This window comes from Triturus cristatus, chromosome 7, assembly GCF_964204655.1.
Source record: "Triturus cristatus chromosome 7, aTriCri1.1, whole genome shotgun sequence".
NCBI lineage: Eukaryota > Metazoa > Chordata > Amphibia > Caudata > Salamandridae > Triturus > Triturus cristatus.
Window position 1 is genome coordinate 72,884,415 of NC_140590.1, and position 276,101 is coordinate 73,160,515.

The window sequence follows — 276,101 nt, forward strand, 5'->3', positions numbered from 1 at the left end:
GGTTCGTTCTTGCATGCTTAAGACTGGACATATTCCAAAGACTATGCACCTTCCATACTACGAATGATTGGCCACAGATTAGATAAACTGTCCCTGTGATGACAGGATATCCCAGAACACTATGCACGTGGTTCTTTTGTGTAGATTTTACTCCCAATATAGGAAGCGGTACATTTTACCAATAATAAGCCAATTACGTTTTACACAATGCCGTCCTGCCTATTTGTACCTGCAATCATTGCCAACGCTAGAAATCTGCTGCAGAATGTTATCTTTCCTATTGGCCATTTCTTATGCTAGAAAGAGGATGACAATTGCTACTACCTAGAATATGGCAATTGGGATTATATATTAGAGGGGCATGGACAACAAGGTCTTGGAGAAGAACTGAATCTGGAAGTTCAAATGAAAAATATTGCATTAACGCTCTTTAACCACCTTAGGATTATATCTGTATAAATAATTAATAGAAGCTTTGGCAGATAGATGTATTTTAGTAATCTGTGCTCATGTTTATAACATACTTGATTGTATTTAATTAGATGATTTTTATTATTCTGAGCATATGACTATACTGCTTTTTAACGTATCTGACTATTTTTTTACATGTAATGAAATGAAACTGACGCATTATGGGGCCGATTCACAGAACTAACTTAAGACAAAATCCTAAACTTACTACTTTTGGTATTCACAGAAGTTAGGATTTTGTCTTAAGTTTGTCTTAAGACAAACTTAAGACAAACTTAAGACAGACTTAAGACAGACTTAAGACAAACTTAAGACAAACTTAAGACAGACTTAAGAAAAACTTAAGACAAAATCCTAACTTAAGTCTGTCTTAAGTCTGTCTTAAGTCTGTCTTAAGCCTGTCTTAAGTTTGTCTTAAGTCTGTCTTAAGTCTGTCTTAAGTTTGTCTTAAGTCTGTCTTAAGTCTGTCTTAAGTTTGTCTTAAGACAAACTTAAGACAAAATCCTTACTTCTGTGAATACCAAAAGTAGTAAGTTTAGGATTTTGTCTTAAGTTAATTCTGTGAATCAGGCCCGTTGTTTTTTGACTGGTGTAAATGCTTTTATTGATCTTTGTTATGACTCAGAATAAAGCTTTATATGACTACTCAATAGTAAAACACTTTACAAAATGTTTTTTCTGTAAATATAAACTTTACTTATAACACACTCTTACCAAATAAATATTCCCAATATAAAATCAAATAAAAATGTTAGTAATTATTTCCAATTTCTAACATTAAATTAATTATACATTACAGTCAGTAATCTAGCTCAATAATTGTAAAAAGATTTAGTACATAAAATAAACTATAACTATAATCAAATCAACATGGCGAACATTATTTAAGATGTTATATTAAATGCAGAATGTATCCATCTATATTTATATTCACTGAAAGAAACAGAGGTTTCAGGAACGTTATAGTTAGAAATTAGCATTTAAAAAACCTCAGAAATTCACTGAGAAAAAACACAGGTTTCAGGGATGCTATAGTTAGTTGGACATTTCACTCGTACAAAACCAGAGAAATTCGGCTGTTATAGTTAGTTGTGCTAACTATAACTCATGCTCCTGCAATGCACTGCTGATGACGTCACATATTACATCACTCATGACGTGGTGAGTGACATCAATGATGACATCACTGATGATATCACTGATGACATCATCCAGTGACTGTGTGTTTCTGTAAAGTATAAATATGTTTATATATATATATATTCACTGAAAAAACCATAGGTTTCAGGGGTGTTATAGTTAGCTGGACTTTTCACTTGTACAAAACCATTGAAATTCCCCCGTTATAGTTAGTTCAGCTAACTATAACTCGCGCGCCCGCAATGCACTGCTAATGACGTCACATATTACATCACTCATGACATGGTCAGTGACATCACTCATGACATCACTGATGACATCTCAAATGACATCACTGATGACATCACTGATGACATCATCCAGTGAATGTGTGTTATTCTGAAAATTAAATATGTTTTATATATGTATATCTCAAGGTCGATGGAAGAATAAATGGGTATATAAGTGTCTAAATGGATTTGTTTTTGAAAAATTGATTGTGTAACTGACTGATTAAGTGTATCATAGTGAATACATGGCTTAGTGAGTAATGTTTAAATATGTAAATATCTGTATCAGTCTCTCACTTTGTGTATAAGTGGCTGCATGGGTTGGTGAGTAGCTACATGGGTGTCTATATAGGTTATTAGTTGGTTTTTTGAGTATCAGTCTGAGTGTCTGCATGGTTCGGTGGGGGTATTACGTAGTGCATAGGTGCATGAATGAGTGACTCACTGTTTGTATGTGTTGAACACAGTATGTGTGCAGGACTGTATGGGTGGATGAGTGTGTGTATGGGTGTGTTAGTGAGTGAATGACTGTCTCAATAGTGTCTTTATGAGTAACTACATATGTTTTAAACTAGTATATGTGACTATTGGTGTATATATGTGAGTATATGTGAGAGTGAGAGATTGAAAGAGTTCCTGTATGAATAAGTATGTGTTTCTATAAGTGATTGTTTAAAAGACTAAGGGCCTCATGTAGGTAGCCAAATACCGGTCGGTAACGGCCGATTTTCGGTAATTATACCGTTACCGACCGGTATTTTGGCTATTGGTATGTAGGGGGACAATTTTTGGTTTCGGAATTTACCGAATCGGTAAAATTACCGAATCGGTAATAATACCGAATCGGTAATGTTACCGAATCGGTAACTTGTCCGATTCGGTAATTTTACCGATTCGGTAAATTCCGAAACCAAAATCGAGATGTAGGGGGAGTGTGTGGGTGTTTTTAAGAGTCGGTATTTACCACCAACTTATAGTTGGTGGTAAATAATTAATGTATGTGTATGGGCATTTTGAAGCGCGTAGCAGTGTGCAATGTGGCACACATACATGCCCTTAGGGCATGTATGTGTGCCACATGTGCACACATGGCCGAATCAGGGGTGCAACAGGGTGTCAATGTGACACCCTGCCACCCTTGCTTGTTCTCCACCATTACCGAATCGGTATTTACCGATTCGGTAATGAGGCATACCTTCCCCTCAATGGGAAGGTATGCCTCATTACCGAATCGGTAAATACCGATTCGGTAATTACCGAATTGTAACGATTCGGTAAAAAATACCGACTCATTACCTACATACGAGTTACCACTTCTAAAATACCGATTCGGTAACGTTCGGTATTTTAGAAGTGGTAACTGGTATGCTACCTACATGAGGCCCTAAGTATGTGTAAGTTTCCGTAGAAGTAAGTGTGGTGGTGTGTGTATAACTGTATATGCAAGTAAATGTATGTTTGATTCTTTATTAGCATGAGTGACTATGTGTGTGAGTAACTATGGATGAGTGGCATTGTGTAACAGGATGTATAGGTGTATGAGTACATATGATGAGTGAGTACATGTATGAGTGACTGTATTGGACTGTTGGTGAATGAGTGGATGTGTATGTGGATCTTAGAATTACTGAAGAGGTTGTTGTAACTGGTATTGGTATGTCCATTGTTTTGAAAATTTTAGTCTCTATTTTTGAATGTGTGTATCAAAGGTTATATTAGGGTGAGAGGAGGTCTGCCACTCTATCACAAGGATGATGTCATCAGTGATGTCATCAGTGATGTCATCAGTGATGTCATCAGTGATGTCATGAGTGATGTCACTGACCATGTCATGAGTGATGTAATATGTGACGTCATCAGCAGTGCATTGCGGGCGCGCGAGTTATAGTTAGCTGAACTAACTATAACGGGGGAATTTCAATGGTTTTGTACAAGTGAAAAGTCCAGCTAACTATAACACCCCTGAAACCTATGGTTTTTTCAGTGAATTTCTGAGGTTTTTTAAATGCTAATTCCTAACTATAACGTGCCTGAAACCTATGGTTTTTTCTGTTAATTTCAAAGGTTTTTTAAATGCTAATTTCTAACTATGCCTACAGAGATAGGACATGTGAAGAAAGAAGAAAAAATGCACAGAAAGAAACAAAAGAAGTGCAGAAAGAAGCAACAGAAGTCCTCAAATACGAAGATAAGTGCAGGAAGAAGGATAACGTGCAGAAAGAACAAAAAGAAGAGCAGAAAGAAGCCTTGTTGCAAAATCATCCTGTACCCTCAACTTTTTCAGACGGATACTGGTGGTAACTGAGTCTGACTAACCAGTCCTAGAGCCAGTGCTATGTTAAAAGACACTTAGAATACAGTGAAAACACCTACATACACTAGGGAACATTATGCGTTGGGGTCCCCCTGTGATTAGCCTTACCTCCTCTATAAGCCCCTAGTATATAATAGGGCATGGGGATTAAAACTACCTCTTAAAACAGGCCACAGGGCGTTTTTGCACACGTTAACTCAGGCCCCGTCCCCTCCTTTCACCATTGTGTAAACACGCCCTGTGTCCGTTTTTAGTTGGGAGATTAAGTTCATTTGAGTCCTGAGGGTCCCTAGGGTCCAACTAGCCCACTAGGTACCTCCAGTAAGTGCCACAGAGCTGCGTTGCAGAGAGGTGTAAAAAGTGGCACGGCCTGGACCACCTCTCTGCAATGCAGGTCAGTGGCGCTTACTGGAAGCACTTGGTGGGCTAGTTAGCCCCCAGGGGCCCTCAGTATTGAAGGGAAATTATATCCCCAATTTAAAACGTGCCATGGTGCGTATTTGCACACGTCACCTCAGGCCCCGTCCCCTCCCTTCACCACTGTGTAAACGCGCCCTGTGGCTGTTCTAAGTTGAGAGATTAAGTCCCCTTGAATCCTAAGGGTCCCTAGGGTCACACTAGACCACTAGGTACCTCCAGTAAGCGCCACAGAGCTGCGTTGCAGAGAGGTGTAAAAAGGGGCTTGGCCTCAGAACACCTGTCTGCAGCGCAGCTCCCTGGCGCATACTGGAGATGCCTGTTGGGGGCGCGTTTGCAGAGTGCTGCATGGAGGGGGCATGGCCTCCGGCACGATGCCAGTCTTTTCTTTTTTTTCTTTTTTTAAGAAGGGGGGCTGTGTGGTTCCCCTTCTTATTCTAATTTATTTGCCCTGATGACCCCTTCCCCCAGGGCCTGTCTCCTAATTATATTTTTTTGACCCCAATCCCCAGGGCCGGCCACTGTTTTTTATTATTTTTAAAAAATATATATTTATAGACACACCTAGGACATGCTGGACAAACCGTACGCACCTATCACCATGACGATTTGCGTGATATTCATTAAAAGGCGACTATGCATGCAATTAATCCACGTGGAATGTATTTACACCACTAGTGAAGCTCTGACATGTCTGATGCTCTACCGTGCCTAATCCCGGTAGACACCCTTGTCGTTTATTTATACAAACATGGGTAGCTATTGACGGGCACATTTAATACACATGCACACCAAGCCATTCAAAGGGGATTCGACAAAAATTCGACCAAAACTATGCAAGAAACCCCCCTCACAGTTAATAAAACACACATCCACTGCCGGATGTGTAATACTTTTTATTTTACTCTCTGGAAAGGGGACGAACATCACTTGCGAGTCACAGCGCGCTCCTGACAGAGCCCAATGCTGTGTTACACCCACCATTGCCTGCCGAGTGCCACACACCTCTGTATTGTATTCCACTAGCTAGTGCATATGCTATGACACTCTCTAGCCCATGTGCACTGTAACACCACCCCGTGAAAATGTCATGCCACACTTGTCTTCGCACGGGTTATATTGCCCCATCTAACGTGCCTTCCTCGATGCCTATGTTATAACGCACAGTGCTATGCCATACATATTACAATTTGGGATCCATATCTTTGTCACAGTGCATATGCAACGTTACACTCATCAGCACATATTTTATATTACAACTTTAGAGACTAGTTAGGTTACACAACACTGCCCTGTGCATATTACACTCCAAGGCGCATATCGCATAGCACACGCTAGTGCCTGTGCTATCTCGCGCTCTCCAATGAATCTGTCATTGCGCACAATGTATTGCATATTATATTTCACGCCTGGTTCATCTTATATCACACTTTTTGGTGCATAGTTTATACCATACACTATATCTAGTTTTCATTTTCAATCGTGCTCTCAGGACTATGTTCTATATAACACTGTGTTCACCTACCCTTTTCACGGGCATTACATTTTGCGATAGGGGGTGGAGGGTCAGGGGGTGTTTTTGCCAAGTGAGCCCGGACTCACAGTCACTAACGTCTTCTTCTTCCTGAATAAAAGTGAGATTATGCTGCATACTTGTTCATATTTTAAGTAGTTTGCACAGACAAAATGTTTTAAAAACAATAAAGTTTCTAATACCCGCCTTCTCTGAACAGTTAGCTTGCTGCCCCATCCCCCTCCTCCCTATTCTCTGTTGTGTGAATCCATGGACTAGCCTCCTCCCTCCTGCCATGCATGGTCTGATGTGCTGCCACTGCCCTCAATTTAGTATGATGTACCAGTCCACTCCTCCTGCCCTCCATTGCCCAATTCTATGCCCCATCATTGACCTCCTGCTTAAACTCTGTGCTTAGCTTGCTGCCCCTATTCTCCTTCCCCCTGCCCTCCGATGTCTTTGTGCATGCCCCTGCTCCATCCTTTTTGCCCACCATGTCCCATGGACCTGCCACTCCTATCTACTCTGAGTGTTCTGTTGAGCTGCCACTCCCCTCCCACCTGCCTAGCATTGTCAGATGACTGTAACCTGTCCCTGCCACCTCCACCCTGCCTGTCCACATGCCATGCCTCTATCCTCTTCCTCCTGTCCTACATGGTCCATTGTACTGCCACACCTTTCTGCCCTCCCTGGTCTGTTGTGCTGCAACTGCTCCTCCTGCCTGCCCCGTGTGGTCTGTTGTGAGGCCCCTTCCCCTGAACTTTCTTGTCTGTGCACAGGTCCTGACCCTCCCTTCTATCCTCCATCGTCCTTTGTGCATGCCCCTGCACCCTCCTTCTTGCCCATCATAGCCATTGTGCTGCCACTAACCCTCCCACTTGCCATGCATGGTATTCTGTGCTGCCATGGCCCCTCCCACCTTCCCTGTGTGGTCAGTTAGCTGCCCCTGACCCCCTCCCACCTTCCCTCCATGGTCTGTGTGTATGCCATCACAGTCTCACTGTTGCTCTTCATGTTGTGTCTTGCTTCTAGTGCCCATCCTGCCTGACCTCCATGGCCATCTTGCTGCTCCTGCCCTGCCCCCTTGCCCCCAGCCCTCTGTTTACATGTGCAGACCCCTACTCCCTCCCTCCTGGCTTGTCTGTTCCATTGTAATGCCCCTGATCCGTCCCTCCTGCCCTTTATGGTCTGTTATGCTGCAGCCTTCTCTCCTGTCTGTCCATTATGGTCAGCTAGCTACCATTGCCTCTTGCCCCTCTGTTCTCTGTTGTCCATGTGCATGGTCCTGTCCCCTCCCTCTTGCTTTCTATGGATTGTTGTGCTGCACTCCCGTCCTGCATGCCCTGTGTGGTGTATTGTGCTGCTGCAAACCCTGATGCCTGCCCTGCAGGGTCAGTTTGGTGCACCTCTCCATGTCTCTCCTGTCCTCTGTTATCCAAGTCCATGTCCCTATCCCATTTCCTTCCATGATCCAATGTACCATACTTGCGAACATTTTGAACTTGGTAAGAGGGAGATTTTGAAAAAAAACTGGGGTATTGATTTTCCCCTTTGAGTTACATTGAAAAAGAGGATATTGTAGACAGGAGACAGATCAAATAAAGCCCATTTGAGCTTAAAAACATTGGACGTTTCCTGGCTGAATCGGGTCTGTTGGCATGTATGGTTGTACTACCATTGCCTCTTCCTTCTGCCCACAATGGTCTATTACATTGCCACAGCCTTGAAGGAGGGTAGATTTTGTATCACAGGGGGCCCCTGGCCCGTTCTGTCCACACCTGAAGTATGAGACCCTTGTCCTTGCCCTGCCAGCCGCATTTGTAGGCCGTATTAAATTGACCAGCGGGTCCTGTGTTGCTATATAATTATCCTGAGACATCCTTACCACTCAGCCAGCATAAAACCCCTGTGTAGGCCCTTCTGTTCAATATGTAGGCCTCTTTGTTAAATTGACCATAGCTCTGCAATTTTAGTGTATAGCAGTCTGAAGGCAGGTCTGCGAGGCCTTCTGCTCCAAACTAGTAGCCCCCACCCTACCCGAGTGCTCCGTGCTCGGTATCAAAGTTCAACATCCCCCTGAAGCTGTCGACATACAGTAGGCTGCATCCTGGACTGGTACTTGCTTCCTGGGCAGGTTTCCCGCTTTTAAGGAAGTGGCAACCGCAGAGCGTCAAGTTAGGAGAACTGAGGAGATTTTATACATGAATATATTGAATTCCTGTACAATACCCATTATTTTCTGCTTGCTCTATGGAACTTACGATAAGCGATTGGCCTGAGAGACTGACCTTTTCACCCAGTCCATTGTCAGCATTAAGTGGGTAAATGACGAAATGTCTGGTAAAATCTGCAGACGAAGCTTTTGGGTAGCATACGTAGGTAGATGTAGCGTGCAAAGGAGCCCACAAAATGATATAAAAAGGGAGCACCCACAGATAACGACGGACAACCTCGCCGTCTGTATGTAGGTTAACAGGCTGTGCAGGTTTTCCCCAAGAACTGGGAGCTCTTGTCTTCCTTTGCTTAAAATGTCTTGCTCGGCTTTGCTTGAAGTATCTTATTCTATTTTACCTATATGAAATGTCATGTTATATTTAACCATTGTTCTCTTTACTTTTGCATTTAAAAGATGTTGTATTGTAATTGCAGGAATGCTTGCTCTAAGAGTAAATGTGAGTGTCCCTAGGTAACATTTTCCTTGGTGTAACTTGTTTCTCATGATGCATTTATAGATGTGTTTTCTCTCTCTCTCTGTCAGTCCATTAATTGAGATACAGAGAATATCATGACAGCTGTATGATTATCTGGATTCTGTATTTTGTACTTTAGGTCTCTATTCTGTGGTTTCTTTGAAGTTGCATCTTCTCATTAAACTGCCATTGTATTCTGCCTCCAATTCCATGTCTCATATGTCTGTTTTCCTCATTTTTGGAGCAAGCGTTCCTAGGCACCCCGGCTCAAATTAAGGTGCCCCTTTTGTCCCTGACTCACTCTCCTGCTCAGTTCTGTGGTGGCTCCCGGGGCTCTGGGGACCGCCCCTAGCTTCCTTGACCCGTAATAGATCTTCCCTCCAACAGCCTCTCTTGCAAGTCCTGTATTGTTGGTTTGTTGCCCCTGCCCCCCTTTCCACTGCCCTCCATAGTCTGTTGTGCTTCCACTGCCCTTCCTGCCTGCTCAGTGTGGTTAAATTGTTGCCTTTGCACCCTCCTACCTGCCTTCAATTTTCAGAGTCCGTGCCCCTGGCCTCTGCCTCTCAACAGTATCCTAATGAACAACTAGATTGCTAACATTCTATATTTATTACAAAAGTGTGGAGCGCCTGACATCATCTTGATGTAATCAAAACTGTAATACCTAGAGCATTCCTTTAGAAATTACATATATGAGAGGGTCTTATTGGCATCAAAATTATGGTTAGTGCTCTAAAAGACTAAAATAAGGACATATTTTCTGAGTTTTCAAATAGCGACAAAGCACTTTTAAATTATTTGTTATCTTTATGTTTTTTTATCTAGTTGACAACTTGATTAAATGTTGCACTTAGGGGAGAGGATGTGGTGTTACTTCCAGAACTGCAGACTTTGCAACTGGGGAACCAGGTTGAAGTTTCTGCTTCAGCTCGACATTCTGTGATTCTGGTCAAATCACTTAGTCTCCCCATGTCTACAACCAAAATGAATTTGTTCTTGTGTGATGTAACCAATGCTCATGTAAAGCACTCCAATACCTGACAAGTCTGCACTATATAACACTGCAAAAACACAAAATAATAAGTGTTTTGCACACTTCTGTCATTGGGCTATATCTGGGTGATTTTGGGCTACATTTGGGCTCTTTTGTCTCCGGTGGCCATCTTGGGAGATTTTTTTTTTATGAAGTTTCCTAATTTCCTCATGTACTGCAGTCTCCTCAGTCAGAAATGCTTTCAGTTTTTTACTTTGATTCCATCATGAAGGTATTCAGATATGTCACACATTTGCCATGAATTCTGAATGTTAGCACTCTAGTTGCTCATTAGATCACTGAAGTAAAACTACTGCTCACCATGGAAGTCTGCTCCTGGTATTAAAAGTGCATGTTTCAGTCTGCATGTCAGAATTTTTTAATGAAATAGAAGAGGATTTGAGAAGTCACTCAAAATGTGCCCTCATTTTCTTTCTTCAGCATTAATCATAATTTCTATGGCAAAATGAACCCCCTCATTGTGTTCCTTTTTAAATTAAATGTTTTAAGTGTTACCAGTTTATTCCAATCAAGATGGCTTCAGGTGTGCCATACTTTTGTCATAATGAAGACAGTAAGTGCTCTAGTTGTTTTTAAGAACATTCTTGGACATTCTGTCATTGGGCTATACTTGGGCTACATCTGGGTGATATTTGGGCTACATTTGGGCTCTTTTGTCTCTGGTGGCCATCTTGGGAGACTTATTTGTTATGAAGTTTACTAATTTCCTCATTTACTGCAGTCTCCTCAGTAGGAAATACTTTCAGTTTTTTACTTTGATTCCATCAAGAAGGCATTCAAATGTCTCACACATTTGCCATAAAATCAGAATGTTAGCACTCTTTTTGCTCATTAGATCACTGTAGTAAAGCTACTGCTCACCAGGGAAAACTGCTGCTGGTATTGAAAGTGCATGTTTCAGTCTGCATGCCAGGATTTGAGAAGTCACTCAAAATGTGCCCCAATTTTTCTTTATGCAGCACTAATCATACTTTTTATGGAAAAATGAACCACCTCATTTTGTTCCTTTTTAAATTAAATGTTTTAAGAGTTACCACTTTAATCCAAGCAAGATGGCTTCAGGTGTGCCATACATTTATCATAAGTAGGACGGTTAGCGCTCTAGTAGTTCTTTGGAACACTCTGGAAAGCTGCAGTAGAACACAAAGGAATCAACTGACAGTCTCTGCCCTTGTTGGATGTACATGTTTTACTGAGAATGTCAGACTTCATTCTCACATGACTGAGAAAGATAATGTGAATTTACAGAAAATAAGCTCTCAGTTTAGCTTATAGATCACCTTCCAAACCTCTGTGGTAAAAGCATGAGAAAATATTTTTCTCTCAATCATGATATCCCAGCAGAAGGCTTTTTCACATGGTGAAATCACCTTAGAACATACCACAATTCCTAAAATGAGTATGGTACCATCAACAAATGATTTATAATGTAACTAAAGTCTTAAAATCTTCTATTAACTGCAATGCTTTTTAATGAGGTGCTATCATGTATATTGGTCCCAAGATGGCTGCCAACACTTCTTGGATGAAGTGCTGACAGCCAATCAGATCTCAGGATGAGATGTGTGGTTAGGCTCCGCCCACATATATATATTGATTTAAATGCTATTTTCTCAGGAACTACTGAACAGATTTACACCAGACCTACAAAAGGCACTTCCTTGACCTGAGGACTACCTCTCTGCCAAATTTCAAGTAACTCTGTTCAGCCGTTCGGGCTGTAGCTGTGTCTAAAGGTCCTATGGAAAAATGCATGGGAAAAACGCGTTTTGGGACCCCCCTTTTTTCTCAGCCCCCACTTGACGAATCCCCCCGAGACTTTCAGGGTAGGAGCGGAGCGTAGCGCCCCACCTATTTTGAAAATTTCGCGAGGATTCATCGACCGGCGCCAAAGTTATTCCAAATAGAATGTTGCGGATTTCCTATGGAAACAGGGTCCTAACTATAACTATCTACTGGCGACCGCCAGTAGATAATAGAGAGATAGATAGATAGATAGATAGATAGATAGATAGATAGATAGATAGATAGATAGATAGATAGATAGATAGATAGATAGATAGATAGATAGATAGATAGATAGATAGATAGATAGATAGATAGATAGATAGATAGATAGATATATCAATAAACATTTTTCATTTATGATTGCATGCACACATATGTAAATTATCTTCACAATTACCTAATTTGTAACACTGAACAACAATTCTTAACCTAATTAATAATGAAATAAATAAACTATATAAAAAACAATACATTTTAAATATCAATATTAGAAATATTATTTAAATATACATTTAATTTTATACACATAACTTAAACATATAAAACAAGTTAAAAACAAAACTTAAACATATAAAACATATTTAAACACCCATTAAAATAATAAATTGTAAACTATATTTGGATATTGTGACATGGAGCACCGTAGTTTAAATACGGTGCATCCATGTTGCCACAAGTAGGGCACAATGAAAAGTGTTGCATTGCTGTTTTCAACGAGCGATGATCTGCTTTACATCAATGAGGCCCTTAGAAAGAGAAAACACATCTTGGTGTTCCTTCCTACCTAAAATAAATCAATGCTCCAATTCAAGCACCCATGCACCAGGGCGCAAGGGTGCCTATGTTGGCGCATGGCAGCCCATTGTGTGCCAGCACAGGGGAAAAGGACAGGAATGCACCATATATCACAGTTATGGCGCATTCCTGCCCTTTTTTTTGATGCAAGGCAGCACCGCAAGATTACTTGCGGCGCTGCCCTGCGCCAAAACCTCATAAATGAGGTCCGCAGTCTACAGCAGTAAGTAGCCTCATACCTGAGCAAAACTGGCACAGGATCGGCAGAATATACGGTCTAGAGGTACAGAAGCGAGGTGCGATGGCTGAGCTTCCTGCCGCAGAGGGTTTGTGGGGAACAGCCATTACAACGTGGTTTTTACCACGCAGTGCAGTTACATCGCATGCGTTACAACACTTGCGATGTTACAACGCTATGCCATTACAACGCAAGTCTGTACATCGACTTGCGCTAGATGGCGTGCTAACCTTACAAATAGTGTAGTTTACTATCCCAACACCTTCCCTACTGTTAATTGGACTGGAGTTGGAATAGTAAATTACACTTTTTTAATGTTAGCACGCCATCTAGCGCAAGTCAATGTAAAGACTTGCGTTGGAATGGCATAGCGTTGTAACATCGCATGCGTTGTAACGCATGCGATGTAACTGCATGCGTGGTAAAAACCCGCGTTGTAATGTCATACATCCAGGGTTTGCAGAGTCAGATCTGGCATGGGCACATGGGTGGCTGAGATGTGGCGTCTGCCCTGGGTGTGCTACAGCCCATATCAGATATGTGGTCATGACACTACTGTGGGTGAACTACTGGGAGATAAGGGGATGCCTGGGGGTGACGGTGGAGATTGCAGAGTCATACCTTCCCAGTCCATGAGAGAGGATTCAGGAGACAGAGGAGTCATGGGTAAGACAACAAAATGGCAGCCACAGCCTGTTTTTCTGACTGAGGATTCCTCTGTTGCACTATTTTCAACATTGAAAAAGCTAGTCAAACTTCCCGAACCACAAAAAAAAAGACATCAGAATGGCTTTCTGTAACCAAATAGCAGGGTATTTTAAGGACAAAGTACAAATCATCTTCGAATCCCTATCAGACCGGGACAACGGCATGGTGGTCACTCCCGCCACAATCTCCCCATGCCCCATTAATGTTTTGGACTCCTTCGTGCCACCAAACATAGAAAAGGTAAAATCCAGAGCCCCTCAGACCCCTGTCCTCCCAAAATATTTCATATGGCACCAGATACAATCAGTGAACAACTTAGTAGACTCTTTAAAGAAATAATTATCTCAGGTGTCTTTCCAGATGCATGGAAAATAGTATCAATTCTCTCATTATTGAAAAAATCCAATCTAGACCCCAATGACAGCAGCAGTTATAGACCAATAGCAAGGATCCCGTTCCCGGCCAAGGCACTGGAAATAATTCTTAACTCCCAACTTACAACATTCATCTCCTCGGCAGACCTGCTGGATTCCTCACAGTATGGTTTCCGACAAGGACATGGCACTGAAATCACCCCGAATCATTGCACAGAGGAGATCCGGGCAATACTGGACAGGGGTGCCAAGGCCGCCTTAATCCTGTTGGATCTGTCGGCGGCCTTTGACACCGTGAACCATGACATTCTAATTAGAAGGCACCAAGAGGTGGGAATCAAGAACACTGCTCAAAAGCTGCTCAAATCCTTTCTGAACAACAGATATCAATATGCTTAGATCGGGGACTCCTCGTCAGAGCAGTTCACGCTGCCTTGGGGGATGCTGCAGGGCTCCTCTTTAAGCCCTACCCTGTTCAACCTAAACACCACTAAGTTTGCTAGAGCATTTCTCACTTCAGGTTATCGATTATAATTTCCCTGCGCTTGCCCCCACCCAGTTATTCAGTAACCCTCCGAGCTAATATTTTAAATCAATTATATGCAGTAGTGGCGAGCAATATATAAACTCTAATATAATTCTCAAAATTGCAATAACATTCCACATCTGTTATTACACTATTTTATCAGAAAACATGAAAAAATATATATTTTTTCTCACTGCTTTATATTATGTAAGCACTTGATTCAATAAAAGATTCTTCAGTGCACTTTATCATAGAGGAACTGGAGTCAAAAACCTTACATGCTAAACAGTACCTCCATCATATGCCATAAAACAATTTTTTATGGTATCTAATCTTATGTTCTTGTGATAGATATTCTCCTGCATTCCCAAATTCTCACAGTCAACCATTATCAATATATTCACAGCTCACATGAGTTTTGCTGCTTATAAACCTCTTCTTTGACACCAAGAACCATCCAGTGTCATTAACAGTTATTAGCAACAAAACTAAAGCCATCTCGAAATTTTGGAATATCAATGAAAATCGCAGGCTTGAAAGATTAATGACCCCACTAATGACATTTGTGAACTAATCCTTGCACTCACTCAGAAAGGCTTGGATGAGGGCTATATCTGTGAAAAGGAATTTGGTTTCCTTATAAAGAAAAATTCACCTACTCCTACCATTTACACCCTTCCCAAAGTACACAAGGATTTACACAACCCTCCAGATCGTCCTATTGTGTCAGGGTGCGGATCCATTTTGAAACCCCTAAATAAATATATAGACACCTTCCTTTAACCCATGGTAGCCACCACTAGCTCATACATCCAAGATACCATGTATGTCATATAGATAGTGGAGGGTCAACCTTTTGACGTCACCAGACAATTCTTGGTGACTTTAGATGTCGCTTCACTTTACACCAGTATACCTTGGGATCAGGCTCTGAATGTAAAAAGTGAGGTCCTGTACAGTAGAGAATATCCTTGTTGGGTCCTTACTGATTTTCTGATTTAGCTCCTGGAAATTGCCATGAAGAAAAATGATTTTGTGTTAAGAATTGAATACTGTTTCCAATGTAATGGAGTAGCTATGGAGCCGGATTCGCTCCTAGCCTTGCTAACCTCTTCATGGACAAGTATGAGGACAAATACATTTGCAGCTATGATTATCCTTTTCTTGGCAATATAACATTGTGGAAACATTATATAGAAGTTATTTTAATGATCCGGACTGGGGATGAAATCAGCCTCATTGACTTTTCGGGATGGCTGATGTGGTCCGATTGCTAGAATGCCTTTTGTGCTGGAAACCAAGGTTCGAGCCTCGGGGTCACGTCCCCATCCTGTGATTCTGGGCAAATCACTTAATCTCCCCGTGTCTGAATGTGTTCTTGTGTAACGTAACAGGTGCTCATGTAGAGCACGCCAATACCTTAGGGTCGAGTCCGCGCTATATAATAGTATCATCTCCACAGTTACCGACTGGCTTAAATCTTGGGGCCATTGACTACACTGATCTTGCATCTTTTCACTAGGAGTGTATAAGTGTCCACTGCTTGTAAAAATTGAAGACCCCTTTTTGACAAGCCAAATGTTTCTTTTTGTGAGTGCCCCACTCCCATGTTTCCGTTTCCTCTCATGTATTGAAATCTACTCACTGATCTGTACTATGTACTCAAGTTATATCATTCATTTTTAGATGTCTTGAAAAGATTTCAAACTCGGTCTACCCAGGACTGGATGAGTGGTTCTTGCTTTTACCAGATGAGTCTTTACATGACCCCATTTTGTCTCTTGGGGTATTTTTTCACGCTCACACTTTTAAAAATATTTATTCCCCCTCCTCTTCTTCCATTTAGGCTGCCATTTGGTTTTTTGTCCTGAAGAAGAACCTTCATAATGACCTTATAGTACAGACACTTGGGTCGAAACGTCGACGTACCACACTGACTCATATCCATAGTCATTGTAACAAAAAAAGTTGATTTTTCGGGTAACTGTTTGAACTAAATACTCTGACAGAGATACATGTAAAAATATGTTTTATCATGTTCCTTCATTTATGTGTTTGTGTTTTGGCTGACAGTTAATCCACTTTTTCTCCACAAGTCACTTTAGTCACTAATTAAGTGTCTACACCATTTATACTTTCTGTATAACAGTCTGTCAATTGACTAAAAAAGATATTTAAAAAGTAAAGTATATATTCAAATTTAACTAGCTTCTGTCTGTGATTCAGATAAAGAACATTTTAGTAAAAAAAAGTTTTTAAAAAAAAAGCTTTATTACGCTAAAGGAATTATTTTGCTTCCCTGTGGAACTTTGTTGTAGTCTATAAATACAACACCTATTTTCCGAGGGACACATGGTTACTCTGTTGGCTTTAATAACTTACTAAAAGATGCACTTTCAAAATTGTATTCTAAAATCGGACTTTACCATAATAGAGGATTTTGCATTACAATTCCAAAGACTCCAAATGTGAACAGGTTATCTGTTCCCATTTAGAAATCATCACTTATTAAATTTAATAAGATAATACCAATGTTTCCTATGAGAGAGGCAGCCCTTGCAGTAGTGAAAAACTAATGTAAGTGTTTTTCACTCCGGGTATGAAAAACATAAAGGTACATGCCCTACTTTTTAAATACACTGCACTCTACCCGCTGGGCTGTCCAGGGCCTAACCTAGGGGTGACACATATGTATTAATAGGAAGGTTTGGGCCTGACACAAGGTATATTTTGCTAGGTCGAAATGGATGTTTAAAGCTGCACACACAGTCCGCAATTGCAGACCTGAGACATGTTTGAAGAGGCTACTTAAGTAGGTGGCGCAATCAGTGCTGTAGCATTTAATTTACAGGCCCTGGGTACATAGTATCACTTTAATAGCTGCCTATAAGTAATTTAAATATGCCAATTAAGCATAAGCCAATGTTAATGTGTTCTAAGAAGTGAAGACAGGCACTTTAGCATTGGTAGGCAGTGATAAAGCGCAAAGAGTCCTAAGGTCAGCAAAATGTTTAAATCAGCAAAATGTAAGAGGAAGGAAAAAAGTCAGACAGGTCTACATGGCGCCCCTCACACCCATCCTCAGAAAGCACGGACTCAGCATAATATCCAAAGCTGACGACACCCAGCTCATCCTCTCCCTCACCAAGGAACCCAACATCACCAGACACAGCTTCCAAGAAGGAATGAAAGACATTGCATCCTGAATGAGCAGCAGCTGCCTGAAGCTCAACTTGTCCTCGGATCCACCCCTCCACATGGAACAACACCTGGTAGCCCACTGCCCTTGGCAACCCTCCCACACCCAGGGATCATGCCTGCAACCTCAGCATCATACTTGACTCCTCCCTCACCATGAACCGACAGATCACTGCTGTTTGTTCCACGTGCTTCAATACCCTTCACATATTCTGCAAGACCTTCAAATGGATCCCCCCGAATCCAGAAGGTTTGTCACCCACACACTCAAAACCAGCAGACTAGACTATGGGAGCACCCTTCACGCTGTAATTAACAAATCTCTACTTCTCAAACTCCAGACCATCAAGAACACTGCAGCCAGACTTTTCATCATCCCATGGCAAGACAACATCACCCAGCACCTGCAAACCCTCCACTGGCGCCCCGTTGAAATGAGAGTGAACTTCAAGCTGCTCACTCACACCTACAAATCCCTCCAAGACACCAGATCCCAATACCTCAACAAAAGTCTCTCCTTCTACGCACCCAAATGAAACCTCCATTTCGCCGACCAAGCCCTGGCTGAAATCCCATGCATCTGCAGAGCCAGACTGGGAGGAACAGCCTCCTCCTACATCATGGCCAAGACCTGGAACAAACTCCCCCTCACCATAAGACGAACACCCACTCTGCAAGCATTCATAAAGAGCCTCAAGACCTGGTTGTTCGGATGAGACGGAGCTGCATGAACCCTCCCCCCTCCTCCCAGCGTCTTCAGTCCCTCATGGGTAAGTAGTGCGCTCAACAAATCCCTGATTGATTGATTTAACACACTAAATATTAGATAACATGATGGCCCTGGGATACAACTTTTCTAGTTCTGCTACCTAGCAACAGGCTAAATAGATACTAACAAACAACACTCTGCCACTGACATTACCCGAGCTCTGTATTTAGTAATGTGGCTGTAGTCTTTCTACTATGTTAAAGGGCTTGTAGCCTATGTTTTATACGCATGATGCTGCAGACAGTCACTAGAGTATTCACCATGATGCAAAGTAAATCAAGCACTTACACAACACACAAGCAACTTATTAGCCATTCAATGTCCTTTCATGCCTTGTGAAAGTATGTAAAAACAGCAGGTACAGCTTGTAGGAAAGTGGTTTTCTGTTGCAGTAATGCCCCTCACTTTTTCCAGACTACTGGTGCACTTTCACTTGATGTGCCCTGGGTCCCTGCCAATCAGGTTCCCAGGGCCTGAGGTATTTTCCCAAAACTAACCCAATTGGCATCTGTGGCCACAGGTCAGCCCCTGGTAAATAGTACCACAGGTACCCAGGGCACTGTGACCAGGGAAGACCTCTAAGGGCTGCAGCACTTATTGTGCCACCCCTAGAGGCCCTGTACCTCTACACACACACAGTGCACTTGCAGGCTGCGTGTTTATGGTGCAGAACAAAGTGACATGGCACACACTTCTGAGTGCCATGCCTACAACCCACTGCCCTGGCATAGATCAGTCCCCCCTCTAGCTTGGTGCACTACACCAGTGGTGAGGGTACAGGTGCATGAGCCCTGTACCCCTACAGTGTCTAAGTCCATTCTTAGACATTGTAAGTGCAGTGCTACCAGTAAGAGTATATGGTGCTGGGAGTTTGTCATTACGAACTCCACAGCACCATAATTACTACACTAAAAACTGAGGAGTTTGGTATTAAACTTCTCAGCACATTAAACCAACACTGATGCCAGTGTGGTATTTAATGAAAAATGCACACAGAGGGCATCTTAGAGATTCCCCCTGAAAACTAACCTACCACTAGTGTAGAGGCTGCTTTCACCTGCCAACACCAGACATGTTTCTGGACCCCTGGGTCGAGACCCTGCTGCTCTCTGGGGCCTGAAACAATGCACATCCTGGGATGAGGTATCAAGCCTCCTCCCCCAGGATGGGCAGGGTTCACGAAGGGGAAGCTTCAAAGGCTTGCCACCTTTGTGAGCTTCCCCAGGCCACTTGCTTCTCTCAGCAACTGGTCCCCACTGGTTCTGACCCCCACTTTGGGTGGGAGAACCGGTGGGAAAAACAAGTGAGGAAGAGAGGTGTGCCCACCTCTGCCAACTCCCCCCCTCAGGTGAGGGGGGTGAGGTGAAGCACAACTCTCTGTCCTTGCCATCTTGAAGATGGGGGACTCAGCCAACCGGGGACAGGCTCATGCTTCCCTCCCGCTGGATGGTGGCATAATAGGGGGTGTACTCACCCCAGTGAAGGGACCCATTGATCCCTGCCTCTTACCTACCTCTAATGTCCCTAAGTCTAGTATTTAGGGGCACTCCTGAACCATGCTACCTCAGACAAGAACCCGCAACAAGAAGAAGAAGGACCGAACAGCCGTGCAGCAGCTAACAAGAGGAAGACGCCCACTGACTTGGCCCCAGCCCTACCGGCCTGTCTCGCCCTCGAACCTGCTCCTGCGAAATCCCGGTGTGTGCTGCAGCCAGCAACCTCAAAAACCCTGGAGGACCTGCCTGCCTTCAACTACAAAGACTTTGTCTTCCGTGAACACCAGATTTGTTCATCTGCAACCTCTGACTCTAGCCGGACACCGCAAATCTGCCCCACTCTGCACCCGCCATCCACGGCCTGAGCTTGAGTAGGCTAACACCACGAGGAGGTGGTGCAGTTCGGGTTCCTCAATTTCCCCCTATTACCACGGACAGAGTGATTTCGCAGTCACACACACACATACACATCACACGCTGGTGGGGCCCATAACACCAAAATTCATTCTAATCAATCTATCCGCACCTACTCAGAAGGGGAAAAGAAAACGTTGATTCCGAACTACACTGTTTCCCTTGATGGGAACTCTATCACCACTAACAAAACCCTCGCTTCCCTTCCCATCAAGGAAATATAAGTATATGTCAATGAATCATTTAGTTGGATTAGCTTAATGACTTCTTAATTCTCTAAAATCAATTAATAATACATTTCAATGAAAGAACAACCCGACACATAAGTTTTAATTAATATATCTTTATCTAAATCAAATGCAGGTTAAATCCTAATTAATAGATTTTATCTTTTGTCATATTTACCTATTCTGCCTATTTGTCGTTTTCTAAGTCAGAATCTGGTCCTCAGTCAAATCGTCAAAGTTCTGTTCTATCATGCAGAGTCACCGTCCTCTCCGTCAGCATAACATCAGTATACTGGCAATGACATTCAAGAAGTCGCGCGCTTACCTCTCTAGTCTACTCTTATTTATACTAAAATTTTCATTCCAAATGTTGCCATAGTCTTTTTCTGAGGTTCTTATTGGACAATCGAAATACATTCTAAGGCATTAGGAAACATTCGATGTCGTTCCCACATATTAAAAGTTCCAAAACGAATGTATGGGAATATTAGCAATCCATAATGCAGGTTGCAACAATTTCTGTTGAAGGGTTGGCCTGTCGCCCGGAGCAGCCTTGATGAGCACAGCGATGACAGTTCACCGGCAGGTCACAGCTGCTGAAGTTTGCGCAGGCGCATTTCTCCTTTCCTTCATTGATATTACTTCGTAAAGGTCTGATTCAGTCGGCGGCCATTTTATAGCAGGCCCAGATGGTCAACTTAAGCAAAGAAACACAAAAACGTCATTAATACATTGAAATGATTAAACAGTGTTATTTCCCTTGCTAATACCCATATGTGTGTGCATTTATCTAGCCATATGCAACGTTAAAAGCCATTAGTACTTGTTTATTTAAGCCAAATTCACGATAACATCACATAAGCAACGTTTATCCTATTAATATGCATACAAACTTAGTTTGCATGTAAATTTAGCCATGCAATGCAATCCCACGTGTATTCCCTCGATTAATAAGGTTGATTAGTTATCCATACAACACTCTGTTAATTATTATAATTAATTATTAATCGTTTTAATCCAAACATACATAAATGGATTGGGTATATAAAAGGAAAACATTTTGCCCGCTCCATCAGAGGTCACCCCGGTGATTCTGACATAAGATCCGGCGACCCCTGACCTGCCTCAAGCCTCCAGCTGACGCCTGCAGCCTAAATCCAGAAGGTATCCCCAACCGTGACCAGGAGCTGGTTAGAAGATCTGACTCCAAAAAGGCACCCCTCCACCCGATGCCCCACTACCTTGGGTGCCCAAACCAACGGTGCCTCACTAACCCCAAACTAACCCCTACCTTCCCAACTTACCTCCCGAAGCGATGGTCGCACCCAGGAGACCTTCGTCCCCAAGCCTGCAGTGCCTATGCAAACCAGAGGTTCCTCATTGAAAACAACAAGGCGCCCGACGTCGAAACAGCACCCGACACCCGGCTGCCCTAGTGCTGCTGAGGGTGCACCTTTGGTGCTACATTGTCTCCCCATTTGCCATGAACTAAAGTCCAGGAGCTTTGCTCCCACAGCAGAGTGGCCTGCTAGCCAGCAGCCACCAACCAGAGGCCCCCATCCCCCATCGAATAACATTGGGCCTCAGCACACTGCACCCGCCCCCCTTAGTGCTGCTGATGGTGTAACGAGAGTGCATCCTTGACCCTTGGGGACCCCTGAGTCTACCCCCAGAATCTCAACTCCCACTACCAAATACTTACCTCAAAACTGATAAAAACGATCTTCCTCCTTAGGATAATATTGACTGTTTTTCTGTAAAATGTTTTTAAGTGTGGAGTTTGAGAAACTAAAGAAATTCTTTAAAATTGCATAATCTAACAAAAACGATTTTACTTACCTGTTTTCAGGAAATGTCCCAGAGTAGTATCTAGGTATACTACTCCGTGTAAGCCTAGTAATCTCAAAAGTTACCCACCTGCTATTTTACTTAAAAAGCCTATTCAAGACTATGCACTGCATTTACTAAGTATTGCATTTCTCTGCTTCCATACTGTAAATCAAACCAAAGTGCATATACAATTATCATTCAAACTGTATTTTAATTGCATTACTATTGTAAAGTATGTATTGCTTACCTGTTCCAGGCTTGCCGGGTTCTGGAAAATAAAATAACTAAAAGAATATTTTTATACAAAAGCAATTGGTCTGAAGTTCAGTCTTTGAGTGTGTGAATTCATTTGCTGATTGAGTGTGTACAGCAAATGCTTAACACTGTCCTCTGATACTGCCTTACTGCTCGACCACACTACCACAAATAGAGAGTGAGGTGCTATCTAACTTTACCTCTGCCTACCTTTGGGAATTCACTGGACTCTGTGCACAATATACCTCACTTTGGTATAGTATACACAGAGCCAGCTTCCTACACAGGATGAGAAGCACAGAACAGTATGAACGGAAGAGCTGAGGAAAACCACAAATCAGACTTCCCCACTCTGTAACGGGCCGGACCACTTTTGATCAAGTGTGCATGTCCTTCCGCTTGCATCTAAATTGCAGTGCTATGGATGAATAAAAATTAACTTCATAATGATATGTGCAACATAGTCTTTATTTTACCTGGAGGGAGATGATGTATCCTAAGAGCTAGGGCGGTCTACCTTGATGCTGGGAAACAGGGTTTTACTCTCATCAGGGCCGCTCAGCATCCTGTGACTCTGGGCAAATCACTTAATCTCTCCTGTGCCTAACAAAAATGAATGTGTCAATTTGTAACGCATCTGGTGCTCATGTAAAGCGCTCTAATTGATATCCGCTGGTCTTATTTGTGGTAAATAAAACTCCCCCCAAAAAAGAATTGAAACAACTATGTTAAAGGGCACCATATATATGTATTTTGGGGTCACAGGCACACTTGAGCACTCACAAAAGCAATGAAAAATGCCTGCTACACCGGGATGCCTTGTGGGCAGCTATGTGCTCTATGTATCTATTTTGAGTGATACAGTGCCAAAAAATAAATTGATTTGTGTATTGAATATGTGGATTAGATAAAGAATTGAAAGTGACAAAAAGCATGATGATTTAATGTACTTTTACAATGTAAATTGGTTGCTAATGGGTCCCATTAGAATGTAAGGGTATGGAAAAATAGCCAAGACACAGTGAGGCTGGGGATCAGATTTACTGAGAGCCACACTGTAATGAAGTGGAAAACACAGGTTAATTTAAGTTCAAGTAGGATTTATTCCAGGAAAATGATCCTATCCACAGCAAGACTGTTATTCAGGAGAAAGCACAGCTTCAACTGCTGCCAGGTGCATTTTACATCATTACATTCTGATGCACTTGGCAACAAGAAAATAATCCTAGGATGCCACAAATCTCCCTCCTTACAAATATTAGAAAGCAGGAAGGAAATAAGCTAATAGAAGTGAAAATTAAATAAACAAGAATAGCATAAAGGTGAAATTAACAACAAAAGATGAGAGAAACATTAGCATGGAAAATTACTTAACATACTCACTCAAATAATTTGGAGGGGATGACACTCTTGAAGACCTACGAATAGTACTTGAATTACCAGAGGAGTCACCTAAATTCCTAGAACAATCAATCGGGAGAGATCTCAAAATGAAATCCTCTCTAACCACCACCACTCTATTTAAATTCCAAATGCGATGGTCAGCAGTTTTATCAGCATTATTGAAAATTTTAATGACCTGTATAGGTTTTAAAAATGCTGTAGAAGAACCTCTCTTGCAAGGATTTTTAATTAAAACCCAGTCCACCACTCTCACAACAGGTTTTTTTAACACTTTTTCTTATATCATAAAGCTCTTTAGGAGCTTCAATCCTCTTGGATCCAGTCAACTTCCAATGACTCCTTTCATTATGTACATGATGATTGGATTGCATGTCATTGACCCAAGTGGGTGCCACTTATGTTTTGGCACACCTACCTCTAAACAATTCAATCAGAGTTTTCTTGGTTACAGCATGAGGAGGCAACCTGTAAATGTCAACCTTCCTGCAGATTTCTTCACGCTAATCTAAACCTGTAGACTTGGCCATTTCAATGGTCTATTTTATAACATAATTAAAGCGCGCAACCATTCCATTAGTTTCAGGATGATATAAGGAACACCTCTTGTGTTTGATGCCATGTCTACACAGAAACTGTTCCATTTCTCTGGAGACTAACTGTACACCATTGTCAGTCAGAATGGTATTGGATATCCCTTCTCTAGCAATAGGCTTCTCCAAAAACACCTTTCCATGCATGGTTTCAACCCCTTGTTTTTTAATGGGTATTTCTAGCCATCTGGAAAAAAAAAATCAGAACCAGAACATACCACTCGCCGCCAGAAGACTGAACAGTACGAACTATGTCTTGTCCAACTTCCTTCCACGGACCATCCAGGTGGTCCCTATAACCAGGGTTTGCATCTTTGGCTTGGCTACTCTCTCACTCAACGCGCATTGCACACAGTCCCTGACATTACATTCCACATGTAAATCCATACCGGGCAACCAGTAGGATAATCTCAGTCTCTCCTTAGTCTTTGAAATACCCTGATGTCCCGCATGTGCTAAAGAAATAAGCTCTTCCCTAAGTGAAATCAGAGGAATTAGCCTTATACCCCTGACCAGTAACCCACCTTGCTCAGAAAGTTGATCTTTGACATGCCAAAATGTCTCCAACTCGTCTTCTCATTTTGGTTTAGTCTTCCAACCTGCTTTAACATACTCCAAAACTTTGGGCAAAACCTTATCTGTACTAAAAGCGTCTTCCCACCTTTACTTGGTAATGATACTCCCCTCAACAGCACAGACCATATCTTCATCCTGCTCACATTCGTCAGTAGGGCACATTTCATCACCATCAACCAGGAGAGACAAAGCATCAGCAACTTTATTTTCCTCACCAGGCAAATGATCTTGTAAAGCCACAACACACTTGGTGATTCTACTGGACACAGCATCAATACTCTTTTAAAAAAAAATCTCAATCAAAGGTTTCTGATCCGTCCTAACTTCAAACACACCTCCCCACAAAAGATTCTTGAGTTTTTTTATGGACCAAAAAACAGCAAGAGCTTCTCTCTCTACAACTGAGTATCACACTTCAGCACCTTGCAACCTTGGTTCTTTTGTAGCAGTACCCAGGCCTTTCATACTGGCATCGCTTATAAGGAAAGATTACTTTTTCAGATCAAAACTGCTCAATTTGGGTGCAGCACTTAATTTCTCCTTGAGAATGCAAAACTAATCCTCGCAGCCCTGGTCCCATACAAACTCATACCCTTTGCGCTGCAATGACCTCATGCAAACACACAGAGAAGCAAAGCCCTGGACAAACTTACTGTAATATTCTGCCATTCCCCAAAAAACTCATCAACTCTTCCTTATTAGTGGGAGAGTGCAGTTTGCGAATGGCTTCCACAAGATCTTCCTTGGGCAACACACTGCCTGCCGAAATTGAATGACCTAGGTAATCAATGGATTTTCTCCTGAACTTGCATTTTTCAATTTTAACAGTTAAATTGAAGTCATTAAGTCTGCTCAACACTCTCTCATCATGCTCTCTATTGTATTTTCCAAAAATTAATATATTGTCTTTATATATTCATACTTCAGTCAAACCCTTCAAAACATTCTCCAACGCCCTCTGGAAAACTGAGACAACTGATACCAGACCAAAGGGAAGCCTGACAAAACAGCAGGTACCGAAAGGAGTCACAAATGTTGTAAGATCTTTACAGTCATCATCTAACCTAATCCGATGATATGCAGACTTAAGGTCGATAGTGCTTAACACCCTTGCACCTCCTAACAACATCAACATGTCTGCAATCTTTGGCAGAGGGTACCAATCCACCACCACATGTTTGTTTAACTCATTAAGATCCATACATAAGCGTAGATAACCATCAGCCTTCTTGACAGCTACATTTGGAGCAAGCCATTGAGCTGCTTCCACTTCCTCAATGATACCATCCGCTTTCAAACGTTCCAACTCACTCTGCACTTGTTCTCTCACAGCAACAGGCACATTGTGTACATTACTACAAACAGGTTTGACACCAGCCACCAAACGAATGTGGTGGATGTAGTTCCACAGACAACCCAAGTTTCACTAAATACTCAGCAGCCTTATCATGTATAGTAGATACTGACTTATTGTCAACATTTTCCTTTAGTCTAATGAGAGGTGATTCATTAGGATCTAAAATTACACCGAGATCCCTTTGGTGGAACCAACTCAATAGGCTGTCCCCTTCCAAATATATATATATTTTTGCATTGGTTAATCGATTTTTGTACTCCGGGCAGACCCCAAAAATAACCAAACAATTTGATCGGCTCACCCCCATATGCACAGGGTCTAATGTTAGGACAAAAAACCTTAATTTTATCCTTAACCATTTTTAGGTCTCGCGTTAGCAGCTCATGCGGTGTCTCAGCGAGACCTAAAGTAATCTGTATGTTGGCTGAAAGTCCATGGAATTTCTCCTGTCCCTTGCGATTTGTCTAAGTCTGGCATTGCTGTAGTTATCTTTGTTTCTGTTGGCTGTTGATCTGATGCATCACTTCCGTTTTTATCGGAAGCAACACCGACCAACTACTGTTTTATTGCGCTGTCTGGCTTTGTTAGTTTTGTTTAGGGACTACTTGATTTTTAAATTACTTGCCAGGGCGCCCGCTTTACGTACATCATTTGTTTACGCAATGCTTTTTTTCTTTCGATGTCCCATGTTCACTTTACTGAGCCGTGTTTTACGAGCATGACAGGCGTGCAGTGACTCAACTCCACCCCCCACTCCCACCGGCCTCAAGAACAACATGACTCACCAATTCTGCAAGTGGCGATCCATAATAGGATGCACCCAGGTAGGTGATGGTGCTACGCACAACAATTTCATCGTGCCAAGATGTTGTGGAATTTGTAGGAGTAAAGAAAGAACTTGAGGCCACACTTGCACCCACAACGGAGAACACATCCTGGAGCGATACAGGGTTATTACAGCTAGAAACGCAATAACACAGAATAGCAGCCCATAAAAAGCCTGGATCTGTTGGTTCGTGAGAGCTGAAATCTCGAAATAATGGCGAATGGTTTACAGCACCCCTGCATTTAATATCTTGAGTACATATCATAGTTCACACACTGGTCACTGTAAAATACTAGCAGTGCATGTTTTACGTAGTGCCACGCGAAAATTAAATGACTCTCAGCACGACCTGAAATGTGCACCCCAATCAAACCTCTTTCAATTTATAACGGCACAGTGTTATTTCGGCACAGGCTTCCTCCATTTGGTTGCTGTTAATGTCGCGTCTCCTCGAGACAGCCTCTTACCGTGACTGTTCAACAGCCCCCCTACATATTAATCACATTTTTGCAGATTTTCACGGAGACAGCGCCTCACCGGGGGTAGTAAGCGCTATAACTACAATTTAAACATCAGTTGAGAAGACAGCAACCCATCTCTACTTTGTTTACATCAGCTAGGCGCCTTTAGGGAATCCGTCTCGGGCAATAATATGCGTCCCTTTTACGACTTAAATTACATTTCAGTGCAGAGGTCATTGGCTGAGGCGGGATTTCATTGAGTAATCGCCGTGCTTATGAATAAACATGGGCCATACATTATTCCAACAATTCCCCAGCAAGTTATCTCATGAGAAGACCCAGCAGAAAAAAGGCATGCGAGGGGGAGGGGCAGTCCGAGCGGTAAAGGACATCTTTTTAGTTCTACCATGCTCATGTGAAAATGTTATACAATGGTGAATGTGCATACTGGTTACAAAAAAGCATTTACCAATCAGTATAATCTGTTAAGAAACGCATTACGGAAAGAGAAGAAGCAACACAATATAATTTTAGTTTTTTCCATGAAGGCACTAGTGTATATTAGATCTTATTACATGTTGCATCGTCACCAGGATATTTTCGATATCAGAAAGTATCGGAGCATCAGCAAGGCCCTGCAAGCCTCTTCACCACTCAATATCACTTTCATATTTAGCCACAAAGACAACATATAACTTAGTAACGCGCAATGTTTAACTCTGCAAAACAACTTTGGCATAGATATAAACAAACACAAGCAGCACAACATCTTTCAAACTCTTGAAAAGATAACTTTTTAGTATTTTTATATAGCACAAACTTGACCCGGTATCGGAGCGCTTTACATAGCACCAGGTGCGTTACATGAGGACACATTCAGTTTTTGTTAGGCACGTAGAGATTAAGTGATTTGCCCAGAATCACAGAATGTTCTGCGTCATTGCGGAGACTGAAACTCAGTTCCCCGATTCTAGGTCGACCGCCCTAGCCGTTAGGCCAACTCCTCTCCCCATTTAAGAAAGATAAAGCAAGAGTGATACGCTACAATAAAAACTACTTTGGAAAATGAGGACATATGGTTGGACTATTTCACCTAGAAGCAATATCTACTTACAGACGAGCTGGTCCGGGCTTTAGACTCACCAGGATGTCTTCCGTAAGGGATAAGGGGTAAATCCATCAGCATCTTTTAGCGCAAACACACTCCTAGATGTGGCTTGAGTTAGTTGTGAAATACTAAATCTACTTAAAACTCAGAGAAAGCTTAAAGAGTTTGCCTTCATCTTACCACACCAGTCACACTGGGACCAAATTGTTGCTCTTTTAAAAATAAAGAATATCTCTTATTTGATGGGTGTCTGAGAAAAAAGCAAAAACTTTATTTTATTTCTCATAGAATGGTAAAACACACTGTGCAATGAAGTGAGTGTTTTTTTCTAGAAATGTCATCAACAAAAGTACAATTGCAGGCTAAAAGAGAAAATAATTGTACACTCTTATGATTGCTTTTTTATGTCTGGCCTAAAGATAGCTTTAGCTGTCTTGCTGGTCTTCGCTTTTCCCAAAAATAATTATGCTCCCTCCACACAGTACAAGATATTGGGTCGGCCAGCTCCAGCCATTGGATACCTTCAATTTGAGACTGCATTTAGCTTTTCACAACACAGCCGCTGAAAAAGAAATCCCTCTTTGTTAAACAACTGCAGGGACTTGTATTCCCCAGTGGCTACTAGTATCTATGTAGAGTAGGGTGTCATCACTTTAATAAAATATTTTTTCTTAAATTGAAGCCTATGATATCGACTCACTATCTTAAACCAACTTTGACATATTTATATTGGATACAAGTATAAATTATTAAAAGGGTAAAAGTGTATATACAAATATATAAGTAAAAGCCACACTACTCAACTTTCTGAAGGTCACTTTAAATACATGAATAGGACTTGAAAGGGGCGCAAAGTAAACATTTGAGGTACTGCAGCTTCATGAATTAATTTCCAGGCTAGGTCATCTGACTAGAGATGCAATATCAGCTTATAGACGACTTATAGATGAAGTAATGACTTGAGATACTGCAGGTTTGTGAAGACTCACTGCATATTTGTTAAATAATTTTGAGGATTTGGACTCAACAGGAAACCTTTGAGGTACTATAGGTTTGTGAAAGTCTTGCCCGACTCAAGACAAATACAAATTAAAAAAACACCCACATATATATGAACCATTCATCAAATGCAATTATCTTTATTGCTTTGTTACACTGACATTTTGCTTCTTCCAACCACATAACACAGCATGGGGCTGGGCGTGGGCTTTAATATGAGCAAATGTGATAACTTTACCTTTATAGTGCCACTCCAAAAGTTTCCTAATAGTAAGGATGAATGTACTTGAATTTACCAGTGACTTCTAATGCATATGTATAATAGGATGTCATTTGTGTTCCAAATCATTCAGACTCAAAATATATACATTACAAAGGGCTTTAAGTCAACCATCTTTATCTATTGAGTTGCTCATTTGTCACTTGAATCATGCTTCCTCCCACCACAAATACAGAATAGGACAGATCACAGCAATCCTTAAATATGTTTACTTTGAGTGGTTGCATTTTGATTGTACACATGTACAGATCCACCTAAACACAGTTCTCCCATATGATTATCTATTTGTTGGGCAGACTTATTCAGCATGCCTTGAGACGTGGACTGCACAAGCTCCTATCTAGCTGTGAGCTTTGGCCCCTATTGATCGCCACCACACTGCCAGAAGCCTGGTGGGGGCCACAGATGCCGGGATGAAAACGCGGTTCCAGCATTTAGCAATGGAGTCCACATGGGGGCAGCGGTCGACTTAAACATGATGGTAAACATTGCGTGGAAAGCGGAGGCAGCGAGGGAGCACTGCCCAGCTGGGAGTTAGCACAAATGGTGTGAGCAGACGATGTATGACATGGAACGCCCGGACCAGGGTTTCTCCCCCCTTTTAGGTGTCGCCTGGCTTTGCAGTGCAAAGCGTTGCTCGCCATGCAAGGGCTTCTATTAATCAATACAATTTCAGAAGGGGACTTGAACCCCACCCCACTTTTCCATTGGCTACCGTCATCGTTTAGGGTAAATGCTGGCATGTGATTGGGAATCGGGCTTCTTTATTACCGCCCTGTCCATTTTTCGGAAGGCCCAGCTGGACATGCTGACACCATCTTTGTTTGGCATGACGTAGGAGGGTGTGCTGGTAGCTTGTTTACTGGCTCCTCATTGGAAAGCCTACCCAAACCTCCCTTCCCTTCCCACATCCCAAACCAAACTTCCCAGAGTTGTGCTCTTCATTTTTTCATGGGCTTTCCGAGGCGGGGGGCAACGTTAGCCGCACCGTAAGTTTAATTGGAGCTCATGTTGCTTTACTTGTTTTTAACTTATTAAAAATCTGGAAAACAGATGAAGATTTAAAAAAACAAAAACACGTATTGAGACATGACATGCAGTCTTTTAAATTTCAGACATCATCAAACTTATCGCCGATCCTTTCTGCCGAACTTGAGCAAGTCTCTTCGCGCCCAACTTGCTCTTCTTTCTGTGGTTTTTATTTACTTTTTTTTGGTTTTTTTGCAGAGGCGAGAGGAGATGCGAGCCGCTTGTCGAGCCTGGGGTTCTAATTCTGCCGTGAACGGTATATGGGCATTCTTTTTGAGGCGAGGCGCATGCCTTTGGTTTCAGCTTTATGTAGTACCAGTGTGTTTGCGATTTTGTCTGTGTCGCTCTTCGGCAGTTTATACGTTTGTGTCCATCTGCGTTCATTTTTGAGTGGCACATCCCTCCGCTTCAAATTACGGACTGCAGCAGAACTGCGCAGGCTAAAATATCTGGTGCTGATAAACCACATTGTATTCAGCTAGGCTTGGGTTGGGTTGCATATCACACAAACCACATGTCTTTGTCTCTGCAGTCAGCATACGTTCTATCCTGGGCGTCCTGCAGCATCCTCTGGTGGAGGCAGAATGTTTAAAATGTGTGCAGTAAACGTACCATTTTGTAATACGCATTTTCAATGCAATAGGTCTTGCAATTGCAAGATTTAGAGCTATTGGCATTGTAAATGACAATGCCTTTTATTTATGTTTTAAAAAACAAAACATAAATAAAAGTAAATGTCAATTACAATGCCAATAGCTCAAACTCGTGTAAATGCGAGACCTATTGCATTGCAAATGCTTGTTTTAACTCTTTTGAAAATATGGTGACTTTGGCAACTGAGTCAAAAATAACTTTTGTTGCTTTACCGTCTACTAAGATTCCATCAGTTGGGCAGTTCCTGCTTTCTTCATTTCCAGTAACCTGTAACATGATTTGTCCACAGTCTACTTGGTCAGATGAATCATATGAGTTGCCTTCGTCATCCTATATTTCATTAACCTTTCCTTTATAGGTTTTACCTTTACAAACAGCAGCAAAATGACCCTTCCTCATGCAATTGCCGCAGGTGACTTTCCAATCCGGGCACTGTTTGTCATTGGCCAAATGACGTATCTTCCCACAATGATAACATTTAGCTTGAAAAGTGTTGAATTTACCAGTTTTCTCAAAAGGAATCTTCTTTCTCTCATGTTCTTTTTGTTCCTTACAAGGTTGTTTGACAACTTGAACAGAGTTTTTGTCTTTCTTGTCACCATCCTATTTTATAACTTTGACACATTTAAGAGAGTGTTCAATTATTTTCGTAATAACAATTACATCTTCTAAAGAAGGTTCGTCTTTTTGTCATAGTGTAGAAGTGGACCTCAGCTAGGCATACCAGTGCAAGGGGTTCGTCCTTCTCTGCACAGAGTCCTCAGAAACAATAGGAAGAAGTTGGCACAGAAACTGGAATCGAAAATACAAAGTTTAATAAACCTCATGAGGTGGAACTACATTCACACAGCACCCTTCGGTATTGAATGAAGTAGCACACCGAACAGAAGGAGCATGGTCCTTTTATACCCACACAGGGGCTTAAAATAAGGCGGTACAAGTACAGAAGAAGGTTTTATGTACATATAAGGTCATATAGAAATGCATAGTCGACAGGTAGGAAGAGTTAACAGTTTGCCAATGCTAGTAAACACATCCTGACAGTTACATACTACTAACAGCTGCAAGAACAGATGAAAACTCACTGGGCATGTGCAAAGGTGGAAAATGCTAAATATAGTTCGTTTCTAGGCAGATTACAAGAGCAGTCAACACTGAGGGAGGACAATGCACATGGTGAGCACGTGGCAGCACATGGCAAACAAAATGGCTGCCAGAAATACAAAATGGATTCCACAAAATGGACAAGATAGCCTCTAAATGTAAGATGGATTCTGCTAATGCTAACCCAATTTCTGCCAATTTACAACAATAGTTCCTCCCTAACACGTTCAATGCTACACCCCAACAGAAATTGGTCCCTAATCCTCTCATCAAGATTGGATCCAAATTTACATGACAAAGCCAACTTCCTCAAAGAATTTACATATCTCTCTATTGACTCATCATCCAGTTGAGTTCTGTGAGCAAAATAGTATCTTTCAAGAATGGTACTAACTTTACGTAGATAATGTTTATTTAATTTTCAAATTCATTAAGATCGGAGTCATGAACCTCAGGGAGATGATAAAAAACGTATTGGTCTTTGGATCTCAGACAATGTAACTACAAAGCTGTTTTCCTCTCGGCACTCAAAGAGGAGCCACAAACCCTGGCTTATCTTTCAATTACCTTGCACCATTTTTGCCATCGGATGGGTGGATCCCCAGGAGATGACAAAAGTAAGGAGGTGCAGTCACGTTTTGCATATTTTTTTTATAAATAAACTTTAAAGTGGATGAGATAATTGAAATTCAAACAATTGCCGTGAGCTGAAAATGAAGAATGTATGTTTAGCAATATAATTCCTTAAAAACACTGAGTTGAAGTAACATAACACAAATGTATCTAACTGTAAAGCAAAAATCACTTACAATAAAAATTCACTTCAAATGACTTAGAACATTACCATATTAATGAAGTAAATGTCATTGAAGTGAAAGTCAAATTATGCAATAGCGTAGAACAAGTAACAATGCAGGATAATACGTGCAATTGTGATTTACCACATTAACGAAGTAAATGTAATTGAAGTGAAGTAATAGTCAAATTATGAGATAACAGTAGAACCAGTAACAATGCAGGATAATACGTGCAATTGTGAAACTTTCCTCTTCTTCTTTTTATTAAATACGTGTGCATTTCACAGGTGTGACACGCGACAAAGTTGCAGAATGAGTAAACTTACAGGTCTTGAAGACATGTGCCTGTTACGGCATAAACACACGAAATAAAGAAGGCTTGAAGAAAGCTTCAAATTATTGAGCCAAGGTGTTGCTTGTGCATGTCACGGAAGAGACGCACACAACAAAGAATGTCACTTTTCCTTTCTTTATTTTTTAAAATGCTTGGGTGCGTATCACAGTGTGTGCGTGTCACAGAAGATACGCGGTGAAATTGTAGGGCAAAACGCTCTCCAAAGGCAGAAGGATACAAGCTTGTAATGCAGTGTGCATGTCACTGAAAGGGCACGCAGAGCATGTTTGAGGGTTTCCAGGCAACGCTTATAGCGGGTGCAGATAATAGTCCCAAAATGATTGCCATGCAAACTCACGCAATGCACAGAGGAGCGTGAAAGCGTCGGCGGGGTGACACTACATGCAGGAGACAACGGAGCCGTTATTCTATGGCGTGCACAGGGAAGTCAAATGAAAACAACGTTTTCAAGAGGCATGTGCAAGGGCTCGAGAGAAGGCGCGAGCGACACTCGTGAGAGGTAAAAAAAAGCTTCCCTTTCCTCCCAAAGATGATAAAATGGGAGGGTTAGAATAGACACACAAACATCCAACATGAACGTAGGAGGGGCACAGTCTAAATATCAATCAATCAATCAATCATAGGCATTTGTATAGCGCACTGCTCACCCGGAGGGTCTCAAGGTGCTGGGGGGGGGAACGCTACTGCTCGAACAGCCAGGTCTTGAGTTGCTTCCTGAGGGGCGAGATGGTCTTGCGTTGTCCGGAGGTGGATGGGGAGGGAGTTCCATGTCTTGGCTGCCAGGTAGGAGAAGGATCTTCCTCCGGCGGTGGCTCTGCGGATGCGGGGGACGGTGGCGAGAGCGAGGCTGGCGGAGCGGAGCTGGCGGGTGGGCTTGTGGAAGGTCAGGCGGCTGTTGAGGAACTTGGGGCCCAGGTCGTGGAGGGCCTTGTGTGCGTGCGTGAGGAGTCGGAACGTGATTCTTTTGTTGACGGGGAGCCAGTGCAGGTCTCTCAGGTGTCCGGAGATGTGGCTGTGTCGGGGGATGTCCAGGATGAGTCGTGCTGAGGCGTTCTGGATCCGTTGGAGTTTCTTCTGGAGTTTGGCGGTGGTGCCGGCGTAGAGGGCGTTCCCGTAGTCCAGCCGACTGGTGACGAGGGCCTGGGTGACCGTCTTCCTGGTCTCGGTGGGGATCCACCGGAAGATCTTTCGAAGCATGCGCAGGGTGTTGAAGCATGAAGACGAGACGGCATTGACTTGTCTGGTCATCGAGAGGGAGGAGTCCAGGATGAAGCCTAGGTTGCGTGCGAGGTCCGTTGGCTTGGGGGTGGCTCCCAGGGCGGGGGGCCATCAGGAGTCATCCCAGGCGGAGGGTGATTATCCCAGGATGAGGACCTCCGTCTTGTCTGAGTTCAGTTTCAGGCGGCTGTTCTTCATCCATTCGGCGACGTCTTTCATCCCTTCGTGTAGGCTGGCTCTGGCGGCGTCCGGGTCGCTGGTGAGGGAGAAGATCAGCTGGGTGTCGTCGGCGTAGGTGATGATCTTGAGGTTGTATTGACGTGCGATGGTTGCGAGGGGGCTCATGTAGACGTTGAAGAGGGTGGGGCTGAGCGATGACCCTTGTGGAACGCCGCAGATGACTTCGGTGGCCGCTGACCGGAACGGGGGGAGGCGGACTCTCTGGGTTCTTCCGGCGAGGAATGAGGTGATCCACTCCAGGGCCTTCTCCTGGATGCCGGTGTTGTTCAGGCGCTGTACCAGGGTGCGGTGGCAGAGAGTGTTGAACGCTGCGGAGAGGTCCAGGAGGATGAGGGCCGCAGTTTCCCCGTTGTCCATTAGGGATCTGATGTCGTCTGTGGCTGTGATGAGGGCGGTCTCCGTGCTGTGGTTGGCTCGGAAGCCGGATTGCGAGTGGTCGAGGGATCCGTTGGTCTCGAGGAAGACGGCTAGCTGTCTGTTGACGGTCTTCTCGATGACTTTGGCAGGAAACGGGAGGAGCGAGATGGGGCGGTAGATCTTGAGGTCGGAGGGGTCTGCAGTTGGTTTCTTCAGCAAGGCACTGATCTCGGCGTGTTTCCAGCACTCCGGGAAGGTGGCGGTGTTGAAGGAGGCGTTGATGATGTCGCGGAGGTGGGGTGCGATGATGTGGTCGGCCGTGTTGAAGATGTGGTGTGGGCAGGGGTCCGTAGGGGATCCGGAGTGGATGGTGTTTATTGTGCGTGTTGTGTCTTCGGTGCTGACTGGGGTCCAGGTGCGGAGGGTGGCGGTGGGGGGCATCGGTTCGGTGGTGAGGTTCGTGGTTGGTGGGTCGAAGCTGTTGTGAATGTTGGCGATCTTGTCGTGGAAGAAGGCTGCGAGGGAGTCGCAGAGGTCTTGCGAGGGAGTGATGTCATTGTTTCCGGCGTCGGGGCTGGAGAGCTCTTTGAAGATGCTGAAGAGTTCCTTGCTGTTGTGGGTGTTGTTGTCCAGTCCAGTTGAAGGCTGTCTTCTTTGTGGTGCGGATCAGTTGGTGGTGTTTGCGGGTGGCGTGTTTGAGGGCCGTCATGTTGTCTGTGGTCTGGTTGGTGCACCAGGTGTTCTCCAGGGAGCGGCAGTTCTTCTTGGAGGTGATGAGCTCGTCGGTGAACCAGGAGGCTTTCTTGCTGCCGCGTCTGTTGGGGGGGATCTTCTTCAGTGGTGCGAGGGCGTCTGCGCAGTTGGTGATCCACTGTGTGAGGTTGTTGGCGGCTTCGTTGGGGTCCGTTGAGCTGGTGGGGGGGTTCTGGCAGAGGAAGGTGGTGAGCTGGTCGCCGGTGATCTTGTTCCAGCTCCTGCGGGGGGCTTGTTGAGGGTGGTGGTGGGTCGTCGTTTTACTGAAGCTGAAGTGGACGCAGCTGTGGTCAGTCCACTGGAGATTGGTGGAGTGGCTGAAGGTGACGTATTTGCTGGATGAGAAGACTGGGTCAAGCGTGTGGCCGGCGTAGTGGGTGGGGGTGGTTACCAGTTGCTTGAGTCCGAGGTTGGCCAGGTTGTCCAGCAGAGCAGTGGTGTTGCGGTCCTTGTTGTCCTCCAGGTGGAAGTTGAGGTCCCCCAGGAGGATGTAGTCGGTGGAATTGATGGCGTGCGGGCTGACGAAGTCTGTGATGTCTTCGCTGAACTGTGTGCGTGGTCCCGGTGGTCTGTCGACGAGGGTGCCTCTGAGCGTGGTCTTGGGGTCGGTGTGTATCTGGAAGTGGAGGTGTTCGGCGGAGGTGAAGGTGTCATCGGAGTTGGTCGTGATGCGGATGGTGTTCTTGTGGATGATGGCGATGCCTCCTCCTTTCTGGTTGACGCGGTCCTTCCTGGTGACTTTGTAGCCTTCTGGGACGGCGATGGCAACGTCGGGCGTTGGGGAGGCGTTCATCCAGGTTTCCGTCAGGAAGGCGATGTCTGGTGCTGTCGAGTCGAGGAGGTTCCAGAGTTCGACAGCATGCCTGTGAACGGAGCAGGTGTTGAGCAGGATGCACATCAGGTGTTTGTTGCTGGGGCTCGGTTTAGCAGGTGCGGTGTTGGGTCGGAGGCCGGTGAAGCGGCAGGTCAGGCAGGTGAAGGGTCCGTGGGTGCGTCTCGGGGTGGCTCGGTAGCAGGCGGTGTTTCGGCCGGCGTTGAGTGCGTGGAGGGTTTTGGCGTCGTAGATGTGCAGGGTGTGCTGGCGAGGGCGAGGACCAGGGGGTCTGGCGCTGGGCACGGTCCAGGCGCGGACGGGCGCAGACGGGCTTACCTTAGGTACGAGGCACCCGAAATCCTGCACACAAAATCCTCTCTATTTAAGAACGAGGCATAAGGGCGTCCCCTTTGTCATCAACAACTAAAAGCAGATACCTAATTAGTACTAATCAAAGGGCCACTTTACTTAAAATAAGAGAACAGTCCCTTGAAGTCACTTGAGGTGTAGGAGTTAACTTGCTTTCAAAAGATGCTTAAGCTTCAAAAAGAGCTTAAGTTTAATGACGTTGAGATCATTTCCAAAAGTGTGGAGCCATCCTCAGTCAGCAAGTGTCATGAAGTGGAAAATACAGGTTCATTTAAGTTCAAGTAGGATTTATTCCAGGAAAAGGATCCCATCCACAGCAAGACTGTTATTCAGGAGAAAGCACACCTTCAACTGCTGCCAGGTGCATATTACAACATTACATTCTGATGCACCTGGCAATAAGAACAGAATCCTAGGATGTCACACACACAGAGGTGCGATGTGCAGCTTTGCATAGTAAATAGGTGCATTGCTTTATTCTGCTTTCTTTTCTCAGCAATGCACAATATTTCATATATCATACAACATGATGCAGGGACTAAGCATCCACGACCATGACCCAAATTCTTTTGGCCCAATGTGCTATAAAGGAACTCCTTCTTACATGATGCACCACAAGTAACAATTTAGCAAAGCAACTTGGATTTGTGTGAAGCAGGAGCCCAATGCTTTGTGCTACGATACAAAAAACAACACACTATTTTTTTTCATTCTTACAACATGGCTAATATGGACCAACCTATCAGCCAGGAGGGTGGAAGCTGACATGGAGGTGCTCTCTTAGATAGAAAAAAACATATTTTGATTTCAAAGATGACAGAGCAAAAATATATCTCTTTGTCACCTCCAAATTACCATTATCTAAGAAAGATGCTTTATGGGAAGCACTTGTGGAAAAAAGTGATGATGTAACGTCAACCATAAAAATGCAAGAAAAGGTACCAGGATGGTAAGCACAGAACTGCGGAGAAAATGGCCAGGAGCCTGAAAGGCTGAAGGCTGCAATGACTAAGGCAGTGGAACTAGAACTCTAGGAGGAATGGGTCAGAATAGAGGAGCAGGTGGAATCATTCATCTCAACATAGTTGGTTGCCAGATTTGAGGGCTCTGCCTCTGACTCCACTGTGCTGGAGACATTACCCACTTACAGTCATGTTTTTCTATCTACAGGGACATTGATGTTTTGCCTCTTACCAAAATGGTTATTTTTGTTACATCACAATGTTTAAAATGTATTTGATTCCTAATTCAACCTTTCAAATGCCTCTCATGTGAACATATATATTTACTACAGTTGGTTTCATTTTGTCAAAAGATTGCACTCAATGCAGTACAGAAAAACTGTAGTTTGAGAGCAGAACTGGGCCTGTGCAAATATATGATGCAGCTCACATTTGTCCTAACAATGCTGCATTTGCATTTGTGGGTTCTGATTACCAATGCAGACACCCTAGAGCCATAGACCAACGGTGCCGGTGTTGTGTTCAGGATAATTTGTGTGCATGAAAGTGTTAATGTCTGCACATAAATTACCCTTGAGGCTATTTATTCTTAGCTTGTGTGCTTAACAATGCATACCTCCTGAGACGAATAAATAATGTAGTCTAAAACAAATATATTGTTCTAACTTAACCCAGGGTCAGAGTGCTATTTTATTTTCCATCAAATCCTTGTTGACAAGATTGTGATGATGTGGGTTTCTGTTTACATTACGAAGGGGCCGATTCCGATCCTGTATTTTTTTTTGCCGTACGACTCATATCTGTATTTTTATCCGTACGAATCGTACCTGTCACGTCTGACCTGTGAAGTACGATTCGTACGGGAAAAAGTACATATGGATCGGCTCGATCCGTATGAATCGTAGCGGGAAAAGTGTTACGAGACGGACCCGGACACTTTTCCGTACGAATCGTAAATACACAGTCCGAGCGTACAAGTACGATCCGGACCGGCTTACCGATTTACGATTTGTATGGAAAACATCTGTCCCGTACACGGGGAATGACTTTTACAAATGCAATGTCTGTGTACGCACAGTACAATAGCAATGTCAGTGTACGCACCGTACATAAGCGATGGCGGTGTATGCACCGTACATAGCGATGGCAATGTCGGTGTACGCACCGTACATAAGCGATGGCGGTGTATGCACCGTACATAGCGATGGCAGTGTATGCACCGTACATAAGCGATGGCGGTGTACGCACCGTACATAGCGATGGCGGTGTAAGCACCGTACATAGCGATGGCGGTGTACGCACCGTACATAAGCGATGGCGGTGTACGCACCGTACATAGCGATGGCGGTGTACGCACCATACATAGCGATGGTGGTGTACGCACCGTACATAAGCGATGGTGGTGTACGCACCGTACATAAGCGATGGCGGTGTACGCACCGTACATAAGCGATGGCGGTGTACGCACCGTACATAGCGATGGCGGTGTACGCACCGTACATAGCGATGGCGGTGTACGCACCGTACATAAGCGATGGCGGTGTACGCACCGCACACAAGCGATGGCGGTGTACGCACCGTACATAGCAATGTCGGTGTACGCACCATACATAGTGATGGCGGTGTACGCACCGTACATAGCGATGGCGGTGTACACACCGTACATAAGCGATGGCGGTGTACGCACCATACATAAGCGATGGCGGTGTACGCACCGTACATAGCAATGTTGGTGTATGCACCGTACATAGTGATGGCGGTGTACGCACCGTACATAAGAGATGGCGGTGTACGCCCCGTACATACACAATGCATGGGGCCATGTGTCTGTACGACTCGCACCCCTGTACCGTACGGGAAAAAGTACATATGGATCGGCTCGATCCGTATGAATCGTAGCGGGAAAAGTGTTACGAGACGGACCCGGACACTTTTCCGTACGAATCGTAAATACACAGTCCGAGCGTACAAGTACGATCCGGACCGGCTTACCGATTTACGATTTGTATGGAAAACATCTGTCCCGTACACGGGGAATGACTTTTACAAATGCAATGTCTGTGTACGCACAGTACAATAGCAATGTCAGTGTACGCACCGTACATAAGCGATGGCGGTGTATGCACCGTACATAGCGATGGCAATGTCGGTGTACGCACCGTACATAAGCGATGGCGGTGTATGCACCGTACATAGCGATGGCAGTGTATGCACCGTACATAAGCGATGGCGGTGTACGCACCGTACATAGCGATGGCGGTGTAAGCACCGTACATAGCGATGGCGGTGTACGCACCGTACATAAGCGATGGCGGTGTACGCACCGTACATAGCGATGGCGGTGTACGCACCATATATAGCGATGGTGGTGTACGCACCGTACATAAGCGATGGTGGTGTACGCACCATACATAAGCGATGGCGGTGTACGCACCGTACATAAGCGATGGCGGTGTACGCACCGTACATAGCGATGGCGGTGTACGCACCGTACATAGCGATGGCGGTGTACGCACCGTACATAAGCGATGGCGGTGTACACACCGCACACAAGCGATGGCGGTGTACGCACCGTACATAGCAATGTCGGTGTACGCACCATACATAGTGATGGCGGTGTACGCACCGTACATAGCGATGGCGGTGTACACACCGTACATAAGCGATGGCGGTGTACGCACCATACATAAGCGATGGCGGTGTACGCACCGTACATAGCAATGTCGGTGTATGCACCGTACATAGTGATGGCGGTGTACGCACCGTACATAAGAGATGGCGGTGTACGCCCCGTACATACACAATGCATGGGGCCATGTGTCTGTACGACTCGCACCCCTGTACCGTACTGAACCATGGACACTGGAAAACAGCACAAGGAGGGCCTATTTGACTCACACAACACCACAAAACACGTCTACACTGCACCACAAATGGAAAGGACTCACCTGGACACATCCAAACAGGCAAACAGAGGGGCAACCACCTCTTATGACACACCTATCAAAAATTCAAACTGAGCCACACCCTCAAATGGACCAATAAAAAGGGCCCACACACACAAACCATGAGCCTTTGCAACAGACTCACTGCAGCTACAGAGCACACACCAACAACTGCACCCATCCACCTTACCATATACACCTTCACACAACCTCGTTCACACATGCACCCTCTACACATTCACACCCACACCGTCACATTCAGACCCACACACCCACAACCATCCACACCCTCACCCCACACCATGTCCACAGACAAGAATCCAAAGTTCACAAGGGAGGAGCTGGAGATCCTTGTCAATGAAGTCATCAGAGTCGAGCCACAGCTGTTTGGAACATTGGTCAGACAGACCAGCATAGCTGAAAAATCACGCCTGTGGCAGAGGATCGTCGATACGGTGAATGCTACTGCACCCATCAGAAGGACCAGGAATGAATGCCAAGCCAGGTGGTACGATCTACGGAGGGCGGTAAAGAGCAAAATGAATGAGGACTACTCCCAGAGCAACATCACTGGAGGTGGTGCGCCCCGCAGACCAGTACATTACCATCCCTGGGAGGAGAAGGTGATGGCCATGCTTCCGCCGGTGGAGTACATGGACTCCAAGGAGTTGCAGAGCCTGGTGAGTACACAAACAACTTATGTAACATGGGGCAATGCCATCCACACCCCAACTACACCAAATGCACCCAACTACCCCAAAGCCATCACCATCCAGAGCCACACTCAAAAACTATGCTAATGCCAATAACATGTGCATGCCCCATTGAGAAAGCAAGGCCATGCTACGTCCCATGCTACATGAAGCACCAACCCAAGAATGGATGTCCGGTATGCTGTGAGGGTGGCTGGCACAAAACACATTGTTGAACTCCAAATCAGACACAATTGCCCTCATCTCATATGGCCCAGGTACATACCCATGCACCATGTGCAATGCACAGGGATTGGGAAAGTACTGACAAGATAGCTCACACTCGGTCTGGGTGTAGGCAGCACAAGGCCCTCCTGTGACCAGTGCAAACACAAACACCAAGACAACAAGGTCAGATATCTAGGACAGGAACTCACACTCACTGTCATGGCAGCATGCTCCATGGGGGGACAGCTAAATCACCTGGGAGCCCCACTGCCAAACCACACGACACCCACCAGCATGCCCTGTCACACACACCCCCAGGAAAGGCAATGAATTTACCCACTGACACAATGGACATGCAACACAACAAGACCAATACATAGCCGAAGAAGCATCCAAGCCACAAATCGACATGTCAAAGACTCAGGAGAACATATCAATCTGTCCCCCGCAACATACCCATCCACAAGTGAACATTGAGGAGATGCTAGGCACATACAACTGCCTGGAGGAACAGTGCCAACTTGAATGTGTATCAAACATGCATGTTGCATGAAACAGAATTAACATTGTCTGTCTCTCACACACAGGGCAACGTGATGAATATCCCCCCAACATTGGGGGGGGAAGAATCACAGTCACAGGCTCAGGAGGAACCTGATCCCACCGGCAGCGATGCCTCTCAACACTCCGCAGATGACCCCGACCGACCTGGACCCTCTGGTGTCCAAGCCCCTGCAGAACCTGGTTCAGGACCATCTGTGCCATCCACCACCCCCATTCCTGCCACATCCCAGAAAACACTGAGTAGCCCTGCCCGCAGTGAACAACTGAGCCAGTCTGACCAGGAGGGACAAGATGCGGCGGGCACCCAGGAGGAGGCAGACAACACCGACACTGCCATCCCTCAGGGGTCCCGTAGACCCGATGTGCCCACAACGGCAGGCCAGGCTCATGTGGGCAGGGGTGGTGGGAGTGGAGGACGGCGGAGGCGAAAACCTGACCAGCCAGCTGAAGGGACCGGTATGTCACACATCCACAACATCATGGAGGCATACCGGCGTGACACCAGGGAGTTCAGCCAGGTAGTGGTGACCCTCACAGAGATCAAGAACCAGCAGGCCGAGCAACACGCCAGTCAACAAGAACACCAAGGACGGATGGAGGCAATACTGGCTGAGCTCCTGGCGGTGCAAAGGGACATAAGCCATTCACTCCGTTGGATCGCCGACAACATGGGCAACCCTCCCTGTGCCACCAGGCGAAGACCACCACAAGCCACAGGGAGGGAGGAGGAGGAGGATTCGTCCGACGGAGCGTCCCAAGCATCATCAAAGCCTGCATCTGAGGGTCCCGCGAGGAAGGTGGGTCGTCCACGAAAAAGACCATGAGAGGCAGCGGCCCATTCACATCTCCCAGGTCACCTGGCCTGGCACCTGGCCTTCATGTGTGACAGCATCACCTCATTGACTGACATCATCTGCCACATGGACTTGCTGGTCACAGTCTGACCAATGATGCCAAACACTGTGGTCTGGACTCTTATGACTTCAAATGCCAAGGATCCCATCTCCCCCTGTGAACTTTGGATTCTATGGTCTCTGCATAGCACCTTTTTCTGTGCACAAATCACGCCACAGAGCTATAAATAAAAAACTTAAGACATGAAATTTTATGTTGCATTCATTTAGCATGATTACACAACATACGTGTGGGGATATGTCGAAGTATGCCTGAGTGTGGAACAAACTCCAGCCATACCCACACTTGGATCTGAGTCCGGTCGAGGACACACATGGGTCACAATGTATCACAAGATACAGACATGGAGCCCAATACTCACAGGTGATGGCCTCAAGATGCTGATGGGGGGCTTGCAATACTGCTCAGACAGACCAATTTGGAAGAGTATCATGAAGGTGTAGAGGTCATGGGTCATGTTGATGTGCCCGGGGAGGGAGTTCCAGGTCTGTTTTGCGAGGTGGGAGAACTATCTCCTGCATGCAGTTTTTATGTGGATGTTATTAATGGTGGCCAGGGCAAGGTGGGCTGCATGGAGTTGGGCCAGCGGGGTGTTGGATGACAGACATCCAAGGTCGGTGTTGGGTCTGGGGTTGTGGACTGCCTCCTGAGTGTGGTTGAGGAGTCTGAAGGTGATCCTGCAGCAGACAGTGAGCCATTGTAGCTATCTCAGGTGGACGGTGATGTGGCTGGGGCTGGGGATGTTGCAGATGAGGTGTGTGTGCGGATGCACCCAGGATGTGGACAAGTTCTCCTGCAGTTTTGCTGTTGTTCTCCGTAGAGTCCGGTGCTGTAGTTGAGCCGGCTGTTGTCGTGGACCAGGGGGACGGTCTGTCTTGCCTTGGAGTGGATCCATGTGTGGGTCATTTGCAGCATGTGGGGGGTGTTGCAGCATGAGGTACAGATGGTGGTGAGTTGCATGGTAATTGTCAGCGATGGGTCCATGATGAACACCAGCTTGCGTGCGTGGCCACTGGGTGCTGGTGCAGTGCACAGACCTGTGGGACACAAGGAGTTGAGCCAGCTGTAAGGGGACAATCCTCAGATGATGACTACTGTCCTGTCCAAGTCCAGCCTCAGGTGGCTGATGTTCAGCCATTCCTCAACGGATCGCATGCCTTCTTGAAGTTTTGATCTGGCAATGGCTGGGTCTTTGGTGAGTTGGAGGAGCATCTGAGTGTCAATGGCATACGAGATGATGATGAGGTCGTGTGCGCATGTGATGGTGGAGAGGGGGTTCATGGAGACATTGAAGATCATCACGCTGAGAGAAGAGCCCTGTGGCATGGGCCAGATGACCCCAGTGTACTACATGTTGCAGGGTAGAGGCAGAGCCCCTAGGCCTTGCTGGTGAGCGACTTTCTGATTTAACTCTTGGCCCTCATCTGGATACCAGTGTTGGAGAAGTGTGAGCTGATAGTGTGGTAGCACATGGTGTAGAATGCCATTGAGAGGTCAAGGGTGGTGGCCTCACCATTGTTGAGCATGGCAAAGTTGTCGTTGGTGGTGGCAATGCTGACGGTTGCAGTGGTGTTATTACTGTGGAAGATGGTCTGGTGCCGATTGCCTATAGAAGGTTGCATGGAGGAAAATTGTCATTTGCTTGTTGAGTGTCTTCCTGATGACATTTCCTGGGTAGGGAAGCAGGGTGATGTACCAGGAGATCCTGCGGTACTGCCGTCCGTTGTCTAAGAAGGGCCTGGGTCTCTGCATGCCTCCTGCACCCATGGAATGTGGCAAACTCAAAAGAGACATTCAGGACGCGCTGGACATGGGTTTCAAGGATGTGGAATGATGTGGTTTAGATGTTGTGTGGGAAGGGGCCTGATGGAGAGCCAGAGTGTATGTTGCAATGAGCCAGGTTGTGTCATTGCTGCTGATGGGAGTCCATAACCTGATGGGGGTTTGTCCTGCGGATAATAGTGCTGTCTGCGTCTGTGTGCCAAGGCTGTTGCATATGCCCATGAGCTTGCAGTGGTACAAAGTTGCAAGGGATGTGATCTGCCTTGCAAGGCTTGGGCGTCTTGGATGGAGATCTGCTGTCAGTTCACTCACAATGCTGATGAGCCCCTTGATGTCGTGTGTTTGGGTGTCTCTGCACTATCTGAAGGATCTCCACTTGTCCTTGCTGATGATATCGTGATGGCTGTGTGTGGTGTTGTCCAGGGTTGTAAGGCAAATGATGGCTCTTTGTGTTGCAAGCTTTGCACAAGAGTCCGGCTAAGTCTGTAGGAGTCCTGTAGGTCTGCCTTGTCCCAGGTGCATGAACTGTTGTTGTGTTTCACAGGAAAGTCCGTCAATGTGGCAAGATTGTCGGATCAGTTGCTGATCCAGTGCGTGAGGTTGCAGGGTGTGGCGGGGGTGTTGTTTTGAGGGTCCAACACAGCTTGTCTGTGGTGGAATTGAATTGAAGGGACACTTATAGAGCGCATGGCTACCCTAGAGCATCCCAACGCTACAGCAATTCTCAGACCAAGTGGACAAATTACGGGAACAGAAAAGTTTTTAGACATTTGTGAAATGTCATGAAGTTGGATTCAGATCTAATAGTCAGTGGGAAGTCTTTCCAGAGCTTTGCAGCATTGTAACCAAAACACCGTCCTCCACTACGCAGTCGTTTGACAGTTGGTACTAAAGCCAGGTGTTTATTTTTTGATCTCAGAGATCTAGTTGGGCAGTAAGACTGAATAAGAGCTCGAACAGCTGGGGGTCCCTTGTTAGAAAGTGCCTTGTGAGCAATGCACAAGGCTTTGAACTGGATCCTTTGGGAAACTGGCAGCCAATGAAGTGCTGCCAGAGATGGTTTGGCAGAGATCCACCTTGGAGACTTGGTAAGAAGTCGTGCTGCGCAGTTCTGAATGACTTGAAGTCTGTTAATGGCAGCCACAGGGGCTCCTCGGTAAAGCACATTTGCGTAGTCTAGGCGTGATAAAATAAGCGCCCGGACCACTGTTTTCCTAACTGTAGGGGTTAGGAAAAGGAGAATCTTCCTTATCATTCTGATCAGACCAAAGCAGCTAGCAGCTACCTTATTTGTCTTAATTTGTGTTTTTGGAATTGGGGGGGGGGGGGGGGCAAGACAGTTCGCCCAACAGGGGCCTATTGACGATGGAGGGCAGTTCCCAAGAAACATAAGCTCCGTCTTTTCTCCATTAAGTTTTAAATAAGAGGCATCCATCCATTTTGAGACTTCTTGTAAACACAGCATGAGATTGGGAGCAGACTTATTTTCTTGGCTGAGAGATACCACTAACTGGGTATCATCTGCATACGTTACGATCTGAATTCCATGGGGAATCACCAATTCAGCAAGGGGACTCATATACACATTAAAAAGGGTAGGACTCAGGGAGGAGCCCTGAGGCACCCCACAACTCAGACGTAATGGTTCAGAAGTAACATTCCCATCAAAGACCACAAATGATCGGTCCTCCAGGTATGACTGTAACCACTTTAAAGCCAAACCAATGATTCCAAGGTTTTTAATTCTCTGAATCAGAAGTTGATGGTTCACGGTATCGAAGGCTGCGCTGAGATCCAGTAAAATTAGAGCAGCGCAGCCTCCGTTATCCGTGATCCCTCTTAAACTTTCCGTCACAACTAACAAAGCTATTTCGGTACTTTGTTGGGCTCTGAAGTCTGTGGTGACTTACATCAAGCATCTTTGGGGGATCGGGAGCGGGGTGTGGGGCAGTGTGTTGCTTGTCAGAGATGTGGAGTCAAATGTTGATGGACCAATGATGGATGGTGGTGTTGTTCCCCTCCAGCAAGAAGTTACTGGCACACAGCCACATGTAGCCCATGGAGGTTAGGGCGTGCGTGCAGATGTACATGTTAATGGCTTAGCAGAATAGTGGATGTAGTCCTGCAGATCTGCAGAGTGTTACACTGAGGGTTGCCATGGAGTTGCTGCAAACTCGGATTTGTGACTCTGAGGGTGTACTTGTGAATAAATAGCAATTCATCCCCCGGGACTGGTGTTGCCGTCCCTGCGGGTGGTCGTGTATCCGTGTGAGATGGCAATGAAGACGTCATGTGCTGAGGATGCTTTTGTCCAGGTTACTGTCATGAAGGTGATGTGTGGGGCTGTCGTGTTGAGGAGGTAACAGAGTCCAATGGCGTGCTGGTGGACGGAGCGAGTGTGGAGTAGGAGGCACATTACCTGGGTGTTCTGACAGGATCTTGTAGACTGGGCAGCGCTGTGTAGGCAGTTGGAGTAGCACACTCAGCATGCGAAGGTGTTGTGTGTGTGCTTAGTGGTTGCCTGATAGCAGGAGGATGATTGTCACGATGACATTGCTTTGAGAGTGGCTGCAGCATGAGCCTGTTGTGTGACGGTGGTCATGCAAAGACTAGAGGGTCGTGCACTGTGCATGTTGCAGGCGCATATGTACCAACCTTTGGCACGGTGCTGGGGCTACAGTGGCACAGACAAGCTGCTGCCTGCATTTTGAATGGGTGGAGGGTGAAGGGCAGAGCATTTTGGAGGCGTGGGGGTTGCAGAATCAGGGCACTCGGTGGGGCAGTGCCACAGGTGAGGCAGCAGCAGGCAGAAGGGGTTAGAAATTAGGCAAAAAGTAGCGCACACAGACAAGGTCTGAAAGGCACAGTGCAACAGGTGTATGTCAGGTCACTCATGGGTCACTACGAGAAAATGTATGAACAATCACCCTAAATTACAGCCACTGGATCAGGCAACAAAATGCGGAGATGCGCAAAGGACACACACCATTAGCAGGCGTTCACGTCCCGTTGTGGGGAGCAAGCTGCACAAATACCTACCCAACAAGGTACTTCATGCACAATAGAGATCATTAGCCATAAAGCACTGCATGCATGTTGCCAAAGTACACATACACACAGATGCTCAATCTTCGACAATTATGCCATAGATGAAGCATGCAAACTGTCAAGAGAGCTGCAGTGACAGAGATGAGGCACTTTGGATTGTGCTGAACACCTTTATTCCACATACACACACAAAGGGATATGCATCCATATTAACAGACTCACAGGTCAGTTGACAGAACATGTGGGACATACGCTGGACACCCCCTTCACAACACGGATGATGTCAATCCCAATGAACTGGCACACAAGTTAAGGGGATGAGCCAAACACATCCTGCTGCACACGGAGAGGCTGCAATTCCCCATAGAGCCTGTTGTTGTGATGTCCCCCACTATGTCCACCCGTAGCATCTGCAATGTTTCAGAGGCAAGGTTTACACACATTGATGCCTTCATCAGACGCCACACTCCACTACAGATGACTGTCAAGAAGGGTGACCAACATGTCATGGGAGGGATGCTACATGTTATATGCTCCATGGTGAGAAGACATGTATGCATGGTACCACAACATGCACAGAAGCAGTCCCCACACATTCCAAACCCGTACCACCACAAAAAATCCTTGCTGCAAACCTTACCAAGACTGACCTTACCACATGTCCGTACATGGAACGCTGATTCAGCACCTGTTGCAATCCTCATGAGGAATAGCAGGAGGACAACGATGACAAGAGCAGACAACAGGCGCTAAATACCTGGGAATGACAGACACACAAGAAGTCACCTAAAACAATTCTCACCGCACACATGGACATTTACCAAACATGAACAATGTTTGACACATGCAAATTTCAAAGATTGTCTCTCTGCAAAACTGTGTGTCATGACATCATCACTCTAGTGACACATCAGAACACACATCCAAGTCACTTTGAAGTCAGGTAGCTGGACACACACATTGCAACACATGCCACTCAATGCTACAAGCTTGCACACTCATACCCAGTGACTCACCATTATGAGAAGAAGTTGCGTATGAGCTGACTCCGGATATCCTCCTACTCCTCTTCCTCATCACTAGCCTCGTGAGCAAGCCCTTGATCCTCCACAGGTGGATGTTCCTGCTCATCTGGATCCAGGATGAGTGGCACTGCCTTCTCACCTGCCATGTTGTGCAGCATGCAGCACACGAGGAAGATTCGGCAGACCTTCTCCGGGGCATAAGGGAGGGAACCGCCTGTCTTGTCAGGGACCGGAATCGGCTCTTCAGGAGGCCAAACGTCCTCTCAATCACTCACCTGGTCTGCACGTGTGCATCGTTGTACCTGTGATCTGCAGCTGTTCTTGGGTTGAGGAGAGGTGTCATAAGCCATGGCATGTTGGGATATCCAGAGTCCGCTTTATGGAAACATCATGTAAAAAACAGGGTCAGGAGATGCCGTAAGAACCAAAGATACCGCAACACACAACACAAACAGAGTATAACCACCAACAAGACATGCTCGTTCGTTGTGCAGCCGCAGCATCATTTGTGGCACCCTGCTACACCTCATGATGTAGGCATCGTGTGCTGATCCTGGAAAACGTGCACAGACATGGGAAAGCAGCATGTTAGCAAGACACACCACAAGGGCATTTATAGAGTGGTAATGTTTTCTATTGCGATAGGCTTGTTCCTGTACCTGTGGTGGTACCAAAGCTACATGTCTACCATCAATGGACCCAATGATATGGGACATCCCTCCCAGGGCATAGAAATCACCCTTGACATCTGTCAACTCCTCAGGAGTAGGAAATGTGATGAATTCATCAAGGTGCTCCAACATGGCTGTAAATGTAAATGTAAATGTAAATGTAAATGTCAAGGTACTTATAGAGCGCACTGTCACCAGACGGCCACCTTGCAGTGTCGCCTTTGCGGTTTCCTGGCGCTGATACTCATACCGCTGTGGAACCCATCCTGGCTTTCCCTGTGAAGTGTCCACTCCTGGGCACCCCCAGGGTGAAGCCAGGCATCCTTAGCGCTGTTGGGGCCGGTGTGGAGGCTAAGCAAGCTATTGCCCAGAGTTGCAGCGTGGGGCCCGTGATTAGAATAGGCACCGAGGCGAGAATAGACAGGTCAGAGGAAATTGAGCCCGAGCCCCGCCGAGGCGGGAATCGAACCCTGGTCCCTGGCCAGAACTCTGCTTCAGGGTCTGCCGCTCTAACCATTGAGCCACACTCCTCCACGCTGCTAAAACATCACGCAGGACACGGCTGAACATTGCCAGTGACATGTCACCAACATCAGCTATAGTTAATTGAAACGTACCTGTGGCAAAAAAATGTAGGGCTGCCATCACCTTCATCTTTGGGGTCAGTGCTGTAGGATACCTATGTCGTGGTTGGAGGTGTGGTGCCAGCCTGTCGGTCAAGTCCTCAATCAACTGTTGAGTGAATCTGTAACATCGGATGCAGGCACGTTCCCTCATGGCACCCAAGTCTGGCATTAGTCTTGGGACAGGTGGTGCCCTGCAAGACATTGTTTGGATGAATGAAGATTGAGAGTCGGCCAACATCAATGTCAATGAACATAGCACATGCTACACTGCTAATACACATCAGGCAACTATGGAGTCGGGTGTGTGCAATACATCCAGGACACATATGCAAGCTTGCTGGCACTCCTACAAAAAGCCAGATACACCTGTTGATTGTCAAGTCTACATGGCATGCCCTGAAATGAGCTGGGGGGCAGTCTGAGTGAACAGCCAGAGATATCACCAGAGTGACACACATCCACATAGCTGCATTGGAAGGATGTCATCTCATCCAGACAGCTGACTGCAAGGCACACGCACAGGTCACATGGAATGTCAAATGTACATATCAAACACATTGCGATGAAGGGGTACACGTGACAACTAAAAAACACAGCCATTGAGACAACACACACATGTCTGACTGGGAAAATATGATGCACGATGCACACAGACCCTACAGCTGTGGGAATCCACATGTGGCATGGTGTGCGTAGATGTGTTCCATGCCCATCTCCACACAGACCCCTGTTGGATGCACCAACAGCAGATGCAGTTGACGGGACACTGACATCAAGCTCATGGGAACACATGACACACACCTGACATAGTCCTGAAGGGGCATGTTGATCGAGAACGGTCAGTTGAGAGAGTGTCCCTGTCCCTGGCATCAGGAGACAGGTGCGGGTGTTGATTACTGTGCCATCCCACTGCTGCTGTGAATGACACAGTTGGACTACAGACACACATGTGGCATGGGGCAAGGTGATGTGTGCCACATAGGTCCCCATCACACATGACATGTGTCCACAGGTCATCACACATCAATTGAGCAACTAGATGAGATGACCTGTGCAATATCACTGGCTAACACACCTAGGGCCTGCACATGTGAGTATGCAAAGACAAGTACTTGATGCACATCCATGTGCGACTCGTAGCCCTCCATTCCTGTCATGTGTACAACTGTATTACCATTGTAAGCGTGTGAAATGAGTACACATACGGGTAGGCACTGTACTACTAGTGCATGCACCGTACGTGTACTACTAGTGCGTACACGTACGTGTACTAAGGCTTAGTACACGTACGTGTACTAAGGTAGTACATGTATGTGTACACACTTGTAGTACACATACGGGTAAGTGTACTACTAGTGCATACATGTACGTGTACTAAGGTAGTACACGTACCTGTACGCACTAGTAGTACACATACGGGTAAGTGTACTACTAGTGCGTACACGTACGTGTACTATGGTAGTACACGTACATGTACGCACTAGTAGTACACGTACCCGTACGTGTACTACTAGTGCGTACACGTACGTGTACTAAGGTAGTACACATACGTGTACGCACTAGTAAGGTAGTACACGTACGCACTAGTAGTACACGTACCCGCGCGTGTACTACTAGTGCGTACACGTACGTGTACTAAGGTAGTACCATTGTACTTGTGCCGTAGGGGTACGTGTGAAACTGTGAAACGCACCGTACACCCTCTATCATCGCGTGTGTACACTTCGTTTCACCATTGTACTTGTGCCATAGGGGTACGTGTGAAACGCACCGTACCTGTGTGTGTATTTCAAAATTACATAGGGGACACATAAGGGACAAGTATTAGGCCCTAAATGCATGCTGGTTGTCATGGAGACAGAGTTTTCAGTTGGAAAGTGTCGATCAGGTGTCCTGGAACAGTCTGTTGGCCACAAAATACAATGTTGCAAGGTGGTTGTTGACTTGACATGATGCTCAAAATTTGAACGGTGCAAATGGTGTCATTGGTATATGTTTAAAGGGATTGGAGTAAACGTAGGATGCTAATGAGTTTGACAAATCACTATGTACTCCTCTAAATGAATGCCCCTCAGCAAGACAGATATAAGGCAGCCAGAGCCCATAAGAGGGCACTTGCCTGCACAACTTTCCAGTCGACAACATTGCTGCTGTCTCTGCTTCCTCTGGACCATGTCACGGACTGTGGAGAGGGATCAGCCATTCACCCATGAGGAGAATCAGGCCTTGCTGGACACCCTCCTCCCACATTACCCCAGCCTGTATGGGAGACCAGGGGAGCAGGTGAGTGCTGAGTCCACTAGCTTTGCCTAAGCACCTGTTGTGTGTCTGTCAATATTGTGTCCAGGTGGGACAGACATGCTATGTTGTTTAAAGTGAGTTCCAGGGTGGGGGACATGCTAATGTCTGTCATGCAGAGCCTGATGTAGTTCCTGTGTGCACTCCTCACTTGCATTGTGCTTACTGTGACTATCACTGCATAGTGCATGACACTTTCAGCCTGGCAAATGCTTGGTGGCTTTTTTTCTTAGTGTCCTGAGGTGATTCAGTGGTCCCCCCAGTGTGACAGGTGACTGTACCCACAGATGTGTATGAGTTGAGTGGACCTGTGGTGAGAGTGTCCAAATGATGTGTACGACCTCATGGACATTGATGTGTGTGAATCTTCCTTTACATGTGGGTGAGTGTCTATGTGAAGTGTTGCGCCACACCTGCATGGAGGTGGCAACATATCTACCCATCTGATGTGACAAGTAGGCTGTGCTGTGTGTCTGACTTGCATAGCTAGCCTGACACCTGTGACACCCCACTGGCAAGTGGCACATGTGCAGAGTGAGGGTTGTATCTGCTGTTGTCCATGACAGGCGAGTGATCTGTGCTTGGGTGTGTCTGTCTAGTATGCTGAGGGTGCGTCAGTGGAGTGGGACATGTGACTGCTTGGCACGTGCTGGCCATCAGCCTGCTGTTGCATGTGCTGCACAGTGTGTGGCATGATCAGTGAGTGTGTCGCAACCCTCATGCCAACCGGTTGACTTTCAATGCCATGTAGTGCATTTGGGGCTTGCACACAGGCCGATTTCTTATTGTGTATGATGTAATTCCTGTCTGCATCCTATGCCCTGTTCAACATTTCTAAGAGGTTCAAATGTGTGTCTCGGGGACATGGAGCAGGTATATTGATGGTGTGTCACTTTGTCATCCTGACAGGTAACTGCCTACGAGAAGGGCGTGATTTGGAACCACATCGTCAGGGCTGTGAGATCTGAGGGGGAGCGTAGTCGCCGGCTGCCACAGGTCCGCAAGAGGTGGCAGGACGGCAGACCCCCCAAATGAGACGTGTCCTGGCGGTGGTCTTCCCAGAACTCGATAGGCAGTTACAGGAGAGACTGCAGCAAGGAGGGGGTAGGTACATGGCTGTTTGTCGTGTTATGTGTCACAAGCTTTTGTAAGCGCTCTGTAGCCTGGATACACTCTCAGAGTTGATATGTGCAGTGCATTTTCTGTTCCACAATGTCACCTGTTGCTCTTTTTCATCCCTTCCCCTCCTTGACATGTGTCCCCTGGTCTGTATGTAATCACATTTGCACATGGTCATCTAGGGTGCCAGTAAATCTAAGTGCACATTGCTTTCTGCATCATGTGGGAGGGTGGTCTGTGACTTGTGTTGGTACCTTGCCTGTGCCATGACCTGTTCACTATGTTGGGGGTCCATAATTGTTGTCACTGATGCTGACTCTCCACATAGGAGTGTGAGCTTTCAACTGGACACCCTTGCAGCATGCATGACCAATGTTGTGGCCTCAGACATGATGTGCATGAGTTTGAGATATGCATAGTGCCATGACGGTTGAAGATGGTACAGTCAGCTCATTCCAGGACCACGGAGCAGTGTGCCCACTACAGTCCCCTGAGACACCCTGGCCTCCTAATCATGTGTGTCATCCAACACGGTGCACTTTCTCTGTGTGTTCTGCATAGGTCTGCCTCTGTGGTATTGTTCCCTGCCCTAGTTTGTATTTTGCTAATGTGTGCTACCTGTGTCCACTGGACAGGGATACACCATTTTGCTTCTGCATACTCACACTGGGCAGTGCCTGTGTGGCTATTCACAACAATCTGTTGATGGTTGTGTGTCACAAATATGTGTTTGCAGCCCCACAAAGTGATTTTGTGTAAATGAAGCTATTTTTCAAGCACAGTTGTTGTAACCCAGAATAAGAGGTGTCAGTTCTTGATATGTATCAATCACATTGACTCAGGTATTGGGGAAGGGGGGTGCGGGAGAGGCATACATGTGCAACCCTGATTTTTCATTGCCAGGTCTGACTTGTGTGTGAGAATTGCCTGTACAAAAAATACACTGTGCAGTGCCTCTGTGATGGTGGCCAGTGCTCAATGTTCGTGCTTTGCAGCCTGTGCCATTTTTTTACCAACATGAATCCTGATCATACATTTTTTGCACCTGAGTGTGGTTCAGATGCAACGCATTTTGGACTTTGTGTGCTGACATCTGTGTGTCCATTCAGGCTTGCCATGAGGGTGTCCCCACAGTACAGCTGGGCTTTTTTACCAGCCAATTGCAGGCCCATTAGCTTATGCATTGTCCTGGGTGTGGACATGTATGCCACTCCAGATGACAGGCAGTAGGTCATATGTGTAGCCAACTGTGTAATCAGGTGACGGATGGCCTGGTGACAACTGACATAATTAAAGTTGTTACTCTTACAAAATTGTACCTTGGCATTCACAGCACTTGTCAACAGTTGTTCATGTTTTAAAAGTGGAAATTGGATGATTTGTGTTAAGTACACTGATTTGCCTGCATGAAAAATGTCTCCCAAGGAAGCGCACACCAAACGACATTTCAACTTTCATGGAACACACTGGCACCTATTCAAAGAAGCCACTGTTCAAATTAAATGGTGTTGCAGATTCTCCATATACATGTTCCCACAGTGGTCTTGATTTTGTGAGACTCCTTTGTTGTTGGTGATACACACTAACGAGTCTCAAGACATCAGGACTTCCGTGGGTCCATGTATATGTACTTTCTGCAACACCATTTATTTCGAACACTGGCTTCTCAGAAAAGGTGCCAGCTTCTTCAATGACAGTGTACATGTACTTTTGTGTGCACTGCCTTGTGCGACATATTGCATGCAGCCACATGAGTGTTCTTTTCACGAAATGGCCAATTGGCACATTCAAAACATGTAGATTGCGTAAAGTATTGTGAGTCCCAGGGTACCAACATTTGTTCGTTTTGTGTTCCAAAGGACTTACAGGTCTCTGAGTCTGGTGACACCTTGAGTATTGTGGTGTGTGTCAGTTTACCTTGAGTGCATCACTACTGTTTCTTTCAGGCTAAACAAGAGGTGTCATGACTTCATTATATTGCTGTGCTCACTGGTTCACAGACACTAGCTTCTCAGTGTATTTCTCATTCAAGTTGTGGCCTTTTGTGTATGTATTTTCCTGGTGTCAAAGTGGCATGGTGGGTCTAACAACTGGGCAGTACAGGGCTTACATATGTGCGGAGTTATCTAGCTGTTACTCATGATGCATTGCCTGATATGCACTGTGACCAATTGGTCTTGTGCTCATGTATCAGATGTATACAGGTGACTGATGCATTTTGGTTTCTTCTCCTTGCCCACAGCATCATCATCTGCAAGCGAAGGAGACACCTGCATGGACCTTGAGGAGGGACCCAGCGACAGTGCCGCCAGTGCTGTGGAGTCAGCAGGAGCCAGTGGCACAGAGGGCGAGGGGAGTCAGTCGGAGGACCTGTCTGGAGGCGAGAGCATCTACGACACCGACAGGTCCGAGGCTGAACTCCCTGAGGAGGCGGAGGATGCCCCAACAACGGGCAGCATCCCACCATCTGTACCCGCCTCCTCCATTGACATCTCTGCCCTCCCAGGTGCTCCCATCCCTTCTGTCCGTGCAGGGTCCCACTGTGTCTCCTTCGGACCAGGCACCGCACCCTCTGCCCCTGTCACCCCTGCTGCCCTCAGTGAAGAGTCTGTGGACACACTGCGCCAGTTGCAGGTTGGTCAGGCATCAGTGCTGCATGTCCTCCATGGACACACTAAACTGCTCACACAGTTGGTGTCCTTCGTGGAGGGCATGTCATCAATCATTTCTGCCCAACACAGGATTCTGCGGTCCATGGACTCTTCACTGATGGAAGCAGTTTCTCTCCTGCGGTGCTCCGTTCCCCCATCCCGGACCCATCCACACTGCCCTCTCCCATGCCTGCCCAACGCACACACAGACAGTCACGGGCATGCACCCCAACAGACACATCCAGCACACCCCCAAGTAAGGCACTGCGCACACCTCCTGGCACGCACACTCAGGGGGATGTAGGCACACCCACAGGGTCTGGGGGCAAACAACAGACACGCAGCCACAGTCAGAGTCTGCAGTCCTCACAACCCAGTCCCTCCAAAACCACTCCCCTTAGCTCCCCTGCCAAACTGTCACCCAAAGAGCTCTACATGGGTGGGCTGGCCCTCACCCCCACTGTGACACCACCCCGCAAGCGGGCGAGGAAGTCTCCGGGCAGGGGAGTTGAGTCCCCCCCATAGTCAGAACCTCACACTTTATAGGCTCGACCACCCTCAGGAAAAAACTGCATTCAGGATCCTTCTCCTTAACTGTAGATCCCTTCCCAAACACACTGCTGAGATAGAGATGCTTCTTAGAGACCAAGACCCCGACGTGCTTTTCCTTACTGAAACCTGGCTCTCCACTAGCTCAGAGCCTGACATCGCGCAAACTCTCCCCCGGGGCTACACGCTTCAAAGAGTCGACCGGCCTACAGGCCGAGGAGGCAGAATAGACATTGCCTCTAAGGAACAGTTTACCTGCCGCCTTTTGGGCAACCCGCTCAAAGACTGTGAGAATGTTCTCTTCTCTATAGAATTCTCCCCACTTCTCGCCTTTACAGGCATTCTAATTTATCGGCCCCCAGGACCAATAGGGTCCTTCAATAGCTCCTTGCTTGAGGCTACAATCAAATTAGCAAGTGCCTCAGGCAATTTTACTATTCTAGGAGACCTCAATCTTCACTTTGACGAGCCACAAGCCCCTAATGCCTGTGAGCTTACAAAGGATCTTCTATCCCTCAAACTCTCCCCAAAAAATGAATAAGTCGACACACATAAGAGGACACTTGCTCGACCAAGCATTTTCTAATCTACCCGACCTGAAGGAACAGAACCCACTCCATTACCCTGGACAGACCATTTCCTTATAAAACTTCTCTGGTCTCCTCAGACAATTAGGTCTAAGGTGTAACCGTCCTGGACATTCGGTCGCCGCTGGAACAAGCTTCCCTTGGACAAATGGTCTCAGGAACTAGAAAAGAATAAACTTAGCACATCCTAAAGTCCTGGACAGGCTAACGAGGACTTCATCTGTTGGATTGAGGAGTCACTTAACACGGTCCTTCCAAAAAATAGGATAAAGAAGTCAGCAGGGACGCGAGACGCACCTTGGTCCACACCAGAATTACGTGTCTTAAAGCAGCAATGTCAAGTAAGGGAAAGACACTGGAGGAAAGACTTCTTATCATCAAAAAAACAGGAATACAGATCATCTATTCTTGCCTATCAAACAGAATTAAGGAAAGCCCAAGCCTCGTATTATGAAAACAGAATCTTGGCAGCACCCAACTCCTCCAGAGAAACTTTTAATATCATTAAAAATCTTCTCAAAGCCCCGCCCCCCAGAGCAGCTCCCGATATTTCAGGCGAACAGTGCAACAAGCTCGCCAAGTTCTTTAGTAATAAAGTTCAGCTTATTTTGGAATCCCTCCCAACTAAGATCGAGGAAGACTTCCCCCCCCCAACTCTACATGGATCTCCAAACAGAGTTCATCCTGAAAGATCTTCCACTTGTGACACAGGAAACTTTTAACTCCCTGTGGGCCACGGTAAAGAGCGGCTCCCCGGCCGATCCAGTGCCACTGAACATCTTGAAACAGGTCACCCCCATCATAGCCCCGCACGTAATAAGCCTGATCAACGCCTCACTTACCATGGGAATAGTTCCCCCCAGGTGGAAAGAGGCGAGGGTAAGAGCTCTCCTAAAGAAACCTAATTTGGATCCGACCGACCCAGGCAACTATCGCCCCATATCCCTTCTCCCAGCCATCAGTAAGATCACTGAGAAACACGTACATTTAACTCCATCAGGGTTTCTCAAGAATCATGGCCTGCTCCACCCCTCCCAAACCGGCTTCCGTCCATGCCAAGGTACTTAGACCGCGCTTCTGGCAGTGGTGGAAGAAAGCAGGAAGATCCTGGACTCTGGAGGATCAGCGGCCATTATACTCCTTGACCTGAACGCCGCCTTTGACACGGTGAATCACCTGACTTTGATCCGACGTCTAAGGAATATAGATATCAGGGGCACGGCACTCCAGTGGCTATCTTCCTTCTTGCAGGATAGAACCTTCCAGGTTTTCAATGAAAGCATGGCTTCCAAACCCATACACCTACCGAACGGGGGGCCCCAGGGCTCTTCGCTTAGCCCGACTTTATTCAACGTGTATATGTCGCCCTTGGCAGCCAAAATAGAACCGTACGGAATCCGAATTATCACCTATGCTGACGAAACCCAGCTAGTGGTTGGATTTACCCAAACCGAACAGGAAATCCACATCCTCCATTCCTGCTTGAATGTCATCTCAAGCTGGATGGATGACTCCCAACTTAGGCTCAACGGAGAAAAAACCGAGATTATGATCTTAGATAATTCCCTCCACTATAACCCCAGCCAGCTGTAGCCATCATGTATGGGCCCAGCCCCTATCCCAAAATCAGAAATCAAGAGTCTGGGGGTATGGCTGGACCAGGACCTCAGCCTTAGAACGCAAGCCAGGAAAACAGCAGCTCTCTGCTATGGCTTACTTAGAATGGCCCGAAAGGTCTTACCTCTTCTTCCATCCACAGCTAAAAAAGTACTAATTCAGTCATTAATCCTTTCTAGACTGGAATATGGGAACGCCCTGTATTTGGGTGCCCCCATCTCAGCAATCAAGAAACTACAATCCGTACAGAACAGCGCAGCGAGACTCCTAATGGGAGTCCCTAATAGGCTGTCAGCGGAACCGGCCCTTCGCTCCCTTCACTGGCTCCCGGTTCAGGAACGAATTAAATTCAAGTCCTTATGCCTAGTGCATAAAATAAGGCAGGGACTCGGTCCTCCGTCGATCTCCACCATAATTCGCCCATACAAAACCTAGCGTAATCTCAGATCAGATGATCTGCATCTGACTGAGATCCCTAGGATTAAGAGGTCCAGAAGTGGTGGTAGGCTCTTCTCCTATAATGCCTCCAAACTCTGGAACGCTTTACCTCTTCACTTACGCACCATCCCCGATCACATGACCTTTCAGAAGCAAATTAAAACTCACCTCTTTCCTTAGCTTCTGGTTCCCCCTACTGTCGGTTATTCGCGCTGGGATGCCTCCGGGTAGCCATGCGCTCTATAAATGCTTTTCCATTCCATTTTCCATTCCATTCCATCTCCACCCCCTCCTCCATGAGCGCTGCACCCCATCCCTCGGCCACCCCCCCTCCGTTGGCCCTGGGGTCTCTTCAGGTGCAGGGCTTACTCTGGACGCGCTGGCAGCAGTGTGCAGCGCCGAGCTCACCTCCACCTTTGGTGCTGCCCCACCCCCTGTGGTGGAGACGTCAAGCCCTGCACCCACCACACCTACACAACCCCCTCCTGTCCCTGCGGTGCCTGGTCCTGCCACAGATGATGCCCCCCCCAGTCGACAAAGGTTACTTTGTGCAGGCAAGGTAGGGGTGGACACAGTCCCCTACATCCACCCTTGGACTATAACAAAGGACTGGCCATCAGCCTTTGTAGATAGTGTCTTCTTAATTTATTATTTTTGTGTACTGAATAAAGCCTTTTCTTTTACTTTAAACACTATTGCATTTCAGGTACTTGATGTTGGTGATGGGGCTCCTGGAGTTGTTGTTCTGGTAATGTGTTAGGGTTCTGAGAAATGTTTTTGTATGATGGTCATGAGGTGGACCAAGGTATTTGTGTGCCATCGCAATGTCTCTGCAAAGAATCATTGGTAGTGTGTGTTCCTTTTCTTTGGATACATTGTCCCAAGGAGTGTTCCCTCCACTGTGGCACATGACATCTTCCCTGCAAACAGTTGCACAATTGTTGTGATGACCTGTGTCAACATTTCCTTTGTTGGTGACGGATCCCTTCAGCAATTGCCATGTATGCTCACCTATGTCTCCTGCTGAATCGTGTGTGCCATCCTTGCTAGTCACTGTACTTGTGTTTTGGGTATGTAGGAATGCCTTCAGGGACAAATTGGCCCTTTTCAGCACAATGCATGTGTGTAATCACGGCCTACCACACTAATGGTACTTGTTATGCAGGGTATTTGGGCACCTGACTCACAATTGTGGGCATTGTATCTGGTGGAATTGAACCCTATTCCTTCCATGAGAGACAACATCTTGGTGGCTGGACCAGCACCTGGACATTCCTAACATTTCTGGGATGCGCGTGACAGTGTGTGTTCCTTTTGGCTATCTTAGTTTTGTATGCAGTTACATGACTATACAGTCTGTTGGCATGAAATCTGGGTGTGTATTGTGCTGCATCCGCCATGGGTGGGTATGCATGTGTTATATGTCCTCACACCCACATGTGGTGTGTCATGCAGTGTGTGAAAGACATCCATCCTCCTGGGAGTGGGACACTGCTGGGAGTTCTCTGCACGCACCCTTCATTTGTCTGTCCACTGCTGGGAGTCCTCTGCACCCACCCCTCATATGTCTGTCCACTGCTGGGAGTCCTCTGCACCCACCCCTCATATGTCTGGACACTGCTGGTAGTGATATGCACCCACCCCGCATATTTCTGGATGCTGCTGGGAGTCATATGCACCCACCCCTCATATGTCTGGACGCTGCTGGGAGTCCTCTGCACCCACCCCTCATATGTCTGGACACTGCTGGTAGTGATATGCACCCACCCCTCATGTGTCTGTCCACTGCTGGTAGTGATATGCACCCACCCCTCATAGGTCTGGACGCTGCTGGGAGTTATATGAACCCACCCCTCATATGTCTGTCCACTGCTGGGAGTCCTCTGCACCCACCCCTCATATGTCTGGACACTGCTGGGAGTCCTCTGCACCCACCCCTCATATGTCTGGACACTGCTGGTAGTGATATGCACCCAACCCGCATATGTCTGGACGCTGCTGGGAGTCATATGCACCCACCCCTCATATGTCTGGACGCTGCTGGGAGTCCTCTGCACCCACCTCTCATATGTCTGGACGCTGCTGGGAGTCCTCTGCACCCACCCCTCATATGTCTGGACACTGCTGGTAGAGATATGCACCCACCCCTCATATGTCTGTCCACAGCTGGTAGTGATATGCACCCCCCCCTCATAGGTCTGGACGCAGCTGGGAGTCATATGCACCCACCCCTCATATGTCTGGACGCTGCTGGTAGTGATATGCACCCTCCCCTCATAGGTCTGGACGCTGCTGGGAGTCATATGCACCCACCCCTCATATGTCTGGACACTGCTGGTAGTGATATGCACCCAACCCGCATATGTCTGGACGCTGCTGGGAGTCATATGCACCCACCCCTCATATGTCTGGACGCTGCTGGGAGTCCTCTGCACCCACCTCTCATATGTCTGGACACTGCTGGGAGTCCTCTGCACCCACCCCTCATATGTCTGGACATTGCTGGTAGAGATATGCACCCACCCCTCATATGTCTGTCCACAGCTGGTAGTGATATGCACCCACCCCTCATAGGTCTGGACGCTGCTGGGAGTCATATGCACCCACCCCTCATATGTCTGTCCACTGCTGGGAGTCCTCTGCACCCACCCCTCATATGTCTGTCCACTGCTGGGAGTCCTCTGCACCCACCCCTCATATGTCAGGACACTGCTGGGAGTCCTCTGCACCCACCCCTCATATGTCTGGACGCTGCTGGTAGTGATATGCGCCCACCCCTCATATGTCTGGACGCTGCTGGGGGTTATATGCACCCACCCCTCATATGTCTGTCCACTGCTGGAATTCCTCTGCACCCACCCCTCATATGTCTGTCCACTGCTGGGAGTCCTCTGCACCCACCCCTCATATGTCTGGACACTGCTGGGAGTCCTCTGCACCCACCCCTCATATGTCTGGACGCTGCTGGGAGTCCTCTGCACCCACCCCTCATGTGTCTGGACACTGCTGGGAGTCCTCTGCACCCCCCCTCATGTGTCTGTCCACTGGTGGGAGTCCTCTGTACCCACCCCTCATATGTCTTTTCACTGCTGGGAGTCCTCTGCACCCACCCCTCATATGTCTGGACACTGCTGGGAGTCCTCTGCACCCACCCCTCATATGTCTGGACACTGCTGGTTGTGATATGCACCCAACCCACATATGCCTGGACGCTGCTGGGAGTCATATGCACCCACCCCTCATATGTCTGGACGCTGCTGGGAGTCCTCTGCACCCACCTCTCATATGTCTGGATGCTGCTGGGAGTCCTCTGCACCCACCCCTCATATGTCTGGACACTGCTGGTAGAGATATGCATCCACCCCTCATATGTCTGTCCACAGCTGGTAGTGATATGCACCCCCCCCTCATAGGTCTGGCCGCAGCTGGGAGTCATATGCACCCACCCCTCATATGTCTGGACGCTGCTGGTAGTGATATGCACCCTCCCCTCATAGGTCTGGACGCTGCTGGGAGTCATATGCACCCACCCCTCATATGTCTGGACACTGCTGGTAGTGATATGCACCCAACCCGCATATGTCTGGACGCTGCTGGGAGTCATATGCACCCACCCCTCATATGTCTGGACGCTGCTGGGAGTCCTCTGCACCCACCTCTCATATGTCTGGACGCTGCTGGGAGTCCTCTGCACCCACCCCTCATATGTCTGGACATTGCTTGTAGAGATATGCACCCACCCCTCATATGTCTGTCCACAGCTGGTAGTGATATGCACCCACCCCTCATAGGTCTGGACGCTGCTGGGAGTCATATGCACCCACCCCTCATATGTCTGTCCACTGCTGGGAGTCCTCTGCACCCACCCCTCATATGTCTGTCCACTGCTGGGAGTCCTCTGCACCCACCCCTCATATGTCAGGACACTGCTGGGAGTCCTCTGCACCCACCCCTCATATGTCTGGACGCTGCTGGTAGTGATATGCGCCCACCCCTCATATGTCTGGACGCTGCTGGGGGTTATATGCACCCACCCCTCATATGTCTGTCCACTGCTGGAATTCCTTTGCACCCACCCCTCATATGTCTGTCCACTGCTGGGAGTCCTCTGCACCCACCCCTCATATGTCTGGACACTGCTGGGAGTCCTCTGCACCCACCCCTCATATGTCTGGACGCTGCTGGGAGTCCTCTGCACCCACCCCTCATATGTCTGGACACTGCTGGGAGTCCTCTGCACCCACCCCTCATATGTCTGTCCACTGGTGGGAGTCCTCTGCACCCACCCCTCATATGTCTGTTCACTGCTGGGAGTCCTCTGCACCCACCCCTCATATGTCTGGACACTGCTGGGAGTCCTCTGCACCCACCCCTCATATGTTTGGACACTGCTGGTAGTGATATGCACCCACCCCTCATATGTCTGTCCACTGCTGGGAGTCCTCTGCACCCACCCCTCATATATCTGGACACTGCTGGGAGTCCTCTGCACCCACCCCTCATATGTCTGGACACTGCTGGTAGTGATATGCGCCCACCCCGCATATGTATGTCCACTGCTGGGATTCCTCTGCACCCACCCCTCATAGGTCTGGACGCAGCTGGGAGTCATATGCACCCACCCCTCATATGTCTGGACGCTGCTGGGAGTCATATGCACCCACCCCTCATATGTCTGGACGCTGCTGGTAGTGATATGCACCCTCCCCTCATAGGTCTGGACGCTGCTGGGAGTCATATGCACCCACCCTCATATGTCTGTCCACTGCTGGGAGTCCTCTGCACCCACCCCTCATATGTCTGGACACTGCTGGGAGTCCTCTGCACCCACCCCTCATATGTCTGGACACTGCTGGTAGTGATATGCACCCAACCCGCATATGTCTGGACGCTGCTGGGAGTCCTCTGCACCCACCCCTCATATGTCTGTACACTGCTGGGAGTCCTCTGCACCCACCCCTCATATGTCTGGGCGCTGCTGGGAGTCCTCTGCACCCACCCCTCATATGTCTGGAAACTGCTGGTAGTGATATGCACCCACCCCTCATATGTCTGTCCACTGCTGGGAGTCCTCTGCACCCACCCCTCATATGTCTGGACACTGCTGGGAGTCCTCTGCACCCACCCCTCATATGTCTGGACACAGCTGGTAGTGATATGCACCCACCCCGCATATGTCTGTCCACTGCTGGGAGTCCTCTGCACCCACCCCTCATATGTCTGGACGCTGCTGGTAGTGCTATGCACCCACCCCTCATCTGTCTAGACGCTGCTGGGAGTCATATGCACCCACCCCTCATATGTCTGTCCACTGGAGGGAGTCCTCTTCACCCACCCCTCATATGTCTGTCCATTGCTGGGAGTCCTCTGCAACCGCCCCTCATATGTCTGGGCACTGCTGGTAGTCCTCTGCACCCACCCCTCATATGTCTGGACGCTGCTGGTAGTGATATACACCCACCCCATATATGTCTCGCCGCTGCTGGGAGTCATATGCACCCACCCCTCATATGTCTGGACGCTGCTGGGAGTCCTCTGCACCGACCCCTCAAATGTCTGGACGCTGCTGGGAGTCCTCTGCACCCACCCCTCATATGTCTGTCCACTGCTGGTAGTGATATGCACCCACCCCTCATATGTCTGTCCACTGCTAGGAGTCCTCTGCACCCACCCCTCATCTATCTGGACACTACTGGGAGTCCTCTGCACCCACCCCTCATATGTCTGGACACTGCTGTTAGTAATATGCACCCACCCTGCATATTTCTGGACACTGCTGTGAGTCTTCGGCACCCACCCCTCATAAGTCTGGACTCTGCTGGTAGTGATATGCACCCACCCCTCATATGTCTGGACGCTGCTGGGAGTCATATGCACCCACCCCTCATATGTATGGACGCTGCTGGGTGTCCTCTGCACCCACCCCTCATATGTCTGGACACTGCTGGGAGTCCTCTGGACCCACCCTCATATGTTTGGACACTGCTGGTAGTGATATGCACCCACCCCTCATATGTCTGTCCACTGCTAGGAGTCCTCTGCACCCACCCCTCATATGTCTGGACACTGCTGGGAGTCCTCTGCACCCACCCCTCATATGTCTGGACACTGCTGGTAGTGATATGCACCCACCCTGCATATGTATGTCCACTGCTGGGAGTCCTCTGCACCCACCCCTCATAGGTCTGGACGCTGCTGGGAGTCATATGCACCCACCACGCACCCCCTTGGGGCTGTACACTGCTGGCCTGGACCTAAACACACACCAATATGAAGGTAACATGCTGGGCCAGACCTCTAGGCCTACATTCCTGGTGTGTGTATGCATCCTATCCCAAATGTACTGCTGCCATAACGGGGTACGTGTGGTACGCACCATACCCACGCATGAATGCATGGGTACAGTGCGTACCACACGTACCCCTACGGCACCATGCCAACTCAGGTATGCACCGTACCCACGCATTCATGCGTGGGTACGTTCCGTACCTGAGTTTTCATGGTGCCGTAGGGGTACGTGTGGTACGCACCATACCCACGCATTTATGCATGGGTACGGAACGTACCTGAGTTGGCATTGTGCCGTAGGGGTACGTGTGGTATGCACAGTACCGACCCATGCATGCGTGGGTACGGTCCATACCTGAGTTGGCATGGTGCCGTACGGGTACGTGTGGTACGCACCGTACCCACGCACGACTGCGTGGGTACGGTCCATGCCACTGTTGTAATGGTGCCGTAGGGGTACGTGTGGTATGCACCGTACACGACCACTTCCGTTGTTGCGGTATTCGGGGGTTGCTGGACATGCCCCCCAAAGTGACCAGACCCTTGTGGTAATGTATGGCCTCCATATTATAGGTTTGGGTTTGGTTATGGGGTATGTTTCGTGCCCCTCACCCCCGCTTGCTCCTGGGTGTTGTTCTCACCTTCTGCGGCGTGTGCGTCGGGTGCGGTGCACCAGGTCGTAGGCCAAGAGAACCAGGATGACAAGTACGATGAGGATCATGGCGTGTACGTTGCGTACTGGGGCTCCGTTGCGCAGCGGTTCACATCAAACTCTGCTTTTCCGGCTGTGTTTGACTCCCGTAGAAAAAGAGCCGCACGGAGTGACGTAGGGACGAATTGTACTTGCTGGGCCGGAAACCACTGCCTGAATACATCCGGACGTCGCGTACAAGTTGTTCCGGATCAGAACCCTAGGTATTTTTTCCACGTACGGTCTTTTGTACGATTCGTACGTAAATAGGCTTTCTGTACGAATCGTACTTTCTAGGTTGTAGGGACAGTTTACCGGGTGCGAGTCGTATGGAGAAAACGCTCCGTACGACGATTCGTAGGGCCTTTTTACAGGATCGGAATCGGCCCCTAAATGTATCCATGTAAAGGCAGAAGACTAATTCATGGTATTGTGCCCAGACACAAAGTCAGGTATAAAAACAATGGGGGAACCCTGTGTCCCTCAGAACCTATATGTATAGCTACAGTGGCTCTGTTGGGAAAAAACGATTTCATTGCTAATAAGGACGAGTCTTGTTAAGAATACTCTATGTTACTCTCTGCATAATCAATATGCCGCGGAGTACAAATGGGATAAAGCGCAGTGCGCAACAACACAGATATTGGAACACAACAATACTGCAAAAGACTCAAAATTGCTTGCAGAAAATTATTATTTGTTATTTTTGAGTTTTTTCAAAACATTTTTAGAAACATATATATCAAGGGCTGTCAAGGTGAAGCACAATTATAAAGTGACCAGTGTATCAAAGTGACAGTGGGTGCTCGGTACTGGTAGTGCAGTGCATATATACAAGAGTGAAGCTATATACAAGTATGTACAAGTTGGAGAATGGTCAGAACAACTACGGAAACAATTTCTCTGGTTGTGGCAGGACCGCTCAATGGTATACTCCAAGAGATTTGTTTAAGACTGAGCCATGTATTATCGTCGACGTTTTGACCCTGATAATGCGTTAATGAGGTGTCATAGCAGGTCTTCTTCAGGACAAAAAGACAGCCCAACAAGTGGGAGGTATCCCTTGGAGTCCCTCGCTGGTTGGGAGCTGCCAGAAAGGTCTGCACCAGTCAGGAAGGCTCAGGGAAGTTAAATCTATGAGATGAGGTTAAGGGAGTGAATCCACCTTAAAACAACACATTAGTGTTGAACCAACCCAGAACGTGTCCTATGTTGAGTTGGCAGTTAATTAGAGCAACGGGAAATGATTCACGTTGAACCAACACATCAGTGTTGAACTAAACAATCTCAGTCTGCAGACTGAGGTGCACTGACCTCCAGGGGTGATGTGACCTTCAATGATATCCTGGGATTTCTCAATGGTCCGCCCTCCATCCTGGCAAAGAATGAAAATGTTGCTGTGTCTCCAAGTGATCAATACCAGACATTTTCACATCCAACACCTGCCCAGTGTGCTCTGAAAGAACATGATGAACTGGAAGTTGTCACTGATGGAAAATTGTACAGGGTACAGCTGTGGATGATGGTAGAGGTCACGTCCGGGAAGGAGACATTCACACGGACTATAGAAGGATTTTGGGGAGTCTGAGCCCAACAAGGGATTTGATGAGACTATTACAGACACCAATTCTAATCTCCATGGAATTCATGTGTCATTTGGTGACATTCCTTGTGTGATGAGAGAAGAGCGAACAGCAGCTGTTTCCCTTATGCACTAGTGACATTGTCAAGCAGCTAGACCTCATCAATTCCTCCATCCAGTATTTCCAACATGTAATTGAGTCCAGGATGTACTCCTTAATTTCCACCTTGAGCGCCCACAACAGCATTTTTATTACTGTGTAGAAAAATCAGAAGGCCCTTGTGAGGGATTATCATTGAACCTTCAGAGCAGTCGATAACGTTTTATCTACCTTGCAATCAATATTTACCTTCTCTGATGATTCTGTTTAGGCATAGGTCCTCCTTTGTCTGCTCCTCAATAAAATGTGAGACAGTGTAACTCTCTACTCGAATTCCGCAAGGGACTCAAAACCTGGCTCTATCCTAAAGTCTAACCTGGATCCACTCTCCCTGTCCCTTCTTCTGTCTTTCCGGTATGGTTTCCTCAGTCTAAAGTGCCAAGATGCCCGTAGGGTGATAGCTGCGCTCTACAAGTACATCATCAAATCAAATCAAATCAAATCAGCTGAGAATGAAGATGTAGGGCTCATTAGTTGGCATTGCAAGGCTGCTAAATAAACATTAGTAAGTTGCTTATAACCAGTTCCGCTCTTAATCTTACTATTATCATCACACCATCTTTGTTCATTTTCTCTGCAGTCTTCTGTTGCTGCTATACGTTCTTATATTGGTGCCGGAAAGCATCCTTCTTATATAATGGTAATTTGCAATATTGTTGTTTTGTTTTATTTAATATTTTTGTTTGCATTGTAAAAATATTTACGTGTGTAATGATTTTCCTTTTCTGTAAAAATGTTTCCTATTTTGTGTCAACATGACACTCATTCATTAGATTTCATTTAACAATTGTAAATTGATACTTGTATAGCGCACTACTCACCCGCAAGAGTCTCAAGGCGCTTGTACAAATACCGCTGTGGAACCCATCCTGGCTTTCCCTGTGAGGTGTCCACTCCTGGGCACCCCCAAGGTGGAGGACAGGCATCCTTAGCGTTGTGGGGGCTGTTGTGGAGATTAAGCAAGCTATTGCCCAGAGTTGCAGAGTGGGACTCCATGATTGGAATAGGCACCGAGGAGAGAATTGTCAGGTCCGTGGAATTTTTGAGCCCAAGACCCGCTGAGGCGGGGAATTGAACCCTGGTCCCGGGCTAGACCTCTGCATCAGGGTCTGCCGCTCTAACCATTGAGCCACACTTCTCCACTTGAGCCACACTTCTCCAATGTTTCTGTGATACACACATATTCTATTAGTGTCTTTATTTCTAACTAATATTCTTCTATGTTTGACACATTGCCTGGACAGTTTCTGGGGTAGTCCTTAATATATTTATAATCATACTTCTTATTTTGGAATAACATTCACAAATCCTAAAGGAATGAATAATGCTAAAAGACAGGTAGAGCAATGTGTCAGTTATTCTCCAAAAAGTAAAACAAATGTGTCAGGTTAAGACATGGCAATCTTCGTTAGTAGCATACATATAACAACAATGCTATTTTGTGAAGTGTATTCACATACCTTGAAGGTTGCAATAGAAACTATCTGAAACAAAATAACAATGATTATAACTACATTTTAGGACTCCTTCTCAACCTCTCATTATGACTTATCATATTTTGAAGGTCAAACATCAAAAGATAGTTTATTCATGCTAATCGGTTGTAGAATCCTTGTGCAGTACCCTAAGAAATGTGTTCAATAATAAACACATGATTGAAATTAATGAATGATCAGTACTTTAAATATATATTTGTCAATTGTTTGGCAAGGCATCTAAGTTAATGATTTACATTGTTTAGCATTAGACTTTGTGAAAGTCATTGCAGGTGCACCTACATTTAATACATGTATGCTTCCCAACCTTGGTAGGTGCAATTGCCATCTTTGTGACTATATTTGGACATGTGTGAATCTACCCTTGTGGCAGTAGAAACATCATTTGTTTGTAAATATTGAGAAAGGCCTATGTACATATTTTTGTTCTTCAAACAGGGTTAGGTGAATGTCCTTTTTTTTCCCTCTCAATGAATTGTATTTTATTTTATTCTTTCTGGCATTTTCCATCAAAGTCCATACAGATCACACATTCTTATCCATCCATAACACACAACTTGAACAATATGTTTTGATTTCTACAATTTAAACATATATGTCATGGAGGTTTTGAGTAACTGCAGGTCTATACCCTTCCACAGGGAATAGGGTGTGAGTAATTGTATGACTTCCTTTTTGTTTTTATTACATTTTTTAGTCTCAATTTTACAATTACAAGTCAAGAAAAATTATACAAAAAAAAGACGAAAGAAAAAAGGTAACAGCCATAATAAGTTGACATACAGAGATAAACAACATGATTTAGTCAATCCACTCTGATATAGGAGCCCAAGTTTTTTGCCCTCTTTTACGTCATTTCAATCTATTTACAGAGGACTCCATATTATAGATAGCTAGAATCCTTGACCTCCAAATTATAAATGTGGGAGAGTCAGGGCTAATCCATGGGGAAGTAATACACAATCGTATAATGGCCATGGTGATAAATACGAATCTAGTCTCAGGTCTTGCTCTTGTATTTCCTCCCCCATTGCACACAGCACCCAAGATGACCTATTCTGATGTTATTGCGAGCGGGATCCCCAAAACTATATTGAAGAAAGATTGGATATCTTGAAAACAATTAGCTAAGTTAGGGCATGAATAAAACATATGTATAGTACCTGCAGCCGCTAACCTGCTTCTGCTACACTTGCTTCCCCGTGTGCCCCGTGTCCCTCCGCATTTCGCAACCTTCTGAGGAGTATAGTAAAGGTAAAAAATAGACATATAATGTTTGGTTCTAAGGTTTCCTGTTGTTAAAGTCTCACTTATTAAATCGATTGAATATTCTACATTTATCCCCTCCTTCCCAAATGTTCCCTCCCAGATAATATTCTGACTACTTTGATCATCAGGGAGAGCTTCCAATAATGTTTGATAAATTTTCCCGGTTCAGGACCTTTTACTTATTATTTCCACCAAGGATATTTTTTATAAATTGGCTGTGGTCCTGTTGCAGGGATACTGCTCATGCACAGAACAATGCGCAGGAAACTAGGACCTCAGTGAAATGTGGTGTACCAAAAACTCACCTCAGTACCCAGAACCCCAATCCGACTAGCATCAGTGTCCCAGTCCGTATTCTCACGGATTTCCCAATGTATAGACAACCCAGAACAAGCAACTTGGAGTACTCTCAGGAATGGTGGGAATCAGAAATACCTGTTTGTTATTATTCTCATATCAGTCCACAATAAGAATAATCAGAGACATGGAAAAGTTTAAAACGTTTATTTTATAAACTACGTGTCCTAAGATGCAGTACTTTGGCTAACATAAGTAGACAAATGATTAAAATTAAAACCATCAGCATTGTTACAATACCATAGAACATGAAGGGAGAAATCATATTACAAATGACAGTGGAATACAACCACCTTCCCTTCACTAGTGAGCTAGTATTATTATTCCAATAGAAGGTCTCTAGGTTTGAATGGGGAACCCCATACCGTAAAGATCAGCTTAGGTGAATCACATCACAGGATCAGCTTTGCTCTGCGCCTGGAAAAGTTCTTCTCCAGAATGTGTCTCATGCATGTAAACTGCAATATTAAAGGATCTCGACTTTCAGGTATCTTCAGCTGTGTGCGTGTTATGGCTAGAGAGTAGGCCGATCAACCTGAACTCAAAAACGTACATTGTTTGGCGGCTCAGACTGTTTCTGCACACAATGTTCAGACCAAGGTCGCAGTGCACCTCTAGGGATGAGAACAACAGACAGTTCTCATGTGAAGGAAAGGCAAGAAAGCAGTTTTCAAATAATAACATGTATCTGCAGTGTCGTGTGCAAAAGCAGCAAAAGTGGCAAGATGGCGTTTCTAACATCTAACGCGCTTAGGCTAACATAGCAATGTATGTATCTAAAACGCTGCCTCCACTACAGTTCCTTGTGCATTTGTCCCGTTGAAGCTCCGAACCTGCAGGTATTTGAAAAAATCTCTTCTGTCTAACCCAAATTTTTCTTGTAAAGAAATAAATGTTTCTATTTGACCTTCATCATATATATCCCCCAAGACAATAATCCCAGCACTGCCCCATCGGAAGGGGCTTGATCTTGAAAAATTGGCTGTAAGACACCATAAGCTGAAAAAGGAGTACACATTTATATTAGAAACTGTAAACCTCTGTCGAACCTTTCTCCAAGTCCCATAAGCTGCCTTGAGTATTTTTTTATTTTTTTATTTCTTTATTAATATTTTACATTTTTCTCCCCCAAGGTATCAGCACAGTAAGATAACCAAATAAGCATAACAACAGATATGCAAGGTTTAGTTAGAGGGAAGTGAGCACATAAACAACAATCGGAAGTGAGCAGTTATAACAACAGAAAAAATAAATCACATTTCGCACGGGCATAGATTTTAACTAAACTCGACCAGTTTACATCAACCTCGAGTTAAGCTTACTCTCCTAATGCCTTTCAGTTATTCTGATTCCTTCCATTTTATTAAGGGAGTCCAGATATTCCATCCTAGCAGCTTAGATTTCTTCCCCCTCCTTTCATAAATCGCTCTTTCCAATGTGTATGTAGATAGCAGCCATGCAAGCCATTGCTGAAAGGTAGGGGGAAGTGGATCCAACCAAGCGGAAGCAATATTAATCCTTAATACAGCCATAGCAACAAACAAAAATTGGTAAGCCATCTCGTTTTGTCTATTGTTGCTTATTCCCAGCAAAATTAATTCAGGAGTTAATGTAATTTTTAACCCAAGTGAGCGGTCTAAAAATTCAATAATAGATTCCAATAACCCCTGCAGACGAGGGTAAGATGCAAACATATGCGTCAAATCCGCTGCCATTCCCCGCATCGAGAGCACGTAACCCTGATAGCCCGCCCCACTGTGCTATTCTAGCCGGAGTGTAATATAAAGAGAAAATAGTTCTGTAGTGTTGCGCCTCAAGCCCAGCAGAGCACAGGACCGTCCGAGCCAACTCTAGAGACTTCGTAAATACATCTGGTGCAGCCCCCACACGCTTCGCCCATTTAATCTCATGTTTAGCTAAATCATCCTGCTTTAAACTAATCAATTCCATATATATTAACTTAATAGTACCCTTAGCACTACCTTGCATGATATCAATAATTACATTACTATCCACTAGCCCCCCAATTTCTTTTGCCAAAAAAACTACGCAGCTGTAGATATTTAACAGAATTACCCCTTTCCAACCCGAACTCCATCTGAATATCTCTGAATTGGCGAAACCCTTCATTCCAAACTAAGTCCCCAGCCTTTTGAACACCCTTTAATGCCCATCCTGCCATAATCTCATCAGAAAACATTTCCGGAAGGGTGGGATTTTTATACAGAAAAGTATAATGATTAAGTCTCCCCAAACCAATCTTCTTTTTTAGAGCCCCCCAAACCTTAAAAGCAGATAGTAGAGTCTTGAATGTTGTCCTCTTGTAGTAACTAGGCTCCGTGAATTTCCCAAAACAATTCTCTGCATGTTCCCCCAAAAGTAGTTTATAAACATCAGGGAGCTCAGTTTCCCCTTCCGTATCCCCGGGGCATGACCCAACCAGTATCCCCATGCATTGCAAAGCGGCTGCCCAATAATAACTTCTAAAATCAGGAACTGCAAAACCCCCCTTTTCCCGTGGCAAAGACATAAACCGCAATGCCTTGAGGATTTTAAATCTAGTTTTTTTTTAGTAGCTGGGTTCTAAGTTTTTTACTAAGCATTGATTAGCTTAATTATCCAGTACGATTTCATAGATAGTTGGTCTTACAGCCATAGATATTTCAGCTTTAGTCCCAGTCACCAAAATCCCCATATATTGTAGCAATGATGCCCAATGAAACATTACGAAACTGAGAACTCCCCAACCTCCTCGCTCTCTAGGAAGTATCATCCATCTGGCCGCCCTTCTTGCCCTATGAAATCCCCATAAAACTCTAGAGCAACTCCTTTCAATTTTTGCTAGAGATGCCGTTGAGAACTCTAGGGGAATAGTCCTAAATAAGTATAGGAATTTTGGGAGGATCCGCATTTTTAAAACATCACTTCTTCCATATGTAGAAAGATGCAGGTGATCTAGCCTCTCTAATGTCCTATTGACAATGTCAATCATAGGAATAATATTTAGATCCGGTATTTGGTCCACCGACGGTGAGATCTTAATCCCCAGATATGTTGCTTCGGTCGAAACAGTGAGGTAAGGAGTAGGGATAGAATTAGAATGAATTATCGGCGTTTTATCGATATTTAATTTATAACCTGATAAGGCCCCATATTGCTCTGCCTGATCCCTCACTGCTGGAAAAGCCGCTGTAATATTGCTAGCATCGCGATATCATCTGCGTAAGCCAATGTCTTATACTCCGTATCATTGATCTTCACTGATTTTATATTCATGTTTTTCTCTAATTTGGTAAGAAATGGATCAATATAAAGTGCAACTAGCAGGGGGGAACAAGGGCACCCCTGCCTTGTACCTCTGTTGACACCAAGGTGCCGATCACGATCCGGTAAAAAATGTCCCCGTACGACTCGTATCGGGTCTTTTTACCGTACGAATCGTACAAGTGCCGTACGAACTGGCAATCACGATTCGCATGGTAAAAAGTCCATACGAACCGCACTGGGAATCATTCCCCACACGTCCTCGGGTCGGAAAATGTGTCTGAGACGTCCTCGGACGATTTACCTTACAAACGTGAAAAGCCAAGTCCGACCGAGGAATCACGATCCATCCCGTGCGTCCGAGCTTACAACCGTATGGAAAAAACACCGTCCGCACCGAACTCCTATAGCAACCATGGAGACATGTGCCCGCATACGCGCCCAACACTCCCCCCCGGCCCCGTACGTCCGACACGTACCCCCCGTGTATGTATACCCCCACCCGTCTAGGTACACCCCAGTACGTTCCAGTCGTACCCCCACCCCAGTACGTGTCATACCCCCGTGTACCAACACCCCAGTACGTTCGAGCCCCACCCCCACCCCAGTACGTGTCATACCCCCGTGTACCTACACCCCAGTACGTTCCAGTCGTACCCCCACCCCAGTACGTGTCATACCCCCGTGTACCTACACCCCAGTACCTTCGAGCCCCACCCCCACCCCAGTACGTGTCATACCCCCCATGTACCTACACCCCAGTACGTTCCAGTCGTACCCCCACCCCAGTACGTGTCATACCCCCGTGTCCCTACACCCCAGTACGTTCGAGCCCCACCCCCACCCCAGTACGTGTCATACCCCCGTGTACCTACACCCCAGTACGTTCCAGTCGTACCCCCACCCCAGTACGTGTCATACCCCCGTGTACCTACACCCCAGTACGTTCCAGTCGTACCCCCACCCCAGTACGTGTCATACCCCCGTGTACCTACACCCCAGTACGTTCCAGTCATACCCCCACCCCAGTACGTGTCATACCCCCGTGTACCTACACCCCAGTACGTTCCAGTCATACCCCCACCCCAGTACGTGTCATACCCCCGTGTACCTACACCCCAGTACGTTCCAGTCGTATCCCCACCCCAGTACGTGTCATACCCCCGTGTACCTACACCCCAGTACGTTCCAGTCGTACCCCCACCCCAGTACGTGTCGTACCACCGTCTATGTACACCCCAGTACATTCGAGCCCCACCCCAGTACGTGTCATACCCCCCGTGTACCTACACCCCAGTACGTTCCAGTCGTACCCCCACCCCAGTACGTGTCGTACCACCGTCTATGTACACCCCAGTACGTTCGAGCCCCACCCCCACCCCAGTACATGTCACACCCCCGTGTACCTACACCCCAGTACGTTCCAGTCGTACCCCCACCCCAGTACGTGTCATACCCCCGTGTCCCTACACCCCAGTACGTTCGAGCCCCACCCCCACCCCAGTACATGTCATACCCCCGTGTACCTACACCCCAGTACGTTCCAGTCGTACCCCCACCCCAGTACGTGTCATACCCCCGTGTACCTACACCCCAGTACGTTCCAGTCGTACCCCCACCCCAGTACGTGTCATATCCCCGTGTACCTACACCCCAGTACGTTCCAGTCGTACCCCCACCCCAGTACGTGTCGTACCACCGTCTATGTACACCCCAGTACGTTTGAGCCCCACCACCACCCCAGTACGTGTCATACCCCCCGTGTACCTACACCCCAGTACGTTCCAGTCGTACCCCCACCCCAGTACGTGTCGTGCCACCGTCTATGTACACCCCAGTAGGTTCCGGTCCTACCCCCAACACAACCTCCTAAGTACGGAGCGCACCCCAGGCCCCAACATCACAACCGCATGTACGAGTCGTACCAACCCACACACAAGGACAGCACCGTACAACCAAATGGCCCATCTACACACCGTACACACGCTCAAAACGCACGTACACAACCAGGACAAAACAAAACAACACAAGAAGACACTATTCGAATGGCACAAAGCCACTAAACATGGCCAACAAACACTACAAATACACCTTCACTGACCTGCAACTGCCAAAGACAAACAGAGGGCCAAAACACCACCACTACTTATAACACACCCACCCAAATTTCAAACACTGCCACACCCACCCATGGATCAATAAAAAGGGCCCACACACACAAACCATGAGCCTTTGCAACAGACTCACTGCTGCCAGACACCACAGAACCATACAACAAGCTACACCACACCTTACACTTGCACACCTTCACACAACCACCCTCACAAACACCCCCTCATCACATTCACACACACACACACACAACCATCCACACCCCCCCCCCAACATCCACACCCCCCCCCACCATCCCCACCCACACCCCTCACCATGCCCACTACCAAGAATCCAAAGTTCAGTAACCGAGAGTTGGAGGTCCTTGTTGATGAAATCCTCAGAGTCGAGCCACAGATCTTTGGAACATTGGTCAGAAACACCAGCCTGGCAGCAAAAACAGCCATGTGGCAGACCATCGTCGATGCTGTGAATGCTGTTGCGGACACCAGGAGGACCAGGCAGGAATGCCAGAACAGGTGGTACGATCTGCGGAGGAGGGTCAGAGCCAAGAGGCAGGAGGCAGGAGGAACACGACCATGCCAACGCCACCGGAGGAGGGCCCTCCCGCAGACCCGTACAGTACCATCCCTGGGAGGAGAGGGTGATGGCCATACTGCCGGTGGAGGCAGTCGAAGGATTAGAAGGACTCCGAGACCCGGGTGAGTACACAAACAACGCACCTCACATGGGGGGAACGGCATCCACAACCAAAATCACTAACAGGCACGCAACCACCACAAGCCATCGCATTACTCAACCACACTCCATGAGCACGCACATGCCACTGCTGCCACCATGCCCCATGCACCCAGCTGGACAATGGCAAGTCACAGAAGACAACAACACATGACACAGTAACCCGGATGGCGGGAGGCTGGACCCCAAAAATCACATAGTGCGACTCCGAAGCAGACAACTATGCACTCTGCCCATATGGCCTAGGTCACAGCCAGACAAACAGTGTGTCCCAACACAGGAATGACTTGCCAGCAAATGGCGGACGCCTTGCATCAACACATGGGGGTGAAGGCACTGTTTTGCACATGACAGCAGCTAATGAACAGCCAACATTGTGAAAGAGTGGCAGCACACACCACCACAGCAGCAGCGCACAGACACACATCACACCCAATGGGTGCCTGGAGATCAGAAACAAACTCACATCAACAGGCCAAGGGCCACTCAAAGATCTGCTAACAGTGTGTGCCCAGGAAGCTGGGCTGAGGTGACAGAGGGTGACACACAGAGGGAGGGAGAGGGGGACAGAGAGGGAGGGAGAGGGGGACAGAGAGGGAGGGAGACACAGGGAGACGGACAGAGGGAGGAGGCTGACACACAGAGGGAGGGAGAGGGTGACAGGGAGGGAGGGAGAGGGGGACAGAGAGGGAGGGAGAGGGGGACAGAGAGGGAGCGAGACACAGGGAGAGCAAATCAGCCGTGTGGTGTGTGGGAATGTCTGCTCGTCAGCAGGTAGACTGCGTGCATGTAGCCAAGGGTGGCCCGTGCCAGAACCCCCCCTCTTCACCATGGCAAAACACAGGGCCATGTCACAACCTGTGCACGAGCACAATGACAGCTACCTGCATCACATAAGTGTGTGGAACAAATCCATGTGCACATGTACAGTGCTACACGGAAGGCGCCAATGCATGGCTCGCAACACCGGCCCACTCCACTGCTGACTGCAGTCACACTTGACGCAGCAAGTAAGACTGTGCCACACATAGTTAAAGGTGCCAAAGTGGTGCCCAAGGGACACACCCATGCACAAGTGCACTGTGAGTGGAATGCAAGACAGATCCTAATTCCAAGAGGAAATGTGCCAACTCATGAAATGATGAAACATGGATGTTGCATGGACCAAAATTAACATTGTCTCTCTTACACACAGGCCAACGTCGTGGTGCACCCCCCAACACTGGGGGGGAACACTCACAGGACCCGGATCTGCAGGAGCCCGATCCCACCGGCAGCGACCACTCTCACCACTCTGTGGACGACCCCGACCGACCTGGCCCCTCTGGTGTCCAACCGCCTGCAGCACCTGCGTCAGGTACAACTGTGCCAACCACCACCCCCACTCCTGCCACATCCCAGGAGACACCCAGGATCCCTGCCCCAACACCACAATGCAGCCAGGCTGGCCAGGAGGGACACGGTGTCCCGGGCACCCAGGAGGAGGCAGGCGACAACGCCAATGCCACCCCTCAGGGGTCCCGGAGACCCGATGTGCCCGCAAGGGCAGGCCAGGCGCAAGTGGGCAGGGGTGGTGGGAGTGGAGGACGGCGGAGGCACGACCCTGACCAGTTGGCTGGGGATCCGGTATTTTCCCATGTCCGTAACATCCTGGACTCATACCGGCAGGACACCACGGGCATGGCCCAGGTTGTGTTCCACCCTCAATGAGATCAAGGGGAGCCTCGATGAGATAAAGACCCAGCAGGCCCAGCAACATGCGGAGCTACATGCCTGTCTACTGGTACACCAACGGAGGATGGAGGACAGACAGGCTGAGCAAGTGACGGCATTCCAGGGGATTCACGCTACACTCCGTCGGATGGCCAACAACATGGCCGACCCTCCCTGTGCCAGAAGGCGGAGAACATCACCACCCACAGAGAGGGATCAGGAGGAGGAGGAGGAAACATCCGACGGAGCATCCCAGATGTCGTCACGGCCTGCTGGTGAGGTTCCCCGCAGGAGGCCGGGTCGTCCACGGAAAGGACCGTGAGGGTCGGCGCTACATCACCATCTCCCAGGACACCTGGCCTGGCACCTGGCCCACTGGAGCAACTGCATCACAGCATCAAGAGACATTCTCTGCCACATGGCCCTGCTGGTCACTGGCTGACCAATGTTGACAAAGACTGTGGCATGGACTCTGAGGACATCCAATGGCAAGGACACCAACTCCCCTACTGAACTTTGGATTCAAACTACCCGGAAAGACACTCACTTTGTTTCCGCCCCCCCCCCCCCACAATAATAAATCACACTATGAGGAGTAGATGCCTGCTGGTAGCATTATTACCTAACATGTGTCTTGTAAAGTCAACACATGCCTGAGTCATCTTTTGTCTTCAACCACCCACACCCTGGGGCCTGAGTCTGGCACAGGACACATGGGTCACAGTGTATTAGGCAAGACAGACATGGAGCACCATACACACCCGTGATGGGCCCAACCAGCTGAGGGGGTTACCGAACAACCGTGCTGACAGACACATTGAGTACAGCAACAGTCATGCGCAGAGGTCAGGGATCCAGTCCAGTGTCCTGGGGGGCACCCAGGTATGTGTAGACAGGTGGCAGAAACATGTCCTGCAAGCTTGAGTCCGGTGGATGCAGAGAATGGGGGCCTGGCCAACGTTGGATGCATGGGGATGGCACATGTCACAATACCCACACAGTCATGGACATCATGCCCAATACACAGTCTCAGCCCACACACACAGCTTGCATCTTGCCACTCGACACATTGACACATAGCCACAATCAGGGAATACCATGGCAGACAAGCAGGATGCACCATGGCAACACACCAGCATTGACTGAGAAGAGGCACCTTGGAGGCATAGGGACACCTTTATTAGTCATGTATTCGGGATTGCAGAGGCATCTCGAAGTACACATGAACACATCATGTGGAGTAACATGTGGGTCCAACACTGGCACCCCCCTTCAGCAGCACACATGCGTGTTCGCCATGGAACTGGCACACAAGCGTCGGCTAACAGCTAAATACCCACAGCTGCACACGGAGAGCCTGCCATACACCATAGATCCGCGGATGTCGAAGTCCCACACCATGTCAAGCGAATGCCAACCGAATGTGTCCGAGGGCAGTGTCACACACATTGATGCCATCATCACAATCCCCTATCCCATCACTGATGACTGTCAACCAGGCAGACCATCTATTCAGGTGTACACAGCTGCATGTCGTGTCCCATGGGGATGCGACATGGCTGCAGAGGAACCAAACACCGACAGGGGCAGTGTGCACACATCGTGAACAACTGCCACACCCAATACACCCCAGATGCATCCCTTACCCCATGGAGACTTCCAAACGTGTCCGTGCCTGTAACGCTGAGTCAGCCCACGATGTCATGTCCATGAGGAATAGCAGTGCCACAACAATGCAACCAGCAGACGGCATGCGCAGGTACCTGGGGAAGAGAGACACACAAGAAGTCAGCCACAAAAAGCACAGCCACTTGCATGTGCATTTACTCGACACATGTATGGATGACAACATGCTAGGTCACAATTATGACTGCGGAAGTACAACCATCACTGGCACCATCACTCCAGTGACACACCCACACACACCTCTGACTCACGTGCCATACATGCAGGTGGAGACACACATCACAACGCATGCCACACGGGGACCAATGCGTGCACACTCAGACACTGGTACTCACCACTATGCAAAGAAGTCGCGTATGAGCCGAGTCCGGATGTCCTCTTGCGGCTCCACATCCTCCACATCACTAGCCCCATTGCCAAGCCCTTCGTCCTCCACGGGTGGATGGTCCTCGTCATGTTGATTCAGGATGAGTGGCACAGCTCTTTCAACTGCCATGTTGTGCAGCATGCAGCAGACCATGAAGATCTTGCAGACCTTTGCCGGGGCATATGGGAGTGCGCCGCCGGTCTTGTGGAGGCACCTGAATCGGCTCTTCAGCATGCCAAACGTCCTCTCTATCACTCGCCTTGTCCGGCCATGGGCGGTGTTGTAGCGGAGCTGGGCCGGCGTGATGGGGTTGCGGAGAGGTGTGAGCAGCCAAGGCATGTTGGGATAGCCAGCGTCCCCTACATGGAAAGCACATGGTCATCGTTAGAAGTGGTGAAGCGGTCGTGCTGTTAGGCTATACTGAATACAGGACAGACAGACTGTACCCACCAACAACACATGCCCGTTCGTTGCGCAGCTGCATCATCATATCAGGCATCCCGCTACGCCTCATGATGTAGGCATCGTGTGCTGATCCTGGAAAACGAGCACAGACATGTGAAATCACCATGTTGGACAGACACACCACAAGGGCATTGATGGAGTGGTAGTGCTTCCGATTGCGGTACGCCACCTCCCGTGCGTGTGGTGGTACCAAAGCTACATGTGTCCCATCAATGGACCCAATTACATGGGGCATCCCTCCCAGGGCATAGAATCCACGCTTGACCTCAGTCATCTGTTCAGGGGTTGGGAACTTGATGAAGTCATCCAGGTGAATCAACATGGCCTCTAAGAAATCATGCAGCACACCACTGAACGTGCTCTGGGACATGCCACCAACATGAGCTATGGTATTTTGAAAGGTACCCGTGGCAAGAAAATGTAGGACAGCCATTACCTTCAGCTGGGGTGTCAGTGCCGTGGGATACCTGTGCTGCGGTTGCAGGTGTGGTGCCAGTCTCGCCGTCAACTCCAGAATCAATGGTTGGGTGAAGCGGTAGAGCCGGATGCTGTCATTATCCTGCATGGCAGCCAAGTCTGGAATTCTTCGGGCAAGAGGCGGCGCTCTGCAGTAATTTTGAAGTGACAAGGAAGAGTGAGTGCACTACGACAACAACTCATGTGTACTGAGCACATGTTCATCTGGCAATACACACATACTACATAGGGAGTCAGGTATGTGCTACATGGCCAGGACACGTATGGATGCAAGGTGACACTCCTTCAAAGACCCAGCTACACACGGAGATTGAGAACCTCCCCATGCCACGCCATGGGAATAGCTGTGTCCCAGTGCAAGTGAACAGCCAGACGCAACACAGGAGTGACATACGCCCACACATCAGCAGCAGTAGGATGCCGATTGCAGAGATTGGTAGCGGAACACTGGAGCCACAGGTCACATGACATTACACTAGGCCAGCCCACACACCTTGCCATGAAGGTGCACATGTCATGACTCACCACACATACCTTGTGAGGATGCTGACATGTCCTTGTCACGCTACTCCGTGTCCCATGCATACATGTGCACCTCACATCCGATACCACATGTGGCATGGTGTGCGGAACAGTGTGCAATGACAATCTACACACAGACACATGTTTGTTGCTGCAACGGCTGCAGCTTTTGAGGGTGCTCCCACATCAACCTGATGTGAAGCCCCCACACATACATGACATAGTCACATTGTGCACCGTGGGTAGTGACAAGTCAGGTGTCATAACCCCTGTACCGGGCATCAGGGGACACTTCCGTGTGTTGGTGTCCGTGCCATGCCAGTGACGCTCACCCCAAGTGCGCAGTACGACATGTACACATGTCAAAGGAGTCAAGGCCATGCCTGGCACACATCGCACCATCACACACTACATCTGTACACATCTCATCATACATCTGGTGCCTTCTCGACTCAGGAGTAATGTTCCACATCACAGGCCTTTCACACCTGTGCCCCACACATGTAGTGATGCACAGACGATGCCTCAATGTCAATTAATGGACAAGTATGTCCATCCATGGACAAGTATGTCCGCCCTATCCCTACCTGTGTGCCGCCTGTCACCACTGTGATGTGTGAATCCCGCTGTACTGCTGCAAAGAGGGCCTGTGTACGTTCCCATATCACTATGGGAGTGCAGCCGTATGTGTACCCATCGTGATGGCCAGCGTACAGGCATGTGTACGGCCCGTACCACTACGAGTACGCATACGCGAACCACACATACTGATAGGGAGCGTACACACGCCTGTACGCTCCCTATCAGTATGTGTGGCCTCGCGTATGCGTACTCGTAGTGGTACGGGCCGTACACACGCCTGTACGCTCCCTATCAGTATGTGTGGCCTCGCGTATGCGTACTCGTAGTGATAGGGAGCGTACAGGCGTGTGTACGGCCTGTACCACTACGAGTACGCATACGCGAACCACACATACTGATAGGGAGCGTACACACGCCTGTACGCTCCCTATCAGTATGTGTGGCCTCGCGTATGCGTACTCGTAGTGATAGGGAGCGTACAGGCGTGTGTACGGCCCGTACCACTACGAGTACGCATACGCGAACCACACATACTGATAGGGAGCGTACACACGCCTGTACGCTCCCTATCAGTATGTGTGGCCTCGCGTATGCGTACTCGTAGTGATAGGGAGCGTACAGGCGTGTGTACGGCCCGTACCACTACGAGTACGCATACGCGAGGCCACACATACTGATAGTGAACGTAGTCACGCGTGTACGGGCCGTTGCAATGCATTTGGGGTGCCCTAGGGCCCTGTAACGCCCCGTACCTGTGTGTGGAGCTCAGAATTACATAGGGGACACATGAGGGACAAGTATTGAGGCCTACATGCATGCTGGTTGTCATGGAGACCAAGTTCAAAATTCGATGTTCTTCTGGAAGGTGAACAGCAGAAGTCAGTTGGAATAAAAATACTTTGTTGCAATGTGTTTGTGGAGCTGACATCATGCAGGAGAATGAAACCGATAGAGTACACACAGACTGCTAGGTTTGAAGGGATTGGTGGAAACATAGGATGCAAATGTGAGTGACCAATCACTCTGTACTCCTGTGCATGAGACAGGGCAGAAAGGCACATATAAGGCAGCCAGGTCCCATGAGGGAGTACTTGCCTGCACATCTTTGAATTCGTCGACCCAGCTGCTGCTACTGATTCCCTGGAACCATGTCAAGGGCTGTGGAGAGGTCACAGCCATTCACCCTGGAGGAGAACATGGCATTGCTGGATGTGATCCTCCCACAGTACCCCATGCTGTATGGGCGACCAGGGTATCAGGTGAGTGCATAGGCCACTGGCACAGACTGTCCCTATGTTGTGACTGTGACTTCTGCCATTGTGTCCTGGTATGACACACATGCCATGTACTGTTGGGGGGGTCCCAGGGGGGGGATGCCTGATGTCTCCCAGCAGTGCCCTGAGACAGGAGGGGTGTGTGCCTATCACTAACAGCAGTGCCCTGAGACAGGAGGGGTGTGTGCCTATCACTAACAGCAGTGCCCTGAGACAGGAGGGGTGTGTGCCTATCACTAACAGCAGTGCCCTAAGACAGGAGGGGTGGGTACAGAGTGCTCCCAGCAGTGCCCTGAGACAGGAGGGGTGTGTGCCTATCACTAACAGCAGTGCCCTGAGACAGGAGGGGTGTGTGCCTATCACTAACAGCAGTGCCCTGAGACAGGAGGGGTGGGTACAGAGTGCTCCCAGCAGTGCCCTGAGACAGGAGGGGTGTGTGCCTATCACTAACAGCAGTGCCCTGAGACAGGAGGGGTGTGTGCCTATCACTAACAGCAGTGCCCTGAGACAGGAGGGGTGGGTACAGAGTGCTCCCAGCAGTGCCCTGAGACAGGAGGGGTGTGTGCCTATCACTAACAGCAGTGCCCTGAGACAGGAGGGGTGTGTGCCTATCACTAACAGCAGTGCCCTGAGACAGGAGGGGTGGGTGTGATGCACAGTCTGAGCCTTGATCATTGATTGCGACATTGCCATCATTCCACCTGTGTACCCACTATGGCACGTACTGCTTTTTCCCTCACCAGAGGATCATGTCCCTATGACAAAGGTGCAATGCGTTGGCTGCATGACATGCCTTGTTGTTACCAGCTAATTTGTTATCAAATGTCTCTCTGTGACATGTGGCTGGTGTATTGATGTGGTGTCACTTGTACTTTCTCACAGGTAGGCGCCACTGCCAAGGAGCAGATCTGGCTGACCGCCGTCAGTGCCGTGAGGGGTGTGGATGGTTGGAGGCGGAGCCTGTCCCAGGTGAGGAAACGCTGGCAGGATATCCGGTGCTGGACGCGGAGGATTGCACGGGTCCTGCTGGGGGACTCACCTGAGAGCCACAAGAACCGCGGCCGCTGCCGTCTGAGCCACCTCCACAGGCGTGTGCTGCCGGTGGTCTTTCCAGACTTGGATCAGCGCTTACAGGCGAAGCAGCAGCCGGAAGGGGGTAGGTACATGTGTGTGTTGTGTGTCACCGGCATTTGTAAGGGCACAGTAGCATGAATTCACTGCCAGGGTTTAAAGGTGCTGTGCAGATCCATTTTGCCCCAGTATAGCGCTGCGCCCCTGCCACCCTTCCCCTCCTTGCAATGTGTTCCCTGGTCTGTGTGTAGCCACTCCTTCACAAGGTAATGTAGGCTGGCGCTTTGTCCACGAGAACTATGCCCGTAGCATCATGTGTGGGGGTGGTGGGTAACAGGTTTTGGGACCTTGGCTGTGCCCTGTCAAGTTCACTGCATGTGGGTTCCATGTCAGTTGGCACTGATGCTGACTCCAGACATGGGAGTTGGTCTCTCATGTGTCATGCCTTACAGTGCGCATGTCCTATGTAGTGGCCTGTGACATGATGTGCATGAGTGTGCGATACGCATAGTGGAGGGATGGTGGCGTGTGTTGCAGTCATTTCCATTCAGGAGAATGGAGTTGCGTGGCCACTACTGTCCCCTGGGGCACCTTTTCATCGGTGTTGTATGTGTCATCATAAACGTGGACACTCTCAGTGTCTACAGCGTAGGTTGTGCTCTGTGCCATTGTCCCCTGGCACCATGGATATAGACGTGCTATTTTGTACAGGTGTCCACTGTGCAGCCTGACCTGAATGTCCTTCTTCATACTCACAGTTGCTAGTGCCTGTGTGTCTTGTTATACTCATCTGAGGATGGGCACTGGTGCCTCATTATTTGTACAGGCGCACCTTGGCTGTTTGGCGTCCAATCTTGCATTTTGCCTGCCCCTGTGTTTATCACCCAGACTATGAGATGTTGGTGCCACCTGTGTCTCAACTATTTGCCTCGTGTAGGAGGTGGTTGGGGCGTGCAAAGCCTATATGTCAAATCCAGATTTCTACTTGCTGGGTCTGGCCAGTGTGTGATGTTTGTCTGGACACACACGCAAGGTGCAGTGACCGAGTCATGTTGTGCATGTTTGCTGCATTACCTATGCAGCATGTGTCTCAAGTTCATGGATATGGTTCCTGGTCATCGGTATTTTCGCCAACGCTGTGTGGTGCAGATGCAGTGCTGGATTGTCCCCAGGGCCTGGGTGCTATGTCAGACTCCGTTTCCTGTCTTTAGCTATTGTCTCATGCTCTCCAAGGTATTTCAGTGGCATGGTGGCTCAACCAACTGTGTGTTTCATGCCCTACATCGGTACCTTGTTTAGTAGATGTTAGGGATCTTCCTTTTCAGGCTATGCAATGTTACCTATGTAGATTTGACTCATGTGACAGATGTGTACAGGTGTCTGATTAATTTATGTCTCTCCACCCTGCCCACAGCATCGTCGGGGGACACAGAGGGAGACATGGACACAGACCAGGCGGAGGGACCGAGCACCAGTGCCAGCCGTGACATCGGGGCTGGCACATCGAGTGGGACAGAGGCGGAGGAGAGTGTGGCTGAGGACCTGTCGACTGGCACATCAGAATACGAAGCTGACAGGTCCGAGGAGGATGTCTCCGAGTGGGCGGAGGCTGCACCAGCAGCTGACAGCGGAACAACACCTCGCACCGCCCCCTCAGATCCCATCAGCCGCCTCCCACTTGCTCGTGTCCCTTCCCAGCGTGCCCGGTCACCGCATGTCTCCTTCATGCCAGGCACCGCACCCCCTGCCCCTGTCTCCACTGCCGCCGCCAATGCTGAGTCTGTGGACATCCAGCGGCAACTGCAGGTTGGTCAGGCTGCGATCCTTAATGTCCTCCATGCCCACGGGCAGACACTCAACAACATCGAGGCATACTTGGAGGGCATTCATTCATCGCAGGCTGACCAACGCAACTTGCTGAGGTCCATAGACTCCACACTGACTGCAGCAGTGGGTCTCCTGCAGCGCGACCTCCCCCCACCTACCCCTGCCCCAACCACACTTCCCACTCCCATGCCTGTCCCACGTACACCCAGACGTCGGCATGCACCCACATCAACAGACACAGGCACCACACCAGCAGGGAAGGTCCACCGCACTCCTCCTGACACGCACACACAGGGTGAGGTAGGCACACCCACTGGGTCGGGGGGCAAACGTGTGACACGCAGCCATAGTGGGAGTCCGCATTCCACCCAGTCCACTCCCTCCAAATCCCCTCCCCTCAGCTCTCCTGGCCACATCTCCCCCAAGGACTCCTTCATGGCCGCTCTGTCCCTGAGCCCCACAGTGACACCACCCCGCAAGCGGTCAAGGAAGTCCTCGGTCACGGTGGTTGATTCTCCCCCCCTGTCTACGCCCTCCCCCGGTGGCGCTGCGACCCATCCCTCTGACCCCCCCCCCTCCTTGGGGCCTGTGGATCCTTCGGGTGCAGGGGACTCCCTGGAGGACCTTGCAAAGGTGTGTAGTGCCATCCTGGCCTCCGCCTTTGGCCCTGCCCCACCCCCTGTGGTGGAGTCCTCCATCCCTGCACCCACAACGCCTCCCCTTTGCCCTGATGTCCCTGCGGTGCCTGGTGCTTCCCCCCCCCTGATGGCCTCACCCCTGTGGAAGACGACGGCATGTAACTGTGCAGGCAAGTTAGGGGACACGCATCCCACTGTGTCCCCCATCCAGCTGAGACTTATTGACTGCCCTATGGGCTTTGTGAATATTTTAATGCCTATGCTGGTATTGGTGTTGGTGGGGCTGCTACATGGTTTTGGGTGGTGTTTATGTGTTGTGTGTGTGGGAAATGTAGTAGTGGGCTGCTCATTGGGGGGACCCTGGGATCTGTGTGCCATCACAAGGTGTTAGCTAACTTTATTTGTTCATGTCAGCAGTTACTGCATGGTGCAATTGTCCCAGGGTGTATTCCTCCCTCTGTGTACCCTGATATCTTCCCTGCAGGGTGTTCCCAATGTTTAGCGCAGAGCTGTGTCTACATGAGCTGTGTGTGTGACGGAGCCCTTCTACTTTGGCCATGCATGCAGGGCCATGTCTCCACCTGCAACATTCGTGGCATCCTTGGTGATCACTGTACTTGTGTGTGGAGTCTGTTGACATGAGTTCATGGGGACATGTTCCCTTGTAGGCAGTATGCATGTGGGTACTTCCAGCCTCACACACATGTGTTGCACACCTCCTGTCTCAGGGCACTGCTGGGAGTGATAGGCCCCCACCCCTCCTGTCTCAGGGCACTGCTGGGAGTGGTAGGCACCCACCCCTCCTGTCTCAGGGCACTGCTGGGAGTGTTAGGCACCCACCCCTCCTGTCTCAGGGCACTGCTGGGAGTGTTAGGCACCCACCCCTCCTGTCTCAGGGCACTGCTGGGAGGACTCAGCACCCACCCCTCCTGTCTCAGGGCACTGCTGGGAGGACTATGCACCCACCCCTCCTGTCTCAGGGCACTGCTGGGAGTGTTAGGCACCCACCCCTCCTGTCTCAGGGCACTGCTGGGAGTGTTAGGCCCCCACCCCTCCTGTCTCAGGGCACTGCTGGGAGTGTTAGGCACCCACCCCTCCTGTCTCAGGGCACTGCTGGGAGTGTTAGGCACCCACCCCTCCTGTCTCAGGGCACTGCTGGGAGAACTCAGCACCCACCCCTCCTGTCTCAGGGCACTGCTGGGAGGACTATGCACCCACCCCTCCTGTCTCAGGGCACTGCTGGGAGGACTATGCACCCACCCCTCCTGTCTCAGGGCACTGCTGGGAGTGTTAGGCACCCACCCCTCCTGTCTCAGGGCACTGCTGGGAGGACTCTGCACCCACCCCTCCTGTCTCAGGGCACTGCTGGGAGGACTCTGCACACACACCTCCTATTTCTGGATATGTACGCTTGGAACATACACGGTGGGGGTACGCTCCATGCATACGCGGGTGAGGGTACGGGTCGTACTTACACTGTTGGGGTGGGGGTACGGTACGTACATACGCGGTTGGGGTGGGGGTACGCTCCATGCATACGCGGGTGAGGGTACAGGTCGTACTTACACTGTTGGGGTGGGGGTACGGTACGTACATACGCGGTTGGGGTGGGGGTACGCTCCATGCATACGCGGGTGAGGGTACGGGTCGTACTTACACTGTTGGGGTGGGGGTACGGTACGTACATACGCGGTTGGGGTGGGGGTACGCTCCATGCATACGCGGGTGAGGGTACGGGTCGTACTTACACTGTTGGGGTGGGGGTACGGTACGTACATACGCGGTTGGGGTGGGGGTACGCTCCATGCATACGCGGGTGAGGGTACGGTACGTACATACGCGGTTGGGGTGGGGGTACGCTCCATGCATACGCGGGTGAGGGTACGGGTCGTACTTACACTGTTGGGGTGGGGGTACGCTCCATGCATACGCGGGTGATGGTACGGGTCGTACTTACACTGTTGGGGTGGGGGTACGTTCCATGCATACGCGGGTGAGGGTACGGGTCGTACTTACACTGTTGGGGTGGGGGTACGGTACGTACATACGCGGTTGGGGTGGGGGTACGCTCCATGCATACGCGGGTGAGGGTACGGGTCGTACTTACACTGTTGGGGTGGGGGTACGCTCCATGCATACGCGGGTGAGGGTACGGGTCGTACTTACACTGTTGGGGTGGGGGTACATTCCATGCATACGCGGGTGAGGGTATGGGTCGTACTTACACTGTTGGGGTGGGGCTACGCTCCATTCATACGCGGGTGAGGGTACGGGTCGTACTTACACTGTTGGGGTGGGGGTACGGTACGTACATACGCGGGTGAGGGTACGGGTCGTACTTACACTGTTGGGGTGGGGCTACGCTCCATGCATACGCGGGTGAGGGTACGGGTCGTACTTACACTGTTGGGGTGGGGGTACGTTCCATGCATAGGGGGGGTGGGGGTAGGGTCCATACATCTCTATCCCCACGCTATGTGATGCTTGTGCGGGCCGTACCCAGGCCTTTGCCACGTGGGTACGATCCGTCCCGCCATTGTTGGGGTGACGTGGGTGTGGGCGTGGTACGTCTCGTACCCACGCTCTTGAGGCGTGGGTACGGGACATACCGGTCTGGTTGTGTTGCCGGTTCGCGTGGTGACGGACTTCCGTTGTGGCGGTCGCTGGCTTAGCTGGACACGCCCCCACCCCCTCGTAGTGACCAGGGCATGGGTGTCAGGTATGTCCTGGGCATGTGTGGTGTGTGACTTTGGTGGGGGTTTTGTGGCATGCCCTGGTCCTGCCACCCCCACCCCCCCCCCTTCCCCCCTCCCTTAGTTGTTCTGACCTTCTGCGGCGTCTGCATCGTAACCTGTAGAGGAGGTGGACTGCTATGAGGGCCGGGATGACCCGTAGGTTCGGGTCCATGTCTGTCCGTCACGTACGGGTCCTCCTTGTTTGCGTCGTCCTGTGTGTCCGTCGCGTACTGGTGGTCCTTGTTCGCGTCGTCCTGATTTCCCGGCAGTTTTTGGCAGCCGGAAAATATTCACCGTGCGGGATGACGTCGGTGCGAATCGTGATTCCTGGTTCGTGAATGGCAGGCTGCGAGCGTCCCGACGTCAGGTCGGCCCTTTCCCGGATCGCATTGGTAGGTTTATTTTGTTCGGTCGGGCTTTTTTACGAATCGTACGGAAATGGTGTTCCGTGCGAATCGTAATTCCTTGTTTGTACATTTTGACGACCGGGTACGCGTCGGACGGAGAATATGCACCGTCCGACGGTTCGTACCCGGTTTTTACCGGATCGTGATCGGCACCCAAGTGATTTTGATTCCTTCCCTGATATACTGATCCACTCTACAGGTGATATATAGAGTGTCTCCACTGTTTGGATAAATTCAGGGCAAAACCCCTTCCACTGCAATACAAACCACATGAATCGCCAGGAGTCCCTGTCGAATGCTTTCTCTGTGTCCAACAGGGCAACCCCCAGCAGCGATCCCGTAGCTTTAACCCAGTCAAGAAGTGCAATCACACGCCTTACGTGATCAGTTTAATCTCTACTGGGAATGAACCCGTGCTGGCGAATAGACACGAGAGGGGTGATGATTTAGCTAGTCTAGAGGCTATTATTTTAGAATAGACCTTACTATCTGTGTTAATAAGAGAAATCGGCCTGTACGACGATGGACTAAGTTCAGATTTATTTTTCTTCTTGAATGCTACTATTGTGTTCTTCCACCAAGATTCAGGAATTTGCCCCTTTTCAGCCAGCTGAAATAGTGAAACCTTATCCTGTCGAAGTGCTGATCTAAATGTCCTAAAGAACTCTAAAAGTATGCTGTCTGGGCCAACCGCCTTACCTACTGAGAGAGAAATTACGACACTTTCTATCTCTTCCCATGTAATTGGGGCGGCAAGAATCTTATTTTGTTCAGGAGTAACCTTCCTTGTTTTAAGATCTTCAAAGAACTCAAGGGATGCCTCTGGACCCGCTACCTCACCCGTGCCTGTCTCTTCAGTGTATAATTGCTGATAACATTTTTGAAATACCTCTAAAGTTTTAATTGGAGAATCTTGAATCTGACCAAGATGATCTTTAATCTTACATATTCCGCTGGCCACTTCCCCCTATCTCAGCTGCTTTGCCAGGACCCTTCCAGTATTTTCCCCGAATTTTTTTGTTTCTGCCCTGAACCTTGTATATTTAATAGCAATTTCTTCACCAAAATACTGCTGTATTTTAGATTTAATCAGAGCTATTCGCTGAAGACACTCTTCATTGTCTTGGCCTGTGAATGTCCAATTCTTACATGTACATTTTTCTAAATAAACATGTCCATACTTCGAAAAGAATGGATTAAATATAATAATTTTATAAAGATGGTTGTCTTCTCCACGGGGTAACAGTAACCCTCATTATGTAACATATTATACATTGGTCATTTTTATGTGTTCAAAAAACTTTTTCTGACTCCTCACCTCACATCTGGGCCTTTGTGTTGTTTACATATTATATTTATCTATATTTATGAAGGAGATATGTTAAAACTAAACCTAAAGTATTCATGCATAGATCCTCCTGCTAACTATTCATACATAGTTAAATTGCAGCTGGGTGCCTCCAATGTATTGAGGTGTGAGCTGCTCACTGAACTGTTTCAAGTGTTATCTTTGTGGATAGGGGTTGTTGTTCCATTGTCAGGATAGACTCAGAGGATGAGTACATTGAAAAACGTTCTTAAACAACATTCCTCCACTGTCACAGCCAGCATGTGATCACACTTGGGATGGAAACATTGCCTGTGTCCTTTGCTCAATATGGGTCTATTCACAGTGTGAGTAGGAAGTTACTATTTTCTATAGAGTACAATTAGCACATCCACATGTACTATAATGTGAGTGTGTGTTTGTGTGTGTGTGTGTATAGTATATTTGATAGGTTAATGAAATATGCAGAAATTCTTGGAATATTTCTGTGGGGGTCTCTGTGTGATTGCTTTTAGCGTGCTAAACAGGAACATCAGGATTAGTGTATATGTTGGCCCATTCTTTTTTTTCACACTACTTATGGTGTGTCCAGAGCTTGAACACACACACAGGCTGTTTAGGAGCGTAGACGGGTTACTCACATTACACAAACAACAACAGTCAAGGTTCAGTAGAGGAAGTGGGGAGAACATGGCAGCCAGCGTCTAGCAGGTCGCGGAGGCACCGCCAGAGCGTTAGAAGAAAATATATTGTCATGTCCTCAGTTAGCAAGTATTGAATCAAAGTCATTACGGACACCCGTAAAACCCGTAAAATCCATTTTTTTTCTTTGTTACTCTTACCGTGGATCTGCCGCTGGCGTTTTGTGAAAAGATTTAGCGTTGTGGCTTGAGTAGCGCGGATCCAGCGTGGGCTGCTCGGAATTGGCAGCCGGGGCAACCCCCTCGGCATCAGGGTGGAGGAGCTAGAGGAGCAGCCGTGGGGGAGGGCGGCCCTGGAGCTCCAGAAACGAAGAGGCATGGCGGCCAGAATCCCCTTCCGGAGAAGGGGGGTTACGGAGCCAGCGGGCTGGAAGGTCTGCCCGGCAGAGGAGTTTCGCGGTGTGCAGGAGAAGTTTTGGACATAGCTGTGCATGAGCCGCGTGAGTCGAGCGAGAGCCAGTCCCAGGGGGCTCTGCCTGAGAGTGTGAGTCCCCACTCTAGTACTGGATGTATAGATAAAGTAAAATCTCCCCCAGTATTGCCTTTACACCCACATTCTCGGTATCCTTTGAGAAAGATTAAGAGAGAGAAGGGAGGCAAGGGAAGAGAGACCAAGAATGTAAAAGGGGCTGAAAGGGAGGAGGAGGAAGGGGGGTAAAATAATTAGAACAAAGGAAGGGAAGACTAACAGACTGTTGTGCAAAAGAGGTAGGTTAGAAAGGAATTAAAGGTTACCCCCTCCCTCAAGACTTTTTTTAAGGTTGTGCCTCAAACAGTTTTCTTAGCAGAGAGTAGAATGGAGGGAGAGAAGGAAACTAATAATAAGAAGATCGTAGGAGGTGCAAAATCCGCCAATATGCCTACAGAGACTCGTGATTGGAGTGAAAATATTTCTCCTAATAGATATCAAATCCTGGCTGGACTTCCTGCTAATGAAAGCGAAAATATGAGCACTCAGACGCCCCAGGCGGTCCAAAAAAAGTCACAGCAATAACTAACTGCACAAGTCCTGGTTCAGGAGTTAGGAGCGTCTGGGGCGACAGGGGAGTCGGGGTAGCGAGGAGTCGCTGCTGAGCGGGTTATTAAAAGTCCTCACAGCTGAGATGAGGTCTAGGTTTGAGACATCGGAAGGGAACCAAAAAGAAATAAGACAAGCTTGCGATAATTTGGAGAAAAAAAAACAGACGATCTCAGCAGCAGAACGGCCCAGTTGGAGGGGGAAGTAAAGGAGATTAAAGAGCAAGTTAGTTTGAATACAGCTGAGATCACGAAATTAAAGCCACAGAGTCAGAGTATCTGGAGAGGGTTGAGAGGTTAGAAAATTTTCAAAGGAGGAATAATATAAAAGGGATATTAAAACCTTTGTAGTGCGCATGATTAAGAAAGAATTACAATTGGAAGACTCTGAAGAAGAAATAAGCAAGGATATCCAGCGTGTACATAGGGGTACGTTTAGGCTAAATACAAATAGGACAAAGCCTAGGAAAATTCTGATTCATTTTCTAACATTTTCATTAAAGGAGAAAATACTCTCTAGAGCACTGAGCCTGAAATCGGTGGAAGGGGTAAAATATGAATTCCGTTCGGATGTCTCCGGTGCCACTTCAAATAGGCAATGGGAGCTTGGAAAAAGGATGGAAAAATTGAGAGGCCTAGGAGCTGTAGTTCAGGTAAGATTTCCGGCCTATTTAAAAGTGATGATAAATAACAAAATGTTCATTTTCCACTCTGGCGAGAAAGTAGATGAGTTCTTAAAAGAGTTTCAGACGACCAGAAAATAATTAAATTCTCTAATATATAAGGTTTATATATGTATATATATATATATATATATATATTGGTTAGTCTATGAATAACTATAAGCTGTAAGGGAAGAATGATGATGGAGAAGGAAAATAGGAAGGGTAGTGGTTTTTTTTGGGGGATCGACGAGAAAATAATTAAAAAATAATAATAAAAAAAAGGGAGATATTTTTTATATATATATATATAAGAAGAAAACTATGTCTAAAATTTTGGCTGAAAAAAATATATATTATTATAGGAGAATTCGAGTATAAAAAATAAAATGAAAAATTTTTCCCTCTTTTTAGGGTTTTTTTATACGACATGGCAAAACACTATTTCATTTTTGATAGTTAATCGCTCTGGGGGTAATTCCATATGACCATTCGGTCGAGGAGGATTTGGGGGGGGGTTCTCTATGGGAGGGAAGTGCACAGGGTGGGGAGCAGTGGGAAAAAATGTTAACAAATAAGTCCTTCATAACCTCTTTTAATTTTTACAGAACTTGTTTTTTTTTTTATAATAGTAGCTGATGGGTAGTAAGAAGGGAGGACGCATACAAATATTGTCCTGGAATTTAAATGGCCTACGGGTCAGGAATAGGAGGATGAGAATAATTCAGTACCTGAAGGACTCTCCAGCTTGCATAATTATACTCCAGGAAACCCATCTGACTGAGAAGGAGGCGGTAGAACTTTTTAAGACTATGAAATGGGTGGCACAGTTTGCATGCACAGCTCAAACAGCAGTGACTAAAGGGGTGGCAATTTTAATCAAGCATGGGGCTCAGGTTAGCCTAGATTCTTTTACATCTGATAAAGCGGGCAGATGGATAGTAGCTAAAGTTAATATCGCAGCTAGGTTATTTGCGATAGCAGGCTACTATGGGCCAAATCATGATGATGTAACACCCTTGCAAGATCTTTGGGCGGAACTTTTAAACTCATCTGACCCAATCATTCTGGCTGGTGATTTTAATGTTGTACTGAATCAGGTATTAAATAAGTCCACATGCAGTAACACTCAGATTAACCCTAATATGCTTAGATTAATTAAACAAATGATGGAACAACTAGGGTTGCTTGATATTTGGAGACGAAAAGTTGGGGAACAAAAAGCCTATACCTTCTTCAACAAAAAGTATAAACACCAGTCTAGAATAGATTATTTTTTGGTGGACTGTAAAGTTAAAGATGAGGTACAACAGGTTGAGCATATAGGAGCCCATTTGTCAGACCACTCAGCGGTAATGATTACATTAGAGGTTAGGGGAGATGCGGTCCAGTCGAGATGGACTTTAGATCGCACAATACTATGGGGGGAGTAGGAGGTGGTACACGCCCTTAAAAAAGATACAGAAGAGTTTTTTTAGATCAATTGGGGATCAGTGGCACCAGGGGTTGCTTGGGATGCCTATAAGGCATTTCTGAGGGGCAGGCTTGGGGCTTTAGTGGCCGAGAAAAGGAGGAACTACTACAAAGTAGTAACAACACAGGAGGAAAAGATCCGTTCCTGAGAAAAATAGTTAATGGATCCTAGCATAGATGAGCAGGGGAGGATAAGAATGCTTCAAGAATTGCTACACGAGAAGGGTAGTTTGTCTATGGTAATGCAAAAAAGGGTGAGAAAGAGATGGGAGGCCAGCCAAATGGCACATTTTGAATACAGTAAAGGGTGTGGTAAACTTCTAGCATGGAAGGCAAAGAAAGAGCAACTGAGAAATAGGGTTGAGGAAATAGTTTGTGAACAAACAGGCAGACTAGTGGAGGATAGCGAAGGGATTGAGCAAGTTTTCTAAAATCACTTTAGCAGTGTATACCAAGAAGATCTTATGCCATCGAAAGATACTCTTGACAATTTGATAAGACCAGGTTTGGGAAACCCTTTGTCAAGGGAAAAAGCAGATCTTCTCAATGGAAAAATAAAGGTTCAGGAAGTGGGTACCATAATGGAGCATTTAAAGAAGGGGAAGGCCCCAGGGCCAGATGGCATTCCACAAGAGGTATATAAAAATTCTGGCGGACACTTTAGCCCCTATTTTAGCTAAAATGTTTAATGAGTTATACATCGATCATAAGGTCATGCCAGCCTCTTGGAATGAGGCCATGATAGCACTGATATTAAAACCAGGAAAATGCTCTAAAAAATGCGACTCATATCATCCCATTTCCTTGCTAAATAGTGACTATAAGATCTACACAAAGATCCTGGCGGACAGGTTAAACGGGCTGATGGTTGATTTAATTCACAACGACCAAAAGAGCTTTACTCGGGGAAGGTTTTTGAAAGACCTGACCTTTTCACTGATTGCCACGATTGATCTAGCGTCTACTTACCATCTTCACTTTGCCTTGGTGGCCTTGGATGCTACCAAGGCTTTTGACCGAGTAAACGGGGTTTATCTGAAGGAAGTCACCACGTCCCTGAACCTAGGTACACATTTCTGTAATGCTTTGGCTGGTCTCTATCCAGCCCCTCAGGCTAGGATTTTAATTAATGGCTCCTTGTCGCAACCAGTGAAAATATCAAGGGGAAAGAGGCAGGGGTGTCCTTTATCGCCTTTGCTTTTCAATCTGTATATAGAGCCACTGGCAAGGAAGATCAGGGAAGATCCAGAAATTCAACCTTTTAAGTTTGCCAGTTGGGAAAAAAAATGGGGCTCTACGGCGACGACATAGGGATCCTTTCCACAAATATAAGAATAACTTGGCCTCGTTTAATGGCCTTAACGACTGACTTTGGGATGGTCTCAGGTTATGAGGTTAATGAAGATAAGTCTGAAGTCATGACTTGGAATATTGAGGGGGCATCTGGAAAGGACGAGATTTGGTACGTGGGGGTGATGATATTTCAGGATATTGGTAAAATAGCGAAATTCAATTTCGAGAAAGTTTGGAAGGAGATTACTAAACTTTTGAAATCCTGGTCTCATCTCCAATTATCAATTTTCGGAAAAAGTAACTTGATTAAAATGATAATTCTTCCAAAATTGACTTTTCTCTTCGATGCAATACAAAAAAAAGCGATTTGGCTGAAGAAATTACAAGGGGATCTGGGTTTGTTTATATGGGCAAGTAAAGGGCCAAGAATAGCTTGGAAGAAGCTACGAAGAAGGATTGAGAAAGGTGGAATTGCCTTACCAGATCTTCTCTTTTATTCAATGGAAAGTATCTTTTTAGCTCGCCAAATCCTTCAATTGCAGGAGGCTTGTGGTCCACATTAGTGAATTTAGAGCCAGGAGGCAAGGAGGGGTTTATTTTTAAGTATACTGTCCCCAAATTCTTTAAAAAGGTTAGGTTGAAGATTCTGAGGGGGCTCACAGAGACTTGGTACAATGTGAGAAGAACATTGAAAATCCCTTACCACAGTTTTTTAGCTCCCATCTGGGATAGCCCCGGCTCTCCAGAGTGGACAAAAGACAGCTTGAGTAAACCTCTATTAGAGGGAGGCTTCAGACAATGGGACCAGTTAATAAATGATGGCAGACTTATCTCTTGGGAGAGTTGCAGCCAGCTTACAAACTTTCGACTCTCCAATTTTAAATATATGCAAATTCAGAGCTGGTTCGCTGACCCACTAACAAAAATAGGGGAACAAAGTTAGCTAGAATTTAGAATGAAGCAGCAATTGCTTCGAAGAAAGGAGGTGGCGATGATCTATTGGTTATTGGTGGAAACAGAGGATGGAGATTTTACGCTTCCAGTGGAGTTATGAGGAAAATACTTGCCGGAATCATCGCTGGAAAAGTACTGACAATCTATGGCTATGTTATTTAAAACAGTTAAGCCTGCACATCTGAGAAGAAACCATCTCTTATCCATCCATAAAGCATATTGGTCACCTTGGAAGCTGTCGAAGTTTGGGAGGAGAGGCGAAGTTCCTTGCCCGAAGTGTGGTAAAATGAAGATGGATGATGTCCACATGTTTTTAGAGTGTGTAGCATTACTAATATATTGGAATGAAGGGACTGGGGTGTTATCCCAAATGCTTATGCTGCGAGTTAAGGTAAGCGTTCTATTTGTTATTTTTGGGCAGTTGGATCCTGAAGTAAAATTAACTAAAGACCAAGCGAGACTTAGCTTCTATATTGCATTGCTTGCACAAAGAGAAATCTGTAAATTATGGGTGTCTCCTCTCTCCCCAACCTAGATGATCTATTAAATTCAGTCAAGTATATAGTCACCCCAGAGAGGAAGAGTACGAGCGATGTACATTTTTGGCTCCCTTTCAATGAATGGTGCAATCATTTAAATGATAGTAGGTAGTCTTTTTATGGTCCGATGATTACGCCTTATCAGCCTCGCTCGGCATTTGGGTTTTGGTATGTGTGATTTGGTTCTGCTTGGTGGAAAGTGAGAGAAAAGAACGCAGACAAAGTCACATGACTCCTCCCCCATTGTCTTGCATTCTTATTCAGACCTACCCGTATTGCTAAAAGCATGGGCAGTGGCTCAGGTGCCCATCAGGATGTGCAATTGGGAAGAATGGCTGTTCTTTTTTCTTCCTAATAATGAGGACTAAAAAAAGAAAAAAAAGAAAAAAACAACAGTCACCAGTCAATGAACTTGGCAATAATGACAAGAGTATTTTTTAAGCTTTATGGCACCTGTAACGAGACATGGAACATTAGCATTTGGTATCTTTGTCCACAGGCATATTGAAGTAACTGTAAGCCTAATTGTTTTTGCCTTCCACCCTAGCTCCTGTGCATAGCACAATGACACTACTCATGGTTGTATGTTCCTACTACACTGGACTTTGACCCTGGTCATGTACTTTGCATAATTGTGGGTTTAGGCACACATTTTGCTCACAAGGGGCCTCATGTAGGTAAATAAATGTTACCGTTTCTTAAATACCGAGCCGTACCGAATCGGTAAATTAGAATCGGTAAGTTATATGTAGGTAAAAATTCGGTAACAGTTACCGATTCGGTAACATTCGGTAATCACGAATCGGAATTCACCGAATCGGAAAATACCGAGGTGGTATTTACCGAATCGGAAAATACCGAGGTGGTATATACCGAATCGGAAAATACCGAATCGGTATGTACGGAACCGTTAAGTGAAATCACATGACTTGACGAAACAGCTAATCCCGTGCAACCACAGCCCACCCAACCAGGAAGTGGCCACACCCAGGCAGGTGTACATAATTAGCCGACCCTGGAGAGGCTTGGAGTGCAGAGGAGAGGCAGGGAGCCGGTGCCTGTGCGAGCGGGAAAACGAACATCATGTCCAGCCAGAGAACACAGAGAGACGGAGGGGAAAGGAGGAGGAAGCTGAAATTTAGCCCCAAGGAACTCCAGGTGCTGGTGGAGGAGGTGGTGAAGCAGCACCAGAAGCTGTTTGGAAGGCAATCCCTGCAAGTGCCTGAGGCTGAAAAGCGCAACATATGGCTGGCCATCCAGGCCCATGTGAATGCCGTGGGAGTGACCCACAGGGACATAGAGGTCCTAAAGAAGCGCTGGTATGACCTGAGGATTGTAACCAAGAGGAAGATGGGCGACATCCAGAAGGAGGCCAGCCAGACTGGAGGTGGAACCAACAGGGCACCTGCCCTCACCGAACTGGAGGAGCTGGTGGGGGCCACAATCGAGCAAGAGAGCGTCGTGGGTCTTGGGGACGCCGACAGCTCTGCCAGAGCCGCCACACAACAAGGTAAGACGAAAGCACAGCAATGTAGCACCCCCTATCCCTATCCCACATCCCCCAATGTGAAACGAGAATCACACTGCAGTCCACACGTGTCAGTGCAGACAGGCAATGCATTCCGGGAGATGTAGTCAGGGAAACACCAACCATGACGTAAATGTTACAGGGCAACAAGGCATGTCACGCACTCGAGGCACAAGGAGACAGAGGACATTTTGGAATGTGAAATTATGTATTGTGACGCTTTCAATGCAGCCCTTCGGGGACACTGAGCCAATGTTGTATTTCTGTCCACAGATGTGACATCATGCAGGACAGGGCATGCTGCAGGAGAGACGGCACACCTGTTAAATGGTAGCGGCAGTTTCAGTCGATAACCTTCCAAGTATTTGCCCGGCGATAATCGCCTCTCATACCACTCGATAATTTACCAATAAAAGAGGCAGGCGCCGGAGACTGGAAGGCAGGAAACAAGGTTTTATTCCGTCGGAGCAGAACACATCAGATCAGACAGCAAGGTATCGTCACGAGGTGCTCTAACCGCATCTCTGAGACCTGGTCTCTTATACACTGGTTTATTGCTTTATTACACATAGTACATTCTTGAGATTCTTTTGAAGTACGGGGGAATATCCCCTGGAGCCCCGGTTCAGATCCGATCCCACACATAGATACAGTAGAAGTTCCCACCCTACCCGCAGTGGGAGATGGCTATCGCGCAACAGGGAATTCCGCTAATTCCCGGGGTGTGTGCAACTGGCCGGGTCTCAGGGGGTAGGGGCTTTGATCTACTGTAATCCCTTTGATGTGGGGTGTTTCCCTTACAGTAGGGGCAATAAACTGCATCCGCAGGGCTAGGTGATGGCCTGGGACCAGTTCGGTCAATGGGGCGCAGAGGAAGGGGGTTATCAAAGGAGAGGCATGACCATGTATGGGTTTGTCGGTCGGAAGTGGCTCCGTAGCAGGGTCGCGCAGAAGGAGAGGGTTTATGGCCTGTATGAGAGAGCGGGGGTGGCCAGCGCGCGGGGGATGCTCGCAGCGCCAAGGGGACCGCGCTGACGATTGACAATGAGTGGGGAGAGAGTGGGGTGCCTAAAATGGCGGCCGTGCATTCGCTGTGCGTGACGCTGGGGAGAGGCAAGATGGCGCAGGTAATGTTCAGTTTGCAAGCTAAATTTCCACAGTCCTCCCTTTTAACATATCTCGCCAGCTTGCCTGGCCAATATTCACCTTTGTTAGCTTTTCAGTTATAGTATCGTCAATGTTCGTCATACATTTCTTAAAGATACAGAGTCTTTAGGGCAGGCAGGAGTAATCTGACACATTTGTACATTGTCTCATACAGTTTGATAAAGTAGGCGAGGAGGAAGTACATTCAGAGTTGCAGTATAGTCGTGTACATGGCTGGTGTTGTATGAGTGTTACCATAAAAAGTTACATTTTCTTAACTTCCCAGTGAACAGTCGGAAGTGACTGATGCAACATCATGAAAACTCAAATAGGAAGATAGTTAATAAAAAGGTGGTTGGGAGAGGATTTTCAACTTAACATAGGTTCTTCTTTCCAGTGTCCTATTATAAAGAGCCATCACTGGTAAGCTCTTGTTGTTGTTCTTCTTTCGTTGGCACTGTTGAGCACCGGCGGTGGAGCTAAGGTCCAGCTCAAATCTGATGTCTCACGTGGCAGGGTGTGACCACTCACTGTTCTCTGATCACAGTCCTGTTCCTTAACACAGTTCACCACAGGAACTTTTGAGACAGGGTGCCGGCCCTTTGTTCCTCGGTAGTAGGTCAAAGTCATAGTCCAAATGAAAGAGGAAGAGAGAGTGGGGTGGCATGGGATCGGATCAGAAATGCGGACCAAGGAGAGCAGAATCTTATCAGCACTGAGCCCATCAATCGGGCCCGATGGGCTGAGACTTCAGGCACGCTGGTCAGTGAGCAGGGGCCTCGATGTAGCCCTTCGCGCTCATCGTTCTGAATGGTGTCTCGTCTCATACCCTTGTTGCTTCGTCGCTTTCCCCTTGGTCGATGTCATAGATGCTTTATGATCCGTAGCCAGACTGTGCGTCACGTCCGACCCCTTTCTTCCGATGGCTGCAGGTTATCCTTGAATAGGTTATAAGAAACGAAAGTCTTAGAGATCTTGGCAGGGAAGACATTTACGTACTTCATTCTCTCTCCCAACCACTGAGTTGTTGCGGAAATGTTCTTATCTGCTACTACATGATTGGTGCCTATTAGCTCTGATGTTAATGTGTGTGTTACTAATCTATTAATTACTGCGGTGGTGCAGGGTTCTGTGGGTGTCCCTGCCCATCGTCTGGCCTTCTAGGTGTCGGTTTCTGCGCCTTATAATACAAGGTTTGGTAATACCCGTAAGTGTGAGGTGCTACTGTCATGTGTTCATGAGTATCCTTTCCATACAGTAGGTGACCCTTTATCGGTTTAAGACAGGGCCATCAGCTGTTTCGTTCGGGATACTCTGAGACGGCTAGTATAGGGCTGGAGTTATCTCTGGGAGAACAGGGTGCTTTAGACATTCTATTTCGGGCTAACTGGTCAGGGGTAATTCTGAGTGGTGGAGATGGTATCCTTTAAGAACAAAAAAACCACTGACATATAGTCCCCGTGTTGAGGGTCAGATTGGGAGACATCAGTCGTCTTACCCGTCCTTTCCTTCTCAGCTGATTAGGCTTAACGTTCGCAGAGAGGAGAGGTAGTAACGTGGTAAAGTATGGTCGTTTTTGTTTCTGTCAATTTGTTCGAACACCACCGTGTTCAGGCCAATTATACACTTACCAAAGAGGTGTATGTCGTTAATTTATTTAAGAAGAAAAAGAGTGCAAGAGAGAGTCTTTTGCGAGGGAGGGGGAGGGAGAGAGAGAGAGAGAGAGAGAGAGAGAGAGAGAGAGAGAGAGAGAGAGAGAGACGTGTGCATCAAGTAGGCTATTTTGGCATACATACGACACAAAACGAGAGAGAGAGAGAGAGAGAGATGGGTAAGATAATAGGCCACTTGGTGCACACACAACATGGAGTAGCATGGGTCTGTTCCATGTAAGAAAACACAAGCGGGGAAAATACATAAATTCGGTGATCACGTACACACAAATGTTGGATAGGGTGTGACAGTACATGCATCAAGACGGGGACTCAGGGCTGCGTTGAGCACGGGGACCTTCTCCTTTCCTGTCCTCCATTCCTATGCAATGCTGCGTACCTTTAGTATTTGGTAGTTTATCTTATGGGTTGTCTGACCCTTTATTCTCCTCCCTTTGATCGGTGGACGAGTACTTCAATCATACAATGACGCTTTCTTCAAGTGACCCAAACATGAAATGCATACACATTCATATCGTATAGTCGTAGTACACACGCACAATCACGTCATACAGTTTTCCATGTTCCCAAAGATGATCTGTAATTTTTCGCACTATCTCGCAACATTTGTCTATGTTTTCCCTGATATTGAACTTGGTGCGGTCCATGTCCACTCCACTCTTCAGTCGGAACTTCGTCGTGACCTATAGAGGGGAAATAAGAGGGGAGGGAAGGTGCAGTATTCAAAATACCCCAGCGCGCGCAGACACGAAAGGTTCTACCTACCATGTACCAGGCTAGCCGCAGGGGTGGGTAATACCACGGACCTATTATTCTTTAGTTCGATGCAAAGATGCTCTAGTTCATTCATCTCCTAAATTCGTGTTCCCTGGTCGTGCATGTAGTTCTCAATTGGTCGTGTATTATGGTGCAGGATACCATACCTTTGCGTGCGACATATACCTTAAGTCATAGCTCATTATTGATTTGACAATTCTCGGAAAAAGGGCAGGCGTGATTGGTACAAATTTCGTTAAACAAAAAGATTTTTAGGCAAATTGTGTCTGTATTATCTGTATGCCTTCGCTTAGGAGTAACAATCATTTATTGAAAAGAAAAACCTTCAACAACCTAGATGATTAGTCATGACACTGATTTCGTAATTCCTTTTTAAGAAGCCCTTTATTTAAAACAATGTTAGTATGGAAAGACGGGCCTACAGCCGCCATAGACCGGCCACGGTGTGAGAGGCGTCGAGCAACATGAGCAACACTGGATTAACATGAAAAAATCGGTTCCCCCCCCCCCCCTCTCCCCCACCGCCATGTGTGGAAGCATCGCATACATGTATATATATCTCTTTTTAACACGAAGGTCACGTGACTGGAACGCCACAAGGAGTTGTAGGCCACTCCTACATCAGCGCCATCTTAGGGCGGGGTCGGGCTAGTGCACAGTCTAAGTCTTTCCATGAATTAGCAGTTGAACCAGAATCCCTTTCGGTAGTTCGAGAACTTTCGTTAGCGTCAACTTTGCGTCACTGCAACCTTGTAGCAATGCCACGGTTTGTTCTTAGGGCGGGGCAGCAGGCGGGTTCTTCCGCCGACGCTTTACTGTCTCACTGTATCAAGCGGAGGCAAGGTGGCTGCCGCCCGGGGGCAAAAAAGGGCAATGGTGGTGGTTTTGTCCTTACCGGAAGTCCGCAGGAGTCGAACGTCAAATGACTCCAACCAATTCTGCAAGGCTGAGGGGAGCGTTCTGTCAAGGGTGGGGCCCATGCCCTAGCAAACAAGCTTTCGAGTCCAGAATTGTCTCACGGTGGGCCAGGCCTGGAACCGGAGGGGTCGACCGCCGGAGTTCAAGGGCAGCAGTAGCAGCAGCTCTTCGGTACAGTCACCGGAGAGGAGCCAGCAGCAGTAACAGCAGCAGTTCGGGTGGTGCTGCCACCGGAGTGGCATCAGTTGCAGCGACAACAGCAGTCCGGAGGACATCATCATCGGAGTGGGCCCCTACTTACTTGGCTGCGGGGGCCCACTCCCCGCGTCGGGTGCTAGCGGCAGTCCTGGTGAACCCTGTCCTTGGGTGGTTGCCTGGCGGCCGCGTGCAGGGGTGCCGGCTCAGCCGAACGGCGAATGAAGTGGCAGGGCGCAACCCAGCTGGCCGACGTGTGAAAGGTGTGGTTTGGGGTGCCCTCATCTGCTGGCGAGCCTCCACCTGGGGAGGTGGGGGAGGTCCGTCCGCGTCGCCTCCCCCCGCCAGGGCACCCTCCGTTATTGAAGGAAGAAGTGACTGGGAAGACCCGCACAGCGTGCCAGGGTGAAATTCAGCAGGCCGATGAAAAAGATGGCTAGGTGCAGCTTAGCTGGCCGGTGAGTGAAAGACGGTTGGGGTGCCTGGCAAGCCTCCACCTGGGGAGGTGGGGGAGGTCCGTCCGCGTCGCCTCCCCCCGCCAGGGCACCAGCCCTCCGGCGCTTCGTATAGCCTCCGGCCTATTCGCACAATCGGCCGCCACTGATGTCAAGGGACTCCTGCATGGCTTTTATAGCCCAAAATCAACTAAAAAGGACCGCCCAAAACAGGCCAATGTTGCAACTTCGAGGAAGGAGAGGCGAGGACGGTGTCACGTGGACGAAAATGTTTTGGGATGCAGGTCGCAGCAGACTGTCATGTAAATAGTTGTTTAAAACATGTTCTAACCTGTTCATTTTTGCCGGAATGTTGTTATACTTATAATTTATTAAAAATGTTTGACCATACTATCTTGCTGGAGTGTTGTACGTATCAGCGATCTGGTTAGCGTATTCGGCGTTGCTCGATTGCACGTGATCCTAATCAAGTGTGGTGGCGTTGATGGTGGGTATCAACAAACTTCCGGTTGTGTCTATTGGGGTCCCTATTTTTGTTCAGTTCCAAAAGGACCGGGCACTGGGATTTCCAGTGTCCGAACCCTCTACAGAACGCACATTGGTTCCCATCTAAGTCTCTCCGTCCGTTGTAGGGTGTAGGTGTATGGTCTCTAGGGGGTAGCTTTCTAGGGGCGGTTGGTTGGTAGTTCTCCTTCGGGGGTTCCCTTCCTATTGTCACCCCTTGCAATTGTGCTATCATCACCCTCTCCTTTAATTCCTTTTTCTTCTTCTCTGACGCCCTATCGTTCTCGTTTTTCTGGTTTTCGTAGTATTGGGCCATCTGGAGAATTGCTGCGGGTTTGGAGGCTGCCCAACTACTCTCGCTGGTCTGTAGTTTCTGGGAAACTTCTGGCGACAGACCCTTTACATAATTCTGGACAAAGAGGTGGTGTCCGGTTGCGGTGGTCATGTCTTGGCCACTGTAGTCGGAAAACACAGTCTCGAATCGGGAGAAGTATTCAGACACGTCTTCCTGGGGTTTCTGGCGGCAAGCCGTCACTATCGACCAGTCTACCTTTCTTTCAGGGATTAGAGTCTTCAGCTTTTGTACAATCTTATCTGGGAGCTCTAGGATGGCTTTCGGGGGTTTCTGTCCTGGTTCTCGCTGTTTATCTATGGTATCGAGTTGTACCCAGGTATATCCGAACGGCTCAGCGTGGTCAACTTTCCGGATTTGTTTCCACACATCAGCCGGCAGACATAGCCCAAAGAACAAGTCGATATCTGCTAGCGTCATTATCGTTGAGCCTAAGGCTGTACCTAATTCAGTGTAGAAGGCAGTCGGGTTCTTTCTCAAGTCGGGTAGGGTCTTTCTAAAGGTCAAAATATCTTGCCGGTCCCACGGCTGGTAGACCCAGTTACATACAACCCTTCCCTTCGCATCTTGGTGGTTGATGTCGTCGTGTGTTCCCTGACCCCGTGGGGGGACCCAGTAGGGGGCAGCTTCTTTAATGGGCATCATGGCATCGGCCCTTCCTCCCTTGGGTTTAGTTGCTATGGGGGTTTCTGTTTCGGTTGTTTGTCCATGTTCTTTAAGATGTCGGTAGACCTCGAGTGTACGAGTGAAGAGGTTCGCTACATCGCCCTCTCTTTCTTCCCCGATGTCTATCTTTCTATATAGGGCCGCTAAGCCTTCGGGACCTTTATCGTGGTACCTATCCTCATATGCATTCAGGGCGTGATAACAGAGCCGTACGACAAAGTGTCGTCTGCGGTTGTCGGCATACGATTTATACACATCCGTTATATACTCCTCACTTTCTTTTCGCTCCACCAGCGTCCCTACTATCCTATCGATTCCTGCTCGTTCATCCTTGGTTAATCGATTCATTCTGGTGGAATCGTTCTTTCTCATCTCATGGTCATCTAGCGTTATAGCCGACGTTGGGTTCAGTACAAGAGGCTCAGCCGGCGCGGAGGCCGTGAGGGCCGAGGCCCCTGTACTGCCTTCGTTCGTGTTCGGGGGTTGTGGGTGTTGCACTACTGATTGGGAGGGTGCATACGGAGGGGGCATGTAAATGGTCGGGGGACCTAACAGTAATTCGTCATTCGTTTGCTGCTTGGAGGACAACACAGGGTAGAGCAAAGAAGGGGTCCTAACAGCGTACTGGCCTGAGGTTTCGGGCTCCTGTCTTAGTTTAGTTTCCCTTCTCTCTTTTATGTCTTCTTCTAACTTTTTAGCGGCAAGGTGAGCTGCCTTTCGTAATTCCTTTTCTGCTTTTACTTCTTCCCTCTTTTTCCGTTGCGTCGCTTCTTTGCGCCACATGCCAATACTGTCAAGCATAGTAGGCGTCGTCTTATTGCTACGCAGAGCTACTTCTAGCGCTTCTATCTTGCGGTCGTCGAAGGATCCCATCAGTGGCCACTGACTTTCGGGCTCCTTCTTGGTATATTTATGCCACAGCTTGCTATAAGCCACGGCGACTAGTCCATATTTAGTGAACATGTCCTTATTAGGGGTGCCTTCCAGTGGAGCCGGGTGGTTCACCTCTAATAAGCGGTCCGGGCAGAACCAACTACCAATCAGTGGGGAGAAGATAGGCATGACGGGTTTCAACGGGGACAAAAGTCAGCACTACCTATCTTTTCACTGCTTGCAAAGACTAGACAGAATATCTCTATTCCTCGTTATTTGTAAGCAGAGAATACCTCCAAAGAACCAATATCGAACAACTAGTGTTCGGACAATCAATCAATCAATCAATGGGGAGATAAAGATAGGCACGACGGGTTTCAATGGGGACAAAAGTCTGCGTTACCTACCCTTCACTATTTGCAAAGACTAGACAGAATATTCCTATTCTACGTTATTTGCAAACAGAGAATATCTCAAAAAGCACTATTCTTCAAAACAATCAATGTTCGGACAATCAATCAATGGGGAGATAAAGATAGGCACGACGGGTTTCAATGGGGACAAAAGTCTGCGTTACCTACCCTTCACTATCTGCAAAGGGAGAGAGAGAGAGTATTTCTACTCCTCCCCGTTTGTAGACAGCGAATATCTCAAAAAGAACAATCAATGAGCAATACTAGTATTCAAACAATCAATCAATTATTTCGCACTTTTGTCGTGTTTCACGACCTTACCCGGACCGCATGGACAGTTTCTCGTCTTCCGCCTCCAGCGCCCGATCGTCCTCTATTCTCCGTATTTGCCGCGGCACTCCTGATGGTTCCCAGTCAGGACCGTAGATCACTCGAGAGAGGTCTGCTCGGAACCAGTGAAGTTCGGATGATCGGCTGCCAGACGAGGGTCTATTGGGCAGGAGCTCTCCCGATCGTTGCAGTCGTTCACTCTGTCGTCGGGACCTCTCCCACTGGATCCACGTGTCGCTGATGGGCCCCACGTTTGGGACGCCAATTGTTAAATGGTAGCGGCAGTTTCAGTCGATAACCTTCCAAGTATTTGCCCGGCGATAATCGCCTCTCATACCACTCGATAATTTACCAATAAAAGAGGCAGGCGCCGGAGACTGGAAGGCAGGAAACAAGGTTTTATTCCGTCGGAGCAGAACACATCAGATCAGACAGCAAGGTATCGTCACGAGGTGCTCTAACCGCATCTCTGAGACCTGGTCTCTTATACACTGGTTTATTGCTTTATTACACATAGTACATTCTTGAGATTCTTTTGAAGTACGGGGGAATATCCCCTGGAGCCCCGGTTCAGATCCGATCCCACACATAGATACAGTAGAAGTTCCCACCCTACCCGCAGTGGGAGATGGCTATCGCGCAACAGGGAATTCCGCTAATTCCCGGGGTGTGTGCAACTGGCCGGGTCTCAGGGGGTAGGGGCTTTGATCTACTGTAATCCCTTTGATGTGGGGTGTTTCCCTTACAGTAGGGGCAATAAACTGCATCCGCAGGGCTAGGTGATGGCCTGGGACCAGTTCGGTCAATGGGGCGCAGAGGAAGGGGGTTATCAAAGGAGAGGCATGACCATGTATGGGTTTGTCGGTCGGAAGTGGCTCCGTAGCAGGGTCGCGCAGAAGGAGAGGGTTTATGGCCTGTATGAGAGAGCGGGGGTGGCCAGCGCGCGGGGGATGCTCGCAGCGCCAAGGGGACCGCGCTGACGATTGACAATGAGTGGGGAGAGAGTGGGGTGCCTAAAATGGCGGCCGTGCATTCGCTGTGCGTGACGCTGGGGAGAGGCAAGATGGCGCAGGTAATGTTCAGTTTGCAAGCTAAATTTCCACACACCGGCCACAAATATCACCTCTAGCCAGCACAAGTTCAGACCAGGGAGCAGGCCCACTGGCAGCCGCACCACCAACACAGGCAGCCTCGCCGCAGCCAGAGCCAGCATCACCTCACCCAGAGCCAGCATCACCTCACCCAGAGCCAGCATCACCTCACCCAGAGCCAGCATCGCCACTCATGTTCGAATCACCGGCCACATCTCCGCTTGCAGGTGTGGGAATGAGGAGGCGTCCAGCAGCCAGGCTACGAGCCTTAGACACCTCGTCAGACGACAGCATGGGCCCTGAAGAACTCTCCAGGCCCCAGGAAGGGAGCCATGCCACTGTGCCCCACACCTCACAGGCAGCACAGACGGGAGCAAGAGGGCGCCGCAGGTCGCGTGTCCAGAGTCCACCAGCACCCATTGACGGCCATGGTGTCTTCTTGGGTCTCGAGGGCCAAATGTTGAAGCAACAGCGCCTGCAAACAAAGGCAGTCATGACAGTCCAGAGGCACATGCGGGTGATGAAAACTACATTACTCAACATGGACACTAACATCAGCGGCATGGCTGCGGGCATTCGGGACATGTCCCAGTCAGTCCAGCAGTTGTGCAGCAAATTGGATGCTGACATCGAGGCACGGCGCCGGGAACGGCAGAGAAGGGACACTACCAACAGGGCACTCAACCGTCTGGCAACTGCGACTTCTCTACTGTGCCGGCGCTCTGTGACGATGCAGGAGGGCCTAACACACTGCTGCAGCGACCTGTCTCGGGGGATGGTGCAGGTGACAAGTGCACTAGGGGTGCTATTGACTAGTCAGGCGTCGACAACTGCTGCAGGGGATGCTGCGGAGAGCATCGACACCAGCAGCAGGAGCAGCAGCACACCCCCCGTCCCAGAAGCACGCAGGAGCAGCAGGCGGCTTGGGGTTGGCTCTAGTGAGGATGCACAGGCCATGCCATCCACCACTGCAGCGCGTATGCGCAAACATTGATGTGGCCCTGCTTAGCCACTTCCCAATGGGTGACGTAACCCTGGACATACTCCTTGTATAGATGTTATATTGCCAGATTGGCTTGTTCATGTGTTCATGGCGTGGTGCCACATTAAAACCACGTCATGACTAATCACAACTGGCTGTGTCCCCTTACTTACTCAGAAATAGTTGCATGTGATCTCTGCCCGTCTCTCTCTCCCATCGATTGCAGTTGGCACTCTAGCTGCGTTGCCCTGTGGCTGGCCTGACTCATCCTCGTTGTCCTCAAAATATGTTAGTTCCACATCTGTACCTTTTTTCGTGGCAAGGTTGTGCAGCATTGCACAAGTGGCAATAATCTTGCAGCAGGTGATGGGTGTGTACTGGCGTGCGCCTCCGCTCTTGTGGAGGCAGCGGAACCTGCTCTTCAGTAGTCCAAACGTGCGCTCCACCACATTGCGTGTTGTTTTGTGTGCCACGTTGTATCGTCTCTCACTCTGGGTTGCTGGGTGTAGGTAGGGAGTGAGGATGAATGACCGGCATGCATATGCACTGTCGCCTATATGAGTTGAAGGGAAACATCAGTCACATGCCTCTTTACACTATGATTTGCAGGTTGCAAGGGGCGTCACTGTTACTCACCTAGCAGGTATCCCTCTCCAAATTCTCCGGCACTCAGTCGTGTGTAGATCCCACTATTCTGGAAGATGTACGAGTCGTGGGTGCTCCCAGGAAACTTTGCAACAATATCTGTGATGATGTTCCCTGCATCACAGATCACCTGCACATTGATGGAGTGGGTGGACTTCCTGTTCCTGTAGATGTGCTCTGTGTCAGCTGGTGGACAGATTGGGATGTGTGTACCATCAATACAGCCGATGACATGGGGGAACTGTGCCATGTGATAAAAGTCAGTTTTAGTTTTCTGCAGTGCAGCCTGTGTGTTGGGGAAGCTGATGTAGTGGTGCATTCTCTGCATCATGGCATCCAGGAACTTCCTGAAGAAACGTGACAGGCAACTCTGGGATACACCACCCACCGCAGCTATCACCACCTGATAACTGCCGGATGCCAGCAGATGTAGGCTGCAGAGCACCTGCACATGTGGGGGTATGGCGTGCGCCCTTCTTATTGGCTGGTCCAGGAGTGGGTGAAGGTCCCTGATTAAGTCCATGATGGTTTCGGGGTGTAGCCTGTACCTCTCATGTATCTCTGCATCAGTCAGGTGGAATAGTGTGATGCGCTGTCTGTAGATGCGTTCCTCCCGTCGCCAAACCCTCAGTCCTGCTGCCTGTAGACGTAGGCGCCTTGCAATGACATACATAGCGGCCATGTTGTCCAAGCTGTTGCATTTTGGGATTGCTAATATGCACTGTTGATGGTTACCACCTGCTTTCAATCCGTGTTAATTACCGACTCTTATTTACCGATTTTCTTGGATTTCTTAATTACCGAGTGCTCCTACATGTCATTATCATTTTTACCACTTCATATTTACCACTTCATATTTACCGATTCGTTAAGTATGTATTCGGTAACTCTGATTCGGTATTTTAGAATTCGGTAAATATGATTCGGTATTTACCGCCTCATATTTACCGAAAAGTCGTTTTTGGACTCCTACATCTCACTTGTCTGAATACCGGTCGGTAACGGCATATTTACCGAAAATCGGCCGTTACCGACCGGTATTTGGCTACCTACATGAGGCCCAAGGTCCCTTACCCTTGTCTGACCTTAAAGTATAATAATAACATCTCAACAAATATCTGGGTTCCAATATTGTGAGCTGTGGAAATGGATGTAGGATTGGCAGCTGTCTGCCAGCAATGGTGACTTGTTTTTCATAGATAGATTTTTTTCATAGATAGATTGCTGGAACTCTTTTTGAGTTTTTGCACAGCTTTTATTGATTCAATGGTCAGTCACAACAATGGTATCTGTTTTTAGATTGTGTAGTTTGGCTACATTGTGTTTACTTTTATTTGTATTTATTTATACTACGTATAATTTCTATGCATGTTTAATTTATACATACTGTCAAGCACAATAAAAATAAAAATCTTAAACACAAATTTACATTTTAGAAACTTAATTAGAAATGATACAATTTTGCCTATCTATAACGCATTGATACATTGTGATAATGTGTTTTATTACAATACGTTTTATATTGTGTTTAATGGTATATTTGTGTTTTAGAATTAAATTGGTTTGATTTTATATTTATTTTCAAAATATACACCTTTGCATTTAATAATTTTCTCACATATAAACAATTAAATACTTCACATATACATATATATTCACTGAAAAAAACAAAGGTTATTGGGACATTACAGTTAGGCTCAGGTTTCACTCATACAAAACCAGTGAAATTCAGCAGTTATAGTTACCGGAGCTAACTATAACTTGCACCCCGCATTGCACTGCTTATGACCTCACATTAAATAAATGATGACAGGGGCAGTGGCATCACTGATGACATCACTGAGGACATCATCAAGTGAGTGTGAGTGATTTTAAGAGTTCATGAATGTTAAAAATATATACTAACTGACTACAAAAATGCGATTGGTATACTAGGTACACTACTACTGAGTGATACTACTTCTAACATATGTTAAGTGTGTGGCTGTGTGACTGTATGTATCCTTGTGTATATGGGTGTGTAAGTGGGTAGATGGGTGTATAAGTAGGTGTTTGAGTAGCTGTGGGGTGAATGAGATGCTGTGTGAGTGGTGGTATTGGCAGTGCATTGGTGTGTCAGTGACTATATGGATGACTGAATGGAAGTAGGTGGCTCTTCAGGTGGGTAAGTGGGTGTTTAATGACTGTATGGGTGAGTGAGTGGGTGTCTGAATGGTTATATGAGTGAGTGACTAGGACTAGGAGTGTAAGTGCCTGGATGGGTGAGTGTGTGGGTGTTTGAGTGGGTGTTCAGTTATGTGTGTTGGTGTGTGAGAGGTTGCATTGGAAAGTGTGTAAATGGTTGTATGGGTGAGTGAGTGGATATATGAGTGCTTGTATGGATGTGTTTATGGGCATGTAATTGGTTGTGTGGGTGTATGAGTGAGTGAGTGTTTTTGAGTAAGTGGCTGTGTTGAGAGGCTGTATGGGTGAGCGAGTGGATATGTGAGGGACTGTGTAGGTAAATAAGTGGGTGTGTGAGCACCTGTATGAGTGAGTGTACGGCTATGTGGGTGGCTGTATGGGTGAGTGATTGGTTGTATGAGTGGATGTATAGGTGAGTGAATGGTTGTATGAGTTGCTGTATGAGAGAAAGAGTGGGTGTATGAGTGCCATTATGGAGGAGTGAGTGGGTGTATGAGTACTGGTATGGGTCTGTGCATGGGCACATGAGTGGTTGTGTAGGTGTGTGAGTAGGCATTCAACAGGTTCTATGGGGGTGCAAGTAGGTATGTGAGAAGTTATGTGGATGATGCCATGAGTGATGTCATTTGAGATGCCATCTGTGATGTCATAAGTGATGTCACTGACAATGTCATGAGTGATATAATATGTGAGGTCAGAAGCAGTGCATTGCAGGCGCATCAGTTATAGTTAGCTCAGGTAACTATACTTGCTGAATTTCAGTGGTTTCCTATGAGTGAAATCTTAGCCTAACTATAAGTCCCTGTACTCTTTGTTTTTTTTCTGTGAATTTCTACTGTTTTTCTAACACTATTTTCTAACTATTACATCCCTGCAAACTTTGGTATTTAAGTGAATTTCTATGTTGTTTAACTGGTCATCATGTTTGCAGAGTGATGGAGAAAGAGGGCGGGGTCTCCAACCTGTGTCAGACTTACTGGGGTAACAAGAGGGCTTCTGGGCTCCAAAGAAATCCCCAGCATCCAAGCAAGCTTTATCCCCCAACCAGCAGTTTGCAAGGAGGGCCATTTGCAGGGCGGTGGGAAAAGGGGGCGTTCCCTTTAAAGACCTCACTTTGGCTTAGATCCACCTCTAGATAGTCAAATCCAAAGAGACAGTTGAGGGGGAGGTCTTTACCTACTACCACCCTTCTCAAACTACGCAACCCAGCTTTTTCTAGAGACACTACAGTCACAGGCCTAACAGTGACCTCCCCCGGGATAACTCTTACCCTTTTTGTCCCACCTGGCATACACTGGTTGGAGAGAACCCACCTGTCATGCACACCAGTGTGATTGGCACAGGTATCTCTCAGGACAGTGGTTTGGTCTCTATTCACCACTAGGTAGTGGAAGTGTTTATTCCTTTCTGAAATCTTCAGCTCACCTGTTGGGCCCACTTCCTGTTTAAAGGCTAGGGTGACCTATTCTTCTGATGAGTCTCTCTCAAAAGCTGCACTAGCAACCCAGAGAGGTGTACCTGTGAATTTGTTCTTAGAACGATAAGGGTCCTTGGCTAGGTGCCCTGTCTTGTTACAATTAATTAAGGCACCAAGTCTTCTTGGGGTCCCAGTTTTTACCCTGGTATCATCGTTTATGTTGTGTCTCTGGGCCCACCCGCCTGGACAAGATTTTTGGGGCCTAGAGGGTACTCCTTACTTTTATCTTTTTCAGAGTGATCCACTTTCTTTTCTGTCACATCCTTTTGGCCACTTTCATTTGATCACACCAACATGTCTAGTTTTGAGCACTCTGTATCTCACCCAATGATCGGCCTTCTTCCCCATCTCTTGGGGAGAGATTAGCCACAGGTCTGCCAGGTATTGATGCAACTTTTTATTGTAAGAATTGCTCAACAGATGTTCTTTTATCAAACAATTGTACAGCCCATCATAGCCATGTACATTGTTACCTTTTGACCAACCATCTAGTGTTTTCACTGAAAAGTCCACAAAATCAACCCAGGACTGACTGGAAGTTTTTTCAGTCTTTCTAAATTTAATTTTATATTCCTCTTTGGTGAGTCCAAATCCGTCAATCAGGGTACCCTTCATGAGGTCATATGACTGGGCCCATAGAGGAGGCCTACAGGGGACAGGGGCCCTTCCAGGGGCCACCAAATTTACATTCGGCTGCCTTCTCATGGTGGTCAGACCGCCATGAAAAGGCAGTCGGAATGCACCACCGTAATCCCTTATAGCGTTTCCTGAGCAGGCACCGTCCCATTGTAGGATATTACGTTCCAACTGACGATCAGAGAGGCTGCTTGAGCCTGTCGGAATCATCAGTTGGTCGGTCCACTTGCTGTCTCTGACTGCCACACATCGTATTGTGGCGGTCAGAACAAGGAACCAGCTGTTGGACAGATCACCACCGACAGTCCATCGGAGATGGTCCGTTCGTCATCATAATTGGGCCCTTAGATACCTTAAACATAATGAAACAAAGGTGCTAAAAGAAATCTCAGGTCTTCTTGAGGAATGGTTGCACAACTTAATTTAATGCTGGGTTAGGGTAAAAACAATAAAGTTGGTGATCTCCCCTAAAATCAACTACGTTATCAGCATGATCCCCTTAAACTTCCTAACTTAAACATTTATCAAACTGCCTTCCTCTCCAAACAAGACACAAGATGGAATACTCAACCAGCTGATTACTGCCCAATGTGGTTAGAAATATTAAATTCAATACTAAATCCACCTACTCCACTCAAATACATATTTTAGACAACACCAAAAAAGCAATCTGATGAATCAATTTACATTTACAAAAACAGTTTGCAAATCTGAACCTAGCTTCACTATGGCAGGATTGTAAAATCATCATAGAAAGCTCCTCTTGTCATTGGCTCTCCTGGTCCTCGAAAGGGATACATGTAATAAAACATCTAGGTAAGAGTAAAAATTCCACTCACATTTGCTGATCTAAACAGATAATTATTCATACAATATAGAATGTGATCAATTCCTGAAATAAAAATCTTGTTTAAATACGCTCAGTTCACATTATGAAGATCCTTCATTTCATCATTACATACTAAATCTTTATAAGATATGACATCTAGTCACCAAAATATGTTAATGAAATCAACCTAATAATTCTAAATTACAACCACAGCTATATGATATTTGAGAAAAAGACTGCCGAATTATGAGTTTGGCTATGCGGGTCCATGTGTCAGGCAGGCTTTCTTTGGCAGTCCCATGGCAGTGCCTCTGAAAATGGGCATCACAATGGGAATGGCAAAAAAAGTTCTTGCATGGCATGAACTTTATAGTCCATGCTGAGCAGGAACCGGGGTGCATCCCCATGCAAATAGAACAGAGGGCCCAGTAGGGCCCCTTTGTTTGAGGACCACTATCCTTTTCATGGAGTAAAGATCTCCATGACAGCGCTGGCAGTCCTAAAACTTGTTATATGCATGGTGGTGCCTCCGCTGCACCATCAGCATATTACTGAGGCCCTGACCTACACACCACAACCAGGGAATGGCAGTTCTGTGGTGACTGCAGTGCTGCAATAGAGATCCAACCGCCAAAGTTGTGATAAGGGGGCCGAAACGATGGTGCTGGACCACCACCAAGCCCATGTGATTCTGGCAGTCCTCGGACTGCCAGACTCTTAATTAGGCCCTGAATAGAAGCATATTTGATCCTCATTGTTCAAATGCAAAATTACCCTCATACTTTCATGAACCAAATTCATGATAGGCCACCGATCCTTTTGTACCCCTCAATGTTTATATAAAATGGGTTTTAGTGATAGCCCCTCCTGCTGCAATTGTAACTTATTACCTGGAGATATTCCTCTTTTAAATTGCCCTTTTCTAAACTTCCTTAAGTCTCAAACCCATAGTATAATCGAATTTACCATGCAGATAACTTTAACAAAATATTTCTCATCTATATATATTGTCCCTCTTGAACCAACTATATTAACTCATTTCTGATAGGCTTTATGGGCACTTAAAGATGTAAAATTATCCTTACCAACAGGAAAGATTACTCTAAGGACTACTATCGAGTGTGGCTAGATCACTTCTATCCTAAGAGGTGTGGACAATATCTCACTTTCACATTCCCGGGGTAAAAAACACAATCAAATCTATTTGGAAACCCCTTGACGCCTTCTTTAGCACCTTGAAACCTCCATGAACTCAGCCATAACATGTTTCATGATTATCTATAAACTGCTATCCTATGATTCAAGCTACTAAAATGTTCTAACTGCTCCCCTATTTTACTCTTATTGTTTTTCTATTCTTCAACAAATAAAGTTTCATAGAACAAAAACAATAATACGGCATGCAACATAACGCAGCAATTTATTGAGACATATTAAAGAGAAAGAGCCAAAATGTTGCAAATTTTCACAGATATGCTGCACTTCTGCTCTCACGTTTGGCTGTCTAGCTCCAACTCAGGCATTCTTGTGCTGTGGTGCAAGAGTACCTGTGTTGTGTGTGACACGTAGGCCTGGTATATGCTGTCCACTAGTTATAGTTGGCACCTTGTACCAGTCCAAACAACCCCTTATTGGTTATAGGTTAAAGACAACCTTTATTGAAAGCTATCCTAGTGGTAGCTATGGAGAGCAGCCTTCAGGCTAAGTCTTGAAGGAATGTAAAGCAGCTTGTTTTACCAGTCTATAATCTCTTGAATGGCTGAATGAAAGACAATCACACCAGGTATATATATAAAATCTATGTATTTATTTCTAAACACACCCTCCTATTCTCTTTATGAGGTTAGAGGTCAAAACACATGTTACACTTCAAATATTACAGTAATAAACACAAATACACGTCAGGCTCTATGGGCGAGCAAAACCATATACTAAAATAGTGGTATAAGAACCACGGCTTAACTAGACACAAGGCCTAGAGCCTGTAGAATTGCTGGGACCCCAAGGAACCACCCAAGGTAGTGACACAGGGGACCCACAGGGGACGTGTGCAGTGTGAGAACACAGACGCGAGCTCCCGTTATCTTCTATGGGCAAAGTCGCGGTTAGATTTTTAAAGATTAGGGACACTTAAGAACGAACTAGGACCAAACCCTTTGGGACTTAGGAAGTTCTAGTGCCAACACCCAAGGGAGCACCAGAGTACTCTGGTTACCTCACCCAGGGAAGCCGGGTGTATAGGTGTAAATTGGTTTCGGGTCGCGTCGTCGATTTCAATGGGAGCTGGCAAAGAAGTGCTGCTGCGGGGAAGATGAGAAGTGTCCGACGAGATCCAAGCCTGGATCAAAGATGAGAAGAACCTGAAAGCAGAGGGGACAGAGTCTGGGTCACTTGCCAGTGACCAGGAAAGCAATATGCGGATACCCACCAATGTTGGGTGCTTCAGGTGAAGAAGGTGAAGTTTGACTCTTCAGCCATGAGGGCCAGGAGGCGTCAAGGAAGACCAGGAGCGGGATTTGAGCTGTCCCAGAAAGGATGTCGAGTGCTGCAGTGTCGGTGCCTGGATTGGACACGACAAGCCTTGGCAACAGCAACCCACGCAGAAACAAAATAGATGCTTCGGTGCAGACCAGCAAGGTCTGTGAAAATCATCACTTGGTTGAGAGTCAGGACATGTATGGAGCAACCAGGGAAGTCCAAGGAAAAGCAAAGTTACCCCCTCAGAGAGCCACCAGTCGAAAGATCGTGAAGGGACCTTGAGAGGAAACACAAAATGGCGGCCCACGGGTCAATCGGGGTGACTAGGCCGACAATTTTCGGTGGATCTGATTCTCGAGGTGGGGGCTACAAGTAACCCCAAGCATGACTTCAATAGATGTTGAGAAGTCAAGGCAGTTGCAAAAGTGCATAGTGACCAGGAGTTCTGGTTCCACTCTACTCACAAGGGCTGCGGGTCTCAGCTTTGCTGGGGACTCGGGCGGCCTCTGAGATGTCTGGAAATCCTCTTCCTGGGCTGCAAATACTTCGGAGTCCGGCGGGAGCTTAAGAAATGCAAACTGGCAAATTGCTTCATTAGTTCCTGCCAAACAGGGTAGTCACTCCTTTACCCCAAGGGAGATTTCTTCAGTCCTCTAGTCTTTAGTAGAGCGTCGCAGTTCCAGGATTCAGCTTCAGAGTTTCGTCCAGTGAAATCTGGTTACAGAGGTTCTTTCCTTATACCTAAGGAAGGGGTTGGACTAGCTCTGGGGACCCACCTATGGGAGGGTTTGGAAAGAAGATTAGCTACACCAATTTCCATTGTCCAGTTTCGCGCCAGAGTAGGGGCTGGAAGCCCCTGAACCGGTTTGAGCTGGACTATGCACAGGGACACCAAATGTGCCCCCAGTGCAGGACTTCAAAGCACTCAGAGAGTGCTCACTCCCCGCTCCAATAAACATTAGCCTGTCTGGGAGGTGGTTACACCTCCCTGTGACAGGAAACCTATTATCCAGGCCTCCCCTGCTGTAGTCTGTCAGCAGCAGGAGGCCAGACTTGTGTCTGTGGCTGCAGCATCCATTTTGTGATGCCAGGGCTCTATTAGATTTCTACCGGGTATACCAGTGCTGCCATGTCTCTGCCTCTTGAAGGGTGGGATCATACTCCCACATCATGAACTGATGTGGGGGTATGATTCTAAGGTGTTTGCCACCAAATGCGACATGTTTCCGTGCAGCCAGTCCAAAGTTAGCAATAACCGTTTAAGAAATAATGCACTTAAGAGTATATGGTCAGGCTGCACCACTGACAACCCCCGAGAAGAGATTCCGAATGCTGCAGAGGGGCTCAGCTCATGCCTGGGCACCCACTCACATATAACCAAGCACTGTGCCTTCAGGATTGTTAAGGCCTGCCATAGGAGTGACTGATAGGTTTGTATGTGCAGTGATAGGTGCTGCTATTACTTGCTTCTATTACGTTTTTAGGAGACGCTTTTTATTCAATTTTAGCCTTGGAGAAATCTTTAAAAAAAATACTTTTTTACTTCATGAATTACTTACTCTGCTGCTAAGTTCTTGGTGTGTACTATATTTTGTGGTACGTGTACCCCGCTTGCACTCTACTTTTATTCGGGTCGCGAATCGTCCCTGGTGGCCATTTTGGAGTTGCCACGCACTGACGGAGGTCAGCGCTCCTCTCACTGCACGCCGCCCATTCACTGTCTGTACTTAAGGGGCTTGGGCTGGTCGTGCTGCGCTTGTAAGGAGCTCTGCTAAACTTCTTAATTATTCCTGATAGCGTTGGGAAACGAGAAAATAATAGAATTGTTTGGGGAAATTTATGTTACCTGCTGCTATTACGTTTTTAGGAGACGCTTTTTATTCAATTTTAACCTTGGAGAAATCTTTATTAAAAATACTTTTTTACTTCATGAATTACTTACTCTGCTGCTAAGTTCTTGGGGGCAGATTTATGAGCCCCTTGCGCCACTTTTGCATCACTTTTCCCATGTTAAAAGTGACGCAAAAGTGGCGCAAGGGGCTCATAAATCTGCCCCTTGGTGTATACTGTATTTTGGGGTGGGTGTATCCCGCTTGCACTGTACTTTTATTCGGGACGCGAATCGTCCCTGGCGGCCATTTTGGAGTTGCCACGCGCTGACGGAGGTCAGCGCTCCACTCGCTGCACGCCGCCCGTTCACAGCCTGTACTTAAAAGCCATGGCCCGGTCGCTCAGCGGACACGCGCAGCGGCCGCACCAATGCCGCAATGAAGGCGCGACAAAGGCAAGACCGTCTGCAACCGTCCGAGGCCGACCGGGACCAGGGGCCACAAATTATGCCCAAATTGCTTCAACCTACACGCATCAGATACATTATTCCTCCGAACAACTGCTTGAATTGCGGGGTAAGGTAGGTACTGATTGTAACATACTTTGTTCTTTAGAGGAGAACACTTCATGTGTGTGTTGCAAGTACTGTTTCAGTACTTTGGAGCTGAGGAGTCCCAGTAGCTCTACCAATGATTGTTCCAACTTCCAACGAAAAGCTGGTCACGCCTCAAGCTAAAATAAAAGCTATAATTTTTGGAATATTAATTGTTGTTCCCTTCCTAAACATAAGGAGGATATATTTGATTTGCTGAACAGTGAAAAGCCGGATGCAATATTTTTAACAGAAACCTGGCTAAAGGAAAGTTCAGGAACGGATGTGGCTATTGCTCTACCAGATAATTATGCTATAGTTAGAGAAGATAGAACTATTAGGAAAGGAGGTGGAATAGCAATAATTTTCAAAAAAAGTTATTCCTGTAAATTTGAGCATTTTCCTCTGGTTGATTGTGATGCTGCGCTCTTCAAACTTACTCTTATAAGCCCAGTTCACTTTTTCTGGGGTACTAATTTACCGAACCCCGGGCCCAGCTGGTCCCTGGGTGTCTTTACTCCCTGATTTGATAGCTCACTTCTTACTTAAAATGGCTAATTTCTCAGTTTTGGGTGACTTAAATCTTCATCTGGAAAATGATGAATGTATTGCAAATAGGTCACTGATTTCTCTGCAATTAATTTACTTATTTGTAATAATGGCCCCACTCATATAGCCGGACATTTACTGCACCCCATTTTTTCACATTAATTGCTCTCCTGCACTCCCCTTATGTTGGTCAGATCACTTTGCAGTTAAATTTGAATTTACAACTTTAGTAATCCTGAACATACCACCAATAGGCACACATGGCCAATCTAGGAATTGGGGAAAACTGGACATTAAAAAATTCAATTTAATATTGTCTAATAGCGCCCCTTATTTTGATTCTATATCACTCACATCCGTGGAAAATATTTATAATTGGATTACAGAGGCAGCTAACGCCTGTCTTCCACCTTCTATTAAAAAAATAAAAAAACACCGATCCCCTGCTCCTTGGTTTACTGAGCTATTGAAAATGGAAAAAAGTAAGTGCAAGGTTATAGAAAGACAGTGGAGGAAGAACTACTCCCCTGCATCTAAATGCACTTATAAAATTGCATTAAAAAGATACCAAACTCTATGCAAAACTGCTCGAGCAGAGTATGTTGCCTCTTCTATTTCGAGGGCACAGAATTGCCCTTGTACCTTGTTCTCTACGGTTGAGAAGCTAGCAGGCTCTGATACGCAACCTTGCTCTCCTGTTTTGAATGAATTGCAATGCAACACTCTCGCTAATTTCTTTATAAATAAAGTGGAACAAATTTACCTGACACTAGAGGTAACTAAGCCTGCGTCCCCTATTCAGGTTACTCCTGTTTCAGATCTCTTTGTTGAGTATGTTCCTTTCATCCTTGAGTATGATCCTTCCCAGCCTACCAATTTTAGGCCTATCTCTCTTCTTCCAGTATTCTCTAAAGTTCTGGAAAAACACGTAAACACCCAGCTGTCTCTGATTGTTGAAACATCGACATTTTTACACCCCTCTCAGTCTGGTTTCAGAGCAGGGTTCTCAACGGAGACAACCCTTCTTAGCGTTACTGAAATGCTGCGTCAACGTTTGGATGCAGGAAATACAGTGGCATTGATATTGCTTGACCTAAGTGCCGCATTTGATACGGTTTCCCACACCGTATTAATTAAGTCTTTACGATCCCTAGGTATCTCGGGATTGGCACTTGGTTGGTTGTCTTCTTTTTTAGACATCCGCACTTTTCAAGTATTTTCTTCTAGGGCTTCCTCTAAGATTTATCCCCCGTCCTATGGGGTACCACAAGGTTCAGTTTTAAGCCCACTTCTTTTCAATATCTATGTACAACCTCTGGCAGTGATTGCTGAAGAAGCGGGGCTGTCGCTCTTTTCCTATGCCGATGACACTCAGATCATCTTTTCCTTATCGGCTGAAAAGAGTTCTGGACCATCTACCCTGCAAGTGGGCCTGCGCAATATTGCATCTTGGATGCAATTGAATTTGCTCAAGCTCAACTGGGAAAAAACGGAGGTCCTCATTCTGGGGAAAAACACAGATCTCTGGGGCTCGCAACATTGGCCTGTTGAAATGAGGCCTCTACCTGTGCCCTCTTCTCAGGTTCGCAATCTTGGCTTCATCATAGATGATAAGTTGTCAATAAGACAACATGCAGTAAAAACTGCAGCCACCTGTTTTACTATTCTTCGATGGTTAAGAAAAATCATTTGGATGCTCCATACTGTTACCAAAAAGACTGTAGTCCAGGCACTGGTAACTTCATGACTGGACTATGGAAACATTCTTTTTTTGGGGATCAACAAGGATGCGATGCGCAAGCTTCAGATGGTACAGAACTCTGCAGCGAGATTACTTTGCAGAACTTCTTGAATGTCTTCCATCTCTAATGCCGTGAGAGATCTGCATTGGCTCAGGGTGGAAAATCGAACAAAGTTCAAGGCCCTGAGCTATATGTTTAAAATCAAGAATGGCACTGCACCTAAATATCTGCAAAATTTGGTACGCCTTTATCAACCCACCCGTGCATTGCGCTCGTCCACTCAGGAAGTCTTCGAGATTCCCAGAATCAGACTGGCAAGAATGGGCGGCCGCTCCTTCTCCTATCTTGGCCCACGATTGTGGAACTCTCTTCCTCTTTCGATGCGAAAGGAACCTTTGTATATAAATTTCCGTAAACAGCTAAAAACTTGGTTATTTAATCAATAACATATTTTATTCCGTTATGTTTTCTCTTTAGAGTCTCCTTCTAGCTCTGCGCTGGGAAACCCTTTTTGGGTAGCTGTGCGCATTATAAAAATAAATTAACATAACATAACATAGGTGAGGTATAGTGAACCTATACCTCAGTAAGGGGTGCATGCACCACCTTACCTAGGCTGCAGAAGCAGACCTGTGGTGTCATTTTGGGTCGCTTTTCAAGGGTGGCATAATACATCCTTCAGCCCCTGGTAGGCCTCTGGGGTACCTATGTCCTGGGTACATAGTATACCATATACTAGGGACTCATAAGGTTACCTCAGGATCCAATCTGTGGTGTACCTAAAGTACATGCAATCAATTTAGAGAAGGAGTAGCTAGGCTGGGGCCCTGGATAGCAGGGTCCCAGCCAGACTAAAGTCGAAAAACAGTGAAACACCAGCAAAAAGTGGGGGTAAACATGTGAAGCAGATCCTACTCTCCTACACACACCCCTCCAACAGCAGGGACATTAAACTAACCTTGACGAGTTGAGTCTTCATGTTCTAAGTGGTAATATCTGGAGAGTCCATCTGCATTGGCATGGTTACTCCCAGGTCTATGTTCCACTGTGTAGTCCATTTCCTGTAGGGAAATGGACCACCTGAGCAGTTTGGGATTTTCATCCTTCATCTGTTTTAGACATAAGAGGGGTGTATGGTCTGTCTGAAAAATGAAGTGAGTACCAAACAAGTATGGCCTCAACTTCTTCAGAGCCCAAACCATAGCAAAGGCCTCCCTCTCAATGGCTGACCAACATTTTTCTCTGGGGGTAAATCTTCTGCTTATGAAAGCTACCGGTTGATCCTGACCTTCATAATTCAATTGTGACAGTACAGCCCCTACACCCAACTCAGATGCATCTGTTTGGACAATGAACTTTTTGGAGTAGTCAGGACATTACAGAATGGGAGCAGTGCACATGGCCTGCTTCAGGTCATCAAATGCCTTTTGACAGCTAGCTGTCTACTGAACCTTTTTGGGCATTTTCTTAGATGTTAAGCCAATCAGGGGTGTCACTGTTGAGCCATACCCCTTGTCAAATCTAATATAGGACCCAGTCAGGCCTAAGAAGGCTCTCACCTGAGTCTGGGTTTTTGGAGCAACCCAGTCCATTATGGTCTGGATTTTGCTCTGCAATGGTTGAACCTGACCTCCACCTACAAGGTGGCCCAGGTACACAACCTTACTCTGCCCTATCTGGAACTTAGTAGCCTTGATAGTTAGGCCTGCTTATTGCAGGGCCTCCAAAAAATTCCTCAGGTGGACCTGGTGTTCCTCCCAGGTGGAGCTAAAGACAGCAATATCATCTAGATATGCTGCACTGTAGTCTTTCAGGCCTATGAGGACTGTATTCACCAACCTTTGGAAAGTGACAGGTGCATTCTTCAAACCAAAGGGCATTACCACAAATTGATAGTGCCCACTAGGGGTAGAAAATGCTGTCTTTGGCTTTGCATCATCAGCTAGTCCGATCTGCCAGTAGCCAGCTGTCAGGTCAAATGTGCTTAGAAACTTGGCTGAGGCCAAAGTATCTAACAGCTCATCTGCCCTGGCGATGGTATGGGCATCAGTCCTAGTGACTGCATTGAGACCCCTGTAGTCCACACAAAACCTCATCTCTCTCTTGCCATCTTTGGTGTGAGGTTTAGGTACCAGGACTACTGGACTAGCCCAAGGGCTATCTGAGGGTTCAATGACTCCCAAATCCAACATCTTTTGGACTTCTGTCCTTATACAGTCCCTGACATGATCAGGTTGCCTGTAGGTCTTATTCTTCACAGGCAGACTGTCCCCAGTGTCCACTTCATGAGTGCACCAGGTGGTCTGACTTGGAGTCAGAGAAAACATATGTCTGTACTGACTGAGAAGCTTTCTGCAGTCGGTTTGCTGCTGGTCAGTGAGGCTGCCTGCCAAGGCTACACCATCAACTGACCCATCATCAGGGTTCTGCGAAAGCAGGTCAGGGAGAGGGTCACTCTCTTCCTCCTGTCCTTCATCAGTAGCCATGAGCAAGCCCATGTCTGCCCTGTCAACATATGGTTTAAGTCTGTTGACATGAAGTACCCTGTGGGGACTCCTAAGGGTTCCAAGATCTACCAAGTAGGTGACCTCCCCTTTCTGTTCAATAATTGTATGGGGTCCACTCCATTTGTCCTGGAGGGCTGCTGGGGCCACAGGCTCCAACACCCACACTTTCTGTCCTGGCTGGTAAACAGTCAGGACAACCTTTTGGTCATGCCAGGCTTTTTGTAATTCCTGGCTAGCCTCAAGGATTTTAGTAGCCTTTTTCATCTACTCAGCCATCCTGGAGCGGAGACCAAGTATATCCTGTTTAGGGGGTTTGAGAGGTAACTCCCGTCCCTCTTTCACCAGACACAAAGGACCCCTAACAGGACGGCCAAACAAAAGTTCAAAAGGGCTGCAACCAACCCCTTTTTGTGGCACCTCCCTGTAGGCAAACAAAAGGCAGGGCAAAAGGATGTCCCATCTGCACCTAAGCTTTTCTGGGAGACCTTAGATCATGCCCTTTAAGGTTTTGTTGAACCTTTCAACTAAACCACTGCATTGTGGGCGATAGGGCGTGGTGAATTTATAATTCACTCCACAATCCTTCCATATTGCAGTTAAGTATCTTGACATAAAGTTTGCACCTCTGTAGATACTACCTCCGTAGGAAAGCCCACTCTTGAGAATACACCCAAGAGGGCTCTTGACACCACAGTTGCTGTAGTGGTCCTGAGGGGAATGGCTTCTGGGTACCTGGTGGCATGGTCCACGACCACCAATATAAACCTGTGCCCAGATGCTCTCTGAGGATCCATGGGACCAACAATGTCAATCCCAACCCTCTCAAAGGGAACCCCCACCACAGGTAGTGGTATCAGAGGGGCCTTTGTGGTTCCACCTGCCTTGCCACTGGCTTGGCAAGTCACACAGGAGCGACAGAACTCCTTAGTGTCTTCAGACATGTGGAGCCAGTGAAAGTGAGGGACAATTCTGTTCCAAGTCTTGTTCTGGCCCAGGTGACCTGTTAGGGGAATATCATGGGCTAGTGTCAATAGGAAGTCCCTAAACTTCAGAGGTATAACCAACCTCCTGGAAGCACCAGGCTTGGGGGCTCTGCTCTCTGAGTAAAGGAGTCCATCATCACAATAAACTTTATCGGTGCCACTAGCATTCCCAGCAGCCTCATCAGCAGCTTGCTTCCTGAAGGGTTCAAGAGAGGGGCAGGTTTTCTTCTCCTGGCTCAGGTCAGACCTGGAAGGGCCCCCTGTCCCAAGTACTCAAACTAGTCAGGTTCAAGGTCCTCTGGGACAGTTCCTTCTTCAGGCTCAATATCATCTCCCTGAGGAGACTGATCTGCTTTCTGAGTCAGGGGGGAAGGCACTGCCTTAACCCTACTGCTCCTCCTCTTGGGAGGCACCTGGTCCATTCTTCCAGAATCCAGGGCCTGTCCAGTGTTAGACATTTTGGCCTGTGACCTAGTCACAGCTAAGACATGAGCAGGAATCCCTAACATTTCTGCATGTGTCCTGAGCTCCACGTCAGCCCAAGCAGAAGTTTCTAGATCATTGCCAAGCAAGCACTGTACTGGTAGGTGTGCACTTACCACAAACTTCTTAAGGCCAGTTACCCCTCGCCAGGAGAAGTTAATAACTGCCAGAGAATGGTCTGTTCTGACATTGCTAGCATTGGTCACTTGGTACATTTCACCAAGTATAATCTGCCCAGGATCCACAAGATATTTTGTCACCATTGTGACACTTGCTCCTGAGTCCCTGAATGCCAAAGCTTATTTTCCATTTATCAAAGGCTGTTGTCTGTATTTGCCCACATTACTGTGACTCACAATGGGGGACATATCCAGGCCCCCATCACAGACTAGGACAGCCTGAGTTGGAACTCTGACTAGGCCAGAGTCCATCTCAGAACCCAGGGTCAACACTACTACACCCTTATTCTGAACATTACCACCACCAATTGCAGCTGTACTAGGGGGAACAGTTGCCTTAAGGGCAATGGTGGCTGGAGTTGATTCTTTGGACTTGGTGCAGTCACTTGTCCAGTGAGTTTTCTGCTTACAGATTTTGCACCATGGTTTATTTTGGCCTTTTCCCTTGTTAGACTGTGAATCTCCACCTGAAGAAGATTTTTGTGACCCTTGTGAAGACTTCTCCCCACCATTGTCAGAGTTTTTAGGATCTTGCTTCTTGGGTTCACCACTTTGGTTCTGTACCTCCTGCCTTATCCTGGTTCTGACCCACTTGTCTACCTTCTTTCCCAATTCTTGGGGAGAGGTCAGATCTGAGTCCACCAGGTACTGGTGCAACAGCTTATTTTGACAGTTATTAAGGATCGGTAACTAGGCAAAATATAGAGAAAAAAAATATATAGAATGGACAGAATATCGATGTCAAAATATAGAATGGACATAATATCGAATGGACGTAATATAGTGGTTAAAAATACCGAAGTACATTATATAGTCATTAAAATATATTGAATTTTTTATAATATCGAATTTTTTAAAGTGTTTTCTATGTTAGTATATGTGTTAAAAGTGTATATTATTTTTGTAATGTATGTTGAATTTTTTTAAAGTAATGAATTTTATGTTATTTAATTTTTGCGTAATTTAATTCTGCAGCGGGTTGTGGGTTTATAGGGGAATAGGGTGGGAAGTAATTTAATTCTAGTAAATTAAATATACATTTTTAGGAATTATTAATTATTTTAATTTAATTTTGCGTTTTAGTACTGTAGCGAGTTGTGGGTTTATAGGGGAATAGGGTGGGAAGTATTTTAATTGTAATTAAATAAATATTTATATTAATTTATTTGTATTGATAATTAATTTGTAATTATTTATTTACTGATTGATAATTAATTTTTATTAATTGATACATTGATAATTATGTTAATTGTATCATTATTATTCGGAGCGGGTTGTGGGTTTATAGGGGAATAGAGTGGGAAGTAATTTAATTGTAATTAAGTAACTATTGAAATTATTTTTGTGTATTGATAATTTATTGTTAATTATTAATTGGTAAATTTTTTATTACTTGTTACATTTCTGGTATTGAAATTGGTTGTTAATTAATTATTAATAGCTAATTACGTTTTAATAAATAATATTTATTGGTATTTATAATTAATTAATTATTAAATATGTTGGAATCGGTAATTAATTTTAATTAATGTTTTATAGGTATTGATAATTAATTAATTTTTATTTAAATATTAAATCATTACTTTCCCTACTGTTGCACTCACTGGAGTGGGAATAGTAATTTTTACCCCTACGCTATCCAACTCTTTCCCTACTGTTGCACTCTCTGAAGTGGGAGTAGTAATTTTTACCCTCCCTCTATCCAACGCTTTCCCTACTGTTGCACTCTCAGGAGTGGAAATACTAATTTTTACCCTCCCTCTATCCAACGCTTTCCCTACTGTTGCACTCTCAGGAGTGGAAATACTAATTTTTACCCTCCCGCTATCCAAAGCTTTCCCTACTGTTGCACTGTCTGGAGTGGGAATAGTAATTTTTACCCTCCCGCTATCCGACACTTTCCCTACTGTTGCACTGTCTGGAGTGGTAATAGTAATTTTCACCCCTACGCTATCCAACGCATTCCCTACTGTTGCACTCTCTGGAGTGGGAATAGTAGTTTTTACCCCTACGCTATCCAATGCTTTCCCTACTGTTGCACTTACTGGAGTGGAAATAGTAATTTTTACCCTCCCGCTATCCAACGCTTTCCCTACTGTTGCACTCACTGGAGTGGGAATAGTAGTTAATACCCTCCTGCTATCCAACGCTTTCCCTACTGTTGAACTCACTGGAGTGGGAATAGTAATTTTTACCCTCCCGCTATCCAACGCTTTCCCTACTGTTGCATTCACTGGAGTGGGAATAGTAATTTTTACCCTCCCGCTATACAACACTTTCCTTAATGTTGCACTCTCTGGAGTGGGAATAGTAAATTTGACCCTCCCGGTATCCTACACTAAAAATAACTTACATTAATTATTTAGTAATTTTAAGGTTATTTAAGTATTTTTAAATATGTTTTAGTTAATTATATTTATTATTTCATTATTTTGACATTACTTTGAAGACATTTAAAACATTTGATATTTTAACAAACTATATTATTTACAACGATATTTTGGATTCAATATTTTTGTACTTACCTGTGTGTAGATAGGAATTCGATATTTTGTCATTCTATATTTTGTCCACGATATTTTGGCAGGTCGAAATTTTGTCATTCTATATTCTGTCAGTGATCCATTAAGGATCTGCTCCCTCATAATTAAATTGTACAATCCTTTAAAGTCATGCACTTTGCTGCCAAGTCCCCAACCCTCCAGAGCCTTACTAGCACAATCTACAAAGTCTACCCAGTCTTGATTCTGTGCCTTTTGGGTATCCCTGAACTTTAAACTGTATTGATCAGTGGTTAGGCAAAACCCTTCAATTAAGGCACTCTTCAGGCTGTTGTAATCATCTGCCTCCTCCTCTCTAACAGTGAGGAGTTTATCACTAGCTTTGCCTGCAAAGGAGAGCCATAAGCTTGCTGCCCACTGCTTCTGCTGGACGCTTTGAACTTTACAGTCCCTTTCCAGTGCAGTTATCCATTTGTGGATGTCATCCCCACTCTGGTAGGAAGGGACAATCTTATTCAGGTTTCTATGGTCATGAGATCTCTCCCAATCTCTAGGGATGTTGCTGCCGCTATGAGACTCTAGTACCACCTTTTTTCTAGCTCTGTAGAGATCTAGGGCCTACCTGTCTAGAGTTACCTTCTGCTTTCTGATTTAAAGCTGTGCTTCTTCATACTTCAGTAGTCTCACCCCCCTTTCCTGAGAGGTTTCCCTCCTATGAGAAGAAATTGAGGTCCCTATGGATGAACCAGAATGGTTAGACTCCACTGAGGGAGATCTGGACCTCTGGGCCCACCACCAACTCTTCCAGGAGGGACAAATAGGGGGCCATTGTGGCCCTCCCCCTCATCCTCCAGGGGAGCTGGATTTTCCAGGTCAAGATCATTGTCATCTTCCGGGCCAGCATTAGAGGTTAGGTCATGGGGAATTTCACCCCTAGGCCCTTCCTCATTAGCTACACCACACACTCTGCCTACCCCTTCAGAACCTATAGGTCTTCTGAGATCATCCAGTCTGAGTACCTCTATGAGATGCTGGGTAGTTGGACTTTTGCTTCAGTTTGCTAGCTGTGCATAATGATCTCAGTTCCATGAATGGGAGGTTATCATACTTGGAAACTAGAAGCCCATTTTGGCATGGACCCACTGGTTCCTGGCCTTGAAGACATTGCTAGTGAGGTGTAGTCTATGGCACTACCTACTCTAGTGTGGCCTACTAAACTCTCTTGAGCTGTAGAAAGGGTGTGCTAAGGCCTTAACACACAACTCTAAGTTCAGTAGAACTTACTGTATTCTAAACCTTGTATTATATGTACCTAGGGTACCTTTAGTGGTTTTCATTTAGTCACTCAATTGAGATTATCTGTTAAAACAGTGGCAAGCTGGAATCCCACACACTGCACACCAATGTGAGAAGTTGGCCTGGTATATGCTGCCCACTAATTATAGTGGGCACCTTGTACCAGTCCAAACAACCCCTTATTGGTTATAGGTTAAAGACAACATCTATTGAAAGCTATCCTAGTGGTAGCTATGGAGAGAAGCCTTCAGGCTAAGTCTTGAAGGAATGTAAAGCAGCTTGTTTTACCAATCTATAATCTCTTGAATGGCTAAATGAAAGACAACCACATCAGGTATATATATATAAACTATATGTATTTATTTCTAAACACACCCTCCTAGTCTCTTTATGAGGCTAGAGGTTGAAACACATAAGTTGCACTTCAAATATGACAGTAATAAGCACAAATACACGTCAGGCCCTAGGGGCGAGCCAAATCATATACTAAAATAGTTGTATAAGAACCACGATTTAACTAGACACAAGGCCTAGAGCCTGTAGAATTGCTGGGACCCCAAGTAACCACCCAAGGTATTGACACAGGGGACCCACGGGCCGTGTGCAGTGTGAGAACAGAGCCGCGAGCTCCCGTTAGCTTCTATGGGGAAAGTCACAGTTAGATTTTTAAAGATTAGGGACACTTAGGAATGAACTAGGACCAAACCTTTTGGGACTTAGGAAGTTCTAGGGTCAACAACCACTGGAGCACCAGAGTACTCGGGTTACCTCACCCAGGTAAGCTGGGTACATAGGTGTCAAATGGTGTCAGGTCGCGTCATCGATTTCAATGGGAGCTGGCAAAGAAGTGTTGCTGCTGGGAAGATGAGAAGTGTCCCAAGAGATCCAAGCCTGAATCAAAAATGAGAAGAACCTGAAAGCAAAGGGGACAGAGTCTGGGTCACTTGCCAGTGACCAGGAAGGTGCTAGGCGTATGCCCACCGATGTCAGGTGCTTCAGGTGAAGAAGGTGAAGCTTGACTCTTCAGCCACGAGGACCAGGAGGTGTTGAGGACAACCAGGAGCTGGATTCAAGCTGTTCCACAAAGGATGTCGAGTGCTGCAGCATCGGTGCCCGGATTGGACACAACCAGCCTTGGCAACAGCAACCCACGCAGAAACAAGAAAGATGCTTCAGTGCAGACCAGCAAGGTCTGTGGGACTCACCACTTGGTTGGGAGTCAGAGAACATCTAAATCAACCAGGAAAGCCCAAGGAAAAGCAAAGTTACCCCCTCAGGGACCCACCAGTTGACAGACCAGGGATCGCGAAGGGACCTCGAGAGGAAACACAAAATGGCAGCCCACGGGTCACTCGGGGTGACTAGGATGACAATCTTTGGTGGATCTGCTGCTCGAGGGGGGGCTAAAAGTAACCCTAAGCACGACTTCAAGAGACGTCGAGAAGTCAATGCACTTGCAATAGTGCACAGTGACCTGGAGTTCCGGTTCCACGCTACTTAAGAGGGCTGTGGGTCTCAGCTTTGCTGGGGACTCGGTTTGGCCTCTGAGATATCTGGAAATCCTCTTCATGGGCTGCAAATACATCAGAGTATGGCAGGAGCTTTGGAAATGCAGACCAGCAAATTGCTTTGTTGGTCCCTGCCAAGCAGGGGAGTAACTCCTTGACCCCAAGGGAGATTTCTTCAGTCCTCTAGTCTTTAGTAGAGCGTCAAAGTTCCAGGATTCAGCTTCAGAGTTTTGTTGCTTGATATCTAAAGTTCTGGTTACAGAGGTTCCTTACTTATACCTAAGGAAGGGGATGGACTAGCTCTGGGGACCCACCTATTGGAGGGTTTGGAAAGAGGGGTGGCTACACCCATTTTCTTTGTCCAGTATCGCGCCCCCAGTCAAAAGATCTGGGTTAAATGTTTTGATTTGTACTGCATTCCGTCCATCATTTGTGTGTCTTTTGCTTCCTCGCCCTAAGTGCGCCAGGTATACCCAGATGTGGGTCATGGGCTCACTGTGCCACTGGAATCAAACAATCCAGCAATCCTGGCTGAAGAGGGGTAAAACCCCGAAACCAGTCCTAAGATGCTTGTGTCCGGTCCAGGGAGGGCCTGGCTTGGCAGTTCGGGCTGGACTGTTCCCCTGAGGCACAGGGTCAAGACTGATTTGCATATGGTCAGGTCTAAACTGGGGTGGCACGGTGAGCAAAATAATGATGGATTTAACCCAGATCTCTTGACTCTGGGTGAATGTTTTGCTTTGTTCTACATTCTGTCCATCAATTGTGTGTCTTTTGCTTTCACGCCCTTAGTGCCACGGGTATGCCCAGACGTGGGTCCCGGACTCACTGTGCCACTGGAATCAAGCTATCCTGGCTGAAGAGGGGTGAAACCCCAGAACCGGTCCTAGGATGCTTGTTTCTGGTCCAAGGAGGACCTGGCTTGGCAGTTCAGGCTGGACTGTTCCCATGAGGCACAGGGTCAAGACTGATTTGCATATGGCCAGGTCTAAACTGGGGTGGCATGGTCAGCAAATAAATGATGGATTTAACCCAGATCTCTTGACTTGGAGTGAATGTTTCAATTTGTTCTGCATTCCATCCATCAATTGTGTGTCTTTTTCAAGGTAATCCAAAGCTGAGCAAGATGATGTATAGAACTATTTTATATGAATGCAGACAAATAATGCTGCACAAAATGACTTTCCATTTCTTCCAACCCTGAGATGACAAGGCTTGGCAGTTTGGGCTAGACTGTTCCCATTGGAGCAGGACCAAGACTGATTTGTATAATACTGGGTCTATTCTGGTGTTGCATGGTGGGAAAAAGAATGATGGGTTGGAATGCTACCCCAGCAACTGTCAGTGGTTAGACATTGTTATTGCAAGCATCTTCCCATCAACGTTTGTGTGCCAAGGGTATGCCCAGATATGGGTTCTTTGTTCAATGTGTCACTGGAGCCAAGCTACACCTGACTGAAAAGCCCCAATCAGGAGAAAAGCAGTCTTGCGTTGCTTGTGTTCTAGTTCAGAGAGACCTGGGCTGTACTGTTCCCATAGGAACAGGACCAAGAATGATTTGCATATGGCTGGGTCTAATCTGAGGTGGCAGGGTTGGCAATGCTACCCTTAGCGACTGCCAGTGATTAGACTTATTGCATGCATCACCATTATGTTTTGTGTGTTTGATATGTATTTATCAAACACATGTAAAGTGATGGGAATGCATGCAATAAGTCGACCCACTGGCAATTGTTTGGGGTAACATTGCAACCCATAATTTGCATGCGACCTCCAGTAGGTAGTTATAGTTAGGACCTAATAAAAATAGTTTTTTTTAACTTGCCTATATCCTTGGGACCATTTGATGAATCTTCCCAAAAAAGTGTCATGTTGGGTCTTGTTGTGAATGGGAAGATTTGTGGTGATTCATACCGTGGGGGACAAGGAAAAGGTAGGGTCAAAAAAGTGCATTCCCATGTTAATTCCTATATAGTCTTTAGGCAAGCCTGCTACCCAACCGCTGGACTGAATGCCACCAAATTTAGCAGAAGGTAGGTATTGCAGCTCACGCTTTTTGTTATTTGGTGTAAATCCATTCTGTAGTTTTTGAGATACTGAAACAAATCCACATTTGTATATCTAGGTTAGTAACTAATTTGGATGGTTCACAAATGTGCATGCCAACAGGAATGCTGTGATTGGCTAGCTGCCTACTGAGCAGAAAGTTGTGGCCACCTTTTTAGTTTATCGGCAAAAGTCCCCTGAGCTAAAGTGAAATCATAGAAACTTGTAAAAGGGATCAGGTTGCATGTACCCTGAATCCATTGGTGGGATATAGGGGTGTTTCTTGGACACAGTATCAATGAAAAGGTTTTTCTGCACCACATGCAATATTTGTAATTTCACCACCATGCTCAGTGCTGACCCCTGTGTTACATTGTGGCAAATTCATGAATAGCACTTAAAACAATATATATTTATTTACCCACCCACCCTCAGAGTCATTCAGACACTCACATACATACTCACAGACCCACTCAGACACTCGTACACCCACTCGCAGACCCATTGAAACACTTATGCACTCACTCACTCACATTCACTCACAGACCCAGTCAGACATTTATGCAGCCACTCAATGACTTACTCAGACAGTCTAACGGCCACTCACAGACCCACTCAGACACTTTCACACATACTGATAGACCACTCAGATACTCATGCACCCATTCATACATACACTCAGATAATCTCACACCCACTCACAAACATAGTCAGATATTCATGTACCCACTCACAGAACATCTCAGACACTCTCAGATCCACACATAGACCCACTCAGACACGCATGCACCCACTCACACATCCAGTGAGACACTCAGATACCCACAGAGACACTCATGCACCCACTCACACATCCAGTGAGACACTCACGTAACCATAAAGAAACTCATGCACTCACTTACATACTCAGAGACTCATGCAACCACCCACAGAGCCTCTCAGACATAGATCCACTCAGACAGCGATGCAGCCACTCTAAAACCTACTCAGACACTCATGTACCTACTCTCAGACTTACTCATATACTGATGCTCACCCTCACGGAACCACTGAGACACTGCCACACCTACTCAGAGACCCATTCAAACACTCATGCACCCATTCACAGACTCCATCAGACACTTATGCACCTTTTTACATACCCATGCAGACACTCATGCTTCCACTCACAGACCCCTTCAGAGACTCATAAGCCCACTCATTGACACACCCAGACACTTTTACACCCACTCACAAACCTAGTCAGGGACTCATGCAGCCACTCAAAGAACAACTCAGATACTCTAAGAGCCACTCATACACCCACTCAGACACTCATACAACCACTGATATACCCAGTGAGATACTTATATGCTCACATACCCCAGAGACACTCATACACTCAGAGACTCATGCATCCACTCACACATCCTCTCAGACATTCATGCACTCATTCACAGACCCACTCAGACACTGATGCATCTTCTCACAGACCCAGTCAGACACTGACATACCCACTCAGAGACCCACTCAAGAACTCATTCACCCACTCACAGACTCTATCAGACACCCATGTACCCACTCACACACCCACTCAGACACTCATGCATCCAATCACAGATCCACCCAAATACTCACACATTCACTCAGACCACAGTCATGCAAACTCATCACAAGCAGACTTGACTACAGCAACTCTATGTAGTAATTACTACCTAACTCCTGAGAAAACTCCAGAATGTGCAGAACACAGTAGCCAGACTCATCCTTGACCTCCTCAGTCTGACACACATCACTCCTCACCTCAGGAAACTCCATTGGCTACCAGTCATGAAAATAAAATAGTTCAAGTTGCTCATCGGCACTTACAAGGCACTGCACAATGAAGGACCAGCATACCTCAACAAATGAGTGAATTTCCATCAGCATAAAAGGGAAATCCTTTCCAGATCCCTCTTCCTAGCAGCTACCCACTGCATTCACCGGGTTAACAGCGGAGGCTGCTTTTTACCCTTCCTGGTGGCTGAGAGCTACAACTTCCTCCCCCTGCACCTCAGAGTATTACCCTCGCTCCAACAGTTCAGGAAGGACCTCAAGGTCTAGATGTTCAACCTATATGAAAAGGTAGCATGATTCCACAGCAGGACCCCACAGCACCCCAAGACCCTCACAGGTGAAGCTGCTGCACTATACAAATCTCAAATGATTGATTGATTAAATGATTAATAGTTGGTTTGTATGAGAGTGGTGTGCCACTCTTATGCTTAGTTTTCACATTTTCTGAGAGTATTTAATCTATCTAAGAAGAGCAAAAACAACTATTTGACCAAGAAACTCAATTTCCAGGAATGTGAATTAGATTTAACTTAAAAAAATATTTTGATTTAAAAGGTATTTGTGTATGTAAGGTTGATAAAAGTGAGTATGCAATATAGGATTAAGTTTATATATATTTATATATATGGTTGTGTGAGTGTTTTTATATATTTAATTATGTGTGAGTACGTCCCTTTCTCAGTGTGTGAGTATATGACTGATTGTTTGATGTTCAGACTAGCTGTGTGGTAAGTTGCTTAACCCCTTCAGTGCCCGCCCCTTTCCCCGCCCTGTGCCGGCCGTTTCATTAGCGGGCGGGGTTTATGACGAGCTGGTCTCGTCATGGGCACAGCGCAACCGCGGCCCATGACGAGACCAGCTCGTCATGGGCATTGAAGAGGTTAATAATGTGTTGTCCTGGAAATGTATGTTGTACATGTGTTGTTTTACTGGATACTCTAGTTGGTATACAAAACTGCTGGTTAAGCTGCTTTAATCTTATAGCTAGCAATGTACTAGACACTGCAAAGTTTTACAGGTCCTGCTCAATAGGAATGTTCATCATTGAACTCTGGGACTTGCATCTTATTTATTCCATTTTAAGGGAGGACTACAATTCACAGAATTGAAAAGAAAAAACATGCAGTGGAGCAGTACATAATGCATGAACCTGTAAAACTTTGCAGCTATCTATTCAATACCCTTTAGGGTGGGTCTCGGTAAATATCTTGCAGATTTGTGTGTTCTTAGATGTTAAGACTTGCTCTTTAAAGTAATACTGAGTCACGTGTAGTTTGAGACTTCTAGGCATAATTAAATATGTAGTGTTTTACAGTTTATTTACATATGTTGGAATACAATATGAGAGAGACAAAGCTATGTAGATATTCAGTGTCATGACTAAACAACACTTATGTATGCTTTATGCTGCCAGCTCCACTTGGCATGAAAAAGCCCTTCACCGAGTCATAAACCCACCTTTTAGTACACAGAACTCACCTCTGAGATAGGCTGTAGCAGACCCCTATGACAAGTACTACATAGAGTATACCACCCATAATGCCACTGGCATACATGTTTTCAAAAACATAGAGTCTCTCAAACACCCAGTCACACAGAGACAGAGGCACTTATACATTCAGTTACATACTCAGAAACTAGTTATATATCAAGCAGGAAATCATAGCAATTTAGAATCTGATAAGAAACATGAAGAAGTACAAAAGTAGAAGAGGAGTAGGGAGACAAAAGGAATGTGTTGAGGCATAGCTCTTGCTCTTAAAAGGATGCTTTTTATTTTGATTCTTAATCAATCAATCAAAAAAAACGTTATTTCGGCTGTACAGCCATAAAAGCACAAATGATAATAACATTACATGTATTACAGAGACTTATAATACACAATAATTATACAGTTAAAGATAATATGAAATACCCTTAAAACCGGGAGAGGTAAAATACTACAAATTTGTAGGATGTTTTCTGGCCCCACTACTTCCCATTACCTTATAATTAACAACCTTGGTTATCGGTCATTACCAGGTGGTCTATAATCAGAATTAAAAAACATTTAAACACAATTACAATATGTACATTTAAAAATAATTAAAATAATAAAATAGCTAAGCAGGGAAAAGTTTCAAAACAGGTTTTCTAAGAGAGAGATGTGCAAACTTAGATTAGCAGCATAGTTAGTAAATGGGCACAGTTGGATTATTTCCGAGCTCCTTTTTCTTAATAATGCCTCTACGTATACACCACATCGCAAATAAGAATCTGGAAGTAGCAAAAACAATTAGATTGTGAGTGTCATATTTTAATAGCCTAAAGGCCTCGGTGTTGTCTCTAATCCCCACATTTCTGAAAAGCTGGCGCACCCACTTGGACCTTGACCTTCTGTAGGCAGGACAAAAAAGAACATGAAGTTCAGTCTCTTCGGTCAAAGTACACCCAGGGCAGTTCAGTTTTGTAGCTCCCTTCCATTTATTTGTAAGTGCTCGGAGCGGGAACACCCCATGTCTAAATTGTAAAAACAATTTCTTTGTGGTAAGATGTTGGATACCATCCAGGGCCAATTCTAACTTGTATTGCTGTTTGACATCAAGAAATCTGGAGGTCAGACTGCATGAGTTAATGCTCTGCGATAGTTGGGAAAATTTGTGTTCTTTGTAGGCGAGGAATAGGGACTTTTTGGGAGTGGAGGGACAGGTCTCTTCGGGTGTTAGCCACATATTTTCCCTCCCCAATGCTTGGCACGTGTTCCTAATATGGGACAGCCATGGTATATTCCCTGCTCCCAGGATGGTCATAACCTCCTTCAATTCCTCCCTATAATTTACTAGCTCAGGCGTACTCCATAGACGGCACCAGAATAGAAGTGGTCGGGAAGCAATTATATCAGCTATAGGGCCAATGCCCAAATCCATCCTTAATGGTGTTGGGGGGTGCTCTTCGGAAGACCCAACTGCTGCCTAATGAAGGTGTTCTCTGTTGTAGCTAACATGTTGGATGGGCAATGACCCCAGAGTTCTGCTCCATATAATGACGCTCCCCTTGCCTGAATTTTATATATTTCTTCAAGTTGGCCTACTACATTTTGAGTACAGTTTTATGTACTTTTAGGATGCCCCCTATGGCCTGTGTCAGTTTTAAATTTGCTTTCTTTACTTGGGTCCCCCAATCCATCTTGTCATTGAGTGTGAGGCCCAAGTAATCAAAAATAGACACCCTTTCTAAGGGCTTGCCTTCCATTTGGGGGTTTGTGCAATTGCTAGTATTAGCATGGAAAACCATGTATTTTGTTTTTTTGAGGTTTATCTCACGATCCCTCTTCCTGCAGAATAAACAGAACTCCTCCAATACCTGCTGCATACCCATAGGGCTCTTGGACAGTAGCAGCGTATCGCCCGCAAACATTAAGGACGGTATTTTGCGGTTCGCTAACCTCGGTGAATCTATATCTTTTACTGCCAGTAGGGTTTCAATTAGGCCATTTAAGAAGAGGGAGAACAGGGTCGGGGCTAACACACATCCCTGTCTCACCCCTTTCTCTACTGTGAAGGGAGCTGTCAATTCTCCTTTCTTGCCATATCTTATTCTCGCATACGTATCCTGATGCAAGCGCTTCAGCTGATGGCATAGGTAGGCTGGAACTCCCATATCGTGGAGTAGGCCCCATAGCTGATCACGCTGCACCATATCGAATGCGGATTTAAGGTCCACGAAGGTTATATAAAGACTGCCACCCTCCAAGATCACAGTTTTCCAGTGGATCAATTGCAATCTGAAGTTCTGATCAATGGTTGAGGTTTTAATCCTAAAACCAGCTTGTAGAAATGTTAATACATTCTTTTCATCCATCCATGATTGCAAACGGCCCAAATATCTTTTGAGTAACGTTGATAAGACTAAATGGGTGATAGTTTGCCAGATTGAGCGGGGAACCTTTTTTGTAAATAGGAATGATTTCTGCTCCTGCCCAGGTCGGGGGCAACGCCATACCTTGAAGGATAGTGTTAAATAGTGTCCATAAATATGGTGCCCACACTATTGTTCATTTCTAAATAGGTCACCAGGAATTCTATCCAGCCCCGGTGCCTTAGCTGGGAGCATTTTACCCAGTGCACAGTAACTTCTTTCATCGTGCAATGGGGTGCGCTAATAATTAGGGGCGTTTTATCTATTACTGATTCTCTAGCAATTACATCTCCATCTGCGGCCCTTGAAATTAAAATTTTAAAATGCGATCTCCAAACTTATTCCCCCAGGTTTGGCTCAATTGCTGAGTTGCCTTCGGATTTTCCAGTTTTCACTAGATTCCAAAAGCCTCTCATATCTCTATTATCTAAGGCTTTTTTAATTGCTTCCCATTTATCTATCTCCCACATTGTTTTAGCTTCAGCTAGGGTTTTTTTAATATTGTGTCCTGGTTTCTCTGATACGTAGGTTGTCATTCTCTTTAATCCCCAATAATAAAGCATGCTTAGCTTCCCTGCTCACTTTATTATACCAGGGGTGTTTGGGTTTAGGGACAGAACTATTATTGTTTTCACCATTATAGAAAAACTCTGCCAGTTTTGAAAACATATCCTGGTGGTTCTTGCCTAGTACCAACAGGGATTCAGGACCTCGACTATTTAGAGAAACTCGGAAGGCAGTTTCTAAAAAGGGAGTGATTTGTTTGTACAAGGTGGCCACTTTTTCCGTCGACTGTACGAATATTCCCCATCGTACTCTTCTACCTCCTTCAGTTGCGAATAAATTTGGAGCAGGTTGTGTGGGTGATGGTCTCATAGGTTTTCTGAGGGAGTTGATCACCATTCCCAAGTCTTTCGCAGTTTTGGGGCTCGGCTGGTTGATTATTAATGTAGGTCAGATTTTTACAGGTAGGATTTAGTCAATCAACCTAATCCAGGAGACTAAATCTAAATCGGGGATTTTATATGTCATGATGTTTTCACAGCCTCGGCCCATATTTAGCAAATTACCACTCTGGGCTCTCGAATCCCACTTTATGTACACACTTCCCACTCTAGCTAGCAAGGGGCTAGGTGGATAGAAGTAGCCCAAGGGGAGTGTCTGAATACCTCCTGTCTCCCTGGAGAATCCCCATTCAAGGATATGTTGGACCACCCTTCTATCTCTAAAGTTGATCAAAACACATTCCCCGGGATTTATTTTCGCCTCTGCCCCAGCCAGCTAACCCTGCATGTAAATAGGATTTTGCTGCATGTTGAGTAGGGGAATGGTCTATGTTTGTTTAACCAATAAGTGATTTTTGTTTTTCAATTATGGATATGACTCTCCTCGGCCTATTTCCAGCTCTGGTACTCCAGCTAGTATGACAACATAAGGGGTAGAGGCTGGGGGCAGATCTATACAGGGAAATGTAGAATTTGCTTCCCTTGACTTAGATTGAGCTGTATCCCTAGTGTCTGCTTTGCGGGTTCTTTGTGCCTGGTGTTCAGTTAACAGGCCTCAGGTGGTTGCCATAACCCTAGGATCATGAGCTTTATCAAGGAAGTGGGATGCCCTGTGTGGAGAATAGCTGGGGCCTGGTTTTAGTGGACAGGAGGATTAGTCACAGTAGGCGCGTTCGTTTGCGCAGTTAGATCTTGCCTTTCTAGGAGGGGTTGCAGAGAGCAAACAGGTGGAGTTGCTTGGTTTCATTGAGAGGCAATTACCCGATTTGGGGATTTATTAGATTCGATGGTATTCAGAATAGTATCCATTTTGCTCCCCCATAAATCCATCAGTGTGGTTAGCTGATCGATACGTCTCTTTGCAACTTCGAGTTCAGATTTTATGAACTGTTCGAAGTATGCTTTGAGCTCCGTTGCTAAGAGTGATACCCACACTGGAGGCTCCGAGCTTTTGTTGCTACTTTCATCAGCAACATGTCCCCCTGGCGGTTGGTTTAGCGCCACCCCGGGAATATGTTTCACATGTTTCCCTCCCTTGTGGTCATTTTGCTTCTGAGGTGCTCCTTTCCTTTTTGCCCCCCCCCACCTGTGCCAGTGTCTTACTAATGTTTTCCGAAACGATGGTTTTTTGTGCAGACGACAGATCTAGAGTGGTGGGGACAGCTAATGACTGGGGTGAGTAGAGTGCTTCTAGCTCCATAATTAGTGAGCTGCTTGGAATCATTGGTGTTAATGAGAGGCGTCTCTCAGTGCGTTCTTTTTCACTGGAGACAGCTCCTATTGCCTGCTGGAGCATTTTATCGATAGTAGTTGGTTGGGCAGTGGGGGTTCGCATGGGGGCTTTCTGTCTAGCAGTTGGCCTTGTTAGTGGGGGGGGTGCTTTTCCCCATAGTTATTTGCTGCTTTGGCCACCCCAGTCCACAACAAAAACTAGCTAATGATGGTCAATAGAGCAGGGCAAGTATTCACCCCCGGAACTTCAAATGATTCAAAATCTAGTGTTTTACTCTATAGAGCCCCCAAAAGCTAATTCAGCAGCGCTCTGTGAGGGCTAGTGTACAAACATTGAGGTTCGCAGGAAGCAGATTAAAGGGGGTGGCCCAGCCCAGCCTCGATCAGTCTTGGACGTGTTCAGACGGGCCCGCCCTTGGCCCGAGCTTTGCCAGGCGAGTCCCACGAGGCGGGGTGCGAGGCAGCGGTTAGTAGCGCGATGGGGACGCCTCCGCCCTCAGCAGCTGTGGGTGGTTTGGTGATTGGCGGTGTTGGCGGTGTTGCCCTCTGGGATTCCGAGTCCCACCAGAGTGTAGCCGCTTTGGAAAGTGGCAGCGGGAGACCACGATGTCAGTGCAAAGTTCCTCAGGGGAGGCGGATTGCCCCCAATGTTTCAAGCATCCCCACCAGCAACAAACCAGCAAGGCAGGTAGAGAAAGACAACCCCCGCTCTGCGAGGTGCAGGGCAGTGCTTTGTAGCACGATGGGGACGCCTCCGCTCTCAGCAGCTGCGGGTGGTTTGGTGATTGGCGGTGTTGGCGGAGTTGCACTCTGGGATTCCAAGTCCCACCAGAGTGTACCGCTATGGAAGGTGGCAGCAGGAGACCACGAAGTCAGTGCAAAGTTCCTCAGTGGAGGCGGATTGCCCCCAGTCTCTCAAGCGTCCCCACCAGCAACAAACTAGCAAGGCAGGCAGAGAAAGACAACCCCCGCTCTGCGAGGCGCGAGGCAGCGCTTTGTAGCACGATGGGGATGCCTCCGCCCTCAGCAGCTGCGGGTGGTTTGGTGATTGGCGGTGTTGGCGGTGTTGCACTCTGGGATTCCGAGTCCCACCAGAGTGTAGCCACTATGGAAAGCGGCAGCGGGAGACCACGATGTCAGTGCAAAGTTCCTCAGGGGAGGTGGACTGCCCCCAGTCTCTCAAGCGTCCCAACCAGCAACAAACCAGCAAGGCAGGTAAAAAAGACAGCCCCCCAATTTTAATTCTAAACATGATAAAGACACTGGATAAAATAGTATCAACGGAAGTATCTTTTTAAAAGTTGTCAGTGATGAATGGAGGAATTCTTAAATTACTGAGCCTTTCGTTAATGAAGAAAGCTACTTCCAAGAGAACACATTAGTGCATGCAGTTAAAGAATCTGGATGATGTTATGAGAAGAAGGGTGGTAGTCCTATTGCAAAAGAGATAATGGCATATAGAAAGGTAGAGGAAGTGATAACTGCAGAGGTACAGGGAAGAGATAAACAGCCCCCCTGTATAAAAAAGGTAGAATTTCAGTATTTGTAGCGTTTGGCAGGAATCTGCTGATATATTTAGTAATGTCTTACGTATGTTTCCCTTCAGTGGTCTGAAACAGAAAATTGGTAGGTTGCAAGGAGTAGATCCATGCAAAGTAAGGAAGTATAGTAATTTACAGGGAGACTTTTTAGCATGTTGTAGTATTTAACCATGTTTATTCACATGTTCTTTAATGTATTAACTTATGTAGAATCCTATGGTTTTACTCTGTGGTGATGTAGGTTCCATTGTGGAAAGGGATGTCCCCAGGGTGCTGTACAAAGTTTTAGATAGGCAGTTGAGAGCTTAACTCTGCCTGTAGCAGTCTAGGGTGATCTACCACAATTACAATAAATGTTGATTCAACTAGAACGGAGTCTGTCAAATATTACACATGGTGACATGTGGCGTGCAGATACCCTTGAAGGACAGAAATCCCACTATGAGCAAGCAGATCATGTGGCAGGAGCTGCACGTTTATAAGAAAAAAACTGAAGAACGTACTTCAAGATGTAAAGTTGCAGTCTCTGATGAGTGAAGAATGGGGCTGCTTTATGGGAAGGTGTGAGTGCGTGGTGTTCTCTATGTTCGTGAGAAAGTATATGGAGCAGAGTGCTCAGCATTGGAGGAGGCCGAATTGTCACTCACAATAAAGCTACACCGCGCAGATGCATGTGGAAAATAAACAATATCTTTAGGCTTTGGAAACAAGGAAAAAAATGGTAGCCATCATAGAGGTTTGGGATACACTTTTGTCATTCAAAGAGGTGGAATAAATTATATATGGCTTTCAAAGAGCCTGTCTTCAGCAAAATGTTTCCTATTGGTTATAAAAACCTGTGATTAACTGGCGGCCATCTTAAGCCTTCGGGATCCTTACCATAGATATACAGTTGCCACTCTGGTTTCTTAATGTGTGCAGTGTGCTTCAGGTGCAAAAATCATTTACAATTTAAGAGCTCACATTTACCTGTACCGTGCCACATAGCAGGTGAATAGTAGGAGTGTATATTTCTATCCATGATTTTTTTTTTTTTTAAACATGTACTTTTGGAAAATACATTTGGTTTAAGAAAAACAAATGGAAAAAAAGAATGTTTTTTAAATTTATTTTTTACTTTGACAATGTTCAGAAGATTTGTTTGCATTGTGGTTCCAGCTGCAATACAGTGCTAAGCACAGTATTTTAGCAAATATTGTAGCTGCTCAATTCCTATTTCATTGGTTAAAAAAAATAAAAACTAATTGTGGTTACGTTTTCAATGGTGTAGGTACTGGAGTTTTCTATAAGCTTATTGCTGTGATCAGCACACCTTGTTTTTCTTTCTGCTTTTCCAAAGTTTTTTTGTGGTGGTCATGCAGTCTATGAATCCTCCTCTGCCTTTTTTAGTAAAACCAGTGATATGATACCTTTGAGACATATCTAGGAGACATTGGAGCTTCTAGATTTAGAACTGAGAGAAAAAGGTATCCATTATTACACTCTCTAGTTTTTGAGGGCAGATTATCTTTCAAGCACCTTCCTGATGTTCAAGTTGCTGGTGAGGAAGAGCTTGATGTTTATGAGGAAGCCATGAAAAAACGGGTTCAAAGGTGCAATGTTGCTCCAAGCCTGGTGATGTCGAAGCACAAGTTCTGTAAATAAAGAGAGCAAAAGTCAGTTGAAGAAATTGATACTTATATCTCAGTTCTACGAAATTTAGTGGCTGAATGCCAATTTGAACATTTTAATGAATAACTTATTAGAGAGCAATTTATTTGTCACTGTACAGATAAGTCCATCAAATATTTTTTTAATCAATTTGCAATCCTTCATTGTCTGATATCATCAAGATTGCAAAAATAATCGAGACATATAGCAAGTCAGCTAAAGAAATTGACGTAACAATTGATCAGGTTAATGTAGTACATTTGAGAGATGATGAGGGGAAGATGAACAAAGCTGCACCAGCAATGGTTTCAACAATTTCTGTCCAACATAGTTAATTTTTAAAACAAAGTAACATTTGTTTCAGGTACAAGAATCCTGTTCATCAAAAAGTGGAAAGTGCATGTCTGGCCATGAATGTTCAATGTAGATTGTGTGCTAAAATTGGACATTTTGCAAAATTGTTTCAAAGTCTGAGGCGTGAAAGAATGAGGGTTTTGGCTGTGTGTGATGATTATGAGAGTATTGTTGACAACCTAATGGGTGAAGTCAAAAATATGGTCTTAGTTGTAGGGCATGACACAGTGGAAAGTGGCGAATGAGAACAGTGTGTTGTCCCTATGTGCATGTTCAGGTTGGAGATAAACAACTGCATCTTATTTTTGATTCTGGGGCAAGAATCAAAATAATTACACAGGAGGCTTTGCACCAGAATTGGGCAGAACACTTATTGTCTCCACCTGATAGATCATCTATTTGTTATGAAGGCAAAACAAATAGAACTTCAGGGTTTCTTTGAGGAAACCATGATGTTTAAGGGGGGATGCAGCTATGATCAAACTTCTGTAGCTGTAAAAGGGTTGAGCATAGTAGGGTGGTTCTACCAAGGTTTCTTTGGAATGGTTCTGCACCCAGGAACAACAGAACAAGTAACTGTGATTAGGGATGCATTTGACATTAAATCACTATTGAATAAATTGCCAAAAGTGTTTTCTAGTGATCTAGGGAAAAGTTAGGGATTTAAATATATAATTAAACCAAAGTAAAATGCATTACCGGATTGCGCATAAAAGGAAGTATAGAACCTGTGAATCCTCATTATGGCATTCACCTCTTGTTGTTGCAAAGAAAAAGAATGGAGAATCAAGGGTCTGAACTCTCCCTGGAGCGGTCTAGTGTGATCTCTTGTAATTGTAACTTACAATAAATGTAGGTTCAACTGCAACTGAGTCTGCCACTTATTACACATATCTATCAAAGAAAATGTGCCAAAGCACCTTTCATCATTTCAGAATCTTAGCTGTACACCACTTGAAAATGCAAACATTAGTTAGGAGGCTTTACTATGTCAAAACTCCTGCCCTATGTTTAGGAGAAATTAATAGAGCTCTTTTGTATGGTACAGTCGCAGAGGTAGAAAACGTTTGTGAAGATGTTCAGTTTTGTTTCTTTTGTCATGAACAGGAGTGTAGGGAAAATTAGGAATTGTACAGGTTAACGTAAAAGGACACAGGTATTACTGTTGATAACTTTCGAGAAGGGATTAAAAAGATTAACAATTCAGTGAAACCGAACTGTGATTGTATATTTTGTCGACTCACTCACTACAAAATTCAAACTTATTATGTTGTTGTGTCTTCAAAAATTGAAGAAGAGAAAAGAGACATGTGGCAAGATTTTGCAGCTTATTTGATTGTAGAGGAATGCTTTGTTCCACATGACAAATTATAAGCAATTACTGCTATGATTAAATAAAATTCCAGATAGAGCAGTCCATAACAAGTTAGATATTAACAAATCTGTAAATGACAGATCAGAGAACCTAACCAAAGGGAAGGGCTTCCGCTAAATGTACGAAACAATACCCCGAATCTAAGTAGAGAAAATTCTCTTCTTTAGTCCCCTCACTCACCCAGGGTTGCCCCTAGGTGACATGCTTAATCATTGGGCCCATCCCAGACAGCTACTGTCTGGGGCGTGCTGCAACTTGCGGGACTATTTAGGAGCACTTTTTGTGAAAAAATGTGTAGTGCAGTGCATGGGAGAGTGCTGATGGTGATGCTAAAAATACTTAGCTAGTGAGTGATTAATTTATTCCTGCTCTTAGTTGGTATGGATAAAAAGGGGTTATTAGTAAGGACGAAGTGTAACTGTTATGTGTATACTGTCCCTAGTATTTGGTCGACATGTTTCGAGCTGTCCCCTAAAACTCTTCTTCAGGACCACATGGGGACCAGCCCCATGTGTACCACTCCATGAAAAAAACTATCCTACACTAAAGAAATAATATAATAAAGAACAGATGCACACCTTATGTGTGAGCACTAAAATTAAATACATTTGGTTGAAATCAGACTCGTAGTATCTGTTCAAGGAGATAAAGTGACAAAAAGATTAGTACATATTGCCTGCCCGCCTTCCAAGTGGGCAGGTCCAAACCATGTGCAGTGCTTAAATCAATGCGTTCCTCTATAGTGTTTGTCGGTGCCCTTAGTAGTAAAATGTATAATTAGTGCTTGTATCCAATGTGACACCTTGGAACACATCGGACTACTCTATTGTGAGAAAGCATGGTTAATCGTTAAAAACATTGGTAACAAGAAAGAAACACTTGTGAGCAAACATTACAAAACAAAACAAACATATAAACATACTGTTCACAATTTATAAGAACATACTTCTGTTTTGGCAATGCTGTGCCTCATGGACTGCTAGGATGGAGGGGCTTGTAGTAACCCTAGAAGAATGTATATAAAGTATTTAAGTCATGGGAAGGGCCATGGGTAAAAAACAAAATACTGGTTAGTTATTCCCCATAGCGTGGCCTGGAGGAAAAAATGAGCGTTTATCAGGGGTCCTGAGTTCCTGTTAGGGAAAAAAGGTCTTAATTTGCTCATCACTCCTCCATCAATGATACCTTTTCGTACCTGGGCGGACCGCATTTTAGCGTGTATTCAGCCCGATGTTGTTTAAATACTGGCAGAAAAAGCCCAGTCGTGCTCACATGTGAGTAAAGACTAGATCGCGGTTGTAACAAAATGGTCGCCTACTTTTGGAACTTTTCCCGCACCATTTTGGGAGGATTATTTTCAGAGTTGGAATTTTTTTTAAATTAAATTAGTGGCATTGTAAAACTGGGGGATGAGTAAATAATATTTTTTGTCCGCATTTATTGAGGTGATTACCGCAACTGAAAAAAGAGTATGACAAAAAAAACTACGACAAAAAAAGGAGAGACTTGAAAGAAAGACTACAGACTAAAGTTAATTGCCATTTCATTATTGGCAAGGTTTGAGCACCATATTGAAAGTAGAGACCAGAAATGGTCCACCTCCAAAATTTAGTTATAAGATTATCAATTGAGGTGTAGTTAGTGTGGTGTTAACCTGAGAGGAGAAAACTTCTCTAAAGGCTATGTTTAATAGCGAGGCAGTAGGATTTAGACTGTTGCTTTTGTGTGGATGTGGATGCGGTCGTTCAGTAATTGCAAGTTCCTTGCATCATGCCAGTGGAGTTACAAAAACAATTAACAATCTGGGGTGTCACGTGGGAGCTTGTTCGTGAGACCTCTTCTTGGAGGTGATTTTAATACCGTCTGCTCCTCTCATCTGTGATGTGAATAAAACAGTCCCAGTCCCAGTGGTATTGGAATTATTATATCGGTATCTCCAAAGTACTCAGGGTGTAATTCATCTTGTGAACTGTCCCCATGGGTTATTATCATTCAGACCTGTCATATCTGTGCACAATTTGAACACCCATCTTTGTTCTTTTTCCAGCAGCTTCTGTTCTAAATTGTCACAGTGTGTCATATGTTCTAACACTACCCATCGCATGTCATTTGGGGTGTAATTATGTTGTAATCTATGAGGATAGACACCTGGAGCCAGGAGGTATTATTAAGTCTTCTTTATTCACTCTCCAGTACAGGTCACATTAGTCTTGACTCCAGCCAGCCTAGTGTGGTACCAGCCCCACCAGGAGCAGCCTGCCTAGCTGCTCAGCCCATCTCTAACTGCCAACACTCATCCACTCAGACACCCAGGCATTCCACGCATCACAGGCACACCAACATTCCATGACCAACTCTCACTCTGGCTGAGCAGCTAGAGGCAGTAGGGCAAGAGTACATGTTATGCAATTAAGTAGGGTATACCATTATCCCTTTTTTTCTAAGAAAACGACAAATGAAAGTAATATAACATCAAGCAAGAGCTATAAACAAGAAAAATGAATAATGGTACAAGTCTCTCGGATGCAGCAGTAAAGACAAAACATCGCAGGAGAAAGAACCATTAAAGCAAGAAAGGATGGTAAAGATACATACATTTTAACAGCAAGAAAGGATGGTAAAGATACATACATTTTAACAGCAATATCGTCCATCCCCCCTAAAAAGAGATTATAAAACATTTTGAAACGTAAGCAAAAGCGTAACATTACACAAAATACATTTCGTAGCATTTTGAATCATATACTGTGACTTAAAGTTCTATAACACAAAAGGGTACAAGACCCCACAACACCAATGCCCAAAAGCATAACCTAGAGTAGCGCTAAAGGTAGAATACCCTGCAACTACAATCCCAAGAGAAAGGGAAACAAACATGTATATGGGTCGTCACCCATGAAAACGCCCGTGAAGGGATGTACAAATGTACTGCGCGCAACTGTTGATGGACTAAGCCAAATCCCAACCCAGTGTAAGGGTTAACCTAGGTACTGTGTATATATGGGTTCTAAACCCATGTCCCAACCTCCTTGTGGAGATTACGTACCCCCATGTAGGAGTAACAAAACGAAACTGAGAAAAGAGCTTCTGACCCCCTTGTGGAGGTTACACACCCCCATGTAGGAGTAACAGACATAACTAAACAAAGGGCTGTACCCACAACCTTCCCTCATCTATGGGAACAATGTGATGACCACCACAAAACCTAATATAAGACCCATCCTAAGAAAAGCATATCCTGTGGCATCACAATAACAAAAATGCTGTAGAAGAAAATCTACTAGATACAACACACTATGCAAAACAAAAAAACATGCCCCTCAGTGAACTGGTATGCCCCAATGAGACACACCGATGAGCGATCTCACACCTGAGTGAAATACATCATGACGTAGACATAGCATGAACTGTAGTAACCATAATACAACATGTAGGCTTCTCATAAAAAAAACAAAGAGTCTATGGTGATTCTTCAATACTTCACCTCGAAGAAGTGTAACCAAGGCAAAGCACACAGAAATACCTTGTTGGGAACAACACCATGTCCAACCATTGTCGCGTGTCAACAGTGGGAGGATGCAGGCGCGTAACTCAGTACCGCCAAATACGGCAACTATCCGGCGTGATGTACAAGAAAGCTTGGATACATAAAGCTAGAGTCACCTTCAAAACAGATACACTGCTTGGAAATAATAACTGAAGGCAGAAAAATTACTTGTAGCCGGAATAAAAAAACCAATTCATAGCAGGGATCGTGGTTGCGACGTGTAGCTGGCATGCGCACTACTGTGGGAAGAATTATCCATGTACAATACCTCCGACATCCATGAAACGGAGGTTCTACAAGAAGATTCCAAAATCGACGATTCCAGATGAAGTTACAGTCGTAAAGACACCGTGTTGTCCCCGGCCCTCACGTTGACTTTCAAAAAAAACTTTATTGGATGCAGCACAAACACCGTGGTTGGCAGAAAAACCAAAGAGCACAGTGAAACGCTGTGTGGCTATGTGGAACTACCAACCTTAAGAAGGCGGCTTGTGGCGTTGCGCCGGGTGGCTCCCGGCGTGTGTATGCACCAAAACGCTCCTGTGGAATGGCCAAGCGTCACAGAGAAGCTCTCGCAGACGTACGCAGCATGGAGGACACATCAGAGGCATCACAGGTAAGCGTCCACACGCGGATTGTAGCGCGCGCCCCAGCTTTTGAATTTTCAAAATTAGCAGACAAACTGACACAAGTGAAACGCTGCCAGTAACGACAAAAACAAATGAAAGGCTCACCTCAAAAAGCGCTGAAAAGTGTGCAATTTTGCAATTCCCTCTGTATCTTGCCGCATAACAAGTTGAAAAAGGGCAATAAAAAAACCAGTAGAAAGATACGGTACGCCAACTCGGCACTGACGATGCCAAATGTAGTGTGTGTCACCCACAGGGCAGTGTGCACACTCCATGATCTCCCCAACTGTGCAGCAACTACAACACGCTGCCAATCCTGCACCTGCAAACTCCTGTGCAAGACCCGATCAGAGTGGATCTCCACTCCAATGCAGACTGGAACCAAAGTTCATACAACCCAGAGTGCCCCAAGACACCGATCAGGCACCTCGCCTCTAGAGTAGACATCCAGAGGTCCCTAGTTTCATCAACCTGGCTGCTGCAAAGTAGTCACTTAGGTTGAAAGTCCATGACACTCACTTTGCTTGTGAGACCTTAATTGAGCATACCACAAGTCCTCTATGCCCAAATCTTGTGATACCACACCATACCTGTGTGGTGCTAGTAGGTGCTGACGTTGGTTGAGGTTCCAACATGCTGCAAGTGTCTGTTAAGCACCAAATATTCTCCATCTGTGCAGGCACTGCACGCTGTTAGTTCGAACATATTATGATGAAAACACCCAAATTGTGCCTTTTTCTTAGAAACACTGTAGACTCTGAAGAGCGATGTGGCTGGAACACCAATAACTGGTTGTAGTGAAGCTACCCATCCAACTCACCAAACCCTTTTGTAGGTAACAACGTGGCTGGAAAACCAGATGTGGCTGTAGTGACTACTCCTCCAACTCACTGTCATCCTTTTGTGGCTGGAACACCAAATTCAGTTGTAGTTGAACTACTCCTCCAACTCACTGTAATCCTTTAGATGACTGTAGTATTCCCAGGCTGTTGTGTCCTTTGGTGATGACACTGCTCTGTGGGGCTGTCCGTTGGTGAGGACACTGGTGGGGCTGGCGCTGGCTTGCCTGGAAATACATTCTTTGTAGATGTAGTGACTTGTAGGATCTCTTGGTTACTCTTGTAATTCCTTAGTTTCTGTGTTGTACCAAGAATCTCTAGGGTTCAAGTCCGCTCGTCACCAAAATTATGTTGTAGTCTATGAGGATAGACACCTGGAGCCAGGAGGTATTATTAAGTCTTCTTAATTCAGTCTCCAGTACAGGTCACATTAGTCTTGACTCGAGCCAGTCTAGTGTGGTACCAGCCCCACCAGGAGCAGCCTGCCTAGCTGCTCAGCCCATCTCTAACTGCCAACACTCATCCACTCAGACACCCAGGCATTCCACGCATCACAGGCACACCAACATTCCATGACCAACTCTCACTCTGCCTGAGCAGCTAGAGGCAGCAGGGCTGGAGTACATGTTATACAATTAAGTAGGGTATAAAAGTTTCTTTTCATTAAAATGTGCCGTCATCCTCGTGCTTGCTCTGTGGCACCTGACAGTGCTACGGTGCTCACATATTCTCGTGTTGACCTTTCTAGTAGTCATGCCTACATAGTGTAGGTTACAGCTACATGTTATCATGTATATCACCCCTGAGCTGTTGCATGGGGTGAACTTTCTTAGTTCCAAAGTTGTTCCTGTGTTGAAAGTCACCTTCTTTGTGGTAGCAGTTAGGTGGCATACACTGCAGTTGCCACATGGGTGATGGCCTATAGGTAAAGTACTGATTACCTGTTGGTTGTTCTTGAATTGGGATTTTGGGCGAGTGTGGACTAGGCTGTCCCTGATGTTCTTGCCTCTTCTATGTGAGAACATGCGTAGTGGGATATTTAGTTTCCCATTGTTGAGGATGCTCCAGTGCCTCCTTACTATCTTTGAGACTTTGTCTGATGCTATGTTAAATGTTGTTATACAAATGGGTCTTTTTTCTTTTTCTATGTCCTCCTTTTCATATGTTTCCAGAAGAGCGTCCCTGTGATTATTGGCTGCTCTTTTCTTGGCTTTATTGATGGTCTTAGCAGGGTTTTTTCTCTTCCGGAGTTTTTCGGATAGGTCTTTTGCCTGTATTTCATAATCCCTTATTTCTGAGCAATTCCTCCTGAGACGGAGAAATTGGCCAAAAGGGAAGTTTTCTTTCAGGTGGCGAGGATGAAAACTGTCATAGAGTAGTAGGCAGTTCTTGGCAGTGGGTTTAAATTGAGTGGTAGTATCAAGAGTCCCTTCTGCCGCATAGATGTTGAGGTCTAGGAACACCAATTCTGTTCTGCTCATGGTGTGTGTGAATTTTAGGAATGGGTCCTGTAGATTGAGCCATTGGAGGAACTTGTTTGCTTCAGATTCGTCGCCTTTCCATACCATGTGGACATTGTCAATGTGCCTCTTTCATTCCAGTATTTTTTCTCGGTGTGGGTTGTTGTCTGAAAAAATCTTGTGTTCTTCTAAGTGGTAAACGTACAATCCCACCACACTTGGAGCAAAGGTACTCCTCATGCTGGTCCCATGTCGTTGTCAGAACAGGATGTCTCCAAAACTGAAAAAACTCTTGGAGTTTCAGCCCTCGTCAGCCAGGCTAACTTGACTCTAGCGGCATAGAGAGCATGGAGCCTACGTCCTCCTAGGATGCTTGTTTCCAGTCCAAGTAGGACTTGCTTGGCAATTACGGTTGGATTGTTCCCATGGGGAACAGGGTCAAGACTGATTTGCATACCGCTGGGTCTAAACTTGAATGGCATTGGGAGCAAACCAACTATGAATTTAGGCCCTGAGCACTGTACTGGGGTGAATGTATGAGAATGTTCAGCATTCTGTCCATCAATTGTTCTTTCTGCATTTGTCTCCAAAACAACATCAGCACACTGTTGACCAACAGTAAGCACTGTATTGTAGTCTAGACAAAACGTTCCAACTCTCCTCACTTCTGAAGGCTTTTCTGGGAGCTGTCTCTCCACTTCAGCAGGAATTTTCTCTCCTGCAGCAGCTGGTGAATGTAGTTTATTAGTCAATTAAAACCATATACATCACAAAAACTACACAATGTAAAAATATTGACCTAAAAAAAGTTAAAACAATATTTCAACCATCAGCAGCAAACCATTTATTTCATGATTGAAAAACAATTTCATTATTTGTGTCCCCTCATAACCCTAAACACAAATCAGAATATGCACCAATATGTACAGTTTGGGATGGCTCAGGAGTCAAATCATCCACCACACCTACCTACAATCTAAAAATATTTATGGATCATAGACCAACTTTTTTTATGTCTTACTTATGGAGCCCGTATATAAAAATATCTATAAATATAGTAATTTGCTGTTAAAGTGCCAATGTGCAAGTTGAGATTGAGAGCATAGGATAACTAAATAATTATACAGATAATACAGCAGAATATCAATTTATAAATAAATTGCCAATGTACAAGATATGATGCAATAAGAGTACCACTATGCAAATTGGGGGGTCGTACAAAGAGTAACTGTGTGTTTGGCAAATAGTTATGTAGCTTGATGGGATAGGGAAAGCTTAGGACTTATTCCCCTAGCAGCCCGTCCCAAACATATCAATGTCCCCAGTAAAACGGTTATCCAGACACTATACCTCCCCCCTGACTCCTCCCATAAACAAACCTATGCTCCTATGACAGTTTTAAAATTAGCCAAAAACTGCACTAATCTGATGATCTGCATTGTGTTTCTTGGGTCTAATTACTTCCGCACTGATTTCCTACAGGTCCTGATTAATAAGCCATTAAACTCTTGCTTTTTCACTGATTTACCAGAACAGGACAGGTACATATAACGTGTTGTAGAGATTTGCCGACTGATGGCTTAGTCGGCAACTCTTGTCTTTACCTGTGCCACTTTTCCTCCATTTTGGGACGAAGTCTAGTGTAGGTAGTTCACCAAGTTTCAAAGCCAGAAATGTCTATTTTACCTTTCAATGGTAAGATGCTTCAAAAAGTAAAGATTCTATTATACTTGAATAGGATTTCATTACCAGCCATCTGTGAAAGTGCTTGGATAACTCTTCTTTGTCTGCAATGCAGCTTTGAAGTTTAATCCATTTATTTACCATTTTCTTAAACACTTCCCCAGATATGTTAGCATCTCATAGATGTCCCAGGTATTTCATCACAATGCTATACTACAAATATTTCTTATAGGCTCCATTCCCCGTTAGAGATTAATTTGAGTCCAAACTCATTTACCCTGAGTCTTGTCGGAAGCTTCACACAGTTTGTGGAGAGCTTTACAAATGCAGCAGGTCTGGCAAGTGACTGTTGTGTGATTGAAAACTGCAACCAACTTGGGCAGGCTAGGCAGGTCTAGGTAGCCAAAAGGTTTGTTTATACAATCTTATCACTATTTTATCAAGGAGGCTGGCACCAGTGCTTAGCATTATCTCTGATCCATATGCAAGGGAAGGTATACGTTTGGCCTTAGTTACTGCTCATAAAGGTTTCAGGTTCTGGCCTCAAATCGATCTTGCCAATGGGGAAAAGGCATAATTGATTGCTTGGGCTTTCCCCTTAATTGCCTTTCTTTGGGGTACAAATGTTCCTTTTGCACCTATTTTACCCCTAAATATACATAGGTAGATGCCTCATTTATAGTATTTTCACTAAGGTACCATTTGCAGTTTTTCTTTTGAATGCGCCGATTGAAAGCAATCACATTTGTTTTTTGGGGTTTACTTCCAGGCCATTCTTATTTGCGCAAACGCTAAGACAATTAAGAATCCTTTGAATGCCTAGCTATGTTGCTGAGTAGCAATAAGTCATCCGCTTAGAGAATATTTGACAGTGCTGTCTAACCAAGCTCAGGGCATGCGCTGTCAGCCCATCCAGCTTCGTTGAGATATCTGCAATATCTAAAATAAACAAGAGGAGTGCCAGCCTTGCTTTAAGGCCGTTGAGGTTTGAACTTTCTCTGATACATGGGTACCATCTCCAATCTTTATCTTAACCCACGTATCCTAGTATATTAATCTAATTGCTCGCAGGAGGTTAGATGGGATTCCCCATTGCTAGAGTTTTGCCCATAGACTGTTATATGGAACAAAGATGAAGGATGCCTTGAAATCAACAACGCACATATTAAGCAGTGCAGCAGTTGCCTTTGCTGTATTGAGTATCAGGTCCACAGACATGATCTTGGTATTAGTACCTTGACCACTTATAAAACCAGTTTGATTTGGTGGGAGTCTACCTTTTTCATGTGCCCAAGATTCCAGATCATGCAGCAGTAGAATAGAGAATAATTTAAGATCCACATCAAAACATGCAACTAGACCCGTAGTTGGTGGGAGAAGATGCTTTTCCACCTTTAAAATTGGGATGGATTACTGAGCCCTTCCAGCTTTCGGGGGTAACCTCATTTGCCAGAACGACGTTATACAATGATGCCAAAAAGGCTGCCCACCTAGGTGAAGAATGCTCAAAAAGTGCCTGTGGGAGTCCATTTGGGCACGTGGCACAATCTGCCAATGACTTTTTGATGATTTTTTCTACCTCCCCTGGAGTGAATGCACAGGGCACCATGGTGACTTTGTGGGGCTGGTGTGAGCTCCTTATATCAAAGGACTTCCTTTAAAATGTAATTTTAAATATTGAACCCACTCAGCCTCACTGATATTTGCATTATTTGCTGCTCCAGTACCTTTCTTGATATTATTCATGTTTCCAAAATCTTTTTTAATCATTTGTTTTTGTGGCATGCAGCAGCTGAGGCAATAATGTTTCCTGTTTTACTTTTTTGTACGTTCCAGTTCTTCCTTTTTAATCAACGCCTCGCATTGCGAAAGTGTTTTAATAATTCTGTATCTCCTAGGTTATGGCGCAACTGCTGATAAAGCTGGCCTACTTTAGTTCTCATTGCTATAATATGTAGTAGGATTACTAAAGGTTTACAATCACCCAGCTGAGCTCGTTTATTCTGACCATTTTCTTTGTGTGCTTTGGTCAGATTGTTGATAAATATCTTCCATACCGCAAAAGGTTAAGGCCTGTTGGGGCCAGGTCCTCAAGACATTCCATGGCTTCCTCCACTAAACACTGGATTGTACTCAAGGACCCCTTAAGGCGTTTCATGTTTCCTGTGCCAATCTCTCCCTGTAGTATAGAGACCACTTCATGCTTACATATATGTGTATTTACAGTGATCCCTTGTGTGAGAAGTTGGCCTGGTATATGCTGTCCACTAGTTATAGTGGGCACCTTGTACCAGTCCAAACAATCCCTTATTGATTATAGGTTAAAGACAACCTTTATTGAAAGCTATCCTAGTGGTAGCTATGGAGAGCAGCCTTCAGGCTAAGCCATGAAGGAATGTAAACCAGCTTATTTTACCAGTCTATAATCTCTTGAATGGCTAAATGAAAGACAATCACACCAGGTATATATATAACATATATGTATTTATTTCTAAACACACCCTCCTAGTCTCTTTATGAGGCTAGAGGTCAAAACACATAAGTTACACTTCAAATATGACAGTAATAAGCACAAATAAATGTCAGGCCCTAGGGCGAGCCAAACCATATACTAAAATAGTGGTATAAGAATCACGACTTAACTAGACACAAGGTCTAGAGCCTGTAGAATCGCTGGGACCCCAAGGAACCTCCCAGGGTAGTGACACAGGGGACCCACAGGGGCCGTGTGCAGTGTGAGAACACAGCCGCGAGCTCCCGTTAGCTTCTATGGGGAAAGTAGTGGTTAGATTTTGAAAGATTAGTGACTATTAGAATCAAACTAGGACCAAACCCTTTGGGACTTAGGAAGTTCTAGGGCCAACACCCACAGGAGCACCAAAGTAATCGTGTCACCTCACCCAGGGAAGCCGGCTGCATAGGTGTCAAATGGTGTCGGGACGCGTCGTCGATTTCAATAGGAGGTGGCAAAGAAGTACTGCTTCCGGGTAGATGAGAAGTGTCTGAAGGGATTCAAGCCTGGAACGAAGATGAGAAGAACCTGAAAGCAGAGGGGACAGAGTCTGGGTTACTTGCCAGTGACCAGGAAGGCAATAGGCGGATGCCCACCGATGTTGGGTGCTTCAGGTGCAAATGGTGGAGCTTGACTCTTCAGCCACGAGGACCAGGAGGTGTCAAGGACAACCAGGAGCTGGATTCGAGCTGTCCCACGAAGGATGTTGAGAGCTGCAGTTTTGGTGCCCGGATTGGACACAACAAGGCTTAGCAACAGCAACCCACACAGAAACGAGAAAGATGCTTTGGTGCAGACCAGCAAGGTCTGTGGGACTCACCACTTGGTTGGGAGTCAGGGCACATCTGGAGCAACCAAGGAAGCCCAAGGAAATGCAAAGTTACCCCCTCAGGGACCCACCAGTCGACGGACCAGGGATCGCAAAGGGACCTCGAGAGGAAACACAAAATGGCTGCCCAAGGGTCCCTTGGGGTGACTGGGCCAACAATCTTCGGTGGATCTGCTGCTCGAGGTGTGGGCTATAAGTAATCCCAAGCACGACTTCAAGTGATGTCGAGAAGTCAATGCACTTGCAATAGTGCGCGGTGACCAGGAGATGTGGCTCCATGCTACTCACGAGGGCTGTGGGTCTCAGCTTTGCTGGGGACTCGGGTCGGCCTCTGAGATGTCTGGAAATCCTCTTCCAGGGCTGCAACTACTTCTGAGTCTGGCAGGAGCTTCAGAAATGCAGATCGGCAAATTGCTTCATTGGTGCCTGCCAAGCAGGGGAGTCACTCCTTGACCCCAAGGGAGATTTCTTCAGTCCGCTAGTCTTTAGTAGAGCGTCGAAGTTCCAGGATTCTGTTTCAGAGTTTCATCCATGGATATTTAAAGTTCTGGTTACAGAGGTCCTTACTTATACCTAAGGAAGAGGTTGGACTAGCTCTGGGGACCAACCTATGGGAGGGTTGGGAAAGAGGGGTGGCTGCACCCATTTCCTTTGTCCAGTTTCATGCCAGAGCAGGGGGTGGAAGCCCCTGAACCGGTTGGAGCTGGACTATGCACAGGGAACACAAATGTGCCCCCAGTGCAGGACTTCAAAGCACTCTGAGAGTTCTCTCACCTAGCCCCAAAACACATCAGCCTGTCTGGGAGGTGGTTACACCTCCCTGTGACAGGAACCCTATTGTCCAGGCCTCCCCTGCCAGAGTTTCGGTAAGCAGCAGGAGGCCAGACTTGTGTCTGTGGCTGCAGCATCTATTTTCTGATGCGAGGGCTCTATTAAGTTTCTACCGGGTATACCAGTACTGCCATGTCTATCCCTCTAGAAGAGTGGGATCATATTCCCACACCAGCTACTGATGTGGGGGTATTATTCCAAGGTGTTTGACACCAAACACAACATGTTTCCGTGCAGCCAGTCCAAAGTTAGCATTTACCGTTTAAGATATAATGCACTTAAGAGTATATGGTCAGGCTGCACCACTGACAACCCCGGAGAAGAGATTCCGAAGGCTGCAGAGGAGCTCAGCTCAGGCCTTGGCACCTTCTCACATATAACCAAGCACTCTGCCTTCAGGATTGTTAAGGCCTGCCATAGGAGTGACTGATATGTTTGTATGTGCAGTGATAGGTGAGGTACAGTGAACCTATGCCTCAGTAAGGGGTGCATGCATGCAGTAGCAGACCTGTTGTGTCATTTTGGGTGGCTTTGCAGGGGTGGCATAATGCATGCTTCAGCCCCTGGTAGGCCTTTGGGGTACCTATGCCCTGGGCACATAGTATACCATATACTAGGGACTCACAAGGGTACCTCAGAATCCAATCGTGGTGTACCTAAAGTACATGCAATCAATTTAGAGAGGAAGCACCTAGGCCGGGGCCCTGAATAACAGGGTCCCAGCCAGACTAAAGTCGAAAACCAGTGAAACACCAGCAAAAAGAGTAAACATGTGAAGCAGATCCTACTCTCCTAAAACCTGTGGATTGTGGTTGCTCTCTACATGGCGTACTATGCTAAAAACACATACAAGATTGTATAGGGGCAGTGACACAAGGGTATAATCTAGAATGGAGACTAAATTGCCCCAAACTCCTGACCAGGCGGGGGGTACCACCTGACTTCCGGGCGTTCAGGGCCAGAAGGCCAGTTAGTTCACTGGCCTTTATTAGTTCCTCTCATAGTTTATCCTTCCAGTTATTGGGTGGCATTATTTGCACAGGAAGAATTACTACAGCATCCGTGTGTTCCTCAGTAGGCTGGTAAAACAGGTCAAGATTGAAGTCATCTTTGACTAGCTGTCATTTTTCTTGCTGTTGCTGCTGTTTTGTTTGGATTAATGTATAGATTCACAAGAATAATAGATTCTTCAGAATAATTAACTCAACCATCCATGTTCAGTACCAACATACCTAAGTCATCCACATGCAGCTCTGTGGCACTTGACTTATAGATTAGTGTTAATGTTTCTTGCTAGGCCACCTTTCGCCCTTCCATAGGTGCTACTTCTTTCGGACAATTTTGTATATTCTTTATAGCCAATTATGGAAATGCTATCTTGCACCCAGATTTCCTGGAACATTAGTATGTAAAATGTTCCCAGGTATTGTACCACCCATGGGTCAGTATTTTTTGTCTACAAGCCCCTGCATTCCAAAAGCAGAGTGTCAGGCCACCCTGTTGGCTTGCTGTTTTCCACCACACTATGCAGACAATGCAATTTCCAGCTTGTTAGAGGGCGGTATGTAACCAACCTCAAGTATTTTGGTGTTAATCATGTGTAACACTTCTCTGCATGTCAGTTTTATCTTCTTTGGTTAGCTCTACTATAACGTTTATATACTTAGGGGCACCTTTATTAAAGCCCATAGATGAGTACCCTCCATTTGCTCCTCTTAGTATTTATGCCTTTGTCGCTATGTATTCATCTGAGAGTGACCCTGCTGTTAGTATATGGGGCTATCAGCAAGACAAGCAATAAGAAAGCACGGGGTACGATGGTGGCAGGGCCCGGTTACAGCTAGGGCTGGAAATGGGGATGGAGCTAAAGCAGATAGGGAAGATACCGGGCTTTCGCAAGCCGCACCCAGGCCTGCTGGGCTGCCTCCGTGGGGGGAGAGGGCTCACACTCTGCTTGCTGTAGCTACCACTGCTGCGCTCGCATCTAATTCCCCAAAGCCTTAATTCTCCTCAGCTCCTGCTCAAGCATTAGGTGCTCCTAAATGGGGTCCTTGATGTGTCTTGGAAAGCCTTTACTGATTGCCAAACCAATCTGGTCCAGACCAGTCTGAGCCCCCTCAGCCCAGGCTACAGCACGACTAAAGTCAGTGGGCTGTGGGCTGTAGACTCCAAGTGGGCTGTGCAATCTGCAGTGCCCTGAGCTCCTGCCCCCGTGCTACTCCTCAATTTCCATATCATGCGGCCCTCTGGAGCTCCAGCCTTCAGTGTTTAGCACTCAGCTCAGCGTTCGGCATTTTGACTCAACGCAGCTGATGTCACTAGAACTCTCTGACATCACTTCACGGGAAGACAGGAAAAAATGGGAAGTGGCGACAGGCATATGAAGACAGCACAGCTAACACAAGACAATGCACCACATCAGGATGCCATATACCATGAAGAGGAAACAGGTACAAGGAATCCAAGATACCTGCTGGCCCTTGTGTGGCGAGCAGCTGGTGTGGCAGCTGAAGTTGATGGTTGATCACCAATTCACCCCCTCTGTGCTCTCTTCTGCTGCGTGCCATGGTAGATTTTTAAATTTGACAATATGGTAGTTGTCCCACATGAAAGTTTTTGGGAAGTGCCCCTTGAAAGGGTTTTTTCACTCAAAGAACACTTTATGAATTTCGCTACCGTTTTTTTTTCTTTAGAGGGGATTGTAAAACAATCCCATTCAATGGTCTGGGGCAGGTTCTTTATCATAAAACTGTCCTAGTGAAGGGCATTACTCCTGCTCCTCACTTCCTCAGCGCAGCTCCTCCCTTTCTCCAGATGCCTTATTATCGAGGATTAGAGACAAAAAAAAGACAGCTGTAGCATTGCACAGTACAGGACATCTGCAAATTAGCTTCTACTATCTCTACTGGAAAGTTGGAAAAAGAAAAATAAGGGTGGGAACTTCTTTTGAGGATTAAAGAAAAGTGTCTTGTCCAATCAAATCTCTTCCGTACATAGTCAGGTGATATACGTGAACACAGACATTATCACGAAAACCGGCGTGGTTGCAAAATGTCAAATACAATAAAAAGTGTAGTACAATAAAATTACTTATAGAAATACTATATCAGTAAACTACTGTTCTCAAACTTTAATGAATAAATGTGTATATATGTGTTTTAACTTTTTTTCAAAACACACTAACTTTGCAGGAAAATACATATGAAAAGGTTGAATGAAAAGATTTTATAAAGCGCACGATTACCCTACGGTGTCTTTGCGCTATAGGCAGAACATCAGAAACCAGTCTGATACTCAAATGCAAAAGATTGTAACTGTAAAATTAATCCACAGCTTCTGTAAATAGCCAAGTATTCAGCTGTGTCCTAAATTGCATCAGAGAATGTTGAAAAAGCAGCTTTAAAGGTAGTGAGTTAATTCCAGCATTTTCCTGCCCCTGTGGAAAAAGCCCTGCCTCCCTATCTTGCTTCTTTTGATCTGGGAGTGATGACATTTCATGAGGAGCTCGATCTGAGATTTCTGCTTGACCTGTACCAGGAGCACAGATCCTGAATGTACTTAGGGCCAGTCTGATGTAGTGCCTTATAGACTATACACATAGGCGTAAAAATGAATCTTTTTTCCCAGGGAGCCAATGAAGATGCTACAGGCATTGTGCTTTGGAGTTAAATCTAGGGATTATGAGTAGCAATCTCGCCACTGCATTTTGTAATACCTGCAATTTCTTTATCACACATTTATGAGCACCCTGATACAGAGCATTGCAATAATCCAGTTTTGAGAACACAAGAACTGTTATCACTGTTTTTTGCAGATCAGTATGAATATACAAAAAGTTTTTGAGACCTTCAGCACAAAGAAAGCTGAAGAGGTGATTGAATCTGTTTGCTCCGAAAAGGATAATTTTGAGTCAAAAATAACTTCTAGATTTCTTACTTTCTGGACTGGAACAGGTAACGTGCCTTGGCTCGACAGCCACCATGAGTCGTTCCAGAAGTTAGTCTCTTTACCGAAAAGCATCACCTCAGTTTTGTCTGAGTTCAGTTTCAGACAATTATTTTGCATCCATAGTCCAACTTGGGACATATAGTTACAAAAATGTCTTACTTCTTTGTTTACATTAGATAAAATAGATACTACTATGTAAGTATCATCAACGTAGGAAAATACAGCCAAGCCAAAGCTACGAATCAGATTCACAAGAGGGCTAACATAGATATTAAACAGCGTGGGGCTAAGGGAGAACCCCTGTGGAACACCACAGTGTAAAGAGAAAGGCATGGAGCTTGCAATCCCCATCTCCACCCGCTGTTGTCTGTTACTCAAAAATTTGCTCAACTGGGCCAGAGACGAATTTCTGAAGCCTAAAGAGTGGAGCCTCTCTATGAGGAGTGAATGGTGAACCGTATCAAACGTGGCAGATGGATTCAATAGAATCAGTGCCGCTCTTCTCCCCGTGTCTACTGCCATTCTTACTTTCTCTGAGGCCGCTACCAAGGACAATTCCGTGCCATGAATTACACTGAAGCCGTTTTGTGAGGAATCAAGCAGCAAGTTACCATCATAAAAGGCTAGCATCTCCTCATTCATTGCTTTCACGAGTATTTGTTGGATCTGGAGTGGGTTTTTTCACCAATGGTAGGATAGATACCTTCTTCCATAAATTTGGAAAATGCCCTGTACTCAATATTTCATTTAATAATTTCATAAGCGGATCAGCCACTACACTGGCTACCTGCCTAATAATCTGCAGTGGGCAGGGATCGGAAGGAGCCCCTGATTTGATGAGGTTGAAAAGACTGATTCTTTTATCTTTAGTTAAAGGAGTAAAACTTATGAATAGTGGATTAGTTAAGGAGCAGGGGGTTTGCTGTACATCCAGTTCCTTGACATAGGTTAAGACGTCACCTGTATTTAGTACTTTTAAATCAGGTGAAAACATTAGAAAAATTGTGTTGACTTTTGACAGAAAAAACATTGTCAACTTGTTACAGTATGATTGGTTGGGATTAAAAGAGCTCTGATTATTCCATTTTGACAAAGGTTGAACTGCTTTAAAAAGTTCTCTATTTGAAATTTTTGCTGAGCTTATACTTTCAGAGAAGAATTTCATTTTAGCTGTTTTTATTAGGCCCTTATACAACGATATTAGGCGCCAAGTTTGCGAATAAAAAAAATTTCAAAAAGAAATATACAGTGGGCAAACCAGGTCACGGGGGCATGAGTGGATTAAAAACATAAAGGAGGGGGACGCATGGGGCCCACCACCTAGGTCTCTTTTTAGCCCTGGGTACCTCTGCCTCCCGGGGCTTTATTTACATTTGGGAGAGAGTATAGACCCACTTCACTTGGGCTCAGTGAGCCTCGGGGACCACCACCTTTCAAGGGCTTTAGAATAATAGTAAAGGAGGGCCGGCAGACCCCCCTCCAGGGGTTTTATTATGCCCAGGGAGCCACCACACCCCCATAGGTAAATAAAAAAAGATGCAGGGGGCAACAGATCAAAGATTGCTCCCGCATACAGAGAGCTGAATATTCAGAAGCTCCCTGAGTAAGGGAGCAATGCCAGCTCCTGAGGGGAAAGGGAACTGGCAAGAACCACAGGAACATTCAGGATCCCACTGCAGTCCCAAACGTAGTACACTGAGTGTCCTGGATGGGCAACAGGCCTGGCTCCCGGGAATGGGATCCCCAGGGCCAAAATCAGCTGGGGACCCCAAAAGTTGCAGAGTCCTCCTCCCTCAATAATCATTAGGCATGCCTTGGGGGATGGGGTCTCAAGGGCTGAAATTGGTTCAGGAAGGGAGGCTTTGTGGCCCCCTCCCGCACTGCATGGAAGGGCAAAACAAAAGGCAGAAAAATGATCAGGAAAGGCAGAATAAAGGGTAGAAAAAAACCAACACGAAAGGCAAAACAGAGAGCAGAAAAAAGGAACAGATGACACAAAACAGAGGACACAAAAATTTGCAGAAAAGAGAAAAAAGTGCAGAAGAGGACAGAATAAAGGACAGAAAAATTAGCACAAAAGGCAAAACAGAGGGCAGAAGAGGGCAAAACAGAGGGCACTCAGACACTCATACACCCTCTCACAGACCCACTTAGAGACTCACACAGCCACTCACAGACCCATTGAGTCACTCAGGCACCTACGCACACGCCCACCCAGAGACTCATGCACAAAATCACAGACCTACTCAGAGACTCACACACTCATAGAGGCATTTGCAAACCCACTCAGATACTCTGACACCCACTCACATACCTACTCAGACATGCATAAACCCACTCTGACACACACTTAGACACTCACGCACCCAGCCACTGACCCACTCAGCACTTACACTCTCACTCACACACCCACTGAGACACTCATGCACTTACTCACAAACTCACTCTCAAAGGTTGCAGGTTACAGTTAGGAAATAACATTTAAAAACCTTAGAGATTCACTTAAAAAAGCAAAGGTTACAGGGACGTTATAGTTAGGAAATAACCTTAACTAAAGCATAGAAATTGACAAAAAAAATAAAGGTTACAGGAATGTTATTGGTAGCAAATAACATGAAAAACCTTTGAAATTCACTGGGAAAACCAAAGGTTACAGGGATCTTATAGTTAGGCTCAGAATTCACTCTCACAAAGCCATTGAAATTCAGCAGTTATAGTTACCTGAGCTAACTAAAATGTATGCCCCTGGAATGCACTGCTTATGACCACACATGTTACATCATTCATGACAAGGTCATTAAGATCACAACACCACCCATGTTGTGGTCTTGGAGAAATGCAGAAACAGTTTTATTGACATGTGTCCTTGATTCCTAAACTGCTGACAAAATTGGGTAGACCACTGCCTCTTCTGCTTTGAAAATGTTGGGGGACTCCAAAGCAGTACATGGGAAAAGTGACATTAATGTACCAAAACTATCCTTCATTTGGATTTCCAGTCCTACGCTAGTAATTGTGCCTAGGCCATTGCCACCACAATGCACATTCATGAGGTCTAGATGCTTTCAACTAAAGGCAGCCATTGATGTCACTTTAACTCTCTCTCGTCAACCCAAGTAATGCCTACGGTAGGTAAACCTAAATCCCTGTCAGTACCTAACTCTGTGATAGGCCTTGGAAAAATAAAAATAAGTTATGTTGTTTGGGATTGCTACGAGTCAACCACATCTGCTACAGTTAATGAGAATAGCATGCAGTTTAGAGAAAGTCTTGTGAACGTTTTACCTACTGGAGGCAGAGACCATTAGAAACATGGTTACTATGAAAACTGAGATAAAAGAGTGTAGGGGAAGGGAACAAAAGAGACTGCAGTGTAAAACTGAAATGTACAAAAACTGCGTATGGAGTCTATGTCTTGTAATTGACAATATATTTAAATATATATATATATTTATATATATGTTTCAACAGTTTTCCCCAGAGACGAGGCCGCACTCCTCCACAGGTAAGTGACACCACCTTTATTTCAATTGGCAGGCTGCTTCACACCCCGTCATGGTGCCCCCCCTGGCCTTACGCGTTTCAAGGAGACATTCCTCTTCTTCAGAGGCCAAGAGCACAAGCAACCACTTTCCGTGCGTCTGCACTGTCCCTGTCTTGCTCATTTGCATACAGTTAATTAGCCTCCGGTGTGCAGCTTCCGGTGTGCCTCTTTTGTAATGCTTTCTGGGACCTGCAGTCCATTCATGCACAATTAATCCCTCCGGTGGGTTTGGTGCTCGTGCTGTATTTGTAGGGGCCGCTTCATAGCTCTCCATTGAGCCCCCGAGTGAGACGTAGCCTGCCATATTCAATACCTGCTTCGCTGATCGCAACGGAAAAGTTCCATGCGCAGACCCACTTTCTTTCTCGGGCTGGTGCGTTGCCTCCACGGCCGGGAAGCGCCGTGATTTGTGTTTCAACAGTTTTCCCCAGAGACGAGGCCGCACTCCTCCACAGGTAAGTGACACCACCTTTATTTCAATTGGCAGGCTGCTTCACACCCCGTCATGGTGCCCCCCCTGGCCTTACGCGTTTCAAGGAGACATTCCTCTTCTTCAGAGGCCAAGAGCACAAGCAACCACTTTCCGTGCGTCTGCACTGTCCCTGTCTTGCTCATTTGCATACAGTTAATTAGCCTCCGGTGTGCAGCTTCCGGTGTGCCTCTTTTGTAATGCTTTCTGGGACCTGCAGTCCATTCATGCACAATTAATCCCTCCGGTGGGTTTGGTGCTCGTGCTGTATTTGTAGGGGCCGCTTCATAGCTCTCCATTGAGCCCCCGAGTGAGACGTAGCCTGCCATATTCAATACCTGCTTCGCTGATCGCAACGGAAAAGTTCCATGCGCAGACCCACTTTCTTTCTCGGGCTGGTGCGTTGCCTCCACGGCCGGGAAGCGCCGTGATTTGTGTTTCAACAGTTTTCCCCAGAGACGAGGCCGCACTCCTCCACAGGTAAGTGACACCACCTTTATTTCAATTGGCAGGCTGCTTCACACCCCGTCATGGTGCCCCCCCTGGCCTTACGCGTTTCAAGGAGACATTCCTCTTCTTCAGAGGCCAAGAGCACAAGCAACCACTTTCCGTGCGTCTGCACTGTCCCTGTCTTGCTCATTTGCATACAGTTAATTAGCCTCCGGTGTGCAGCTTCCGGTGTGCCTCTTTTGTAATGCTTTCTGGGACCTGCAGTCCATTCATGCACAATTAATCCCTCCGGTGGGTTTGGTGCTCGTGCTGTATTTGTAGGGGCCGCTTCATAGCTCTCCATTGAGCCCCCGAGTGAGACGTAGCCTGCCATATTCAATACCTGCTTCGCTGATCGCAACGGAAAAGTTCCATGCGCAGACCCACTTTCTTTCTCGGGCTGGTGTCACTTACCTGTGGAGGAGTGCGGCCTCGTCTCTGGGGAAAACTGTTGAAACACAAATCACGGCGCTTCCCGGCCGTGGAGGCAACGCACCAGCCCGAGAAAGAAAGTGGGTCTGCGCATGGAACTTTTCCGTTGCGATCAGCGAAGCAGGTATTGAATATGGCAGGCTACGTCTCACTCGGGGGCTCAATGGAGAGCTATGAAGCGGCCCCTACAAATACAGCACGAGCACCAAACCCACCGGAGGGATTAATTGTGCATGAATGGACTGCAGGTCCCAGAAAGCATTACAAAAGAGGCACACCGGAAGCTGCACACCGGAGGCTAATTAACTGTATGCAAATGAGCAAGACAGGGACAGTGCAGACGCACGGAAAGTGGTTGCTTGTGCTCTTGGCCTCTGAAGAAGAGGAATGTCTCCTTGAAACGCGTAAGGCCAGGGGGGGCACCATGACGGGGTGTGAAGCAGCCTGCCAATTGAAATAAAGGTGGTGTCACTTACCTGTGGAGGAGTGCGGCCTCGTCTCTGGGGAAAACTGTTGAAACACAAATCACGGCGCTTCCCGGCCGTGGAGGCAACGCACCAGCCCGAGAAAGAAAGTGGGTCTGCGCATGGAACTTTTCCGTTGCGATCAGCGAAGCAGGTATTGAATATGGCAGGCTACGTCTCACTCGGGGGCTCAATGGAGAGCTATGAAGCGGCCCCTACAAATACAGCACGAGCACCAAACCCACCGGAGGGATTAATTGTGCATGAATGGACTGCAGGTCCCAGAAAGCATTACAAAAGAGGCACACCGGAAGCTGCACACCGGAGGCTAATTAACTGTATGCAAATGAGCAAGACAGGGACAGTGCAGACGCACGGAAAGTGGTTGCTTGTGCTCTTGGCCTCTGAAGAAGAGGAATGTCTCCTTGAAACGCGTAAGGCCAGGGGGGGCACCATGACGGGGTGTGAAGCAGCCTGCCAATTGAAATAAAGGTGGTGTCACTTACCTGTGGAGGAGTGCGGCCTCGTCTCTGGGGAAAACTGTTGAAAAATATTTATATATATATATATATATCTGAAAAGCATTAACAGTAGATTGTTGAATGTTTTTCAAGGCTTCCATGCACATCTACTGATCCACTGTGGATTTACACGGGGGCCACGCAGAGCACTTTGGTGGATCCACAGCTCTGTAAAAAACATCCAAATTGGGCTTCTTTACAGGAAACATGGAAAGGGTTAAAAATGAGTGCCCACTTAGGAGTGGTATGACAAAAATATACGATGAAGAGAATTCTGTGATTTCCTAAGTATAGGAGCATGACTAAGAGCACATGTGGAAGGGTAGCCATTTTAGATATATTTCTACTCAGAGTGGAGGAGTATTGCCAAAGTTCAGACAAGAGATTTGCAGTGGAAAACATATATTGACAGAACCTGCATTCAAATTTAGACTACAACAAATAGATTTTACAGGTATGTTAATTAGGTTGTACTATATTCATTGCATGTATTTTTCTCAAAAGACAAACAGAGCAAAAACACGCGCATTTACAGAAACAACAAACGGAGATGAGCGCCCACATTGATACAGCAAATACAGTAATTAATCTTACCAATATGAAGCTTTCATCAGAAGAAGAAAATATTCTTTCTCTTGGCCTCACTTTCTGTACTAAAAACAATTTTGACTATGCTCAAACTAGAGTGGATCTTTTTCAATTCGTAAGAAAACTCAAACTTCAAAAATATTTTTTTAATGCAGCAAATCGGAAAATCAACACTGACGAAAGTGCAATTGATGAAAATCCACTAACAGTAAGAGATATGGCCCTGTTACAAGACCTTGCCAACATAGAAAATACAGAAAATCCCGAAACACTTATAGAATTCGCTACTACATCAGGATTACAAGTATCCAATCAATACTGTTAAGACACCGTTTAAACCTAAATCGACATTCATGCCTATGATGCCTAAGGATGGATTGGACATTTTTGCAGAAAATGTCACCAAAGATCTCAAGATATTGGCATACAGTAGTCGCAGAAATTTTGTGAGTAGTAATCGTAACAAAATGAAAAAGTACAACGAACTAATTGATAAAATCAAACAGAGACAAGATGTGGTGGTCCGGTGGTCAGACAAAGGAGGTAATGTTATCCTCTGGCCCCTGGAACAGTATAACTAAGAAGCTCTCAAACAATTATCTGACAAAGACTATTACAGCCGTGCGAGCCCGAATGTCATCATAGGAATCAAAGAAAGATTCCATAAAGCCGTCTACGACTGAAAAAGTGCAGGACTACTCTCTAAACAAGAGTTTGAATATCTCAAATGTGACTATCCTGTAGTACCCCAACTGCATCTCATCCCTAAGATCCATAAAAATCCAGTGGAGCCTCCTGATAGACCCATAATTGCTGCAATAGGGGGACTGTTGGAAAATGCCTCGAGATACATAGACCACTCCTTACAGCCATCCATCTGCAGCCTTCCAGCATACATCAAGGACACAGGTGATTTTCTCAAAAAAATTTATGATGTATCATGAGAAAACGATTTTCTGCTAATGACCCTAGATGTCAACACACTCTACACCAGCATCAGACATACAGATGGACTTAATGCTTTACATCATTTCTTGGGCAAAAGACCTATGCCAATGTTTCAGCATTCTATGATGATCGTGCAGATGGCTGAGATGTGTCTGGATAATAATGTCTTTATGTTTGATGGTTTGACATATAAACAACTACAGGGCACTGCCATGGGTACCTGCTTCGCCCCCAACTATGCTAATTTGCATATGGGCTGGTGGGAGGAGCAGGTGCTCATGGTAGCGCATAATGTCACTTTGTCGGAACATGTAAGAATGTATGTCAGGTACATTGACAACATTGTTATATTGTGGAAAGGGTCTGCAGAGAGTGCCAAAACCTTCCCTGAAGAAATTAACAACAATTCATTAAATCTCAGCTTTACCTGCAATATGAGTAGAGAGAGTATACACTTTCTAGACCTAGAGCTGTATGTTGAAGGTGACAAACTGCAGTCTAAAAGTTTCAGAAAACCCACTGCTTGGAACGCTATACTACATGCACACAGTTTCCACCCCACTTCTTTGAAAGAAAGTATACCCTACGTCGAATGCCTCCGCATGAAGCATAACTGCAGCACCAATAAAAGCCTTGATGAAGCAACAGGAGAACTATGCAACAGATTAGCCCTTAGGGGATACAGCCAAGAAACACTTACCAAAGCTAGAATTAAAACTGCAACCAAAAACCCGTAGAGAGCTTTTAGCCTCTGAGAAAGGTACCACTGTGAAACAAACTGAGTGTTCTGCTATCAACACTCCCAGGCTAATAACAGGCTTCAATGCGTATCACGCTCAAGTAAGAAAAATTATATACAGACACTGGAACTCAGTCAGGAATGATCCCGTTATTGGGGCCATCACAAGCAAAAACCCTCAGATCACCTTCAGGAGAGCCAAATCTATGAGGCAAGAGATAGTAAACAACGCTCCCTGAAAAATTAAAAATGAGGTTTCTTGGCTCAAATCACCCAAAGGCTTTTATAAATGCGCCAAGTGCAAGGCATGCAGGCACGGCATCAATACCAAAGAGGTCACATTACCTTTCAGGCAATCCCCCTATATCATCAGAGGTTACTACACATGCAAATCTGATTTTGCTGTGTATGTCTTATCGTGTACTTGTGGGAAGACCTATGTGGGTAGCACCATCCACCCAGTGCACATACGCATCTTACAACACTTGAAAGCTATCACTAATAATGACCCTGACTACCCTGTTGCTCGACATATCAACACAGCCCACAATGGCAAGGTGCAAGATCTTTCTTTCTATGTGGTGGACACCATCCCCAAAAACCATAGGGGAGGCAATAGACAACTTGCCCTTAGGAGACTCGAATCACGCTACATCATCCTCTACCATTCCAAAATCCCCAATGGAATGAATGCGGATGAAGCATTAACTGTACACCTCTGATTAGTCCCTCGCTGCTTGTCCCGCTACTCTTTCCCAACCCTGCAACGTTTAGGACACCCTCTTTTAGCTTAGGCATACATTAGCCTTAACGTTTTTTTTACACATAATTTAGCAACCGGTTTTTGATTTTTGTACGTCCATCAACCAACTTGATCGCTAACGCCGTTGAGGACCTACTCCATAGTTATTAACGGACTATATTTACATATTTTTTCGTAGCAGATTTTTCACCGTGAGCCCACTCGGGCAATACTGTTCTATGTGCATTTACTGAATATATGAATTTTCTTTGTTCGGTATCTACAGAGTCTCATTTAGATCGCTAATAGACACGATCTATCTCTGCATTTTACCTCCTTGTCTACCAAGGCTCTATTGCTATAGACATCACCATGAGGCACTGTCAGCTTAGCGTGCTGTTTTACATGTTTCTTTTCAGAACTAGTGGGCATAGCGTACACTATTGTATGTTTACGCCCGAGTGAAAGCCACTTCTCAGTCCCTACTTACTATACACGGCATTCTCCACATCATCCTCTATGATAGTTTCACACCAACCTTCAGGTAACATTATCACATCAGGGTCTTCCAGGCGCGCACATGTTTTTTCTATGTCTATACATGCTAATAGGACGTTGTTAAACATGGGCATTTGCTTGCCCCCAATTTCAGTTTCTGTACTTTTTTAGTATCACACTACAATCTGGTAAATGTATGCCATTAATATATTTACATTATGTTTGTGTTTTTTGTAATTTAATTTTATTTATTATTTGGCATGTATTCTTTCGCCGCCCTTTTTTCTTGCATTGTCATGTTGAAATTGACAGAGTGATTCTCTATGTCTATGATCGCCTCTGTGAGGTTGCCTTGACAACTAAAGTAAAGCGTATATATCTAGCAAACCAGTATGCACTAGACGTAGTAACCAAGGCGGTGCGGCGCCGAAACGCGTCTAACCTTTGTTGGATTAAAATGTCATGTTTGCCACAATTTCACGGAGTCTGTGCCTGACTGTTCGCCGCCGCCAGGATTGGAAAATAATATATATTTATATATATGTATATCTGAAAAGCATTAACAGTAGATTGTTGAATGTTTTTCAAGGTTTCCATGCACATCTACTGCTCCACTGTGGATTTACACGGGGGCCACGCTGAGCACTTTGGTGGATCCACAGATCTGTAAAAAACATCCAAATTGGGCTTCTTTACAGGAAACATGGAAAGGGTTAAAAATGAGTGCCCATTTAGGAGTGGTATAACAAAAATATACGATGAAGAGAATTCTGTGATTTCCTAAGTATAGGAGCATGACTAAGAGCACATGTGGAAGGGTAGCCATTTTAGATATATTTCTACTAAGAGTGGAGGAGTATTGCCAAAGTTCAGACAAGAGATTTGCAGTGGAAAACATATATTGACAGAACCTGCATTCAAATTTGGACTACAGCAAATAGATTTTACAGGTATGTTAATTAGGTTGTACTATATTTATTGCATGTATTTTTCTCATTAGTAAAGCGCTTGGAGACCCGATGGCATTCCAGAGCTGAGTAAGAGGCAGCAAACTGTCAGCCAAGAGAAAACACCTTAGCGACCAGATTATTTAAAACACCATGTCTTAATCGCTTTTTGGCAGCATAGTTCATTTTTCTGTCCCTCAAATAGCTAGTGGCAGAGAGTTCCAAAGCTTTGCTACAATCAAGCCAAAGGAGTGTCCACCTCTTCTTGGTTTCTTCAGAGCTGGGATGGAAGCTAAGGGTAGGTTTGAGGACCCTTGTGATCTGTTCAGAGTTAAGGGAGTAACAAGTTGTTGCAGGACGACACCCAACTCATCCTCTCCCTATCCAACAAACCCAACACCGCCAGACACAACTTTCAAGAAGGCATGGAAGCCATCGCCAAATGGATGAAAAACAGCTGCCTACAACTAAACACCAACAAAACGGAAGTACTCCTCATGGGCCCAAACCCAGGCGCCTGGAATGACACCTGGTGGCCACCCGCCCTCAGAAGCCCGGCCACCCCCATGGAGCACGCACGCAACCTGGGAATCATCCTGGACACAGAGCTCAAAATGGACCGCCAGATCAACTCCGTCTCGTCCTCCTGCTTTCACACCCTACGCCTCCTACATAAGACCTTCAAATGGATCCCCATCGAACACAGAAAGACCGTCATTCATGCCCTGGTCACCAGCCAGCTCGACTACGGCAACGCACTCTATGCCGGCATAAACAAAAACCTCGCCCGCAAGCTACAAAACATCAAAAACACCACTGCAACACTGGTCCTCAACCTGCCAAGACACTGCCACATCTCCCAGCACCTGCACATACTCCACGGGCTCCCCATCGAAGCTAGAGTCACCTTCAAGATGCTAACCCACGCTCACAAGGCCCTCCACAACAGCGGAACAGCATACCGAATAGCCGACTCAAATTACACGTACCCCAAAGGACCCTACGATCAGCCCAGCTCTCCTACACCATGGTCCCCCGCACCAGAAAGACCAGATCGGGAGGCCGCTCCTTCTCCTTCTGCAAGGCCAGAGCCTGGAACGACCTTCCACTCCACCTAAGGCAGATAACATCGCTCCCCATCTTCGCAAGAAATCTCAAAACCTGGCTCTTCAACAGACCCCCTCCTTGATGGATTGGAACCTGCGAACCCCCCACACCCCTCAGTGCCTTGAGACTCTTACGGGTTGTGCTTAACAAACACCTGATTTGATTTGATTTGATTTGATTTGGATAGGCAGACCATGGCTTTCTATAGCCCAATGTGCAATCCATAATGATTTAAGTTCCACTCTTTGGGCAATGTCTAAGTGACTGAGATCTGTGAAGCTCAAGCAATGTGTGTGCAGCTGCATTCTGCACAACCTGCCCTCCTTTTAAGGAACCCAAATGAGACAGGTCCAAGGGTTGAACCACCACAAATCTCGAAGTTTGGGGGAATAAGGGTAGTATCTTGCGCAGCAATCTTATGATTCCCAAAAAACTGCCCAACATTTTTATGGCCTGTGCTTCCATTGTCAGTGTGTCTTCAAGCCACATCCCTAAGCTTTTTATGATAGGCTATAAAGATGGGGGGGCCAGGTTGGTAGGCCAGCCAAGGCCATTTTGGATCTTGGACTTGTTCACGAAGAATAATTAGTTCTGTTTTTGCTTCATTGAGTTTCAAATGAGATTTCTTTTTCTCACTGAGTACCTGCTCCAGACACAGACCGAAATTGTATGTAAACTTCTCTAAATCTGAAACAAAAAGAAAATACCAGCTGGGTATAGTCTGCATACAAGACTATGGAAATGCCAGTTGGAGCCACTATAACTGCCAAAGGCTGAAGATAAATGTTGAACTGCGGGACAATACATGCCACCAGCAGGATATCTGAGAAGTAATCTATGCTAAAGACCTGGAATGTATGTTCCTTTAAAAAGGACCCAACCCACTCCAGGGCTTTTCCTTTGATACCAGCCTTACCAACTCTATTTAACAATATATCAAAGGCAGCACTAAGGTCAAGAAGCACAATGGCCACTGTTGCCCCATGATCTATTCACCTTTTTCCCTCTCCTACTACTGCTGAAAGTGCATTCTCTGTACTGTGTTTTGGACAAAAGCCAGTTTTAAAATTGAGTTGTCTTCCAAAAACTTCGAACATCTATTCACATAGTTTTTGACCATTTTGCTTAAGTTATTAGGAACGTGAAGAATACTCTACTGCTCTCAGAAGGTTATCTCTCCAAAATTATCCAGAGTCAAAAATCGACACACAATCTCCACAATAAGCTCAACACAACCAAACTGCCTCTTTCCAATAGGATTTAACTTCCAGGTATGGGCGGAATTTGCGAAATTAACTGTCGCAAACTATCGCGAAAATGCTGAAAATCTCCGCAAACACGCCAAAAATATCGCGAAGACGCAGAAGTTTTTTTCCCGCTTGTTCGCGGTAATTTTTGCGTGATCGCGGGTCGCCAACTTACCCATGCGGTTGCTCACGGGCGCGGCCATCTTGTTTTCACTTGTCCCGCCCTCTCGCGATGCTTACTTCCTGTTCCGGGTCGCGCAATGCATGTTCGCGCCCGTTCGCGGTCGATATTTCCTGTTCGCGACCGCTTTTACTTGATGGCGTTGCTTTTTGCTTGCTCGGGAGAAAATATCGCGCGAACTTGCGCACATGGTCGCAATGGGCGCGGCCATCTTGTTTTTCACTCTATTGCATGGTTCTGGGGCCTGATTTTGAATCCTCCCAAAATCTTTTCAATCCTTTGTTTATAGCCACTTTTTTTGGATCTTTATTACTTATTATCTCTCTAACTATTTTCCTGCCTCTATATTTTTGGTTTTTGTCTACTTTTTTTTTTGTTTTTTAGCTACTTTTTCTCTTTCTATTGCCTGCTATTTATTTCCTTTACTCCTTTATTTATTTTACCTTTTCTTTCCCGCCCCGTCCCCAGAACCATGTCCAAGGGTAGGGCTGTTCGCCGGCGCAGCCAGAGCCGCGACCGCCTTGCTTGCGGAAGGCGGCGCCCACAAGGGGTGCAGGCACGGGCCTTATTTGGGGAGGTGGAGTTGGCTGCACTAATTTTCTTTGTGCAGCGCCACCTCCCCTCAACCCTGGCAGCAGGTGGCAGGCCTGGGTCTGGGTACGGCCTCCGGGAGCGTCGGCAGCGGTGGGGGAAGGTGCGCCGGGCAGTGTCACGCTTCTCTGGTGTTCGGCGCACCCAGGCGCAGCTGACGCACCGGTGGTCCGACATCTTGGACCGTGAGCAGGACCTGCTGGACCTGCTGGGAGTGGAGGTCCCGGGGCTTGGTGAGTACCTATTTAATTATTACTACTTTGTGTCTGTTCTTCTGCTCTGTGTTATATATTGCGAATATCTTTTTTTTCTTCCAACCAGCTAGAATGTTGCTGCTTACATTCCAGGTGAATTGCGTTTAAAAGTCTGTGATTTTTTTGACACAGGTGCTCTTCTGCGCTAATCTTACTTGTTTGCAGCTTTGCGTTTGCGCTTGCTTAGCGTGATTCTTTACGAGTTTATTTTAGAGAAATTAAGTTACGTAATGCTACAGTGACTCTAGTCCACTCCTTACTTTGTCCTGTCACTAATAGATAGGGGCGGATTGATACTTCGGTTTAGGTACTTTGTATGAGCTTCTAATTTGTTAGTGGTATGTGTGATGCCCACTCACTCAGTTACGTGACGTGCTGGTAGTACGGCTGTCTTTATTAGAACCTTTTCTAGTTTGTTCAATGAGTGGTGGTAGGCTTAGCAGTTACTTAGCACTAGCAGATCAGCATCAATCAATCAAACCCGAATTTGGTGTATACAAAACATGTAGTCATGTTCATGTGTCCTCCATGATTTGACCATATGCATTGTTGAGGAATACAGTGGAAATGCATACTTAATGTACAATTGGCATGCCTGGAATAGGTGGGCTAGGTTGGGTGGTACGTTGTACTTAGGCTTAGTTGTAACTTGATATTCTGGAATCAGAATGGAAGACTGGATTACTGTTGATAAATAGTAACTTAAGTAGTCGAACTGCGAATCCCCCGATATTACTTGTTGACCAGATGAGATCGGTCAATTTAGTTATTGCAACTGTTGTTTACATAAGTGTTTTTTGAGCGTTGTTGAAAAATATTGTATTTGTTTGACACCATCCATCAATGTTTGTCTCTTTCTTATATCTTTCCTGTTCATCAGCACCCAGGGGCAGACCGACAGGGACTGGGCAGTCGGCGGGACACACAGAACAACACCACCAGGAGGACACCGCTGAGGGCTCCTCTGGTGGCTCCAGTAAGTCTTCTTGTTTTTAATAATATTTCTTATTCCATAACTTGTACTGCCCCATATTTTTCCCGAACTATTGTTTGTTTCCAAATGCTATTTTTTTACCACCAATTATCCTTCGATCTGTACGGTTTCAAAAATCTTATCCCTGCCTCCGCTATGATGACTCTGAGTACTACTACATACTATCAGTCTGTCTGTACTGTAGTAGCTAGTCTTGCACAGTTGGCCAGTGCCACTCTTTGTGAAAGGTTGTAATATAAAACTCATATTCACCAGTAGCTCGAGCCATTGAGTCCAATCCGTTGGGTCGTTGTCTTGTACTACTTTTACTCTTATAGATCTTGAGGCTTTGAAAATTCACAGCAACAGCCCTACCAGATTTATTCCTATTTTGATATGATACCCTATAGGACATACTACTGTTGTAGGGATCTTGCATATACACAGACATTTGCACCAGAAAATAGGATGTTGGTGATGGTAGGTTGGACCTTCCTTGCACACCTCAATCAGAAATTCCGCACCCACCACAATTCCACTGCTTGACTATAGTACTGTCTTGTCATAACAATTAGGTCTCGGAACCCTCCCACCAAGATACCCAACAAGTAGACAACCCAGAACATAACACACCCAACCTCTCAGTCGTGGAAGCAATTCACATGCACACCCTTACTTTAATTTGCTCACTCGTGTAAGTTAGTCCACACCAAATACCACCAAGTCTATGTAAGTTCAAAATGTTTATTTCAATTTGAGAAGGTCTGTACACTGTTTTCTTATAAATGCAGCACCAAGAGGAAAAACAATAACATTAAAACAATATACATTGTTACACTTATACAGTTGGGAATTAAATCATGATAACTGAACAGTGGTGGAAGGCAGCACCACCATCCCATAGCAATTTAGTTTATATAAATTCATAAATGAAGATGTGAGTGAAGGGACCCCTCACCTTAGAAGAACCTAGTACTGGTAGTTGTTGCATCATTCAGAAGCTCTGGTTCGTAGAAGGGAATCTCGCGTCTGTAATGTGAAAAATGAAATGGTGTGCGTTAGTATATTGCAACCTGCAAGCATTTCTTAGCCGTGCCAAAAAGTGTAGCATTTATGGATAAGCAATATGGACTAACAGTAACAGTAGTACACCAGTACTTCCTAAAAAAGTGGCTTGTTAATGTTTGTTGACTGCTTGTACGCAGCGCGTAGACTAGACAGTAGCAGTGTGAGGCAGGTCATGTGGGCTCAAAGGTGTCTTATACAAGAAGCTGCAAGGTAACGTCACATGTGCAAAAATAAAAGACACAAAAGTAAAATGGTAGCATGGCTAGGGCTAATTAAGCAAAGGCTACAATGATCATATATAACTATTAGTGTCTACTCTACTACTACCTGATTTGTACTAGTGATGTATGTTAGTATTAACTCATTTTTCAACCTTGCTACTGATCAATAGGGGGAGGTGTATATGATGCCTAATAAATGTGTAATGTTTTCTAGGCGCACTACCGACCATCATTGCCGGGGCCAGCGAAGGCGACGCGGAGGGCGAGGATGCGGCAGTTGCTGCAGATAGCAACGGAGCGGTAGGGGGAGTGGCAGCACCAGTGGCAGGCGGTGGTAAGTTAGATTCATAATCCTTAACTATTGTTGAACTTGACAGTACACTCACTGCAAGGGTGTACTGTATGCATATGTATACTGTACAGTTGTGACTTAGGGCCCCATTAGGATGGTGGGTGTATTGCCCCCGCCGGGCCGGCTGGAATTCACTGCCGACACCGCAGTGGCAAACCTCCCGCCATCCCTGTAGAAAATATTCAGACCCCCCACATGTCGACCAGGCGGAAAAGGGTTCAATATGGCGGTGGTGTCTCTCTCAACACACCACCAGCCATATAATCTGCATTTTGGAATGCCTTTGCGTGGCGGCATTGCCGTCCACCACGGAAAGGCATGCAGACATTGCAGAGTATGCTTGGGGGCCCCCATGGAGGGTACCTACCTATGCTATGGTACCCCCCCGCCTTTCAAAGCAAAACGTGACAGGCTCCGTGCGGGGCCCGTCATGTTGTGCTTGGAAAAGCAGCACAACATTTTAGCATTGCTTTCAGCAAAGCCAACCAGAATGTAAAAAAAAAACAGGATGCGCCCGCTACTGTGCCGGGCGCCTCATCCTAATTAATTGTCCCCACGGGACCCCCACCCTTTTTAGCATGAGGATGGCGGGTGCCCGCTATCCGATGTCGTAAGTAAGTATGAGTTGTTGGGGACGTTTGAAGAGTGAACTAGAAGACTAGAATTCCCTTTAATTGGCATAGGACTAGGAGCCGGAGTATTGAGTAACCAATGGCCTCATCTATCTGATTTCAACTCCGCTTTGAAAGTTTTATGGAGAAGAGCACCTGGTGCACCGTTCAACTAAAAAGTGAAAGACGGGTGGAAGGAAGAAGGACGGGCAACATTTAAAATGTTATGTACTACTGTGCTTTATTTTATAGTGCTACTCTACCATGCCACTATGTGTATAAATAATTACCTTGTCCTACTGTTTTTCTGAGAGTATATTTTACAATTGTCTTTTTTTTTTTCTTTTTGATACACAGCTACTCCGAAACTCGACCGGAAGGAGTTGGCTGCCAAGGCACGGCGACGGAAGCTGGAGGCAATCCAGCGGGAATACCGGCGGCTGGTGGTCCTAGCCGAGGAGGAGGAGGAGACGGCGGCAGCAATTGTTCAAGCCTCCTACAGTGCCCCGGGCCCCAGCCACCGCCCTCCAGCGGTACGGCGCCACCGTGGCTGCAACTGCCGCGGCCTTAGACGCCGCGTCGCCCGTTTAGAGGACGAGATGCGCCAGATGCGTGTCCTCCTTCAGTCCCGCCCCACCATTTAGTCCCTGTCATCCTGTTCTGCCCCTTTTTTAATTCTTGTTTGGGTGGGTGGGTGGGACTACTATGGACATTGGTTGGGGTTAGGGAAGGGGGTGGGTCAGCTTTTGTGGGTTTAGTTTATTTTTGTAAGGGTAAATTAAATATATTTTTCTATGTTACATGCAATGTTGTTAATGTTTTGTAGGTGGGGTAACTGTTTTACATCACACTGTTTCCTTGCTGGTGCATGGCCGCCCATAGCCTGTGTTTGATTTCAATAATTGGCTGACTGTATAAGACACAAACAGATAGATGCAACACACCTCACTCATTGACTGGTCCTTCTAGTACTTTCAGTCTGTCCTGTAGTCTATGCATTCTTTGGAGTGGTGTGTGAAAATGAAATCATTGACAACATGTCCATTATTAATTCTGCCTCCCCCAAACTTCTCTCTTACCGGTGCTTAATGTTTATGTCCAACTGTGGCACAGCACTGGCTGCATGGTGAAGATGGTTTCCTTTTTCATACATGCCATGATTGGGGTGGTGGTGGTGGTAGCAGCATAGTAGTAGTAGTAGACACTGGCAGGGTGGCAGCATTTGCAAAAAAAGAGAAGGAGACAGTCAATCGCCTTTGAGAGACTGTTAGGAGTAGTTGAATGAAGTACAGTACAGAACTTACCGAGCAACAATAATATGCTCAAATATTTGACAAAAAAACAGAATGGTGGTTAGGAGGATAGCCTACTAGACAGAGTTACAAACTATAGTTGTGTCGAGTCACTTGACTAGGCCTACAGCCTAACAGTTAGTGCTGTATATGAGGAATGACAAGAAACAAATCCAATCAATGGCGGCAATTCATGCTGAGGTATATGTTCCTTTGTTAAAAAAAATTACCACTGCAATATCCTACTCATGGGTGGCCAAGCAGAAGAAGATCATCGCTCTGCCTTGAAATTGAAGTAGTGTTGCTTTCACCACATCCGCCCCAGCAAGTGTGTGATTAAGTATTGGTGTACATTTAATTTAGTTACACCTCGACAATAAGTCACACAGCCTGGGGGAAGAGGGTTAGGGTTTGTTGAATGGATGGGAAGGGGTTTTTTGGGAAAGGTTTGACAGAGAAAAACAGTATGCATACATAGACAAACAAACGACAATCATTGAAGACTACCATATCCATATGTTAAGGGAGAAAAAGGCAATGCATGCATGATGATGAGAGACCCGTATTACATACACTTCTAGTTCTTGATCTGTTGTGCCGGCCTTAATACTTTAACAGATAGCAAATAGAAATTTTAAATATTGGTAGGGAAGAATCGTAATTACACAGAGCAAACCTAATGATGATTGATAATAACAACTCCAAGAACACACTGTTGTAAAGATTGTATACAAGATATTAATCAAATTATTTAAAAGAAGATAAAAGTGGATACTGTTACTGTCTTATCCTGGTCAAAAATGTGGACTGGATTTTTGCATCTCGGCATTTCTCTTGCTCCTCTCGTCCATCAATCTTGGGTGTGTCGCCTCGCCACTCGCCACTGCCCGGCTGGAAAAAAAAAGGTGATTGATTGGTAAGGTAATTAATATGCATTGTAATGTTTTACAAAGTTTCGGGCAAGGCCTGACCTGTAATTGTAGATTGAAAACCAAAGGGGATATTGAGAAAGAAAGTTAAAACAAATGCACAAGTGATGGTGTAGTGCAACAAGAACACTTTCCGAGGTGGCATCTATGCATCATCTCTACTCTAGTCTGTTTCCAGCATTGACCTTCAACGGTAACAGGAGAGAGCAGGCCCACAGTGCTTAGCATTTAGCACATCCTACGTTAACACTTAAAATTCTTTTTTTTCTCTCAAAGAGTTGGACAAACGCAAAGAACATTATCCATTCCAAACATAGCATTTTACAGTTTAAGTTGCACTGCAGTCATCCCACCGCTAAACTCTATTCAACTTCTACACAGACATTTGGGTCTGCTGTGGTTGTTGTTATTGACGTGTTTACCTTTTGGCTTTTCTGTTTATGCCACTCATGAAACGTCCTCCTGAGTCCTGACTTAATCATCATCTCTGATACTTTTACTGACTGACTGTGAAGATCGGCCTGCAGTATAAGTAAAATTTTTATGACACAACAAGAGTAGAAATATAAATATTACTAACTTGAGTCATTCTTTATTGTGTACAGAAAGATAGATTACTAGTAAACTTTGACATCACTTTGTGCACAACAAACAAACAACACAAACACAGACCAATAGCTTAGAGTCAGGTGTCCAATGCATACCATTAACTGTCATCATTACCTGTTACTTCTCATCTTAAGTTAACGGGCCGTCTATTTCGCCATCATCATGATGGACGGTGCTGTTGTGTCAATCATACTCATTGCGCAGATTGAGTGAGTCCCCTTCCTGTATTGAATTAAAAGCAATGGGTCACCAAGCTGCAGGAGAAGTATCAATTTCTTATTTGCAAGAAGGGGGAAATTAGTGTGTTCTGTAGAAAGTTGATTAGTGGCAGTGCACAATTACATAAATTCATGCACAACAAACACAACAAAATCTAAATTATTCAGTCTGCGACTCTGCGTCCAATGCATGGCATCAATCATTACCTGTTCCATCTTATTTTCAGTTAATGGCCAGTCTCTCTCGGCTCTGAAAGAGGATAGCTATAGTAGTCATCTGATTCATGGTCCACTTCTTTTGGAAGGACTAGGAAAGTTTGAATTTGTTGTTACCATCATCCAATCATCATTCATGAGGGAAATAGATTTGCGCAGGAGATTCAGTATGATGGAGCGGAGGAGCTGGATTCGGAGGACTGTACTGTCAAATAGCAGACACCTGAAACTTGTATATTAAATTAGAAGAGTAGAAGACGGTGGTAATGGATTGGTTGTGATTCACAAGTTTATAACCGGAACAACAGACACAAACAAAGGGGGAAAAAAGGGAGGAAGACAGTAAGTGTGAGCCTAATTGTCAGGGAAGTATAGCTCGTCCTCAAACTCTGGGGGTTCAGCCAGTAGTAGGTAATCATCTGACACAATACTTCCGTCACCTGAGCCGCTGTCCTCATCTTCCTCCGTTGATTCATGTATTGTGTAATTCGGTGGTATGAAGTGCTGATTCAATCGATCATTGTTAACCTCTCCACGTTTTTTGGAGATAGCCTGGTCCTTCTCAATGTTACAATGGAACCAGCAGCACTGAAAACACGTTCGGAAGAGACACTTGCGACAGGGCAAGCCAGATAGCTTATCGCCAGCCTGCTGAGCTGTGGCCATTCAGACCTTTTCCTATACCAATACTACAATGGGTTTTGATCAACGTACACCTCTGTTGGGTCGTCCAGATAGGCCTGGACCATCCGCTCAATGTTCAGGGTTGCTGCTGGTAAGCTTTTGTGCTGTTTTTTCTGTGCATCAGCACTGTGCCTACAATAGCCCATCTTTACATACCAATTCTGTAATGATAATGATTGTACTTGGCCTAATGATCCAGTTATTGTTTTTGTAGTCGATAGTGATGGTGAGTGTTGTGATTGTGAGCCAACCGCACTGCCCTCAGCCGACGAAGTTGCACTTGATTCTGCATGGCCTGCTTCAGTATCAGTACTTCTTGTGGGTTGATCTTGCGGGATTTTAATTAGCAGCCATTCGTTTTCCAACTTACTGGCTACTTCAGCTATACAACTTTTGTAGCGGGCAACATCATTGTCGGAAAAAGCAAGGAATGTCTTCAGTAGTCCCAATTTTGCACGTGGATCCAGAATTGTGGCACAAATGTAATGTTCTTGTGACAAAATTTTATTTTGTAACCTTACATTTTCAGTTATGCGCCGGGATAAGCTCCCCACCAAGTCATGGGCTTGCCTTCTGTCCTCTACACCTTTGTATGATTCAGACACATTATTCAGCTCATACTCTAGCATTTGCAATAATGGGATAGCTTGGCCCATTGTGCAGTCCTCCTTGCTGACTTCACGTGTGAAGACCTCAAAAGGAGAAAGCATCTCAGTCAGGCATTTAATTAGGCTCCATTGCTCCATGTCAAGGATCATGCCTTTAAAAGTAGCACTAGCAGCATCCCCTCTTCTTTTCCAGACATATTCATGGAGTGACATGTGCTGTTCGGACAGACGATCAAGCATGTAATACGTTGAGTTCCAACGTGTTGCCACCTCCTGGATGAGTGCCTTGACTGGCATCCTAAGTTCACGTTGGATGATCCTCAGCTGCTTCCGAGCTTTAAAAGAATGGCTGAAATGAGTGCATATTCTTCGGCAGATGGCCAGTAAATTGCTGACTATGGATTCTATTTTCAGAAAGTCTTGAACTATAATGTTTATGCAGTGCGCCAAACATGGAACCCTGAAATAGGTACCAAGTTCCATGGCCTTAAGTACCTTACTGCCATTGTCTGTGGCAACAAAACCAATACGAAGCCCTCTGGGCCGCAGCCATTCTAAAACCTTGGTGCGAAATTCGTGTAAAATGTTTTGAGCCGTATGAGATTTCTCCATGGCGAACATTGCTACAGTTGCATGTTTCCGAGTACCTTCAAAAATCGCAGCTGTGTCAACAACACCTCGTGCAGATAGTTTATCTTTAACCCCCACAAAAGAGATCCATTGTGCAGTGATGCACATGTAATCTGTGGCTTGGCAACTGCTCCACATGTCTGTTGTCAGGTGGATATTGTGCACAGCACTCTTCTGCAAAGCGTGTCCAATCAATTCCAGCACATCATGATGTAGTGCCGGAACAGCAATTCTTGCGAAATAGGACCGGCTGGGAACTTTCCATTTCGGGCAGATGGCAGACACAAATTCAAGGAAACCCACCCCTTCCACAACTGAAAAAGGAAGAAGGTCCAGCGCTAACATTTTAGCCAGCTTCGCATTGTACAATCGTGCCGTTGGGTGGTTGCGTTGGAACTGCCCCTCCAACCTAAACATGCTCTCAATGGTAGGCTGGCTTACTTTCCTTAGTGGTGCTGTTTTCATTAACCCACTACGGCTCAACGACACAGATTGTCTCATTGAGGTACTCGCCGGTCGCCTTGGTGTCTCACCCAGACTCTGAGTATGGCTCTTACTGCGGTGCCTCTCTGATGTTACTGAGGAGGATGTGGGCGTTACTGCACTACTGGGGACAGGGCTATAAATGCCTCCCTCTTCTTCACCTGCCACCACAATAATATCGCTCACTGATTCATCCCGACCAACTTCAATGGGTTCAGTTTTTCTACTTTCTTTTAACGTAAGTAGGTGATCCTCCCACACGATAGTGTGGTGTATTTTTAGATGACTTGCTTGTCCTCCGGTACCATAGTTTGTACCAAGCTTACCACGCCGAACACCTTGCCGACAAATTGAGCATATAGCAACGTTCTCCTCCTTGGCGCTAACAGAAAAGAAGTCCCAAACTGGGGAGGAGAACTTTCTGGCACTGCTGGATGTGCCACTTTCAACACCAGATGAACTAGAGGGGGTGTTTGAAAATGTGTGCCCCTGTGCACCTACACTGTGACTTTTACTACCACTACCTACTGAGATGGTTGAGCTGGATGTAGGTCCCTGCCGGGCCTTGGAAAATATGGCAGCTGGAGGTAGTGGTGGTGTAACCTGTGTTGGTGAGATCCGTGCTACATCCCGCTCAGTAGCAGCCTTTCTGGATAGGGTGAGAATGTTGGTCTCCAATCCCTTTGGGGCGGGAGTAATGTGCGTGATGACTGGCGCGTCTTCATCAACATCATCACCCCTCTCTTCTACATCTACCTCCATAACTCCAAGTTTTTCTGGGACCTTCCTTTTCAGAAGCATTGTCTTGTGGCGTATATCACTCTCAGAGCAAGCTGGTGGGACCCAAGTATCATCACGATCATCAGAAGCGGGGCTTGAAGAAGAAGATGATGGACTAAGCCTCCTTTTCCTTGCTGGAGGTCTGGAAGACAATAGATCTTCTGAAACAGTGGTTTGACTTTTCTCCACTTTGTCTGCAGGAAGCTCGATTTCCTGAAATGCCCCTACGTCAGGAGCAACAACTACTATGGTGGGCTGTTGTGGCAGCTGCTGCTGTTCTTGTTGTGGCGGGTGCTGCTGTTCTTGTTGCGGCAGCTGCTGCTGTTCTTGTTGCGGCGGCTGCACACTGATCTGCTGAGTTTGCGCCTGCGTTGAACTTGATTGTGTACTACTTTGCGGTAATGACATTTCTTCAACATCGCTGCTCGTTAGTAGACTGGCTACCTCTGCGACACTAAAGCCCTTGGGCCTAGGTTGGTGGGGTTGGACCGCTGTGCTGCTCCCAGCTTGGTTCCCGGACAACGCTTTGGTGCCAAAAAAAACATTGGCCGGCACACCACCAGTCGTGGTTAATGGCACTTCCTTTTTCTGTTCCTTCTTCTCACCGGCAACTTTCTTGGTACTGGACCTGGTACCTTTCTTTGGGGCCATCTTCTTCAGATGTCAGGCAGGATGCAGATGCACAACAAGTTCTGGTCACACGTGGACGTGATGCGCAGCAGGACTTCTGTCTGGCTGGCAGTACAACGGATAGCCGGGTGATGCTGATGACACCTCCTACTCTGTCTTTTGTGCACCTAAAAGCAAATAAGACAGGAGAAGAACATCAGTGAAATGTTGCATTTGTTGTTGTGGTTCAGTTACTTAGTACTGTACTAGTGCAAACAAAAGATAGTCTAGCCATTTATGACTTTTTTTTTTCACTAGATGCTATGTTATACTACTGTGTACAGCCACACACTACACTCTCAGGAAGGATAGGAAAGTTAATAATAACCACCAAAATAAAAATGTAATGAAAGTGGGGTGGACCATTAAATTATTTGAGCATCTCAGCATCCATGGAGCAGCTGCTGGCAAAGGGGGTGGATGGATGGAAGCAGTACGCCAAATAGCCAATAGGAAAACCATGCAGGCCTATGGCAAAAGCAGGACACTAATAACTCACAGTCAAAAAAACACCCAAAAAGGCCACCACCCACATGGACACTCACAAATCACAAACAAGCCGCGGGCCTGGGAAACACCACGAGCTGACAAAAGGCCTATAAAAGCCAGGTAAAGGATGCATGCTAAAGCACACTGCTCTGCCTTTTTAATGCAACAAAATGGAAATACAAACATTCACAGGCCCCAAAAAGGTCTGCAGGGTGCATGCATTGCACACCAACACACCAGACACATACAACAAAAGCATGTCTTTAAGACAACCAACATCAGAAAGGCCACCCCAAAAAACCCACTTCCCCAACTCAATCCAATGCCATCCATGCCCTAAATGATGTCTAAATTCAACAGACCACACAGAAAACACTTGATTAATAAAGCTGTGGCTACCTGCTCTGATCCTACTGGATGAAAGCAGGCCTGTTGGCAGACAAGGCCAGGCAAGCTTGCAGGCCTAGGCTTCAAAATGGCCACCAGCCACATGGCCAGGCCCAACAACATCACAAAGGCCACCCCCAAAAAACACACTTGCCCAACTCAATCCAATGCCATCCATGCCCTAAATGATGTCTAAATTCAACAGACCACACAGAAAACACTTGATTAATAAAGCTGTGGCTACCTCCTCTGATCCTAGTGGATGAAAAAGCAGGCCTGTTGGCAGACAAGGCCAGGCAAGCTTGCAGGCCTAGGCTTCAAAATGGCCACCAGCCACATGGCCAGGCCCAACAACATCACAAAGGCCACCCCAAAAAACACACTTCCCCAACTCAATCCAATGCCATCCATGCCCTAAATGATGTCTAAATTCAACAGATCACACAGAAAACACTTGATTAATAAAGCTGTGGCTGCCTGCTCTGATCCTAGTGGATGAAAAAGCAGGCCTGTTGGCAGACAAGGCCAGGCAAGCTTGCAGGCCTAGGCTTCAAAATGGCCACCATCCACATGGCCAGGCCCAACAACATCACAAAGGCCACCCCAAAAAACACACTTCCCCAACTCAATCCAATGCCACCCATGCCCTAAATAATGTCTAAATTCAACAGATCACACAGAAAACACTTGATTAATAAAGCTGTGGCTACCTGCTCTGATCCTAGTGGATGAAAAAGCAGGCCTGTTGGCAGACAAGGCCAGGCAAGCTTGCAGGCCTAGGCTTCAAAATGGCCACCAGCCACATGGCCAGGCCCAACAACATCACAAAGGCCACCCCAAAAAACACACTTCCCCAACTCAATCCAATGCCATCCATGCCCTAAATGATGTCTAAATTCAACAGATCACTCAGAAAACACTTGATTAATAAAGCTGTGGCTACCTGCTCTGATCCTAGTGGATGAAAAAGCAGGCCTGTTGGCAGACAAGGCCAGGCAAGCTTGCAGGCCTAGGCTTCAAAATGGCCACCAGCCACATGGCCAGGCCCAACAACATCACAAAGGTCACCCCCAAAAAGCCCACTTCCCCAACTCAATCCAATGCCATCCATGCCCTAAATGTGCTTGAAAATAAAATACATTAAAAAAACAACAAAAGGAACAGTTGCTTCATCATGCACACACACACCCATGAGACCATGCCCATGGCTAGCTCGGGCCTACTACTACTACTACCCACAAAATAAAAAAATAAAAAAAAGGAATGATGATAATGAATTATCAAAAATAAATTGTAGTTACAACAACTGCAATGCCCACAATCAAACAAACACAACAACCACTTACTTGTAAAATATCCTATTCCAAAAATCCTCAAATCCAATTGCAATGATGCAGCAGACAAAAAGAGTGATCTTTCCAGCTCCAAATCCAAAGGCAGAATGAGCAGGAGATGGACAAAGCACTGGGAGGAGCCTGCTGGACAGGAATAGGAAGTTGGAGATTCTGTGTCACTTCCTCCCTCTCTACACCTTTTAAAAAAATGATTCCTTGCACAAAAAAGGAAAGCCAAATGTCAATGTAAGGAGTTGTTTTCATCCAAAATCAGCATTTGCAGAAGGTTTCATGCTGCTAGAGCTGATATTCCTCTCCAAATTGAAAATTTTACGTTGTTGAGTTCTCGAGCTTCACATTACTTCCGCCGGCGTGTCGAAAACGACATGATCGCGTTCTCTTTGTCCCTGTCGCGTTGGATATGACGTGTTCGTGGTCTCTTTCTCCTGTTCGCGTTCGATTAGACGTGCCCGCGTCCTCATCCTCTGGCTCGCGATGTAGAATGACGTGTTCGAGATCTCAATCTTCTCATACTCGCGCGGTGCATGATCACGGGAAGAAAGACGTGATCGCGCGACAAATGACGTGATCGCGCGACAAATGACGTTAATGCGGCCGCGAATTGTCGCGAGACAGCGCAAAATGGCTACCAACAATCCAACATCTCGTGGAGAACGCGACCGGGTCAGGAAAACTTGTCGGCGAACACGGCGATTCAGGTGAGGCGATTGGGCGAATGCGAGAATTAATTTTTTTACAGTGCGAGCAAGAAACAAATTATCGCTAAGCTGCGGAATGCGGAATTTTTGACATTTTCACGCTTTCCGCAGAACGCGAAAATGCCAAAATATCGCAATTTCCGCGAACGGACCGGAATTTTGGCCCAGGCCTAATTGAAACCCAAAACCTACTACTTTCTAACAATTCGACTTCCAACCTCCCCGATAAGATAAGCGACCAGAAGATTCAGGTGGTTCCAATTAATGTCAACGGAATAACACATACAAATCACAGAAAACCAAACTCTAATAACCTGAAAGAAAAATGCTAAGCCCAGAGGGGCCCCACTCCAGCTCTGACCTAGAAACCCCACAAAAAAGATCTCATGCCTACTTATCAACTGCTGCTCAGCAATGAAACACGCCGCTGACATGGCTGACCTAATCATGAATCAAGATACTGACGTGGATATTCTAACAGAAAAATGTCTACCTGAATCATCCTCCCCATGCCTAGACTTGCTGGGTCCACCTAACTATAACATTGTAAGACTAGATAGGCTAAACAAAATGGGAGGAGGAGTGGCCTGTATCCACAGATCAAACATCACCATCTCTAAAGTTCTCTCAGACCCTATAGACTCATGTGAATAGCTGGGGATCACAGCACGATTCCTAGAGAACCAAGTGTACAAACTACATACATTCTATCACCCCCAAGCAAAAACCTAACTTTCATAGACCATCTAATGGAAATTATTACAACTAACTCAGAACTTCACTCCAATTATATTTTCCTGGGAAACTTCAATCTCCACTGGAATGACATCCAACATAATAAGGTCAATATTCTTCACGAATTCCTAGCGGACCACTCACTAGTACAAGCATGTTTCCTACCAACCCACTCCAAACAAGCTACATTAGACTAGATCACCTCCAAAGAAAATGCGATCCAAGCAATCTCAATGGTTCCTTGTGACTGGTCTGATCACCACTTCATCACTTTCCAAATACCAGCCAAAAAAAAGAAAACAATCTCTCAACCAATCAAACCCAAGCATTGGGCGAGAAAAACTGGAAATCTGACAATGCTATGCGAGAAAGAACTTCAACCCCCTTCTGAAATAACGGACGTCAGTGAGCTTACAGACCACTACAATTGTACAATATCTAAAATAATTGATGACATTGCCCCTCTAAAACATAAAAGAATACAGATCAAAAATAAAAACCCATGGTTCAACAGATCACTTAATGAAGAAAGACGTAAACTCAGAATAACAGAACAAAAATGGAGATAAACTACGTCATCGCCCCACTTAAAACAACTAAAAATGACTAGAAAAACCAACAATAAAAGCGTACTTAAATCAAAAAAAGATTTGTTTAGAAATTAACTTGAAAACGCAAAGAACAGACCGAGGAAACTCTTTGATCTACAAAAAGAACAATCAAACAAATTAGCCAAATCTTCCCTCTTAACATCTAATTCAGATCTGAACTGTAAAGATTTATCATCATGTTTTACTGATAAAGCCAGCTCATTGGAGAGAGAACTCAAGAATAACGCTGAAAAAGCCGCAAACCTAGAGCGAGCAAGGCCCCTACAGACACGAGTAATGCCCAAAAATAATGCCCATTGGTCAACCTTCAAACTACATGATCAGCATAACATTACCAAAATATTACTATCTCTGAAACCAAATATTCATTAGAATGACCCTCTGCCTGCAAAATGCTGGCCCTCCTGTAACCACATGGTCATCCCCTACTAGACTAAGATAATTAATGAATACTTGCCCAAGGATTAATTTCAGACTGGACAAAAACAGGTCAGGTTATCCCTCTCCTAAAGAAACCTACGGAGGACCCATCGGACTCAAATAACTTTCGTCCGGTAACAACCATTCCCCTACTAGCCAAAGTACTGGAAAAATGTGCGCACAATCAATTAAGTGAACACATTACTGAATTCTAAATGACTGCCAATCAGGGTTCATACCAAATCATAGTACGGAAACAGCAATCCTACACATAGGAGATGATGCTCTGCTGGTCCTCGACCGTAATGAAACCGGTCCCCTGATCCTTCTGGACCAATCATCTGCAGTTGACACAGTAAACCATCCCAAATTAATAGAACGCCTGGAAAATAGGATGGGCTTAGTGTGAACTGTACTGAAATGGTTCTACTCCTTCCTAGAGAACAGATTGCAAAGATTCCTGGTGGACAAGCTATCCCCACCATCTCCGATTCAAATTGGGGTTTCACAAGGATCTATCCCCTTCACTATTTAACCTATACAGGGATCCAATAACTGAAGTACTGCATAAGGCTAGCAAGTGAAAGGCTAACATTTCCTTTCACTTGTATGCTGATGACACCCAGCTATATATGAAGATATCATCTCCAGAAGAGATCAACACTTTGAACCAAGCCCTCAAGAAAACTGTTGAATGGCTAGCTGACAATCATCTTAAGCTCAACTTACAAAAAATTGAATTCCTTCTGATCACAGATCTAAATGGTACCCCGACTACAGTTTACTCAACCAAATCCCTTGGTATCACACTGGATAAAGGACTGAGGTTCCGTGCGAGACGGGACGCCACTTTCTGAGTAGTGACAAATATGGATGAGTTTGGTATCTATGAACCGCAAATGACGAGTATAGTGGGTGTACGAAGTTTCGCTATGCAGCCACGTATGGTTCGCCTCATTTTTGGTTTCGTTCATCCGAGCCCTTGGGTTCCATTTTAGATACAGCGTCCATTTTGTTTCTTGCCCTCAGGTAGCCAGCGAACGGGCTTCTTGTCCGCTTCGTGACCCTGGAACTCTCAAGCTTACACGAAGGACACGTGTTCCTTTGAGGTGACTTTTATGATGAGGGGAATAACGCGACTAAAGCAGATGGCCCCGCTCGAGGCTCATCTTGCCGCTCCGGTCTATTGTTTTAGCCACGCATACATTAGACACGAGTCTTTGACCCCTCTATCGAGTTTCCTTTATTGCCCCAAACCTCTTTTCTAACCTGTTGTGCATCCTTGTCCTTTCCTTACATCTGTTTTCCGTCTTTCCTCTTAATGCGTTTATGGTTAGGATGGAATGTGTTTATCGCGGAGGGGATATGTTTTTACAGTTGGGAACCGGCAAGACTGTTGTAATAATGTTCCGGCCTCTTGAAACATGAATGCGACCCTTTTGCAGTTTATTGTGGGAACTGAGTTGTAACCTTTGTTCACCATACTGTGCTATGGCCGAAACCTGTATAAAAGGAGCGATCCACTTCTACGAATTTGAAGCAGTCTCCGAGAACCTACACGTTGTGTACTTCTTGTGACCTCTGTATCCCTGCAGTAAATAAACGCTGATCTCTGACGTCGCTGGAAGTGTCCCGTGTCTCTGTGTTTAGTACGCCAGAACAGGTAACCCACGAAGGTTTCAGGTGTTGTTCCCTGGCACCGCTGGGTCTTAAGAATAACCCAGTCCTTCAGTTGGCGCCCTACGTGGGGCGACATCAACGGTACCGGTCCAAAGCCCAACGATCGTGAGGAACTTCGTGTGAAATCTCCGAGGGAAGGTGCACCCCGCTTCATCGATCCAGTTGTCGAAATAAGTGGCCCGACGTCTTTTCCCGCGAAGATCCCCGCCTCCTGACGGCTGCGACGGACCGATGCCCTGACTGTCGACCTGTTTTGGCGCCTGGCGTAGTCCTTTGAACGGCGAGACGATCAACGGGCCTTCCTGGTGACGCCATTGTTCTTTCAGTTAAGTATTTGTGGGTCGCTCCCAGTGTTGCTTTGTTGTTTGCATGGTTCCATAGCATTCGTGGTTCTTAGTTGTTGGGTTTTATTTGACGATTGCAATTGCCAAAAACCGAGGGTCTTGCATTTTTTTTTTGCGAGGACATCGTAATCCGATAGCCCTTGAAGTTTGTATACTCGGTTAGTGTGCACGATGCCTGGCCGTAGTACTTTGTTTGGGTTTCTTAAATGTTGCAGCATGGATTCCCGGCTGGAGGATTCATGTCCGATACCTCCGGCTGGAACTCCGCTTTACGAGCTCTATAGTCGCCATGGCGTGGGTCCTATCGTATATAATGCATATTGGGTTCGTTACACTAAAAAGGATGGTGTCCTTAGTTGGCCACCTCATGGTAGTTTCGAGACTGCCATTTTAGATAACTTGGAAGCTAAATTATTTAAAAAGAAAGCTAGGCCGGCCATGTTTGATTCCTTCCGGTTATGGCGGAAAGAGGCCAAACAGAAAGAAATCAAACAGAATAAGAAAAATAAACGAGAAGGTGTTATTACGGTGATGCGCAATGCAGAACAATATCAGTTAGATAAAGATGAGAAAGAGCAGGAAGTTAGTGCTCGGCTTCACCACATGGCAGTGGACAAATGTTATCCGGCGCTACCTTCTGCGACCGATAAGGCAGGAGAAGAATCGGTGGAAGATTCGCTTTTGTCTTATCTAATGAAATCGCCACCTCCCTATGCTCCTGATGTTATGGGTCCCGTTCGTCCACCTCTTCCTCAACCCGCTGGTTTGGCGGCTGCTGGTCAGCCCGCCGTTCCTCCCGTACTCCCGAATCCCCTTGGGCCACAGATCGTACATCCTCTTGTCCCGGCTTCTCTCCCTACTGCGCCTTTCCAAGTTCCTCCTCAGCCTGTCGTTCCCGCTACTCCTGCTGCTGCGTCTACTTCTACCGTTTCCACCCCTATGGCTGCTACGTCTGCCTCTTCGTCTTCTTCTCCTTCTGTTCGTAGTCGTCTTTTGACTGCTGTTTCTTCTCTTTATTCTCCGCTTTTTGGGCCGATACTTGGCTCGACTCTTTCAGATATCGCTCAAAGACGCAGTCAGCTTCCTGATGGTAGGGAACGTGAATCGTTGGTGAAAACTGCACGTAGATGGATTCGCAACCCTGTTAAATACACCCCACGTGTAGTGTTCGAAACGTTTTCTCAGTTTAATGTGCCCACGCAACGGTTTGTGTTCGAAGAATTGTGTAAGTCATTGAAAGAGGAGTGGGACGATGATATAGCTGATGATATACCACCTGAGGTTTCCGAGCTACAGCTTCGGTTTGCCACGGGTGTCATTATAGGTGACAAAGTTCGAGAGGCTCTGGAACGCTTGTTATCCTTTCGATGTACAGTGCAACCGCGTGCGCTGTTTAAAGATGCGACCGCGGAATGGATGGCACAACCTGGCCAATATCCTATGCGGGAAGTTCCCCCGGTATGGATGCCAGGTGACGCTGCTGCTAACCCTCCTGTCCCAGGCCATTTCCAGAGGGTGTGGATACACCTCCCTTGGAAGCGATCGGAAGTTTTGCAAGTGAAGCAATCCCTACCTGATCCCCGTAAGAATCCTGCAGGGTACTATAAAGAACTGTCCCAATTGGTGGATGCTACTGTTATGAACCTAGCCGATGTTGATATGTTGTTTGGCAATGTGGTGCCTCAGCCGATTTGGGCGAAAATTCGTCACGAGAATCACGCAGCTGAGTTAGGCGGTGACTGGGCTGCCCTTACAGCGGCAGATGCCCGGCAGGTTGGTGGGGCTAAACCCGAACAGATTATTGTGGCTTTGCCCCAGAGGATAATTACCCTCATGAAAACGCTTATGCCTGCGATGCGCGTCAATTGGGATAAATTATCGGCGTGCAGGCAAAAGAGAGATGAAGGTGTTTCCGATTTCTTTACGAGATTTGAGGAAGCGTTCATTGACCATAGCGGTCAGGACATGGGTTCCGAGGGTGGTCAGCGGCTGTTCGTTGATAAGTTTGTATCGAATTTGTTGCCCGACCTTAGCAACAAGTTGAAGAATTCTGAGAGTGCGTGGGCTGTTTCTACCACTGCCCAAATATTGGCTACGGCCCAGTATTACGAGAATAGAGAAAAGGAGGAAAGTGAGCGTGCAGAAAAGAAAACGAAGGATCTCAAAACTAAGGTCTTGTTGCAGCAAGCCTACCCACCGCGTCCGAATTTCAGTGATACACAGCAGCCAAACAGATCGCAATCGCAGTTCTCTAGATCACAGCCACGAAATGTTTCGCCTGCGCCTCGCCTTGTGCTGGGCTATAATCAATGTGCATATTGCCGTGGAGAGGGCCATTTGAAGTTTGACTGTCCGGTTCTCCGTGATAGGAACAATGGTGTGTCGGCTCGAGGAGGACGTAGTGGCCCTCAACAGGTTTCTCGTGGTAGAGGTCGCGGAGTTACCCAGAATCAGGCCGAACGCTTTGCGACGTCTTCGGATTCGCAAAATTGTTTCGATCGCCGCGACCTGCCGTCCGGCCGGTCTACACAGTATCATGTAGATGATTGTTATGTCGAGTGTGATGTTGATGCGGACGGTATCTACTAGGACAGCCATAGACAAAGGAAGGGAGAAGTATCAGTTCCGGTTGATCAGAGAGGGCCATATGTCGCAGTAGCCACTATGGGCGTTGTTGAGCCTTTTCTGTTGGACACTGGTGCGGCAAAAAGTTCCATCATGCATTCAAAACTCCCTGGCGCGCCTTTGTCTGGCTTAACGAATGTTTCCGTTGGATTTTCTGGCGCCCCCGTTAGTAATCCAGTTTCTAGCCCTTTGCCCCTTACAATCGGGTCTCATGAGCTGGAAGCTCCTTTGATTTTGACTACTGGTTGTGGTGAGAATCTTTTGGGTTTGGATTTGTTGAAAAGGTTACATGCGACTTTGTACTGTTCTCCTACGGGTGTTGAGCTTATGTTGGGCAAGAGCGTGATTTCCCCTATGTATTTATCGATCGACAAGCTCCCATTGGAATTGAGATCTCTTCCGGACTCCTTGTGGGCGACAGGTCCCAATGACGTGGGCCTGTTGGATATACCACCTTATGTTGTCCAACTGAAAGTTGGTGCGCGTTTGCCACGTATACCTCAGTATCGTATTTCCCTTGATGGTGAAAGGGCACTATTAGCGATCATTTATGATTTGATCGGCAAGGATGTTATTGAGGAGACACGAGGTAATGTGTGCAATAGTCCCGTGTTGCCTATTCTGAAACGAACGGATCCCTCCAAACCTCCCGTGTATCGTCTAGTTATCGACTTACGGGAGGTGAATAAAGTAGTTGTTCCGCAATTTCCTGTGGTGCCAGATATTACAGCTTTACTGACTCTGATTCCAGCCACTGCATCATGGTTCTCGGTCATCGATCTGAAGAATGCGTTCTTTAGCATTCCAATTGCTGAGGAAAGCAGAGATTTGTTTGGTTTCTCATTAGGTGGTCGTAGCTTCCGATTCAAACGCGCTCCACAGGGCTACTGTGAGAGTCCATCGATCTACAGTCAAGCTCTTAAGAGTCAGCTTGATGCGTTTGTGTTACCGGCTGGTGCAGCCTTGATTCAGTACGTTGATGATCTGTTAGTTGCTGCTGACACTGAACAGCTCTGTAGAGCCGCTACAGTGTCTTTGTTACAGCATCTCTGTGCTTTACATCATAAAGTGTCACCTTCCAAACTACAATATTGTTGTCAAGAAGTAACCTATCTCGGTCACTTATTGTCAAAGGCGGGAAGAAGGTTGACCCCTGAACGAATTGCAGCAATTGCTCGAATGCCTGTGCCAGCAACTCAGAGAGATGTGCGTGCCTTTTTAGGTATCACGTCATACTGCAGACAGTGGATCCCGAATTTTTCACTGTTAGCGAAGCCATTGGTAGCTCTCACGTGCAAGGACGTTTCGACTCCTTTGCCTTGGACAGAGGAATGTCAGAAAAGTTTTTCTGAATTACGTGATTCATTGTGTTCGGCTCCTGTGTTAGGTACTCCTGATTACAGCAAGCCTTTCACGTTATACGTCCATGAGAGGGACGGTTGTGCGTTGAGTGTTCTAACGCAACAATTTGGTGATAAGCAGCGTCCGTGTGCATATTTTTCCTCGACCTTAGACCCGGTGGCTAGAGCGTTGCCAAGTTGTTTGAGGGCGACAGCGGCAGCTGCGGCGTCTATTCGGCAGTCCGCAGGTCTGGTCATGGACAATATGCTCATAGTAATGGTTCCGCATGCAGTTGATACTCTCTTGAATCGGACAAAGACTCAACATCTGACGAGTGCAAGGTTGTCTGGGTACGAGCTGACCCTTTTGGCAAGTCACGTACAGATCAAGCGTTGTAATGTACTGAATCCGGCGACATTGTTGCCGATTAATATGGAATCAGATGATGTGCTACCACATGATTGTTATTTACGGACTGAGGAAGAAACAAAAGGTCGTGTGGACCTGAAAAACACTCCTTTGTCGGATCCCGATGGTACTTTGTATGTGGATGGCTCTTGCTTCAAGTTGCCGAATGGTGATGTGACGACTGCGTATGCTGTAGTGACGTTGAGTACGGTTGTGGAAACTGCAAGATTGAACCAGAATTCCGCGCAAGCGGCAGAGTTAATTGCATTGACAAGAGCGTGTGTTTTGTCGAAGGGAAAGCGAGTGAATGTGTTTACTGACAGTCAGTACGCGTTTGGTGTTGCGCACAATTTTGGAAGATTGTGGAGAGAAAGAGGATTTATGACATCGCATGGTACAAAGATCCAGCACGGGCATCTCGTGAATGATCTTTTGGATGCACTCGCATTGCCTAAACAAGTGGCGATCGTCAAATGTAGTGCACATCGGAAAGTGACGGATGATGTTGGTCGTGGTAATGCATTTGCGGATGAGATTGCTAAAGAAACGGCTAAGAATCTTGCGACTCGAATGTATGTCACGAGTTTAGTGAGGTGGCCGGCGGAGACTGGTATGTGTGAAAATACTGTTGAAAGTGTGAAAGCAATTCAGAACGAAGCTACGGAAGCTGAAAAGACCAAGTGGAAAGAAAGTACAGGGAAATTGGATATGCATGGATGTTGGGTTGACCTGACGGAATGCCAGAGGTGGATGTTACCAGACGCATATGTATTAGCTGTTGTGACGATGGCTCATGGGTTGTCACATATTAGTGCGAAAGGAATATGTAAGTTCTTGTCTCCTGTATGGAGGAATGATGGTATCGCTAAGTGTGCCGAAAGAGTGGTTAAGAATTGTATGGTGTGTTTGATGCATAATCCCGGAAAAGGCACCCCCACTCCACCTGGTCATTTCGCTCCTCCTGCCTGTCCCTTCGAGGTTATCCAGCTGGACTTCATCCATATGGAGAGATGCAATAATCTGAAGTATGTTTTGGTTGTGGTTTGCGCGTTCTCCAGATGGATTGAGGCCTATCCTCTTAAGGATAATACTGCCCTGTCCACAGCAAAAATCCTGCTGAAGGAATATTTTCCTCGGTACGGAATGCCCCGGATTGTATGGTCTGATAATGGGAGTGAGTTTGTGGGAAGTGTAATGCAGAGTGTGTGTAAAGGCCTTGGAATTCGTCAGAAATTCCACAGTGCTAATCATCCTCAGGCAGCGGGTTTGGTTGAAGGGTACAATGGTACCCTGAAGCTGAAACTTGCCAAGATTCAAGCTACGACTGGTCTGTCATGGCCTGATGCCTTGCCTCTGGCTCTCCTATCGACCAGAGCAACCGTACACTCTCGAGTAGGGCTCAGCCCATATGAGATTGTGTTCGGTCGCCCTGCGAATATTTGGGGAGTCCCGAGACCTAGGGCTTTTGATAGTCTTGAATATCCAATGTTGATCGATTACTTGCATGATTTGACCACTAAACTACGGTTAATTCACCAACAGGTCTTTGAAGCTCTACCAGCGCAGACAGAGGGTCCTGGACACCAGCTTCGGCCAGGAGATTGGGTGGTTACCCGAAACTTTGGTCGAAAGCGTAATTTGGAGCCAAGATTCGTCGGACCCCACCAAGTCTTGTTGACGACGAGGACAGCGGTTCGACTGGCGGGCCGGAAAAATTGGGTTCATGCCAGCCACACAAAGAAGGTACCGATCCCCTTACCAACCGACTGTTGGGTGAGAACTGGGATTTCGACCGCAGAAACTGAGACTCCTTTGCGCTTTGTGCCATTTAGCGACGCTCACCCTGTGGAGGAGGATTCGTCATTGTCCGATCCGCAGGTGGAGTCATTAGTAGCAGAGAACCCAAGGTCTGACTCGTCATCTGTTTCATTGAACACTGTTGCGCCATCTGAACAATTGTTCGTAGAGCAAACTCGACCTGGAAGAAGTCGATACTTTCTTCGTTCAAGGACTAATAAAAATTGACAGTATAGTGGTCTTTAACGTTGCGAATATTATGAACAATTACATCCTTTCTTTCTGAGTTTTTTTGTGCTTTCCACTGCTAAGAGACTTGTAATAAATCGAGGAAACCTCGCCATCCGGGTCACCGTAGGGCCGTGCGGGTACTTCTTTCTGTTTAGCAGGTTTCTGACGTTAGGTTGGTTACTTTTGTCGATCTCTGGGAACTCCTGGGGATTGATAATCGCCACTCAGAACGAAGTGCGTCAAGTACGTCACGGACGGTTTGTAGAGGATGGCCTTCTCTAAGCTAGTGGACGAAGAAAGGGTGTCAGCGCAGAGATCAGAGTTATGGAGGGTTGTACAAACAAAATGTTTTCTGTTTCAGGTGTTTCTATTGTTTCTAACTGTATCTATGTTATTGGTGGGTGGAGTGTATTTCGGAGTATCGTTGTTCTTGCCTTCTGTTTCACCTACCTCTGCTCTTAACCTAAGTTCCCTCACCACTGTTTCCCCACATTCCTTTCATCCTTTGCCTCAACATGAGCAGGTTAGACGTGCGGAATTTATGAATAATTCCTTTATTCAACTCCTACATCAGCATCAGTTGGTGGTGAATACTACCAATTGTTGGGTGTGTGGGTTAATGCCACACACTATAGATAGGGGTATTCCGTATTTGGTCCTTCCATACAGCTCCCAGGGTTCAGCTCGAGCATTCCAAACTATGTTTCGCAGTGCACTAGATTCCTACCCCAGTCGAGAGCCACGGTCTGTCAACTTTGGTCCTGGGCCGTACCACAAGCCTTTGGCGATAGCCATAGCAGATCTGGATAGAGATGTTTCTGATGCATCACTCATTCCAGATGAAGAAGTGCAGGCCTATAAGGATCTAAGCGAGACTGAGTATAGTACGTCAGTGGGTGATAGACAACTTAAGAGCTCGTCCCCAATATGGATTGTACCGCACCTTGGAAATTTCTGTTTGCAGGGTTTGGGTCGAAATCCGAGAGCACAACTTGGGAACAGTGCTTGCACTGAAACGTACGTCCTACCGATGCTCTCCTCCCCTGTTTTTCTGACTGCTAAGGGCACCTATTTTGTGTGTTATGAACGCGCATATACATGGTTACCCCGCGATTTTTCGGGTACCTGTTATATTGCGAATCTTTTGCCTCCAACCTTCACAGTTGCTTCGGACTACCACAGAACTAGAGTCATGAGAGGCGTTATTAGCAAAGAGGATACTGCTGGTCAAGAAGCAGGAGACTTCTTTAAGGGTTTCTTGCCGTTTTGGGGACCTATGGTTAATAGTAGGAACCTAAGACAGTTGACCCGTGTGGTAGAGTCGACTGCTAATGTTACTGCAAATGCCCTTGGTAATCTAACAGCTGAACTACAGGCGGATAGACTCATGACGTTGCAGAACCGTATGGTTCTAGACGTTGTTCTTGCAGATAGAGGGGGCGTGTGTAAAATTATCCATTCGAGTTGTTGCATTTTTATTCCTGACAATGCTCCAACTGTTTATCAAGCCATCTCGAAGTTGCACAAGATTTCCGAGTCCATACACGTGGACGAAGGTAATTGGACGCTCCTAGGATGGTTTTGGGGCTTGATGTCAACTTGGGGTTGGAAGATTCTAATGATCGTAGGGGCTGTTGTAGCATTTCTGTTCACGTGTTGTCTTTGTGTGCACTGCGGTCCTGCCTTATGTGGCCTATGTGCTACGACGTGTATAGGGCGGCCATCTGTTACCAAGGAGACATTGATGGATAGAATGATGTTCCAGCAGCAGCTGAACGATCTGATGAATATTGATATAGATTCCGATCTTGACTAGTGCTTGCCTACGTGAGGGCAAAAGGAGCGTCTGAGGTTCCGTGCGAGACGGGACGCCACTTTCTGAGTAGTGACAAATATGGATGAGTTTGGTATCTATGAACCGCAAATGACGAGTATAGTGGGTGTACGAAGTTTCGCTATGCAGCCACGTATGGTTCGCCTCATTTTTGGTTTCGTTCATCCGAGCCCTTGGGTTCCATTTTAGATACAGCGTCCATTTTGTTTCTTGCCCTCAGGTAGCCAGCGAACGGGCTTCTTGTCCGCTTCGTGACCCTGGAACTCTCAAGCTTACACGAAGGACACGTGTTCCTTTGAGGTGACTTTTATGATGAGGGGAATAACGCGACTAAAGCAGATGGCCCCGCTCGAGGCTCATCTTGCCGCTCCGGTCTATTGTTTTAGCCACGCATACATTAGACACGAGGTCTTTGACCCCTCTATCGAGTTTCCTTTATTGCCCCAAACCTCTTTTCTAACCTGTTGTGCATCCTTGTCCTTTCCTTACATCTGTTTTCCGTCTTTCCTCTTAATGCGTTTATGGTTAGGATGGAATGTGTTTATCGCGGAGGGGATATGTTTTTACAGTTGGGAACCGGCAAGACTGTTGTAATAATGTTCCGGCCTCTTGAAACATGAATGCGACCCTTTTGCAGTTTATTGTGGGAACTGAGTTGTAACCTTTGTTCACCATACTGTGCTATGGCCGAAACCTGTATAAAAGGAGCGATCCACTTCTACGAATTTGAAGCAGTCTCCGAGAACCTACACGTTGTGTACTTCTTGTGACCTCTGTATCCCTGCAGTAAATAAACGCTGATCTCTGACGTCGCTGGAAGTGTCCCGTGTCTCTGTGTTTAGTACGCCAGAACAGGTAACCCACGAAGGTTTCAGGTGTTGTTCCCTGGCACCGCTGGGTCTTAAGAATAACCCAGTCCTTCAGGACTAAACATACAAGCACACATCAACACAATGGCAAAAAACACTCGTTTTTATCTGCATTACCTCAGAAAATTGAAGCCACTCATCGATCCCAGTGATCTGAAAGTGGCAGTCCAGTCACTGGTCATATCAACAATTGAATATGGATGTGCAACTCTATCAGTACTCCCTAAGATCTCAACTGCTCCCCTAAAAGCTTGTCTCAATGCAGCAACTAGACTTATAACAGGAACAAAATAAATCCAACCACATCACTCCACATTTGAATGCGCTCAACTGGCTGCCATACGAGGCAAGAATACATCTCAAAATTGCATGTATTACACACAAAGCAATACACCACAAAACTCCACATTACCTAGCCCAAAAAATTACGCTGTCCGGAGGCAGTAGACCCTCGAACTCGAAGAAAAAAAACTTACGATAGAGCATTCACGGGAGCTGCACCAAGGATTTGGAATTTGCTCCCACCGAATATCAGAAGAATCACCTATGCTCCAAGATTCAAAAAGGAGACTAAGTCCTTTCTGATGGGTACATTTCTCCCATAAGGAAGAACAGGGATGACTGAATCTTTATAGAAATGTGCTGTCAACGAGGTGATCCTAACTCAGATGTTCAAGAAAGTTATTGTGAGCAGGATTACTATCGTGCTAGTCACAGAACAAATAAACTGATCACCTCTTGAACCTAGCTACTGTCATTGATTGAGCGCGAATGGCTAGCCTCAACTAGGGTGGATACAGTTAATTCCCTTGCCCACCAACATTGATGCTGTCTATGGACAGATACCTCGACCAATACCCAGATATATGTGATTAACCTAACATTACTGTAACCAGCTTGAAAATAGAAGAACTCAGGAGTGGTCTTATCTTAAACTTAAGCACGACACAACAATCTTGAATGTAATCTAATGATTTAAATTATTCCTCATTATATTTGTTTTGTGTATTGCTAAATATATGCCAATGTTGGTGAATACATAGACATGTTCTTAACGTGAAAGAAATGGATTTCTGCTGATATCGAAGGTGGTTGAAATGTAAAGCGCTCTGACACCCAAACTCTGGGTATGGTTTGCGCTATAATTTTTTTTTATGAATAGATAAATAAATAAATAAATAAATAAATAAGCTGGGGAGCAAGTAAATAGGCTGAAAATTGTCCAAACAAGAAGGCTCACATTTCACTCATACAAAACCAGTGAAATTAAGCGGTTATAGTTACCTGAGCTTACTGTGCAGCACAAAGGAGGATGGCAATGTGGTCCCCCTACTGAAGCCATATATAGCCCTATGGAACGCCACCCACCAGAGCCAGCTCCTGCTATCTGCCTGGAGTGGTAAAAGCCTTTTGTCATTCTACATCTCAGCATGGATAACACTTTCCTAATCCTATGCTTAAATATTTTTTCTGTCTAATTGGCAAAAGGTTTTGTCCCTTTCTAGATCGGCATGGATGGCACTGTGCTTATCCTAACCTGAAAAACTTTGCCAGAAAAACAGACCTTTGTGGTGAGCAGATTCAGAGTGTCGCTGGTGTTGCAGGGTGCTCTGCATAGGAGCTTCTCTCTACCAAAATTTGGGAACTCCCCAGAGTTCTCTGCTTCCTAATTTGCATAATTTATTTGACACTTTAAGCCTGAATGGGTATTGTTTTGACTTATACTGGATGCTCCCTTGTGTCTGGACAAAGCTATACTTCTCTGATGAGCTCTAATGAGAGCGACACATGTGTCAGGGGTTGCTTTTATGCATTCTAGGTTGGCGCGGATGGTATTTTACCAATCCAAAGCTATAAAAGTGTGCCTGGATTTGTAAAATGCTTTAGCCAATAAACAACTCTGCATGGATAGCACTTTGCTAATCCTATGCTTAAAAATGTTGCTATATAAATAGCAAAAGGCCTTGACCCTTTCTAGCTTGGCATCAATGGCACTGTGCTACTTCTATGTTTAAAAACATTGCTAGGAAACAGATATCTGAGGTGAGTAGATTCAGAGTGACGCTGGTGTTGCAGGGTGCTCTGTATAGGAGCTTCTCGCCACTTAAATTTTGGAACTACCCAGAGTTTTCTGCTTCCTATTTTGCATAATTTTTTCAGCACTCTAAGCCTGAAAGGGCACTGTTTTGACTTATACTGTGTGCTCCCTTGTGTCCGGACAAAGCTATACCTCTTTGAAGAGCTCTAACAAGAGCAAAATATGTGTCAAGGGTTGCCTTTATGCATTCCAGGTTGGCTTTGATGGTATTATACCAATCCAAAGCTATAATACTGGACCTGGAGTGGTAAAAGGCTTTAGCCATTTTACAGCTCGGCATGGATAGCACTTTGTTAATCCTATGCTTAAAGATTTTATGGCACGACACGGAGGTCAACATTATGCAAATCTCCTTTATTGCCACAGCTCAGCAGTAACAATGAAGAGGGGGGGAAGGGGAAGCTGCTACCGTTCGAAGAGCCAGGTCTTGAGAAGTCTTCTGAAGGTCAGAAGGTCTTCGGTCTGCCGCAGGCAGATGGGGTGGGTGTTCCATGTCTTGGCGGCGAGGTGGGTATAGAACTTCAAACAACATTCCAATACACTATATATTCCATGAACATGCAGCCATCTTCCTTCTTTGTCAGGTGCTGCAAACTAGAAGAAAACTCATAAAAAAACAAGGCTTCGAACTTGATGTGGCACGAATAACTGCTTTCTAAGTAATTCCCAGATGTCTTAATCTGGACTCTTAGGACCGACTGACCCATGTTCAACTGCTGTTCACATCTGGAACAAGAAAGGCATATTGACTGGCTTGGAATAAATGGGTTCGCTGGTGTCTTCAATGACACTACGAACCACTTTCAACTGATTTAGTACACGTAGTAAACTACCTATCGGAACTTTTCGCTTCTGGACTAAGTTATAGAACTATTAATGTTTATAGCTCAGCAATAGCTGCAGGTCATGACTTTGTTTATGGTGTACTATTTCACAACAAGGTCTCCATCGGGGGAATTATTACCATCCATGGTACCACTCCACTATATAATACACACAAAAGATAACCGGATGGTATCCTAACTAGAATGTGAATATGAATGTACAAGAATGAAACTAAAAAGGCATATGCTTTTTAAAGACAAGAACCCTCACTCACCCTTGGGTGACATGCTTCATCATTGGGTTCCCTCTTGCACACAGTGCCCGCAAGGTGCACTGTGTGGGTTTCAACTCTCCCTCAGGAGAGGAGCGTGAGGTGTTTTACACTCCAATGTTTTATGTGAGTGAGGGGCAGAGTGCAAAAATAATAACAAAAGTGAATTAAAACTATCTCATAAGGTGAAAATTGTTTAATAAGTATCCCCTTGGGCAGTATTAAAAAACAGTGTGACGATAGGGGTAAGGATGTTCCCTATCTGATTAGGTCAACATGTTTCTGCCCGGATGACCAAAGTTTCATGGCATTCTTCAAGACCAACGTCATGTCACTCTACTAACAATGTGATAAAAGAAAAAGCAAAACCATATTTAGTTTATGGTGTCTCAGTTGGACAAACCCTTTTAACAAAAAAGATTATGAGAAGCATGCAAGTTCTTAATCCTCCAACTGTTGATTTCACACAGATTCCCTCATAATGCAGTTTTCTTTCCCACGCTTGCTAGATGGGTTAAAGAAGTGATGAGTGAGAGTGGTGATGTTTCTATTTTTGGTGCGCACTCTGTCAGAGGCGCTTCTGCTTCTAAAGATTTTATGCTAGGTGGAGGACTACAAGATATCCTTAGAGCCGATGACTGGTCTAATGCAAGCATGTTTAAGAAATGTTATTTCAGACCAATTAATAATGTGATTGATAATGTGCTTGCTTCACTTTAAACTTGAATAATGTTGGCCTCCGTGTCGTGCCATAAAATTTAGATTTTTCACAGCCTGGTGGGCAGAAAATCTGGATTTTATTGAGAGCATGGAGGCCAAGATTATCCCTCTTTTTATAAACCCTGCCTAAGGTTTTACCTTTTGACCTATTGTGTCTTTTTTCTTCCAGATTAAGAGGTCTGGGAATTACTTAGAAAGCAGTTATTTGTTACACATCAAGTACGAAGCATTGTTTTTTATAAGTTTTCTTCTAGTTCACAGCACCCGACAAAGAAGGAAGATGGCTGCAAGTTCATGGAATATATAGTGAATTGGAATGTTGTTTGAAGTTCTATATTTTCTTCATTGTTACTGCTGAGCTGTGGCAATAAAGGAGATTTGCATAATCTTGGCCTCCGTGTGTCAGAGCTCACCTTCAGCTTCTCGCTGGTTACCGTTGTCTTGCACAGGAACAGAAGTCGCTAGCTTCCCGACTCCCACTACTAATCACTCAGCCCCAAGAAATGTCTTTGGCTCTAACTGATCAGCAAGGGGGAAGGGGGAAATTGGATAAAATAATAAACGATAGAAGAGACTGGTTCTGGACCTTCTGGTTTTCCTATCTGGAATTCTTCTTCAGCTATCACTCTGCCTTCTGAAGACTCCTAAGGGTAACTAAGCACACAACAAATTATTATTCCTTCTCTACTCTGTTCTGTCTCTTTTCTTCTCTTCTCTTATGATTTTTCTACCTACCCAGAATCCTGAACTCTGTGCCTCTCTTCCTGTTCAATTCTGCCTTTTCTTCTTTCTTGTTATTGATGTCACTAATTATCTGTAAAACATATATCTTTTTATTATACCTATTTATTCTTTGTTTTTAAACATCTTCTAACTCTTTCTCTTTTAAACCTACCATTAATGTTTCTGTGTGTGGCCTTCTCTTTCTTCTCGTGATTTCTCTTCTTTCTTTTCTTGCCTCTTGCTATTCTAAAAACTGTTGTCTTCTAAATTAAGCCTTTTGTGCTTTTAACTTTTCCTGTTTGCTTCCTCTCCTTAGGTTACTGCGGAGCTGCTATAACTCTGGTAAGTCTTTCTCCTTACTTCCCTAGTTAACTGTTGGTATTGTCTATTAATTTTTCCTTAGGAACCGTTTCTCAGTAAATCCTATAATGATCTTCATTTTCTGTTACAGGTCTCTGTATGCTGATCTCTGCTGACCTTGGTAAGTGTTAAACTTATTGCGTAACCAAACACTGCTTACATTTTAATGTGAACGAATAATCTATCAGTAATTCACTTAGCTTTCTTCGGTTTTCTTTTCAGGTGCGGCTGAAGTCTTCACTCGTTTTTTCCCTGTAGAGACGAGGTGACTCCGTACTCGACTCCCGGTAAATAGCCCACTACGGACTCTAGCGGCTTTTCTGACCTCTTCGGTAAGTATCGGTTTCTTGACTCGGAACTACTCTCAAGCGTTACTCTGGAAAGCTTCTTACTCAAAAAATTCACTTCAGAACTGGGAACACACTCGAACACGTCTTCTCTGAGGAAATGTCTTGGTGAAGTGCGCATTACTTCAGGCGTGCGCGCGTCACATCGTCTCTCTGGATTTGTAAACAACTAGACCGCAGACCCCAGCGGCTGAGCGGCCATCTTGGAATTGCGGGCATGCCACAAACTCGACCATTGAAGCCCATTCGAAAACGAAACGCCTATTGAACTAAGTTCCTTGCGATTCGCTTTGGGGCTCACATTAGGGATCCTGACACCATGTCCTTAATAAAATCCAGAATTTCTGCCCACCAGGCTGTGAAAAATCTAAATTTTGCTGTATAAATGGCAATGTATAAGTTGTCCCTTGCTGGCTCGATGTGGGTAGCACTGTGCTAATTGTATGCTTTAAAACATTGCTAGAAAAAATGACATTTGAGGTGAGAAGATTCAGAGTGTTGCTGAGCTGCTCTCTACCTAAATTCATCACTCCATTCATTTAAAGCAGACGTGTTTCAGGGAGTTTACCTTCCTCAATGCTTTTTGTCAAAATAAAGTTAACACCATCATTCTGATTTGATTGCATTTAAAAATCACAAGAAGCAATGTCGTTGGGGAATACAAAATATGGCAAAAATATAACGAACTAAAGCATTCTCAGTCCTTATACTTTATTCGTGAACGTCATATTAACGTGAAACATTTTACTATGAACGTCTAATGAAAATAACTGCGCATTCATAAATCACATTATAGATGGATTATAAATGCCCCACTGGAGCATAATATCCTTATATAGGCAGGAACAGCATCAGAAATGCAGATTCTTTGTAGCACGAAATTTGGCTAAATCAATAAATTTCTTCCGAAAAATAACTGCCCTGAATGGGTTGCCATCCATCCTCCTGGAGGAGTGTCACCACATGAATCTAGGGAATTTAGGTCACTGGACTGAAACCTGCTGTTAATGTGCACAGTGACTTTCATTGTTGCTGGCACAGCAAGGGGCATAGTCCATCGTCAATATCTATCAGTCATGTAGTGATGCTCCTTTTAATAAGGTATCAGTTGGTATTTCTTTTACTGAATCAATAACTGATTTTTTTTGTCGCAATGTCTTCGTGATCACCGCAGTGACACCGCGAAGAGCACGTGATTTGAGAAAGTCTGAAACACATACATAGACATATTTTATTTATTCTTACACACTTCTTCTTTAGTACTATGTTCCTAAATGTTGTGTGTATGTAATGTTTTTGTAAGAAAGCCACTTTCACTTGATCTTTTCCATTTTCGCAGCGACATCAGAAATTGCGACGTCGTCGGTAATCTCGAAAAGCGCTTGTTTTTGGCAAAGTCTGAAACATATATAGATACAGTTAAATCGAAATTTGAGTTGTTTAGTCGTATGGTCTTAAAAGATGTGTATGTGTAATGACTTAAATAGAAACCCACTTCTACTTCATGTTCCAAGTTTTCACGGAAACATGAAGTCACGATGACGTCAGCAACGCGAAGAGCATGTTTTGTTTGACAAAGTGTAAAATACTCATATGTGTATTTCAAAGAAGTTGAAGTATATGTATTTACTACAATAGTCCCAAACTTTCCTTTCTGTGACTAGTTTTAATGACAACTACTTTTTATTTCTATTTTTCATTTCGGTGAACACACTGTCACTGAGAATAATCACAAATGTCATGTGACCTTCAAAAGAAGAGAAATGATTGGTTGAGGCACATTTCATTAACTTTGATAGGAAGGTGCCCACCTCTTTTTGAATCTTGAAGATTCCATTGGGATTTCATTTTTCCTTTGGAGATGTTCTGTAGGAAGAGTGGAGACTTTGGTAGGAATAATGTCCTTGGCTTTGTTCTCAAATCAAAACGAAGGTATCGAAGAAGATGGACCACCCAGGAAGAAACAAAGCATGGCATGAGAATCTTTTACTATTCCATCAGGGAAGTCCAAAACTGTAGCCAAATATGTAAAATGCACCCTTTGCAAAAACACTTTTTGAAGGGGTACTAATAAAAAGGACTCATGTGAAACTACTAGTATACTGTACCATTTGAAAACTTACCATCATTCAGCACTGAAGACAGAAGAACAGAGATGCAAAGCAATCATATACTTTAAGATCAGCACCACCTGCTCCAGGCGAAACAGTGCTAGAAGAAGTTGTGAGACAATATCCTGAAGTTTAAAAGGAATGAAACAATTGTTTTATTTTTGGGGGGATTGCAATAAAACTTTGAGAGCTGGAAAGCAGAGTATATATGTTATTGTGGAGACAGCAAGATATTTTGAGTTTCTGTTTAGACTTTATTAGTTTTCTTGTTGGCATTGCTGTTTGAAAAAAATATAAACAATTAGAAAGTGCTAAACAAAATTTGAATACCAATTCCAAAAAAGGGTAAAAAAGGTTCTTCTTAGAACTGCTTTTCATGGTTCCAAAAATATTAATTGTATGTGTGTGTGTGTATATATATGTATTAGCAGGAGTTGTTGTATAAGTGTATCTGTGACTGTAAGTAGGTGCATTAGTACTGTATGAATAAGTTTATGAGTGCATGAAATGTACATGGATGATTGACTAAGAGGCATATTGATTGTTGAATCAGAACAGAGCGTGGCATTGATGTAGGAATGAGTGGTGTATAAATGAATGAATGAATGCCTGAGTGATGCATGGATGAGTGTATGAGTTTTGCATGGATGATTGAATGAGTGCATGTGTGGTGTATTGATGAATGAATGAGTGCATGAGGGGTGCATGGATGATTGAATGAATGCATAAGTGCTGCATGGATGATTGAATGACTGCATACATGGTGCATAGGTGCTAGTGCATGAGTAGTGATTGGATGCTTAAATGAGTGGTGAAGAGATGTTAGAATGAGTGCATGAGTGGTGCATGCAGGTTAGAATGACTGCATGAGAGTTGCATGGATTTCAAAATCTGTGCATGAGTGGTGCACCGATGATTGAATAAGTCCATGAGTTATATATTGATGTTTGAATGAGTGCATGAGTGGTTGATGGATGATTGAATAACTGCATTAGTGTTGCATGGGTGATTGAATGACTGGCTGAGTGGGGTATAGATGAATGAATGTATGAGTGGTGCATGGATGATTGGATGAGTGTATCACTCATGCATGCATGATTGAATGAGTGCTTTTGTTGTGTTTGCATGACTAAATGAGTGCATCACTAGTGCGTGGGTAATTAAATGAGTGTATCACTGGTGCATGGATGATTCAATGAGTGTATGAATAGTGCATGGATGTTATATTGAGTGGATGAGTGGTGCATGGATGATTAATTAGGAGTAGGAGGGCTGTTTGGATGATTTAATGAGTGCATGCGTGGTGCATGGATGACTGGATAAGTGCATAAGTGATGCATGAATAATTGAATGTTTGCAAGAGTTGTGTATTGATGTTTGAATGAGCACATGAGTGGTGTATGGATATTTGAATGAGCAGATGAGGTTTACATGGGTGATTGAATGACTTCATTAGTGCAGCATGAATGTAAGAATGACTGGATGAGTGGTGCATACATGATTGAATGAGTGCTTTTTGCGGTGTTTGCATGATTGAATCATTGTATTAGTTGTGCTTGGGAAATTGAACAAGTGTATCCCTGGGACATGGATGATTCAATGAGTGTATGAATGGGGTATGGATATTAGAGTGAGTACATGAGTGTTGCATGAATGATTGAAAGAGTGCATGAATTGTGCATGGATGTTATATTGAGTTGATGAGCGGTGCACAGATGATTGAATGAGTGAATGAGTTGTGAATCGATACTTGAAGGAGTGCATGAGTGGTGCTTAGATGATTTAATGACTGTATTAGTGTTGCATGGGTGATTGAATGACTGGGTGAGTGGGGGTATATATGAATAAATGAATGCAGGTATAGAGCATAGATGAATGAATTAGTGAATGACCGGTACATGCATGATTGAACGAGTGCTTCTGCAGTGTGTGTATAACTGAACGAGTGCATCAGTGGTGCATGGGTAATTGAAAAAGAAGGATTAGGAATGCTATTTGGATGATTGAATGAGGGTGCATGGATGATTAAATGAGTGCATGAGCGATGCATGGATGATTGAATGTGTGCATGAGTTGTACATTAATGCTTAAATGAGTGCATGCATAGTGTATGTATGATTAAATGCGTACATGAGTGTTACATGGGTGATTGAAAGACTGTATTAGTGCTGCATGGATGTAAGAATCACTGGGTGAGTGGGGTTTGGATAAATGAATGAACGCATGAGTGGTAATGAATGATTGAAAGAGTGCATGAAATTGTGCATGGATGTTATATTGAGTTGATGAGTGGTGTGCGGATGATTGAATGAGTACATGAGTTGCGAATCAATGCTTGAATGAGTGCATGAGTGGTGCTTAGATGATTTAATGACTGCATTAGTGTTGCATCGGTGATTGAATGACTGGGTGAGTGGGGGTATATATGAATAAATGAATGCATGTGTAGAGCATGGATGATTGAATTAGTGAAGGACTTGCTGCTTCAGGGATAAAATCCTTGCTATTCAAGCAGCATTTACCTCCTGCAGCATCAGTATGGAGGCACCTTTGGAGTGTCAATCAGTTGGTACAGGTCATTCTCTGTCAATGTTCAGGCCAGTCGATCCTCTGGAATGTCTCAAAATTCTTAAAGGTCTAAAGTCGGGCTCACCTTCGGACCCCTGTCCCGCTAGGATACTGGCAGCGGTTGTTGAGGTCACAAATGTAGAAGTGCATTCCATCATTAATTTTTCCCTCCAGAAAGTGGTGGTACCTCCAGCTTGAAAGGAGGCCAAGATCCTGCCACTCCTGAAAAAACAGTCATTGGGGAATTACAGGCCTATCTCCCTCCTTCCTGCTCTGGCAAAGGTGTGTGAGAAGGTGGTTAATAAACAACTCACCGATTTTGTAGAAAAGGAGGCGGCCCTGCATCCAGCTCAATTTGGGTTCCGGGCGTCCCACAGCACAGAAACAGTGCTGGTTGAGGTGGCGGAGGCCATCCGGGAGTGTCTGGACACCGGCGGGAGGGCTGCGCTGCTTTTGCTTGACCTCTTGGCGACGTTTGATATAGTCACGCACTCACTTCTTTTTTCTCACGTCTGACAAAGATTGGTTTATCGGGTACAGTGTGGGACTGGTTTTGATCCTTACTGGAAGGGCGTTTTGAGCAGATCTGGATTCCACTGTCCTCTTCTTCCCCTCAGCTAGTAACAACGGGAGTCCCACAGGGATCCTCCCTTAGTCCTCTCCTATTCAATATCTTTGTTACTCCTCTGATATATTTGACAGAGGAGTGGGGGGCTAAGGTGCAGGCTATATGCTGATGATACTCAGCTGCTTTTCACTTGGGACAAAGATGCAGACTCTGTACTTTCGGTCCAACATTGCCTATCATCTTTCTTTAAATGGCTGGCGGAGGCACAGCTCAAGTGCAATGAAGAAAAGACAGAGATCCTGCTATTTGGTAAATTTCCCCTTAATATCAGAGAGCAGCTCTGGCCTCCTGAGCACCCTCTACCGACCTCAACAGGAAAGCCAGCAAAAAACTTGGGGGTTTGGTTTGATGAAGATCTTTCCTTCTCAATACATATCAAGAAGCTGACCAGCTGTTGCTTTGGCCTGCTTAAAACGTTTAGAAGAAGCGGTTGTAGGAGAGTAGGATCAGCTTCACATGTATACCCCCACTTTTGGCTGGTGTTTCACTGTTTTTCGACTTTAGTCTGGCTGGGACCCTGCTATTCAGGCCCCCAGTCTAGCTGCTTCCTCTCTAACATGATTGCATCTACTTTAGGTACACCATTGGTTGGATCCTGAGGTACCTTTGTGAGTCCCTAGTATATGGTGCACTATGTACCCAGGGCATAGGTATGCCAGAGGCCTACCAGGGGCTGAAGCATGCAATATGCCACCCCTGAGAAGCCACCCAAAATAACACCACAGGTCGGCTACTGCAGCCTGGGTAAGGTGGTGCATGCACCCCTTACTGTGATATAGGTTACGTATATCACTATATATATACATACATATAAACCTATAAGTCACGCCTATGGCAGGCCTTATCAATCCTGAAGGCAGAGTGCTTGGTTCTTATGTGAGAGGGTGCCCTTGCATGAGCAGAGCCCCTCTGCAGCGTTCTGAGACCCTTCTGTGATACTGTTTGTAATGCAGCCTGACCATATACTCTTAACTGCATTATAACCTTGCGGTAAATGCTAACTTTGGGATGGCTGCACAGAAGCATGATGTGTTTGATGTCAAATGCTTTGGAATCCTAACCTCCAACAGTTCTGGTGGTAGGGGTAGAATTCCACCCTTCTAGAGGGAAATAAATGGTAGTCATGGGTTACCCGGTGGAAACTTAACAGAGCCCTGGCATCACAGAATGGATGCTGCAGCCACAGACACGGGTCTGGCCTCCTGCTGCTGACCGAAACTCCGGCAGGGGAGGCATGGACAAGCGGTTTCCTGTCACAGGGAGGTGTAACCACCTCCCAGACAAGCTGATGTGTATTGGGGCTGGTCGGGCGCGCTCGAGTGTTTTGAAGTCCTACACTGGGTGCACATTTGGTGTCCCTGTGCATAGTCCAGCTCAAACCGGTTCAGGGGCTTCCAGCCCCTGCTCTCGTGCAAATCTGAACAAAGGAAATGGCTGTAGCCACCCCTCTTTCCAAACCTTCCCATAGGTGGGTCCCCAGAGCTAGTCCAACCCCTTCCTTAGGTATAAGTAAGGAACCCCTGTAACCAGAACTTTAGATATCCCTGGACGAAACTCTGAAGATGAATCCTGGAACTTCGACGCTCTACTCAAGACTAGAGAACTGAAGAAATCTCCCTCGGGGATCAAGGAGTGACTCACCTGCTTGGCAGGCACCAACAAAGCAATTTGCAGGTCTGTATTATCAAAGCTCCCGCCAGACTCTGAAGTATTTGCAGCCCAGGAAGAGGATTTCCAGATGTCTCAGAGAGCAAAGCTGAAATCCGTAGCCTTTGTGAGTAGTGTGGAACCGGAACTCCTGGTCACCATGCATTTCTGCAAGTGCATTGACTTCTCGACATCTCTTGAAGTCATGCTTGGGCGCATTGTAGCCCCCACCTTGAGCACTGAATACACTGAAGATTGTCAGCCTAGTCACCCCGAGTGACCCGTGGGCTGCCATTTTGTGTTTCATCTCGAGGTCCCTTCGAGATCCCTGGTCCGTTGACTTGTGAGTCCCTGAGGGGGTAACTTTGAATTTCTTGGGCTTCCCTGGTTGCTCCAGATGTGCACCGATTCCCTACCAAGTGGTGAGTCTCTCAGACCTTGCTTGTCTGCACCGAAGCATCTTGCTTGTTTCTGCGTGGGTTGCTCTTGCCAAGGCTTGTTGTGTCCAATCCGGGCACCGAGGCTGCAGCACTTAACATCCTTTGTGGCACAGCTCGAATCCAGCTCCTGGTCATCCTCGACACCTCCTGGTCCTCGTGGCTGAAGAGTCAAGCTTCACCTCTTTCACCTGAAATCACCTGACATTGGTGGGCATCTGTCCATCGCCTTCATGGTCACTGGCTAGTGACTCAGACTCTGTCCCTTCTGCTTTCGGGTTCTTCTCATCTCGGATTCAGGCTTGGATCTCTTCGGACACTTCGCATCTTCATGGCAGCAGCACTTCTTTGCCAGCTCCCATTGAAATCGACAATGCGACCCGACACCAAAAGACACCTATGCACCCGGCTTCCCTGGGTGAGGTAACATGAGTACTCCGGTGCTCCCGTGGGTGCTAGCCCTAGAACTTCCTAAGTCCAAAAGGGTTTGATCCTGACTCAATTCTAAGTGTCCCTAATCTTTAAAAATCTAATTGCGACTTTCCCCATAGAAGTTAACGAGAGCTCGCGGCTGTGTTCACGCACTGCACACGGCCCCCGTGGGTCCCCTGTGTCACTACCTTGGGTGGTTCCTTGGGGTACCATCGATTACACAGGCTCTAGGCCTTGTTTCTAGTTAAGTCGTGGTTCTTATACCACTATTTTAGTATATGGTTTGGCTCGCCCCTAGGGCCTGACGTGTATTTGTGCTATTGTACTGTAATATTTGAAGTTTAACTTATGTGTTTTGACCTCTAGTCTCATAAAGAGACTAGGAGGGTGTGTTTAGTAATAAATACATATATTTTATATATATACCTGGTGTGGATATCTTTCATTTAGGAACTCGAGAGATTATAGACTGGTAAAACAAGCTGGTTTACATTCCTTCAAGACTTAGCCTGAAGGCTGCTCTCCATAGCTACCACTAGGATAGCTTTCAATAAAGGTTGTCTTTAACCTATAACCAATAAGGGGTTGTTTGGACTGGTACAGGTTGCCCACTATAACTAGTGGACTGCATATACCAGGCCAACATCTCACAACGGTCACCTGTGCGCTGATCTTGTCTCGGCTGGATTACGCCAATGCTCTTTATGCCGGTGTTCCGGGCTAACTGTTGAAGAAGTTACAGGTGATACAAAATACCGCAGCCAGACTCCTACTTGGGCTGTCGGCTAGGGACAGTGTGCATCAATAGTTGCGCTCTCTTCATTGGCTTCCCATGGTGGACAGAGTGAAGTTTAAAGTCTTGATTTTGGCCCACCGTGCGCTTCATGGGGGTTGCCCTCTTTACTTACAGAGGCGTTTCTCCTTTTATGTTCCTGCATGCACTTTGCCCTATGTTATGCCCAGGTCCCGCATTTGAAGCGTCAGATGATAGGGGGCAGCTCTTTCGCAGTAAAAGCGGCGGTTGCATGGAATGCTCTTCATCCTGTCCTGCGCACCTCCCAGGATCCAGTTGTTTTCAAGAAAAAATTGAAAACTCATCTATTCACCTGAAGCCCATTGCATTACCCTCTTTGGTTTCGCGCCGGGACACTAATGAGTAGCCGCACGTGTTATGAATTTATATAACATAACATGCATGATTGAACGAGTGTTTCTGTAGTGTTTGTATAACTGAACGAGTGCATGAGTGGTGCATGGATGATTGAATGAGTGCATGAGTGGTGCATGGATGATTGGCTGAGTGCATGAGCGACGCATGGATGATTGAATGTGTGCATGAGTCTTGCATTAATGCTTAAATGAGTGCATGCATACTGTATGTATGAGTAAATGAGTACATGAGTGTTACATGGGTGATTGAAATACTGTATTAGTGCTGCATGGATATAGGAATTACTGGATGAGTGGGGTATGGATAAATGAATGAATGCATTAATGAGTAAATGAGTGCATTAGTTGTGCATGTATGTTTGCATGACTGCATGAGTGGTGCATAGATGATTGAATAAGTGCATGATTACTAGATGGATTATTGAATTAGTACATGAGTAGTGCATGGGTGATTGAATTAGCGCATGAGTGGTACATGAATATTACAGTCAATGAATGAGCAGTGCATGGATGTTATAATGAGTGCAAGCATGGTGCATAAATAGTTGAATGAGTGCATAGCAGAATGACTGCTCGAGAGGTGCATGGACATTAGAATGAGTGTATGAGTGGAACACGGATGATTGAATGAGTACATGAGTGATGCATGGGTGATTGAATGACTGCATTAGTGTTGCATGAATATAGGAATGACTGAATGAGTTGTGTACAGATGAGTGAATGAATACATGAGTGATGCATGGGTGATTGCATGAGTGCATGACTGGTGCATGTATATTGAATAACTGCATGAGTATTGCATGGGAAATTAAATGTCGGAATTTGTGGTGCTTGAATGTAAGAATGAGTGGGGTATAGGTGAATGAATGAATGAATGAATGACTGGTTAATGGATGTTAGAATAACTGCATGAGTGGGTGGTGTATGCATTTTAGAATGAGTGCATGAGTGGCACATGGATTTTAGAATGAGTGAATGAGTGGTGGATGATTGATTGAATGGTTGTATCACTGGTGTATGTATGGTTGAATGAGTGATTCTGTAGTGTTTGCATGATTGAATGAGTGCATCAGTGTTGCATGGGTGATTGAATGAGTGTATCACTGGTGCATGGATTATTCAATGAGTGTATGAGTAAAGTACTGATGTTAGAATGAGTGCATTAATGGTGCATGGATATTATATTGAGTGGATGAGTAGTTCATGGTTTAAATAGTAGGCGTAGGAATGCAGTTTGGGTGATTGAATGAGTGCATGGGTAGTGCAATGATGATTGAATGAGTGCATGAATAGTGCATAGATGTTAGAATGAGTGGTAGATGAATTATTGAATGGTTGTATTACTGGTAAATGTTTGATTAAATATGTGCTTCTGTAGTGTTTGCTTCAATCAATCAGTCAGGCATTTGTTAAGCGTGACTACTCACCCGTAGGGGTCTCAAGGCGCTAGGCGGGTGGTGTTAGCAGGCTCCAGTCTATCAAGGGGAGGTTCTGTTGAATAGCCAGGTTTTGAGGTTTCTTGCGAAGATGGGGAGCGATGTCTGTCTGAGGTGGAGCGACAGGGCGTTCTAGGCTCGGGCTGCGAGGAAGGAGAAGGAGCGGCCTCCTGCTCTGGTCCTTCTGGTGCAGGGGACCACAGTGTAGGAGAGCTGGGCAGATCATAGGGTCCTCTGGGGTGCGTGGAATTTGAGTCAGCTATTGAGGTATGCTGGTCCGGTGTCTGGAGGACCTTGTGGGCATGGGTGAGCATCTTGAAGGCGACTCTAGCTTCGGTGGGGAGCCAGTGGAGTGTGTGCAGGTGCTGGGAGATGTGACAGTGTCTTGACAGGTCGAGGACCAGTCTTGCGGCGGCGTTCCGGATGTTCTGTATCTTGCGGGTGAGGTTTTTGTTTATTCCAGCACAGAGTGCGTTGCTGCTGTCGAGTCTGCTGGTGACCAGGGCGTGAGTGACGGTCTTGCTGTGTTCGAGGGGGATCCATTTAAAGGTCTCACGTAGGAGGCGGAGGGTGTGGAAGCAGGAGGACGAGACAGAGTTTATCTGGCGGTCCATATTGAGCTCAGAGTCCAGGATGATTCCCAGGTTGTGTGCGTGGTCCGTGGGGGTGGGCGGGCTTCCGAGGGCGGGGGGCCACCAGGTGTTGTTCCATGCATTGGGGTTTGGGCCCATGATGAGTACTTCTGTTTTGTTGGTATTTAGTTGTAGGCAGCTGTTTTTCATCCATTTGGCGACACCTTCCATGCCTTCTCGAAAATTGTGTCTGGCGGTATTGGGTTCGTTGGATAGGGAGAGGATGAGTTGGGTGTCTTCTGCGTATGACACAATGTTGAGTCGGTAGGGTCTGATGATGGGGCGAGTGGATCCATGTAGATGTTGAAGAGTGTAGGGCTGAGGGAGGACCCCTGGGGGACTCCGCTGGTGGTAAGTATAGGGTTGGAGAGGAAAGGGGGGAGTCTGACCCAGTGCATTCTGCCAGAGAGGAAGGAGCAGATCCAGTTGAGGGCCTTGTCTTGGATCCCTGCGTCGTGTAGTCTGCGTATTAGGGTGCGGTGAGAAAATGTGTTGAACGCCGCTGAGAGTTCAAGGAGGATGAGGGCTGCTATTTCTCCTTTGTCCATTAGGGTGCGGGTGTCATCTGTTGCAGTGAGGAGGGCGGTATCTGTACTGTGTTTTTTTCTGAAGCCGGATCGGGAGGAGTTGAGGATGTTGTGCTCTTCGATGAATGTGGTGAGTTGGCTGTTGATGGCTTTCTCGATGACTTTCACTGGGAATGGGAGCAGGGAGATGGGTCTGTAGTTTCTGAGGTCGGTGAGGTCCGCCGAGGGTTTCTTCAGGAGGGGGTTGACCTTGGCGTGTTTCTAGTCATCGGGGAACATGGCTGTTGCCAGGGAGCGGTTGATGGTGTGGCAGAGCATGGGTGCGATGGTGTCGGTGGCTCTGTTGAAAATGTTGGGTGGTCATAGGTCTGTGGGGACCCTGGAGTGGATTGACTTCATTGTTTTCAGTGTGTCTTTGGTGGTGAGGGCTGTCCAGTTGTTGATCGCTGCCTTCAGGGTGTCGGGTGGTTGGTGAGGGTTCAGTGTGTTGGTTGTCTTCGTCGAAGTTGTAGATGCTCTTGATTTTGTGGTGGAAAATGGTGCTGAGTTTGTCGAAGAGGTCTTGTGAGGGAGGGATGTCGGTGAACTTGCTGGTGGGTTGGGCGAACTCCTTGATGATGTTGAAGAGTTCTTTGCTGTTGTGTGCGTGAGTTGAAATTCTGTCTGCAATCACTTTTTTCCTCGTTTTTCTGATGAGTTGGTGGTGGGCTCTGAAGTTGTTGTAGGCTTCTGTGGATTTGGTGTTCCTCAATGCCTTTTCGAGGTGGCGGCAAGTGCGTCTGGACTCTCGAAGTTCGGTGGTAAACCCTCTGGCTTTCTTGGTGTGGGTGTTCTTGTTTTTCTTGAGGGGGACTATGGTGTTGGCGCTGTCGGAGATCCATCTGTGCAGGGTCCGGGCTGCGGTGTTGGGGTCATCGCTTTCGATGATGGTTGGGGTGGAGTTGCTGAGTGATGAGGTTGCTTGAAGGAATGAGTGCATCGGAGTTGCATGGGTGATTGAATTAGTGCATAACTGGTGCATGGATGTCTCAGTAAGTGTATTAGTGGTGTATGGATGTTAGAATGAGTGCATGAATGGTGCAGTGATGTTATAGTGAGTGGATGAGTGGTTCATGGATGAATAAATTGGAGTAGGAATGATGATTGAATGAGTTCATGAGTGGTGCATGGATGATTGGATGATTGAATGGGCTGTGTGAGAATGATTGAATGAGTACATGGATAATATATTGATGTCCAGTACGCCGCTTGGTCGCCAAAGGATTGTTAATACTTTTGCTAATTTTATGTCAAAGTTGGGCCTTACTATCAATTGCTCAAAAACATTTGCTATCAACTGTGGAGCAGGCTCTAATAAGAAAACTAACACTATCTCTATTTATTCAAAGGTAATAGAGCCTACAAAAATGTTCTCTTATTTGGGGATTGTATTCATCAATCAGGAACCTGGACCCATGCTGTTAAAGCCAGAAGGCTGCTTTTCATTAAGTCTCTGGCAGCCCTATGAAACTTCAGCAGAAAACTAAGAAGACATTCCTCGATGGAACTGTTACAGATTTATAGGGCAAAGTGTGTAGTAATTGCCACCTATGGAGCTGGAATCTGGAGTTATGCCAATGTAAACTCTCTACAGGTCACAGAAAATATGTTCTTCAGGTTTCTTTTGGCAGTATAGGATAGTACCTCAACTTATATTTGCCATTTGGTATTGGACATGCCATATTTAGAGGATACGATTAAGATCCAGCCCATCCTTTTCTGGCATAGAGTCTGGACTGTTGATGAGACTGTTTTTAACCCCCACATATTGAAAGATGTCCTGGGGATTAATGGGGTTAAGCAAATAAGATGGCTAGAATATGTCAAAACATTTCTCTCTAAACTAGGCCACTTAGAATACTATAATGAACCACACACTATGTGCAATGTGCCCAGGAAAGAACTTAAAGCTAATAATTTGCGCCTTTTGAGTGATATCAGAACAACAACCAAAATGAAAAAATCTTCGGTTCAAGCACATCACATCACTTCGGCAACTCCAAATATTCAACCGTATATTCTGCTAATTACTGATGATTATGACTGATTTTTGCTAACACGTTTTAGACTGGATATTTTATATACATCCTTAAGTTTCCCTGAAAAAAACGATTGGTCGAGAGTTTTAAGTAAATGCCCATGCGACGATGTCTCTATACAGTCAGCTATAGACATACTGCTTTTTTGTACGTTTTATTGTATTGCAGGAAGGAGTTGGATTATCTCCTTACTAAAAAAACTTGGTTTGAGACAATGTCGCTCCGCATTCCTGCCTCTGCAATTTTTAGAAAATTAATTCATCATTGCCTCTGTTATTGCCTTCTTTTAAAAAAAAATTTAAATTCGTAAATCCATTATGATGTGATTTTGATAACATTGTATTTGTATTGTGCTTTTATGGTCAGCTTCTAGAGTTACCGAATAAAGAACTTTGATGATGAATGTATTGATGTCTGAATGAGTGCATGAGCTGGTGTATGAATGCTTGAATGAGTGCATGAAGGGTTTATGGGTGATAGACTGAATTATTGCTTCATGGATGTAAGAATGACTGGATAAGTAGAGTATGGATTAATGAATGAATGTATGACTACTGCATGGATGATTGAATTAGTACATGAGTAGTGCATGGGCGATTGAATGAGTACATGAGTAGTACATAGATGTTAGAGTGAGTAAATGAGTAGTGCATGGATGTTAGAATGAGTGAATGAGAAGATACATAATTGAATGAGTGCATGAGTGGTCCATGGATGTTAGAATGAGTGAATGAGAAGTGCATGTTTATATACAGGAGATTGGCACCCACTATATGTTATATTATGCAAATATAGTCTGTTCTGATCCAACAAAGTAAGTACATTGAAACACTGGTTTAAACACTATTCAATTAGCACAGCTTGCTTCTGGTTTTCCCCAAGTTCACTAAACTGGCTTCAGACATGTCGTGTGTTGAAAATTCTTTATTAATGATGTAAAACGTATTCACATCAACAAGACTTCTTCAGGGCTACAAAGAAATAAAAAACACATATATACCTATTAAAATTATATACACATGACAAATTTAAAACACAATGCCAATTACTCAAATACTGTAGTATCCATCCATAAGTGCTTGTATTAAACATTGTGCAAGCACAGAAAAACATGATTTTTCCATTGCATTGGTACTCAATGGTTCCCTCATTGTACGGGCACCAGACTACTAATATAAATTACACATATTAAATTAAAAATCAGTATTCATTTCCAGAGATTCTTGTTACCCTACTTGATATAACAAATTGGTATTACAATAATATTTCAAATCCAATTGAAATGCCAATTCTTGACAGGATAGAGAGAAACAGGGAAGAAAACAGAACATAGCAATCCCATTTGTATGCTAGACTATTAGTCATCTTTGCATTTACAGATCTGCGGGAGTCTATATATGTCATGCTTAAGGCTACACTTCATTGAAAACTATATTTGATCAAAAACAAGGCATCCCAGATGTTAGGGAAAAGAGGTACCCCCTAATTATAATCCAAACATTTTTACCTTTGTCCTTTATAGAGAAGTGTTTCTCAGAACATCTGCTTGTATTGATTAATTCAGGGAGATCCTGGTAAAAATATAAAAAGCATTGTATCATAAATATATTACTTTACAGACAAATGTGCCTAAAAAGTCTACATAACACGGATTGTCCAGACATATCTTGATTGTTATGATACAAGTCTTTGTTTCAAGACGGAAGAGTACAATATCAGGTAATTTTTACATTTTTTAGCCCATGTCGGAATTTAAGCCTGACACAATCAAGAAGACAGTAAATCAATACTAAAGCTTGATGCTTCTATCTATTGTTTATCAACTGTAAGGTTCATTATATAAACATTACAATATCTCTTGTAAACCTATTTAACATCAGGAAATTGTTATAAGTGAATACACAATAAGTGGATACCATTTGGTCATTGCATACCCTTCGGTTTGGTAGGCATCCAATTTCCAAGTCGGGTTTCATCACTCTTACTCTTGAAAAGGGGTTATGTTATAGAATTATGGGCTAAGTATTATTGTATTGGTGGTTCACCTATCAATGTGAAAGGAACGGTTGGAGTTATTGCTGTGTTTTAAGCAAGAGCCTTTACATGCCCTTTGTTATATAAAATTAACCAAGTATGTGGGAACTGTATCATTCATCGACACGATAAAGAGGTGCTGCCTACATGTTAATGTTCACGTTTAAATATGATGGCTCTAATAACATAGGCTGTAGGGATATCGGGGACATATTTGTCATCCCATAACATGGGGACTCAGCATATGTGGCATGATGTGACGGGACTCACATTATCCTTGGATCTTTGGTCATTTGTCTTTACGATATAGAGTTATTCAATGTTCAATAATGATGAGCACACCGACTAAATATGTGAAGGGTTTTTCACTGATTGGGTGTTGACCTATAACGTGTTTCTAAACATTAAATAAAGTAAGCAATCAAAACATGCTTGCTTGCCTTACCTGGTCATAACGAGATTTCCCCTCTCTTTTACATCAAGACAATAGTATGTTACACTGCCCTTTTTTTGTGCAAATAGTTCTTTTAAAACATTTATAGATGGGAATTGATTTACAATATGCAATGACCAACTGGTATCCACTTACTGTGTATTCACTTATAAGTGGTTTCAAATGTTGCAATCAGAATAATGTGAAGACTTTGGAGTTAATAGTATAGCATCATATACAACTGCATTTTAAATAGGTTTATAAAAGAGATTTTAATGTTTATATAATGAACCTTACATTGGATAAACAATAGATAGTAGCGTCAAGCTTTAGTACTGATTTACTGTCTTTTTGATTGTATCAGGTTTAAATGTCAAATTGGGCTAGAGCTTAAAACATTTCCCTGATATTTTACTCTTCTTTCTTGAAACAAAGACCTCTATCCTAACAATAAAGGTATGTCTGGACAATCAGTATTATGTAGACTTTGTAATCAATTATAACAAAAACATAGGAGGGTTACCCTGGGCACTCAGATTTGGCCGAAGTATCAGTTGTATCCGGGATGGCTAAATTCCTAATGGAACAGGGGAGAGCGCATTAGCATTAATATACACTCATTTTATATAGGTATGGGAACTTTATAAATGAACATCGATAGATTGAACATGTTTATCACCTATCTCCATGATTGCCAGTCAGCACTCACCTTCTCCTATAGTGCAGAGAAAGAAAGCATTCCCTTCCTGGATTTAAGCCAGGCCCAGCACCAGTGCCTCCAACTTCCCATGTGCAACATCAGTGCAGCAGTCTGCAGGCCGCTGCTGTAGGAGAGTAGGATTGCTTCACATGTTTACCCCCACTTTTTGCTGATGTTTCACTGTTTTTCGACTTTAGTCTGGCTGGGACCCTGCTATAGAGGACCCCAGCCAAGCTGCTTCCTCTCTAAAATGATTTCATGTACTTTAGGTGCATTACAGATTGGATCTGAGGTGCCCTTATAAGTCCCTAGTATATGGCATACTATGTATCCAGGGCATAGGTACCCCCAGAGGCCTACCAGGGGCTGAAGCATGTATCAGGCTACCCCTGGAAAGCCACCCAAAATGACACCTGCAGCCTGAGTAAGGTGGTGCATGCAACCCTTACCGAGATATAGGTTCACTATATCACACCATATACTGCACATACAAACCTATCAGTCACCCCTATGGCAGGCCTTATCAATCCTGAAGGCAGGGTGCTCCGTTATATGTGAGGGGGTGCCCAGGCATGAGCTGAGCCCCTCTGCAGCCTTCGGAATCTCTTCTCTGGGGTTGTCAGTAGTGCAGCCTGACCATATACTCTTAAGTGCATTATAACCAAACGGTAAATGCTTACTTTGGACTGGCTGCAAAGAAACATGTCACCTTGAAATCATCCCCCACACCAGTAACTGGTGTGGGAGTATGATCCCACCCTTCTAGAGGGAGAGACATGACGGCCCTTGTATACCCGGTAGAAACTTAATAGAGCCCCGGCATCACAAAATGGATGCTGCAGCCACAGACACGGGTCTGGCCTACCGCTGCTGACCGAAACTCCGGCAGGGTAGGCCTGGACAATAGGTTTCCTGTCACAGGGAGGTATAACCACCTCCCAGAAAGACTTATGTGTATTGGGTCTGGATGGGAGCACTCTCTGAGTGCTTTGAAGTCCTGCACTGGGGACACATTTGGTGTCCCTGTGCATAGTCCAGCTCAAACCGGTTCAGGGGCTTCCAGCCACTGCTCTGGCACAAAACTGGACAAAGGAAATGGGTGTAGCTACCCCTCTTTTCAAACACTCCCATAGGTAGGTCCCCAGAGTAAATCCAACCCCGTACCTTAGTATAAGTATGGGACCCCAGTCCTTAGGATTTTAGATTACCGTGGACGAAACTCTGAAGCTGAATACTGGACCTTCGATGCTCTACTCAAGACCAGCAGACTGAAGAAATCTCCCTTGGGTTCAAGGAGTGACTCCCCTGCTTGGCAGGCACCAACAAAGAAATTTGCCAGTCTGCATTTCTGAACCTCCCGCCAGACTCAGAAGTATTTGCAGCCCAGGAAGAGGATTTCCAGACGTCTCGGAGGCCAACCCAAGTCCAAGCTGAGACCCGCAGCCCTCGTGAGTAGAGTGGAACCGGAACTCCTGATCACTATGCACTTTTGCAAGTGCATTGACTTCTCGACGTCTCTTGAAGTCGTGCTTGTTCTAACTTGCAGCCCCCACCTCGAGCACTGAATCCACCGAAGATTGCCGGCCTGGTCATTCCGAGTGACCTGTGGGCTGCCATTTTGTGTTTCATCTCAAGGTCTCTTCGCGATCCCTGGTCAGTTGACTGGTGGGTCCCTGAGGTGGTAACTTTGTATTTCCTTGAGCTTTCCTGGTTGCACTAGATGTGCCCAGACTCCCTACAAAGTGGTGAGTCCCACAGACCTTGCTGGTCTGCACCGTAGCATCTTTCTCGTTTCTGCATGGGTTGCTGTTGCCAAGGCTTGTTGTGTCGAATCCAGGCACCGATGCTGAGGTACTCGACATCCTTTATGGGACAGCTCAAATCCAGCTCCTGGTTGTCCTCGACGCCTTCTGGTCCTCAAGGCTGAAGAGTCAAGCTTCGCCTCTTTCACCTGAAATCACCTGACATCGGTGGGCATTTGCTCATCGCCTTCCTGGTCACTGGCTAGTGACCCAGACTCTGTCCCCTCTGCTTTCAGGTTCTTCTCATCTTCAATCCAGGCTTGGATCTCTTCAGACACTTCGAATCTTCACGGCAGCAGCACTTCTTCGCCAGCTCCCATTGAAATCGACGACGCGACCCAACACCAAAAGACACCTATGCACCCGGCTTCCCTGGGTGAGGTAACATGAGTACTCCAGTGTTCCCATGGGTGCTAGCCCTAGAACTTCCTAAGCCCAAAAGATTTTGGTCCAGACTCATTTCTAAGTGTCCCTAATCTTTAAAACTCTATCCGCGACTTTCCCCATAGAAACTAACGGGAGCTTGCGGCTGTGTTCACACACTGCACACGGCCCCCTTGGTTCCCCTGTGTCACTACCTTGGGTGGTTCCTTGGGTTCCCAGTGATTCTACAGGCTCTAGGCCTTGTATCTAGTTAAGTTGTGGTTCTTATACCACTATTTTAGTATATGGTTTGGCTCGCCCCCTAGGGCCTGAAGTGTATTTGTGCTATTTTACTTTGATTATTGCAGTGTGACTTATGTGTTTTGACTAGGAGGGTGTGTTTAGTAATAAATACATATATTTAATATATATACCTGGTGTGGATATCTTTCATTTAGTGACTCAAGAGATTATAGACTGGTAAAACAAGCTGCTTTACATTCATTCAATACTTAGCCTGAAGGCTGCTCTCCATAGCTACCACTAGGATAGCTTTCAAGAAAGGTTGTCTTTAACCTATAACCAATAAGGGGTTGTTTGAACTGATACAAGGTGCCCACTATAACTAGTGGACAGCATATATCAGGCCAACTTCTTACAACTGCCTGCCAGCAAACAAACACTTCTAACTTCCTCTCAGACAGCACCCTACTACACCGTGTCCATTCAAGGCTGGTGCAGATTGAAGCACGGCAGAGAGAAATGGAGAGGCACCTCAGTGAACTCCTGAGCCTGGCCTGCCATGCATAGTTCCCTCTGCTCCTTTGTTTAACTTTCATTATGGTGGGTGGGACTTGTTTGTTGTTATGGGTGGAGAGAGTTTGCATGTGGGAGTTGGGATCAGGGTTGGGTTTCTGCAGTTTGGACATTTTCAGGGACAATGGACATTTTGATTTGTGTTGGACAATGGTTGGGGACAGAACATTTCATTTGTTTCGGGAGAGGGGTGGACTAGTTGTTGGAGGTGAGTGGAAGGAGTAGTTTTTTTTTGTTCTGTTTGATTAATAAATATAGAATTTTCTTTTTTTATGCCTTAAATCTAGGTTTTTGGGGCTAGTTACTTTTAACTTCTGCCTTTTAGCACAACCTTGCAAATTGTGTGTAACAACAATTAGGCATGTGCTATACCTATGTGCTATCCTTGCTCTACTACTCTCCTATTTCATGCAGTCTGGAACTGTATTGACCACTAAGGTGGGTGGATGCTATTACTTTGCCTGCAACAACTTAGTAGAACAACAGACAATGAACTACAGTTCTCATTTTCTAACAGAAGAAGCAAAAGCTGCAGAGTTTCCGAAGGAAACATGGTGGTATTAGTAATTGCAGGCTAGCACACTGACAACTGTGCTGGAGTCAGAAGTCAGGTCCCACTCCCACCTTGGTGAACTCCAACTGTAGGAGTTTAATATGAATGTATTGCATGCAATAAATTGAAAAGCAAACTTAGTTAGTGGGTTATAAATTATATCATAGCTTTAGAAACACTTGAGACCAGACTACTACACAAACAAGAATACCTGATGCTGAATAACAAACAAGCAACACAAAATTATTCAGAGCAATGGTGAGCTAGTATTTCCAGTAATCAAAATTGACACTCAAATTGTGATTCATTAAGAAGACTTAAAGTTTGGAGTGAACATGGTTATTGTTTAAGCAACACACAACGCATGAATGATGATACTGACAATTTATGTTCTTCTATACCTAAAATATCGATGTGCGGGTGGGTAAATGGGGCCAGTGTGGACTATTGTTTCAGTAATAGGAGTAAAACTGAAGATCCTTCACTGACTTGGTTTTACTTTCACCACATCTGCCACACCAAGGGCCCGATTCACAGAACTAACATAAGACAAAATCCTAAACTTAGTACCATTTTCATATTCACAGAAGGCACTTACTCATTTTGGTATTCACAGAAGACACTTACTCACTTCGGTATTCACAGAAGTTAGGAGTCCTAACTTTAGGACTCCTAAATGCCTTCTGTGAATACCGAAAGTCTTAAAACTAGGATGTTTCTCAGTTTAGGAGTCCTAAAGTTAGGACTCCTAACTTTACTACTACTAAACTGAGAAAAATCCTAATTTTAATGCTTTCGGTATTCACAGAAGGCATTTAGGAGTCCTAAAGTTAGGAGTCCTAACTTTACTACTACTAAATTGAGAAAAATCCTAATTTTAAGACTTTCGGTATTCACAGAAGTCATTTAGGAGTCCTAAAGTAAGGAGTCCTAACTATACTACTACTAAACTGAGAAAAATCCTAATTTTAAGACTTTCGGTATTCACAGAAGGCATTTAGGAGTCCTAAAGTTAGGACTCCTAACTTCTGTGAATACCGAAATGAGTAAGTGCCTTCTGTGAATACCGAAATGAGTAAGTGCCTTCTGTGAATACCAAAATGGTAGTAAGTTTAGGATTTTGTCTTAAGTTAGTTCTGTGAATCAGGCCCTATGTGTGCGATCAATTAATAGTATACATTAAGTCACTCCTCAATAAATCACATAGCCCGGGGAAAGATGGTTAGGGGTTTGTTGAGGGATTTTGGGAAAGGTGTGAAAAAGACAAAGAATACACAAATACAATATTAAAATGGGCAATGACCAGACAACCAACATCAAACTGCTATGGGAGTAAAAGAGTATGAGGAATGAGTACAGGTAAGGTAACCTAAATGCAATGCAAACCAATAAGGCTCTCTGCCCCAGATAGACTGGTTACATTAATATACATCTAAATGTTCTGTCACCTAGGTTTGAAAACTAGCAAATACATTGCAAATTATGTAGGAGTGAAGCGAAGAACCTACACAGTTCTAAAAAATGAATATTTAAAGAAAAAATGATACTGTATTGCCAGATTGGGAGGTGCATCTCCATTCTACCTGCACTGTCTGTCAATCTTGGGTGCCTTGCTGATACTGTCCGGTAAGATAAGTTTGAGTGTCATGGTGCTTTTCCCTTTTTGTGCAGGAGAAGAGAAAGCTGAGCAGATTGCAAAACAAAAATCATATTGTAGAATCAAGGGGAAGGACAGAAGGAAAACTTCATAAGGACTGCTCCAAGAAGACTCAGAAGCCCACAAGAGAGAAGAATAGTCCTTTTTTCAATCATTCATTTTATGACTGATGAGCGATCAATCAGGTGAGAGCAATTTTACAACAACAACAAGTGGCTGCATGTATTGGGCTGATTAAACTCACAACTGTCATGATCATCAATTCATCATCATAATAATAATACACAGCCTGTGCAACAACAACAGGTGCCCCACCCAACCACCACATAGTTTTAAATTTGATCCAGCCAGCACACACACCCAGCAACATTACATTTTCCAAATCAAGTAAAATCAATGCAACTATCTCACTTCGCCACCACTTTGCAGAGTTGGGAAGGTCTCTACAAAGTCATTGCCAACTTGGTTGATTTCAGTGAAGTTGATACCTGCCTTCTTCTGGAGTACCTTGTTGAAGTAGTCATGCCCTGAGTCCTTCCATCATCCTCCATACTGTTAGAAATTTTCACCACTACATGTAGCTGGGAGAAACTCTCTAAACGAACAACAATCTCCATGGGAGATGTGGTGTGTAAAACAGTGACTTCCGAGGTGTCAATGTCTCTGGAAAATTGGTCAAATATTTTATTACAATTTTCTTTCAAATAGTTAGCGATATCACTGCATAAAGTTTGGGAGGGAGGGGTATTGTTAGTACAGGTAGTCAGGTTTGTAAAGAATTTAAGGATGTTATGGTGCCTTTCCAGCAGTCCTTGGGCGTGAACTCAATTTTTTAAGATGCAGATCTCTATATTATCGTACAGATAAGTATCAAGTTTTTCAAAGGTCCTTTGTGAACAACAGCAATGCTGCCGCACATTCTATCTTCCCTGTCTAGTCTTATAGTATGATAGTTTCAGGGAGAGCCATGGAAGTGGTAGGTGTGGAGACAGGTTTAAGCCAAGTCTCGGTAAGAAAACCGAGGTTAGGGGATTCTGAGGTAAGTAGTTTCCATATTTCAATGGCATGCTTATGCAGAGATCTTACATTTGCTAAAAAAACATGTCAAATTCTGTGGGAATTATAGGACTTTAAGCTAGAGAGAAGCAGCGGCATGGTTTATTCTAAGGGACAAACTTTCTTATCAGTAACTGTTTGGGGATTTCGAATTGGCACAGGTAGGTACTTGTGACAAATAGGGACCCTTGCCTCTAGTCAGGGTAAGGGGGTACACTCCTAGAATAACCCCTGTTCACCCCCTTGGTAGCTTGGCACGAGCAGACAGGCTTATCTCAGAGCAGTGTGTAAAGCATTTGTAACCACATACAGTAATCCAGTGACAACACTACAAATGGACACCACACAGGTTTTATATCAAAAATAAGTATACTTTATAAAGATTTACCACAAGAACATAAACGACAAAAATACACAATACTATTATTTTAAGATGGTCGTTTTTAGCTTAGTTCAGTTCAGTTCTTAAGATGCAACACATTGCGTCAATGTACCTTACGATGCATAGTGCTTCCACAACAAGCAATGTCGCAGCGATGGAAATGCGGCAAAGATCTGGTGCAAAGAAAGAAAGACGTGAAGATCTTCCAGAAGCGGCACGCTTCTCCGGGGATGCGAGAAGTTCTTGGTTCGATGCGTGGACTGCAGCGGCGACACCCTTGTTCAGAAGTGCGACGGCAACAGCTCCAACTGTGACACTCTTCTCCCACGATGCATGAAGCTTCCGCACGATGCGACAACGACAGCGGCGACATCCTTGTTCAGAAATGCGACGGCAGCAGCTCCGACTGTGGCGCGCTTCTCGGGGATGCGAGGCGCTATCTCCGATGTGGTGCAATGCGACAGTTCCAGCGGCGACACCCTTGTTCAGAAGTGCGACGGCGACACGCTTCTTCCTCGTTGTGAGACTCTTGTCTCGATGCGGTGCAGTGCGACAACACCAGCGGCAACACCCTTGTTCAGAAGTGCAACGGCAGGCAGCAGCGACACGCTTCCTCTTCGTTGCGAGACGCTTCTCTCAATGCGGTGCAATGCGACAACTCCAGCGGCAACACCCTTGTTCAGAAGTGCGACGGCAGCAGCAGCGACAGCGACACACTTCGGCTTCGTTGAGTTGCGCTTCCAACTCCTTGCGACACGCAGTCCCTCAGAAGGCCCAAAACAGCAGCAGGCACTTCCAAAGAACTCTGGGGAGCTGGGGGTTGAAGTCTGTTGTCCCTGAGACTTCAGCAGGAGGCAAGCTCTGTTCCAAGCCCTTGGAGATCCTTACAAGTTGAAATAAGCACACAAAGTCTCTTCTCCTTCCTTTGGCAGTCAGGCAAACCACTACAGGCCAATCCCCCAAGCAGCACTTCAGCTTAGGGATAGTCTCTCCTCAGTTTCTTCAGGTTCCGCTCCTCAGTAAAGGTTTCTTCTTGTTCCAAAAGTGATCTAAATTCTTGGGATCAGGGTCCCACTACTTATACCCCAAAATCCTTTGTTCTCTGAGGGGAGAGGGGCCTTTGCCTAGTCGAAACCAGTTCCTGAGCACTCTGTTTACCAGACTTCTCCTTTCCTTTCAAAGTGTAGGACAGAAACATCAGACGCCCCACAGGAGGTGGAGCCAGCAAAGTGGAGGGAAAGAACAGCACTGGAGCACTTTGTTGACATGATTCCTTCTCTCCTTTCACAGTGCAGGGCAGAGACATCAGACGCACCACAGGGGGTGGATCCAGGACTGTGGGGGGCAGGCACAGTCCTATTCAGGTCCCAGGTGCAACTCCTCCCTCCCATCTAGATGCAGATCTCCCTATTCACAACTGGGCGGACTCACCCTGTCTCCTGGAATTCTCCAGCCCTGTCACTCAAACTCCAGACAGGGAATACACAGCCTAGCAGAGGCAGGTTTGAATGGTTAGACACGAAAATACCTACTTTCTAAAAGTGGTATTTTCAAACACAGAATGTTAAAACCAACTTCACTAAAAGATGTATTTTATCATTCTGAGTTCAGGCATACTAAATTCGAATTTTTACCATGTTCCCTGAGTCAGTTAGGATTATAAGATGTAACAATCTTACTGCCCATTATAGTCTATGGAGAACAGGTAGCCTTGCAATAGTGAAAAACAAAAATGGCTGTAATTCACTACTAGAACATGTCACATACACCAGGGCATGTCCTACCTTATACTTACAATGCACCCTGCCCTTGGGCCTAGCATAGTGGTGTCTAATATGAAGAAAAGGGAAGGTTTAGGGACTGGCAAGTGGGTGCACTTGCCCAGTCAGCATGACAGTACCAGACTGCACACAGGCTCTGCAATGGCAGACCTTAGACACATTTTACAAGGCTGCTTCTGTGGGTGGCACAACCAGTGCTGCAAGCCCACTAGCAGCATTTGGATTTACACACCCTGGGCACACTCAGTGCACTGTACTAGGGTCTGACAAGTAAACCAAACCAGTTATTTATGGAATCACCAATTCATACATCAATTTACAATAGGGAGAGCATATGCACTTTAGCACTGATCAGCAGTGGTAAAGTGCCCAGAGTCATAAAACAGCCAACAGCAGGTCAGAAAAAATATAGGAGGAATGCAAAAAGTTAAGGGATGACCCTGCAAAAAGGGCCAAGTCCAACAGGAACACATTAATGAACATTGTGTGATGTTCCCTCCTGCCCCCTAGTAAGACTTTGAAACATATGGGATTGTTTTATGTTGGGGTTGCCTGTGGGTGATCTTCCCATAGTTGAGATATACTGATCTTGTACATGCTTGCTTCTCATGGTCTTAGGACCTTTAAAGATGGTATCTGGATTTTACAATTGCAGACAGAATTTGGGATTAAACTCTTGTGATAGTACGGAAACATTTCCCCCAACATTTTTTTTATAGTTATCTATTTTTAGTGATAGCACAGCATGAGCATATATATTTTGTGCTTTTTCCTTGTAGGACTCTCTTGCACATAAAATAGTAGTAATTCCGATTGTTGTACTACTGGAATTCATGCGCTTTTAGTCATTATAGGATGGTGCCCATTTTTGTTCAAGCTCTTCTGCTTCGTCTGCGGCTACATACAACTAATAATATGGAGGCTTGATTCTTATGGTCTTAGGACATTCAAAGATGGTATTTGAATTTCACCATTACGGACAGCTTTTGTGTTTACACTTTGCGACAGTAGATTAGAATTTAAAAAAATATAATTTTTATACAGAAATTATGTATCTGTTGTTATAGCACATTATGGGCATCTATCCTGTGCCTTTTCTTTGTAGGACTCTATTGCACATAAAATAGTAGCACATTATGATTATCTTACTAAAAGATCGCAGCAGTTTTTAGTGATTATAAGATGGTGCCTGTTTTTATTTAACTTTTTCTTCTTAGTCCGTGGCTATATACAGTTGGTTTTGACCTTTCAAAAAATGATGTCCATTTTTGTCACAGTCCTTTTTTGCTGTTTCTGTTGTAATACAGATGTGAGTGGCTTTTGACTCACTATAAATTAAGCACCAAAATGGCGCTCAATTCTTTTACATTGAACCAGGCGTCACGTTGTCATAACCACCAGGAGTAATTGTGCTCCGTAAGTAGAGGTTCTCCCTGTTTGTACATAATTGGCCTTGTATCTGCCACAATACTGACCTATTTATTATACCTTTTTATTTTGTTTCTATGGTCCATTAAATCAGACCAAAGATAAAATGGCTATGACTGTTTTAAATATATCTGTACGTTTAGGCACAATCTGATTGTTTGTCATTGTTGTTTGTAGATACTATTTCTGGTGTTCAAATGTATGCTGGTTGCATTGATTTCAAAATGGTATCTTTGCTCTTTAAATCTTAAGTATTTTTTTCCACATGACTGTTCTTAGTCCCCTCTCATTGTTTTTAGCCGAATACGGGAATGAGTTACCAACAATACAGCACAGAAGTAGCTTTAGAAAGGGCTTCCAGGTTCTTTCCCATAGGACCGTTCATCTTGTCTCCGTATTCTTGAGTAATTACACTTTGTTTATGCAAATGCTCCATATTTCGGTTTATATTGATTAGCTTACTGCAATAGTGCTCTTCAAGTTTAGAAGGTATTAGAGCACGGGAAGATGAGCTGTTGGATCAACAATGTAATCATTCAATATATACTTATGTGGATACACTTTGCCTATATGTAAAGCTGAAGCAAAAATGTTCGCTGACAACGCTTTTTTGATTACATTTGTGTGCTGACAATAAATACTTAAATCAATCAATCAATCAATCAAGACATTTGTATAGCGCGCTACTCACCCGTGAGGGTCTCAAGGCGCTGGGGGGGGGGTGCTGCTACTGCTCGAACAGCCATGTCTTGAGTAGCCTCCTGAAGGTTAGTAGTTCTTCGGTCTGCCATAGGAGGATGGGGAGGGTGTGCCAGGACTTGTTGGCAAGGTAGGAGAATGATCTGCCGCTGTTGGTCGTTCTCCTGAGGTGAGGGCGAGGTCGGCGGAGCGGAGCTGGCGGTTCGGGGTGTAGAAGGTGAGCCGTTTGTTGAGGTATGCTGGACCGGTGTTGTGTAGGGCTTTGTGTGCGTGGGTGAGGAGCTTGAAGGTGATCCTCTTGTTGGCAGAAAGCCAGTGCAGGTCTCTAAGGTGGGGTGTGATGTGGCTGTGGCGAGGGATGTCGAGGATCAGGCAGGCAAAGGCGTTCTGTATGCATTGCAGTCGTTTCAGCAGTTTGGCCAGGGCTCCCGCGTAGAGGGCATTTCCGTAGTCCAGTCTGCTGCTGATGAGGGCCTGGGTGACCGTTCTTCTAGTGTTGGTGGGGATCCACTTGTAGATCTTTCGGAGCATACAGAGGGTGTTGAAACAGGAGGATGAGATGGCGTTGATTTGCTTGGTCATGGAGAGTGTAGAGTCAAGGATGAATCCCAGGTTGCGTGCGTGGTCGATGGGTGTAGGAGCTGCTCACAGGGCGGTCAGCCACCAGAAGTCGTCCCAGGCCGAAGGTGTGGGGCCGAGGATGAGGACCTCCATCTTGTCCGAGTTCAGCTTCATACAGCTGTTCTTCATCCATTCGGTGATGGCTTTCATACCTCCGTGGAGGTTGGTTTTGGCGGTGGTGGGGTCCTTGGCGAGTTAGAGGATCAGTTGTGTGTCGTCGGCATAGGAGATGATGTTGAGGTTGTGCAGTCTGGCGATGTGGGCGAGTGGGGCCATGTATATGTTGAACAGCATCGGGCTGAGGGAGGATCCTTGGGGTACGCCTCAGATGATCTTGGTGGCTTCCGATCGGAAGGGAGGGAGGCGGACGCTCTGTGATCTGCTGGAGAGGATGGAGGTGGTCCAGTCCAGTGCTTTGCCTCGGATTCCTGCGCCGTGGAGGTGGGTGCGTAGGGTGCGGTGGCAGACGGTGTCAAAGGCGGCTGACAGGTCCAGGAGGAAGAGGGCCGCGGTCTCGACGTTTTCCAGCAGGGCTCTGATGTCATCAGTGGCGGCGATGTGGGCAGTTTCAGGGCTGTAGTTGCTGCGGAACCCGGACTGGAACGGGTCCAGGATGTTGTTCTCCTCGAGGAAGCGGGTCAGCTGTTTGTTGACAGTTTTCTCAATGACCTTCACTGGGAACGGGAGCAGGGAGATGGGCCGGAAGTTCTTGAGGTCCTTGGGTTCTGCTTTGGGCTTCTTGAGCAGGGTGTTGATCTCGGCATGCTTCCAGCTCTCCGGGAAGGTCGCGGTCTTGAAGGAGATGTTGATGGCTTTGCGGAGGTGAGATGCGATGGTGGTGTTGGCTTTGGTGAAGATGTGGTGGGGGCACGGGTCTGACAGGGAGCCGGAGTGGATGGTGCTCATGACTTTGATGGTGTCGTCATTGTTGATGTTGGTCCAGGTGAGGAGGGGGTTGCCGTGGGCAGTGGCCGTGGAGTCTGAGGTGTCGTGGGCTGTTGTGGCAGCCTGGTTGTCGAAGCTGTTGTGGATGTCTGCGATTTTGTGGTGGAAGAAGGAGGCCAGGGAGTCGCACAGGTCTTGTGAAGGTGGGATGTCGTTGGTGCTGGCGCTGGGGTTGGAGAGTTCCTTCACAATGTTGAAGAGCTCTTTGCTGTTGTGTGCACTGTTGTCGAGGCGGTCCTTGAAGGAGGTCTTTTTGGTGGATCTGATGAGGTGATGATGTTGGCGTGTGGCGTTCTTGTGAGCTGCTTGGTTCTCTGGTGTTTGATCGTGGCGCCATTTCTTCTCCAGCTTTTGGCAGTTTTGCTTGGAGTTCTGGAGGTCTACGGTGAACCAGCCGGCAATCTTGTTGGTGCGGCTGTTCGAGGGATTCTTGATCGGGGCAAGGGTGGTGGTGCAGTCTTCGATCCAGCATCTGAGGTTGCTGGTGTCGGGGTCAGTGGGGTCTGTGGGTGGGCTACGGGCTAGGGCGGTGTGTAGCTGGTCTTCGGTGATTTTGCTCCAGCAGTGGCGGGAGGGTCTGTTGGGTGTCTTGGTGCGTGGTGGGCTTCTCGAAGGTGAAGTGGACGCTGCGATGATCGGTCCAGTGGAGTTCGGTGGTGTGGGTGAAGGAGACCTGGGGGCTTGCGGAAAAGATGGGATCAAGCGTGTGTCCGGTGGAGTGGGTGGGAGTCATGACGAGCTGTTTGAGTCCGAGGTTGGCGAGGTTGGCGAATAGGGTGGTGGAAATGGTGTTGTTGTTTTTCTCAAGGTGGAAGTTCAAGTCCCTGAGGAGGATGTAGTCCGTGGACGCAAGAGCGTGCGTGCTGACAAAGTCGGCAATGGAGTCGCTGAACTGTAGCCAGGGCTGGGGGGGCCTCTAGATCAGAGTTCCTCTGAGGGTGGTGTTGGGATCAGTGTGGATCTGGAAGTGCAGGTGTTCGGCAGTGTTGAGGGTGTCATCAGAGTTGGTTGAGACCTTGAGAGTGGACTTGTGGATCATGGCGATTCCACCTCCTACTCTGTTGGTGCGGTCTCTGTGGGTGATCTTGTAGCCGTCCGGGATGGCTATGGCGATGTCGGGTGCCGAGGAGTCGTTCATCCAGGTCTCAGTCAGGAAAGCGATGTCCGGGGAGGATGTGTCAAGCAGGTCCCAGAGTTCGATGGCATGTTTGCGTGCGGAGCGGGTGTTCAGGAGTATGCATCTGAGGTGGTTGCATCCTGCCCTGGTGGGTGGATTGGCAGGTCTGTTGCTGGTGAAGCTGCAGTTCCGGCAGGAGAAGGGTCCTTGGGTGCGCTTCGGATGGCCTGGAAGCAGGAGTGTGTAAACATGACGCTTTGTGTATTCATGACTTTTAGTGACATTTCTTATGTATTGCCCATTGGTCGTTTAATAATAGACTTGTGTGGGGACCTCTATTGACCTGGGTTACCTTCCATTTATTTCAATGTATGAACTTGGGTGGTGCGCAGACACACCAGATTTGATACCTGTCTTGTGCCTCAATCCATGGTTTTGTCTATCCTTATTCACCATGTTTTTGGTGCTTCAATATGATTTTATCATGGAAAGTCACATAACAATGGGGCTTATGTTGAAACCTAAGTAAAAGAGTCAATTGATGAATTAATGTATGAATATTATTCAACCATGACATCTTATGAATGACATGTTTCTTTGAGAATGAGGGACCATGATCACTTTTGTTTCCTGTGTCTGAAGCAGTTATTCTTTGGGGCTCTCTTGCTTTGAACATATAGAATGTTTGCCCTCAGTAGTGCAAATATTCTAGTACTTTTGATATGACATACATGGCCGGGTACCTGCCATCCAAAATGTTTACCAATTGTGGTTATTGTTAGAAAATTACATTGATAACAAGCATGGTGAGATCTTTATTTTAATATTCCTACAGATACATCTGCTATACCATAGTTTCTCTACTAGAAGGCAGCACCTTGAAGAACATGCGAGAACATCCTTCGCATGCTAAGGTGTGAAATTGCACTATGAGATTTGTACAGCTCTCAGAATAGTGATGGCGTCATTTTGATATGTTTAGTACATACAGAGCCCTCTTTTAACTTGTTATACTGAGGCAACGTTGCTCAGGAACTATGGGTTATTAGTGAACCTTATATACTAGTATGATAAGGATTGATTGTACAAAATAATGTTATTCAACATACATGAGCTTGCTTATCTCCCTCTATAAATATGTATATAATGATTGTTAGCTATTATCAGAAACACTTGTATAGAATTTGAAGGTAATAATTATTGTAATAAAGGGACGTATGGATTCTGTAGACTTATATTGATATACTGTGTAATGTCTGGTTCTATGTACAGTGTAAATATATATCGTTTTTAACTTTTGTATATTTTGTAAAATTAGTTTGTTTTGTATATCTTTGTAGCCCTGAAGAATTCCTAGGTGGACAAAACGAGTTGGCAACCAATCGCATGCTGTCTTTTAAGAAAGAATAATGAATACAGAATAAAAGATTATTTTTCAAAGAAGAAATGACTCATATCGGTTGCTTGAGAAGCTACTGCTCTGATATTCTTATATGTGTACTATAGATTACAAAATCTGTTACAGCTACAATTGATTAGGAAGTTGAGTGCTGAACCATTTTTTGTGTTTTATCTTGGGAATTTATTTTCCCTTTATGGAGACATATAGAGGTTATGTCTCTGGTTCTTTGCACTACAATATACCTTTTTTTTACTCTCGTCACTTTGTGTTGTTGAGTGCAGGATTTGTGTGCCTTGACCCTTCTTTTTCCTCAGACAATGAATGCTGTTGTGCACATACAGCAGACATGGGGTTGATTGATGCCAGATGTTATGAAAATGGGGTAGGGGAATTAAAACATTCATTAAAAAAATAATATTATTCAAATACATTATCCTAATTAAAATAAATAGATACATTAAATTTAAAAAGACAGCGAATTGTTTTAAAACTAATAATTAAGAAATACAATTAAAAAAATCAAAAACTTAAAAAATAAAAGATCTTTTTATACATAAGTGAAATTGTCCTCAAACATATAATTTATTAACTTGCTATCTCATTTCTTAACCATCCATAAAAGCCTATAGCAAAGGTCCAAACTGGCTGTAGACAGAACATGGCTGCGAGCCAATGCCACATGGTCATCAATGACAACAACATGCAGGCCTATGGAAAAAACACACTGGCTGCCTACACACAATGGACACTGACCACATGGTAAAACAGCAAGCAAGGAGGCATGGCCACAAACTAATGATAGAAGAACAAGACATGCAGGCCAATGGCAAAAGTACACTGGCTGGCTATAAAAAATGGCCACCAGCAACATGGTCACAACAACAAGCAGGAAGCATTTTAAAACAAAGAACACGTGCAGGCCTATGGACACTGACTCTACAAAATGACCTCTTACCACATTCCTGGGGAACTAAGGCAAATGGTGGTCCATGGCACATGCACACGCACACACACACATACTGGCCAGACAAAGGAAGCATTGTAACACAACGAACACAGTATTAATTCAGCAATCAAAAAAAACGAAAATTAATAGGGTCAAAAATGTTTACAACACATATCCTCCAAGTGCAGTACCCCACCTATACACTGCTCACAGGGAAAAAAATTGAAATACCACAAAAAACACATTTGACATTTTAATCCAATACCATCCATGGCCTAAATGATATTTAAATTCAACAGACACCACAGAAACATTTGTTTCATGCACCGATGACTAGTACTGGGCCTACTGACTGGAAGGCCAATTGGCAGACCAGGCCAGTAGGTAGGTATAGTTAGGACCTAGTTTACATAGGAAAAACATTTTTTCATTTGCCAATATCTTTGGCACCACTTGACAAATGTTCGCAAAATTCTCAAAACTAATGGGGTGTGCCGGTCAGCTCCTGCCTTGAAAGTTTTGGAGTCATTGGTCAAGTAGGGACCGACAAAAAAGGGGGGTCCCAAAACACGTTTTCTCCATGTTAATTTCTATAGAACATTTTTTAAAAGGCTGCAGCCCGAACTGCTGAACGGAATTACACCAAATTTGGCAAAAAGGTAGCTCTTGATTAAAAAAGAATCCCTTTTAGGTCTCGCTTAGAGATGCAGCGCGAATGCGCTGCCATCGCTTTGCGAGGCATGCAGTATACACTATAGTGTGGAAGCTAAGCTCCGCCCACTCTCTGGCCCAGCTTCTTCATTGGCTTAGGTTATAAATGCTGCCTCCCGATTGGTTTTAAGCTTGTTAGTCACTCCCATGACAGCCATGTCAGTCATGTGTGTCCTTCCACAGCTACAGGCCCCTTCACAGCACAGACTACTTTATTCCCGTGCTCCCCCACAGTCCGATGCCTTCTTGCTGCAGCTTACCCCCCCTCTCTCCCCCCCGTGCCTCGTCGGCCGCAGGAATTGCTATCTGTAATGCAATAGGTCTCGCTAAATTCGAGTCCTACTGCATTGCCAATGCTTGTTTGAAAAGTTGACTCCCCTGAAGTATTGGCTCGGAACGAGCTCCACCGCACACGCAGTCCATACGCACAGCTGTTCCCAGTGCCTTGGCATTTCCAGCGCAACTCTGTCTTCGGCATTGTTCTAAGTAGCGTGCACTTTACAGTGCTCCTGGGGCACAAGTGTACACTCTACGGTCCCCCGGGGCACAAGCAGGCAACCACTCCAGCACACCAGGGGTTTCGAGACCAAGGACTCGCACTACACGGATGCTGCGCGCTGAGTCCTTGCTCAACATGCTTCGTAGAATGCCGCTGAATGGTTTGTGTTTTTTAAAGTATACATGTGATGCGCACTGGTCTCAATAAAGCAGCCTTTTGCACTCATGTGTCTGTAATCAATTAGTGTGCGCTGTCTGGCCAGATTGCCTCGCTTGGCCCCCCCCACCGGGAGTCTCCCTGCGTGATCGGGTATGCCGGCATGTATTGTGTGTGCGCCTTACCCATCCCCACCAAGTACCTCGAATCACCGTTTAAATAACGTGTTTTAATGTGGTGATCTGCATCACCGCATTAAAATGCATTATCATGCATTGTAGCACCTGTAGTCCACCTGCTCGCACTGAACTAGTGGAACTATGCGGGTAGTAACCGCGACCGCCGGGTACAGCAGTGCGGCGTTACAGTACTAGTACAGCTGTCTTTGTTTCGCCTCCACATGTTTAGTGTAATATCCAATCCACAGCTTGGCATGTGACAGACCACTATAGGGAACACAAATAACACATAACCGATCAAAACAAGAGGTGTTTAAATGCATACCGTTATTGTACATTGTCGCTGCTGGTGCTGTGCTCAGCTTTGTGTATAGCCTGACCAGCGCTTTAAAGTTATTTAGCAGCCGAGGGAGCTCTCAGCTGCAACCCGACTCTCCACTTAGCGCTTCCTCACAAAAAGAATGGCCTAGGAATAAATCAGTGGAGCCGAGACCTGATCTCTCATCACACCCACGGATTCCCAAGAAGGAGGGATTCACAACCTGCCTGTGCCACTAACTCCGCTGCACTTCTGTGGCATTTATTACTCTGTCAGTACATGGGCTGAGGGAATGTGCCAGAAACCTCCCTGAAGGGGCATGTTAGGTGACGGTGATGATTGCATTCATTAGATGCTGAGACCCCGCCACCGCAGCTTGTCTGTCACGTGGCCTGTAATTCCTTCAGTGCTACTCAGCCGCCACCGGCACGGACAGTGACCTTTCCTTTTTGCGGCTTCCGGCATGATTCTGAATGCTGCCAGAGTCGGAGAATCATGATCACCACTGTAATGCTGTATGTACAGCATTATTTCCATCTACGGCACCCAGAGCCAGAATGCAGCCGCTGGCGCCTCTCGGGTCGGTGAGGTCTGCACTATTCAAGGTAGGATTGCTAGCATTCAAAAGATACACTGGCTAGTAACATTTGTTCATGTCCACATAAAGCCATATGTATGACATAACTTTTGTGTTATTCATTTTACCTATCAGTCAGAGATCATCATGTGCAGCACTAAATCACGTTTAAGTGCGTTCATCATTCCTTCTGCTTGTGGTATGAACTAATGAGGGAGAAAATACCTGCGTTTTGTGATCTTTTTCTTAATTTTCTACCAGGTGGTACAGTAAAATGCGAGTTTCTGGTTGCTCAAATTGGTGTAATGTTTGATATTTATGTTTCCCTGGTCTTCATTGCTTGATTTTGCTCACGAAAAAAGTGGCACTCATAGTCGTTGAATGTCACTGAGAAGTACACTGAAAAAAGGAAAATGTCACACATATGCAATCTGAGCCATTGGCATTACCTTTGGAAATAGCTGGCGGAAGCCAGAAATGGCCCATTTATGGATAAAAGGGGCCTCTTCTGACTTATGGCAAGACGACCAATGCCAGACACTTATTTTATCATTATTTTATTTTCATTTTGAGGTCTTTGTCATGTTTACGAATGTTCTGTTCTACGTGGTGATAATTCACGTTAAATATAAACTGACTATGTTGATATGCATTGAATTAGATACAATACATCACGGCCTACAGTGATATTCACACACAATTTTTTTTTTTGTTTGCTCTCTTATAAATTGTGAAATTCCTGTGAAATATCAGTTGGTGACCTCAGGGCCGGACTGGCTGTAGCGGGTATTGGGAGTTTCCTCGGTGCGACAGAGAGGTGGGGGTCGGTTTTGGACCCTTGGGGGGACGGTTTTGCTACTGGGGGCCGCTTTTGAAGCACTGCTGAAATATCGCCCCCCTGTAACAAAAACGGGCGCGGTTCTTCTCACTAGCAAAGCCCCCCTCCCCCAGCTCATGGGGCCGGTCAAGCAGCAATCTATCGCGGCTGGATGCTGTTCCCACTCTGGCCGTGGGCCCAGGCCTTGTGATGCCCCTGCTGCAGTCTCTGCAAACAAGTGGCATGTAAGTAACCGGAGGTAACAACAACTTGGCTCCGCCTCCACATGAAGCCAGGCTCAGAAAGGAATATGCTTACTGCCTGCCCTCTGAAAATTCAGCCTCCATCCATTAATCTTGTAGAGTGGTTAGCCCACGGCTCCGGGTGACTACCCTGGGTTCACATACATGCTAGTGCCTGTGCACAGCCAGCGGGGTACGTGCAATGTGGGTGGCTCCTTGCATCCCTTCCTTCTCACTTGTATTAAGTGTTTTGAATGTATACTGCTTCAGGAAGTCTTGTGCAGGTTGTGCATCCATAGGATCTGATTACCAGTGGCTCATTGTTTTCAGACCCCTAGTTCAACCTCTGTTTGAGCAGGGGTGGGAGTTACGAGTTTTTTTTTGTTTTGTTATATTTAACTCTTCCTTTTCTCCCTTAGAACAAGGGTTCTTTACCTTTGGACATTTGTGGACCACGACTTAATAATTACTGGATTCAGCCCACCCCCCACCCACTGAATCATTATTATCAGAGTTAATTATTACGGAATCCAGAGGACCCCACCAGTTCTTGAAATGAAAAAATAGAACTCCCGCCATCCGGCCTCACCCAGATCCCATGACAGCAGCAGTGAGCACTGCTCGCACACCAGTAGCGTATACTGTCTGCGAAAAGTCCTATATGGGGAGGTATTGTGTGCCCATCGTATTGTTTGCGCAATCAGGCATAATTGTCATACATGATTTATGCCATGAATGCTAGTCTTCTGCTGTCTTCTATGTTTGGAAACTGTTATGTTAATAATGCATCCACTTCCTAGTGCATGCACTATAGGAATTTGTATTTGATGTCAAGATCACAAACTTGAATCCCGGTAGGTCCATTCAGCCTTTCATCCTTCTGAGGTCGATAAAATTAGTGTTATTGAGTAGGGAGGAGTTTATTCACAATCACACACATTAGCACCACTTTACAGACTTTTGCCAGAGCGCCACTTTACCAACTTTGCCAGTGAACCGCTACTTTCATTTTCTCGTAATTCTTTGAACAACATTTATTTCCACAGTGGGGATGTGCACCATTCCTGGAGGTACTACAATATCTGATTAATGCATAGAATGGAAAACATTTGATGTGATCCTTATATGCTGTTTTCCTTATTTTAATTTATAGTATGTGTACTACGTCTCTGTGCGCAGGGATGGGGTCATTTTAAACCATACTGCTTACGTTTTGTGCGATAATATGCTGCATTGCTAAATACTTATAATGTCCCAAAGGCGAGACCGATTGCATTGCAAATGCTTGTTTAAAATGGTGTTAATCCATTCAGTAGTTACTGAAATATTCATATTTAAAATAAATATAGATCTTGTGACCGCAGTGGATCCACAATCCCTCTGGAGCACAAGCTTGATTCTGATTGGCTGCCAACACTTCAAACCAGAAAGCATTGGCAGTCATCTTGTGACTCGGTGTAACTGAGTTCCAAGAAAAAAGGTCATAAAACAAGAAAAGAGGGCACAGTAGAAACGCCCTGACCCCCTCGGCCTGGTCAAGGGGTCCCACAGACACCCCCAGGAACCAAAAAGGCATTTAAAAAAAAAAGAATTTGGCAGGATTTGCGTACGGTACGTGAATACAGCCATTTTTTTTTTAAACGAAGCACAGACTCCGTGCTTCGTTTGTTTTAAACTCCTGGGTGGGCCAGGTCCCAGGGGTTATCCCGAGTTATGTAGTGGGGGCCCCCATAGCCATGGGGACTGCCACCTCCCCGGAGCTTTGTTGATAATTCACAATGGGCATGTGCCTACCCATGCTGCCCTGGGGACCGCCACCACCCGGGGCTTCAATTTAAATGTGGTGGGGGTCATCATGGGGCCCCCAAGTCCAAGGGACTACCACCTCCCTGGGGCCACTGTTAAAAACTTTGTGTGGGGGGCTCGAGCCCCCCCACACTGCCCCGGGTACCACCACCTCCATGGGGCACACTGCATTCAAATATGGGGGTCTGTTGTGAATCCCCGGCCCAGGGTACCACCTCCTCCCGGGGCTTTAGAGCAGATAATTGGGGCCCTGCAGCCCCCCTCCTGGAGCCCTCCATGGCCCTGGGGCCTGCCACCCCCTAGGGCTGGCTCCAGCAATGTCCCTGGGTGCTCACCCCAGGACATTGCAGTTTGCAATGGCTCCCGCCCTGCCATAGCAAACACTGCTTTGCTTAATGGAGGTGAGAGCAGCAAGCCTGCTCTCGCTTCCATGACACAAAGCAGTTTTGCTGTTGGTCAAAGGGAGCTGCATGGTAGCAGCTCCCTTTGCCCAAAAATAATGCCGGTGGGGAGCCGTCAGGGACCGCAGGGGGCATTGGAGCTTGCCCGTGGTCCCCAACGTGAGGCCAAGCCCCGGGAATGGGATACCTGGGGTAAAAGGTGGCCCAGGGAAGGGTGGCCACGAGACCCCCTCCGTAAAAATAATGATTTTTTTTTTTTTAAAGAGGCATTGCCCCCGGGGATGAAGTCCCTGGAGCCAATAATGGCAGCATGCTCCCCTCCTTTTAAAGGACCAAAACAAATGTGGCCATGGCCCGGGAGAAGGGGGTTCCCGGGGCTGAAATTGGCCTCGGGAGGGCGGCTACGCAGCCCAGTTCTGTTTTTTTAAATATAAAGTGTCTCAAGCCCTGGGGGATGGGGTCCCCAGGGTCCACAAAATATTAAGAGAAGGGGGCCACACAGCCCCCATTCTAACAAAAAAAAGAAAAGAGAAGCCGGCATCCCACCGGAGGTTCCACACCCTCCCTGAACTACTCTGCAAACGCACCTCCTGGCGCATTCTGGGTTGGGAGATTAAGTCCCCTAGAATCTTAAGGGTCATTAGGGGCAAACTTGCTGACCAGGTACCTCCAGTAAGCCCCACACAGTGGGATTGCTGAGAGGTGGTCCACAGCCATGCCCCTTTTTACACCGCTCTGCAAATGCACCTCTTGGAGCACTGCTGGTGGGGAGATGAGGTCCTCTTGTGTCCTGAGGCCTTCATGACCAAAGTGAACTTCATCTGCCGAGCAGCAGTGCGCCAGGAGGAGCATTTGCAGAGTGGTGTAAATAGGGGTTGTGGCCTCAGACTACTCAGCAATCCAGCTGTGTGGGGCTTACTAGAGATACCAGGAGGGCTAGTTGGCCCCAAGGAACACACAGGAGGCAAGGAGACTTCATCCCCCAACCAAGAGAGTGCCATGAGGTGCGTTTGCAGAGTGGTGGAGAGAGGGGGCATGGCCTGTGCCAACCTCTCAGCAATCCCACCTGCTGGGGCTTGCTGAAGGTATCAGGTAGGCTAGTTGGTACCTAAGGACCCCCAGCAGCGAAGGGGACTTTAATCCCCATCCAAGAGCGTGCCAGGAAGCACGTTTGCAGAGTGGTGGGCAAAGGGGGCATGGCCTGCGATGAGAAATTAGCAATCCTGCTGTGTGGGACTTACTGGAGGTACAAGAGGGGTAGTTGGCCCCCAAGGGGCCAAATAACCCAACTGTTACCTCCAGTAGTTCCCACACAGTGGGATTGCTAAGAGGTCTTCGGAGGCCATGCCCTCCCTTTATCCGCCACTCTAAAAACGTGCCTCCTGGCACACTACGGGTTTGGAGAGGAAGTCCACTTCACTCCAGAGTGACTTTGGGGGCCAAAAAGCCCTCCTGGAACCTACTGTATGTTCTACGCAGCTGAATTACCGAGTGCTGGTCGGAGGCCCAGCACCCTTCCTCCACCACTCTGCAATCTCCAGTTAAAAAAGCATTTGTAATGTAATAGGTCTCACATTGTTTCTAGCTCAAACTGCTCAAACATTACAAAAAATGCAACGACAAGTGTTGCAGTGTGGTGGAAGGCCCTTTGCAAACCTAGAATGGTAACCTGTTACTTATTGCTAAATGAGGGTGTTAAATTGGTACTAATGGTGTGCAAATCAATCTTGTTTCTTTCTGCGCCTCTCTTGTTTCTTTCTGCATTTGTTCTTTCTGCACCTTTCTTTCTTTTTCGGCACTTCTTTTGCATCTTTCTGCAAATCTCTTCTAATTTCTGCACCTCTCTTGCATCTTTCTGCACCACTGCTGCCTCTTTCTGCACCTCACTTGTTTCTTTCTGCATCCCTCTTGCCACTATCTGCACCCTTCTTCTCTCTTTCTGCACCTCTATTGCCTCTTTTTGCACCCCATTTCACTCTTTCTGCACCTCTTCTGCCTGTTTCTACAACTCTCTTGCCTCTTTCAGCACTTCTCTTGCGACTTTCTGCACCCTTCTTGACTATTTCTGCACAACTGTTGCTTCTTTCTTTACTTCTATTGTTTCTTTCTTCACCCCATGCATCTTTCTGCAACCTTCTTCCCTCTTTGTGCAACTCTCTTGACTCTTTCTGCACCTCTCTTGCTTCTTTCTGCACCCCTCGTGCTTTTTCTGCACCATTCTTCCATCTTCCTGCACCTAGCTTGCCTCTTTCTGCACCCCTGTACCCTCTTTCTGTAACTCTCCTGCCTGTTTCTGCACCTGTCTTACCTGTGTCTGCACTTCTCTTGCCTCTTTCTGCACCCCTCTTGCCTCTCTACTCCTCTGTTATTTCTTTCTGCACTTGCACCTCACTTACTTCTTTCTGCACCCCTCCTGCCTCCTTCTGAACCTCAGTTACTTCTTTCTGCACCTCTGTTGCTTCTTTCTGCACCCTCGTGCCTTTTCCTGTACCTCTCTTCCTTCTTTCTGCACTTCTTCTGTTTCGTTCTGTACCTCTCTTGCTACTTTATGCCCCCTCTTGCCTCTTTCTCAACCCCTCTTACCCATTTCTGCATCTGTGTTGCTTTTTTCTGCCCTTCTCTTGTCTCTTTCTCCACCCCTCTTTCTGCACCTCTGTTACTTCTTTCTGCACCTCTCTTGCTTTTTTCTGCATACCTCGTGTTTCTTTCACACCCCTCGCCCCTCTTTCTGCACCACTCTTGCATCTTTATTCACCTCTGTTCATTCTTTCTGCACTTCTTTTGTTTCTTTCTGTACATCTCTTGCTTCTTACTGTACCCCTTTGGCCTCTTTCTGACCCCGTCTTCCCTCTTTCCGCACCCCTCTTGCCTCTTTCTGCATCTCTGTTCCTTCTTTCTTTACTTCTTTTGTTTCTTTCTGCACCTATCTTGCTTCTTTCTGCAACCCTGTTTTTTCTTTCTCCACTTCTTTTGTTTCTTTCTGCAACTCTCTTGCTTCGTTCTGCACCCCTCTTGCCCCTTTGTCCACCCCTCTTCCCCCTTTCTGCATGTCAGTTGCTTCTTTTCACACTTCTCTTGTCTCTTTCTGCACCCATCTTGCTTCTTTCTGCACCCATCTTGCCTCTTTCTGCACCACTGTTGCTTCTTTTTGAACTTCTTTTGTTTCTTAATCTGCCTCTCTTGCTTGTTTCTGTGTCTCTATTGCCTCTTTCTCCACCCCACTCCATCCCACTCCCCCCTTTCTACATCTCTGTTGCTTTTCTCTGCACCTCGCTTACTTCCTTCTGGAACCCTTGTGCCTCCTTCTGCACCCCTCTTCCCTCTTTAGGCACTCCCGTTGTCTATTTCTGCGCATCTGTTCCTTCTTTCTGCACTTCCTTTGCTTATTTCTGCATCTCTCTTGTCTCTTTCTTGAACCCTCTTACCCCTTTCAGCATCTCTCTGGCTCCTTCTGCACTTCTCTTGTCTCTTTCTCCACCCCACTCCCCTCTTTCTGCAGCTCTGTTGCTTCTTTCTGCATCTCTCTAGCTTCTTTCTGCATCCCTAGTGCCTCTTTCGCACCCCTTTTGCTTCTTTCTGCAACTCTCTTGCTTCTTTCAGCACCACATATGCTTCTTTCTGCCCCCCTCTTTCCTCTTTCTGCATACCCTTGCCTCTTTCTGCACCTCTGTTCCATCTTTCTGCACTTCGTTTTAATTCTTTCTGCACCCCTCTTGCTTCTTTCTGCACACCTCTTGCCACTTTTTCCATCCTTGTTCCCCCTTTTTGCATCTCTGTTGCTTCTTTCTGCACTTCTCTTGCCTCTTGCTCTACCACTTATCTCTTTCTGCACCCCTGTTGCTTCTTTCTGCCCCTCTGTTGCTTCTTTCTGCTCTTCTCTTGCTTCATTCTGTACCACTCTTTCTTCTTTCTGCACCCCTGTCAGGAAAGGTAAGCAAGGAGACACTAACCTTCTAGAACGCCCAGCGAGGGTGATGGACTTGACTCTGAACCCCCTAATTCTCTCCCACACTGCCCCACAAAGAAGGATTCAAACTCTACTACTCTGATAAGCAGTACACATGGGAAAAGGGGAGATGGTATAAAACAAGAGACACTGCTGGGCTGTAGGATCACTGGCCAGTACTCCCAGGATGTAGAACTACAGCAAAACACCCTAGACTGCAGTCCTGGAGATACCTGTATGAAAGATAGGGGACAACAATCAAAACAAATACATTACCTAGTCTCCTGAAAATGTACTCACTTACAAGGAAGATATACTCACAATCAAATCAAACAACTAAATTGTGAAAGGTGTAAGATGCCCCACTTAGTAGCAAGGCATAGAAAGTAATGCAGAAATTGTTGCAGACACAATATGAAGACCCCAAAGTCAATTATCCAAAACAACGGCAGGCAGCAGGACCCTCTGCCACCGAGATTCAGTACCATGAAACGGGCGAATCACAGGCAAAAGGATCCAAAGGTCAAGAAAACAGAATCTGTACCAAACGAACAAAGGTAATGGCCAAAATAAAGCAGACACTTATCTGTGAGGAATCAGCTGCTCTCTGTTACGTCACAGGAGCTGATTCGGTAGTTCAGGGATAGTTGGTGGGTAGGGTACTCTCCTGGCAGAATACAGGTATAAAGAGAGGACCCCAGAGGGACAGCTGCCAGCTTGCCTCTTTCTGTACCCATTTTGCCTCTTTCTGCACCTCTGTTGCATCTTTCTGCACTTCTTTTGTTTCTTTCTTCACCTTTCTTACTTCTTTCTGTATCCCTTTTGCCTCTTGCTGCACCCCAATTCACTCTTTGTGCATCGCTGTTGCTTCTTTATGGACTTTTCTTGCTTCATTCTGCACCTCTGTTGCTACTTTCTACACAACTCGTGACCTCTTTCTGCCCCATCTTCCCTCTTTCTGCAATCCTCTTGCTTCTTTCTGCACCTCAGTTTTTTCTTTCTGTACTTCTTGTTTCTTTCTGCGCCTCTCTTGCTTTTCTGCACCCCTCTTGCCTCTTTCTCCACCCCCTTTCCCTTTTTTCATCTCTGTCGCTTCTTTATGCACTTCTCTTGACTTTTCCTCCACCCCTCATCATCTGTCTGCACCTCTTTTGCTTCTTTCTACACTTCTCTTCTATCTTTCTGCACCTCTCTTGCTTCTCTCAGCACCCCTCTTCCCTCTTTCTGCACCCTCTTGCCTCTTTCTGCACCTCTGTTCCTTCTTCTGCACTTCTTATTTTTCTTTCTGTACCTCTCTTGCTTCTTTCTGCATCCCTCTTGCCATTTTCGCTGCCCCTCTTCCCCTTTTTTACATCTCTGTTGCTTCTTTCTGCACGTCTGTCACCCCTTTCTTCACCCATCTTGTATCTTACTGCACCTCAGTTGCTTCTTTCTGCACTTCTATGGCTTCTTCCTGCAGCTCTGTTGCTTCTTTCTGCACCCTTCTTCCCTATTTCTGTACCACTCTTGCCTTTTTCAGCACCTCTGTTCGTTCTGCGTTTTTTTTGTTTCTATTTGCACCTCTCTTGCTTCTTTACGCACCCCTCTAGCGTCTTTCTCTACCGCTATTCCCCTTTCTGCATCTCTCTTTTGCTTCTTTCTGCACTTATTTTGCCTCTTTCTGCAGCCCTCATGCCTCTTTCTGCACCATGTTGCTTCATCTTGCAAATCTCTTGCCTATTTCTGCACTTCACTTGCTTCTTTCTGTACTTCCCTGTGAGAAGTTGGCCTGATATATGCTGTCAACTAGATTTAGTGGGCACCCTGTATCAGTCCAAACTACCCCTTATTTGTATAGGTTAAAGACAACCTTTATTGAAAGCTGTAGTAGCTATGGAGAGCAGCCTTCAGGCTAAGTCTTGAAGGAATGTAAATCAGCTTGTTTTACCAATTTATAATCTCTTGAGTTCCTAAATGAAAGATATCCACTCCAGGTATATATATATACAATATATGTATTTATTACTAAACACACCCTCATAATCTCTTTATGAGACTAGAGGTCAAAACACATAAGTTACACTTCAATAATTACAGTAAAATAGCACAAATACACGTCAGGCCCTGGGGCGAGCCAAACCATATACTAAAATAGTGGTGTAAGAACCACGACTTAACTAGACACAAGGCCTAGAACCTGTAGAATCACTGGGACCCTAAGGAACCACCCAAGGTAGTGACACAGGGGACCCACGGGGGCCATGTGCAGTGTGTGAACACAGCCACGAGCTCTCGTTAGCTTCTATGGGGAAAGTCGCGGTTAGATTTTTAAAGATTAGGGACACTTAGAAATGAGTCAGAACCAAACCCTTGTGGACTTAGGAAGTTCTAGGGCTAGCACCCACGGGAGCACTGGAGTACTCGTGTTACCTCACCCAGGGAAGCCAGGTGCATAGGTGTCTTTTGGTGTCGGGTCACGTTGTTGATTTCAATGGGAAGAAGTGCTGCTGCCGTGAAGATGTGAAGTGCCCGAAAAGATCCAAGCCTGGATCGGATATGAGAAGAACCTGAAAGCACAGGAGACAGAGTCTGGGTCGCTAGCCAGTGACCAGGAAGGCGATGGACAGATGCCCACCGATGTTGGGTGATTTCAGGTGAAAGAGGTGAAACTTGACTCTTCAACCAAGAGGATAGGAGGCGTCGAGGATGACCAGGGGCTGGATTCAAGCTGTCCCATGAAGGATGTCGAGTTCTGCGGCATTGGTGCCCGGATTGGACACAACAAGCCTTGGCAACAGAAACCCATGCAGAAACAAGAAAGATGCTTCGGTGCAGACCAGCAAGGTTTGAGGGACTCACCACTTGTTTGGGAGTCAGGGCACGTCGGGAGCAACCAGAGAAGCCCAAGGAAATACAAATTTACCCCCTCAGGGACCCACCAGTCAATTGACCAGGGATCGCAAAGGGACCTCGAGACAAAACACAAAATGGCGGCACACGGGTCACTCGGGGTGACTAGGCCGACAATCTTCAGTGGATTCAGTGCTTGAGGTGGGGGCTACAAGTTAGCCCAAACATGACTTCAAGAGACGTTGAGAAGTCAATGCACTTGCAGAAATGCACAGTGACAAGCAGTTCCGGTTTCATGCTACTCACGAGGGCTGTGGGTCTCAGCATTGCTGGGGACTCGAGTCGGCCTCTGAGATGTCTGGAAATCCTCTCCCTGGGCTGCAAATACTTTGAAGTCCAGTGGGAGCTTCGATAATGCAGACTGGCAAATTGCTACATTGGTGCCTGCCAAGAAGGGGAGTCACTCCTTGACCCCAAGGGAGATTTCTTCAGTCCTCTAGTCTTGAGAAGAGCATCGAAGTTCCAGGATTCAGCTTCAGAGTTTCGTAAAGGGATATCTAAAATTCTGGTTACAGAGGTTCCTTACTTATACCTAAGGAAGGGGTTGGACTAGCTCTGGGGACCCACCTATGGGAGGGTTTGGAAAGAGTGGTAACTACACCCCTTTCCTTTGTCCAGTTTCACACCAGAGCAGGGACTGGAAACCCCTGAACCGGTTTGAGCTGGTCTATGCAGAGGGACACCAAATGTGCCCCCAGTGCAGGACTTCAAAGCACTCAGAGAGTCCTCCCACCCACACCCAATACACATAATCCTGTCTGGGAAGTGGTTACACCTCCCTGTGACAGGAAACCTATTGTCCAGGCTCTCCCTCTAGAAGGGTGGGATTATACTCCCACACCAGTTAATGGTGTGGGGTTATGATTCCTAGGTGTTTGACACCAAACACGACATGTTTCCGTGCATCCAGTCCAAAGTTAGCATTTACCGTTTTGTTTAATTCACCTAAGAGAATATGGTCAGGCTGCACTACAAACAGCATCAGAGAAGGGTCTCCGAACACTGCTCATGCAGGGGCTCCCCCTCACATAAGAACCAAGCACTCTGCCTTCAGGATTGGTAAGGCATGCCATAGGAGTGTCTTATAGGTTTATATGTGTGTAAATATGTAGTGATATAGGTAACCTATATCACAGTAAGGGGTGCATGCACCACCTTACCCAGGCTATAGTAGCAGACCTGTGGTGACATTTTGGGTGGCTTTCCAGGGGTGGTATAATACATGCTTCAGCCCCTGGTAGGCCTCTGGGGTACCTATGCCCTGGGTAAATACTATACCATATACTAGGGACTTATAAGGGCACCTCAGATCCAATCTGTAATGTACCTAAAGTACATAGAATCATTTTAGAGAGGATGCAGCTAGGCTGGGGCCCTGAATAGCAGGGTCCCAGCCAGACTAAAGTCGAAAAACAGTGAAACACCAACATAATGTGGTGGTAAACATTTGAAGCAGATCCTACTCTCCTACACAACCCCACCCAAACGCAGGGACATTAAATAACCTTGACCAGTTGAGTCTTCATGTTCTAAGTGGAAATATCTGGAGAGTCCATCTGCAGTGGCATGGTTACTCCAAGGTCTATGTCCCACTGTACAGTCCATCCCCTGTAGGGAATTGGACCACCTGAGCAATTTGGGATTTTCACACTTCATCTGTTTTAGCCATAAGAGGAGCTTATGGTCTGTCTGAACAATGAAGTGAGTGCCAAATAAGTATGGCCTCAACTTCTTCAGCGCCCAAACCACAGCAAATACCTCCTTCTCAATGGCTGACCAACGTTTCTCTCTGGGGGTCAACCTTCTGCTTATGAAAGCTACTGGTTGATCCTGACCTTCATTTTTCAACTGTGACAGTACAGCCCCTACCCCGAACTCAGATGCATCTGTTTGGACAATGAACTTTTTGGAGTAGTCAGGACTTTGCAGAATGGTAGCAGTGCACATGGCCTGCTTCAGGTCATCAAATGCCTTTTGACAGCTAGCTGTCCACTGAACCTTTTTGGGCATTTTCTTAGAGGTTAAGTCATTTCGGGGGTGTCACTATTGATCCATACCCCTTGACAAATCTTCTATATTACACAGTCAGGTCTAAGAAGGCTCTCACCTGAGTGAGGGTAGTTGGAGCAACCCTGTCCATTATGGTCTGGATTTTGCTCTGTAATGGTTAAACCTTGCCTCCACCTACAAGGTGTCCCAGGTACACAACTTGACTCTGCCCTATCTGGCACTTAGTAGCCTTGATAGTTAGGCCTGCTTTTTCCAGGTCCTCCAAAACATTCCTCAGGTGGACCAGGTGATCCTCCCAGGTGGAGCTAAAGTCAGCAATATAATCTAGATATGCTGCACCATAGTCTTCCAGGCCTGTAGGGACTTGATTCACCAACCTTTGGAAAGTGGCAGGTGCATTCTTCAAACCAAAGGGCATTACTACAAATTGATAGTGCCCACTATGGGTAGAAAATGATGTCTTCGCCTTTGCATCATCAGCTAGTCTGATCTGCCAGTAGCCAGCTGTCAAGTCAAATGTGCTTAGACACTTGGATGAGGCCAAAGTATCTATTAGCTCCTCTGCCCTTGGGATGGGATGGGCATCAGTCCTAGTGACTGCATTGAGATCCCCGTAGTCCACACAAAACCTCATCTCTCTCTTGCCATCTTTGGTGTGAGGTTTAGGTACCAGGACTACTTGACTAGCCCAAGGGCTATCTGAGGGTTCAATAACTCCCAAATCCAACATCTTTTGGACTTCTGTCCTTATACAGTCCCTGACATGGTCAGGTTGCCTGTAGATCTTATTCTTCACAGGCAGACTGTCCCCAGTGTCCACTTCATGAGTGCAACAGGGGGTCTGACTTGGAGTCAGAGAAAACATATGTCTGAACTGGCCGAGAAGTTTTCTGCAGTCAGTTTGCTGCTGGGCAGTGAGCCTGCCTGCAAAGGCTACACCATCAACTGACCCATAATCAGGGTTCTGAGAATGTAAGTCAGGGAGTGGGTCACTCTCTTCCTCCAGTTCTTCATCAGTAGCCATGAGCAAACCCATGTCTGCCCTGTCAGCATATGGTTTGTCTGTTGACATGAAGTACCCTATGGGAACTCCTAGGGGTTCCAAGGTCTACCAAGTAGGTGACCTCCCCTTTCTGTTCAACAATTGTATGGGGGCCACTCCATTTGTCCAAGATAGCTGCTGGGGCCACACACTCCAACACCAACACTTTCTGTCCTGGCTGGTAAACAGTCAGTACATCCTTTTGGTCAAGAGAGGATTTTTGCAATTCCTGGCTAGCCTCAAGGTTTTTGGTTGACTTTTTCTTTTACTCAACCATTCTGGAGCGGAGACCCAGTTCTTATTCGGGAGCTTGAGAGGTAACTCCCATCCTTCCTTAACCAGACACAATGGACCCCTGACAGGGTGGCCAAACAAAAGTTCAAAAGGGCTGTAGCCAACCCCCTTTTGAGGCACCTCCCTGTATGCAAATAAAAGGCAGGGCAAGAGTATGTCCCATCTTCGCCTAAGCTTTTCTGGCAGACCTTTAATCATGCCATTTAAGGTTTTGCTGAACCTTTCAACTAAACCATTGCATTGTGGGGGACAGGGTGTGGTGTATTTGTAATTCACTCCACACTCCTTCCACATAGCAGTTAAGTAACTTGACATAAAGTTTGCCATTCTGTCAGATACTACCTCCTTAGGAAAGCCTACTCTTGAGAATACACCCAAGAGAGCTCTTGCCACCACAGGTGCTGTAGTGGTCCTTAGGGGAATTGCTTCTGGGTACCTGGTGGCATAGCCCACCATCACCAGTATAAACCTGTGCCCAGATGCTGTCTGAGGATCCATGAGACCAACAATGTTAATCCCAACCCTCTCAAAGGGAACCCCCACAACAGGTAGTATTAGGGGGAGTTTGTGGTTCCACCTGCCTTGCTGCTGGCTTGGCAGGTCACACAGGAGAGACAAAACTCCTTAGTGTCTTCAGAAATGTGGGGCCAGTGAAAATGAGGGACAATTCTATCCCAGGTCTTGTTCTGACTCAGGTGTCCTGCTAGGGGAACATCATGGGCTAGTGTCAATAGGAAACCCCTAACCTTCAGAGGTATAACCAACCTCCTGGATGCACCAGGCTTGGGGTCTCTACTCTCTGAGTAAAGGAGTCCATCATCCCAATAAACTGTATGGGTGCCACTAGCATTCCCAGCAGCAGCATCAGCAGCTTGCTTTCTGCGGGGTTCAAGAGAGCGGCAGGTTTTCTGCTCCTGACTCAGATCAGATCTGGAAGGCCCCCCTGTCCCCAAGAACTCAACCTGGTCAGGCTCAAGCTCCTCTGGGACAGTTCCTTCTTCAGGCTCTAAATCATCTCCCTGAGGAGACTGATCTGCATTCTGAGTCAGGTGGGAAGGCACTGCCTTAACCCTACTGCTCCTCCTCTTGATAGGCACCTGGTCCATTATTCCAGAATCCAGGGCCTGTCCAGTGTTAGACATTTTGGCCTGTGACCTAGTCAGAGCAAAGGCATGAGCAGGGATCCCTAACATTTCTGCATGTGTCCTGAGCTCCACTTCAGCCCAAGCTGAAGTCTCCAGATCATTGCCAAGCAAGCACTGTACTGGTAGGTCTGCACTTACCACAACTATCTTGAGGCCAGTTACCCCTCCCCAGGAGAAGCTGACAACTGCCAGAGAATGGTCTGTTCTGACATTGCTAGCATTGGTCACTTGGTACATTTCACCAAGTTTAATGTGCCCAGGATCCACAAGATCATTTGTCACCATTGTGACACTTGCTCCTGTGTCCCTGAATGCCAAAGCCTATTTTCCATTTCTTAAAGACTGTTGTCTGTATTTGCCCAGATTACTGGGACTCACAAGGAGGGACATATCCATGCCCCCATCACAGACTAGAACAGCCTGAGTTGGAACTCTGACTAGGCCAGAGTTTATTACAGAACCCAGGGTCAACCCTAATACACCCTTATTCTGAACATTACCACCACCAATTGTAGCTGTACTAGGGGGGACCGTTGCCTATGGGGCAATGGTGGCTGGAGTAGATTCTTTGCACTTGGTGCAGTCACTGGTCCAGTGATTTTTCTGCGGACAGATTTTGCACAATGGTTTCTTTTGGCCTATTCCCTTGTTAGACTGTGAATCCCCACCTATAGAAGATTTTTGGGGGCCTTGTGAAAACTTCTGGTCTTTTCCCTTCTCCTCACCCTTGTCAGAGTTTTTAGGATCTTGCTTCTTGGGTTCACCACCTTGGTTCTGTACCTTCTGCCTCACCCTGGTTCTGACCCACTTGTCTGCCTTCTTTCCCAATTCTTGGGGAGAGGTCAGATCTGAGTCTACCAGGTACTGGTGCAACAGCTGATTCTGACAATTATTAAGGATCTGCTCCCTCATAATTAAATTGATAGTCATGCACTTTGCTGCCAAGTAACCAACCTTCCAGGGCCTTAGTAGCACAATCTACAAAGTCTACCCAGTCTTGAGTCTGTGCCTTTTGGGTATCCCTGATCTTTAACCTGTATTGCTCAGTGGTTAGTCCAAACCCATCAATTAAGGCACTCTTCAGACTGTTGTAATCATCTGCCTCTTCCTCTCTAACAGTGAGGAGCTTATCTCTACCTTTGTCTGCAAAGGAGAGCCATAAGATTGCTGCAAACTGCTCCTGGGGGACCCTTTGTTCTTTACAGGCCCTTTCCAGTGCAGTTATCCATTTGTGAATGTCATCCCCACTCTGGTAGGGAGGGACAATTCTATTCAGGTTTCTATGGTCATGAGACCTCTCCCTATCTCTAGGGATGTTGCTGCCACCATGGGACTCTAGTCCCATCTTTTTTCCAGCTCTCTAGAGCTCTAGGTCCTCCTTATCTAGGGCTACCTGCTTACTTCTGATTTCAAGCTGAGCTTCCTCATGCTTAAGCAATATCTCCCTTCTCTCCTGAGATGTTTCCCTCCTAAGAGAGGAGATTGAGGTCCCTACAGATGAGTTAGAATGGTTGGACTCCCTGGAGGACCATCTCGGCCCACCACAACTCTCCCACGAGGGAAAAAGAGGGGTTCATTTTGGTCCTCTCCATCACTTTCTAGAGAAATTGGATTTTCCAGGTCCAGATCATTGTTATCTGCCTGGCCAGCCTCAGAGGTCAGTTTATGGGGAGTTACACCCCTAGTCCTTTCCTCAGGTGCTGTCCCACCCACTCTGCCTAACCCTTCAGATCCAAAAGATCTGCTAAGGTCATCCAGCTTGAGTACCTCTATGAGATGCTGGGTGGTTGGACGTCTGCCTGTCTTCAGTTTCCTAGCTGTACATAATGCTCTCAGTTCCACGAATGGGAGGCTATTATACTGGGAAACTTGAAGCCCATTGGCTTCTGGCAAGGACCTACTGGTTCCTGGCCTCGAAGACATTACTAGTGTGGTGTGGTGTATTGCACTACCTACTCTAGAGTGGCCTACTAAATTCTCTTGAGTTGTAGAAAGGGTGTGCTAGCCCTTAACACACAACTCTAAGTTCAGTAGAACTTACTGTATTCTAAATCTTGTGTTATATGTACCTAGGGTACCATTAGTAGTTTTCAGTTAGTCACTCAATTGAGATTATCTGGTAAAACAATTGCAAGCTGGAATCCCACACGCTGCACACCAATGTGAGAAGTTGGCCTGATATATGCTGTCCACTAGTTATAGTGGGCACCTTGTATCAGTCCAAAAAACTCTTATTGGTTATAGGTTAAAGACAACCTTTATTGAAAGCTATACTAGTGGTAGCTATGGAGAGCAGCCTTCAGGCTAAGTCTTGAAGGAATGTAAAGCTGCTTGTACCAGTCTATAATCTCTTGAGTTCCTAAATGAAAGATATCCACACCAGGTATATATATAAAATATTTGTATTTATTACTAAACACACCCTCCTAGTCTCTTTATGAGACTAGAGGTCAAAACACATAAGTTACACTTCAATAATCACAGTAGTGACTTACAGGTTTATACGTGTGTGTATATGGATAGTGATATAGGTAACCTATATCACAGTAAATGGTGCATGCACCACCTTTCACAGGCTGCAGTAGCAGACCTGTGGTGTCATTTTGGGTGGCTTCCCAGGGGTGGCATAATACATGCTTCAGCCCCTGGTAGGCCTCTGGGGGTACCTATGCCCTGGATACATAGTATGCCATATACTAGGGACTTATAAGGGCACCTCAGATCCAATCTGTAATGTACCTAAAGTACATGGAATCATTTTATAGAGGAAGCAGCTAGGCTGGGGCCCTGAATAGCAGGGTCCCAGCCAGACTAATGTCGAAAAACTGTGAAACACCAGTAACAATTTGGGGTATACATGTGAATCAGATCCTACTCTCCTACAGGTTGGGATTGACATTGTTGGTCCCATGGATCCTCAAACAGCTTCTGGGCACAGGTTTATACTGGCGGTGGTGGACCATGCCACCAGGTAACCAGAAGCAATTCCCCTAAAGACCACTACAGCACCTGTAGTGGCAAGAGCTCTCTTGGGTGTATTCTCAAGAGTAGGCTTTCCTAAGGAGGTTGTAGCTGACAGGGGTGCAAACGTCATGTCTCGTTACTTGACTGCTATGTGGAAGGAGTGTGGAGCAAACTACAAGTTCACCACACCCTATCACCCACAATGCAATGGTTTCGTTGAAAGGTTCAACAAACACTTAAATGGCATGATTAAAGGTCTGCCAGAAAAGCTTAGGCGAAGATGGGACATACTCTTGCCCTGCCTTTTATTTGCATAGAGGGAGGTGCCTCAAAAGGGGGTTGGCTACAGCCCTTTTGAACTTTTGTTTGGTCACCCTGTCAGGGGTCCATTGTGTCTGGTTAAGGAAGGATGGGAGTTACCTCTCAAGCCCCCCAAACAGGACTTGGTCTCCGCTCCAGGATGGCTGAGTACATGAAAAAGGCAACCAAAAACCTTGAGGCTAGCCAGGAATTACAAAAAGCCTGGCATGACCAAAAGGCTGTACTGATTGTTTACCAGCCAGGACAGAACGTGTGGGTGTTGAAGCCTGTGGCCCCAGCAGGCCTCCAGGACAAATGCAGTGGCCCCCATACAATTGTTGAACAGAAAGGGGAGGTCACATATTTGGTAGACCTTGGAACCCTAGGAGTCCCCACAGTGTACTTCATGTCAACAGACTTAAACCATATGTTGACAGGGCAGACATGGGCTTGCTCATGGCTACTGATGAAGGACAGAAGGAAGAGAGTGACCCACTCCCTGACCTGCTTTCTCAGAACCCTGATGATGGGTCAGTTGATGGTATAGCCTTGGCAGGCAGCCTCACTGTCCAGCAGCAGACATATGTTTTCTCTGACTCCAAGTCAGACTACCTGTTGCACTCATGAAGTGGACACTGGGGACAGTCTGCCTGTGAAGGATAAGATCTACAGGCAACTGCAGCCTGGGTAAGGTGGTGCATGCATCCATTATTGAGGGATAGGTTCACTATACCTGCACATATAAACCATCATGGCTGGCTTTATCAATCCTGAAGGCAGGGTTCTTGGTTAAATGTGAGAGGGTGCCTAGGCATGAGCTGAGACCCTCTGCTGCCTTTAGAATCTCTTTTCCGGGGGTTGTCAGTGGTGCAGCTTGACCATATACTCTTAAGTGCATTATATCTTAAAAGGTTAATGCTAACTTTGGACTGGCTGCACCAAAACGTGTTGTGTTTGGTGTCAAACACCTTGGAATCATACCCCCACATCAGTTCTTGATGTGAGGATATGATCCCACCGTTCTAGAGGGAGCGACATGGCAGTACTGGGTTTCCCGGTAGAAACTTAACAGAGCCCTGGCATCACAAAATGGATGCTGCAGCCACTGTGGTAAATAATTTAATTACCGGGACTTAATTTGATGCGGAAAATCTATAATAATAGCTCAGTAAAATAAGAGGCAGAATCCGTGGTATTAGAGGTTCGGAACGGGCTTTATTCCAAAATCAATTCGAATCGATGGACTCCATATTCCATCACCACGAAGGTTCAGGAAGTGAAGAACAAACTTTATTGACAAGTAATCATTTTTATACAATAGGCATTACAGTAAAACAGATGCAGGAGGCGTAACAGTTGATAACAAAGATAAGAACATACATGCGTAACTAAAATAGGTGTAACTGGGCGTAACTTAAAGAACGTCATTGGATATGATGTCATAAATGGGTGGTTCCACGGAAAGAATTTCGCAATGTCAGCAGAAATACTTGGCAGAGATGCGCGCGCAGCAGCATGACGTGTGATTGACGTGCAACTAGGGGGTGAAGGGGACTTGACATTTAGCTCTACATGTGGAGACAGAAGTCTGGGGTTATGTCAACCTAATCCCAAATCATATCTAACATCCTATGTTTAAAGAACTGTGTTATCCAAAAAGAAAGGTCTCTTAGGATAGAATCTTATTCTATACTGACTATACTGACTATACTGACTGTTAGTGCGTGTACAAGCGTCTAAGTGTCTACACTAGATGCGAGGGCAGAAATCTTCCATAGTAACAGGGCTATGAATTACTTGCATAAAGACAGAGAAGCCGGGCCTTTTGCTCGGTAGCTGAAAGAATGTTTACTTAAACTACTAGACAGGAATGCATTGGGTGAGGAGCGGAGCAGAGCAGATAATCTTGAAGGTGAAATACAGCTTTTTGGCAAGCAGACAGGTCGAGTCAGGCACCGTTAGCCGCGCAGGGAGTAGGACAAAGTTCATGGGTACAGATGCGAGCTCAGACTGGAGCTTTTCAGAGGCAGAAGGCAGAAAAGGCTTGATGGCAGAATCAGGGCCTACTCGCCTGGACTGTAAAATGGGATAAATGAACCATATAAAGCCGGTGGCCTTTCATACTTAGGAATAGAATATCCGGCCCATTCATGGCGGGTCTGAAAGAGGACATGTTGACGGTGGACGCACATGTGTTTGCGTCTTCATAACTGGAACTGGAGGAAACATACATATATTTGTGATTTATACATGAAACCGTTGGGGTCCAAGATAGGGGACATAACTGAACATAAAAATCCATATTTCCACATTCCCTCCTTGTCCCCTACTTGCCCTTAAGAGATATCAATCTTCATCAATCCGTTGATTTGTTCATATAGCATCATTTGTTCTTCTTTCTTCTTCCGGAATCTTGAGTGAAAACTTGGATGTGGGATACACGAGGTGGCACATAGACCACAAATCGCTGGCCCACATTGTAGGCATAAGCAGCAACTGAATAGTATGAGAAAGCCAATACCTAGGAAGGATAGGACCCTCCATCCAAAGGTAGATAATACACTCCAAAACCAACCGGACCAAGTCCAGGTGCCTGGATTCTGGTGTATCTGGCTTACAATCTTATGAAGGCGGGTTATGGCTTTATATACTGACGGTGAATTTTCTGGTATGAAAATGCAACAACTTGATCCGATGACCCTACAAGCTCCGCCCCTATCTGCCAGGATGACGTCAAGGACAAGACGATTTTGAAGCACAACAATCCGCATAGCAGACTGTTCTTCTGTTAAATTGCCTAAGGCGGAAATAGTTTCGTTTACTACTGCTTCAAGGGTTCTGGTTAATCTACGTATCAGTTTACTATTAGTGACTGTACCTATATAAGGAAAGAAACCTTTATTGAAATCTGTGTATTTCTCCCATGCTGTTTCAGTGTAATCGACTATTGGGAGATCTCTCTGCTGTCTATTGTGTACTAAATGAATATTTCTATGATAATCCGGAGGAGCTAGGAAAACAGGTGGCAAAAGGAATCCGATGTAGCAGGTACCATCCCAATCTAGAGGCAGACTTATATATGCAGTCTGACCACATACAAAGTAGGAATGGCGAGAAGCTCTAAATGTAGATTTGCCTTGATCACTGAATTCTATTACAGTGGTGCATTTACTGTGGCCCATGTGTATGGAGCCATTCTTTTTTATACATAGTTCACCTTTAACTGGAAATACTGACATAGCGGGCAAAATTGGTGCAGCTTCGGATTTAACGTTCAGGATCATGAGATTAAGCGTGAAATTGCCTAATCCATATACTTCATTTTCTAGATGAGTTCCTGTTCTTTTGGGAAGTCCCTCCTTGTTAGGGTAACAGACTTTAAGCAAGACTAAGTTCAGGTTTCCCCAAACCCAGTTGTCTTGATAAACTGCGGAATTCGAATCTAGGGAATTAATTAAACTAAACCATGCTCCACAGGAGCCATTGTGTGTGAACGGATATGGAAAGAGAGGCAGAATTCCCTTATAGTTCTGATAGGGAGGGAGTCGGCCACATATCCAACAATTTGTAGCATTGCTAGCCTGATGGGAATGATGTAACATACTAATAAAAGTGTTATTGCGCAGCGCAAATCTATATGACAACTCATGCGGGGGAAATTCACTAAAAGAATGTTCAGCAGTAACATCGTAAACATGTTTAGAAATAGGATAATATATGTGCAACAATATACTTGCAGCGATTATTAAAAGACATAAGAAAAACAGAATTAATAACGTCACTGTGCAATGACTACGCAGTGATTTACAGTACGCATGTTTTTTCAACTGGATTTGATTATTTTTTTCTCTATTCCGGTCCAGAGGATACATGTCAGAGACAAATTCAACCGATTCACCTTGGAGAGGACTTAAACAATCAAATTGTCTGACTTATTGGACCGTAGTTTTAGTCTATATAGTTCTGAGTTCGTTTGTTCAACCAAGGGGAGCTTTGAGTCTGTCTTTGAGGAAATACAGGGTTTAGTCTCTATATCGGATGGTAGTCCATGAAATTTCTTGATATGACTTGAATGTATCCAGCCTTTTCGACCTTCGATCTTCACGGCTGTCCTCGTGGTTAACAGTACGAGTTGAGGCGATTTCCACCTAGGATCCAGCTGAGACTTCCGGTCAAAGTTCCTCACTAACACCAAATCCCCCGGAACTACGTCGTGGGGTTTCACCTCGGTGTTGTCGGGAAAAGCTGCAGCTACCTGTGAACGACAAGATTGTAGTGCAGACATCAAGGAAGCCAGGTAATCTGTCAGCATATTACAGTCAATGTCAGTTATTTTACGAGGTATAGGCGTCCCCCACATATTTGGTGGTCTACCGAAGATCACCTCATAAGGGGATAGCCCTGTTCGAGAATGTGCTACCATTCTCATGTAAAAGAGTGCAACTGGTAAGGCTACTACCCAGTCGACACCTTTCTCTCTACATATTTTGGACAATCTAATTTTCAGAGTTTGATTATGTCGTTCCACGAGACCTGCTGCCTCGGGGTGTCGGACACAGTGAAATCTCCATTGATAACCTAACAAAAGTGAAACGTGTTTCATTAGTTCGGATGAGAACGGCTGGCCGTTATCTGAGTAGACAGCACGTGGTAAACCGTACCGTGGGAAAAATTCTCGAACTAACTGTTTGGCAGTAGTCGGGGCAGTGTAATCTGAAACCGGGTATGCTTCTGTCCAACGGGACAGAGCACAAACAACTACGAGAACATATTTGAATCCTCGACATCGTTCCATCTGGATATAATCCATCTGGAGGACTTCAAAAGGGTGATCAGGAGGCTGAAATCCACCTTGTTCTATGGGAATGCTTTTACCTGGGTTAAACTGACAACAGATCATACAGGTACGAACTTTTTGTTTAGCTGCTGCTCGTAAATGTTTGTTGAACCAAATGTGTTGAATGCTGTCTAGCATAGCCTTTTCTCCTAGGTGCGCTGGACTATGTATTGTATTAATGATAACTTGGACCATTGAGTCGGGAAGAAACCATATAGATTTTTCCTTCGTCATCCATCCCTGATCAGTTTGGATCCCTCCTAATTCAGTCCATTTCTTTATTTCTTCTGGTGTAGCATGTGTCTGTATGTCAATTACGTCAAGAGCGGGATCCTTAACCATCATGCAATGTGTTGGTGTCGGAACTATTGTCTTTGTCATGTCAGATGTGTGAGTTTGAGCAGTCTGTTTAGCTGTTTTGTCAGCTAGATCATTGCCTTGGGAAATGATATCAGTAACTTTCGTATGAGCTTTACATTTCATAATTGATATTGCAGCGGGTAGATGTATTGCTTCTAATAAGGCATGAATGAGGGGTCCGTGCTGAATGTGGGCACCGTGAGAAGTTAAATAACCTCTCTCTCGCCACAGCACGCCGAAGTCATGGACGACTCCGAATGCATAACGTGAATCTGTGTATATGTTGACTTTCTTATTTGTGGCTTGAATACAGGCTTGTGTCAGAGCGATGAGCTCTGCTGCTTGAGCTGACAAGGTATTAATACGATTTGTTTCAACGACTTCAGTGTCTGTTGTGACTGCATACGCGGCCACTAGCTCTCCTGTACTTGTTCTCATACATGAACCATCTACATACAACGTCAGGTCTGGGTCTGACAATGGGACGTCTGTCAATTCTTGTCTGGGTTTCGTCGTGATAGTAATAACTTCAATACAATCATGCGCTAATGGGTCTGTTCCGTTTACTGGTAACAGTGTGGCAGGATTCAATGTACTACAACGTCTGATTTCTATGTGTGGCTGAAACAATGTTAGTTCGTAACCAGTGAGTCTCGCTATAGTCAAGTGTTGTGTTTGTGTGCGGTTCAAGAGAACCTCTACTGCGTGTGGTACTTGTACTGTCAATTGATGTCCTAACACTATGGCATCGCTTTGTCTGATTGCTAAAGCTGTCGCTGCCACTGATTTCAGGCACGCAGGCAGAGCCTGAGCTACGGGATCTAATGTACTAGAAAAATAAGCACATGGTTTGTGTGATCCTGCTTGTTCCTGTGTGAGTACTGACAAAGCAGTACCTTCGCGTTCTGTAACAAAGAGTGTAAACTGTTTACTGTAACATGGTGTTGCTAAAACGGGTGCTTGACATAAAGCTTTCTTTAGGCTTTCAAAAGCTTGTGTATGTTCTTGAGTCCAAGGGAGGACAGTCGATGTGGCTGCCTCCTGTGTTGTCAACTGAATGAGTGGTTTTGCTAGAAATGCATACTGAGGGATCCACTGCCTACAATATGAAGTGAGGCCTATAAAAGCCCGCACCTCCTTTTGTGTCTTGGGTACTGACATGTTATCAATTAACTGTATGCGGTCGGGTGTAAGCTGCCTTCCCTCCTTGGACAGCGAGTGACCAAGGTAAACAACTCGCTGGACACAGAATTGCAGCTTAGAAGGGGACACTTTGTGCCCCTTTTCGGCCAAGAATTGTAAAACCGTCAGTGAGGCTTTTTCACATTCATGTTCGCTTCTAGCGGTGATCAGCAGATCATCGACATATTGAAGCAGGGCAGTGTTGACTGGCATGTGGATACTGTCAAGTTCTCGTTTCAGTGCTTGGCTATAGATGCTGGGGCTTTCTGTGAATCCTTGAGGTGCGCGTGTGAATTTAAAGCTTCGTCCATTTAAACTAAATCCGAACAAGTATTGGCTTTCCGGATCTATTGGGACGCTGAAAAAGGCATTCTTGAGATCAATTACAGTAAAGAATGTTGCTTCGGAATCAATGGCTGTCAGTAATGAAGAAATGTCTGGAACTACGGGGTATTGTGGTACAATACATTTATTTAATTCGCGCAGATCAATAACCAATCGATATACTGGCGGGGCTTTTGGATCAGTTCGTTTAAGAATCGGGATTATCGGGGAATTACATACATTGGAGTCGGTTTCCACAACCACTCCTTGGGTAATAAGTTCGTCAATGATTTGCAGTAAAGCCACTACAGCATCTGGGGGTAACTTGTATTGTCGCATTCGTGGTAGTACCACTCCTGCCTTTAGTGTGACTCGATATGGTGTAATGTTCATGCAACCAACATCTGTAGGGCCTTGTGCCCATAAATGTGTGGGTAAAGTCTGCAGTCGGTGATCCATGTCTCGGGACACATAGTGCCCTTTGAAATCACGTAGAAACAATCTTACTCCTTCCGGAGAACAACATATTATAGCTCCTAGAGCTTTCAATGTTTTTATACCTAACAGGTTTTCTGGACATGATTTAGTAAGCAATAAATCTGTAGTTCGTGTCAACGGACCAATCGTAAGGGGAAGAGGCTGTGATACTTCGTTAATGATAGGTTTTCCTGAAAACCCAAGGGAAATATTCTGTGAGCCTGAGAGGGGTGCCCCTGGAACTTCACTACGTTTTATGGTTGTTCGGCTTGCCCCTGTATCAAGTAAAAATTTTCTATCTTGGCCTAATAGTTCACTGTGTACATAAGGTCCTTCTTGATCTACAGGGACCTCGATAAGGGGTAAGCCAACTTCCCTCTCTAGGCTGTTTCATGAGTATCGTTGATAATCAGGATAGTCATACTGTGCAGTCTGGTACATCTGTCGTGTCGTTGTTGGTGTAGCAGCAATAGGCTGCTGTGGTGGAGCTAGCATAGACTGTTGCGGAGCTGGCATGGCCTGTGCATGCTGCGGAGCTCCTTGTTGGTTCTGATCCTGTCTAAGTGGCCGTGGTCTTTCTTTTGTATTACCTATGGCGATATTATGTTTTAAAACTGGACAATCGTGTACATAATGACCTGGCTGTTTACAATAGTTGCATGTCCCTTTTACAGGACCTGCTGAAACACTAGACTGTGTCATACCCTTTTTATGACCGTCAGCTGGAACTGTCTGGGAAACGAGCATTTTCATTTTCGTATCTTTCATGCGTCTTTGTTCATGTTCTTGTTCCTCTCTAATTCTATTGTGATGGTACTGTAGCATCTGTAACATTTGTGACGGAGTGTTACCTTGCCAGGTACTCTCGAATTTCAATACTCTATTCTTAACTTGGGGCAGGGCATTTTCAACTAATTTTGTCACAAACAGATGTGGATAAGATTCGCTACTTGCTTTTATTCCACTATTTATACCAAAACATTTTTCGAATCGGGCATAGAAATCACTAGTGTCCTCATCGTGCTTTTGTTTACAGGCTGAGATTGCACCCCAGTCTTCCTTTTTCGTAGTTAATAAACGTGGCAGTACCTGTACTAGTAAACCTGGTAGTGTTTTGGTCTTTTCCCCAAGCCCTGAACCTGGACCTCGAGCTTTTTCTTCGTTTTCTAATGCTGTCCAATCTATCTTCTGGTCTCCCACCTCCCAATCCTTTTCCTTTAGTTTTTCGTAAATGCCCGCAGGCATTAATACCTTCAATATTGTCATAATGTCGGGATAGGTATATTCTCCCATGAGCAACATGTCTTTAATTTCACGGTGGAAACCCGCTGGGTCTTTGTCATGACTGGGTACCACTTTCTTCATTTCTAATAGTTCTATTTTAGATATGGGTGTGTATACAAACACACGTTTAAACTGATTGTCATCACCTTTTATCGGGTGCACTTCGCGTAAGGGATTCTGTCTATCCATATAATACGTCGTTCTTTTCTTGATGGGCAGTGAGACATGTTCGGGGCATACAAAAAGAATGTACTGCTTTCTGGATTCTAGTATTTCTCTAATTAACTCAGTACCTGAACCTCTCCATTTATTCGTGAGTAATTCAGTCAATATATCAGGTAATGGACCAGGATCGGAGTGTTGGCTTTTATATAATATAAGGAGTTGTTGAATCATGTAGATACCAGCTAAACGCTGTTCATCGGGGTTGAGGTTAAAAAACGTGTGTGCTAGTGTATCATCACTATATTTTCCGGGACTGTCAACCCAATGAACGGCTGACCTGGCTAATTCTTGTTCGTCCATAGAATCGAGTAGATGATAACCCCTTCGTTCTCGGAGCAATTTGTCAGCGGCTTGGAACGAATGTTCGGGGGACCTTATATTTATTATTGGGTTTTGGAAATTTCTGTTATTATCTGGACGTATCGGACGTATCGGATCAGTAAAGCATCTAGTATTATTACAATATTTCCCTCTACCTACATAGGCCATTGTTTCTAACTGTATCTGTGGGCAGTTCTAATTCTTCCTCCTCCTCGGTTTGTTCAGGCTCGTCTACTGCTAATCTTTCTTCGTGTATTCGTTCTACTTCTTTGCGGATCTTGCGGCACATAGCTACTATACATGATCGTTTATCATGTCTCCCCTCTGATATATTCCGACTCCAGGTGGTAAGAATTTGCATTTCTTCCGGATTTACCCCTGGCCGGTCTTGATTTCTGATCACACAATTTATGAGGAAACGTAACAGTTCCCCCTGTATCTCCACTTTCTGGTACTCCAAGGCTCTATTAATACTTTCAGAATCTCGTCCTGACTGGACAAAGTGATATATATTTTCTAAATGTGTAGTCATTCCTGGTAGCCTTCCTAAATATATTGCAGCTCGTCGGATACGTAATGATGCCAGCAGCATATCATCCTTTTTGCCGGGCACAGGATCATATCTACAATCTATTAGAAGTTCCTTAAGCGTGTCGGGAGTTACTAGTTTGGGCGTACGTTGGTGTGCTAATTCTTGAAAGGAAAGTTTATTTACTCTGGGTGGCGTGGAAAAAATGTTTGTTGTACCTCCCGTAGCACCACCTGGGGTGCTGGATGTGAAAGGATTCGTTGAACGTGATATAGCAACCATAGATGTGGGTACAGCTGTAGAAACAGATGTGCTTGCCGGAACTTGTGTCGGAGTTTGTTGTTGTGGCGGTACAGACGGAGGAGGGTCTTGGCGTTGAACCCCCTCGGCAGACGGTCTATGTGGCGCAGCATTAGCATACTCGGGAGCTGCGTCGTCTAAATAAGAGGAAAGAAAAACATCTTCTGCGGTTCTGGGATGCCCTTTAGGATGTACTTTTATCGGGAACAATGGGGGTGGCAAGTCTTTTGGTATCTCCAGAGTAGCCTTAGGTAACCCTTCGGCCAGAAGAGGATACATACCATTCATAAGGGCATTTCGTTGTCTGTCTACTTGTTCTGATTTTACTCGAGTACCTTCTTCAATTAATAGATTTTCTCGAACTTTATTTGAATTCTCCTTACTCTTCTCTTCCTGTCTACGTGCTTTTTCTGTACGTCTATACGATTCTTTACGCCATAATTCAATGGCATCTTTCTGTGATTGTCTAGCTTTCTTTTTCCATAATTCTTCCTCTACTTTCACGATGCAATCTGCATCCCAGGTCCCAGCTGCGGGCCACCTCTGACTTTCTGGTAATTCCTTGGTGTAGTCTACCCATAAATCAAGAAATAATATGGCGTCTAGGCCATGTTTATGATACATGAAGTACCCTGGAGTGTCCCTAGGAGGAATGGGAACAGCTTCTTCGAGTACCCCTTTTCTAGTTTTTATCTGTCTTAATTTCGAAAAGAGCGGCATTTTTGAGAACTAATCTGATCTGATACCTAATTCTGAACACGTTTAATACAACAAAACACAATAATGAACAGTCATTCACACCACAATATGCAGAACGTATTTAAAACATTTTAACATTTAACATTTAATGAACAACAATGATGGCCATTTAGGGAACTAGTCACTAAACATGATACTCGGCACTAACTAGGTAATTCTGGATTATATACTAGACATACTTGATATACTGCTAAACAGTACAGATACACTGCTGAAACAGTGCAGACCGGATTTGTGTACCCAAACCCGTCTTGACCGGCACAACCTATGTGCACGTCAGAACGCCTCCCCGACAATGGTACTCACCGGGTAGCTCGGAACGGAAGGCCTCGGAACTGAACTGAACTGGACTCGGACCGGACTGGACTGGACTCGAAACTTCGGAACTTCGGAACCTGGCGGGCCTCTGTATACCTCGGATCTTGCTCTCTCAGCTAGGCTCTGGTCGGGATACTTCGCACTTCTCACCGCCTCGTCTGGGTGTTGATCGCAGCCTCAGTTACCCCCGCTCGGCAGGAGGGAGATACAGGAAATCCTGTGGGTACGCGTTGTTGTCCGTCCAGCTGTGGCAGGAGACCGGGCCTGCAACGCACCTCCGGCGCGTGAGATGAGAAAGTGTCCCTGTTCGGGCGCCATTTATGTGGTAAATAATTTAATTACCGGGACTTAATTTGATGCGGAAAATCTATAATAATAGCTCAGTAAAATAAGAGGCAGAATCCGTGGTATTAGAGGTTCGGAACGGGCTTTATTCCAAAATCAATTCGAATCGATGGACTCCATATTCCATCACCACGAAGGTTCAGGAAGTGAAGAACAAACTTTATTGACAAGTAATCATTTTTATACAATAGGCATTACAGTAAAACAGATGCAGGAGGCGTAACAGTTGATAACAAAGATAAGAACATACATGCGTAACTAAAATAGGTGTAACTGGGCGTAACTTAAAGAACGTCAATGGATATGATGTCATAAATGGGTGGTTCCACGGAAAGAATTTCGCAATGTCAGCAGAAATACTTGGCAGAGATGCGCGCGCAGCAGCATGACGTGTGATTGACGTGCAACTAGGGGGTGAAGGGGACTTGACATTTAGCTCTACATGTGGAGACAGAAGTCTGGGGTTATGTCAACCTAATCCCAAATCATATCTAACATCCTATGTTTAAAGAACTGTGTTATCCAAAAAGAAAGGTCTCTTAGGATAGAATCTTATTCTATACTGACTATACTGACTATACTGACTGTTAGTGCGTGTACAAGCGTCTAAGTGTCTACACTAGATGCGAGGGCAGAAATCTTCCATAGTAACAGGGCTATGAATTACTTGCATAAAGACAGAGAAGCCGGGCCTTTTGCTCGGTAGCTGAAAGAATGTTTACTTAAACTACTAGACAGGAATGCATTGGGTGAGGAGCGGAGCAGAGCAGATAATCTTGAAGGTGAAATACAGCTTTTTGGCAAGCAGACAGGTCGAGTCAGGCACCGTTAGCCGCGCAGGGAGTAGGACAAAGTTCATGGGTACAGATGCGAGCTCAGACTGGAGCTTTTCAGAGGCAGAAGGCAGAAAAGGCTTGATGGCAGAATCAGGGCCTACTCGCCTGGACTGTAAAATGGGATAAATGAACCATATAAAGCCGGTGGCCTTTCATACTTAGGAATAGAATATCCGGCCCATTCATGGCGGGTCTGAAAGAGGACATGTTGACGGTGGACGCACATGTGTTTGCGTCTTCATAACTGGAACTGGAGGAAACATACATGTATTTGTGATTTATACATGAAACCGTTGGGGTCCAAGATAGGGGACATAACTGATCATAAAAATCAATAT

The 276,101-nt window shown here is 45.7% G+C and overlaps 1 long non-coding RNA gene across 1 annotated transcript; it reads left to right on the forward strand.

Moving 5' to 3' along the window:
• Positions 1–94,617: 94,617 nt before the first annotated feature.
• LOC146808854 (uncharacterized) lies at positions 94,618–242,440 on the forward strand. Its single transcript, XR_014965494.1, has 4 exons — positions 94,618–94,727; positions 95,764–95,913; positions 233,007–233,177; positions 242,362–242,440. It is a non-coding gene; the product is annotated as an uncharacterized LOC146808854 (long non-coding RNA).
• The last annotated feature ends 33,661 nt before the right edge of the window (positions 242,441–276,101 follow it).